The 246473-nt window shown below is 52.3% G+C and overlaps 10 protein-coding genes across 24 annotated transcripts; 4 read left to right on the top strand and 6 right to left on the bottom strand.

The window, feature by feature from the left end:
• The first annotated feature begins 13367 nt into the window (after nucleotides 1-13367).
• On the top strand, nucleotides 13368-29342 carry TPD52L2 (TPD52 like 2). Of its 3 annotated transcripts, XM_084218128.1 has the most exons (9): nucleotides 13368-13506; nucleotides 13941-14080; nucleotides 15152-15300; nucleotides 16145-16204; nucleotides 17665-17724; nucleotides 21721-21822; nucleotides 27358-27406; nucleotides 27488-27536; nucleotides 27620-29342. In XM_084218128.1, the coding sequence occupies exons 1-8, from the start codon at nucleotides 13488-13490 to the stop codon at nucleotides 27521-27523; spliced, it is 615 nt and encodes a 204-aa protein (XP_084074254.1). In that variant the 5' UTR covers nucleotides 13368-13487; the 3' UTR covers nucleotides 27524-27536; nucleotides 27620-29342. The 3 variants fall into 3 exon arrangements, with proteins under 3 accessions (XP_084074254.1, XP_084074252.1, XP_084074253.1); XM_084218126.1 differs by lacking the exon at nucleotides 27488-27536; XM_084218127.1 differs by lacking the exons at nucleotides 17665-17724; nucleotides 27488-27536.
• Nucleotides 29343-31787: 2445 nt separating this feature from the next.
• DNAJC5 (DnaJ heat shock protein family (Hsp40) member C5) lies at nucleotides 31788-60892 on the top strand. Of its 2 annotated transcripts, none has more exons than XM_084218200.1 (6): nucleotides 31788-31891; nucleotides 46418-46485; nucleotides 51292-51428; nucleotides 53643-53856; nucleotides 54911-55082; nucleotides 55796-60892. In XM_084218200.1, exons 3-6 carry the CDS (start codon nucleotides 51322-51324, stop codon nucleotides 55897-55899), a joined length of 597 nt encoding a protein of 198 aa, XP_084074326.1. In that variant the 5' UTR covers nucleotides 31788-31891; nucleotides 46418-46485; nucleotides 51292-51321; the 3' UTR covers nucleotides 55900-60892. The 2 variants fall into 2 exon arrangements, with proteins under 2 accessions (XP_084074326.1, XP_084074327.1); XM_084218201.1 differs by lacking the exon at nucleotides 31788-31891 and adding an exon at nucleotides 32440-32459.
• Nucleotides 60893-64453: 3561 nt separating this feature from the next.
• On the bottom strand, nucleotides 64454-64846 carry LOC311160765 (urocortin-like; the record flags this gene model as incomplete). The annotated part of the gene is made up of 1 exon (XM_084217824.1): nucleotides 64454-64846. The coding sequence occupies one exon, from the start codon at nucleotides 64844-64846 to the stop codon at nucleotides 64454-64456; it is 393 nt and encodes a 130-aa protein (XP_084073950.1).
• Nucleotides 64847-74455: 9609 nt separating this feature from the next.
• On the bottom strand, nucleotides 74456-96169 carry UCKL1 (uridine-cytidine kinase 1 like 1). 6 transcript variants are annotated; one of them, XM_084217632.1, is made up of 15 exons: nucleotides 96099-96169; nucleotides 88221-88414; nucleotides 87591-87697; nucleotides 87075-87245; nucleotides 86765-86836; nucleotides 85299-85488; nucleotides 84841-84902; nucleotides 79716-79735; nucleotides 77338-77436; nucleotides 76903-76996; nucleotides 76539-76601; nucleotides 76115-76237; nucleotides 75702-75809; nucleotides 75371-75527; nucleotides 74456-74827 (listed from the first exon to the last, which is right to left on the bottom strand). In XM_084217632.1, the coding sequence occupies exons 1-15, from the start codon at nucleotides 96146-96148 to the stop codon at nucleotides 74751-74753; spliced, it is 1587 nt and encodes a 528-aa protein (XP_084073758.1). In that variant the 5' UTR covers nucleotides 96149-96169; the 3' UTR covers nucleotides 74456-74750. The 6 variants fall into 6 exon arrangements, with proteins under 6 accessions (XP_084073758.1, XP_084073757.1, XP_084073755.1 ...); XM_084217631.1 differs by having other exon boundaries at nucleotides 88221-88417; nucleotides 96099-96163; XM_084217629.1 differs by lacking the exons at nucleotides 79716-79735; nucleotides 96099-96169 and adding exons at nucleotides 83522-83538; nucleotides 92300-92615 and having other exon boundaries at nucleotides 88221-88417.
• A 4092-nt stretch (nucleotides 96170-100261) lies between these two features.
• ZNF512B (zinc finger protein 512B) lies at nucleotides 100262-127306 on the bottom strand. 6 transcript variants are annotated; one of them, XM_084217755.1, is made up of 17 exons: nucleotides 127245-127306; nucleotides 122985-123107; nucleotides 121919-121998; nucleotides 121020-121148; nucleotides 120497-120669; nucleotides 120079-120332; nucleotides 119229-119300; nucleotides 117521-117655; nucleotides 116083-116207; nucleotides 113589-113681; nucleotides 112691-112789; nucleotides 111692-111979; nucleotides 110930-111121; nucleotides 104604-104705; nucleotides 103545-103607; nucleotides 101478-101576; nucleotides 100262-101096 (listed from the first exon to the last, which is right to left on the bottom strand). In XM_084217755.1, exons 2-17 carry the CDS (start codon nucleotides 123103-123105, stop codon nucleotides 100803-100805), a joined length of 2319 nt encoding a protein of 772 aa, XP_084073881.1. In that variant the 5' UTR covers nucleotides 123106-123107; nucleotides 127245-127306; the 3' UTR covers nucleotides 100262-100802. The 6 variants fall into 6 exon arrangements, with proteins under 6 accessions (XP_084073881.1, XP_084073880.1, XP_084073883.1 ...); XM_084217754.1 differs by lacking the exon at nucleotides 127245-127306 and adding an exon at nucleotides 127003-127098; XM_084217757.1 differs by lacking the exon at nucleotides 127245-127306 and adding an exon at nucleotides 127003-127098 and having other exon boundaries at nucleotides 111809-111979.
• Nucleotides 127307-136075: 8769 nt separating this feature from the next.
• Nucleotides 136076-144109, bottom strand: SAMD10 (sterile alpha motif domain containing 10; the record flags this gene model as incomplete). The annotated part of the gene is given in 6 exon segments (XM_084218063.1): nucleotides 136076-136183; nucleotides 136463-136603; nucleotides 137949-138117; nucleotides 141533-141726; nucleotides 143964-144052; nucleotides 144054-144109. Coding segments are annotated over 6 exon segments (714 nt in total). The 3' UTR covers nucleotides 136076-136118.
• Nucleotides 144110-156800: 12691 nt separating this feature from the next.
• PRPF6 (pre-mRNA processing factor 6) lies at nucleotides 156801-181465 on the top strand. The gene is made up of 21 exons (XM_084217639.1): nucleotides 156801-156959; nucleotides 157941-158109; nucleotides 159209-159327; nucleotides 159825-159903; nucleotides 160548-160724; nucleotides 161533-161688; nucleotides 162343-162437; nucleotides 163138-163294; nucleotides 163494-163656; nucleotides 166494-166612; nucleotides 167276-167494; nucleotides 168838-168960; nucleotides 169810-169931; nucleotides 171043-171181; nucleotides 172254-172373; nucleotides 173617-173793; nucleotides 174573-174706; nucleotides 175175-175266; nucleotides 177254-177368; nucleotides 179340-179466; nucleotides 180208-181465. The coding sequence occupies exons 1-21, from the start codon at nucleotides 156889-156891 to the stop codon at nucleotides 180358-180360; spliced, it is 2826 nt and encodes a 941-aa protein (XP_084073765.1). The 5' UTR covers nucleotides 156801-156888; the 3' UTR covers nucleotides 180361-181465.
• Nucleotides 181466-193661: 12196 nt separating this feature from the next.
• LOC311160764 (ammonium transporter Rh type B-like) lies at nucleotides 193662-198990 on the bottom strand (the record flags this gene model as incomplete). The annotated part of the gene is made up of 4 exons (XM_084217823.1): nucleotides 193662-195057; nucleotides 196477-196559; nucleotides 197190-197271; nucleotides 198983-198990. 4 exons carry the CDS (start codon nucleotides 198988-198990, stop codon nucleotides 193662-193664), a joined length of 1569 nt encoding a protein of 522 aa, XP_084073949.1.
• Nucleotides 198991-211494: 12504 nt separating this feature from the next.
• SOX18 (SRY-box transcription factor 18) lies at nucleotides 211495-215550 on the bottom strand. The gene is made up of 2 exons (XM_084218005.1): nucleotides 214844-215550; nucleotides 211495-213260 (listed from the first exon to the last, which is right to left on the bottom strand). The coding sequence occupies exons 1-2, from the start codon at nucleotides 215238-215240 to the stop codon at nucleotides 212410-212412; spliced, it is 1248 nt and encodes a 415-aa protein (XP_084074131.1). The 5' UTR covers nucleotides 215241-215550; the 3' UTR covers nucleotides 211495-212409.
• Nucleotides 215551-230637: 15087 nt separating this feature from the next.
• TCEA2 (transcription elongation factor A2) lies at nucleotides 230638-245695 on the top strand (the record flags this gene model as incomplete). 2 transcript variants are annotated; one of them, XM_084217950.1, is made up of 10 exons in its annotated part: nucleotides 230638-230809; nucleotides 233080-233142; nucleotides 233761-233866; nucleotides 234955-235045; nucleotides 240026-240159; nucleotides 241605-241661; nucleotides 242336-242490; nucleotides 242834-242980; nucleotides 244815-244886; nucleotides 245445-245695. In XM_084217950.1, the coding sequence occupies exons 1-10, from the start codon at nucleotides 230741-230743 to the stop codon at nucleotides 245451-245453; spliced, it is 903 nt and encodes a 300-aa protein (XP_084074076.1). In that variant the 5' UTR covers nucleotides 230638-230740. The 2 variants fall into 2 exon arrangements, with proteins under 2 accessions (XP_084074076.1, XP_084074075.1); XM_084217949.1 differs by lacking the exon at nucleotides 245445-245695 and having other exon boundaries at nucleotides 241605-241672; nucleotides 242347-242490; nucleotides 244815-244916.
• Between the last annotated feature and the right edge of the window lie 778 nt (nucleotides 245696-246473).

Here is a 246473-nt window from a genome sequence, read left to right as displayed (position 1 = left end):
TCCGGGCACCCCCCTTCTGAGAACGGTGCATGCCCAGAGCCATGTCCCCAGCACCGAGGTGACATCAGCCTCTTGCACTAAACTGGAGCCCCGGGGCAATGCTTGGTGGCAGAGATGGAGACCCCAAAACAGGAAGCAAAAGTGGGGCTCTGCTTGGTTTCTGTATTTTTTCTTAACCTGAGTTTTTTAGACGTTTCCTGATGCCAGATCACAGCTGTCTCCTCACCATGCTCACCACCACGATGACATCTCTGCCAACCCCATTTGGCAGCCTCGAGGCCACCAGAGCATCCCTGAAGTGGTACCCAGGAGGGAGGGATGCTGATCCCAGGATCACATTGCTCGGGTGTGATGGCCAAAGGGCGTTATCAATGTCAGTGTTTGGTAACCATGGAGCGAGGTGGCTTTCCCAGGGCTGCCGGTGAGTCAGTGGCGGAGCCGGGAGCAGCCCGGTTCCTCTCCCCACCCTCGGCCCCAGCACAGCATCTCCCTCCCCACTTCCTTCCCCTGCTGATAATTAGCCCTCAGCTTTGCGGTTCCCGGTGATTTCTCCCAGCGTGGCATTTCCCCATTTGGGTGCTGGGAGGGAGCTGTGAGCCCCACACCCACTGTAGTTCCCACCACGGGAAATGACCATGCGTGGCCCCAGGAGTGGGGAACTAAGGAGGCGTTTCCCGAAAATCCCATGGCCAGGAACAGTCCAGGCCAAGTGACAGCGGTGCCCTTTGCTGGCAGGAAATCCTCCCCAGTGTTTAAAGCCCAAGGGGTCTGTGGAGCATCTCAGCAGCTCCAGGCTCAGCCCAGGGCAGCAATGGTGGGTGCAGGCAGGGAATCCTATGCCACATCCTGCTCCAGTGGGATCAGCAGTCGGGGGAGGCTGCACCCCATGTTTGCTCTGAAAGAAGGGCAGCTGCCAGCACAGCCGGTGCCTGGGGAGGGCATGTGGGGACAGGGCCATGTAGAGCCTTTGTGTGGCTGCCACCATCCAAGGCTGATAAAAGGCTCTGGACACTCTTCCTGCTGCCTCCAAACCCACAGCCCCGCCCTGACCCTGACCTCTGCTGCTCCAGGTCCTTCATGACTCAGGGTCTCCTGTGGCGCCAGGACCCCAGGGCTCAGCTGAGGCTGGGGCAGGGTGGCAGGATGACATTCTGTTCATGGCTGACTCACATCACTCGCCCCAGCCCCAACTGGGGGCTTTGCCATACACCCCCTTCTCCATCCCAAGGAGAGGTTTGCTGTCCTGCTGCATGTGAGGGGTTTGCTCTTGGAAGGACACAAACCTGGAAGCATTGTGGAGATGTTTGCCCACAGGGGAGGGATTTCTTCTTCTCTGGATATTCTTACCCACTACCTCCCCAAGGATTTGAGAGGCTTCACCCAGAGGTCCATGTCCTCCAGCAGCATCTCAGGGGCTGGAAGTGAAATCAATAATAAAAATGATGCTCAGCTCCTGTACAGAGCATTACATCTTCAAAGCCCTTTGCTGGCATAAACTCATTAACGGCGAAGAATCGAATTCCTCCTCACACAGGTCCCAGGGATGCAGATCTGGGGGGCGATGGACCGGAACATATTTGTAATAAGAAATCGCTGCTGTCGGTGGCCCCGTGCAGGAGGGCCCTGAGGAGCCGGCAGGAGCAGATGGAGAAGGGAGGGCTGAGATGGAAACAGTGCCCAGGGCGGGCTGGCAGCATCCTGGCAGAGGAGCTGCTTCCCCTCCTCACGGCAGCCAGTGGGCCAGGGTCAGGGAGTTGGTCTCCCCACAGGCCCCCTGCGCTTCCCAATGCAAGGGGAAATGAGTCCGGCATCATCTCTGCTGCCTTTGGGAGCATCCCACCCCTGCTGAGCCCCTTTGTGCCATTCCCAGTGGAGCATCCCAGTCTTCTCCAGCCCTGGCTGCCTACCCTGAAACACTTGTTTAATGCAAGCCAGGATTAATGGAAAATTGGGGATGTTCATCCTGGTTGGACTGCAGGGATGGGGTGGGCAGGGGGAAGGTGGGGAGGTGAGGGGGGGTTGCAATGTCTCTGCTGAATGACTCAGAGCTGCTGTACTGGCCTGGGGCACAGCAGGGCTTGGAGGGACAGAGTGACCCCCTGGAATACATCCAAACTGGCTTTTTTTGAGGCGCTGGCCAGTCAGTTCTCCCAGCCTGGCCAGCACGTCCCAACTGGGACAGTACCCACATGTCTCTCACCCCACCCCCACCTCCTTGGGCTGGGACCCCCAGGGACCACTGCACCCACTGCACCGCCCGCTCTGCCATCCCACCCTGACAGGAGATGTCAGGGGACAGAATCCATCCAGGGTATCCCACGGGACTCGGGGCACGCTCCCACCCGCGGCCATGGCCTCTTGCCCAGGGCAGGGTGGGGAACCACAGCTTCTATTTCTGGTTTTCTCCCTGGGAGGTGCTGCAGGAGGGAGGACGGGAACACCCTGACCTGGTCCCCGAGGTCCTTGAGGTCCTGTCTTTGGAATAGGTCATACACACCCATGCCCAGGGGATGGCTGTGCTGGGAATGGGGAGGGGAGGGATGTCCTGTACCTCTCCACTTCCCTATCCCTCCTCCCTGCCGTCGGTTCCCTCCCATCCCCGTCCCTGGAGGGACCAAGCCCCTACCGCACTGAGTGGGAGACTCCTCGGTGCGGGGGATTGCGGGATGCAGGGGCACAGAGGGATGCAGGGACATGGAGAGACGCGGAGGCCGAGCTCATCCAGGGTTACCTTGGAAACGGCGCCCGAGCCACACATCCCTGTCACCACTGAGGGACTGAGCCACTGCGGTGGCGAGGCCAAGCCCCACTCGCCGGCTCAGGGTGACAGCAGGAGCGTTGGGAAGCGCGTCCCCCAATCCAGCTCGATGGCTGGTGCCAGGCAGGCGGAGAGGCGGCTGCAAAGGGGGCTGTGTCCTCCCCCGGGGCAGGGGGGCATCGTCCAGCCTTGGGCAGGGAGAAAAGCCCCTGCAAGGGTGGCTGTCGGCCAGCGTTCCTCCTGGCAGCTGGATCCCTCCCCGGCAGCCGGATCCCTCCCTGGCAGCCGAATCCGTCCCTGGCAGCCGGATCCCTCCTGCAGGACAGGCACTCCCCGCAAAGATGGAGCTTTAAATAAATAACGAGCTGCCGACATCTCCCGGCTCCGCTGGCAGCGCCACGCTGGGAGCCCTCCCTGGCAGCCCCCGCACTCCGGAACACGACGGGAATGGGGACAGTGCTGCTGGGAGCTCGGCCCGGGGGGTGGGAATGATCGAGGGAAAAGGGCTGGCGGAGCCCTGGGATGCCCCTGGCGGGGTCAGCGCTGGCGGATGGCTCTGCCAATCCTCTCCTTAAAGCTCTCTGTGATGGAGCCTTGCTTTGGGAATGGGATTTAATCACTGAGGGTCGGCTGGGAGAGAAGCGCTTGGTGCTTCCTGGGGAGCTGTGATGGATGCGGGGATGTGGCGATGCAGGAATGCGGGCAGGGTGTGGGCATGAGGGAGGGATGCGGGAATGCAGGCGGGGCGCAGGCGGGGCAGCGGGGATGTGACCCATCGGTTTTTCCCTGCTGGAAGATGCTTCCTTGCAAACCGGTTTGCAGGGTGGAGCGTTCCAGAAGGCACTGCCGGCCGGGGGAGGCAGGCCGGGCGCGGGCAGAGCCCGCAGGCAGGGTTCAGGCAGAGGCCAGGCAGCGCAGGCAGCGCGGGGAGGGACCGGCCGGCGAGCTCGGGAGCCTGGCAGGGCAGCGCAAGCTACAATTAGCCGAGAAGCGACGGCAGGATCCTGCCTCAATTAGAGCCTCCATCCCCGGCCCGCGGGCAGGGAACTGTGCCCATGGGCAGCACGGCCTGGCACCCCGTGCTCAGGCTGCGGAGGGGACACTGCAGGGGTGGTGTTGTCGGGCTGGGGGCTGCCAGAGGGGAGAGGGGACGGTCCGTGCTCCAAAAGCAGCTGAGAGGAAGGAAGAAGCAGCTAAAATAAGCAGGTGGGTGGACAGAGAGGAAATGATAGTGAGGCTGATAAGGAATGGGCTGGGGAAGGGGGACAAGAACCAAAAGGTCCCCAGGAAATGGGAACTGGTCCCTCTGGGAAGCAGAGGGAGGTCACGGCACAGGAGGAAGTTCTGAGCTCCCGGAGAGTGGGTGTGCAGGCGAGGGATGGACAGAATGCTTCAGCAACGTGGGAAGTGCCAGCCAGGAGTGAGGGCAGCCCCATCCCCACATCCTGCTTTAGGCAGGGGGACAAAGAGAGGCAGACTGCACAGAGGCACTCTGAGCATCCTCAGAGGGTGGGTGGGAACCCCTGGAGTGAAATGCCAGGAGGAGGAGAGCAGCACAGAGCTCTGTGTGGTTTGTGTTCAGACAGCTGCCACCTCCACTCCAGGCATGGCCACGAAGGGCCGTGGAGGGGGACAGAGACCAAACCAAGTGCCCAGCACTCCAGGAGTGGTTTGGGATGGACCCAAGAGGAACAGGGCAGGGAGTGGTGGCAAGCAAAGTCCTCCCTCGGTGTGGCACTTCCCTGCCCTCTCTGCCTGCTGGCTGCCAGCACCTCTGGGGACTTCCACAGCATCCCACCTGCCCTCTGTATGTCACAGGTGGGAAGGATGGTGTCAGGAAGAGTTTGGGGACATGAGGCTGGGGTGAGGACAAACCCAGGGATTCGGGCAGGGTGATTGGGGTGCTGGGGGCCGTCCAGAGGGGCAGTAGCCCTGCTGTGTAATCATGGAATCGTTTGGGTTGGAAGGGACCATAAAGCTCATCTTGTTCCAACCCCCTGCCATGGGCAGGGACACCTTCCACTAGGCCAGGTTGTTCCCAGGCCTGTCCGACCTTGGCCGTGGGGAGCAGGCGGAGGCAGTTGGCCAGAGCTCAGGATGCTCAGGGCCAGAGCTGTGGCTGCTGTCCTGGGAGTTTCCACATGAACCACACACTGTTCGCATCTGAGCCTTCTCCCCGTCCAGGGCAGCCGCTGCCGGGGGTTATTTCCTGCCCTCTGCGCTCTCCCCCCGCCGCCCCTGCCTGCCCCAGCCCGGCTGCTTCCTCTCGGCCGCCCCGGGGGCTTTCCATGCTGCCAGAAAATAAATCTCAGGCTATTTTTAACAGAGGGGAAAACGCCAAGGTCTCCTCCAGCCTGGGCTGCTGCGGAGCCGAGCACGGATGGGCACCCCCGGAGAGATGAAGGAGGGAGAGGAATGTGCGGGAAGGATGTGGGTAGGCAGGGCAGCGTGACCCCGCTTTCATCTCCCTGCCTTCGGGCGGGATTTTGGGGAAGGCAGGGAGAAGGATGCCGGGAAGGGGGCACCAGCTGGGTGCTGTGGCACCCCCTTGTCCCCATTTGCAGCAGACAAACAGCCACAGCGCCCCCAGCACCCATTAATGTCACCCACCGTCTCTCTGCCTGTGCAGGCAGGGACAGAGCGATGGCGGGGGGGTCACCCCACGTGTGCTCCCACCACCCCAGCTGGCATGGGGTGACCGGGAGGTGTCCTGGAATGGGGAGGCCCGCACACACAGTGCCCGCCTCGCATTGGGTCAGTGCCGGCACCAAGGGAGCTGGGGACTCGGAGGGTCCCCTGGGGTCAGGGCTGGGCCAGTTGCTGTTTTTAACCCCTGTAAGTGCCTTAGGGAGGCTGCGGGCGGGATCAGCTGGATAATGCTGCCGGGGGCAGAGGGGGGCTGCGCAACAGATGGAGCTGATGATAACGGGGGGGGCACGGACAGGCCACCCCACCCCGTTGCTCCCCGAGGGTGGCCGTCCCCGCTCCAGACTGGGACACTGCCATTCCCTGCCAGCTGTCCCCACTGTCACTCCGCATGCATCTTTCTGGCTGCAGCGACACGATCCAAGGACTCGCCCTTTCCTGGGACTCCAGGGACTGAAGATTTATTCCTTACGAGGCTCCTGCTAAAATCTCTCCACCTGAGAGACTCCCACCAGCCCCAGCTCACCCAGCACTCCCAGCGGAGAGGGAGGAGGTCTCTGCTCTCCTCCTCCAAGCAGGAGATGTTGTGTAAAGCCCAAGAGAGCAGAGGAGCCGATCAGGGAAATCCACACAGAGGAGCCACGCTACTCACCGGTGCCCCCAAGAAACTGATGAGCGGCGCCTTGCCCTCCAGGCTCTGTCGTGTCAGTGTGATGGCCTGGAAGACGTAACCTAACTCTGCCGGACATCCACCTTCTGTTGCAGTTTCAGCGGATCCTCCACCTCCTTCAGGGGCTCTGTGAACATGGGTCCTTTGCCAGGGACCATGACAACCTCCATGCCCAGTGCCTGGGGACAGGGGAGAATGGAGAAGCGGGAACGGAGTATCCCTGAATTCTGCTCTGTTTCCAGCTGCTGCTCCCTGTGGCATTGTCCATGGCTCTTACCTGGGGCACCACCAAGATATCAGAGAAGATGATGGCAGCATCCAGGGGGAATCGTCTTAGTGACTGCACAGAGGAAGAGGCAACATTATTGCGACTCCCTTCCATGGAGGACCTGGTCAAGCACAGGAGGCAGTGGAATCCCCAAGGGCTGCACAATTTACTGAGGCCATCCAGGATGGCCAGAACCGAGGTTTCTCCCCATCCCCATCTGGGCAGAGAGAGCACAGGGTGCCAGGCCGGGCTGCCCATGGGCTCAGTTCCCTGCCTGCCAGCTGGGGATGGAGAACATCCCTCCCCTCCCTGTTCCCAGCACAGCCATCCTGGGCATGGGTGTGTGTGACCTGGGCATGGGTGTGTGTGACCTCTTCCAAAGACAGGACCTCGAAGACCTTGGGGACCAGGTCAGGGTGTTCCCATCCTCCCTCCTGCAGCACCTCCCAGGGAGAAAACCAGAAATAGAAGCTGTGGCTCCCCACCCTGCCCTGGGCAAGAGGCCATGGCCGTGGGTGGGAGCGCACACTCGCTCACACTCGGGCACACCCACTCACACTCGCTCACACTCGTGCACACTCAGTCACGCTCACGCACACTCGCTCCCTGCCCCGGACAGCCTGCATCCTGAGGGACTCGGGGCAGGGGGGATGGGGTGGGAAGTGCCGGCCGGGATGGGGTGGTCCTGCACCTCCTGCCCTGCTCCACCGGGCCCGGGGCTGCGGAACGCCCGGGATTGATCTGGGCCAGAGCACCGCAGTGCCACGGAGGGGAACGCGCCCCATTTGCGGCCACGCACTGACCGCTCCCCCACCCGCCCCGCGGGAGCCAGGAGGGCCATCAGAGGATGGGGATGCCAAAGGTGACGGGGCCGCGCGTCCCCTGGGCGTTGCGGGGACCGCGGGGTCCTGGGAGCGCCGGCGAACTGGGACTGAACTGGAAGCAGGTGTTGGGCACGTCCCGGCGGGGAGGAAGGGTGGGGGTGCGGGCCGGGGGGAGCGGGGCGCACATCTGGCAGCGGAGGGGTGGCAGGAAGCGCCGCGCTGGCCCGGCCCCCCGGGCTCGGCTGCCTCGGGGTCCCGGGGGGCCGCGCCGCTGCCAGATGTTGTGCAGCTGTCTACGGCGCTTCCTCTCCCTCCATGCCCCGCATCCTTCGGGAAGCTCTTCCCTGCGCTTCCTCGGCGAGGAGAGCGAGGGAGACCTCCCCAGCCCCCCGCTCCTCCGGCCCCGGCTTCCTGAGCCGCCGGCTCTGTCCGCTCCAGCGTTCAGCTCTTTCACCCTCGGGCTCACCGCCCTCCACCCTCCTCCCACCTCTCCGCGGCCCCTCGCTCCTTTTCTTCTCCTGCCAGCTCCCGATCCCGGGGGATCTCTCCCCTCTCTCGCCTCCCGACGCCGGGGCTGCCTCCTGCGCTCCTGGCTCAGAGCTCGCCTCGCTCCCAGGGCAAAAGAAGGCAGGAGGCAGCAGCGTCGAGCATCACTTATTGCTTTTCTTCTCTTGCCTCTCCCAGCATTTCCCATTTTCCCGCAGCGCAGGGACTGCTCAGAGCCCGACCAGCCCATCATGGGCAGGGAAAAGCCGGGAGAGCCGCAGGGAGCGGGGCCGTGGGCTGCGGGAGCGTGGGCTGCGGAAGCCGGGGAGATGCTCGCTGCCGGCAGCTCACACCGACTGCGGGGCGCAGATAGGATTCAGGGATTAGAGCAGCTTAGGGAACAGGGCTCTTCCAAGCGGCAGATGGTGCTGGATGGATCCCAGGGCAGGGTTAGCGGGGTGGGAAACAGGTCCCAGAGCAGCCCTGGGCAGGGCAGGGGAAATCAGGCAGAAGCGGGAGGAGGAGGAGGAGGGTTTTTGCCCAGGCCGTTTCCGGAGCGCGAGGGAGGGCTGGAGGGACGGATCCTTGCCCCAGCTCCCAGGAACGGCAGCTGACGCCCAGAGCCGGTCACAGCTGCAGTGACAGCAGCGTGGCTTTTGCACGCCATGGCCCCGGGAAGTTTCCCTTGTACCCCAGCCCGGCCGCGGGGTTCAAGGTCCCGGTTTCAGGACGTGGCTCCATCACCCACCGGGTCCTTCAGCTGCTCATGTCCCTTGTCCCCACGTGTGTGTGTGTGTGTCCCCACAGGAGTGCACGCTCCCGGGTGTGCTCATCATTCTGGGGGTGTTTGGGAAGGTCCATGGTCAGAGGCTTCATCCCATGTCCCTCCATGTTCCCTGCATCCCCCTGAGGTGGTCTTAGCCACAGGGATGCCTTTTTGGGCAACCTAAAAACAGAGGCCAGATTAAAAAGTGGTTATATTTATTGAAGGGCCTTCAGGTACATTTTGGGCAGACAAAGTCCCCCAGGGGCTACACCCAAAATGGATGACAGGTCACAGGTGTTCACACTTTTATAAGTTTAGTCCCTTTGCATATTGGAGGTTAATCTTCAAATAACACCTTCGGGTAATGAAGTAATTTACCTCAAGTTTGGCCCCCCAAACTCACTTTTGTTTACATTTCTCGGGGCCTGAGACAGTGAGGTGTCCTTGATTCCCAGGCCTGGAGAGGAATTGTTTTGTCTGACCAAAATGGAAAAGCAGTAGCTATGGAGTTTAGAGTTATGGGAAAGCACTTTCTATGGAGTTTAGAGTTATACACTAAAGAATTGAAGGATTACAAATATATGAAAAATATAAAAGCTAAAATCCTAAGGCATCAACAGGAGTGCATGTTCCCAGGTGTGCATGTCATTCTGGGGGTGCATGGGAAGCCCTAGACATTCCTCCATGTCCCCTGCATGCCCCTGAGATGTTCTTGGGCACAGGGATGGGTTTGTGGGCAGGAGGGTGCTTCTGTGGGGCTGAAACGGGACAGCCCTTCCTGCCCCATGGCGCTGGTGGCTCCCTGGATGAGCAACTTCACCCCAAATTCTGCTGGGGGAATTCCCAGTGACGAGGGTGGAAACAGGAGATGACGAGGTGGAGCCCAGAGAGAAACCCCACAGTTGGGGCAGCACTGATGGCTGACACAGAGTGCCCTGGTGCACCCAGGAGCTGTTTCAGAGCTGAGAGCAGCCAAATGAGATGGGAAAACAAAGCAGAAATTAAGGGACCCATTTCCAGCAGAGGGGTGTGATTTTCAAAAGTGGCCTCAGAGGAGAAGGGTCTGACTTGCTCCAGCTGAGATTGTCCCCATGGCTCCTGAGGGCGTTTGTGGTGGGAACAGGGGGACTCCAGCTGACAGTGGGAAAGCCCAGCCACCAGTCAGGGAGTCACTGACATTTTCTGGGAAAGAGCAGGATGTGAACGGGAACCCCTCGGGCAGCCCGTGAGTGCAGCTTTCTGCTTAGGCTGGAGAGGTGGGCATGGGGAACCCCTGGGGATGGTGGGACCCCAGCCCACCCCAGACTGCTCCGTGGGATGCAGCCACATGGTCCAGGTGTTCGCACCAACCCCTGACACCGGCAGGGAGGTGGCAAAGTGGGGGATGTGGGGGCGGTCCAGGCAAGGAGCTGAGCACCCAGAGGATGCTCCAGATCTATGCCTGATGTCAGCCCCAGCAGCTGCACCCACGTCCCCTCGGCTCATCCCCACTTGAGAGTCCCTGTACCTTCCCCAGCAGCCACGGTGGTGTCTCAGAAAGAGGAAGCGTCACCCCCGGCATCCCCCCGCCGTGTCCGGGGCTATTTTGGCTCTGGAGAAAAGCGGAAGGCAGCACCGGGCGGGCGATGCCCTGCAGCACGCAGGGGCCAGTGGTGGGTGGGGAAAGAGGAACCCCAACATCGCCCCTCACCCCCCCACCCACCTGTGGGATGAGGAAAGAGGATCTGTCTCACCTGAAGCGTTAAAGGTTTTTGGGGACTTGGGCAGTTCCCAGGGTGATTGCAGGGGACCCTCCAATGTGTCCAGCTCCCAATTCCTGCCTTTGTGAACCTGGGGCAGGGTGCTGGTGCACACACCATTTTTAAATGCTGGCTTTTGCTTTTTTTAAATGTGTGTTTTGCCACCAGTGCCCAGGTAAATGGTAAATGTTAGCCCGAGTGGCTGCGTGTGTAAATGACCCAAGAAAAGGTCAGGGATATAACTGTGAGTGGGGGCTGATGCTGATGGGATGGATAGGGATGGAGGGATGGAGGGAGGGATGGAGGGAGGGATGGAGGGAGGCATGGAGGGAGGGATGGAGGGAGGGATGGAGGAAGGAAGGAAGGAAGGAAGGAAGGAAGGAAGGAAGGAAGGAAGGAAGGAAGGAAGGAAGGAAGGAAGGAAGGAAGGAAGGAAGGAAGGAAGGAAGGAAGGAAGGAAGGAAGGAAGGAAGGAAGGAAGGAAGGAAGGAAGGAATGGACAGACAAATGGATGGGCAGATGGACACAGGGATGGACAAACAGGGACCCAGCTGTGCTCCCTCCCCGTTGCACTCCCCGGCTGATGCTGTCCCCAGTGTCAGCCCGAGGGGAGGGACATGCCTGTGGCCCAGTGGGAATGGGGGCACTGCTGTGGGGGGAGGACAAGAAGAGCCAAAGGCTGGCCGCGGGTCATCACCGCCGCCCGTGGGCGGTGGTATCTCTGCCGAGCAGAGATAGCCCCACCGGCCGCCCCTCCTGCTCGGGGGATGCTCCATCAACACCTGGCGCCTGGGGATGGCGCCGGGCCGGGCCGGGGCGATAGGGGCTGTATCAGCCGGCGCAGGCTGGCTCCCCGCTCCGCCGGGGCGGGTGCCACTGGCATAAGGAGCAGGAGCCGGCCCGCTCCGCTGGGCCCCTTCCAGCCGCGGGGAGGAGCGGCGGGAGAGCACAGAGCCCGGCGGCTGTGCACGGGCAGGGAGGGAATCTAGGTCAGGGCTTGCTTTAAAAGGGGGCACAGAGCCCAGAACGCGGCGGCTTCCAGCGAAGCCACGGAGCAGCAGCGCCTGCCCGGGCCCGGCGCAGACACCGGCAGCTGGCAGCTGAGGAATGTTGGTGCTCACCCGGAGCATCCCCATCCCGGGAGCTGCGGTGGCCGAGGACGCCCACGGGTGCCGCTCCTCGTGTGCGTGGCCGTTCACGCAATTCCTTGCTTTGCTGGGAAACGGTGGTTTGGGCTGGAAAACAACGCGGTGCCCGGGGACATGCGCTTTCCAGAGACACGTGTGCCTGGGCACAGGGAGATGCCGCTCACCTCCCAAACGAGAGGGTCAAATGGCTCCCTCCTTCCCCTCCTCCTCCACACGGCTGGAAGGGCGTCAGCGAAGGGAACTCGCCCCACGTCTGACATTTCTGCATTCGCCAGCAAACGGCCAAAATAAAAAAAAACCCCAACCGAGCAAAAATCCCGGTGGCAGCAAAAAGGGAACCGGGGAGAGGTGGAGGGTGCAGAGCTGTGGCTGCCCGGGTGAACAAACGCCTCCATATTTTGCCCCCCCAAATATCTGCCCAGCCCTGGCAGAGCCCCAGCAGATCCGAAAACACAAAAGGGATTTTATTTTTCCCCTCTCCCTAAATTTAGGATTGCTCTGCACTTCCCAACACCCTTCAAGGTCTTGGGATTGGGGGATGATTAAGTTGGCAGCACGATGCATTTAATTAAAAGCCAGAGCCTGAAGGTGGAGGGAAATCAGCTGCTAGAGCAGGGGATTTTTGGAGGGCAATCCCGTGAGGCACAGCCCGATCCCTGGCTGTTCAGGGAGGCTGGACTTGGCAGGGCTTTGTGCCGGGCAGAGCTGGCAGAGGCCACGGCAGTCCCTGTGAGCTGCAGCCCTCCCGGCCCCTCCTGCTGCAGCCACCTCAGGGCCAGATTTTCAGGAACTCAGGCTCTGGTGAGCTTGGAAAAATCCAGATTTTTCTCATGGGCTCAGCATTCGGCCACTCCCTGGGTTTTCACTGAGCTCAGCTTTGAAATGAGGTGTGCACCAAGGCTCCGAAATTCACAATAACCCCTCAAAAAATCCCCCAATAAAAAGTTAAGCTGTTCAAGTGCTCCCTGTCCTTCCAAGGCCAAGCAGGCAGATGGGTGTCATGTGCTGTGCTCCAGGAAGGGCATTTCCAGGAGCTCTTGTGGGTGCTAACCCTGTGCTCGGGTTGCCAAGGTGCTGATGGAAAGGGCTCTGACAAATTCCATTTCCCCATCTATATTCACTTCCCTTTTCATGCCTCGTCCTGGGGAACCCGAAGAGACAGGGGAAAGGCTCTGAAAATGAAATGAGGCCCCAGCCCAGTGGGATTTTCAAGGAAGGGATTGCAAAATAGTTGGGAGCTTTGCAGCCCAGGGCTTCCAGGTGCCCTGACACAGGTCTCAGACCCAGGTGGAACTGCAGGCTGTGCTGCCATCCACGCCCAGCCCCTCCAAAGGGAACAGCAGATCGTCACCAGAGCCGAGCTCTGCCCGCAGCAGGCACGGGCCAGACCTCCCCCTCCTGCCACTGCTGTCCCTTTGATGTCACTCAGGTGGCACCGCGGCAATCCGGTTTTTGAGGCACATTGGGAGCCTGATCCCTGCAGCTGCACTGGTGTGAGCTAGTGTGACTGAGTGTGAGCAGCGTGCGCTCCCACCTGCGGCCATGGCCTCTTGCCCAGGGCGAGGGGTCCCTGTGACCGGGCACCCGGGACGGGCTGGGGGTGCCGGAAAGGCTCCGGGCACCGCAGCCACCGCCGGACCTAACGGGAGCCCCGAACCCCGAAAGAGGGGTGCGGGGACAGGCGGGGCGGCTCGTTACCGTGCTGAGCGATCAGCGCTAATTAACGAGAGCGGTGGGAGGCTGGGGCGGGGAACGGAGCTCGGGGACCGTATAGAGCAGGGCAGGGAAGTCTCCTGTGCCCCGTGCCGTGCTGCTGCCCGGTGTGTCGGGCCGTGCCCGCGGTCCCGGTGACCCGTGTCGGTGTGTCGGGCCGTGCCCGCGGTCCCGGTGCCGCCCGGTGTGTCGGGCCGTGCCCGCGGTCCCGGTGCGCCGTGCCGGTGCTGCCCCCTGCCCTCCGGCCGCGTTCACGGCACCGCCCGGCCCCGCCCGGCCGCGCTGCCCCCTCCATGACGTCACCCCGGTGTCCGGTGCAGGGGGCAGTGACACACGTGTCACCATCACCGTGGCGACGCGGCGGTGACGCGCTGTGCCCGCGACCCTCCCCGGAACGGGCGGGCGGCGCGCGCTGAGCGCGTCACCGGGGGCGGCGGCGGCGGCGGCTGGACGGGCCCGGGGCGCCGCCATGGAGAGCGCGAACCAGGGTACGGCCCGGGGGCTGCTCCGGCCGTGGGGCGCCTGGTGGCGAGGGGTGCCGGGCACGGGGGGAGCGCGGGGACAGCGGTGCGGGAGCTGCCGCTGCCGTGATGGAGGACGCGGGGATGGGGGCCCCGGGGATGGGGAGCGGCCCCGCGGGTGGGGAACGGCCCCGGGCATGGGGAACGGCCCCGGGGGTCTCTCCGTGGCTCCGCTTCCCTCGCCGCGCCCCGTCCCCACCCACGGAGCCGGGCACAGGGGCTGTGAGGCCGCGGAACGCCCGGCGCTGCCCGGTTCCGATGGATGCCCGTGGAGGAAACTCCGGCCGCGGTTTCTGTTCCCGTCCCCTTCCCGCAGCTCCGCCGCCCCCCGCCCTGCTTTGCATAACGCGCCTCGCCTGCCGCTTGCTTATTCCGTGCCCTCTGCTCCTTGTCTGCGACAGATATCAACCTTAACTCTCCCAACAAAGGTCTGCTGGCGGATGCCATGACAGATGTTCCCGTGGATAACGCGGCCCGGGGCGCTGCGCCCCAGGGATTGACTCTGGCCGAGGAGGAGGAGCTGAGAGCCGAGCTCGCCAAGGTACGGGGGGCTCGCCCGGGCGGCGTGTGCGCCGGCGGTGTTCTGCTGGGAAGGAACAAACAGGAGCCACGGGGGCGGGACCGGGTGTTTTGTTGTTGGGGTTTGTTTTTTTGGCTTTTAATTTTGCAGTGTTACCTTTGGGTCTCGGAGGTAATTGTTGAAATGCACAAAGCTGGCAGATACTTCAAATGCTGCGGTGTGTTGTTTGCTCTTTCCCAGAACAGACTAATTTAGAGCTCTAAGGAAACAAGTGGCTTTTGATGCCATGAGCTCAGTGTAGGATTTGAGTTCCATGTGAAGCCAGAAAACACTTCAGGCAAATACTAAGCAAAAGAAAGCCATTTTTCCTTAGGAAACTGAAACATTGGAGCACTTAATGAGCTTTTCTTCTTACCTTTTACTCTTAAATATTTATTACACTTTACAGGCAACTATTTTTGGTGCCTATACACTTTCAAAGAGCTGAGGGTTTAAAATGTAACATCCTAAAGTTTGAGCACCTTTGGTTATCATTTCTGTCTGAAATGTGGCTGAAGATAATTGCAGCTGTTTCTCCGTGGTCCTTCATGTGAGAATCCTGTGGTAATTCTTTGACCTGCAGGTTATGGCAGGGGAGGACTTTGCTGCTCTGGGTGCTCATGCAGGGGTTGCTGAGCTGCAGCTAAGGTAGAAATGAACCCACTCTGCCTGGAAACAGCTCCAGAGTGCTTTGAAAGTGTTGTAAGAAAGATCTCTGAGGAAAAACTCTGCTTTAAAGACATCAGAGGAAAAGAAACATAAGATAAAATCTTAGTTAATAAGGTTGGGCGACTGAATGATGTTTACTGTTGAAATTACAATACAAGGAATGGGTTCTGTTCATCTCAGTGCCACTAAGTCACAGTGACTTGTATGGAGGTGAAATCTGAGCAGCCTCCCCTTCCAACACAGTTCATGTTGAGTTGAATAATTCATCTGATGTTCTTCTCAATTTTTGAAATGAATGTTAATGATATGTTGTTAGTTTCAAAGGAGGTAAAAAATGTTTTGAACTAAACTGTGATTTGAGACAAACCTCTGCCTTTCTCTAAGGTTGAAGAAGAAATTGGAACTCTCAGACAAGTTCTGGCTGCCAAAGAGAGGCACTGTGGAGAGCTGAAGAGGAAGCTGGGTCTGACTCCCTTGGATGGGCTAAAGCAGAACCTGTCCAAAAGCTGGCACGATGTCCAAGTCTCCAACGCGTGAGTGTTGCTTGTGACACTTGTGTTTAACCAGGGCTCTGTCTGACACTTCCCAGCAGGGTATTCCAGAGCTCTGTTCAGTGCCTGGAGGTTTCTTTTCTGGTGGGTTTATAGAGTAAAAGACACCTTAAAAAAATCTATTTTGTGTCTGTATAAATTGGACTTCCATATCTGTGATCAAGATAAATTGTTGCTGGCTGCTCTTTGCCATGGTGTTAAAAATCTGGATCACACTTGGTGTTAAAAATCTGGATCACACTTACTGATTCAGTTTGCCCGTTTCTGCCCGTTCTTTGAGGCACAGGCAGCTGCTGCCTTGTTCTGAACTCAGGCTCAAAGAGAAGTGCAAACATTTTCACAGCTTGTGCCAGTTCAGAAGCATTCCCTGGGTCGTACATCCTGAATTAAAAGCCTGGACTTCCTGGGCAAAAAATCTGATATTGGTGTGCTTCACCAGAGTCATCTTGTCCTAAATATGTGAAGTGAGACTGTTCCTGAACAGGCATTAAGGGTATGGTCCCTGCTGTGCTTGACAGTGCCAGAAGGAGGGACCCTGAGGTAAGTTTGTCCCTGCACTGAGTGTCAGGGACTCTGGGTGCCCATGGACATCATTTCAGGCTATAAAGTCTCCTGTATCTTAACTGGGGTTTGGAGTTAATGACAGTGATACTGCAGAGCAGATTGTTGAGCTGTTCATCTTGCTGTTTATTCTTTTCCCTTTTTCCTCATCTTCCCTCCTCTGTCTCTGCCCCATTTCTGTTATTCCTTTGTCACTGGAATCTGTGTCATTGTCTTCTAAAAAATGAATATTAAAGTTATATTCATTAACACTTTCTGTTTCTAGTTATGTGAAAACATCTGAGAAACTTGGAGAGTGGAATGACAAAGTGACACAGTCTGACTTGTGAGTGCCTCGGGCTCCTCAGCATCACCTCCTTGTTCCTTGCTGCCTTCCCTGATTTGTGCTGCTCCTTGTTCTCCCAGGCATCAGGGCTTGCTTGCAGGCAGGGTGAAACAGGATTGTTATTTCCAGCATGCCTGGCTTCCAGCTAGAAACATCTCTCAGTCGCAGAGGAGATGAGTAAATGTTACTGCCATCATCTCTGTCATGGTCTTGCAATTGCAGAAGAAAAATTCCAATCAGTTACCAGACCACATTTTGAATAAAAAAAAAAAAAGGAGGGGACAAAAAAGTAACCACAATTTCCCTTCAGCTGACAATTAGTAGGTTAGTCTGTTGTTTCAGGTGTCATATTAGTGAACTCTACCTTTTCTGTGAAACTATTTCTCATCATGAATGTGGTAGGAATCAGTTTGACTGATGCCTTTCTGTATGGCCACCTGGGAGAGAAGTGGCTGGAGGTGCTTCCCCATGGCTGGAATTAGGGGCTGTGCAACTGCCAATGTGTTCATGGGCTTCTCAATCTGCTGCCTTGGTGTGTGACCCTTTTCCCAGTGTCAGCACTAGAAATCCATGAAATTTAATCTTTGCTGTGTATCCAAGCAGGTGACAAATGCAGACAAAGAGCATCTGGCTACTTTTGCTTCCGGAATAAATTCTTTAATTATATTAAAGCTCCACTGATATTAGACATGAATCATTAATTCCTGCTGCATAACTGAACTTAAGGAGCCCTTGAGTGCTTTCTGTGCTGAAGTTTCTCTCTCTTTGTCTTGTGTTGAAGGAGATGATTTAGCTAAGAGGAAAACGTGACTTGGGAGCATCACATCCTTAGGCAAGGTGGCACTGATCTAAGTGGGGCAAGTGAATTCTGGGTGACAAGTCCCCTCCTTTGAGCACCTCTGTGTTGTGTCTGAGGTGGGAGCAGCCACCTCCTGTAGTGTGTGTGTTCTGTACCTCCAGAGTTAGTTGTCACAACCCTTAAGGTACTGTTTTTGTATAGAGAAACATGATTTTTAAAGATCAGAAAAGCAAAAGTTTAATTGTTTGTCTGGTTCCTGCTGTATTGGTAAAATACATCTTTGGGTGTGGCAGTTTGATTTTTTTGGCTTTCAGATCAGTTCACTGCTCTGTGCTTTTAATACAGACCAGCAACAGAACATGTAGGAAGGGAGCAGAAGATGCAAAGTTTTTAATTTCCTGACACCTTTTAAACTGCAGGCTTTGTTTCTTTGTGCTCAGTGTTTGAACATGCTTAAACAAAAGAAACTGGGGCTTAGGTGTCTCCCTGCCTCTCAAACAGTTCTTTTCCCTCTGGCTGTACCAGAGAGACTGAAGCTGTTGTCAGAGAAATAAAGCCTCTGATACTGTAAGTGTAAAGAGTCACTAATAATGTGGAGAGTGTCAGAAGAAGCATCTGTAGTGAATCTTGGAGCTGTCTCTAACCTCAGTTGTGTTTGTAGATATCTTTCAGCCAGCAGCACACTGGAGGACTGGAATGAAAAATTAACTCAATCAGAAGCGTGAGTGTCTTAACCTTCAGCCTTAACAAATGCTTTCCTCTGCCAGTCTGCTGCCACTAACTGTGCTGTGCCTCTGCTCCCAGTGCTCTGCTTTCACCAGATCTACCTGGACATTTATCTTTCCTAGCTTTTCACTTTTTTAACCCAATAAATGCCTCTGCTGGGAGAGGGAGCTTTTCCTCGGGTCAGTATCCAAATGATGCTCTGCAAATGCCTGCCTGGTCTCAGGAACCGGCTGGAACCCCTGGGTAGCTGAGACCTCTGTGCCACATGTTACACCTTCAGCTGAGAAGCTGTGGAATAGCCAGACTGCCTTTCTTGTTACCCCAGCATGCTCTGCAGGGAGCAGGAGCTTTGCTTTCTGCTGTGGTACCTGATGAGGATAGAGCTGTAGTGTCCAGGACAGCTTCCTGGCATGTTGGGGCCACAAACAGACTCAGTCAGCTTAAACCTCACAGCTATTCTACTCCAGTTGTTGAATGCAAATCTCTCTTAGATGTGCTCTTACTAAATGCCTGAAATTAAATTCTCATCTGGACTAAATTATGGAGGGATGTTATGGAAGTTGGCCTTTGTCTTTCTCACTGTGCATTTCCCACAGTGTGTAGGGCAATCCCTTACATTGCTGGAGTGGGAGCAGGTAGGTTTTGTCATTATTTTCTGAGCTGATTTAAACTGGGGAGGTAGGTCTTAGATGTGAGCCAGCTTTTCCTGTTCCCTGGAGTGGGTATAAAATGCAGTCCTTGGAGCTGGCTGGTTATCAGCAGCATGTGTGAGTGCACGGTTTTCTTCCTAAAACGGGTGAAAGAGGAGCAGAGATAAAGTGTAGGAGTAGCAGAAAGAGCTTTGAAGTATGCAGGTCGACTTTCAACTGTGTTTTCTAGATTAAGAAGCTGTAAACTGTCACCATTTCACTTCCCAAGTAGAGTGACCTTGGTTTTTGTGCTTGCTGTCAGTGGCTGACTCCAGCAGAGTTCAGAGTCCCTCCCTGGGTGTGCCTGCAAGAGCAGAAAGCTTCTGGTTAGATCTGTTTCCTTGTACTTCATAAGCACAGAAATGTGGCGGAAATGTGCTTTTGTGGAGCACTGGGAGCCTGAAGAGCTGTGGCACCTTTGCTTTCCTGCTTGCTTTGGCACTGGACAGAGTGACAATTGGTGCTGGCAAGGCAGAGACTGAAACAGGGACATGAGGGGGATTGAAAGATTCCAGCAACATTTCAGAAATCAGTCAGAGTTTCTACTTCTACAAGGTTTAGTGAGTGCAAAAAGGCAAGTTCAAGAAGTCCAAGGGTGAGGTTTCATTCATATTTTTGGGGGTTTTTATGCAAATAAATCGTCTTTCCTGTTTCAATGCTGCTCTGCTCTGTAACAAACAAGGCTCTTGAGTGAGCTGGGAATGGACCTGACTCCTGACCTTATGGTGCTTTTGCATGCTGTGGAATTTCCTGGTGTTTGCCATTTCTGGCCACAGACTTTCCCTCTGCAAGCAGTACATAAACTGGGAAAATCCCACCCCAGTCTGTTCCTAGATCCAGTTTCACTGTAAGCAGAATGTGAGGTGACTTACCCAGTTTGTGTCTTTAGGCAGACAGTTCAAATGGTGATTGCTGGATGAAAGCAAGTGAGAGGAAGCTGGTGTTAATGCATAAAGGAGGATTTGAGGGTGCAGATTTCGCTCCTTCCTGTCAGGGTTTATAGGAGAAGGGTGCAGTGAAATGTTTGAATACCACAGGATGAACAGCACAGGTCAGAGATCATCTCTGCAGCTTCTGCTGCAGCCAGTTGCCTGTGAGTAAAGTGGGGTATTAGCCAGAGCTTATATTTATTACTCCCAGATTTGGATTATTCCATTGTGCTTTGTGCTGGGGCTAAGAGAAGAGAGTGCTTGTGAATTTACACCCATGGAAAACCAGGCTGTGGCACTTGCAGGGGAAGAATTGCAACTTCTAGGTCAGGGCTGGGTGTAGTTAAGTTGCATTAAAGCCTTGTGTAAGCTGATCCACTGCTGTCACAGCTGCAGCTGCACATGTGTGTGGTGGCAGTTCTGGGTTACAGAGCTGCTCATCTCCCTGTGCTTCCCTGGCCCTGCCTGGCAGCAGTGAGGTGTGTACGTGTGTGTGGGAGCTGGGGATGCAGGACTAGGCTGGCCATCTCATCCAGCTGCTGCTTTTTTGTGCTTCCAAGTTCATATTGAATCCAGATCGTTGCCTTGATCTAGATTGCTGTGCCAGCACAAGCAGTTGTGCTGGAGGAAGGAGCACACTCGGGCAGAAGCAGCAGCACCCAAGCACTTGTTCTTCAGTTATATTAAAAATTCTGCTGTCAGGTGTGGAAAACATGATTGGAAAGTCTCTGGCCTGCTGAAGCTGGGCATAATACCTGGAATTTTGCAGTATGAATGGCCTGATGGTGTCTTTTGAGGCTGTAAAGCATTCCTCAGTGCTGAGCTCTGAGTGCCAAGCAGACCTGGAGTCAGCACTGCATACTTTGGTGAGCACAAGATCTTTGGTACTTGTTAGGCAGCTGTAAATCAAATCCCATGACAGGGCTCAGCCAGGGAGGAGCCTGGCTGCTGAAGGCAGGGCTTGGGATCCTCCTCAAGCACAGTGGTTGCAGTAGGAAGGCAATCCTTGTGTGAGATCCAGCAGCTTTGGTGCTGATCAGTTCACTCCTAAATTGTGCTGAGGTGCAGAAAATTGTGCTGTGCAGAGGCAGTGTTGAGGCCTTGCTCAGGTTCTTCTGGACCTCTTGACTTTAAGAAGAATTGGTCTGAAAAATGGAATTACAGGAATTATAGGAGTTACAGGAATTCTCTCTGAGAAGCAGGAAGAAGGAAGGAAAAGCTGATGCAGTTTTGCCCTGTTCTGCCTAAGTCTCATGTGCATTCGTGATTCAAAAATACTTGGCTGTGGTATTAAAAAAAACAAAAGAACCCAACAAAACCCAACATGTTGTAATTGGAATATTGGAATTGTTTAAATCCAGTTCTGGTGCTGTGGTGCTGCCCTTGCACTTCTGCCTGGAGAGAAGGAGATGTGAGTAAGTCATCTGTCACCGTGGTGTTTGTAGCCAGGGCAGCTCAGGCATGAGAGAACATTAGGCTGTTTATAATGCCCTTCTCCTAAATGTCCTCACCAGGCAAAAAAATAATCTCAAGCTGAAATATTTGGAATAAGAAAAGTTTAAACTGTTGAGCTTGTTTTCCAGCCTGAGTCTTTTCTTTGTAGTCTGAAGAATGACATAAATCTAGATGTTAATCATCAACTGTAGAATAGTTTAGAGAGAATGAATTAATGAAAGTGACACAAAGAATCTTTGTTCCTGAGATTAGTCTCATCTGGAGGAAACAAAGGTTCTCAAGTGTCTCCAGCTCAGGTATAAACTCAAATAATCAGCTGACAAATAAAAGCTATCAGACTTTTTACCTACTGTGGTTAATGGTAACTGATAGGAAACTTCTCTACTAATTTATTTCTAAACTGCTGCTGTAGAGCTAATGCTGATTCCTGCATTTCTTTTCTATATGATGATGATGGTCTTGCTTCTTGCCTCCTTCCTCCAAAACATAACTCCACATCAAATGCTATGGCTCCCTCAAGGCTGAAAGAATAGTTTGGAATAGGTTCCTAGATTTATTTTCTCCAGGACATGAAAAGATGGTTGCAGAGCAATTAGGCTACAGAGGTGTTCGAGCTTCCATGTGGAAAATTGGTTTTGCTTTGGTTTTTAGCAAATATTTGTTAGATTTAACAATACATGGTCAAACCTATAAGGTGAGGAAAGGTTAATGGAAAGGTTAATCCTACACTTGCTGCTTTTGTAAAACTTCAAGTATTTGAATATATGCAAATCTGGAAGTGGCTCTTTCAGTGAAGTCAGTGCAGCTCACTAACCCAGCTTCTTTCCTTTATTATGGGGTCCTTTTTCAAAATGGGGGGGGGAGGGACACTTTTTGATCCAACTTGTTAGTTCAATTTATGATTTTCTTTCCATATAGTTATAAGAAGACCCAGGAAACCCTTTCCCAGGCAGGACAGAAGACTTCAGCAGCCCTTTCCAATGTAGGTTCTGTTATCAGCAGGAAGCTTGGTGACATGAGGTAAGATTTCTGCTTTGCACTCCAGGGCTTTGATCTTGGTTTCAAACAGGAATGGGACTTTAGACAATAACTAGGCTTTCTTCCATTTTTCTGTTTAGTTGGCAGCACGTTGCTGTTGATGGACTGCCACCTTCTGTGTGGCCCTGTGCACTGTAGTTTAGGACAGATTGAACTCTTACTGAGGAATTACTGAGGGGATAAGCCTGTTCTAAGGCTTTTAAGTTTGGTTTGGTTTAGGAGAACTGACCAAACATTTTTAACAGCTTTTCCCCTTTTACCATCATGTGGATTCACTGCAGCTTTTAAATCATATGTAAGAAATTAGAATTAAAATTTCCCTTTACTATTTCTTGTGGATTATGGAGGTGTGTTTTCTCAGTGTAACTGCTTTGGATTAGAGAGGGGTCATCTCTCCTGTGCTCTGTTATGATTGAAAACAAAAAGGGGAAAGTCTGTTTGCTGCATTCCATGTGGTTTCAAGCCCTGGGTGTTGACATTCCATGGAGAAGGGCAGCATGTCTTCCAGGCACAGTTATGTCATGTTGGTTGGAAAATATCAATTGATTCATTAACATTTTAACATTCATTAACATTAACATTTTTTTCTGTGGTTGGGGTTATCTCCATTCCTTAAGTAGATGACCACTGAAATAATTGCAAATTTCAACCTCTCCAAACTGGCAAGAGGGACAGGTTGTCCTGGCTGAGTTTCTTGCTCTGTGAGATTCTCAGCTGTACAAAGCCCAAGGTTAGAATTGGTGATTTACCTGCTCCTCAGGTAAACTTAAAGCTAAATATTAAGGATTTAATCTAAAGATTTCTTCCCCACTGATGGTAACATCCACATTTTTCATACAGAATCACTTGACCCCCTTTTTCTTATATTTGAGAGCTAATTCTGGGTGTGCAACCTGTCTAGGTTACTAAGGAAGGATTTTTAGAGCTTGTATTTAACATGCTATCTCAGACCTTGGATTGAATGGGTAGCTGTCATTCTTTGTAGGGAATTTCCTATTCCACTGTGGCTGGGAGTATCCGAGTGGTAAGAACTTGTTGGCCTCTGATCACATAGTACTGATTTATTCTGGTTCTGTCCTCAGTGAGTTAGTTACTGTGTTCCTGGAGGGTGTTTTTTGGTGTTTTCAGAAGCTCACATCTCTGAATTTGGCAGAGGACTAGCTGGCTTCCTACCTTTACCAGCATTCAAGTTGTAACTTTTCTTCCCTGGAAACTCCCTTGTCTGATGGAAAAAGAGACTTTCATGTAATCACAGCAGATTACAGATACTGGCACAAGATGTGGCAGGAACACATTTTGCCAAACTGATAAATGAACTTGGGGCCTGGTTTCTGCAGTCTGGCTGGGCTATTGCAGCAAAGGAATGGGAACTGTGCTTTTTTTGGGACCACACGGGGAACTCCTGAACTGGGGTTGCCACAGGCAGAAGCTGTTTGGACAGGCTTGGTCCTGCCTGTTGTTTTTGAGCTGGGAGAATGCAGGTCATGCAGCTGCTGAAATGCTTGTGCCATCCCAGGGGCAGGTGATGGAGGGAGGGGACCCTGGGGTGCTTTCCTGGTGGCAGAGCTGGCCTGGCACAGTCACTGTCACAGCTGGCCACGTAATCAGCTAGCCCAAGCATGTGCCAGGCTTTGCAGCAATGGTTTTTCTCAGCTTCAACATCTGCATTCCTTTTTATAGCCAATACCTTGGGTGAGGTGTTATGAAATACAGGCAGCTTCTGTTTTATCATTTGGGAATCCCTGCCAAAGTTATTTCAGCAGGATTTGTGTATGTGGCCCTGCGGGGGAACACAGTAATGATTTTTTTTTTAAGACCTTTAGTTTTTCTCTGCATATATAAACAGACTTCTATCTCCTGTGCTGCATCCAAGTCTTCCTATTTCTGATACTGAAGAAAGTTTAACTCTGAGCATAAGGTTTTGCAGGAGCTGTCCCACTTTTCACCCTTGCCAGGTGAACTCTGGTGTTCTGGTATGTGATCAGAGCTGACAAGGAGTGAAGTCTGTTGTATTGCTGTGATCACTGCTCTGAACCAGTGGGATGATCTCTGTTCCCAGAGAATCTCTCTTACAGGCCTTGTAGCCTACACTGACCTCCATTTCTGTACTCTGGTTTTTTCCTTCTTCCACTACAAATTCACTTGTGAAGCGAGTTTATTTTCCAGCACTGGAAGTGTTGAGATAACAGAGGGGATTTCCTTGTTTATTCAGCCTTCACCAGCTGATAAATGCAAGGAATGCCTGATGAATGGGACAGAGCCTCCAATACACTGAGGGTGTGGGTCTAATTCCATTAAAAATCCTTGGGCCAAATTGTTTTTAAATACAAGTAATATGTTAAATCTTTAGACATGCTGTATTCTGGTCAAAATCATTTTGGTGTGTGGATTGTAACCTTGGGAAGTTAATGCTGTAAGAGTGTGCTCGCTGCATTAATGCTCTACTGGATTACTCTGAGGAGAGGAAATGGACCTTAGTGGGTGGGATTTTTTCAAATCTTGGCCTGTTCAGATGTCTCTGTTATCTCCACCTACAGTTAAAAAGTAAATTGGCTTTTAGACATTCTGTTCCTGCATTTTACTGATGCCAGTAAACTGCAAAATTGGAAGTGTTTCCTTTTTGTTGCTTTGTGGGTTTGTGTCCACCTGTGCACTTCATGGTGTCTGATGACGTTTGCTGCTGTACATAATGCTACGAGCAAATTCCTTATGAAATGTTAGCCTGAACCCAAAGTTCCTGCAGATTATGGAATTTATGTAAACTTTCAATGCTTATGGAAGGAGGAGAAGGGTTACTGCTAGGTCCAGGCCAAGATACTGAACAAGGAACCAGTGCTTGTGGTATTCCGTATGGAGCAGCATGGTGCATGGATGTGTTGTCTGTGTTGTTCTCCTTTAAGCAAGAGTAAGTAGAAAGTTAATTTATTTCACATGCAAAGGCAGCATTTCAAGGCATCTGCTCTGCCAAAGAGCTGACTTGGATATATGGGGAAGTGAAACCACAGAGCCCAACATCTTTGCTCTGGCTGTCAGGAAAAGCCCTTGTACTCCCTGCCAAGTACTTCACATCCAGCTTGCCATGACTGCTTCCTACTGCAGAAGAATTATATGTAAGTGGAATAAAACAGTGCTCTGGCAGGAGAGGCTCCTTTAGAGCATCCTGGTAATCTTCCTAATAGAAGTAGGAAACCTCAGTCTGTTGTTTCAGACTGCTGAGATGCTGCTGCATTGCAAAATCCCATCCTAAAAATGGGTAACCAAGTTACAGGGTAAACATGATACCTTTAATCTTCTCTTAAATAACCTGCAGTGCATTTGTTCTCTGAACTGTAACTTTGAGATTTGCAGGCTTGGCAAGATGAAGTGCAGGTATCCATTGCAGGTTGTCCTTACCTAAGTCCTCACCAGAAGTCTGAGCAATGCTGTCTTTGTATGAGGGATCACAGGGGGAAATGGGGGAAGGAGGTATCTCTACCAATATAGCTGGTGCTTGGTAAAACCTTCAGTTTAGAAAAAAATGCTTAAAAAAACATGTGAAAGGAATAGATGGGGGTAGGTAAAATGTTTTGGTTTTCTGTTGGACATCTTCTCCTTCCCCTCCCCAGCTGGATTCTAAGTTGATGTAGGTGCTGTTATTGCTCTTTGAGAAACATTTTAGCTTGTCTGGAGTTAATGAAAAGCTTTTTTTTTTTTGCTTGCTCTTGTGATTTATTTTGAGAGGCTTCCTCCTGGGTAGTTGACTTTGCTGTCCCATGATTCTGTGACCATGTCCCTGCATTTGGTATTTAGCTCTGTGCAAGTTTCTGACCATTCCTTCCTTTTTCTCTCTGCTGCCCGTGGCCTCTCCCAGGGCTCACTCCATCTCACATTCCCTTAGGTAAGATACTCTTCAAGGCTCTAAAAGAGCATTTATTTCTGTGCCAGGCCCTTGCAGACCTTAAAGGGGAAGCTAGTTATTTAAGCCTTGCCTAAACTTTTGACACAGATTGAGAAATCTACCACAAACCAATGCCCTGGGATTGACTTTTGTATCACAGTTGCAGTTAAATGCTGGCTGTCCTGTGTCTGGCAAACTAAACTCGGGGCTGCAGCTGTTAAACAAGGGGAGAGAGGGCTGGCTCCTACACTTGGGCTGTCCACAGCAACCTGTATGTGGCCAGTGAGTGCTTCAGACCTGGGGTTAGGCTGCTTTTGCACGGTGTCAAATTGTTGTTAACTTTTTGCTCCTTGTCCCAAACGCTTCCGAGCAGCGGCTACTCCATCCGCCACTCGATAAGTATGCCAGCCATGAGGTAATGTAGCACATGCCTGTGTCTCCTGAGTGGGGCTGGGGGGCTGCCTCCATCACTGCTGGGGGGTTTGTTCTGACTTGGACAACCAGTTCCTTTCCCGAGCAAGCCCCTCTCTGAGCATGGATTAAGCACTGCCTGCAGTTTGACTATTTAAAGGGTTTTTAATATCTCTTAAGGTCATTAGCACCTGTCTTTTCTTGGACTAAGTGAGGTGTTGCCCGTGTACCAAAGTCTGGTTGAAGCTTGCAGCTTTCAGAGGTCCCTGAAGGGCAGGATTACAGTTCTGCCACAGTGTATGGCACAGCCATTGCTGGCACTGAGGTGAATCCTAACGGGAACCCTCTCAGCCTTCCCTCACTGTGCCTTAGCTGGTGATCTCCTTGCAGGAGAAATGATTGCCAGGGCTGGACAAGCCCACAGAACTCTCTCTGTTCATCCTCTTTCCAGATCAGCAGAGGTTATTTTATGGCTGCAAATCTAAAGCAATTCCTTGGAACAAAAATAACTGAGATGAGGCGAGTCATCTCCCAGCGCTCCCGCAGCCTGGCCCGGGGGAGCAGCTCGATGAGTAATTGCCTGGTCTGGATGCTCAGTACAGAGCACTCCCTGAAATCCTTCGCCAGCCAAGCAGCTTGTTGGGTTGTCAAACAACTGACCTGGTTTTCTTTGCTAGAAATATGAAATGCTCTGATTAATTTATTAAGCTGTGATTTTTGTGAGCATTTCCTGATGCAAATGATCACCCCTGTAGAAATAAAACTGCTGATAGGTGCAGGTACGTGGCCCTTCCCCTTCCTCCCCATGGGATGTGATACAGGAAAATGAAGCCTTTGTTTTAAACCTTCCTCAGCTTTCCCTTTCCACTGTTTAAAACAAAATGTTTTTAGTTGGAAGTTTTTTTAAGCTAAGAGCTGTTTTCTTCTCTACTTAAATGGGCCTTGATTCCCCAGTAAACTAGGACTTGTTTCCCTCAACATTTTAGCTTGAGCAATTGAGTGAACTGCATGTGGTATAAATGTTTTCCTTCAAAGTTTGGATGTGGTGTTCATGCCTAGTGTGCCTGAGAGATTTGTGCCAAAGGCTGTGAGGAGCTGGAAGTGTTCTGGGTGATGGTGTCACTGCAGGGGAGTGGCCACAGAGCCCAGTCACACTGAGCCATTTGATACGGTTAAGAGCTAACTTGTCTTGATTTGTTGTTTTTTTTCTCCCCTCTTCTTTCTTCAAGGAATTCTGCAACCTTCAAGTCCTTTGAAGATAGAGTTGGGACCATAAAGGTAACAGTCTGCTTTGTCTTGTAAACACACAGTGTGAAGCCTTGTGCAGAAACTTTAATTTCTGCAATGTTTTTCTTGTAGACTAGTATTCGGGCAAATGGCCTCTCAGATATGTGAAGTCTTGGCTACAGTAGGTGACCTCGACAAGGGGGAATTGACTTGGTATTCCCAGTGCTGCTTTCTTGGTGTCCTCACTCTCTTCTCTCCTTCCAGTCCCGAGTGGTGGGCAGCAGGGAAAACAGCACTGACGGCCTGCACTCCCCCTCTGGAGCTGGGGACAAGCCTCCACAAGACAACGCTCCCTTCTAGGCCTGGATGTGGCTTTGCACAGCTGTGCACAACTGGAAGAGCCCCCTCCCTCCCAAACCTTCACCACAGCAACAACATGCAAATCCAAGAAGGGGCTGAGAGCCAGTCTGGAGAGATCATCCTTCATTCATAGACACTGCTGCTGGATCCAAGTCAAATAAAGAGAATGCAAAGTTTTGTACACAAATAATATTTTACACTAAAGTTTGTAGATTAAATGTATCACTGCTGTCCTTTTGGGAGAGCGTGTAAGCTGGAGTTTCCTTAAGGTAGCTCAGAAATGCCACTGCTGTGGTTGCAAACAGTTTTTCCTGTCTGGCATGGCTTGGAGCAGATACATGGCCCTGAGCAGCATGAGGAGGGCAGTAACTGGAGAAGCCAAGTGCATGGGCACCTTAGCTTTGGTTTCTGGCTCCGTTCTCTGTGCGGGCTACTCTGGGAGCTCCCAGGCTTCTCCTGTTACTGTTTTCTCTGGCTCTCATTGGAGCTGTCGGGCTGATGGGGTAAACAGTTGGGGTTTTTTCTGGGCTCCTAAAAGGTAAACTTCACTTAGCAGCTGCCTCGTTGTTACACTAATGCTCTAGCTTTAACAAAACTAAGAATCTTTATTTTTAAATGCAATGAACTTTAAAGAAATAAAGCGTAAAAACAAACAAAAAAAAAAAGCTTTCGCATATTAGGGCAAAGCTCCCTTGGACTCTGAAGCTGAACTGCAAGCCTTACATCACTTATGCTTTACTTGTTTATGATTTATTTTCTGTAGAGGAGACTGCAAGGGTTCTAAAGCTGGTTGTTGAGCACTGGAGTTTTGCATCATGCAGTCATAGCAGCATGTTTATAAAGCCAGTTCTTGTGTTAAATTCAGTGGTGCACTCTGTTTCCCGAGTGTATGAAACTTGCTTCTCCCTTCTCAGCTTATCCCTTCATTCTTGGAGGAGGAATTTCTGAAGGCTGGAATATGGATACCATTGGAGGGACTCTGCTCTGCTCTCTGAGGGCTCCTCCAGCTGGTACATCTGGCTGTGACTGGATGGGTTTCTCAGTTGAAAGCCCCAGCTCTAATTTTAGTTTACAAAACTGGCAGAGAGTCATGGAGCTCACCCAGTCCCTCCAGGGGCTGGATGTTTTGCTCTTTTGATGTCCAACTTCATTGCTCAGGAGCTGACAAATTCCAAGTTTTCTCCTAGAGGCCTGATCTTATTCTAGGCAAGGTGCCTCCACGTAGAAATACCTAGAGTGAGCAATTCTGTGCCTTAGAGGCGAAGTGGGACTTACTCAGGTCTTTAAACTTATGTACATATCTGGGTAGTTTTAGTGGTTAATCACCCCGGAGGGACTGAACTGCCTCTGACCCTTTAGAGAAGCAAGTTTTGACACTGATTTGATAAATCTCCATTTCCCTCACCCCTGCTCCCCTCCCTCTGCAGACCTGGGGACGTGGGATGAGATGTTAGTGGGCAGATGTACTAGGCCGTAGGTGGAGTGTAGAGTGTCGTTCACGGGCACTCCTCGTTTGACTGGAACTGTGAGGAACAGAGCCAGTGAAATGGGGACTGCAGGAGCTTGGGTATGGAACTGTTTCTCTTTAAGATAAAGACTGAGGAAATGTGTCAATAAAGAATTCCTTTGGGAGAAAATGGGGTGAATGTCTTTGTCTTGTTCTAACAGCACTGAAATCCTCTCTTGAGTGGTTGTTATGAACTCGTCAGGTAAATACCAACTGCCTGCAGCAGCCTGAGGTGAGAAGCAAGCAAAATATTCCATCATATCCCTCTGGCTTATCAGCTGGCTCTGTGGATGCTTTCTCATGAGGGAATGTACTAAATAATATTTACAGTCTGATGTTTCCTTTCCAAGGTACTGGACACTGTTCCCAAGCTGTTTCCTCTGGGCTAGGGAGCTGCAAACTCCATGGCTGGTGCTGCAGGTGAATTCCAAACTTCCTCGTGCCCTTTTCCTGAGCTGGGAGCATGGGGCTGCAGTCCCAGCAGTAACCTTGGCAGTGGGAGCTGAGGCTGGAGAAATTTCTAATGTGGAAAAGCTGCAGCTGGGGTGCCAGCATGGCTTGACAGCGTGATACCTTAGGGAATCAGTCACCTCCATGGGAGCTCTGGCAGCCGAACAGCACAGCATGGGGAAGTTGTGGATGGGTGGCTGGAGCTGGGAGCTGCTGTCTCCAAGTTTTAAAGGGCAGTGCAGAGCAGGCAAATCGGTTGTGAAGAGGCCACCAGAGATCCTCGGTGTGCTGTTTGCACAGGAAGGATGCCCAGCTAGGCTTGGGACATCTGCTCGGTGATGGGGGTTTGGTTTTGGATTTGTGGGGTTTGGGTGTTTGTTTTGAAGGTTGGGGGTATTTTTCCTACATCACTTCATTAGGTAAAACTACATCTCTCCAAGTGGGGCTAAGGACAGACAGATTGGTGTGAGACCTGATGCTGCTGGGAGCACCCAGGCTGAGGTGAGGGCTGATGGCTCTGTTCCACAAAGCAGATAAACAGCAGAATCGAAAAGTAAGTAACTGCAAAAAGCAGGAAGGAGCCACTTTTCCCTGCTGGCACCATGTCCCAACCCTCAGTTGAAACCACAGCAAGTGTTTCTAAAGGAATTTGAGATTTATGGTCTGAGAGGGGTTGCACAACCACTCCAGCAGCCTGTGCTCATCCTGGCTGAGGGAGCAATGTCCAGAGCCAAGCTGCCAGCCTGGGCCCACTTGCTGCACCCCCGTGGGTGCTGGGGTGGGCTCAGCACCTCTGCTTGGGCGCAGATGCTGTGCAAGATCCAAGGTCAGTGCTGGAGAGCCCTGGAAAATGGCTGGTGTTTTGGACAGGGAAAGGTGCAGGAGCTGGGCTGGGGATGGAGCTGGAGCAAGGAGATGGTGTGGGTGTGTGATTCATGGTGATGACTCTCTTGGCAAATAGGATCCATCATCATTCATTCCTTTAAAACGTGAGTCAGAGGCAGCAGACGGGAAAGGCCATTAGAGCCTCACGGAGAAGACACACACCAGCAGGAGTGATGGGAGGGATAACTGGAACCAGTGTTCCTGAGATCACCACCCCAGCCACACCTGCTCCAGGATGCACTGGATGGGTGGAAATTGTGTTTTTACCTAACACTGGGAAATAGCTGTGTTTCCCAGGAAACAGCCAGGAACGCCAGGAAACTTGAGCAACTGGGAAAAACAGACTCATGAGCTTAAAACCCTCGTTTGCCCTAATTGTAAGCACTGGTGTTCGTTAAAGGGAAGCGGCTCCGCGCTGAGCTCCTGAGGAGCCCAAGGCCGCTGGGGGCAGGCTGGGTGGGTTGCAGGGTGGGATGCTCGGAAGGCGCTGCCCAAGCACGCTGCGGGTCGGTGTGCGGGCAGCGGGCTGAGCCACAGCGCCCTAAAGGCGGTGAGCCCCGAGGCCGGCAGCACACGGGCGATGTCCTGGGCGTGTTCCGTGTGCTGCTGCAGCCCGAGCCTCCGGCTCCTCCACTGTCCCTGCAGCCCCGTACCTCTGTCCCCAGACCCAGTGCTCCCTGTTCCACGGTCACCAGCTCCTGTGGGGACCTGCGGCCCCCGGCCTCACTGATCCTTGTGCCGCAGCCGCCAACCCCACTGCAGATCCCGGTCCCTATGCCACAGTCACCGGCTGCTGTGATGGATGGCAGCCCCCGCCCCCGGTACCGCAGTCCGCGGTCCCATCGTGTCGCTGTCCTTGCCTGGCCGCAGAGGCAGTGCGTCAAATACCACGAGCGGGATAACCTAGCATCGCTCCCTGGTGGTCTAGTGGTTAGGATTCGGCGCTCTCACCGCCGCGGCCCGGGTTCGATTCCCGGTCAGGGAAGTTCCGTTTTTGCCGCGCTCTTTTCCCGCTTTTCCCCCCCTTCCGTCCCCGCCCCCTCCGTTCCCATCGGGATCCCCCGCGCGCTCCCGGCGCTGCGGCCGCGTGCCCGCGCGCGCGGCGGGGGCGCTGCGTGTCGGGGACGCGCATGCGCAGTGCGCCGGCGCCGCCCCCTCCCGTGGCCGGGTCCCGGTCGGTGTCTGGCGGCGGCGGCGGCACCGGCGCTGAGGACGGAGCGCGCGCGCCGCCGCGACCGGGCCCCGCGCGAGGCCCCCGAGGAGCCGCCCCCGCCCCGCGGGGCCGCCCCCGCCCGCCCGGGGCTGTGCGGCCCCCGCCCGCCCGCGGGCCGCAGGTGAGCGCGGCGGGGCCGGGCCGCGGGCGGAGGCCAAGATGGAGCTGGTGGCGGTGGCGGGGGGGGAGACGCGGCGAGGCGAGGCGGGAGGGCCGGGGGAAGGTGGGATGTGCCCGCCGGTATCTTCCTGCCCGCCGGCATCTCCCTGCCCGGGGGCATCGCCCGCCGAGCATCCCCGCCCCGGGAGCCCCCCCGCCCCGGGAGCCCCCCGCCCCGGTGCCCGTGCCGGGCCCGCGCCCCCCCCGCTCCTCGGAGCAGGGGGGAAGAACCCCGAACAAAAGGCCTGGGAAGGTGAATTCCAGATGAAAGTCATCTCTGTGTGTGGGAGCCGTGAATCACTCTGGCTCTCTCCAGAAGCCGGGGTGATTTTCCTTTCCCTTTCCTTACATTATCCTGCTTAATTTTTACCGAAATAATGAGTAGCCGCTCGGCTGATGAGGTGCTTAATGAATGACGTACCAGCGGCGGGAAGCAAATCCAGCCTTTATAACGTGAAACTTGCAAAGGCAGCATATTTCTGTTTATTCGTGCAGTGTCTTCTGGCTCTCAAATTAAGAATTCCAGTCAGGTAATTCTGGAGATACGGAATGCAAGTGGACCGAACGGAGACAGCGGATTCCCTGATAGCGCCTGGCTCCTGCTTTTGTGCTGTATCAATACCTGCCCGTTCCACACCGGTGACACAAAGCCTTGAGTTTATTAGTGGAATGTGGGCACTGATGCAGCCGGTGCTCCCTGGGGAGCAAGGTGTGAAGGCCATCCTGTCTGACATAAGAGGGAAAGCCAAAGGGTTTTATCTTTTCTAGGTTTGTTTTCATTGGGGCGTTAATTTTTGTGCACTGTGAGACGTTGCTGTTGAGCTGTCTGTGCTGCTGTAAGGCTTAAAGAAAAAAGGCATAAATTTGGTACCTCATCTCAGAGCGGTGTGAAATAATCTTATTCTCCCTGCTGATGTTTGCCTCGTGGCAGCTTATCATCAGGAAAGGGAAATGCTGTGTGTGTGCTTAAATACTGTGTTAGTTTGCTGCTTTTGAAGCAAAAACTTGCAGGCCGCAGTCACCCAGTGGCTGAGCAGTGTTGGTTCACCCATTTCTCTGGGCAAATTAAGCTCTCCAAAGTATGCAGAGCTGCAAGGATTTCCTTTGGAAATGCGTCAGGATTGGACCTATTTAAATTCTTGAATTGTAGCAGCCTTCTTGAAGTGGAATTTATTCTTTTGACTGCAATTTCATTAGAGGCGTTTTCAGCTTCTCAGGCATCTGTTGGCTTCAGGTTGCTTAGGATCAGTGTTTGCATTTTTGTTTGCTTTTGGTAGAATATGATAGAATCCTAATCTGACTAAGGGATCCTGAGAAATAGATGCCAAATTAATTTGCTTTAATGAATTAGCTCTAATAAATCAAGTATGCTATGCACTGGGAGAGAGACAAGAAGGGAAACAGAAGCTGGAGTGGAAGAGAAATTGACATTAATACATAGAATGTAAGATGAAAAGAAGTTTATTTTTATTGAGCAGCTTCCTGTGGTTTTCTCACCATGCTCTAAGGGTTTTGGAGAAATTCGTCATGTTGCTGGCAGTGCAGAATCTGCTTTGTGGAGAACTCGGCCTTTGGAGATGGGATTTTCAGCCAAACAGCTTTTTGTAAGCATAAATAAATACTTCTCTCCCTCCCTCATTTATGTTGTTTTAGGGATTGTCCGCAGCGTTTAAATGAAAGGGGAGATGCTGCAACATGGTCATGTTCCTCCTAATTTTTGGATGTGTTGCATTGATAAATTGCAGGTTGGAGGCTCAAGTGGAAGATTCCCCTCCTTCCCAGAGTGGCTTTGTGCTATATTTAACCATATTTTATTAGTGAGTGCCTGAAAAAAGTAGGTTTTGTAGCATGTTTTGGCTCGTGGTGTAGACCACAGTTCATGTTGTTTATTCGCAGGAAGTATAAACACTGTTTCAGTCTTTCCCAGTGCCCAGGGACCCACCTCCTGCTCTGTTGGCACCCTGTCCCGGTTTGCAGTGGGTTGTAGGCAGTTGATTTGGTTTGTGGCTGAGGTGGCACCATCACTGACCTGGCTGCAGCGGGGAAGTTGCCCAGGATGATTGGAGCCTGCCTGAGGATTGTTGTGCAGCAGGTGATGGGAACAGGGCTTGGAATGCAGCTGGGGTATGGACAAGCTTCTCACACCGTGTGAAGGCATCCATGGAGTCAGTGAGGCAGTTTGGATCCTCATGCTCTGGAAAACATGGAGCAGTACCAGAGTATGACTTAAGAACTTTCACGTGGGAGGGAGTCAAGAGGAGGGCATGAAGATGCTCCCAGGGCTGGAGCAGCTCTGCTGTGGAGAGAGACTAAAGGAGTTGGGGTTGTACAGCCTGGAGAAGAGAAGGCTCCAGCGAGGCCTTAGAGCCCCTTCCAGTACCGAAGTGACTCCAGCCCCTGGAGTGACAGGACAAGGGGGAATGGCTTCACTGGCAGGGCACAGGGTTAGACTGGATACTAGGGAAGAATTCTTCCCTGTGAGGATGGTGAGGCCCTGGCACAGGTTGCCCAGAGAAGCTGTGGCTGATCCATCCCTGAAGTGTTCAAGGCCAGACTGGATTGGAGTAGCCTGGTCTTCTGGAAGGTGTCCTAGCAATCCCATGGCAAGGGAGTGGAACTAAATGAACTGCAAGGTCCCTTCCAAAGCAAAGCAGTCTGGGATTCCACGAGCCTGACAGCACAAGAGTTGATGTTGAGATCCCTTGGCCTCACAGGTTCTGTGTTTGGCAGGTGGTGGTTGTCAGCACTGATGCTGTTATTCAGTGTAGTTCCCGTCATGGTGAGCTTCAAGAAGGATTTTTGTCTGTGCTGAACAGTGTGATAGGGAGTATGAATGGGAGCCTAACTGGATTACTTAAGAAATCATGTTTTAGGTTAAATATAAAAGCTGCTGTTCTGACTCTCTTTTTTTAATTTATGAACTCAGTTGCCAGAATGTCCTCCCTGGGAAAGCAGGTACAACTGAAGGCTGGAAGGGCCTTCAGCAAATCCTGTCTATCCATTGAATGACTTGACTTAGAGCAACAGTGCTGTAACTGCCTCTGATATTTGCCATATTTCCCTCTTTTTTGCCAGTTTGTAATATTTTTGTAAGTATTGTTAATGTTAATAACCAGATCAAAATATTTTTCAGTATGTCTGGAAATGAGTTGCCAGAACTTCTCTGCAGAGCTTATGCCCAGACTGAGCACTCCAGTACCCTCCCAGAGCATGCAAACTGGCATCTGCTGGCAACTTCACTGCTCTCATGTCAAACCACAAACAGGGATTCATTTAAGGTAGTTTTACTGCATTAACTGATTTCCCTCACAGTTTGCTCTCAAGCTGTGCAAGTCCTCTTTGTTTGGCTTTGCCTCTGCCTGGGAAGATGAGGATCTTCTGTTGCTCTCCACTGGCCTGAGGAGAAGGATGTTTTCCAGGAGCAGGAATGTGTGGCTTGGTGGTCACTGGGGTTCTGTGAGGTGCCCCCCACCTTCTCAGCAGATGGCACAGAGTCCTGCAGTGAGCCTGTGCCCTGTCTCGGTGTGCCCACCTGGGCCTTGGGACAGCTGGGTCATGGCAGAATCCAGAGGGAGGGATGAGGAACATCACCAATGCCCAGGACCAACGTGAAGGATTGCACTGGTTCTTTTCACCTGAAGAAGTTGTTTTCCAGGTGCTCTGATAATTGAAGTAGTTTGAATTAAGCAGTACTGGTCCTCTGTGGTGATGGTGGTTGGTTAACCAGTGGCTGCTTTCAGTCTTGAAAGAAAGGAGTTTGAATGTTGTGATATCTTAGGATTTCCTTAGAGGCTCAGTTGAAATATTCTCTTAATCAATAAAAACATAAAAAGCACAGTTGTTGGAAAGTGCATGTTTTATCTTCAGAGGCACTTTGCTTCCTATATCAGGCCATGCAAACTGATAGGAAGACCTATGTTCCAAAAGGTGCATCAAGATTGTTAAATGATAAGATTGTTTTATCATATGTTAAAATTTCTTATGTCCTGACAGCTGCTTCTAATTCCTCTTACATTGTATCTGCATTGCACTGAAATGTGCCTTTTTAAAGCCTTTTTCTGCCTCTTTCATTAATGGTGAAGTGTTTCCAGAGCCAGTGTGTTGTAGGGCCAAATTCAGTAAAATCTTAAGTGCCTTTTTCCTCTGGGTGCAAGTTTCTCATCTTGTGCAAGTATTGAAAAGAGAAAATTGAAGGTTTGTGGTGCACAGGAGTGCAAACAGAACGAGTCCTCTAGGCCCGAGTTAAATTAGCAGCTGCCATCTCCTCTTTCATAATCTGCTCAAGGATTTTGTAAATGAGAATAGTTTCTCAGTGGAAGATTTGGGCTCTTTATTTGTTTGGTTTTTTTTTAAATATACTTCAATGCCATCATCTAAACTTTGTTGGGCAAATGGTTGAAGAAACAAAAAACCCGGCGGCATCTGGTTACCTGTTACCAAAGCATCACTAAGGAACCTTTTTTCTGTTTTGTGACATAAGTCTGCTTTCATTAACTGGTATTTCTGTGGTGGTGGCTTCTGACCAGTGAATGATGCAAGTAAACAGTTCAGTGGATCTGGTTGCAATGACAGGCAGTATCTAATGCCAGTGACAGAAAAGCACAAACCAGGGATCCACCAGCACGCCACATTTTCCCCTCCTGCCTTTGGGGCTTCCTCTTCTCTCTGAGAATATTTATTTATATATCTGAGCACTTAGACCATCCTGCTTCTGCTTTGGTCACAGAGAACTTTACAGTCCTTCCCTGGTTTCATCTGGGTCTTACTAAAGTTGTGTTCAGTGTCAGGAATTCCATAACCTTTGTGACTTATAAGGAACAATCTATAGAAAAAGTGAATGTACAGATTGCTCATGCAGTGAGGAAAGGAGAAGCCCAGAGTTCTCTGATGTCATTCCAGTGACCTATTATGCAGTTCCAAAAAGCAGAAATTCACAGAGGTCTTCTCTTTGCATTTCCCCTTTTATGTCTCTAATTTTTTGGCTGTACTTCAAATGAAAATATTCTTTTCCATTCCATCTGCCATTACTTATTTTATATCTTAGCAGGTTTTTCCTGTTGCTGTGCAGTTTTATTTATGTAGGCCTTTGCCTGGGTCAGTTGTCAGAGAATTTTCTTTACGTATCTGCTTCTCATGTCTTGAGGATTTAAGGACATTTATTGGAATGTCCCTAAATGGACATTTACATAATTAGGTTTAAAGCTGCTTGTGGAGAGGAGGGGAATTTGGGATCCAAACTCCAGATGTTGTGGGCAGTTTCTAGTGGTAATATCTGCCATAATCTTGAATGTGCCAGGTGCAGGAAATTCCTTCCACCAAGGCTAGGCCCCACCAAATGAGATATTTGTAATTTCAAGTTGCTTCTGGGGTTTCCTGAGGGTAAGCAATTATAAATCTATTGTTAAAAATATTTTAAGTAATGTCCTAATTTTTCTTCTCTGTAGTTCAAAGGTCATTATGAAAGCTGATGCTCTTGCTTCTGATAGAAGTACAGGAAGGGGAATGAACTGACAAAATGGGATGTGTTCATGGGATGTGTTCAGAGCCTGGACTGCAGTCTGCCTTTGGGAGACGTGTGACATTGTGGTAAAAGCAGGTGGAAGGGGAATAAAATGAATAAGTGTTCATGTGCTTTCACAAAGTCCATATGGGTTCCCTGTGAAATCATCTGGACAGGGAATCGAAGCAGTGCTGGGTTTGGTTTTTTTTAAGATCTGCTCCAGTCCACATCCACCAGGGACTGGAGTTATCCCAAGGCAGTACCAGGTCAGACTGCTGACAGCTTTGATCTGACACACCTCACCTGACTTGATCTCTGTGGCATTTTGGGCAGGGGCCTTTGGTGGGTATGGTGAGCTGGGGAAGAGGTTTGGAGTGGTTGGTGGGACCCTGGTTGGAGGTCCTGGATCCTACACTCTTCCCAGGACTCCCTGACATCTCCTCACCTGCTTTTCTTGAGGAGGAGGGAAGGGACCATGAAATCCACTGAAATTTGAGGTGACCTGTTTTGGGGAAGATATAACCAGAAATATTCCTGTTTTAAATTGAATTTAAAAGACAGATTCAGTTACTGTTCAGAGCAGTGAATAGATTGAGGTTCCAGGTCCATTCTGAATTGTTGTTCTTTGAGAACTTGAGGAATATTTTCTATGTGATTCCTAAAACGTTCTGTTGCACAGGGGCCTGCTTTCTCCACATGTACAATTCTGAGGTATGTCTTGGAGTTCTTCTGGTCTGAGTAGTGGAGTAAAAATAGAGTCTGAAACATGTCTTTTCTTTAGAAAACTTATTTTATCATTTTGGTGTTTGGTTTGACAAATCACTGGTCAGTCAGTCCTTCTGAAGGCTCTCATGGTAATGCTGGAAATAACATTCTTGCTTGGAGTAGACCATCTTTATCACAGAGCAAAATAAACACATGTTCCATAGAAGTATTTTTGTCTGGACAGTAACTAGTGAAAATATTTATTTTCCTTAATGAAGTCTCACTTCTTCTTTTCCTACAAAGTTCCTGATTTCCATACTAGCTCACTTCATTCTTGTTGCACTTTTAAGTTGGCACAGCATTGGCTCTTCACAATTGATTTGGGAAAACCAGGCAGTCAGAATTAATCAGAAGGTGTTTGGAAGGTGCACAGGGTAATTTCCCAAGCTTACCTTACTGTTTCCCTGAGTGCTTTGGGTAACTGGGCCAGCGGCCAACATGAGTTTGTTCTTGGGCCTGCCATGGAATATACGTTGTGTGCAACATCCTGGATGATGAAAACCCAGCATCTCCTGTGCTCGTCCTGTAATGCACAACTCCTTACCCTGGTTTCCTGCAGTTTATCTAAAAACCACATTTCTTCCTGTGACTTAGTTTTTTGATGTTTTCCATATGAAGGCCAGGGAGTCCTTCTTGCTGTTAAAAAGGATCTGTGATGACTTTCACTTCTCTTGCTGTTTTGAGGCTGTTTAAATTTGTAGATTTATGAAATATTATTTTAAAATAACCCTAAATGAGGAAAGGTGCTATTTTACAACTAATTTTGTTCCTGTTAAGGATCTCCAGGAGGATGTACCCTCGGTTTGGGGAATACATGTAGGAATGACCCTGGTTTAACATTGGACTGATGGCATCACATCAGGGGTACAGGCAGAGGGAAGAGGCATCTGTCACGCTCCAGTGTTAGTGAAAATCAGAGGGAGGAATAAAAACATCAGTCAAAAACTGTGCATAGGGTTTTCTGACTTTATTACAAGCTATTTAGGTGGAAAAAAAGACTCAATGTGATAATTCCATACTTTGTGCTGAAACTGAAAGGCCTTGGGAATGGCCTTTGATGAAGTGATTAAATTATGCACCAGTATAATAGTGGCCTTTTGGTTCTAAGCCCTCTGAAATGTGACTCCTGTCTGAAAACTTAGTGTATAAAAATCTACATGTTCTAATTCTTGCCCAATTACAGTGTTAGAAAACTCAATTGCAAATAAAGTCTGAACATGGTTTTTCCTGACACATCAGGATTTCAGCCTATGTCTATGGTCTGAAATTCAAGCTGTGTCTTTGCTTATTAAATCACCAGTGAGTTAGTGGGGAAATCAGTAGGACAAATACATTCTTTGTTGCCCTATTATTTCTAAATTATGGACTGGCTTTTCTTTTTTTTCTTTTTAAGCAGCCATGAAATACTGTTGCTAGACTGAGTGGTGGAACTGAGGACATCCTTCATCAGGCAGTCCGCAGATTAAATGTATGCAGAGTGAGAGAACTGGGGAAATAAATATCATTATGGTTTGTGGGGGAGTAGTATAAAATAAATCTTTTTGTTGGTGAAACCACACTGTATGGTTAGAAAATACCAAAGAGTTTGTCTTCTGTAAGAGAATGCCAGTTTAAATTAAAGCTGGTTTTAATCCAGCCCTGTGAATTGTTTGGGTATTTGTAGCTGAAAGAGCTGACTCCAACGTGCAGGGGGTGTACTGGGCATCATTCTGGAGATCTTATAAGAATATTGTGACATTAGCATTGTATTCATAAAGATGAATTTGGGATCACTAGGGAATAAATGGGTTCTCTACCCCAAGGTGCTTTATTCTGTGATTTGCTGTGTGTTTGCCCCTTGACATATGCTCTGGTTTAATTCACCTGAGAAGAAACAGAAATATTTGCAGTGAAAGCATCACCTCTGGCATCACCCAGCCTTCAAAAGGAACTTGGTTGAATTTTCCTGCCAAAACAACAAGTAGAAGTTTTGAGTAATACAAGTTGTGCTGGTCAGTTCAGATTTTATTGTGGAATTCTGTGGTTTTAAGCCCTTTCATGCTTCTGAATGTCCGTGTGCTGGGGATTTGAATGGGGCAGGTATGAAACTCATCTCATCATGCCTTTTAGACCATTTTCTGACACTACCCACAGTGGCATGAAGTGAAGGATGTCTTCCATGACATATATATTTATATCTATATATGTCTATTTCCTGGAAATAGTCTCTGGGGGTATTGATTTGTTTGGGTTTTGCTCACCCCTCCCAGTGGTCAGAGGGCTTCTACCAACAGCCTGTGCCCCACTTCTAATCAGAGCACCCCTTGCTCCTGCTGATGTTTTATTGGTTTTGTTTTTATTTAGGTTTTACAGGTTTTTTTTTCAAGCCTAAAATATCTTTTACAACACCAATTGCTCAGTTTCTGTGAGGAAGTGAAATAATCAAATAGTCTCTTCCCCACCCTCCACAAAAACTGGGGAAATCCAGCTGAGCAATTAGGAGAAGTGAGGATCTTTAGATATGCTTAATTTTTTAACTTTGCAGAAGAAATAATCTCTGGAACTAAAGCCTTTGGACCTTAACTGAGTGGATACATGTGCTGCTTGAATAATTATGCTTCACCTTAGGCTGGAGGACCTGATTGGATACAAGAGGTAAAAGTAAATGGGGAGAGGGGAAGTTTATTTTCTGCCTGTATTATTAAATAAATAAGCTTAATTTTTAGAATAAAACCTAATATCCTGTGAAATAGACTCTGACAGAGGCAGTGACATTGGGTTCCTGGTAATCACATAAAGACATTTTGGCTTTTCTGTTCTTGAGCTTTTTGTGTGATTGTTTCTGGAAAATATAAAATCTTTATAAGTTCTGCTGTTCAATTCTGCTTATTTTGCCTTTTTATTCATAACTTTTTAAGTGGAAGATTTGTGTGCTTGGTGGGAGACAGCCATTAAAGAGCAGAGATTAATAATCTGAAAATAGGTGAAGTTTCTCAAAAGGGAAGCACCAGAGTGGATCATTTTAGATCAGGGTGAAGATGCCAGTATTGCCTTCAGTTATTGCTGTAAACTGGTCTTCCTTTTTTGCTTTTTTTACTCATTAAAATAAAGTCTTCATTTCAAAGTCATTAACAAAAACTGCTTATGATTGAAACTGCCAAGAGTGTTTATAGTGTTTATTTGATGACAAAGCAATTCTAACACCAAACTAGGTGTAAAATAATTATTGTGTGTTTTGCAGTTTGTAAGGCCATACTTTCACATTATTTAAATTGTGTGTATGGGGAAACCCTCATTTACCTTTTCATCTGCCTCACAGTTGAGAGGAAAAGAAAATAGGAATGAACTTTTCTCCCCTCCATCTCTTACTGCTGTCCATGAGCACAGAGAGGAACCACCTTCCCCTGCCCTTCCAAGTTAATTTCAGATAAATCTTTTTCTTGCCCTTTGCCAACCAAGTTGTAATTTGAAAGATGTGTTCCTTTCTGTTCCTTTTGTGTCTCAAACTGCTTATTTGGCTTTTTTGCTCTTCTTTGTAACCTCACTTTGTTCCTTCTTTTTGACCAGGCAAAAGCCTGTGCTGTAAAACAGGGCTGCTTGGATCAACGTTGTCTCCTTAAATTCTCTTTTTGTAACAGTCTGCCAAGGGATTCATGTTGTGACAACTGATGTGATTTTTCTCAACCTTTTCTTACACAAGACAATAGACTTCTTTTTTTCTTCCTATTTAAAAGCTTTTAGTTGTCTTACCTACAGGTGTGACATAATAATGTAAATCTCATTTTTATGAGAGTAGACCCATCTGTTCCAAGAGTTCTTTAATATTTTAAAGGTTAGGCTATATTGATATAGTCATTAACAATATGAGGGTTTTTTATTGATGTAGTTTATACAACCCACTTAGCAGAAGTGGGGCTTTATGTCTTTGAAGAAGTTGAAGATATTTCTTCAGAAAAGTGGCATCAGCATCACTCATCCCAGCAGGGAATGTTGTGGGTTGGCTGACTTGTTCTAGTGAACTTGCAGTGAGTAGTCACAGTGATTCAAAAACTATTTATAGGGAGGAAAAATTAAGAGTAATAATGAACAAAGCAAACACAGCTGCTGATTTTTCAGAGATTTTTAACTAACTGAGTAAGCAGATGTGGGGTTTTTTTATTGCCATGTGCAGTTTGTGATGCTTGCACTCTGCACATAAACTACTGTGATGTCATAAACAATAATTCATTATTACTGAAAGATTAAATAGGAGCAATGAAATCCTAAGTAGGGAATCCACTGACCCATCCCCCCCAGGTTTTTAGAGTAATTATTTTAATTGAGGAGAGAGGATAGAAAATACAAATCCATTACTTCATATTTTCTCCCCTAATATGAAAGCCACCTTTAGTAAGTTTGAATCTTACTCTTGTGTAGGGTAAAAGGTCACAAGTCTTTATAACAGGTTGGTCAATCAGACTTAAATGGTTACATTTTAATCTGCTAAGCTCATTAGAGAAACAACTCTGTGTCGCTGTAGTTAAGTTTGTCACAAGTTTCAGTGGAACCTCTCTTGCAGTCAGCAGTGGTGGTTGTTACATCATTTCAGACTTGAATTTAGCAAAAAAATTGTATTGCTCCAGATTTCAATTATTTAAAAGCTGTGTGTTTCTATTTTTTTTAAAGAACTCAAGAGAATTTAATGAAGTTTTTAGTGTCACAGTCTTTCAGTGTAGGAGACCTGTGCTCTGTTCCCAAGGCAGATGGGTTTGGACACAGTAAAGTTCTTTATTTCCAGGAGATGTATGCATTTGCATCAGTTCCCTGGATACTCAGCTTTCCATCAGGGCTTATATGTTAAAACAGAATATTTTTATGGATATGAGATCTCTCACATGATCTTTAGCAAAAGGTCACAAACTGAATAGCAAAATTCAGCTGAAAGACTTTTGTGCTGTGATATAAAAAATATAACCAATGCCAAAACACACTCTTGGATGCTTTAATGGAATATAAAATGTTCGTGCTCTGATTAATAGGTTAAAAATCTTTATTTCAAGACAGCTACAGGGCAAAGAAAAGTGCTTTAAAATAGTAGTGGTCTTCTGCAGACACTTGTTAGCCAGATTGCTTTCCCTTCAGCTGTTGCACATTGTTTTTCTGGTAATGATTCATTTTGCAAGTCATGTAAGCAAGAAGGGATGTGAAAATAAAGACTTTGGAGTTTCTATTTTGTATATTGATTTGCTTTATTTTATTTACCTTAACTGCAGCCTTATTTCTTTAAATACTTGCCAGCCATGATACAGTTCCTGTACATGGTGGAGATGGATTATGAAGCCATGTATGCTGAAGATAATTTCCCCTTTCTGCTAACAACATATGGAGCAGGATGAGGACAATTCTGTCAGTAGAATTATTCAGTAAAAAGGGTTATCCTCCATCACTCAGAGGACGTTTGAGTTCTCAGGAAACACATATGCTTCTTGTCCAGTAGAGCTGAGAACATGCCTGATTTCTGGAAAGGCAGTATCTGTCTCTTGGTTAGAGGAGGAAAGGGTGCTGAGCAGATTTATGGTTCCAGTTATGAGGAAGATACAGCAGTACATAGATTCAAATTTGCAGGAGAAATAAGGCTGGAAGAGCTGCTTTTGCTATGAGCAAAATGGTTGTAAGAACATGCAACCTCCCCAAGCAAATTTCTTCCTCTGTGGTACAAAATTTACCACAGTTTTAATGTGTTGCTGAATTCAGTTTGCATTTGTGTAGCTTTGCTTGTTTTTATCTTCATAATTCTTTAATCTTTTTTCTTCTAATTTTCATGCTCATTTCTGTATTTTCTGATTCTTCAACAGTTATGTATTCCTGTCCCCAGATTTCCTCCTTTCTTATGTGTGTTGTTGAACCGGTGTCATGCACTGATGTGGATTTTGAACACTCCTGTTCCTTTTCCAGCATCTGTCTTTTCATCTTCTCTGCTTTTGTTTGGATTGTGAATATCATGTAATAAGGAGGGGAGATATTTACAAGTAATTACAAGCAGGGTATTATGTAGAGCTCTGGGTCAGTGGATCTGGCCTGCTGAATAATGAGATTGGATGGGGAGATCAAAACATTCCTGAGTCACTAAATTGGAATTGCCAGTTGCAACAGAAACTGAGGGAGTGAACCCCTGGGAGGTGCTGGGCTGGCTCAGTGCTGGCAGGGAGGATGAGAAGTACCTGGCATGGGTTTCTCATGTACTTTGATTTTTACAAGAAGCAGTTTCCTTGGGAATTTATTTTTGTCTTGTTTGGTTATTTTCAGCTGTAAATCAGGCTGCCTGCTCTTAATGAAACTTGGTATTGGCATAGCTGTGAGACTGAAGGAAATATTGCTGCTTGCATCCAGATTAAGACAACACTTGACTGTGTATTTTGAGTCTCTACATGGCTGGTTATTATATATGAGTGCTGTAAAAAATACTAACTTTTCTGCTGATGGAGTTTTGATGAGGCCTGGGCCAGGATCTTATATTTGAACCTTCTATCCACACGTCATAGTATGATATTTACATCATTATATGTATGATATTTACATCATTATATGCCCAGTTCTGACCTTAGCAGGATAGCTCATTTTTTCAAAGTACATTTGTTTCCAGATTACATTTGGACTTTGGTTTTTTTCCCCTGTTCTACTCAAATTATTTCCATAAATTGAACATAGTTTCACTGTCAACATACTTGGATCTGGGCTTGCTGTCTGAAGCAGAATGAGTGGCACAATTAGAGGTGGTGGTCATCTGGGTAGGGAGCCATAATTCTGGTTGCCAACACCATTAACAATCTGCAGCTTTCTATAAATGCTTAAATAATGTTCTTGTGGATTATTTTTAATGAAGAAAGCTGTGGGCAGAGAACTTGGGAACTTCTATAGCTTCACAAAATAGCACATTTTTCCTTGGGGAGTTAGTCCTCCCCCTAGTATTGCACAGGCTCTGAGTGGGAAAGTTTAACTCCCTGCCTTTCATTATTCAGGAAAAGTCCTTTGCTGGTTCCTATCAAAGGAACTAAACAGATCCATTAACAATAAGCTGATTATTGAGTTGTTGCTTGGTTCATTCATACCCACTTAGGGATGTGTTGCTGGATCAAGCAGCTTCTTACAGATGGCACCAAGCAACTGCTGTGGACAGCAATGCCAGCAGCTCCCTGGGTGTATTCCCAACATCTCTGTTTGCCATGCTGGAACCTTCCAGCCCATGAAAGGCATAATTATTAATTCAATGAGGAGTTTATTTCTCAAGTGCATTCAGAGCCTGTTCTCTGAAAGCTGTTGAAAGGGTTTGTATGACAATTAAGTGATGATTTGCCAGGTAAAAGCTGCTCTGAAGTTCCACTCACGAGGTTTATTGTTCAGTCATCTAATGCATAAGTGACTTTGTGATTGATAATGTGGATTAGATGTGTCTTGCACCTGCTTAATCAGAAAGGTATTTTAATCTGTTGTAGTGAGTTTCCCTGATTTTTTCCATAGCACCATGTAGCATTTTCTAGGCTGCTCTTGCCCCTGTGCTCTGTTATTTCCATGGGATGGCTGATCTGGAGCTTGACTGCTGAAAGACCAAGTGTGTGCTGCTGGGTCATCTCAGGTTCTCTCCCTCCTTGAACACCAAAATAAGACTGGTTTTCATCTGCATCAGGATGAGGGAGTCCAAATTGGATGACACCATGGTTTTCTTGATGGAAATCTGTCCTGGCAGGAGGAGCTGGTGCTGCTCCCCAGAGCAGGCTGTGCCTGCTGCTCCAGTGCTGGAGCTTGGGGTCTGCTGTGTTGGCTAAGCTGCTTTACAGTCTCTCTCTAACAGCACAACAGATTAGCAAGACTTGAAAAACATGCTTCTCGTGTTCTCAGCACATATATTCACAAAGGCCTACATTTGAAATGTCCAAAGTCTTAAACAGATAATGGTTATTAGACTTTCCATGCATCTGGGTAGGTGTGTGTCTTTCCCATGATAAAAGCTGGGGAGAAGAGACTGAAGCTCTGGTTCAAACCACAGAGGCCTTGATTCTATCTTTTTAAATATTTGTCATTTATTTTGACAGTTTATCAATTCTAAAGACAAGTATTTTCATTGTGGGGACTTATTTGGTACTTGTGGTACAAATATTTATGAAACACTTCTGTGTTTTTACCTGTCCGGTAATGTGATGATAATTTATAATGAATCCTCAACTTCAGAATTGGTGAACAACTAATTTGCTTTTGTTTTGTCTTTAGGAGAATCAGTTTTAGAAGTGTGTGAAGATTGCTATCACTTACATTAGCATATTCAAAATAGACACCAGGTGAGTTTTGGATTTTTTTATTTCTTGTATCTCATTTAAATGCAAAATATTGCTGAGGAAACAGTTTCCTACAAAAATCTCTTACTACCTCATGAAGCCAAGGCTAAAACACCTCATATTTTTTTGTGGTGACACAATCTTGTGTATGCTTCTCTCATCTCCCCTTTAATTCTTTTTTCTCCCTTGAAAAATACCAGATTGTGAGGACAACTCTAAGTGACTCTGAGACAGATGGACAGGATGTGGAGGCCAGTGGTGCTTTTTCCTTTCTGTGACAAATCAATATTTACTGAAGTGCTTTCAGGCTTGGTGTTTTTATTTAGACTTTTACTGATAAATACTGTTGGTATAGAATAATTCAGTTTTAGATTTACACCTAAAGTTAGGTGTTAGTATTAGCTAATTTTCCACACTGGAAATCTTTGCAAAGCTAGAATCTTAGCTTTAACCAACATTATATTTTACCACTTAGCAGCAATGCTTTGTGGAATCCAAATCTTTCCTAAAATACTCAAGTGCTTCCTAAAGTCATATAATAAAGTATCAACTAGACATTATTTTTATAAGAGTTGGCAAAACATCATTTCCAAACTGGACTCTTTAATCATCTTTTAATATGCTCTTAAAACTGTAATTGTAGAGGGCTTGACAGCATTCCTTGTGTTACAGACATGTGCAGGGTTGGGCTGAGCTGGGACAGCAGCAACCTCCTCCTGTACTGCACTGCCAGCACTTCTCTGAGTCTGTCTGTCATTCCTTCTGGTTCTTATCTTCCCTTTTGAGGATTCCTCTGTTCTCTGTGTTACTGGTGATATTTTGGAAGACTGGGAGGATGTTGTGCTCTGGTTTTAACCAAACTCTTTTGCAAACAATATCCTTTAAGGTTAATAACCTCCCATTGTCCTGTGTCTAGTGGGTATCATTCACTGTGACAGCAGGAGGTGGATTTTCTCCTTCACAGTGGGATTTCACTTTCTGGAGCAGCTGTTTCCAACCAGATTCCCCACCCTGTGTGTAGACAGTTCACGTAGTGCTGTGGACAGCACCTGTGTACAGGTCTGGGTGTTGGCACATCCATTCAGGGAGTGATTTCATTGTTTTATTTAATTTTTAGGAACTTAAACTGATGAGTATTCAGGCATGGAGAAGATTAGAATTCTGGAGATTGTGCTGCAGCTGGAGATCTTTAGAGCTAACCTTGTTTGATATCTTTTGCCCCTTTTGATTTGATCAGTGCAGCTGAACAGCCACTGCTCCCTCCTGTAGCAGCCTTTCCTCCAGCAAGGAAATTCAAGGGGCAGCAGTGCCTGTGTCACTTACACAGGAGGAGATGGGGAAAGGGATAGTTGAGGTTACAGTTTCCAGAGGTTTGTTCTGGAATAAATACTCAGTGCTTCAGCCCTGGAGGAGATGAGAAGAACTGCTGTTAGTCTGCTGCCAGAGGCTAATGACACCCAGATATTGTGGGTATTGTTTATGGAATGAGCCTTCCATCCCTTTATTTCAAGGTAGCCCTTCCTAGATCCAACAGTGGTGGTTCAGTGGTGTCCCAAGCACCTGCTGTCGGTGTGAGCAGGGTCAGTACCTCCACCCTCCATTCTGCCACTCAGCCCAGCATGTTTTCTTGGAAAAATGTATTCCCCTCACTGCCAGCTTCCACTGAAATTCTTTGCAGCATCTTGCAGTGGATCAGAGGGAGTTTAATTCCTCCTTCCCTGCTTCTGGCCACCAGATCTGCTGTCACCCTTTTCAGTGCAGACATTATTTGGGATGTTCCGTGAGTATTTAATTCCCTAAACTGGCAGAGAACTATTGATTTTTTTTCCCTTGGCTGTAATAACACTTTGCCATTTTAATGAGTTAAATACAACTTCCAAAAGGGTCAGCAGACTTGGCAGAAACTAAGGTATCACCAGTTTCATGAAACTAGATGGGGCTCTTTTGGGAAGCTGAAAAGCAAATTAGTTTTTCTAAGGTTGAGTTTTCCATGGATGTATATAGAACATTAAGGCTGACTTCCATAAATATCCTGCCAGGCTTAATCTGAGTCTTTTCAGCAGGGTGGTGCTGAAAGCAGTTGCCTGTTGTGGTACTCAGATGGTTAAACACTCTGCTGGTTAATCCAGGAGATTACCTTTCTCCAGAGCCTTCCCAGAGAAACCTCTTCAGGGCATCCTGCTTGGTTAGAAAAGGGAGCAGATGGCTTGTGCTGCTGAACACAACAGTTTTTAAAAATACAGGGCAGCTTTCAGGACTGGGAATTAGAGCCACGTGTGAAAACAGCAGAAATGACACCTGAGTTTAGGAAAATTGGAACTTAAATAACTTGCACCTTTAGTGTCTGTTTCGTATTTAAAAAGCCAAAGGTTGCATTCCTAGTGATAATGCTCCTCTGTTCCCTTAAGTAAAAAGCTTCCCAGATGAATTCCCATCCCTGCCTTGTCCTCCACTCTTCTGCCAAGGCCAATGTGTCCATTTCATACCAGTTTGGAGAAATAAATGTTAACATCCCATTAGACCAAGCTGTGGATCCCCAGCACTGTTCAGATGGAAGCAATTAAGGATGCAGCAGTGTGGAATTGTATCCCTGTGCCTGCAGACTGACTGCCTGGGTCAAACTGAATTCATTTTTATTAAACAAATTGGCCCTAATTGAGCAGTGCAGATTTAGTTAAGCAGAACATGGTGTATGGCTGTGATCTGCAGCATCTGTCACCAAGGCCACGTTGGATTGATGTTACAGGAAGCTTGTTATGCTTAAATAGAGCTTCAGCTTTTAGCAAAAATGTCCATAATGCCCTGGAAGCTCCTGTTTGAAGCAGTATCTCCTTCAGAAGGGCTAAATCAACATGTAAAATTCCAATCAGGATGCTTTTCCTTTTCCCCCTCCTGACTTCTCAAGTCCCTGTCCAAGAGCAGTAGTGACAGACACTCCTTGGCAGGGAGCTGCTGGCAGGGACTGGTGTGCTGGAGCTGCAGGGAGGTTCCAGGGAGGGTGGGAGGAAGCGATGATGGGCACAGAGCAGGAGGAGCTGAGCAGGGAGCCTGGGAAGCAGCAGGAGCAGGCTGCTGTGATTAGGGAGATTATCAGAGACACGTCAGGATCATCAGTGTTTGACCTCAGCTCTGGGGCAGAGGGGGCTGGGAGCTGCCTTTGGGAAAGGCTGCCCTAGAGGGTTGCCTCTGCTCTGTGCCTTTGTGGAGGGTTTCTTTCCTGAAATATGGTTTTCCTTTCCCTGAATCAGATTATGCCCAAATAAGTGAGTTGTTTGTGTTGTGTCTTGCAGCACTCAGTAATTTTCTTCCCATACAGGAAGCTTTTGATACTGAACAGTGTCCTTGAAAAGAAAATATTTTCTTTCCCTACCCACACATTCACCTTCCAGATTTGGGGTGTAGTTTGAATTTTTAGCCAGAGAATTAGAGTTTAGACAAATAATTATTAATAGTAATAATTTATAGCATCCTATAGGGAGCTTTAAATTAAACTGGGTAGAATTGCCAAAGGCTTCTTGAAGGAGATTAAATGAGAGTTTGGTTGAGCCAGTGTATTCCAGTTAAAACAAGTGGGCCTGGTGAGCAGTGTTAAATGGGTGTAAAGTCAGAGAGGCCACGTGAGGCAAAGAATCAACAGCAGGGTCTGAGCTGAACAAGGCAGTGGTGATGTGTCTGTCCACATCCTTGTCACTCCGTCCCCTTGTGTGGGTGTGACAGTTCTCCTGTAGTGGGAGGAGCAGAGGTGTGGTCACAGCTCCACCCAGGCAGTGCAGGGGGTGAGGGCTGGGGGTGTTGCTTTCAGCCAGCTGAAGTTATTAATTTGTTATATAAGACATAGGGTTAAATTAGAAAAGTCTGCTGCTTTAAATATCTTTTTCAAAGGCTGCATAATCTGGTGTGGGCTAATTGTAATGACATAATCCAAAAATAGCCAATAGTCTTTTCTTGGATGCTCATCCTGGCTGCAGTTCTGCAGCTAAAGAACAGCAGAGCTGATCTCCTCAGGGTGGGAGAGGGCAGAAGCAGATCTGGTCCTGGCGTGGCACAGGGGACACCTCTGGGGTCTGTCACATTCGGATGTGGAGCAGGAGGTTAATCCATGTTCAAGTAGCATGATTTTAACTGGAATGTGAGTTAAATGTTGGATCCACAACTTTAAATTGTGAGGGAGGGGATCTCCTCTCTGGGCAGACATTCCTCTTTCCTTGTGGAATGCACAGGCTTGGTCACACTGGATTTGTCTGAGGATTCTGTTTGTTTGACTTGGTGCTGGTGATAAGATGGGAGACTGGGATTTGAGAGTTGTGGGGAAGGTTGGTTTTCTGGTTTTATTTTTTTTAATGTAATTTCTGAAATAGAAAATACAAATAAAGCCAGTTATTCCTATGCTAATGTGGTGCAAAAAGGCAGACTCAACAGCAGCTCCCCTATTGCCATGTTGTTTTTTATAGGTATTATCACAAATAAATTATCTTAATATTAAGACTAAGAAAGGAGATGAAGTGACTTGAGAGATGTGTTCTGCAGCACATAGCTATAGCTGTGCCACAGCTCTTGATTTGGGGTTTTTGGAAAGAAGAGTTGAGTTTGTACAGCTGGGATTCAGGGTGGCTGCTGTTGTGCCAACAATGTCATAGTTGTTTTCACTGATAATTCACTGAATTTTAAAACTTTTTACCTTCCACGCATGTAAAGAACCTTCTCAAAGCTGATTCTTGATGTGTAGACTCTGTTTTTGAGGACAGTTTGCTTAAAGAAGTCTGTTTTTTTCCTTGGCTTAAGCATTTCTTAATCTTTATTTTTTTGCAGGGCCCAGGTCTCTCCTCAGGTTAGCTCAAGATGGCAGACCAGAGGCAACGCTCGCTTTCTACCTCTGGGGAGTCCTTGTACCACGTGCTGGGGCTGGACAAAAATGCCACTTCAGATGATATCAAAAAGTCTTACAGGTAAAGCTTTGAGTTTTACACATGTCCCAGTAGCACAAATGGCTTTAATTCAGTGTTCAGCAAACGGTGCTTTTATGTAGGAGCCTCAGTTGGTTTATTTAGACCTTTTGCAAGAAAAATGTGTGGGAAAAATAGGTGAAAATGTGGTTGCTTCTTGCAAAACAGGGTGTGAAAACATGCCTAGGCTTTAAATTTTTACATCTTATATCTAGTAAGTTAAATTCTAAAATGCACAGTGTCATTCTGAAAGGTCCTTGCCTAAGTTTGAGCAGAATTTTAAGACTGATCAGAGTTAAACTCTTCCTCTTGTGTAGCCTTGTATCTGTCTTAGGGGTACCACAGATGTGCAGAACTGCTCTACTGTTCATCATTTCCACTTTTGGCACAGGGAGATGGAGATTAAAGATACAAATAAGGATGAAAACAGAGCATGAATGATTACTTTTTCCTGGAATTCTGTTCAAAAGTTCTTATTTTTTTGTGGAGTTATTAGTTTAAAAGATTTTTTTTTCTGTATCCCTTTCCTTAAGAGTTGGACACATGACATGGCTTCATACCTCCCAAATAACAATTCTAAAAAAAGAGTTTTGTAATATCTTCCTTTCCCATAAATCTGCTTAAAGGCAATTGCTGCTGTGACCAGTGGCAATGTGTTTGGATTACACTAGGGGTCAGCATCATCTTTCCGTGAGGATACTCATTGTCAAAATTGTTTTCTTTTAGTCTTTAACTTCTACCAAAGCTTTTTCCCTTCCAAAGTTATATGATGGCAACTATGTGGTGAAGTCTATGAATAAACCAGGTCCACAGATTCTCAAAAATTAGCTTTATCTTCCTAAAAGCTTTAAGTGGAAGTTTGAATAGGTTATCTTCAAGCAACTGGAAAATAATTTTACTTTCCTGGGGAAAATATTGTGAGTTTTTCCTTTGGAGAAGCAACCCCACAAGATCCTGGGGTGAAATGTAGCTGCTTCACACTTCCCTGGACCTTCAGCTCATCTTGTTTCCTCTGCTGCTCCTTTATCATGTTCAGTCGGAACATCCTTTGCTGGCCTGGGGGCTGTGGGGTTTGTGTACGTGTAGGAAATGGGAAATAAAAATATTTAATTATTGCAGCCTGACTAAGCCATTTCCAAGTTTATAAAACTTGCTGTGATTATTTCAGCCCTCACTGAAGCTGGGGCACAAGTGGCAGCTGTGGACATGATTTACTGGAGCAGCATCAGGCACAGTGAAGTGTCCCAAGGGCACACTCGGGCTGGTTTCTAAATGCTCTGAGATACTTGCAGGCACATCCAAGTGCTTGGACACATCTTTGTTTTATGTTTGTCTAAGCAGTTCCCCATTGCAAAGCTGACATGTAATTGTCTGCAGACTCCTCCTGTCTTTCTCATATACGTGACTTTGTGGTCATTTTCTGTAGGAGGACAAGTACCTTTTGTGGTGCAGGAGAGCTGCCAGCATGTGGCTCCGTGTCATTTTTCTACTTGGGAGCACGTATTTTCTCTTCATAAGGAGGTGTTTAGCCAGTTATTTCTACTGGTGTCTGTAAATAGCCTGGGCCATGTGAGAACTAGCACATTTATCAATGCTTTATCTGATTTTTTTTTGTTATTTGTAAGAGATCTGGCCTGATTAGCGGAGGTACGTTGTGATTTCCTGATGTCTCGAAACTCAGAAGTGTTTTCTATTCTAGCAAAGCTGAACTGAAAAGTACTTTGTTCCTGCACAGGAATTGGTGAATTACCACAAGTGATCGTGTGTTCTATTTTTGTGTTCAGACACTGCAGAAGCAGCAGTTCAGACACTCTTTAAGCAGCTCTGGCAACTTGCTTTTATTTACTCTTTGGTGCTATACCTTAGGCTTGTGGTGTGTCTTTCCTGTAGCAGGAGCAAAACTTACTGGTGGAAATTGCTGGAGCTGAGGATAAAAAACCCCAAATCTATTTTTATCCAATGTCTTATTTTTTTCCATTGGATTTCTGAGGGTCAAATCCAACAGTCTGAAGTCAGTCCTGTGAACTAAGCTAGACACTGCTGTAGCCTTTTATTATCATCTAAGGCAGAATCATCAGGGAAGTTGAATCACAGATGAAGGAAAACAGTTGCAACTTAGAAGTCTCCCTTGAGTGGCAGGCTACAGAATTAGAAAAAAAAAAATCAAAAAACCAGGAACCCAAACCCCAAGTTTTATTCTCTTTTTTCTTTCTGCAGGAAACTGGCATTGAAATATCATCCTGATAAAAACCCTGATAATCCAGAGGCAGCAGAAAAATTTAAAGAGATCAATAATGCCCACGCAATATTGACCGATGCCACAAAGCGGAACATTTACGATAAGTATGGGTCTCTGGGGCTCTATGTAGCAGAGCAGTTTGGTGAAGAAAATGTGAACACATACTTCGTGCTGTCCAGCTGGTGGGCAAAGGTAAATAAAAGGGCACAGGAGTTGTTCTGGATTGGTATTGGAAACTCTTAGAGAGCTCCATTTGATAACTGTTCTTTTTGGTTGGTTTTACCTTTGAAAATTGCTGAATTTCTGACACTGGGTTAATAACCTCTTACTGCGTTGTGATCTTGAGTTCAGGGGTATTTTTCTAGGAACTTCTAGTGAGACAGGTCTAATAAGCAAGACCTGGGTTACTAACTGAAGTTTGGACTCTTCTAGTGGATTTAGAAGGGATGAGAATTTGGGGTGTATTCTCTGATAATATCTGGTCAATATTTTTGCAGAATGAGTCCTGACTGTGAACTTTGGCTCACAGAAAATCTCCTTGCATTTCATTGCATAGGTCCATTTTTCTACCCTTTGCCAGCATTGCCTCCATCTCTTGATCATCCCCTAAGGAAGACAATAATTATATCACCATGCTGGTTTGCTATCTGTAAAATTATTTGTCTCAAACAATTGCACAGTGACCTATAGGAAGACTTTAATTTAGCCCATTGTCACTGTGATAAGCACCTGGCAGACCTGGCTTGCAGGGAGCTGCCCTGCTCACATGCTGGGAGCATCAATCCTCAGCCGTGCCCGCAGCCTTGGGCTGCTCCAAGTCCCTGCTGTAGGTACATCATGGCCTGTGCATCAGCTGGTACAGCTCAGTCGTTTCCAGGGTTATTTATGTGAGTTACAGCCTGTCCTGAACTGTTGTACCCCTAGATTTTAGTACAGATGTGCTTATTAGACCTGTACCTTCTTCCAGATGCAGCAAAATAGTCCACTTAACTTAAATTGTAGAAATTACTCAAGCAAACCAGGCTGGCAGTATTCACCTCAGTGTAAAATGTGGACAGCCATAGTCACTTTTGCATGTAATTTGAAGTATTTCTCAGTGATAAAGTACAAAGCTGTAGCTACTAAGTTCTGTCTCTGGACTACTGTGGTTTTGCTCTCTGATTCTGTATCCAAGTCTCACAAACTCTGTGGTCATGGCACAGTAGACACAGGTTCTGACTATTTCTGTGTTTTCTGTCCTCTGCAGGCCTTGTTTGTGTTCTGTGGGCTCATCACAGGCTGCTACTGCTGCTGCTGTCTGTGCTGCTGCTGTAATTGTTGCTGTGGGAAGTGTAAACCGAAACCTCCCGAAGGCGAAGAGCAGGAATTCTACGTCTCTCCAGAGGACTTGGAGGCACAGTTGCAGTCAGATGAAAGGGGTAGGTGAAAATGCTGTGAGCTTTCTAGGATGGACATCAGTCACTGCTGGAGTGCTCAGTGAGCTGGTTGAGGAAAAATCAGGTCCTGGGGCGTGGATGATGAGCAGGGAATGTTTGTGCCACGAGTTACATGGGTAGTGCTGACACCAGAGATAAAGTTGCTAAAAACACCTGGAGGATCTTCACTGAACGTAGCTGGGATCAGCTTCAGAGCAGTCAATGACCATCATTGTGTTCCATCCACATGCCTGGGGTAACATATGGACCAGCCATGTGGGATTGCAGAAAGGGGCTCTTGTACCCAAAGGTTGGGGGTGTCAAGGCAGCTTTAATTGTGTCAGGGGTAGAGGAAGTGGCACTGCTACTCTTGTAGCTCTAATACTGTTTGTGAAGCTATTTCTGCAGGACTAAACCAATTATTTTAAATATTGTAGAGCCTTGTGTATGCTCTGATGACATTTTTAATGGCCACTGCTGAATGGTGGGTGAGGATCAGCAGCTTTTACAGGAAAAAGGAAATGGTAATAAACATTCCACATGTGGAGTTGATGTGAACACTGTTGTGTGCACACTGAAAATCAGGGAATTAATATAAGGCTCCTAAAGGAGTGTAAAATGGTATTATCAGAGGGTTGTAGGGAGATGTGCTTACCAAAACTTACAGTGCTGTGTTTGTGCCTTGGTGTGCTAAGCCTTTTGTCTTCACTTTTCAGAGGCCTCAGACGCACCTATTGTGATACAGCCAGCATCAGCCACAGAGACAACCCAGCTCACAGCTGACTCTCACCCCAGCTACCACACTGATGGATTTAATTAAGTTAAGGAAACACTGTCATTAGAATGGATAAAAAAAAAAAATACATGGCCAACTCAACACTAGAATCATGAACATTAGAAGTAGAGAATGGGGAGGGGGAATAATTCTGCCACAGTAAGAGGGCAGCTTTCCAACCTGCCGAAAATATTTTGTAATCCCTTCAGCCTTTTGTCACCTTTCAGTGTCGTATCTCAACGATACGTGAAGTGCTGTAGCATGCAGTATTTAAAGCAGTTTAGCTACGGTCTTATTTGTTTTCTTTCTTTTGTTTTTTTTTTTCCTCCTGTTTTGTTTTGTTTTTTGTTTTTTTATAGCATGTATGGAGTTATGTTATATGTCTGTGGTGTAATGTATTGAGTTGTCACAATATCAGTGCGGTGGAGACATTCTGCATTTTAAGCAGCAGTACTGGCCTAAAAATGAGATTTAAAAAGTGTCACAGAAGCCACTGTTCTTCTGTACAGCTGAGCTGTCGAAGACCTTTAGAAGTTGAGGATTTTCATTTGAGTGCAACAAACCAATTCTTTCATTCCTCCTTCTATTCCTGCGTTATTATCTAAGCAAGTTTACAAAGCCAAGAACCAAAAAATGCCAGTCCTGCAGAGCTAGAGTCCTCTCTAATGCTGGTTTTCAGCTTAAATAAATCTACCTTGAAAAATAAAAAGGGAGAGTTGCCAATCTTTGAACAGTAAATTGAACAGCTCGTTGTGTATGAGGCGATCTCCAGTGACAATGGAACCAAAACCAACTGGGAATGGGCTCCTGTGGTGGTGGCAGTGGGATTTTAACTCCAAGCACAATTCTGTTTTGATTTGAGTTCAGTTGTTTTCCTGTAATGCTAAAGACCAAATAGTGCAGCTTTGTTTCTGAATGCATGAGAATCTTAAAGTGAAACTGGTTAACTGGCTCTCACTGAGCAAATGGTAAAATGCAGACAGTAGGCAACAGCAGAAATGTTTAAAGACAATTGGTATTTAAAAATTTGTTCTAATAATTTGAGACTTTAATAGGCAAATGGGGTATTACATGTCTTTTTTTAAAGCTTTTATAATACACTAACCCTTTAATTTAATGAACATCTTTGTGGAGTACTTAAATGGGTTTTAAAGATCAAACCACCATTCTTTGTGTTTATATTGTATAATTTGCACATTGTCTTGCATTTAGATTTGTTTACACCATTGTTTCTCTTTTCTTTGGAACAACTATGTGGAAACCACTGAAAGGTTTCCTGTACTATTTTGAAACCAAATCAAGTCTGAATTCTGTTCTAGAAACTGTGGTTTACTGAGGTTTAACTGTTAAAAAGGCATTTTAGGCAGCTGCTGAATTACTGGTGTATTTTGTTGTCAATAGTCCTGCTTCAGGTGATCCAGAGTCAGATCTAGAACAGCTCCGGTGAACCCACACTTGGCACTTCCAGTGGGTAATTACAGCCTCGTTAATTTTAATCGTTACAGTTTTATATCACAATGCCTCTGCTCTCCCTTGTACCCCCATCCCCCTGATCTGTTCTCCCCTCTTTCTGTGGAGGGGCTGTTGGCACCTTCCCCCCGTGTCTGCTGCTCCCTCACCAGCTCCAGGTGGTGCTTTGAAGCAGGGTAAAGATCCACTGGTCTGCACAAAGACTGCCAGGAAAGGGCAGGGACCCAGAGAACTATTCTGAATATATTTTCCTGCTGTCTTTGCATGAGCAACGTGAAATCTGCCATGAAACCATGTTAAACGTGCTGGCTAGGAGAACATGTTCTCCCCAAGGTCTCAGTGCTCGGTGAGGAGTGTTTGCACACCCAGACTTTGCTGTGGCTGTTGGTACAAGCACATATTTGCCTGCATGGGAGCTTGCTGCAGATCAGCATGATTTTAGTACCATATCCAGCCCCCAAAATTCCCCAAAAAATCGGTTACTTTTAATTTATGGCTCAATTTCAGCAGCACACTCCTTAAGTCATTTCTTCTTTGCCCATAGACCTTACAGACCTGAAATGTGGTGGTTTATTGCAAGATACTTTTATCTTTTCCTGACTTGGATGGCCTTGAGGACATTTGTGTATGATTTGGCTTGAGGTCCTTATTTAGTTAATGTCTTTCTTTGACCCCTTGGAACAAAAAGTCATTTTTAGGCTTAAACCCAATATAATTTTGTCTGTCCCTGTAGATTTTGCCTGAAACATGTTCTTGGTGTAAAATTGCACTCTGGAACACGGTGGGGCATGTGCAGGCTTTGTCCTCTCCACATTCACTGGTTAAAATTGCCTGTATCTGCAAATTGTGTTCTTGGTAAAAAAAAAAAAAACAAAAAAAGGTGTTGAGTTTTTTTGGCTTTGTAAATGAATGTGGCTCATCAGGGCAAGTCAGTGAATGAGGGAGGGGCTCTTTCCTGGAAGCTGTTCCATTCCCTGTCCCTGTGTTCATCTCAGTGGATAATACAGAGATGGTTGTTGGGTGTTGCTCTGCTGCAGAGCAGCTTTGCCCCCATTGCTGGGGGTCGGTTGTCACTGTTAATTTGGAATAATGTTCTTTTTTCTTAACCTCTCTGGGCTGTTTCCAGAGAAGTAGAGAGGCTGGTGGGAAGTTGTGGCTCCAGGGAGGTGTGTGACACACCTGGAGTTGCTCTGCAGGCTCCTGACAAGGGAACTGAAGTGTGGGCAGCACATGAGGGCCAGAGGCAGAACAGTTTTCTGTGGGGAAAGATGACATCCAGGATAAGTTTGCAGTTTTAGGTCTTTGCTTAGCAAGGGATGAGTTTGGAGAGAGACTGCTTTCCTGTTGGTTCTGTCTGTGGGTGGTGTGTGAACAGGAAATTGGTCTGTTACATGCCAGAGTGATGTTAGATGCTCCAAGGGAAACCGTTCTGAGATCTCACTTACAGGGAATGATGGGAAAGCATAATTCTAGAGGAATATTCATGTTTTTTGAAGCTCTTTCAAGTTTGCCCATGTTACTGCTTAATCTCCGAGTTTTGGATCGTTGTGAATTAGTGAAGTTCTTCTTGAACTATGTAAGGAAGTGATTTAAACATTCCTTCTTTGAAGCCAAAACGATGTCATGGCACATAAGTACATTAATGCCCACTTTTCCCCTCTTGAAGGGAAGGTGCAAGAGTGCCCTGGGCTCTAATGTGAGTTGCACTTCATAATGGCCAAGTAGAATCCTAGTAAATGCAAAGTTCTATTGGGAATAATGGTTTAAAATCTGGCAGAGAAGCTCAGACAGGAATTCTGAGCTTGGGCAAGGGGAGTTGCAGCATCCCAGTGCTGCAGCCTGGCCTGGCTTAGTGCAGAATGTTTCCCTCCAGAATCAAACCTGACCACTGTCCATCTCAGTCCAATGTTTTGCCAGAATTAAAACTTGTGATGGGATTTTATTTATTTATTTGTTTCTTTAAAGTTGTATAATTTGTACAAGTTGCCTGAGTCCTCCATTCCAGTTGTTTGGCTGCCTCCATCCAGCTCCTCCAGCCTCTCCAGCACTGATTTCCTTAGCACTTGTAGCTAAGGGTGAATCCCAACTGGAGAGTTTGGTGTTCAGGTTACTGATTTATCCCTGTGTTGCATGGAGAGCCATTCCTAGCTTAGGTGAGGAGGGAAAGCTGCTGCTGAGAGTGCTCAGGTGCCAGCTGTCCCTCCTGGCACATGGAGCTGCTGGAAAAGGAGGTGCTGGATCTGTTCTGCCCATCCTCCCCAGGGATGGGAACATCCTAAACACACTGTACTGAAGGGGCATTGCACCCCTTAAATGCCAGTCTCATTTTGGTAGTGATATTTGTAGGAAATTTAAATATTTATCTGTATATAAATTATGTAAGACCTCATGGCATCCCATAGGGTGTCGGTTTCTGCTGGTCCCATGCAGTGATGTTTTAGAGCCATGTTCCCTTTTTAGTCTTCTTTTTAGATTTGTAGTCTTTTAAAACTGCTTTAGATATTAGCACTCCTAGTGTTCTTAAAGTGGGATCCTCTTGGAGGTTTGGAGGGACAGAACAGAGGAGGAGGGCTTGGGCATGGCACAGAAACACTCAGTCCTGCAGCAGGGCTGTGGTCGGGGGAGTGCAGCTCTCCAAACCCTTCCTGTCAGCCTGTAAACACCTCACACAGGTGTAACCAGGGAGGAGCCTGACAGAAAAACTCTTCCTGTCCCATCTGTGAGGCAGTTTAGTGGCGTGGGAGGGACACCTGTGCACTCTGAGGGGCTGTTCCAGAGCATTTCTACCACGTACACTCCTTGAGAGAGGCACCTGCTTCTCTCAACTACTTTGTGCCCTTCCTCTGGTGCCCTTTGATCTTTTTGCCAAGTTCTGGAAAATTTAGAAAATTTATGCTGCAGGTTTTTTGTATCCAGTGCACCTGTATCTTGGCATCATGTTTAACAGGTCGCTCTGGCAGGGTGGTCCGGGCAGTTTGCAGCCCCCACCTCGTGTCAGTAATTCCGAATGGTGTTTCAATGCATTAATCTTGGAGCACTGAACCGTAACCCCGCAGTTATAGTTTATAGTGTCAGGTCGATATAAACTTCACGTGCTTCAGCATCTGGTGCTGCTTCTCTGTATTCTAGTGGAGATCATCTAGTTTGTAGTGTCTCATTGCACCAACAGCTGCTTAAAATCTCTCAAAAGAATCGTAGCCAGTAGCTCACCAGGTGGCAGGAAATTTGTCAGTGTTCAGCTCCCGCAAGATCCATGGTCCCCTCCACAAGCTGCCTTTGGAGGCTTTCTGGGACTGTCTGGGACTCAGCAAGACTGCAATTCCTGTGTTCTTCCAAGAAGACACTTCCTTTATGAGGAGAAGCCGCGGGAGGGAAGCTGGCTGTCTGATGTTTGCACAAGCCAAACGCCAGAAATCTGGAAGATGAACTTTCATTATGCCAATGTTACATGCGCAGTTCATTTTGGTGTTAAAAGGATAGATGCTGGGAATTTCTGGTGGTTATATATATATATATGTATGTATATGTATAGAGGAAGCTCTTATATAAACTGGCTGTTCATTCCTGAGTGCCGTTGTCTTCTCTGCACCCTCTCCCAGCCCTGTGGGTGTTCTCTTGCAGTCTGTGAGCGGTTGCTTGTCAAACCATTCCAAAAATTTAACAATCTACTTGAATTCCATGAGCTGCCCTTTGTCCCAGCTCCTCTGGATGGAACAGAGCTCTGCCTGCTCCAGCTTTCCTTAGGAGGAGAGAAGGGAGAGCTGGCAGAGGACAAAGAGGCAGCTCTGGAGTGACTGGAACTTGTGCAACTGGCACATGGGGTGTTTAGATGTGGTTAATGTGCTCATCACTGAAGCTGTGATAGAACACATGGATTTGGGTTTTTCCCCTAGTCTCCACACTGGACTCCCCAGAACAGGGCAGGGTGAGCTCACAGAGCAAGGTCCACCCCGTGCTGAGAGCGTGGGCTGCAGCATCACGTGTGTGTACGTATGTATATATGCACATATGTATATATTTATACAACAGGTGTGCACCTTGGGTTTTTCTTTGGTGGTAAAAACGTGAGATTTGGCTCCAAGTAGTGCTCTGAACTCAGCCAGACAGGGGGAAGGTATGAGTTTTGTGTGGCCACAAATTTGTGCTTCTTTGCTCTCAGCTGCAGGAAAACCCAAACCCGACCTGTGGGGTTGAGGGACTGGTGAAGACATGGTGAAGGAGCCTGTTGTATAAATAAATGAGTCCTAGGAGCAGGAGAAGCATCTCCTGCTCCCCACACCCTGCTCGGGGAGTTCCCACATGAGCAGCATGGGGTTTGCACGGCCAGGTGCTGTCCCTCCTCTTGCAGGTTGGTTCCGTAAGGACTTGGAGTTACTGAAAATCCTACACCTGAAGCTGGCAGTGATCCATATGAAGGCACAATGGTTGTGGCTGATGCACATGTGAGTCCCACCATGTCCCCTCTAGCCATGCTGGATAGAGTCATCACCGCCCTCCTCCTCCTCAGGCTGTTCCTGCCAGGGGCTGTTCCTGACACGCAGCACACCAGGGGTTCCTGCTTCACGGCAGAAATGGGGGAATATTGGGGAGATTTTTACTGCTGGCACCTCTGAAGTTCTGTTTGTGACCGTCATAGCTGATGAACTCTAAGTTTGCCAATTCCAAACGTGCTGTTTCCGTGCTGGATGCTGAGCTGATCACTGTCATTCCTTCCTCCCTCTCATCCCATCATTGCCTGCCTTGCTGGGGCGGGGTGTGGATGGGTTGGTTGGTGTCACTGCTGACATCCCAGGCGGTTTATGTTCATTTTGCATGTGAGCAAGGCCCTGAACTGTGTCATTCCTTGTGGGGTTTGTTTTCCTGGCCCCTTTATGGAGCCAGAGGGAGCTGAGGATGCTGGGAGGGACTCGCCTGCATTTGCACTGCACTTCAACTCAGGCGGGGGTGGGGGATAGAGGGAGCCCATCTTTAAAAAAAGAAAAAAATAGTTAAAAAAAACCCCAAACCAAACCCACCACAATCGAAGTATAAATGCATCTGAGAAGCAATTATAATATAGACATATATCTATTTTGTTATGTTACTAAAGGACCATACTTTGAGTTGTCTGTAAGTAGACGTGGCTGTCTGAACTTTGTGGATTGTAACACTCGATACTACTGAGCTCCTGTACATACCCGCGGCGACGGCAGAAGGAATTATTTTCTGTTTTAGCATGGTAATTTGTGTCTTGTATGTCCAAATATAAACTAAAATAAAGATTGCTAAGTTATCGGAAACCACTGTTGTAAAATAAATGTTTTCAATGCAGAAATGCCCATCCAATTTTTCTTTCTTTATTTGCCTGCTGGAACTTGGCACAAGAGGGAGGGGCTGTGGGACAGGGTGGGGCTGGCTGGGAAGTGGGAGGTGGGAGAGGTCATCCATCCCTGGGATGGGCACTGGGTGCAGGGTCTCTGGGGCAGGAGCTGTAGCCACTCCCCTGTACCCCTCCTGCACCCACCTGGTCTGGGCTGGTTTTGAGCCTGAAAGTCCACAGATCTTCATGTGATGGTGGACCCTGGCAGGTATTTGGGGTGTAAATGCAGGTAGGGTGGGAATTGTATGCAGGGGTGAGGGAGAAAACAGCAGCTGTCTCTGCAGCAAAAATGCCCTTTTCTGGAGAAACTCAGGTTATTGACACTGGGTTTGTTCCTGGTGTTGCTGGTGGAGAAAACAAAGATGAGTGGAAGATGTGCTGAAGGAGCTCCGAGGGTGATCCAAGCCAAGGTGGGGACCAAGGCCGCACAATTCTGTCCTACCCCCAGATCCGTGGTGACTGTGGGGCTGTCCCTGCTGTAGGTGCCGCCAGCAGCTGTTCTGACCCTGGGATTGTTCATTTTGGAAAGGTAAGTTGTGCATTTGATGGAGAGCACTAAATTGTATTTTATCTTAGAGTTGTCAGGTTGGACAAGGCTTTGAGCAACCTGATCTAGAGGGAGGTGTCCCTGCCCGTGGCCTATGTTGCTCTGGCAACACCAAAAGCTGCTGGGGCCGAGCAGCCCCTCTGGAGAGGCAGGAATGGAGTGCAGGGTCAGGCCAGGTTGGGTTCAAAGCTGAGACCAAGCTGCTCAACTCGGGCACGTGCTCCTCCCCACTTCCCTGCGCTCCTCTCTTGGCACAGTCTGACCTTTACCGCAATTTCTATCCCAGCCCCACAAGTCTCTGCTCCCCACTGCCCGCTCTCTGATGTCCCCAGGGTACCAGAGGTCCTGTCCAGCCCTGTGCCCACCCCAGTCAATCAGCCAAGGCTGGGATGGCCGAGCTGGCCTGGGGGAAGGATATTGACCCCTTCCCTGGGGTCTGCAGAGTGCAGGGCCCTGGGACAATTTTCCTCCTTCTACCACAACTGTCAGTGCCTGGGAGCCTTCCCAAACCCAGTTCAGCCCAGTCAAACCTGGCAGTGGGCTGTGCACAGCTTGGAGTGGGAATGGCTGCTCTGAGCTCGGGGCTGTGATTGAGGAGGGGGATTGATCTGAGGGGGGCTCCATGCCCCAGAGAGGACGCAGCTAGGAAGGGAGGGGGCCTCTGGGGAGCTGCAGTGCTCTTGCTGCAAATGTTTTACACAGATGCTCACCTTCCTCCAAGAACCGCCAAGCTCAGGTGCCACTAAACCTTGTCCCAAATCCCCAGCTGTGACACACAAAGGTGCAGACTTGCTGTGAAGTTGGGAAGCAGCAGCTTTTGGAGCCATTCACAGGGATACTGGAGAAGCCCTGGGTGGGTCTCAGGGTGCAGCTTCCAGCCGAGGTCGCACTACCTGCATCATTCAGAGCTCTTGATGCAGATGGTTTTTTCACCCAAGGAAGCATCTGGGATTGCTCCGGTGTTTTTAGGGAGACCTGGTTCAGGTCCACAGGTTTATAACAGGAAGGAAGCATAAGAGCGCACACAGCAGCAGGGCAGGTACGACTGTGACTTTAATGCACAACAGTGACACAAGGGACGCAGTGACAGGAACACTGCCAGGCAAGGTGGGGGCTCCCTGGGCACGGCTGCAGCCCACAGCATCCCCCCCGTTCTCCGCTCTGCCGTGGTGTCTTGTTACGGGGTCGGTCTCCTTCATTCCCCCACCTCCAACGACCCTCCCTCATTTCCCTATACTCTGCAGCAAGAGCTTATTGCTGAGCGCCTTCTGGGCCAGTCTCTCCTCCCGGGACATTTCCAGGAACTCGCGCAGGAGGTGGAAGGTGAGATCCAGCGAGTTGGGTTTTCCGTCTCGCCTCTTGCCGGTTTGCAGCGCCCGCCGGGCTCGGGGGGCCGGGGCGAGCTCTGCCCCGTGGAACAGGCACAGTCTTTGGGGCAGGGGATCAGTGGCGGGGACCGGAGCTCTCGGGGCTCCCATCCAGGGCTCCCAGGTGAGTTGGGGGGCCAGGGTCAGCCTGCGGGACGGACCCCGGGGCCACTGCAGCGGGGAGCAGGTCTCCGAGGGCAGGAAGAGCAGGACGAGGACGGAGGCAGCTGAAATCATCCTGACCCGCATCGCAGCCACTCCGGGGCCAGAAGCCTGCAAGAGCAGCCCCCCCCCACCCCGGACCCCCACATCCCCCCCCGCTGCGGTCAGAGGTCACTCGAGGGGCTTCACCCCATTGGGGACCCCCTCCCCAGGGGTGAAATTCCCTGGGGATGAAACCCCCTAGAAGGCGTCCCCATCCCCGCCGATGGGAATCCCACCCCCCGTCCCTGGGACAGGACTCTTCTGGGCATGGAACCCCCCGCGGGCTGGCATTCCCCACCCGCGGACGCGACACCCCTTCCCCCGGGATGGGACTCCCCCCGGGCATGAGACACCCTCGGCAGCCGGAACGGGACCCTCCATGACTTGGGACACCCCGCAAGGGGACACCCCCCTACCCCGGGACAGGACCCTCCTCTCCCCGGGACCAGACGCCCCAGGCTCGGGATCCCCCTCCTTGTGTCGGGGGTGGCGGTGGCCGTCCCGGTCCCCGTGCGCGTCTCACCGCTCTCGGGCGCTCCGCTCGCTCCGCGCCTCCCGCAGGACGCGCCGCTCCGGCCCCGCGCTATATAGGGGCGGGGAGGCACGTGATGGGAGCGGGGCCGGGATCTGTCCGCGGTGCTGAACGGGGGGAGAGAGGGGGGACACGGGCCGGGAGGGGACAGGCTGGGGGGTGACAGTCTGGGGGAACATGGGAGGGGAGAGAGTCTGCGAAGGGGACACATGGGGTTCATGGGCATGTGAGTGCGGGGGGTACGCGGGCTGAGGCAGGGAGGGTTTTGGGGGCTGGGGGGGGGTGTGGGGCGTGCAAGGGTGTGTGTGCAAGCGGACACAAATGTGTCGAGGGGCGTTTCTCGGTGTGTTGTGGATTTGGGGGTTGGAGAGGTGAGGGGGAGCTGGGGGGGTGCGAGGGGTGTGAGGTGAGTGTGAGTTCATGAGTGTGCGCGACAGACCCTCTGTGTGTGACGGGGTGCCTGGGGGCGCGGCAGGACCCGCCAGCCAAGCCCCACACTCCCCCATTGCTCCGGGTGGTGCTCCTGGCACTTGGGCCCTGGGCACCCCCATGGAGCCGTCCGGTTCCCTGGGGGCCAGGTGTGCCCACGGCAGAGGGGCACACCGGGAACACACCCGTGTGCGGGCTCGGCCCGGAGCTCTGCAGCATTTCACGTCGCAGGGAAAGTTTTCCCGATGGCTCCTTCGGCAGTTGTTTGGTGAATGCAGCCCCGGCTGCCTCCCGGCTCTTCCCAGTGATCCCTCTGCTGCTATCACACAGATGAAAACTTCACTGCAGAAGCAAAATGCGCTCCTGGAGCACAATTTGACACAGCACAAAGGCGTGTTCTACTCCTGGCCTGATCCGAGCACAGACATACACCTGGGGGTGCATCCTGGGATCCACGGCAGCCATGCGAGGGATTCATTTGCCTTTCCCTGCCTCCCTGCTGCAGCCTCTGTTGCCTGCCCCTCAGAGCTCAGCAATTGCTTCCTTCACCTTGCAGAAGCGCTGCCGTCTCTAAAATTAAAATTCCCTCCTGAGGAACAAACTTAAGAGAAGGGGAAAAAGCAAACCCGGGCACGTGCTCACATTAGGTAAAACTTGGGTGAATGGCAAGAACCCCTCCCATCCTCCTCCATGGCAAGAGCCACATGGAAAACAAGGGATCTGCAGAGTTCTGAGGGTCACAGGAAAGGGCTCAAGAGGTTTGTGGGGGTGGCAAACCGGGGGGGGCTCTCACTCCCCTCCCCAGGCTGCAGAATAGCTCCCAGCAGCAGCAGAGAAAGTGCTGGGTGGGCAGGAAGGGGGAGCAGCTGCCTCCTGCTGGCTTTGTGAGCTTTTAAAGTCATTTTCTTAGCTGAATCATCGAGATCCTCTAACATTTCCAGTGCTTCACCTGAGGCTGCTTTTCTCCCTATGCCCCATGCCTGACCCCATGCTGTCCTCTACCCCAATACCAGTGCTGAGCCTGGCCCTGTTGCACTGCCAGGAGTGCTGCCTGCAGCTCCCAGGGCATCCCCACACCTGCTGGGGGCTCAGGGCAAATGAGACCCCAAAATCCCATGAGGAGATGAAACCAGTTCCAGCAGAGACTGGATCCCAGCATGGGGAATGGAACTGCCTCCCCTGTGCTGCCTGGCTGCTCATGGGGGCTCCCAGCATGGTTTTAAATCTTCTTGAAATGGTGCTAGGACTTGGCGGGTCCAGGGGGTGCAGGTCAGCAGTTTTGGGCTCCTCCCCTGCACGTGAGGCTGGGCTGGCTCTGAAAAACTCTTCCTACTCTTCCTAGCCCATCTCCTGGGGCTGCTCTGCAGAAGCAGCGCTTGGAAGGGCCAGGGGCTGAGGTAGGGAGAGATGCAGCAGGAGGGGCTGTGCCCAGAGCATCACTCAGCAGGCTTTGGGGGCCACCTTGTCTCAGAAGAGTGAGCCCGTGGCTCTGGGCAGAGATTTCCGCTCCTGCACCACCACGGGCATGGTCAGGAGCAGGCGCAGAGAGAGGCAGCTCAGTTCACCCCTTGCCCCCGTGGCCTGCTCTGTGGCTGGTAATGTTTTACACCGTTTACCTTTAGCATTAGTCATTTAATTGTAGGAAAGACAAGTGATTCTGACAAGTGTATCTTGGACTTGTGTTTTATTTAGGGGGCTCAACTTGAAAAATTAAAAATACTTTTTTTTTCCCTGCTCCCTTCATCAATTACTGACAAATCCAGCCCTGACAGGCCCTGTGCACTGCCTGGGGATTCATTATCGTCACTTTTAGGGCTGTCACTCTCTCCTCCTCTAGTCAGGAATGTGAGGAGCGAAGTGTTAATGATGCTTTCAGGGATGCCAAACTCACCCCTGGGCTGCGCTCGCTGCACACAGAGGCACAGATCCGGGAGGGAGTCGGAGAGGTTCCTAATTAGGTGCTTTTGATGCTCAGAGCCTCCTGTCACATGAGCAGCAGCTCACACGCGGCAGCTGCTGCATCGCTGGCTGGCCGTGGCAACTTCAGCACTAAGGTGTGGCCCAGCTTCCAGCAGCTTCTCCTGAGGAGCATGCAGGATTTGCCGGCCACTTTCCTCCCTTTGCTCCTTGGGGACTGATACCCACTTTGGTCCTTGGCCAGCCTCACAAACAGCCGTGCCAGGGTGCAGATGAAGCTCTGGTGTCTCCCTGCTGTGCTTCTCCATGTGCTGGGCGGAGGTGGCAGCCGTGGGGCTGGTGGGGGTCAGTGCTGCTCGTCCTGCTCTGGAGGAGGCATCTCATGGGCTGACGAACCTGAGATTGACCCTGATGTTTCACCATTCTCAGGTTAGACAGTCCTCGAGGTGCCCCTCGCTGAGGCAGCTGCCAAACCCCCTGCCTTGTGCCTTGTGCCTCACACCGTGTACTTGCCCAGGTCTCCCAGCCTCTGGAGAATTTGGAGACAACAAAGAAGCAGCCCCTTGGCTCTGTTTTTATGTTGGGGTTGTCTGTGGGACCCACCCAAACCTCCTCACAGTGCCCTGCATGCTCCCAGGGAATCGAGGAATCACAGAACTTTTTGGGTTGGAAAAGCCCTTTGAGATCACCAAGCCCAACCATTCCCTCAGCATGGCAAAAACCATCACTAAACCATGTCCCAAGAGCCACATCCACACTTCTTTTAAATCCCTTCAGGGATGGTGACCCCACTACTGCCCTGTGTAGCCTATTCCACTGCTGGCCAACTCTTCTGGTAAAAAGTTTTTTCCCTAATATCCAACGTAAACCCTTCCCAGGTGCAATTTGAGGCTGTTTCCTCTCATCCTGTCACTTGTTACTTGGGAGAAGAGACCACCCCATCTGGCTACACCCTCCTTTCAGGGAGTTGAAGGAAAAAATGAATGTTAAAAGCTTATCAACCAAAATGAATGAACTTAGTACGAAACTGAAAGGAAAGGTTTTCCCACTGACAAGCTCCATGAAAGAAGCGAGGGAGCCTGGAAAGCTGTCACAAAAATCACAGTGGAAGGAATCTGTAACCTGTGTTCAGCTTCTTTCTAGATTTCTTACTTTGGGTACAAACATCCTCCCACTTCTGTGGTGGGGACTGAGCCAGATGCAGCTCTGAGTACTCCACACACAGCCAAGACTATTCAATAGAGGGACTCTGGATTTCCTTCAAAGAAAAGGAAGAAAAGTCTTTTTGACAGGAGCAAGGGAATTATGGAACCACTGTCCAGCTTTACCTTCTCTGATACCTCCACTGGAAATTTGAGCAGCTTTGGGGGATTTTAAGGTTTGTACTATGGGCTTGTGAAGATGAAAAAGAAGAGGAAAAAGTCAATTAGAATTAGTTTTTTTCCAAGCAAGGTGAAGTTTTAGTAAGTTTGGTACAAAGAATAAAGTATGGCAGAATCCTCTCAACTGGCCCCATGAACAGTGGAAAATACTTCCGAAAATAATCAGGTATCATTTGCAGAAGGAAGAAAAAGAGGGTGCAGGGCAGTGCCTGCCTTACCTGTGAACCTAGGACCAGGTCCCCTGCACTGCTGCCAGCCCTGGCCCCTCTAGCCTGCTCTCCTCCCCCTGCCACCCCCATGCTGTCTTTTATAGCCTTTCTTGTCCCCTGCTGAGCTGAGCTGGGCCACAGCGAGCTGCCACGCTCTCTGCTGGCTTCCTGTTTGCTCATTGAGAGCCTGCGGTAAAATTTCCATTACACGCTGGACAGGCAGGGTGGCAGAGAGAAGTGAGGCAAGAAATGGAACCCCAACATGTATCTGTGTTTCAGTGGTTCTCTCAACTCTTTTGAAAATGAGAAAGTGCTGTTAGATGGAGGAGAGGTGAAAAGGGGTGTCCTGGCTGTGTGGGAACTGAAGGCCATCCTGCAGTTTCGGTTCAGCTGCTCTGGGTTCCCCCTTCCTGTCCCCAAGGGGATAAGGAAGCCCTGCTCCTCAATTCACAAGAAGATCCTCCTTTCCACCAACAACCCCAAAAAAGTGTTTCCCCAATGCTGCCTCACTGAATGGAGCCACAAGACAAAGCTCTGTCCTTGCTCTGCCCAGAGGTTGTGGGGCTCTGCATCTCCCTTCACTCTGTCTCAGCCAGCAGATCCTCCAGGGATGCATAACGCAGAGAGGAAAGATCCAGAGGAGAGCAATTTATTTCAATCTTTTGTTTATCCTCAGTGTGCAGAAGAACCATTTTGGCTGTAAAATAGAGGAGGGCAAAGGGAAAGGAGGAAAACTGCCTGCCATGAAAATATGGAACCTGTCAAAGGATCCACGCCCATCTGGAGCAGTGTCTCTTGGTCTGGAGGGGAAAGACCCCATGGCTGGAACGAGATGAGATTTAAAGTCCCTTCCAGCTCCTTGTGGGACTCTATGATTCAACAAATATATACTGAAAATTCCCTGCAATGAGCAGGGACACCTTCCACTATCCCAGGTTACTCCAAGCCACGCCTAACCTGGCCATGAACACTTCCAGTTATGGGGCAGCCACAGCTTCTTTGGGCAGCCTGTGCCAGGGCCTTGCCACTGTGACAAGGAAGAATTCCTTCCCAATGTCCAATCTAACTCTGCCCTCTGTCAGTTTGGAGCCATTCTCACTTGGTCCTGTCATCTCACACCCTTATTCAAAGACACTGAGGTCAAATAAAGCCTTTTAAATATCTTTGATGTTTCTGAATGCCTCTGTGAGTGAGTTTGGCCAAGGATCACTCTAAGCAGCAGATGGCTTAGATGAGTTTGATTCAAGGTGCTGCTGAAAAAGTTTCCAGTGGCACCAGGCAAACACTTTCATGTGTGGCCTGTCGGATATACTGGCTGATCACCGTGCACAACACTGCTCATTCAACAGCTTCAAAATGCCCCATTTTTCATCACTGTTTCGATATCAACTTCTGAAAACCGCCTCTGCTAACGGAGCAGGTTGTTTGATGCCAGACCTGACAAATCTCCTCGTTTACAATAAATGGAAATTCAGCATTTTTTTAACAATTGGCCAAGACTGTGCCCTGCAGAGCCATAGGCTGGACATGCCAGGTCTTGAAGGTCTAGAGAGCTGTGACACACTGCTCACCCAGACCAGGTCTGGGAGGTGACCTTCACGGCCCAGCCCACTCCTGCAATGAATTGCCAAGTTCTCAGATGAGTGCTGGGGCCAGCACACAGGTGTCAGCCCACAAGATCTGTGTCTTTCTGTACAAATAGGAATCAAGCAGGTAACGAGCTCAAAAGGAAATTGAATTTCTCTTCTGACCCATTGTTCCCCTGGCTCCTTTCCAGCCCCGAGAAGCCCATAAGGGGGGCAGCCCCCAGCACTGGTGCTCCGCATGCCATTACCACAGGCAAGGAGAGATTTCATCTATTTCAGAGAAAACCGAGCCCATCTGCTGCAGAAAGAGAAAACACAACCCGAAAGTCCTCATCTCAGGTGTTCCTGCCTCGAAATGACTGTGGTTGCTCTTTGATGGTCAAGCAGACATTGTTCTCCTTTTTCTGTTGGCTTTTTTTTCCTGTTGGCTTTTTTTTCTGTTGGCTTTTTTTTTTTTTTTTTTTTTTTTAACCGCTCGGATCTATTTTTAGCGATGAGGCATGGTGCTCGAGAGGCTCTGCCATGGGTCACCTCAGTGTGGGTTTGGGTCACTCTGCATGCCAGGCAGGAAGGGAAGCACAGCCGCTCCTGGTGGTCCTGCCATGGGCACTGGGACCCCGAAGAGGGTGGGGGGCTGCAGGTGCTGCTGAGAGCAGGGTCCCACATCGGGGGTTTGGGATTGTGATGATGGCAGGCAGATGAAGTGGGGCTCCTGCCACGGGAGGTGGAACCCAGCGATGGCAGGGTACTGCAGCTGAGCCCACGGGCACTTCATGATAGCAATAATCAAATACTTTTTTTATTTTTTGTCTGATTTTATGAGATACCTGGAACTGTGGTTTGCAATGAGAAAAGAAGGGTGGGGTTTTTTTTTTCAGTCCTTTTCTCCAGTGTCTCCATGTTATGGAGGAGGTATCAGGGAGTGTCGCCATGTGCAACACGCTTCTGTCTAACAGCAGGTGGGAGCTGTAGCAGTGCCTGTCCTGGTCAGGGTCTGTGCAGTGCTGGGTTCAGCCATGCTCAAAACTCCCCACTTTTGCCCTTTTTTCAGCTTGAAACATGGCGTGGCCCTGGCGGGGCGGTTTGCGCTGGTGCAGAGACCTGCTCCATCCGCCACGCTGCTGTGATGAAGCCTCATGGCTGGGACTGCTCAGAAAGACTTAGACCGATATTTTGGCAAGAAAAGAGTGGTTTTTGTTGTGTTCCACCACCCCAGCCCGTGGCCAGCATGGCCTCAGAGCCTGCGGCTGGGGGGGCAGCGAGGCACAGGCAGAGGGGAGGGAGGGAGCCGCCTGCCGCCCACGCAGTGTTTCCGACGTGGCATTTGCTACCAGCAGTTTGTCACAAACAAAACAAATTCTGTCTTGTAGCCCTGAAACCAAATTAGGTCTGATAGCGCTGGTGATGGCGGCGCGAGGGAGAGGAAGGCGGCGGGCTGGCAGGGAGCGTGAGGGATCCAAGATGGCGGCGCGGCGTGAGGGCAATGGCGGCAGCGGGGCCGGAAGTCACCAGAGACGGCGTTTGAGGACGAATCAGCCATGGTTGCCTCAAGCAGGTGCAGTGTGGGAGGAGAGAGGATGGCTCCATATATCCCAGTAGCAGGAGCAGCCCATGGGGTGGGAAGGGAGGTGGTGGCTCCATGTTTGCCAGCGGCAGGAGTAGTTGCCCAGGGGGAGCTGCTGGCATGGGCACAGGGCTGGTTTGCTGAAGCAAAATAATCACAGAAGCATAGAATGTGCTGAATTGACCCATAGAACAGGCTGAAGGGACCCTTCAGGATCATTGAGTCCAACTCCAGGCTACACGCAGGACACAAAGTCACACCATGTGCCCAAGAGCCTTATCCAAACCCTTCTCGAATTCAGACAGACTGGGTTGTGCAGATCTGAGTAAGAACGTGGCTCTGTCAGGGAAAGTGTAGATCTGAGGCAAAAGAGGGATCTGCTAAGGAAAAATGGTGACTCCACCACTGCTCTGGGTTGCCCTTTCCAATGTTTGGGCATCCTTTCAGTGAAGAAATTTTCCCTAATATGCATTCTAAACCTCCCCTGGCACAATCGTTTCCTCTTGTCCTTTCACATGTTACCTGAAGGCAGACACCAACAATGCTGGGGGAGAGGAGGTGCTTTTCCCCCCGGAGTAAGTGACATGTGGATATCCCATCCCTGGAAGCATTCAAGGCCAGGCTGAATGGGGTTGGAAGGAACCTGGTCTAGTGCAGATGTCCCTGCCCACATCATGGAGCCGGCGACCCACCGCTGCTGACCTGCTGCTCCAGCCCAAGCCCCCCCATGCCTGCCTGTCCTCTCGTGTTTGTGCTCATGAGCTCTCCTTCCACCCACGCAGGGAACTATTTTTAGCAGACACTAATCAAGTGTCAGTGTTGGCTCTGAGTGTGGCTTGCAGTGGAGGGCTCCTTCTTTCACCAAGTGCTGGCAGGAACTCGGGTGTGTTTTCTTTTAAATTTGGTTGAGAATTTGCACAATGTGCCGCAGAGCAGCGCCGGTTATTTTGGGCTCGTCACACCCCAGCCCATACTGAGTGATCACCAGGTGACTCCATTTTGGGGAGGGCTTGGCAGAGCATCCCCCTCCCAATCCCACGCTGCCAGCAGCACCTGCTTGCCTTGCCTGACCCCTCAGGAGACAGCTCCAGGCCAGGGATACCCAGACAAGAGGTAGCTTTTCTCCTCTTGGGAGGTTTATCTCCTGCACAAAGGTGTTGGGAATCCTGCAGGAAAGGAAAATGCTCCGTGCTCAGCCCTGGAGGTCACGGCCTCCTCTGGCTGAACCCCCCTCATGTGGGGCCAGCTCCCCTTCCACTGAGGTCACCCTGCACTGTGACAGGTCACATCCTGTTCGCTGTGGCCTGGGTCAGATATGGGACCTGCCCCTCACCCCGTCTTGAGCAGCTCTGATTCAGTAAGAACTGCGGTTGGGGTGAGCTCTGTTTCACTTTGGCTGCTGAACTCACAACAGGCACTTGGTGCTTCTTCATAATACGAGTGAACTTCATAGAATCATAGAATCACCTGAGTTAGAAGAGACCCACAAGGATCATTGAGTCCAACTCCTGGCCCTGCACAGGACTTCCCAACAGTCCCATCATGTGCCTGAGACTGTTGTCCAAAAGCTCCTTGAGCTCTGGCAGCCTTGGGACTGTGACCACTGCCATGGGGAACTTGTTTTGGTGCCCAATCACTCTCTGGGGGGAAGAACCTTTTCCTAACACCCAACCTAAAACACCCCATGACACAGCTCCAGATGTTCCCTCAAGTCCTGTCCCTGGTCATACACAGAGATTAGTAACTGCCCCTCCACTTCCCTCAGGAGGAAGATGCAGACCCTGACAGCTTCTCCCCTCAGTCTCCTCCTTCATCATCCTTGTGTAGCTCATTTGGACACTCTATAATAGCTTTGGTTTCCCCTTCAGGCAGGAGGAACTGCCTCTACTCTGGCACGAAGTCTTCATTTGGATTGAAGGTGTAGTAATCTTGATCTCCCATCATTGCCCATGATATCTCCTCTCCCAGGACTGTTGTTCTTGAAGGGTCACAAATCTTTCTAGGTACCCATGGGAAGTGACAAAGAATGGCTCAGTTCAAGAAAACCAGAGAAAAAAATTATTATTGTTCTTTATAAAATATCTCCAATAAGTTATATAGGCAAATATTTAAATTAAAATAAATTAACTCCGCTCTATGCTGGGACACGCAACTGCCCATAAAGTCAAACTAGGATTTACGTTTCTCTGAAAAAATATGCCCTAGATTTCCGATGTAAGATTTGAAAAAAATATCTATGCTTGGTGAGAGGAAGGAGAAATCTGCACTGGACAGAGGGGTTAAGGTGCGGTGCTGAAGCTGCCTGGTGCCAGTGGCACCTCCACATCCAGCTAAGTGCTGAGAGCATCCTCATCATCGCTCCAGTCAGGAGGAGCGTCCGTCCCGAAGTACCGATCTCCAAAATTCCCTGTGGGGAGACAGAGAGTCAGAGTGCAGCACTGTGGGAGCCTTGAGACCCATCCTGCTGCTTGTCCTCATCACGGCAGGCAAGGCGACCAGAGCAGGTTTATTTGACAGCATGAACAGCAGGAAAACTGGAGTGACAGCAAAATTGGAGCAGCCTGTAGGCTGCTTTACCACCCGGTGGAAGGTGTTTCCTGGCACAGTAGAGGTGAGGACAGAACACAGCGAGCTTATTTTGGGTGAACTTGTGGAAGGTGGCAGTTTAGGGAAGGAGGTGGGCACAAGGCTGCTCCAGCTGTCCCAGCCTGACTTCTCTCCCTGGGGCTGGAGGAGGCTCATGGCATGTGGAACAAAGCGATGGCTGCCCCGCAGCCCCCAGAACCAGCAGGGTGATCCTGACACCCAGCTGGCAGCAGGACCCACGAGGGGCAGTGGGTCTCTGGGTAATGTAAGGCCAGACCTAAACTGCTGCTGGCAACCATGTTCTCTCCCCACCAGAAGCACTAAAAATCCCCTCAGCACAAGTCCTTCCTAGCAGGACACTCACCAATGCCGGGGATTATCCGAAAGAGGTCATTCACCTTCTTGTCCACAGCCGTGGTGATGATCTTCACCCGGGGGAATGCATAGGCCACCGAGTGGACACCCATCTCTGCCATGAGCAGGGAGAGCAGGAAGATCTTGTCCTCTGGGACATCATGATCCTACAGGAAATGCACAGGGATAGCTCAGGGTGAGCCTACCCCAGCCTGTGCTGTGCACCCTTGACACCCTCCTTCCCGCAGAGGAGCCAGTTCCAGGCACATCCCCTCAGCATGGCTGTGGCAGCTGCTTTGCAGATTGCTCCAGAGCAAACTCCCTGCCTGACCCGTCCGTACCAGCAGCACCCTCACTGCCATCATGGCTGCAGCACCCGTGGAGACCGTGCAGTCCATCAGGATGACGTGGTCTTCGCTGATGTCCTTCGGCAGCCGCAGGTAGTGGAGCTGGGTGCAGGAAGGAGAGAGCAGCTTAGAGGTTGCAGGCAAATGGAGCGACCTGAGCCCTTCTCTTTGAGGAGTGAGGGATCCCTCCTGCCTCTCTGTCTCTGGACCCTGGCTGTCAGCTCAGAGCCAGCACAAACCAGCCCCTGTGTGCACAAGCCTGCTGGCAAAACCCACCTGAGCAGCTTTCAACCCTGCCAAGACAAACTGCTGGGTCACTGAAGGGCTGTCAGGAAACACCTGAGCCACAGCCCTACCCTGGAGGCAGGTTAACACCAGGAGATGCCCTCAGCAGCCCAGGGCTTTACCTCTGGCTCGCCGGTGTTGCAGTTGGTCTGGATGAGGATGGTGCCGATGCGGACGTCCTTGCACACCGCGCGCAGCGCTGGCTCCATGGTCTCTCCCGCTCGCAGGATGGACACCCCGGTGATCTGCAGCACATGCACAGGGTAGGAGCTGCCACCACCCCACACTGGGTCTCAGCAGTGGGGGACTCTAATGGGCAATCTAAAAGCACATCCCTTCCAAGAGGGCAGCGCCACTCCCAGGCCACCCTCAGTGAGAGGGCATGAGTGGCACAGTGACACTGCTGATGGCACCCTTGGTCACTGACCTGCCTTTCCTGGTGGTACAGGGTGTCATACTCATGATAGCAGGCACCAAACCCAGTCTGATAGCAGTCAGGGCTTCCACTGCACCCCCACGAGGCAGGTCTCAATGGCTTCCACTTACTTGCTTCCCACTGTATGTCCTCCCTTCATAGTCGTGTCCCTGAGGGGTCTGGACTGTGCAACTCTACAAAAAACATGTGAGAAGAGTTACCAGGGGCTCTGATGTGCCTCTCACAGGAGCCCTGAAGTCAGCAAGCCGCAGGGGCTGGAGCCTTGGACACCAAGGCTGGACAAAGAATTGTCACCCAGGGCCACAGCATTGCTCCACCATGGCCTTGGGGAGACCTGGTGCATTTTATTCTGAGGGTTGAAAGGACTGGTCCATGGGGAAGGTTGGAGGAGCAGCACCAGGACTGTCCTGGCTCCCCAGCAGTTGAGGGCTAGGAATCAGAGAGGAAACCCAGCACCTACAGCCTTGAACCCACCTGGAACGGGAGCAGGGAGAGCGCGTGCTCAATCAGCAACCGCATCAACCTTTTGGAGTAGAAAATGAACTCGTCTCTGCTGGTCTCCTTGTTTCTAGAGGGGAGGGAAAGGCAGCGTCAGCTCTGGACCAAAATGTGTCCCAGGAGATGCTGGCAGAGGTCTGGCAGTCCCTGCCCCTTCCTGACTCTTGTTTGCACCATCTGAGCCTGAAACTGTGCTGTCTGTTTCAAGGTAAAAAGCAGAAAAACTGTTGGCAAGATCACTGAGCAGTAACTGCACAGCTCCTCTATGCAGGGGCCACCACCATCTGCCCTATCTTGTGTCTTCAAGCCATACTGAGCCAAAAGTGGGATTGGGAAGCCCAAAGACAGGCCAGCCCGTCCCATCAGCAGCTGCACCCCATCCCACCCCAAGAGCCAGAGCAGGGGCTTTACCTGATGATGGTGTGCATGCCCCTCACCTGAGGGGTGCTCTTCAGCACACTGAGGGTCTGAGGAAGTGGGTGGCACTGGTGGGCAGAAGCCAGGGCAGCCCTGAAAACCAAACACATGGTCAGAAGGTCTGGGGAAGGCTGCCCAAAGGGTGGAGCACAGCACATGGCCAGAGCCATCCTCCCAGATGTCATCTCACACTGCAAACACACACAGAGGCCAGCCAGCTGAACTGAGTGAGCAGCCAGCCCTGCCTGGTCCCTGCCATGGCAAAGGGACCTGCACCCACAAACCAGGGCCACTGGAGTTAGGGTGACTTTGCAGCCCAAGGACTGCCCTTCCTGCTGGACAGCTCACCCAGGATCATAGAATAGTTTGGGTTGGAAAGGACTTTAAAGACCATCTTGTTCCAACCCTGTGCCATGGGCAGGGAAACCTTCCACTAGACCAGGTTAATCCAAGCCTCATCCAACCTGGCCTTGAACACTTCCAGGGATGGGGCAGCCACAGCTTCTCTGAAGGTGGCTGGCCCATCTTGGTTTCCACTGTTTGGGAAGAAAGTAGAAAATAAAATCAAAACCTTCTCCTATTCCAGAGTCAGTCATCTATTGATGAATCTTGGACTCATGGGGTGAGGAGGGGCTGTTGTGGCACTCTCTGACCTGTGAGTGCCAGATGCCACGAGGAATTGCACAGGCAGCCAGGCTGGCAGCGCTGGCACATATCTGGAATGTGGCTATTTTAGAGACCACTTGGCCCATTCCAAATTGGGAACAGCTTCAAGACTTTATGGCTGGACAGGACTGGCTCTGTGTGACTCATTCCACATAACGAATAGGGCTGGGAGCTATTCTGGGATCAAGGGAACACCATTCATGGGGAAGCGCACAATGGAGCCCCATTAGTCACTTCTCCCTGGGAGAGTGGCAGTAATGAGAAGAAGGTCACATTTGGCTTCCACAAGGCTGGGCAGCATGGACAAGCAACTTTGTCTGGGAGGAGGGCTGGGGTTGGAAAGCCACACGTCAGATCACACACGTGCCAGTGGCTGCATCCAGCAAAAAACACAGAGACGTCGGGAGGCAAAGAGAGCAAATGAAAGCACTGCATGATTAACATTTCAAATCAAGCAGAAACCTGGATTCATGGCACACAAAGGCACGCAAGCAGAGAGGAAGACAGAGAAGATGGATAGGCATGGAGGAGGGCAGAGCCTGAGGCCTCCATCCACACAGCCATCTCCTGGTCTTGGCCAACCAACACCAAATGAGACATTCCCAAGGCCTGTGGGTACTTAAGGGCTCCTTCTTGCTTTACCAGCTCCACTCCTCTGTAACAGCCAAGAGCCCCATGCAGAGAACACTCCAGGACAGCTGGCAGCCATGCAGAGAGCATGGATGGGTTGTGATTCCCCCGTGGGCTTGCCTGCTGTGTGCAGACCCCATTGCTGGTTGGGACAAGCAGCCCTCAAGGCCCCAGCCCTGGTGTCAGTGAAGCAAGCTCACTCTGTTAGTCGCTGTCCCATGGGTTAGAAGCCTTTGGAGATGCTCCCTGCTGGCAGCACCCACAGCTCTGCCCCCACAGCCCTCCCTTCCCTCTCCTGCCTGAGATGGCCTGGGGGCACAGCCCTGCCTAAACCCCTCTCAGCCCCTGGGATACCAATACATGTGGTGGTGAGGGCCTTGGGCAGATGCTGTAGCTGGCATGGGGGCTGCCAGCTCACCTGCTTTATGGAGCAGAGACACGCCCCCAACATAGAGCCACACACCCACACATGGCCTTGGTTGGGTTTGCCCAGGTGACAAACTGCTGTTGCCTAAACCAGAGGAGCTGTTTGGGTCATCTCCCATCACCACAGCTCACCAAAGAGCACAGGACTGAGTTTGCCACTGGCACTTTTCCCCTCCATCACTGCCAGGTCCATGTCACAGCATCCCACCATGCCAGTGGAATGGGCAGCCCCTCTCCTGTCACGGTGTGACCTGACTCCTGCTCCCTGCCATAGATACCAAGGGTTTTCCAACCTCCATGAGCAGTGGGAACACCTCCCCAGCATCCCAAGCTGTCAACAGACCCCCAAGAAATGCTGTGTGGGGACAGGGAGGTCTGGATAGCACCCTGCTCAGAAGCCACTCAGTGTTGTGAGGGTCTCCCCATGGTGCTTTCTGGGGAAACAGGTCCCATTTTTGGGATAAAGCTTCTCTTTCAAGTGCCCCCACCTCTGTCCGGCCCACACAAAGCCCCAGCAAGGCAGGACCCCATGAGCTGTGTGCCCCAAGATGCCCTGCCCGGGTTAGTGAGGCGGCTCACCCTGCACAGCCCTCGCCCACTCCCCGCCGTTAGTCACAACCAAACACTGCCATAAGCATTTGTCTCCTCACATATCCCAGCGCAGCTTCCTCTGGTCACCCGGTGGGAGGGATGTTCAGGGGAGACAAGACAGGAGACACCAGAGTTTAAGAGGAGAGGGACAAACATGACATGAAACAGAGGAGAAAGCACTGTCATTAGTCAGAGGGGGGAAAAAAAATCCCCTAACTGATCAACGGCTCTTGGACCTGCCTGGTGCCTGGGCTGTCACCGTGCAGACACAACACTCCTCCCCTGGTGACTAAGGCATGTCACCAGTGCTCTCCACGGCACTGCCTCCACTCCTGGCTCCATGAGGGAAAAGAACAGTCTGCTCTCACTGTCCTGGAGCCATAGCAGGGACATTGTCCCACCTGTGTCCCAGGCAGTACCACAATGCAACGGTGGCTCTCGGAGTCTGAAGGGATGTAGAACCATAGAATGCTAGAACTATTTGGATAAGAAGGAACATTAAAGATCAGCTCATTCCACCCTCCCTGACACAGGCAGAGACACCTTCCACTATGTGAAGTTGCTCCAAGCCCCATCCAGCTTGGTTCTCAACACTTCCAGGGCTCATGCCAAGCCCTCACTGAGGGCTCCAATGCAAGCTCAGAGCAAGCACAGGCACTCAAGGCCAAAAACCTCTGTCCAACCTAAAAATCCTTCATACAACCTGCCCTGCTCCCAGGCAAAATGCTTGTGGGCTCCCAGGGGTGTCCCCCTCCTGCATGATGATGATCTCCAAGCCTTGGAGAACACTGAAAGCCAAGAGCAGTGGAAATGTGGAGAGAAACCTGTGTCTGAACAGAACATCAGCTGCAGGGACGACTTTCCTTCCCCTGGGCTCACCAGGACCTGCCCTGGGCTCACCATGACTGGAGAGGGCCTACAGGCTGAGAGAAGAGCTCAGCCCTTCCAGCAGCCATCCCCCCTGTCACCCCCTGCCCATCCTGGGAGGGAAGGAGGGACTCTGATCCCTCCTGTCCCTCCCTGCCAACACTGGACTGTGACGGAACATCCAGACGGGCAGCCATGAGCACGTCAAGAAAACGTCTTATTTTGGAAACTTATTTTTTCCCCCTGAGAACAAAGGCTTTAAAGGGAAAATAAAATGGAAAGAAGAAGAAAGAGAGAGAGAGAGAAAGGGGTGACCATCTCCCAGGAAGGCTTCAGGGAGCATCCCTGGCTCTTTGTGGAACATGCTATCGAGCAGGAAGCAGACAAGAGACATCCAGCTACAAAGGAGATGATGCAGTCAAGGCATTTCAAACACGTACACGGCTGCCTTTCAGGGCTGACATTTCAAACAAGGGCTATTAAACTGCGCCATGGGCTGATATTTAAAGACACAATTGGCAAAGGGCACGCCAAGCTGATTGGGACCTTGGGGGTGGGGAATATTGATTGGCCAGGGGAACGGGCTGGAAAGAGCGGCGGCTCCAGGAGCGGGGCTGGATGCTGAGAGCGTGGCGGGAGGGATGGAGAACAGGCTGGGCTGGGAGCACTGTGCCTCAGCATGGGCTGGCTGCTCCAGCTCCTGCTGCCAGGCTCCGGGAGGAATACCCACCTGGGAGTGCTGGTATGGAACCACCTCTCCAGCATGAGCACAGTCAAACAGGGGGGAAGCTGGACAAGAAATATTCTAAGAATGCTAAGGTCCAAGCTGTGCTCTGAGGGATTAACTGGGAAGGCAAGCATGCTCCTCAGGAGCCAGTAGTTTCAGAATGAAAATAAGCCTTGCATGTCCAAGGAAGGCACCACTTGCTTTAAGCCCCCCAGAATTCACCCATCTGGCCTGTCCCAGCCAGTTACTTGGCCAGGAGAGGCAGCCCTGGAGCACAAGGACCACAGAGACACCTGGGACTGGAGCCAGATCTGAGCATTCAGGTTTTATCCTACCAGCACAAAGCCCTCCCTGTGTCCCCACCACTGCCAAACAGCAGAGACTTCAGAACAACTGTGACATTTAGATGGAGCCATTCCAGACGAGAGGATGGGGAATTGTTTGTGATGAAAAGCCTGTATTTGCCAGGCACATCTCACTCGATGTCACTCTCCATCTACCCCACTCCTCCTGCAGAGACAGCAGGGCTGGGGGAAACCATAGCAGCAGTAAAGCACTGGGGCTCCAGCAGCAGCAACAGATTTGGATTTTTGCAGGAATTTTTTTTCCAGATTTTCTGTCAAAGGCATAAATGGAAGCTTTAAACAGAACATAAAACTACTCTGAGTGTGGTGATCCCAGAGGTGTTTCTGGAGGTCAGAGTTACCTTTCCAAACTGGCTATGATAAAACTTCTAATACTTTATGGATATATTAAATACCCAATTTTTAAGTGCAGAAGAATATCACTTGTACTGAGCAACCCTTTGATTAAGGAAGAGAAAGGAAATTTTATGTGTGTTTAAGTATCTATCTCTCTCTATATACACATATCTATTTGCACACATATTAGTCTCCTCTCTGATGTTATTCCTGCCATTATTAAAGCCACACATTTCTCTTCATACTAAAGAGCCCTTTCCCACCTGGACCTCCAGACACAGAGGGAAGCTTACGTGTCTGTATGGAAATACCAGGCCCCAGGGTGTTAAACAAGCAAAGGGAAATAAAATAAAACATCCACTTGTCTAGTCTAGGAAGTGACTGGCTGAGGCAGAAATAAATAAAGCAGAGCCTTTTCCATGTTCATCTCAGTTATTTTAAAAGCTCATTGTATGCCAAATGTAAATCTTAAGGTTACTTGAGTTGAGTATCTCCACGCAACGATGGAGATCTAAATGGAAACCTATCTTCAGTAATGCATTCCCTCTGCTCCCTGAAAGAATGCCTGAAAGCCTAGGTGGCTTTTTAATGGAAGCAGGAGAGCTAAGTCCCATCTGGGGCCCCACACTGAAGAGGTTAAGTAATTCAACATATATGTTATAGCATCCACTGCAGGTACTGAGCATTTAGAAATCCTGCTGGACTTAGGCAACAGGATTTTCCCAGTCCTCCAGAAAAGGTTCTGCATCCTCCAGAAGCTGTGGGAAAGTTGGCACCTCTGGCCATGTGAAGCTGCTATGCTCCTTTGTGTGGCTCCAGGCACATCCCTGTTTGCAGTGAGGGGCCCAGGGCTCCCACCACCCTCAAGATGACAGATTGGTTTGGGCTGGGAGGGACCACAAAAACCATCCTATTCCAACTCCATGCCAAAGGCAGGGACACCTTCCACTATCCCAGGTTGCTCCAAGCCCCATCCAGCCTGGCCTTGGACACTTCCAGGGATGGGGCAGCCACAGCTTCTCTGGGCAACCTGTGCCAGGGCCTCAGCACCTTCACAGGGAAGAACTTCTTCCTATCCCCCAATCTAAATTTCTCTTCCTTTAGTTTTAAACTGTTCCCCCTCATCCTATCACTATCATTTAAAAAGTCACTCTCCACCCTTTCTTCAAGGTTTTTCACCTTTAACTAATCTAATAATTGATTAATGGTTTTTAATCATCAGGGATGGAGAGCAGCTCTGAAAATCATTCATTTTAGAGGACGAAGAGAAAGAAAAGAGAATGTCAGGATACAAAGCCTCCCTTCCTGCAGAGACCGGGGATCCCCAGGTACAAACCTGGCCCTGTCCCAGCCTCAGGGGTCTGCACTCAGGCTGGCAGCACCTCCCTGGGGAGCAGCCCTGTCCCTGCCATCCCAGAGCCAAGGGAAGGTGGCCTTTTGCCGCCGCGGGGGTGACAAGGCCGTGCGCTCCGCGAGCTGCCGGTCCCGCCGCGGGTCGGGGTGAGGCCAAGCAGTGCCTGGCATTGGAAATGCCTGGGCTGCACACACAGGACAGAGTGAGGGCTCTTACCTGACACTGAGTTCACGCTGCGGCAGCAACACAAAGACACAACGCAACCGGTATTAAGCATTGTCAACACCAGGGTCGTTTCAAGATAAAAAAAAAAGGAAAAATAGGAGTATTTTCCTGAATTCACATGCAGCCTTTTTGCCCTTCTTCCCCTCCCCAGGTCAGAAAAGCCCTCCCCAAGCCAACCCCTTGCCTGGCTCACAGTGGCACTCTGGGGGTGCTGGGTTTGCTGTGGTATTCCCTGACTGGATGCCAGGAGCTGGGGGAAACAGCCATTCCCCTTTCCTGGACTCTGCCTCAGGGCTGGGTGCCCTTCTCAGCCTGGCACTAGCAGAGATGCTGGGGCTTTGATCCTTCCTTCTGTCACCGAGGGTTTAGAAACCACCTTCCCAACCAGAGTTTGGTGCTGGGAATTCAGGCAGCCAGATACTCCACGAGGAGGAAACTGCCAAGACACCTTTGCAAGAGGAGTCCCCTCCTGAGCAGGCACGGGAAGCTGGATGCCAAGGTGTGCCAGCTCCCACCCCAGGGCTGAGCCGCTCCTGCCACTTGAGAGCTCCAAAAAAGACTTGAAAGAATCAAGCCCTTTACTTTCCAGCGTATCTATATCCAGGTCACACTCCCTGCACTTCCCAGGACATCACTCTGAGCACTTCCATAACCGAAACATCACCAAAGCTATGGGGTGGGAGGAGACTCTGCTGCTCAGGACAGCAACACAAAATGCCATCAGTTCATTGAAGAGTCCCAAACCACTGGTCAGGACTGGGCCAGGACCAACAGGAGAAGACTTAAAGCCAGCAGTGGGGAAGTGATGGAGCATGTGCCCAGACTGGGGCTCCAATGTGACAAGACTTTGAGTTTTGAAACCCAGGAGCTGCAGGCAGCACAGAAGAGGAGAAGTGGGCTCCTGACTGGAAAGGCTGTGCAGCAGTGTCTGCATGGGAGGGAAGAGGAGAAGCCCAAGAGCAGTGGAGGGTTTGAAGAAATGCTGGCCCTGGGAGGGCTGCAGACAGGGGGACACATCCCTTGGATCATGGAAGGGTGGCTGGTTGTCCCCTCATGACTTGCTGTCCCAGGGAGGGAAGGAAGTTGCTGCTGGACCACAGCTGGCAGAGGAGCCAGGACTGAGCAGAGCACAGGGAGAAGGCAGTTTCCTTCACTGGGCTGAGGGAGAGGGCTGGGAGGAGTTCACAGGAACTCCCACACCTGGAGCACAGAAGAAGCCAGGCCATTCCCACCTGGGCACCCAGAACACAGCTCCCTGCCAGGCAAGGCTGTGAACCCCCCTCACCACCCACGGACCAGGCAGCTCTCACCTCTTCCAGCTGGCTGTGGACGTGCTGAACAATCAGGTCGATGGCCACAGTGTTTCCACTCCCTGAAGTGACCCAAAAGCAAAAGAATCACAGAATCAGGTATGTAAATGTTGGAAAAACCCTCTCAGATCATGGAGTCCAACCATTAAATCAGCACTGCCAAGCCCTCCACTAAACCATGTCCGTTAGGGGTTAGACCTGGGGTCAGGAAACCACAAAGCCCAAAGTTCCAGGGACTCTGCAACTACAAAAGGCATGCCAAGGGAAACACAGGAGTGCCACACCATGGCTCCCCTTACATCTATCTGCTTGGCACCAGCCCTACTCCCATGAGGGTTCTACTGCTCTGCCTAGGGTTAGGGTTAGGGGTCACAAAACACAAAGCCCAGAGCTGAGGGCAGTGGGTTGGGTTCTCTGAGTGCTGTCAGGGGTACCCCTGAGCAGCCCTGGGCAGGTACCTCGGGGCACAACGATGTCTGCCAGCCTCATGGTGGGCTGGATGTACTGGTCGAAGGCGGGCTTGACAAACTTGTTGTACTGCTTGATGACCCCCTCGATGTCCCGGCCTCGCTCGCTGATGTCCCTGCGCAGGCGGCGCACCAGGCGGATGTCCGAGTCCGTGTCCACAAATATCTTCAGATCCAAGAGCTGAAAGGAGAGGGGAGGGACAAATCCCACCTGGTCAGGTGTGGGATTCAATCCACCTTCCCCTGCTGCCCCAAGCAGGGCTGAGCCCAGCCCAGTAGCTGTTTAATAGGGCCTGGCTCTGCTCTGCTCCGGCCTGCACGGAGCTTTTCCCTGGAATGTGGCTGGTGCTGCTGTGAGCCCCCTGCTGCCGCCCTATTCTTGTCCCCTAAGACCTGTCCTGCTCCAAACTCTGTCCCTACTGCTAACCAGCTCCAACACTTTGCTGGATGTTATTTAAGAGCAAGGAGGAGATGAGAAGTTACTGTCCATGACACACACCAAACACTGGCTTCTTAATCAAAGAATCCTTGGAGAGTTTGAATTGGAAGGGACTTTAAAGATCATCTCATTCCAAGCCTCTCCCACAGGCAGGGAATTAATGCTGGAAAGGAGCCCAGCACAGCAGGGCAGCTCATGACTCTGTCCTTAACTGCAAGAGGCAGGAGTGGGGATGCAGAGTGGAGTCTCCTGGGGGATTCACCCAGCTGTCCACTGGAGGTCATCCTTGCTCCAGGAAAGTGCAACCCAAGCTCTCACTTGGCAGGGGAGGAAACTTTTCAGACAGAGCTTGGCTAAGTTTGTGTATGGCTCTCTGCCTGCTGCAGGATTTGTCAGAGGGCTGCAAAGATGCTCTGACGGATGGAGACAGGCTGAGAGAGCTGTACAGCCTGGAGAAGAGAAGGTTCTGGAGAGACCTTAGAGCCCCTTCCAGTATCCAAATAAGCTCCATGAGAGGTGGGGAGGGACTTTGGACAAGGGCTTGGAGTGACAGAACAAGGGGAAGTGGCTTCACAATGTGAGAGGGAAGGGTTAGATGGGATATTGAGAGGAAATTTGTCCCTGTGAAGGTGGTCCCTTCCAACCCAAACCATTCTGTGATCCTATGATATATCCAAATAGCCCCCAAGAGAGCCTAAAGTGCTGGATGATTCCATGTTAGGAACACCAGGCTCTGTGCAGCAGAAATTCAGCAGACTTTGCCTCTGGCTGTGCAAGCTGCAGCATGCAGTGTGGAGGTGGGCTATTTCTAGTTGTGTTTGTGCACCAGCTGAGATTGAGGTATTTGCTGAAACACTCTTCCCTGGCTGCTGAGAGTCAAAGCCTATTTCTCCTGCCTGGGAAGTGCTGCAGCATCTGGTGTAACCTGGAAGAGAAGGCAACCTCCCTGCTGCAGGACCTCAGGAGAGAGCATCCTCCCACCATCTCTCCCTGGAACTGCTTCAAAACCTTTCCTCACCTTCAGGAGCTCCTTGTCTGCAAATGCCATGATGCCTTCAAAGATAATCACATTGGCGCCATACAGCGTTTTCTGGGGAGTCAGAATGGATGTGGTTAGGCACAGAACATCTGTTCAGAGGTGCCCTGTCCCAGGGAATCTCTCTGGGTTGTGACTGTGACAGCTCACCCAAAAAACACACCCAGGCACAGAGCAGAGGGTGACAGCACCAACTGGACTGCGAAGGCCAGGGGCTGGAGGGGTGCAGTTGGCTCCCACCTGTCCTGCCCTGGCCATCCCCCACCTCGTCCCACCCCCCTATGTCCCATACCCATTCCTTCTTCCGGCTGTGGGTGGTGAAGTCGTAGATGGGGATCTTGACACTCTTGCCTTGCTTCAGCTTCTTCAGGGTGGCAATGATGAGGTCAAAGTCAAAGGCGTCGGGGTGGTCAAAGTTGAAGTCGTTGCTGGCTGCCTGCTCCTGCTGTTGCTTGGTCAGCACCTGCCACAGAGCACAGCTTAGGGCACATGGCTGGGCAGCTCCCTCCCCTCTGCTGTGCCCAGTCACCTCTTCCCTGCCTCACAAGAGCCACTGGAGGGGGAAACCACATGGCTGTCCCTAAATCTACAACGTGTTTCCTTACCAGGGGTTACCACACACACCCAGATTGGTATGGGTTGGAAGGGACCTTAAAACTCACCTCATTCCAACCGCCTGCCATAGAACAGGTTGCTCTAGGCCCTGTCCAACCTGGCCTTGAACACTTCCAGAAATGGGGCAGCCACAGCTTCTCTGGGCCATGGCAAATTGAGGAGCCTGGCCAGGCCAACAGGGGTGCAGCCTCACCTTGTAAAAGGAGTCCATGGACAGCAGAACCACCCACGGGACATCAAGAGCTTCAATGATCATGGTGGCCACCGTGGTCTTCCCAGAGGCACTGCCTCCTCCCAGGCCTGCCAGGGAAAAGGTGATGAAGCCCCCAAGCCCAGGCACAGCCCTTCCCACCACAGGCTGGAGCCCAGGTCCTGTGCTGTTGCACTAAGCTGCAGGGGCCTGCAAAGAGGGAAGTCACAGGCCCTCCAAGAGATTATCCTGCAAAATGTCAAATGGCATGTACTGGAACTGCCAGCAACATACCCAGCAAAAGCTGGGAAACCCATTGTTAGATGGTTATGTAACATGGGGAGTGCTGGCATGGGAACCAGTCCAGACTGAATCCTTAGGAACCTGTGACAGCCCAGGCAACAGGAGCTGACGGAACAAGAAGCAGAGTGGGGTCTCCTACAACTCATTGCCTCCCCTGCACACTCTCAGGTTCAGCCCACCCAGTCAATGCAGGACTAACCACAGGGACTCCCCCTGCTCCTGTCCAGGCTGGAGCCAACCTCCAATTTCCAAGGAGGTGCTGGGGCAGGACTCCCACCAAGATGTGCAGGAGAGCCGTGGGCAGGTGGCAGGGCTGCAGAGGTGACCCACCTATGACAAAGGCCTCCTTGGACTGCGTGCCGTGCTCGTTGTACCAGGGGGGCCGGCCCGCAGTGTAGATGGTTCTTTTGCTGGTGCGCAGCAGCGGCGGCTCCGACTTGCACTGGCTGGTGGTCCGCTTGCGGGGGGGCTTGGAGGAGCCCACGGCGGGATACAGCCGGTCCAGGGACTCTGCGCTGCTGCTGCTGCTGGGGACAGAGGGGCACAATTACCCTGGTGGGGAAGGACACACGTGCCTGGTGTGTGGGAGCGGGGTCTTGGGTGATCCTGAGGTGTGCAGGTGAAGGGTGGGACAGCCAAGCACAGCCCCGCTGCAGCACTACCAGCACCCACATCTCTGTGGCCCACAGCCACGGACAGCACCGAGGAATTCTCACACAGAAGCAGTTTGAACCTGGAAAAGGTGCCATGCAAACATCCATCCCTAAAGTCTTGCTGTCTGAGGAACGCCTGCATGAAATAAATCCCCCAGTGAGTTCTCAAAGCATTGAGGGGCATGTTCCAGGGGGCAACAACCCATCCTGGTGTGCCAAGGGACACTTCTTGGGGATAGCAGTCAAACACATGGTTACAGCACAACTATCCTCATCCCCCCATCCCCAGTCCCTTTCCTCTCCCCACTCTGAGTGCTCCACTCACACCCAAGACCTAGCTCTCCAAGCTTCTCTCCTGAAGCTTCCTGGGACAATCCTTCAAACTGGGCAGAGCCATCAGCTTTGCCTTGGGAGCTGAGAGAGCTCTGAGCTCACCCAAAGCCCTGGAGCTGCTGAACACTCTCCCTTATCTTCCCTGCTGAAGAGGGAGAGGAACAAGGCACCCTCCAGAGCCCTTTCCAGCTTGGCAGGAGGAGAGCTGTGGCCAGGAGGCGATAAGTGGCCTCTGGCCAGGAGATAAGCTGCAGCCGCTGCCTGCACAGCTAAGGGACAGGGAGGATTATTTATACCAGTGCCTGCTCCTCCCTGCTCCTGTTCTGCTGCCCCAGAGGGATGTCTGCTCCCTAGGAGAAAGTACAAAGGGCTCTCCTGGCTCTTGCTGTTCCTCTCCCCAGCCATGACTGGGCTGGAAGTGAAATCAATACATCTGGGCACCACTGGCTCCAAGCTGTCACTGTTTGGTACAGCCCAGCCGAGCCAGCAGGGCTTTGCTGCTGCTGTGTTATGGCTTGCTCTTGAAAGGGCTTAAACTGCAGGGCTTTACAGATTTTGGGTTGATTTTAAGCTGTTTCGGTATGAAGATTAATTCTCTTCCCTCCCCCAGCCCTTTTTAGAACAATTTTAGATAAAGATCAAAATTTCAGAAGGGCCATCTGTGTGTGAAGTGACACGGCAACCCTCACCCCTGCATGGCAAACAAACCCCCTGGGCACGGTGGGATCCCCCTGGCAAAGCCCCTGGGCATGGCAGGATGCCCACAGCACACCATCCCTACCTCTGGCACATCCCTGTGGAGCAGACAAGGAGACAGGGATTTGCCTGGCTTTGCTGAACTCCTGCTAACAAAACCCAGGCTGCAGCTCCTGCCCCTGTGACAGTACCTCTCCCACCAATGTCCACCCTAAGCTGTGCACTCATGGAGCTCCTCACAAGAGCTCAGGACACCAACACCCCAGCCTTGGCCAGAGCCCATCAGCACACACAGCCAGCTCCAAGCACTGCCAGGCTCAAGCTCAACCAGGAGCCCAAAACACCCCGACTACAACTCCTTAAAAGCAACTTCAGGAGATGATACCCATCAGGAAACCTTCAGGGGTGTCTCCCTGTGAAAAAATGGCTCCTTCCACAAGGAGAAGCAAGCCCAGGCAGGATGTTTGGGTCTCCTGTCCCACGGGTGATGCTGCAGCAGCCGCTCCCCACCGGTGCTACTCCCAGAGCGGGGCTGCCAGCAGGGGCTGGTGCTGGGGCACAAACAACGTCACTTCAGCTGGATAAAAGCAGAGGTGACACAAACACTGTTGTTTACCACAGCAGAAAGCGGCTCCTTTCATCCACATCCCAGCCCCTCTCCTGGGACTGCGCTCGCTCCAGAGCCTGAGCTCGGCTGCTTCTCCTCTGGGACTGCACGTCAGTTTCCATGAGACAGGCGAGCCCTGGGGCTGCTCTGCCCCTTGGTGTCACACAGCACCAAGCTCTGCTGTGCCAGCCTGCAGATCCTGACTCGGGCCACCATTCCCAAAGTGACTCTGAGTTGGATGAAGCTCTGTTTTTTGGAGCTGCAGCAAGGCTGAGCTCTGGTCCCACCAGCATCAATAACACCCAGCTCCTGGCAGGCAGGAAGAGGCTTGGTCTCCAACAGCTCCACCAGTGCCCAGAATTACAGCCACAGCCCCACCTTGCTTTCCCATCATCTCTCCACTGGGCTCTCCAGGGTGCCTGCAGCATACCCAGGGTGTGGGCACAGAGAGGACATTGCTGCAGGATGCAGGGACACACCCCTGGGAGACGAGTGGAGCCATCCTCCCCCTGCACACCTGAGGCTGCTCTGGGATGCAGCACCTGGATCCCATCCCAAGAGCTGGTGTTCTGCCTTATCTCATCCAAATAATTCTGGACTTTCACCAAAATTCTACACATTTCTATCAGTATCACCCAAACCTGTACCTCTACAGGCAGATGATATTCTACACCTCTGAAATCCACAATTCCCATGATTTATCTGGGAGAAGAATGGCTGTGGGACTGTAGGGCTGTCCCGGAGTTCTCCAAAGGTCGTGCCTTTTCTCCTAATGTTACACTTCAAGATTTGTAGACGTTTTCCATGGCTGCCTTTGCCAGGAAGGGGCTCTTCTTGCTCCAAAGGGTTGGCGGATCTCAGCCATCTCCACTGGCCATTTCTCCCTACTCCTTTTAAGAGATTCCCTGCAGCAGCACTGAAGCCCCTGCAATGCCCTGTACCCACAAGGTGAAGCCCCCAGAGAATGGGACTCTGTTTAGAGCTGGAGCCAATGCCATTGCTCTGCCCAGAGGAGGGGGGGGTCCCACATGGACCCTCCCCAGCAGAGCAAATCCCTGGGGTGCCAAAGCCACACAAACAGGAAAGGAAACATCACCTGGGCTTGGCAACCCCTCTCCTGGCAAGCCTTCCTGGAGGGCTTGGCTGCCACCAGCTCTCTCCAGGCTGTCCCCAGCTTTTGGGGATGCTTTTGCCTTCCCTGCGGGTGCTGCATCCTTGCTAGAGCGTTGCAGGAGAATGAATTACAGGCAACCTTCACCTGGATAAGCCACAGCTGTGCCAATTACCAAAACCAGCCTTGCCCTTAGTGGGTCACAGCTGTGACCAATAAGGATGAGTGGTTAGCTGGCTGGGGGAGGTCTGACCAAGTGGGAGAGAGAATTGCTGCTGTGAGGGGTCTCCTGTGAGCTCAGTCTGAGCCTGCAAGGGAAGCCCTCAGTGGGAGCCTGCTGTAGTCAGAGTCTGCGAGTAGCTGAAGTCTGTTGGCTGAGCTGTGAGGAAGAATAAACCGGGACCTTGGCTGATGAACCAGAGCGTGTGTCTCGGCTCATTTCTATCTCTAATGCGAGGTCTGCTGTGACTGAGTATCCCAGAGGAAGCCTGGGGGGTCCTGCTCCTGAGAAGCCAGCACAAATGAAGGAAGCATTTTGCTCCTGCTTAGTGCAAGCACAGATTTACTGACACCCCTCTCCCTCCCCACTGTGCTCCCATCACCATCCCTGTGCTCAGGCTCTCTGCATCCCACTGCCGTCAGAGACCCCTGACCACCCTGGATCCAAGCTGGGCTGGCAGAGCAAAGGCAGCAGGTCCCAAAAGTGCCCACAGCAGCAAGGAAAGATGGCACAGCCCCAAACCTGAACTTGGCAGCAGACAGGAGAGCATGTCCTGGGCTCTGCGCCCCGTAAACAACCTACTGACCGAGCTCGCAGCCCTAGGGACCCCCCAGCAGCCCCCCACAGCCTGCTGAGGTGCCCGGCTGCCTGCAGCCACATCCCATGGGAAGCTGATCTTTTCACACAGGAATTGGGGCTGAGGGACAGGGACAGGAGACACCAAGTTCACTCCAGCAAACAAACAGATGAAAACCAGCAAATTCCACCCAAAACCAAAGCAAAACTCACCCGCCATCTGGCCCAAGGGCCCAGCAGCCGGAGATGCGGACGCTGGAGAAGGCTGGGGGGCTGCTCATGTCCCCCTGCCACCGGCCCAGGGCTGATCCTGGACTGAGGGTGTCACCCCTGTCCACGCTTCAGCTCCTGTCCCACAACCTCTGGCACTACCAGGGTAAGGGAGGGGCTATGCCAGCGGGGCTCCCAGGGTGATTCTTGGGGCACAGAGCCATGTACAGAGAGTCCCCTGGAGTGGGCACTGAAGGGTCCCAAGAGGCCGGGGTGAGGCAGAGCCCCAGCAGAGCCGGGGGCTGGAAGATGGCGGCAGGAGAAGGGAGCAGAGCAGGGGGAGTGTCTGTGCCCGGGAGCTGCGAGGCGGTCAGCAGCATAAGAGGATAGCTTAACCTCCAGATTACGTTCATTACCTGATATTAATAGCACTGGCTTGATTAAAGAAAAAGAGGGGGGCTGGGGGTGAGGTGACACCTCCCCTCACCGCCCCCAGCACAGGCAATAAACACCAGCCCCAGTGCCTCTGCTCCTGGGACTGGGGGTGCTCGGCTGTCCTGGACTGTGGGCTCAGCAGGGAGGGCACCTGGAGAGTGACATCCACATCCCCCGGCACTGGTGAGTTCCCAGGGACTTCTCCACACCACTGGGGAGGGGGCTGCAGGGGTCAGGAGGGGCTGACCCCAGGGCAGGGGGTACCCAGCCAGCACCCCTCATGCAGCTGGTGGAGCAGCTGGGGCTTGGGGCCAGGGGCTGCTGGCCATGTAGGGCTTTTTGGTCCGGGACTCCCACCCCTCTCCCTCGGCTCCCATCAGTGGGGGGGTCTGGCTGAGGGTCCCCCCTGGTCACTCAGCTTCCCCAAGAGCTGCCCCTCAGCCCTGGAGTAAACAAGTGGGTGAAACTCAACACCCCGGGGCTGCCGGTGGCTAAGAATAACATCCCGCGGGCCGTGCCCGGCCATCCGCTCCCTCAGCACCCCCTGCCAGCTGCCCTTACCCCCCCGGGCCAGCCGGCTCCTCTTCCAGCACCAGCCTCTCCAGGGAGGGCAGGGAGCCCGGGCAAGCTGCAGGAAGCCCAGGGAGCCAGGAGGCTGCTGAAGGGTGGGACACATGCCAAGGGTGGGAGATGTTGGGCACCACGGCAGGGGGGTCCAGGCCATCTCTGGAGCAGAGACTGGGGCAGAGCAGCCCTCAGCCCACAGCCTCTGGCTGCCAAGGAAGGGAGGAGGTGGCACAGGGCACACTGGAGGACAGCCGGGCTCTGCCAGGGGCACAGAGCACTCGGACAAAGTCCCATGGCCACCAGCATGGTGAGACAGGAGCTGGGCCCCTGCACACCTACTGCCAAGGGGTTCCAGGGAGAGAGCTCCTTCCTGCTTAGTAACCAACACCTGGAGATGGGGCCAGAAATGGAAAAAGACCCTTTCCTCCTCCTCCTCAAGCCATCAAGGTTATTCCAGAGGCAGGTGAAACACCCCGCCTCCCAGACTTGTCAGGACACCCCTCCTGCTCCTGCTCACCAATGGGACCTGCAGAGCATCATCTCAAAAGATGGAAACCTGATCTGAACCAGAAATGAGGTACTGGTCCTGAGCCAGGGGACAGGGACAGGAGGGTTTTGGGGTAACCTGTCTCCAGCATGAGCTGCAGCTGCTGCCCCAAAGTCAGGAAAGTGAGCGATGATCAAAGGAACTTTTCCATCCCTGGTCTCTGCCTGGACTCCCCTCTCACTGTAAAAGCTCTCTCAGAAGTTTAAAAATAAAATTATCTTCCGGAGCCACTTCTGTTCCTTCTCATTAAAGAAGCAAAAAAGCAAAGGGATGCGGGACACGGGCGAGGAGCCCTCGCCCAAGGATATTGTTCCTTATCGCCTGCTCCTGCTGCCACTTTTCCTGCCTTTGTTAAATGTCCGGGCAATGGGAACAACTCTCCCAGCATCCCACCCAACATTCCCACTGGGCTCCCAGGTGGGACACCCTGGCTCCAAAGGCCAGCTGGGACTGAGCCTTCCTGCTGGCACAAATCTCTGCTTCCCAAGCCCCCTCCCACCCTCTGAGCTCTTGCACAAGTTAAAATTCCTGGCTTTACGACTTTTTTCTTCCAGTGATTTTTAAGCAAATTCCTCCTCTAATGGCAGACTTAAAATATGGCAAAAGAGGAAAGCAGGCACAAAGGCCAGGATCCCCTTTTCCTTCTGGTGCTGGCAGCTGCTGGGTGGGTTTCCCCTGGGATTTAAGGATGGAAGCTGGACTGCATGTGGATTTTCCTCGTTTGGTCACAAGTATTGTCACTGGACTGGTGTAAGAGCTGCAGACACATCAAGCCCCCAGTGGAAGGATGCCTGTTCCAAGGAGAGGGTCCTGTTCCCAGATCCCATCCTGGGAGCAGCACCACAGGAGCGTGGAGGTCAAACCTGCTTCCTCCATTGCTGAGTTGGGCTGGATCCATGTCTGCCAGCTCTTGTCTAGGCCTTCCCTGTCCAAGAAACCATCCTAAGGGATGAAGGAACACAGCCAAGGAATGGAGGAACATGTCCAAGGGATCAAGGAACCTGCCCATGGGATGGATGAACTGGCTTGAGGAATTAAAGAACCTGCCTGAGGGGTGGAGGAACCCACACAAGGGATGGAGGGACCTGGCTGCCATCCCACTGTCTCAGGCCCATGCCCATCCTGGAACCCATGGAACATCCCTCCAGGTTTACCCAGCCTTGTGCCAAGCTCTGTCCTGGCCAGAGCCACCTGGAGCTGATGGTTCATCTCAGCAGCTCCACGCTCAGAGCTTCCAGCTCTGTTATGGTCTCTGCTCCCTCACCACAAAAGGACAAACATTTCCCTCTGCAAACCAAATTATCTGTTGCTGTTTATACCAAGCGGGAGCCACAGTGGAGGGGCTCTGTTACACAACCCAGTTATTCATCCCTCGCTCGACCAGCACAACTCAGGGAGACTCCTTCCTTCCTTCCATCCTCATCCTCATCCTCATCCTCATCCTCACCCTCCCTGCTATCCACCACTGACTCACAAGAAGAGCACAGGCAGCTGCCAGCAATGGGCTTAGCTGCTGGAACATGCAGGATGGGAACAGGAGGGATGAGAACAGGAGGGATGGGAACAGAAGGGATGCTTTGGCACTGACTCCACGGTTGGTGGGGCGGTGCTGTGGGGTGTTGGTACCCTACAAGCAGGGATACAGGGATGCTCCATCCTTGTAAGCTTTGCCACATCCCCAGAGCACCAGTGATGCTGCAAATGTAATTCCCAGATATTCGATGTTTGGGAGCAGCTAGTCCCCCGAGGTTTGTGCTGGAAAAGGGTGGAAAATAGAGGGGAAACATGAGTGTGTCTGGAGCGGGGGGGGGGCTGAGGGGAATCACCCTGTATGGGGGTTTGGGGTGGAAAAGTTTAGGTTGTCCCACTCTTCATCTTGATGGAGAGGATGTATGTGCGAGCAAGCTTGGAAAATGGGAGGCTGTGGATTATCTGCTGGGAAATTAAGGGCAAAAACCACAAAATAAGGTAAATAAGGGAAAAGGTAACAATACGAAAGGGAGGGGGGAAAAGGATGAAAAAAAACAAGAGATAAAGCGGGGGTGGGAAGATGTGGTTGGTGGGAAAAGCGAAGGGATTTCATGGAGCGATGGGCTCGGGGAGGCCCCACTCGCGGAAGTGGCATCGCGGGGGACGGGACCGGCACCGCAACCCCCGGAGCCGGCGGCAAGCCCGAACCGGGGCACCCGGGGCGCCGCGGTGCCGGTCCCGCCCCGGAGCGATTATCCCGGGGAAAAGAAAGCGGGGTCTTACCTGTCGTGCGGTTCCACCGGAGCCCCCTCGGGCACCGGGGCCGCGGCCATGGTGCTGCGGGGAGAGGCGGGAGCGGCGGGGGCGGCGCTGCCGCGGGGATCCCCGGGACTTGTAGTGCGGGATGGGAGGGTGGGGTTTGGGGGGGCTCCGGGCGCCGATGGGTGCTCTGGGGGGCACGGAGGGGTGCTGTGGTCATGAGGAAGAGCTGTGCGGGGAGATGGGTCTGTGTGGGCACGGCTGGGTGCTGTAGGGCACAGGGGTGGGTTGTGGGGTGCGGGTGGGTGTTCGGAGGTACAGGTGGGTGTTTTGAGCATGGGTGGGTGCTGTGGGGCTCAGAGTGATGCTGTGGGTACCTGCGGGCGGCTCCGCAGCAGCATTCCTGCCCAAGACGCTGGGAGATGCAGCACACAGCACCCCCCACCACTCTGCAGCTGGGGGGAAGCGCGGGTTGGGTGACCCGGGCTCTGACAATGTCGCTGGGCACCGGGGAGAGCTTGAGGGACCCCGGCCCCGTGGGGGTCCCGAGGCGCTGGCTGGGATCTGGTTTTACTCGGCACCATCCCGGGGCTGAGGTCTGTGGTACCACATGTTCGGGGGTGGGGGGCGAGCACCGCTCCCAGGGTCCCCTCCCGTCCTTGGGGAGACGAGAGAGACCCTGGGGAAAGGCTGCGCTCTCAGCCGGCAGCGAGATCAGTCTAAATCTGTCCCTGCCTTGGGTTCGGTGCCAAAAAAGCCATTAGGGAGCAGAAGAGGATTTATTCCCACGCTGGGAGAGCCGGGGGGTGGCCCCGTGTCCCGCAGAGCTCCCCAGGGTGGAGAAGTCCTGGGCTGGATGTGGCCCCTGGGGTCAGGAAACGCTGGATGCTGCTGGTGGGATGGGTGGATTGGAAACAGCTTTAGGGGCATTCCTACCATGGGAGTGGGGGGCTTTGGGCTGTGGGCATTGGGATCCCCCTGGCACCAGGAGTGCTGGCTGTGCCAAGCACCACCAGTCCTCACCGTCCCCATCCCGGCTGTGGGGGCACCCCTGGGTTGGTGACCACACGCTCCATCCTCAGCAGCTGGGGGGGTCCTCCCAGCCACTGCCAGGAAGGACAAATCCAAACCCCCCAGATCCCATGTCCAACCCTCCCACCGAAGTGCCCAATAACAGTGCTGACAGTGCTAATAAAAAATCAATAACCATTTATTCGATACAGCTGTTTCATACATACAGTACAGGGAGCGCCTCGGCGCTGCTCGGCTGCTCGGAGCTGCTCGGACAGTACTCTCCAACTGAGGATTTGTCAATGATTAACAAAAGAACAGATCATCACAAATCGGGAGTTTATTATAAGATAGTTTACCGTTAAAACAATTTTATTTTTTGCAAATAAACACTTTTTAATATATATATTTATATATTTATATATATGGTTACAAGTGATAAATTGAAAATTTTTTTTCCTTTTTTTTTGTATTTTTTTTTTCTGTTTTAATTTTTTCCCCAAAATACACTTATGCACTAATAACTGGCATCGACGAGAAACATTCGGATATGCCGTGGGATGGGTGTCACGAGGAGAGAAAGAAAAGAACAAAATGCTCTCAAGGTTCCTGGGGGTGGGAGATGCTCCAGGTTTGGGCAGCTCTATCCACCATGGCCAGAGCTGGGGGGACACAGCCAACCTCCCCAGGGCAGGTCTTGGTGCCGAGGGTTCCCCACTTCCCCTCAATCCAAGCTTTCCATGAGGTCTTCCCACAGGCTTGCAGCCCATGCCTGCTCCCATGGAGGTTTAACTCTTTCCTTGGGGACATGGGTGATGGGATGCTGGGTTTCCCCAAAAGCGGAGGTGCAGGACCACAGTGTCACAGTGCCCAGGCTAAACAAATCCCCAGATCCCACAGGAAGGGGACAGGACAACTCGTCCCCCATCTGGTCCTACAGGCTCTGCCTGTCCCTCTGGATCAAGGTGTTTCCCCTCTGGCACTGCCTTGCTGGGAGCACCTGAAGGGGCACAACCTACTGGCCCCCAGCAGTGCCCCTATGGTGTCACCTGGCCCTGCCTGCTCACCTGTTGTGGCACTGGCAGGTGCTGGTGATCTCAGCATTGCTCTGGAACCTTCTCTGGACAAGCAGGAGAGTAAAGGATGCCTCATGGAGAAGGTGAGTGAGGGGAAACATGTTCCTCTCTGAGTGATGACTAGTGGGGAAAACACCTTTTTTGTGGGGGGAAAAACCCTGAAGTTTTCACTTTCTCATAGAAATTCCCTCCTGACCATGGTGCTGCCCTCACTGGGGCTGTGAGTGCTCTGAGGGTGACAGGGACAGCCCCAGCACCAGGACTGGTGCTCCTACTGCTGGCCCTGAGACCCCAGATGGTCCCTGGGTCCCCTCCAGGCTGGTGTCACTCTGTGAGGCCACTGCAGCTGTCCCTGCTCCTGCCAGACACTCTTTATGGAAACAGAGGTGGATTTTGATCCAGACCTCATGATGACCCCCAAACTGGACCTTTCCCATGTCTACCCTGCCCTGAGCAGTTCCCAGGGCTCCCCTCCTGTGGAGCACAGTGCTGCCAGTTAATTTAATCAATGAGAAGCCAATTAATTGCATGTTAATGAGAACAGAGTCCCAGGCCATGCCCAAGGGGAGACAGTGAGGATTGTGTGGTGACCATCCAAGCCAGCAGCCAGGGCTACCCAGATCTCCCTTCCCTAGGCCAGGACATGGAGCTTTCCTAGGGGCATCCCTCCATGGCAGGACATGATTTTGGGATCCAGAGGCTCCCTCTGCACCCTCACAGAGATTTCAGTGCCAGGCCCACAGCTCTGCCTGTGCTCCCCTTCCTGCTGCTGCCTGTGAGCTGCTCCAGGCTGTCCTACAGCTCCCAAAGCTCTCCCCACTCCCCAGGGAGGCAGGATCTACCCCAGTGACACCATCCAAACATGATCTGATGAAGTGCAAGCAGCGACCAGGCTGAGCTGCAGTGACTAATTAAGCTTTCTCACTAATTGCCTCGAGGCCCAGCACAGGCAGCAATGCTCAGGCAGTTCCCTCAGCCCGAGGCACGTGCCCAACTCACTGGGCACTGCAGAGGGTGGATCCAGGTGCCAGAGCTGTGGACAGAGCAGGAGCCCTGGACCCCTGAGAAGCCACCCTGGCTTCAGCCACCACTGTCCCCCCTCCCTGGCTGGAATAACCTGCCAGTGGAGGATGTTAATTGTGACTGAGCTGCTGCTCACGGCAGGGAAAGACACCGAGCCTCTGGTGGGCGACAAGGAGCAGTGAAGGAAAGTGAGGACTGAGGTTTGAATTGATTAAAGCAAAAGCAGAAGCTCCCCCTCTGATGCCTCTTTCCTGGCTCTGCATAGGGGAAAAATCAATTTAAGGTTTTCTGTTGTGCTACTGAGAGGAAATGTGCCCATTTCCCAAGGACCGAGGTAGCCTGGTTTTGTCTGGAGACGGGCACACCCCGGTCCAGGGGTGGCTCCCCCGGGCTGGAGCAAAGTGTGATGACAGTGTCAGCACAGGAGCAAAGAAGAGCTCCAGGGAAGAGCACAAGCAGGGATGGCACCACAGGGGCCTGCCACCCTGAGGAGGGTGGTCAGGGGCTCAAATGCATCTTTGGAAGCAGAGACTCCTCCTATGGTGGGTCCCAGCCCAAAAGAACAAGAGGAATGTGAGGTGCCTGGGCAGCAACTGGGCTCATCCTACAGCAGGACCCATGATTGTCTCTCGATGCCGCCCCCGTCCCTGTTACACACCTCCTGCGGCCACAGCTGGGCAACCGAGACTCCATTCCTCCCTCCTGGGCGTTCCCACCGTTGGGATGGAGCACAGTGGGACCCTGAATCACCCTGGGATGCCCCCAGGCCGGGGGACAGCTCCTTGGCTGCCATCTCCCCCTGACCCAGGCACTGCCATCGTGTCTCTGCCATCACAGCACTCCAGGCCCGGCAAACACAACCCGGGCACCGAAGCACAGCTCCCTCACTGCACCCCCTCCACAGCTGCACTGCCACTCTCCACGGTGCCCACAGCATTCCCACAACTTCCCATTAAACCCTCTGGCCCGACCAGCCGCAGAGCACCCCATCACCTGCTCACACCTGCCACACTGCCAGCGTGTGTCCCGCTGCCTGCTCTGCCCGTGCCTCGCACCACGCAGACAAACAAACCCAGCCGAGCCCTCGGAGCCGCTCCCTGCCCGGCACCTTCCCCCTCACCCCGCGGCATCCCCCGCCCGACCGGGTCAAACATCTTTGGAAACATCACCCCGGACAGCCGGGCAGCTCCCCCCGGAGCGGCACGGAGCCGCTGGGGAGGGTCCCTGCCCACGGGACCCCGCTGCTATTGCACTTCTCTTTCGCTCAAGCGTCACCAGGTTGGCGCAGGGGAGGGGAACCACGGGCCGGGGGAGGCAGCGGGGCCCCACCAGGGGTATGTACACGGGCAGGGGGTGCAGAACGTTCCAGCTTCCTTGATCCTGTTTGTTTTCCAGTGTGAAACAAGGTCCGTGATTTGTTTTAAGTGGTTAACTGGTATTTTCTGTCTCTTTTTTTTTCTTCTTTTTTTTTTTTTCCTTTCTTTTTGTAAAAAGAGGGTGAGAGGAGGGTGGGGCAAGGGGAGGTGGGATGGGGAGGAGGGGACATAAAACTGGGAGAGACCCCCACCCTGTTACCCTGGGCTGTAAACGAATCCTCGGAGACAAGTCTCTGAGCTGCTCATTTCTCGGGCATCTTGCTGGCTCCTCCCTTCCGCTGGCTCGGGGGCTTGAGGGCGAGCTCGTCCCCCTCGGGGCTGCCCCGGGAGCCTTCCCAGTGCTCGAGGGTTTTCTTGTGATTAGTCTTTGCTGCCACGCTCTCTCTGCCCTTCGGGGACATTTCCGGAGGCCTCTCCTTGGGTTTTCTCCCTCTTTTCTTCCCGTTTGTGCTTTTCTTTTTCTCCTCTTTGCTGGAAGAAAGCTGTTCCCTGTTTTTCTTTTTCCGGCTGGCCTCTGAGGAGGTTCGGAACCAGTTCTGTGTCCGTGGGGTGACACAGGGGTTAGTGACAGTCCTGGGGGCAGGCATGGGCACCAGCACCAGCACACACACCCCGAGCCTGGCCCACCCCTCACCCCACTGGTATCTCTCTGAGGTCAAACTGCTCAGGCTGAGCTGCTGCAAGGAGCCTGGGGGTGTCAGGGACACCAAGGGGGACAGGGAAGAACCCTCCAGGCTGACTGGGAGCTGTTACTCAGCTCTGCTCTTAACAGATGATGGATGGATGGATGGATGGATGGATGGATGGATGGATGGATGGATGGATGGATGGATGGATGGATGGATGGAAAGGGACAGCCCAAGGATGCGTGTGTCAGAGCAGGGACCAGCCCAGCCCAGCTCCAGCTGTTTCCTTACCTCTGAGTGAGCCTTGATGATGTGGTACTTGACGCCACTCTCGGAGCTGAACTCCTTCTGGCACAGGAGGCAGCGGTACTTGCCCACTGAGTGGTCCCCCTGCAAGACACAACAGCTCCTGCAGAGCCCAAAGTGCCCCAAGGGGTGGCCCTCCCCTGGCCCTGACCCTCCCATGACCTCAAAGGGACACAAAATAAACAGACACAGGTGTCTGAACCACCAGATCTCTGCCAGTCTCGGTGCTGGGCCAGGAGCTCACAGCCACATCCTCTTTCTGAGTTTCAGTCCATGCCACTCATGCTGCTGCCTGTGTGTCCCCAACATCAGGTGATGGGGCCATTGCTCCCTGTCCTCGCTATCAGCAGATCTGTGATCCTCTGGGACTGAGCCACCATCAGATTTATGTCCAACACTCACCTAATGTTCCTGTTAAATTGTCAAAGAGCCTGGGTGAGTCTGGATTCCTGTCACCAGCGCCCTGGTGGGATGACAGATCTCCTGGCTCTGCTGCAGGTCATGGCACGTGGGAGATAATGTGCTCTCTATTGACGAGGGGGTTATGGATAGGCCCCTCTGGGCCATATATTTCCTCCCTGGGAATTTCTCTATAGCTGTAAATCTTGAGTCAGACAGGTCTCTCATTTCGGGAGAGGACAGGCCTGGCTTCAGGAATCCTTGTGCAAATCATGCTGGTGCATCAATCCCCACTGAGGATGGGGTGCTGCCTAGGAGCAGCCTCTACTCTTTCTAAGGCTCTGTGCATGGCAACCAGTTCTGCAGGATTTTACAGTGGGAATCACAGACCAGTCCTGGGGGGCTGTGATTTATTTATGCCAAATTTGTTGGCACATGTATTCAAAGTAAATTCTCTCCCCTAAGGGGAAGAATCCTGCTGATGGCAGTGTGGAGGTCACAGAGCAACTCCCCATTGCTAACTCCCAGTACCTGGCCCCAGCTGAACCAGATCCAGAGGGTGCAGCTCTGTGGTTCATGGAAATGTTCATGCAGATCTTGGCTGCTTCCCGTGCATGGAACCAACCAGAAACCAGCTCCATTTTCTCTCAGAGAAGGAGCTGTCCTAGTCTTCTGTGTTTGCTCTTTTATCCTGCATAAATCCAGCTTCTCCTGCCGGATCTCTGCAGCCCATTTTCTAAATGATCTCATTAAGGGCTGCTGTTCCAGCTAGCGCTGGAGGAGTGCAGGAGTTGGTGTTTTTAATAACCACAGGGTACGTATTGGAGCTGCCTCCTGGAAGCTCCATTCAATGGAAGCTGCAGCTGGAAATGTTTCAGGGTATAAAGCTTTAGCAGCTCTTACTTGGTTCCAATTTGAGGGACCTACACAGAGCTCCTGATCCCTCCTCTGGGGCAGCTGCAGGGCACTGGAGCTCAGGGCTGCTCCATCCATCCAGTGGGAGGGCACTGGTCTCTGCACAGACCAGCTACCTCTCCCAGACTCAGCTTATCCCAGGAGGCACCACACCAGCATCCCTCCAGCTGGGCTTCCAGAGGGGCTGTAGGGCAGCCCAAATTGATGGAAGAAGACTCCTGATTCCCACCTGCCTCAGGAAACATTCAGTTTTCAGCACCCAGCTCTTTGGCTCTGAGCTGCTGTGGCTGATGTGTAGTTGTGTGACATGCTGGCCATGCTGCTTAGCCAAGGGCTTGTGAATGATCCAGGGGCTGCAGGGACCAGCTGGGCAGGGGCTGCTGTGGGACAAGAGGACACAAGGCAGGAGGACTGCTGTGGGTCCAAGTGTGTCTGGAGCTCCCCGTGACACTTTGTGTGTCAGATTTCTGGGCCTGGGTGAGAAGTCTGTGTTGTGGGACATTTTCTGTATAACTGGAATAGCAGCCACATCCTCTCCATCCCATGTACTCAGCTCGAGCTCCTCTGCCTCCATCTGCCTAGTGACAAATCACTTGGAGCAGCAATGCCAGCCAGACCTCCAGCAGCTACCATCCTTTAACCTGTGCCATTGTCCCTTACCTTGTTCCTTCCAAACCAGCTGGTGGGGAAGAGAAAACCCAACACCTCTGAGAAAAGGGTGTAAAAGGCAGGACCTACCTTGTTGCAGTTGGCCAGGTGAGCTTTCAGCCCCGAGACACTGGAGTAAATGGCTTCACAGCACTGCAGGAAAAAAAACAAAGCAGGGTTAGACATGATCCCCCTCATCCCCTGCCTTCCTCTGAGCTGTGGCCAGGAGCCTGCTGAGCCAGCACGGCCACTGGCCCAGGCTGAGCAGTGTGAGTTAATGCTCTGCAAGGCGCCCAGGGCTCTGGTCACACGTTTCCCATTAGTGCTAATGGGAGTCATGTGGCCACATCCCTCTGCAAAGGGCTGAAAAACGTCTCCCCTGAACGTCTCTGTGGAAAACCTACATTTGTGAGCTGTCGGGAGGTCCTGCTGGGCTACAGGAGCTCTTGGAGCCACAGCAGAGGCTTAACGGAGAGGAGAAATCACCCAGGCAGCAGCATGACCAGTTTCTGAGCAACGTCTTTTCCAAGTGCCTGTGTATGACATTAATTAGCCAGCCCAGCTCCCCTGGCCTGGTGGGAACTGCCTCCTTCAGAACTCCCATTAGCAAGGCTTTGTTTGGGACGATAAATCCAGGCTCAGCACCAGGGTGGGGTTCACCTCTCTGTCAGCTCGGGCCAAGGCTGTGTTTCACAGGGAGGTGAGGCACATGCATCATGCCCTGAGGTCTGTGCTTGTCACAGGGCTTTAAAAAACTTGGCTTAAATCTATCTTCACTTAACTCTGGGAAAAGCAGGTTCTCTGCATCAAAAGGCTGTGCAGGATGTGCAGCCTTCACCCTGTCAGGATCTTGGGAGCTTCCCAAAGGCAGCTCCAGAGCTCAAATTGGGCAATGCTGCACCGTCAGCCCAAGGGTGGCCCTGTCCCCAAGCCTGGTGGCTTGAGCACACGAGGAGGAACACAAAGGTGGGACATGCTTTAAGCAGACACAGCAGCAAGCTCAGGGAAAGGAGGTGAAATGAGTGTCTGAGCATCACTGTGATCAGGGGACCAATAAGAACTATTTTTGGTGGGTTTCTGACCCAAAAACTCCCCCTTCCTCCTGCAGATGGAGACCAGCCAGCCCACAGAAGAACAGACAATCCTTACGTTGTTAGGACAGTTGATGCGGCCCTTCTCCTTCACTTCATTCTTCCAGTTTTCCAGCAGCCTGGGATTGAGCTTTGGAAGCCCTGGCCGGGTGTAATTGAGCTGTGAACAATAGCAGTTGATTAGCAGAGCTGCACACCCCAGCCCAGTCCATGGTCCTGTCTCTTCACATGGGTCTTGCCCTGCTCTGAAGTGAATAGGAGCTGAAAACCACTTGGGAGGCTTCCTGAGATGCCATTCTCCCCCTGGGCACCGCAGAGCAGGGAGGTGGCTCTGCCCACTGCCCTGCCACCAGCGAGGAGTCCCTGGCCAACAGGAGGGGAGAGGCTCCTGCTCCCGGGTCCGTGCCCACAGGGCCAGGACTGGACTCAGCCTTTTTGGTGCACGGTGTCAGCACAGCCCTTCTCCCATGTTTTATAACCAGGGGAATAAACAACCCTGCACGCTGGGCAGAGGGGCCAGGGGCCTCCATGGCTGCCTTCCATGGATGAATGGGCACAACCCGTTAAACAATGAAAGGCTCTTGTGTCTCTGCCTCTCCTTCTGGCAGGGCTGCTCCTTCCAAGTGCTTTTAATTAGCGCTTTATTAGCGACTTTGAGGGTTAGCATAGCAGGCTGGCCTTCCCAGCTCCAGTTCTGCCTGTTCAGCACAAGCCAAGGCAGCTGTGGCAGCTCCAGGCATCTCCGGGCCTCCCAGCCACTGTGCCTGGCCCTACCTGCAGGGCTGGTCCCAGCCTGACACTGAGCCACTGTGCCAAGGTCTGCAGGGGACACCGGGCTGCACAACCACACCAGCACAACTCCCAGCCCAGCCTGTGGATGTTGTTCTGGTTCTGAGCCCCAAACCTTCCGAGTGGGAGCAATGCTGGGGGAGCCCACAGATGGCATGGTGCAGGTGTGCCTACCTCAGCACCTGCCACTCTCCATGGGCACCTCTGAGCATGGAACCCAACTGCATCCCTGCATCCATGCTGGATGGAGAGGATGCACAGCCACAAGGTGCTCGCAGAGGTGCAAACCTGGGCCAAACATTCCCCGAGGTCCTGGAGCTGGTGGTTTGGAGGCAAAAGGAGGCTGGCTGGATTGCTTTTCCAGCTGTGACTTTTCCTGAACACGCTGATAAAGCTGCAAATCTGCATTTGGCCAGCTCACCCCATCTGTTCCCAAACCTCCCTACAAAGGGAAGCTCTGATGTTGAAGGCTCAGATGCCAGCCCCTCCTTTCTGCTCAAATTGAAGTGATCCAAGTGCCCCTGCAGCCCTCCCCTTGGCACGTGGCAGGGCACGGCTGGGTCAGGGAGCACTGGGCTCCATGTGAGGGGCAGGGGCACAGGGCCTTGCGAAACAGCGCTGTGAACACTGCTAAGGACGGATGTGGATGTGGAAAACTCCCCCGAGCCCCAGTGCTGCAATTCTGTCGTGCTTCGCGGCTGGGGGAGATGCCAGCAGAGCTCTTTGAAGCTCTGGGATGGTGCATCTACCAAGAGCTTGGTCCCCAGCCCAGGGAAGGCAATGCCACCTCCAGGGTAGAACACAGGAGTCCCTTTTTGCCATTGATACTGAGAGCCAGGATGCCAAACAGCCTCCATAATTAAAACCCAATCAATCCCATGAATGAGCAAACATTAACGGTAACCGCACACAGCCCCAGCAACAACCTCTCCCTCTGCCTGTCCCCGGGGAGGAGGCGAGGGGGGATGTTCAGAGATGTGGACTCTGCTGCTCTGCTTTCCCACTCCAGAGAAAAATCCCTCCCTGCTCTCCTCCAACAGTCCTGCACAATAACATGCAAATCCCATGTCTTCCCAGGGCGCTGCGGTTCTGGGAATGTCAAAGTCATCTTTATGTCTCTATTAAGAGCGAGCCCCAGGCATGGAATATTTTATATTTTTTTTTCTTTTCCATTTATTTTCCTCAAACAGCCTGTAAGTGAAAATTTTCATGGCCAAATCATTAAACGACTACAACTGGTTTTGGCTACAGCCCATCTCTTCTGAACAGTTGAAGGATGCTGGGCTGGGAAGGTTTGTTTCCTTTGACTGACGGTTTTATTTAATTAACTTTCATATTTCAATCCTCTCTGCTCCCTAGACAGCTCTCCCCTTCCCCAAAATATATCACAGTAAATGAGAACCATGCAGGACGTCTCAGCTGATGAGCGACCCTGCAGCCTCGCCAGGTCCCCAGCACAAGGTACAGTTCTCCCTTCATCCTGTAGAAGCTGTGGGTGATGCTGTGAAGGCAAAATGCACCCAGGGGTGCTGGGCAGCAGCCAGGTCCCACTGGAGGGTCTGCCGAGCAAGGGGAGGAAGGATGGGCTCGACCCACAGATGGAGCTGGGATCCGGTTTGGCCCCCAGTGCCGTGAGTCTGCAGGGCTCAGCCTGGCTCCTGCCTGCATTGCAGGGCCATTGTTTTGGGGGACAAACCCAAGCCAGCCTCTTCTGCTCTGGAATTTATCCTGGTTCCAGTATAAAACCTCAAGCCTGGAGATGACTTTTCCCCTTTAGCTTTATGACTGGCCTATGGCTGCCCCTTGCTCCAGATCCCTGGCACCCCGCAGCACCACACTCCACAGGGATGTGCAGACTCCGTGGCTGCACCTATTCCCGTGAGACCCCGAGCTATGGGGAGGCAGATGGAGTGTCCATGTATCCCACAGTGGAGCTCTGCATTCCTCCCTGTGTGGCACAGCTCCTGCCTGGGCTGCAGGAGTCCAGCACAACCTCCAGCACCTTGAAGCAAGGAACCCCGCCTCAAGCTCTACCAAGAAAGTGTCACACTCTGAAACAGTGGAATATCCACAGCATTTTCTCCCCTTCTGCCTCTTAGATGCCTCTTCTCTCTGCTCAAGGAGGTTGTTTCTCATCCCTCACTACCTCCCAGAGCCCACTGCCATGAGCTGGGAACCTGCAGCCTCAAGGCTGCTCATGGGCAGGCGACAGCCCCAGCAAAGGCCAGAGGAGGGTCGGCATCATCCTCACGGAGCTTCTGCAGAGGGGATTTTTCCCAGAAAAGCAGCAGGGGTGTGCCCTTCCCCATCTGACATCCCCAGCAAGCGGCTGTTGTGAAACACCCCATCTGTTTCAGCTTATCTGGAGGCAAATAAAGATCGGAGCGAGAAAATAAGACTCCAGTGTATATTTAGAAATGCTGGATTTGGTTAGCAGAGACCGAAGGCAGCGCAGGGCCTGGGATGGAGCAGCAATCGTTTATTCTGATGCCATTGCTTTGGTGTGAAGGAATCCATCCTCCCGGGGAAAGGCGAACGCATCCCAGCACAGGCCACCAACGGGATCCAAAGCCAGCATCCCCCTATCCCTCTCCCCGGCTGGGACTGGCTGCCACGTGGCCACAGAGCAGGGGCTGCAGTGGGGCTGAGAACCCCTGTGTCCCATCGGCTTGTACCTTCCCCTGGGAAAAGGTCCTGCTGCCTGGAAAAGGGAGGGAGAGGGGTGCCTTTCTTCATCAGCTTCCTTGAAATCAACACTGACTGCTGTGACCATGGTGGGGAACTGGAGAGTTCAGGGATGGAGCTTGCAGCAAGTTTGGGTGTATCCACCCACCTCTGGCTACAGACCTGAGCCTGGAAGCATCTGTCCCTCTGGAATCCTGGAAATCCCTAGGGCTTGCTGAAAAGGTGAAGGAGCAGCTGCAATCTGCTGCCTGGTCCCTGACATCCCACCTCTCTCCACGTCCAGAACAGGGTCTGCAGGCCCAGCAGTGTACTCCCCATGGCTGGGCATGACTCAGGGGGAAGAAGAGGTGGTGGTGGTGTGGTGGCTTTTCAGGGAATTCCATCAGTTCACCACACCCAGTGCCCTGGTCAAGGTGAACTGGTGTTTATCTTCCTGCTGCTCCAGTGGCTCTGGGCTGTCAGTTCCCTCAGGGAGGGCCACCACACGTGCTCTGTGGGGTGGTGGCACGGGGACATGGGGACACTGCTGGCTGCTCTGAGCCTCCCATGTGGCACAAGGCTGTCCTACAGACAGCTCTGTTTTGGGGCTGTAATGAGGTCAAATTGGGCACTTGCTGGGAGGTTTCTTTCTACCCCCTGAACGGAACCAACTTGTAAAGGCAAAGCAGTCCTGAGCAATGCAAACCGTGGCTGAGCAGAGCAGCTCAGAGCGTGCTGAAGTCAGCAAGCTCCCACCAGCCTGCCTGGGCAGAACCTGCCTCCCACCTCCTCCCAGCATCGCTCATCACGAAAAAATGTCATAGACTGAACAGATTATGAAGTGTTGTCAAGGGAACGTGACAGTCACTGCAAGACGTACCCAGAGGCACACGCACGGCTGTGTACGGATTCACCCACTACACTGACTTCCTCCAAAATCCATGGGGGATTTCATGCAGGGCCTGAGGTCTCTTGATCCTCCAACTCAAAAGCCTTGTTTTGCCATCTGGGAGCTGATCCCATTCCCCCCTTTCCCATCTTTAATGCAAAACTGCTTCTGCCAGCCTCACAGCAATTCTTTGCTTTTTACCACTGAGATGGGGTTCAGTTAAACTTAAACAATCAGACTCTGAACACAAGAAATGTCTCATTAAAAAAGCCCACCAGCACTTCATGGAGCAATTATGCCAGTGCTGGGACCTTTATGATGCCTTTGTCAGCCTGAGCATGTGCTCCTGGTCCAGGCCTGGGGTCCTGGCTGCTCCTTCAATTCCAAAAGAAAATACCCAAAGTCATAAGTAAAGGGAACAATTCCAAGTGGAAAGAAAAGAATGCAAGAGCTGAGACAGGAGAGGGGAAAAGAGAGCAGCACACCTCTTCTCCCACAGTATCTGAAATGAAACAGCTACTTTGGGCTTGGTTTTTTAAAGTTATGAATGCATTGCAGCTGAAGTCATCTGGAAACCAAAAAAGGCAACACCAAGCACTGGCAAAATAAAATGTTTGCGAGCAGTTCGGGCCCTGAAATGCCCAGCTCTGCCCCAAGGTGGACAGCAGTGCTGCAGCTGGATCCCCTTCTGTGCCAGTGCCTCACTGGGATGCCAATGGGGGTAAAGAAACTGCTGGTTTTTTTCTGTGCTGGTTCTCCAGCTGTCCACCACATGCAGACCAGAGCTGAGCCAGGTTAAGCGTCTCTGGGTCTCTGCAGGACCATGGGAGCACTTCTGCTGAGCACACACAGGTGCCAGGACAGCATGGGACAGCCTGTGGGAGCAGGAAGGCAAATTGGTGCAAGCTCTGCTCTCCTGCCACCCCTTCTCCTGGGGTGACCACCATCACTTCTCCAAGCTGGCTCTGAGACTTGGGCTGGTCTCATGGGGTAGGTCCTCTGGGCTAGCACTGTTCACACTGTCCTGATGCCCTCTGATCCTCACTTTCATCTTTGCAATATGCCAAATATCTTGCCAGAGTGAATTTCAGAGCACTGGACAAGAGATGCCCAACTCTTCAAAGCAGGGAACAGGCCTGGCACCTACCTGCAGAGTCACCTGCTCAGGAAACAGGCTGCACCTCATGCAGAGACTCTGCACTGAGTCCTGGCAAATAAAAAGAACTCCTATTCGTTCTCTTTTTTCCCTTTTACGCTGAAATGGTTTATGCTTTACTTCTGCTTCATTCTTTTTACAGTCCAGAAGGAGCATACCTGAGGGAATTTTAGCTTTAGTATACCCCCAGGAATAATCACATCCTCCCACAGGCAGAAGGGAGGTTTGGTTTAATGTGTACTCACTCCAATGCCTACAAAAAGCTCAAGCCTTTAGGGCCCTGTGCAAACCCCACAGCACTGCTGCTGGAGCTTGGCGGGCTCAGTTCTGTCTCCACTCACTGCCTTCCTCTGCTCCAGCAGCACTGCTCTGGGATGCTGCAGGCCCTTTACCTCTAGGAAAGCATCTCCCAGAAGTTAAGGAAGAGACGTGGAAGGGAGGAAATTCTGCCTGGGGCATCTTTGCTCTCTGACAGCGCAAGGGAGATGGTTTCAGATCTGATCTCCTCTCTTCACGTGCTCCTCTTGGCTGCCAGCCTCTGCTTCCCTGCTCAGCATGGACCAGAAATGACCTCCCACCTCAACACTCTCGGGGTCAGACCTTGATCTCTTCCCAGTGCACCTCTTCCTCCAAAGGGCACATCTGCCTGCTGCTGGGAGCCTCCAGACCACAGCGGCTCAGCCTGTGCTGGGTGGGCTCTTCAGCAATAAATCTGCCATCACAGCTAATTAATTTAAGGCACAGCAAGTGAGACATGTGAGCCCTCAACCAGCTGGGGCCAGGCTGGAATCCTGGAATCTCCGTGTACAGCTGGAGCCAGGCTGGAATCCTGGGATCTCTGTTTACAGCTAGTGCAAAACCAAAAGGAGAACTACAGGCTGCTCACCCGCTTTGTTTCAGGCACCAGGTCATCCTTCATCCTCCTTTTGGTCCAATCCCTGGCCAGCTCATCCTCTGCTATCTCCTGGAGGTGGAAGACGGCGACTTGGGCTGACGTCCGGCGGATGCGGCCGCTCGGGGTCCTCTCAAAATCTTCTACAGGACCAGGCTCTGGCTTCACCTCTGGCTCCTCTGGAGGCTGCAAGAGAGACAGGGTCAGGGAGGGCATGACAAGAGAACAAGCGAGCTCCCCAGCCCCAGGATGAGGATGCTGGGATTTGGGCTGTGTGTTTCCAGGCTTGCTTTGTGCCTCTGCCCTGGAGCATGGGAGCAAAGGGAGCACCCGCCTCCCTCAGCCCAGCAGCAGCCATAGACTGTGTCCCTCCATGCTCCCATGTGTATAAATGTCTCCAGTTATTAGATTTAGGGAGTGATTAGTGTCGGATGCACTGTCAGTAGGGATCAACAGAACAGAAAGGGATGCTCCCCAGGGATAGATCCTGCCACCCCAGCACTGGCAAGCAGCTGGCACTTTTGAGGGAGTGGCCTGAGGTCTGTTTTTTTTTCCTGCACAGCATAGATGCAGGGTGGGCTGGAGCAAAGCCCTGTGGGCACTGGGGAAAGGGAATGCTGCTGACCCCTCCCATAAAACAGCATTTTTGGAGGGGTGGAGGAGGGTGTACCCTGTTCCCCCCAACACTGCATGGTACAACACACGTGCATGGTGATTTGAGGGAGAAAACAACACCGGCCCGACGTCTGCACCTGCCTTGCCCGGCCCGGCCCTGCCCGGCTCTGTCCTGCCCACGGGCTCCGCAGCTCTGCAGTCCCCCCCGGGGGGGGATGGCCCCGCTCCTCGGGCTGTGGGGGCCTCCGGGGGGCTCACCGAGGCCGTGTGTTCTGACCGCACGTGATAGTCGTGGCCAGCCTTGGATTTGTACTTCTTGCCACAGTGTGGGCAGCTGAACACGGGCTTGTCGGCCTCGGCAAGCTGCTTGCCACACCGCTTCTGGTGGTACTGGTAGCCCATCAGGCTGGAGAAGTTGGCCACGCAACCCTATGGAGATGGGGAGAAGGGGAGGGTTAAGGAGGTCTGGGGTTTTATGTGGCCACGTTAAAAAGGTTGGGGTGCTGTTTCTCCAGAGAGGAACATTCCCGAGGAGCCCACTCTGGAGAGCAGCTCTGCCAACCCATCCTGTCCAAGAGCTGGGGAATTTGACAGTTCCCAAAGAGCCAGGCACAAGCACAACAGACAATGCCCTGGAGGGACGGGAGGAGCTGTCCCTGCCCCGGCACTCCCTGCCCCAACACATGGACAGAGCTCTCTGGACAGACACACAGCAGGCAGCGGGAGGGGAAGGCACTGAGGAGGGGCTGCCTGCATGGACAGCAAAGCACCCGCGGGACAAACCTCTGCCACACGCCTCCCTTACCTGTTCGTGACTTGTCTGCAACCCGCTCGGCTCTGGTTTTGGTGTGGTTTGGTTTGGTTTTATGCTGTGCCCAGGACAGGCTGTGCTCCTTCCTGAGCTCAGGAGGCAGAACCTGCCCTCCAGCGCTCCTCAGTCTGCCCTGTGCCCACCCTCCTGCAGGGCTGTCCTGGTGCTGGAGTGCACAGAGCCACTGGGGACAGGGATTGGGATGGCTGAGCTAAGGTGGAAACGTTGAGCACATGCCAAGAGATGCCTGCAGAGTACATGTCCCCTTCTGCATGGGACTCTCTCCTTCTGCTTTTTCACAGAACGAGAAACAAGAATTGTTCTCGTACCTCGTTGGGGCATTTCAGTTTTCCCATCTGCTTTAGCACTTTCCTCAGCCTTTCCCGCTCTTCCTGTTCACCAAGTCCAGCGGTTTCCACAGGAACAGGCTGGAAACAAGGAAGTAACAGAAGCGACAGAGTCAACCATTTACTCATGTCCTCTGTGCCAGGAATGGATGGTAAAGCCCTGCCTTGCAGGGAGCAGCCCTGGGCTGGAGGGAACCTCTCATTAGGAGAGCTGATCTCCCACTGCTTCCTTGGTATGTGCTGGATCTGCTCATGCCTTTCTTGTGATTACACTCAAAGGGCCAGCTGAGAAACCCAGGAGCAGTTCCTGCACAGAGGATTCACCAGCAAGACTGAAGAGCAGGAGATTAAGGCACAGGTAAAAGACAAGTCACAACTGGTAAGCATGGGACATGTAGAAATGTAGTTATGCCTTGCCCTAGTATCTCAGAGATGTACAAAATTTATTCATGATAAATTTTGTGGCTGCTTCTCCCATGCACATTGAAGAGCTAAAGACCAGATTTTGAGATTCATGCAAGGCAGAACCCATCAGTCCCAGATTTGCAGGCACATTTTTGGAGGCAGAGCTTTGCCACTCAAAATCCACCTCTCCATACTCACCAGATCTTCCCCATGTTGGGATTTGAAACCCTGTTTTATTTTCTCAGTCCTCTGCTCTACTTATCAGGATCAACCTGAGCCTAACTCACTACCTGAGGAGGAAATGCTTTCCTTGGCAGGAAGGAGGAAGGCCACCATCCAGGCTGAGCAGTGTGTGAAATGTTCCAAAGGTGGATCCTTCCTTTGCAAAGATCATGGAGAGAGGACTTGTGATGGATGGCTTCCTCACCTGCATGGAGAAAGGAGGCACGAGACGAGCACAGCCCAGCTCCCTTACCTTGCTGACGTGTTCAGCCATGGTGTGGTAATTCAGCCCAGCTTTGGACTTGAACTGCTTTTTGCAGTGCTGACACTTCAAGGCATCCTGCAGCTGAAGGAATTAAAGGCAAGTCACCAGCCAGGCCACATCCTTCCAAGGGCTGCTGCTGCTGCTGGTTAATAACCCCATGGGTGACTGTTGCTGCAGCAGTACGCAGGGGTGGGACCCAGCAGACAACACAGCACCCCTGTTTCCCATCCCAGGCCCTGCCTGCAGCTCAGAGCTTTCTCTCTGTTGTCCTGGATACTGTTATCAAACCCACATGCTCCAATTTTTGGAAAACATTCCATTTTGGATTTAGATTTAAAGCCTCACTGGCTGAAAACATCTGGATCTGGGGTCTTACTCTTCCTGTTAAAGGGTTAGAGAGAGAAGAAGCTTTGATCTACCAATGCCAGTGGACTGTGCTCTGCAGTCCTGTTAAGTAAGACAGATGCTGGCATACAGTGCAATTTCTGGGTGCCTGAGCTGTGTGAAATTAAGGACACAAACACAGGAGGATATTTTCTACCTCTCATTGCCCTGCTATTTGACCCAACTCAGCCTCCTGAGTGTGTAGGGAGATGCATTAACTGCACACACCGAGGTACAAGGGGCACTTGCACAGTGGGTGAATCAGATCTTGACTTTTGCTGAGGCAGGGACCAGAATTTACTGATTCAGGAGGTTCATGCTCTGGGCACCAAGTCTCGACAGGGAGCCAGTGCCTGGCCAGCCATGGTCATTCCTGCTTCTCCTGCCAGATGATTGAAGGGAGAGTGGTGAAGGTGAAGCAAGACTGAACTAAAAGCTGAAGAGGCAATGAAGATGGATCTGCAAATCTCTCCTCATTATGGAACTCTGGGAAAATGAAGAATAGACTCACTGCAGTCAGTTGGGAGTGACTCATAGTAGCTGCACTCCCATCAGTTAATCTTGTCCCAGACCCAAGCACTTCATCCTAACAAGGTGGATGCTCCTTCACTCATTAGAAGCCACTAGCAGCAAACTTGGGATTTACTCCTCCGGTCAACACTTAAAAACATACCATGTCCACATTCCAACAAGCCCTCCCACCTGGGATACCAGGAGGATATAACTGCCCTTGCCTCCTTCAGGCCCAAGCATGTTGCAACTCTCTCCATCCCTTAATTCCTTTCCAAAACCAAAGGAAACAAGTCACAAAGCAGACTGCTTAGTGCAGGCTGCTCTTTTTTTTTTTTAAATTAGAGTTTTGGGAGCCTGCACATCCTTTTCCCATTGTCCAGCTAAGGAATACATCAGTCATTAAAAAGAGGGGGTGCCTCAACCCCAGGCTGGCTCTGATAGGGATCCCACATGGCTGTAGCAGCAGGGTCTCACTAAGGTTGTGCCACAGGTTCATCTCAGAGACGGAATGCTGAGAGCTGGACCTCTGGTCCACACACCTGGAGCTTAGGGACTGTCCTGCCTGGGTTTCCATGAAGCATCCCAGCTCCCAGAGCAGCACAGCCAGTTCTGGCAAGGACTGTCCCTCTCGGGAAGTGTGACAGAACACCCACTCCAAGGGCTGGAGCCCGAAATCTTCAGCTGAATGTAGGGCTGGCATATTTCCAGCAGAGAAGACACTGCTGACTGCTCCAGCAGAGCCCTGCTCAGCAGGTCATCTGGCTTTGCAGCCTGCACAGAGCCAGCCTGGCTTGGGAGATGCTCCAAAGTGGAGGAAATATGACCAATGATGGCCAGGATCCCCACTCCACTGAGGCCAGGAGGATATCGGAGGCGGCAGGATTCTGCCCAGTGTTGCTGTAGGATGGGGTTTGGGAGGGAGAGCAGCCTCCCACTGCTGTATAAACAGCAAGGCAATGGCTGGGGAAGCATTTACAGCAAATGAATGTAGAATCAAAGCCCAGCCACATATTTTCAAAGCAGGAGGCATCGATCCCACGTTGGCTTTCTGTGGCGACGGCTCCGCAGGTGACGGATGAAGATGTAATCCTGTGCTCTGATGGATGGTGGTGTGGCACAGAGACAATTTTTCACTGCACCATTACTGAACTCCTGCATCCTGACAGCCTGCCTGAGCACATCCAGGCTCAGAGTCTCCCTGAGACACGCTCTCATGCAACCAGTTTATCTGGTCTGATACAAGGCACAGCACACAGTGAAACCCCACAGCCAGGGCTCCAGAGGAGGCCAGATTAGAGACAACCCCAACAATCTCTCCAGCCTTAAAATTATTTGTTTAGCTACTAGAAATACCTGACTCTGTTGAGACACTGGGGCAAAGGGATTCAGAATTGCTGAGAATTAGTGTCCAAATCCCTCTGGGTCAATGCAAGCCAGCCAGCAAGCTGAAGATGACCAACAAGTGTTCTATCAAACACAGTTGAGAAAGGTTTTAGGAGCATCACTGCACATTCATGAGAGGCACACATACACATCCATTCCCCCCCAAAATCCATGTGTTTGACTAGCTAAAGCAAGGCCTTACTTTCTGGCAGACATCCATGTGTTTTTTGAGTCCCACAATAGTTTTCCTGGTTATAACACTGCAGGTTGGGCAGGAAACTTCCCCCTTCTCACTGATCTCCCGCTGCCACTGGTCCTCAGGGTTTGCTGGTGAGGGAGAGAAGAGAGGTGTTACATCCGACCTGCCTCGGCTGCTTGATTTGATAAGTTGAAAAGCAGTGAAGTGGGAAAGTTCCTGATATTAAAAAAGAGATAGGCTCTCCCAGGCAAAGCCAAAACTGGACACAAACCACGCAGCTCTCCCTCTCCCACTCTCCTGTAGCTGCCCAAGTAAACTGGGTCACTGGGTCAATTTTATGTGGAGTTACCAGACCTGGTGACCTGGGGAAAGACCCAGGTCTTTCCAACCACTCTGGTATCCTGCACACTGGGAGTTATAAAAAGACGATGATACCCCCAGCCACCTGATCCTGCCCTGCTTGGAATAACTTCCCCCTGCCAAATGAAACAATTAGCGGGAGTGAAACAAAGGTGAGCGTCTCAGCTCCATCCGGACGTGTGCCTGGAAAGCTTCTCTGGCAATCCTCTTCCCGACAGACACGGAGGAAGCTGGGGGACTGCTGGCTTCCAGGCATCTGTTTATTTGAATGGCTGTGACTGGCCTTTAAAAAGCCCAAAATAAGAGATATGTGGGGCCAAAAGCAGCTCCCTGGCCCAGAGTTCACGCCGTGTTCTCAGCAGAGCAGCGCTGGCCTTCCAGCAAGGGAAGCCTGGGCTGAATAAAATCTGCCAAGTCTGTTTATTTGGATGCTCTTGCATGGCTGTGAGATCAGAGAGTCATTTATTTGAATTTGAAAGCAGTGCAAGGCGCTGCAGCTGTGTTTATCTTGCACATCCTGCGTTCCTCCTGCTGTCAGAGCTCTCAGGGAAAGCAAGCAACCTGTGCCGGGTGTAGGCTGCACCTCGAGGCTCAGGGAAGGCATAATTATGCCCAGAGTTATGCACTGGTGTCATTCATGGGAATGATATTAGAAAAATGCCATCATCACATGGGTCACATGCTGACTCACTGTGAAGCCAGGTGAAACTTGGCTCAACTCTCAGCACTTTTATCCCCTGACCTGGCAGTGAACTGAAGGTAAGGTGCCCCTCAGTATGTCATTTGTGGCAGCACCAACATTTTAGCAGCAGTGGCTGTTTCCACACCTGTGTTATATCTCAAAAGGCAGGAGCTGTATGCTCCTACCTCTGACTTTCTGCTGCTTCTCCTGACAAATCTTCCAGAAAATTCCCCCAGCAAACAACCCGCTGGGCCAAGAGGGTGTGGGGACCACGAGCTGCAGGTGAAGGTGGGGATGGAGGCATGAAGGCAGGGGCCATGCAGGTTTGGGGTAGTGCACAGAAAAGGAGCTACAATGCACACAGAGCTTCTGCCTGTGCGTGGCCCCCACCAGCCTCACCTGCTGGTGGATGCACAGGCGTTTCCTTCTTCACACCAACTCCTGGAGGTTTCTTTTTCAGCTCTTCCATGTTGGCATTTCCCTCCAGCTTCTTGGCTCGATGAGCTTTTGCTTTGTCCTCTGCTTTGACAAGACCTGTAAAGAAAGAGAATTTTTATTCACTACTTGCTTTAATGCCTTCAGAGCAATTCACATTTAACAGGTAAAAAAATCTCTCCCTCTAAGCCAGGGACACTGAGCTGACTGCATGTCTGCCAAGGCTGTACACGTAGGCTCAGGTCCATAATTATGACAAGCAATATTTTAACAGCTTGTGCTGTTTTACAAACAGCATCATTTTCCCCAACACAAGTTTATGAACTATGAAAACTCCATGGCAAAGTGAGGTAGGATGCCTCCAGCCAGGCAGACAGGCTGGGAAAAAGGGAGTAAGGTGTTTTGCAAGAAACTGAAGGAGAGAATTTGAACAGCAAGTTCAGTGTTTGAAAGGGATGTTCCTGCTGATGTTCCTGCACTGGAAAGGCTGTTTAACTCCCCTGGATCCCCAAATCCATGTGCAGCTCAGCCCTGTGCCTGCGCTTCCACAGAACGTGCTGGAGGCAATGAGGTGACTACCAGGGTCAGATCCACATCCTCCTAAACCTGGGGGCTGTGACCCTTGCAAACCCAGGGTCTGAATGGAGACAGCACCCCATGACGTGCAGGGGCTGTGACTGCTACATGGAACTCGGGGAACTTAGGCAAACCCCTGCCCCATCTTCACCTTCCACCTGAGGCACTGGGTCATGGGGACACCTTGTTCTCCAGGAACCCACAGCAGATGGTTCAGTCTCCAGCAGCACCTCTGTGGGGAGGATAAGGGAAACAAGCCCAGACTTCCCAGGAACCAGAGGAAAGGAAATTAAGAGACCACATCCAGCCTGCTTGTCAGTGTTCAATTCCTTCAAAGCCATTAGTGCCTCTCCCCCGAGTGCCTCATACTGGAAGGTGCTGCCTCCTGCAGTGCCTGGAAATCTGCTTCCTATTTCTCTGGCTGAACGTATCTCATAGTCAGCCTGAATCCAGTTGCTCTCATTCCAGGGATGCTCCAGGATTTCCCCCTCCTTCCCAGCCCATTTGGGTGTATTTATGGAGCATGACCAAAGTCCCACTCGCTCTTGCTTTGTCAGGCTGCAGCAGCCAATTCCCGGGCCTCCTCTCAGCAAACATCCCGGCAACATGTCTCCTCTGCCTTGGATTCATCCTCCTGAATGTGGGCGACCAGCCCAGGAGATGGAGGCTGAGGGATGGGTGCGTCACGAGCCTTTCTACGCAGCAGAGTTCCTCCCGACGCTGCTGGAAACGCTGTGACACGCAGCATGGTGGGGCGCTGGTGAGATGGTGTTTCTCATATCTCACTGGTGTCAGCAGCTCGTTACTCTTGTGTTACAGATGAACATACCCAGATCCTTTCCCCTGTCCCCTCATTTCCCAGCGCCAGGCTCCGAAGCAGAGCAGACAGGGGTGTTGCTGTCAGTCCCAGCTCTGCTGCTGCTGCTTTTCACTCCCTTTATGGCTCTCTCATGGAAAAAGGTGCCAGCTCCTCCAGTGTGAGATCCTCGGGCTTTGTCTGGCTCCACCACAGGGAGGGATCTTGGGGAAGGGACTTCCCTGCAATGCCCTGGGGAGAAGGTACAACCTACAGCTGCCCAGAGCTGTTCTGTATTACCTTTCAGTCCAAATGTCCCCGAGATGGATGGCTGCTCCCCCGTAAACTTCTTAGGAGTTTTCTGTTTCCTTCCTGACTCAAAAGAGAGAAACAGAGAGAGAGATTTGGTCAAATAACTGTACTGCCAGGGGGATTCATCAGTCCCCGGGCATGCGGTGGGCACACACTCCATGTTAGGAGTGGGTCAAAGGCTGTCAAATGAAGCACCCACCCACTAAACACCAACAGACTGCTGCTTCCCACTCCACAAAACCAGGATAAATCTGTTATTCAGGATTAATTCAATGAGTGAAAGTGGTGGCTCTATCCAGTACAGAAGCTAAGCAGCTCCCACATGTGGCCGTGGTGGTTTGCTTTGGTGTTGCAAGCAGTGGAACCCCAAACCATGACAGGGACAACCACTGCCCTACACCAGCTCAGCAGTGGCCATGGACAGCTAGAGCCTCCTCACCCTACTCCAATCCTTCAGGAAGATGGGTTTGCCAGAACCATTCTGGTTTAACCTCACACACTCAGAGAGGACAGACGGGCTGATGCAGCAGCTTGCTGTACTGCCAGGAATTCAACCCATTTCCAATCCTATTATAGGATTGTTAAGGTCGGAAAGATCTCTAGGATCATTAAATCCAACCATCACACAGGTCCTTTAGAAATATTTCCACCACAGCCACAACAGGGTTTTAACTCCCAGTGAAGCTGCAAGAAACTGGAGAGCAGGGCAAGTTATCAAGGTCTGGAAACAAGGCTTGGCCATCCCTTGCATTCAGAGACACTCTCAGCAGTGTTGGCTGCAGCAGATCCCCTTCCCATGGGACATCGGAACCAGCGTAGCCCTGGGCTCTAATCTTACTGTGCTTCATCCTCTCGGGGTCTTCCTCCTGCAGCGAGGCCTGGCTGCCCCGCTGCTGCCCGATGTCCTTGCCACTGGAGGATTTGGCCGTGGGGGTGGCAGCTGCCATGGCCTCAGCCGCTGCAATCTGGAACTCCTTGCTCTCCCGGCTCTCCGCCAGGCACTCGCCATTCTCCGCGTGCTCCTGGGCCACGGCTTTTTCCGTCTTTGCCTGTTTGGGATGGATGGTGGGGCAAGCTGAACTCTCAGCAGGTCTAGGGCAAAGCACAGAGGGCTTGTTTAAAGAGGGCATGTTAGACAAGCGTCCTGACACCTCTCCCCCCTCGCCAGCCCAGATTGTAGTAATGGAGGCAGGCATGTTCCCCTTCTCCCAACCATCCCTGTGCCACTGCCATGCAGCCCAGCCACAGCCTGGTACCTTTTCTTTCCACTGCTCTTCCCAATGGCCTTGGGCACTTTGTTTTCTGCTTTGCTGGTTGGCACTGGCCGGTCCAAGTGATTCCAGAGCCGATGCTTTTCCAGCTGGGTTTTGGAGGTGAAGGCAGCTTCGCAGTACGAGCATGAGTATGTCAGCTTCTCTGAGATTGCACCCTGAGTGGAGCAGGGAGAGGCAGGTGAGCACAGATGTTAGATCACAAAAGAGAGGCTTTTTCTGACACAGGCATGAACATAAATCACGTGTAATACCCTTCTGCCCTTCCAAACGATTACCCAAAGTCCACGATCCCCGTGGGCCAGGCCTCACACTGAGCTGCAGAGAGTGCAGTCCCTCTCACACACACACCTCACAAACTGCTCCTGGCCCACCTCTGCCCTCCCCATTTCCTCATTTTAACCCCATGTTTTTCTTGGTGTTTAAGGCCTGAGAGCAGCTTTACCCTGCAGATGGTAATGGAAGAGCCAGCCACTGGAAAGGACAGACAGTTCTCCAGTCTCCTTACCCCTTGGCAGCGCTGATAGTGGTACTTCAAGCCATAAATGCTGGGGAACTCCAGCCAGCAGCCTGAATTGGGACATTTCACCCTAGAGTGGGCTTTGAATTCGTCCTTCCACTGGTTCATCAGGGGGAGCTGGGAAGAGGAGAAACAAGAGATAGCTGAGTGAAGAGCACCCTGTGGCTGTGTGTGTGCTGATGCATCCCAAGGGAGCTGGGAGGACACATGGGACCTCTGATCATTCCCATCCATCCCTTCCACCTTCCACCACCAGACATGAAGGGGACCCCAGGGGTGTGTTTCAGTGTATCAGTGCTCACTCCAGTGAGAGCTGCTGGGACAGATGCTGCAGGCTCCATAGGCTAATGATTTCTGCTGAGGCTTTACCTTGCTGTGCTTCCCAGAGCACACACACACTCCCTACCAGGCTGGGGAATAAATCAGACCCGAAGTCACCTGGCTGATTTAATCACCCCACATTTCATCTAGTCCGTAAATCACCCCATGCCCCTGCTCTCATGACAAACTGCTCCATGTGTTGTCCATGCTACCAGGCAGGAATTAAACTGCACAACTCTGCAGGGAATAAATCACCCTCTTGCCATTGCTGCCGGCTCATTAGCCAAGCCTGACATGGCTGTGACAGGATCCAGTCATCTGGACATGGCCCTGGGAAAGCAAGGCTGGAAAGGGGTACAGTTCCTTAACCAGGGTTTTGGAAAATAATGGATGCCTGCATGTAGGGGTTGAGGGACCAAAATCTTGCTCAGCCCAAGACAAGGCTGCTCTGAAGATTAAATCACAGGGAAGGAAGGTTTAACAGTGGAATAGGGCTGGCTGGAGTGTACAGTGCAGGGCTCATCAGACAGAGTGAAGCAGGGAGGGCTCTGGGACTGGGGTCTTACAGGGATGTCTTTCAGTGCCTGGTTCTCAGCCTTGGGTCTTCCTTTCTTCCTGCCTTCAGTTTTGTCACTGGTTGCATTTCCTGCAAACAGACACAGCACAATCACCAGCCATGCCAGAGGAACTGCTGTCCCAGTAATTCTGCTGCCCAGCCCCAGCTTCCTGCTGCCTGCCTTGTGCCCTCAGCTCTAGGCTGGCCATTCTCTGTCCTAGCAAGGATGGAGATGCCCCTCTGGAAGGCAATGGCAGCTCCCTTGCAAATGAGGTGCTGATAAGACGTGACACAGGGAAAAATGGTCTCCTGAACACAAGCGTGTTCATATTGCAGACAGCTGGAGCTCATTCCCTTTAGCAATAAGTTATCCTCCTCTGTTTGCAATTATGGCTTTAATCCCCTCAAGGTAACAGTAGCATCTGGGAAACATTTAGGGCACACGCATTTCCCCACAAAGCCACTGATTTTGGAAGCCCCGTCTGAGCTACATTGCTGGGGTCCAACCCCCTCCAGGGGTGCAGGCACCCCTCGGCATCCAGAGCTGGTAAAGGCAGTGGGACCCTCTCTTATAGAGGGGATCTGCCCAGCATAAAGAGACAGGAGGGAAAATCTCCTTGGGCCTGGAGATTCCTGGATAGAGAAATCAGCCATCCATCAGCGTGACAGCCCTTAGTGTGAGGGTCCCCTGGGGCTTGTACGCTAGCAAGCCTCCATCCCGGGGGCCGCGACACGGGAGGCAGCAGATGGCCTGAACTCATTTAAGCCTTTCCATCCTTTGATGTAACACTTAGCTACCAACACGATAAATGGGCGGCGAGACACCCATCTCGTTAAGCCAGACACACGCCTCTCCGAAGGGAGAGACCATCTCCATCCCTCCCCTCCTGCTCCCAGCAACCAGCTCTCAGAGCTGGGGCCTTCTGGCCAGCACAGCCCTCACTGGTGAGTCAAAGTAAGGAGCAGACACATCGAGACCCAGGCCACTTGTTTTGGCAGCCATCCCCAACTCCTGCCTCTGGGCCCATCCTCTCCTCCCCATCCACCTCCACTGAAAGGACAAATCAACTCCTTACCCAGCTTGGGCAGCTCTGCCGGTGGGTTTATCCTTGTCTCTGTCCTGCTTTCTTTGCTGGCAGTGGGTTTATTAGAGCCTGCAGTTTTCCTTCCACCTTTACAGGTATAGGAATCCGCCATCTCTGAAAGAAGCAGGGGAGGCGTTAAAATTCACTCCTCGGAGCTGGGAACAACACATGGTGAAAGCAAGGAGAGCTGCTGGGGAGGGAGGGAAATGAGAAAACCATCACGCAGCTTCAAGATTCCCACAAAGAGAAGAAAAGGGACGTGCTTCCGAGTATTTGTTCTACAGTTGAGGAACGCCACAGACATGGCTGGAAAGCTGCTTTCATTACAGCCTGGCTTCCCCTTCACATACAATGGCAAAGACTTTATTAAAAATTATGGGCTGACTTTGCCCAGAGAAGTAGGGAATAAATGGCTTTTCCTCTTCGTTTATTTCTCCGCTTTCATTTAAGACACCAAAAGCAAAAAAAAAAAAAAAAAAAAAAAAAAAAAAAAAAAAAAAAAAAAAAAGTGAGTTTTAATGAACAGATGTAATGATAAATTTCCAATTTTCCTTATTAATGGGAAACTGTTATAAACTGAGAATTGTTAATGTTATCTGAATTTTCTGTATTAATAATTCAATTTGGCTTCTCTATAAATAATGAACGTCAGGAATTATCGCACAAGGCCCCCTCTCACTCCTGATGGAAGTGGGCAGTAGGACTCCCCTCCATTCAGCAGTGCCAGGAGGAAGCCCACGGCACGACTGGCTCTGCCTCCGGCTTCAAGTTCCTTCTTCCCCTCCCGACAGCACAAGCAAAGGCACATCTGAGGATGGGGGCTGCTCTGGGAGATGCCATATATGGATTTGGGCAAAAGAAGTCCTCCATGCCTCCACAATGAGAACATCAGGCCCTTGGGAAGAGATTCCTTGGACCACCATGACCTTGAGACCTTAGCTGGGACGGGATGCTGATGTTCACCCATGCGTTTTTTAAAACATGGATTTGACTCATCACCTGCAATTCCTCCCACATGTTTAGCATCATTCAGCTTGAAGGAGCTGATTCCCAAAAGCATCCACACTCATCCTGTCTGTCCTCATGCCCAGAGGATGGAGGAGCATCTCCAGTGTGGCCAGATTGCCAGCCATGCCACCAACATGTGGGACACAAGGGTCCAGCAGCTCTTTCTGAGGTGTCCCCAGGGACTTTCCATGTAGGATCAGGGACTTTCCATGTGGGATGCAGCCCAGATGCCCCAAAGAGCTGGCAAAAGCTTCCAGCATGTGCCTGGCTGGTGACACACATGTGGTTGTTTGCATGGGCACAAAGGTTAATCGGATCAAGTGAGAAATTCCAGCTTGGCAACTGGTTCTGTGGCATTTGGTGCTGAACATGGGGATCGCTGATTCAACTAATTTGGGCTCTTTTGGTGGGAGAGCTGGGTAGGAGTTTGTAGCCTGCCTGACAGCAGCTCCTTTCTGGAGCAGGCACAGAGAGGGGTCCCTGTGGCTCCTTCCCAAATTGCTGCTCCACTCCCACCAGTGTGGGCACTGCTACTGTCCCCAGCCCTTCAGGGCCAAAAGTGCCAGTCCCCTTCCTTCCCATGCTGCGTCCTGGCACCTCTGAGCAATTCTCACTCAAGATGCTCAAAACAAAAGAGGAAAAAACAGACTCACAAAAAAACAGTGAAGTAAAAACTGAAGACAAGATTTCTGTGCTTACAGTGGGGTGAAAACTGAGGGGAAACTAACACAACTGACACCTCTTTCCAGCCAGGGCTAGTGCCAAAACACCATGGGGGATGGAGCACAGAACCTCCCTGCCTGCCTCGCTGGCCAGCTTGAGGTGACACTCAAAGAGTGATAGCCATGGCAGACGCTGTTGACATCTCTGGTGCTCTCCTCTGCACCTCATGACACTGTACACCATTGAGCATCCCCCCAACTCTCGCTTCCCAAAACATCCAAAGTGCCCAGCTCAGCCCTGCTTCAGCAGCTGGACACCTCTCATCCCCCTGAACACATTTGTCCCCTCAAAGGAATCCTCTCTGCCCAGCTTAAGAGGTTCTGAATCTTCTGTTTTTCCACACCAAACACTCCTTTGCATTTTTCCCATTATTTTTTAACCAAATGAAAAATAAAAATCTCATAAACCTGTCAGCAAGAGCCAAAATCTGCTCCCTGGCCACTGAAACAACCCTGGGGATCACAGAGGAATTGCCCAGGAGCAAAAATCAGCCCATTGTGGGGTTTTTTGGTAATGTTCAAACTTCTCACTCATTTTTGAGTAACACACACTGAAAATAGGTAACAGCCTGTGCTCTTCCACACCTTCCTTAAGGTTTTGTTGAAAACTCTTTTGCAACTGGTAATGGGAAGAAAAGGTATCCCCAGGTTCTGGTCATGAGCCAGGGGTGGGATGTGATGTGTGAAGGCTGGGCCAAGTAGCATCTTATGAGGTCTCCAACTCTTTCTAGGTAACTTTTTAGAACTTTGTGGCAACATTTTTGAAACATCTCACTCCAGCTCGAGAGAAAAAAAGCTCCTGTGAATGCAAGCACCAAAATGCGATGAGTGAAGGCCAAGCTGGTATTGCTGGGAGCAAGGGTAAGTAGAAAACCCATGGCTGCAGGAAGGGGGGAGTGACATTTGGGAATGAAAGGCACTGTTCCCAAGCCACTGGCAGCCCTACGTGGCTGGAAATTGGGCACAGAATGGGAAATGGGAAATAATTCCATGCAGAAATGCCTGTTCATTTGTTTGGATCAGGCCTGAAGGAGCATGTACATAGCCAGGGATGGCCGCGACCCTCTCACAACATCCTTACGGTTACAGGGGAAAGTCACCTGCAGACCATGACCCCAAGTTTTCCTGCTGGGATTCCCACCTCAGTCCCATCCCTACAGACAGACTTTGCTGCACAACAACTGCCTGGTCACCTGTCAATCTGCTGCACCTATCATCAATAATCTACCAACAGCTCCAGAAGTACGAAACACCAAAAGCCAAGGGAGCTGCCTGTCCCAGGACCAGCTGTGTGCCAGCAGAGGTGCAGTGAGACCAGCACAGATGATGGATGCCAAAGGGCACTGCCATCCCTGTCGCTGTCAGAGGAGCTGTGCTCCCTCCCATGAACTCCTGGCAGAACCGGAGATGCTGGGAAAAACTTGCAGGGAATAAAGACAAGGCAGTGGAGGGAGACGCTTCCTCTCGAAGAATCGCCCTTGCTGGAGGTTTCCCCAGGAGGGAAGCACGTGGAGGGTGAAGCCCAGTGAAGCTGCTGCCTCCCTGAGCACGGCTGGCAGCCGGGCAGCCCAGAGGGACACGGCACATCCCGCCGCTATCACCCAAACCGAGTGACACCCATCGGGGCTCTCCAGGAGGGAGAACCTCACCCGAGGCACGCACACACCGCTCCTGCCGCACATGGCTCTGACCAGGCGCAGACGAGGCTTTTGAGGGCGTAAAGTTTCTGTTTGAGGCGCGTTATCCCGTCCCACCCCTCTCCGTCCCCGGGCACTGACATGAAGGGAAAAGCGCCCGCACATGCCTGGCAGACAATGAGTCCGCACCGAGCCGCGGGGACTGGGTGCCCCCTGTCCCGGGGGTCAGTGGGTGCGGAGAGCTCTGCCCGCTGCCGCTGTCACCTCCTGGGCGCGGGGAGCTCTGCCCTGCCCGCTGCCGCTGTCACCTCCCGGGCAGAGGGACCTCTGTCCTGTCACCTCCCGGCCCGGCCGTGCCACCCGCGTCCCCTCGCTGCCCCTCCCCGCTGTCACCCCGCGGGCAGCGCCGCCCGGGCCTGTCACCCCGCGGGCCCGCGCCCCATCCCCGGGAGGCGGCCGGGGCTTCCCCGCGGGCCGGGCCCGGCAGGGAGGGGACGGAGGGCCCGGCCCGGCCCGGCCGCGCTCCGGGAGGGGAAGAGCGAGCGGCAAAATGGCGACGCGGCGGCGGGCGGAGCGGAGCGGAGCGGGGCGCGGGGGTCCCCGCCGCGGGGCCGGGCGGGCCGGGGGCCGCTCGGTGCTTACCTCGGCGGGCCGGGCCGCGGTGCGGGGCGCGCAGGGCCGGCACCCCCCGGCCGGCCAGGCGGTGCCGCCCGCCGCCCCCGGGCCGCCGTGCGGGGCTCCCGGCGCGCCCACACCCGCGGCGGCGCCGCGCTCCGCTGCCGCGCTCCCGCCCGCCCCTCGCCGCCGCCGCCGCCGCCGCCGCCGCGGCTCATGCGCGCTCCCCGCCCCGCCCGGCCCGGCCCGGCCCGCCCCGCGCCCCTCACCGCCACCACCGGGCCGCTCCGGCCTCGCCTGGTTCCGGGACCGGCACCGGGATCGGCACCGGGAGGACGGGCGGGGGCGCCGCCCCGGGAGGGCGGGACGGGGCAGCGCCCCCCGGACCGGGCTGACCTGGGCAGGTGCGGCCGGAGCCCGGTGCGGGCAGGGCTGCGCTGCGCTGCCTCCGCGGGATGCGGGCAGGGTGCCGAGCTGCCCTCCGCACCTCCAGGCTGTTTGGCCTCCGTCACACCCGCCGGCGTGCGGGCAGCGTGTCCTGCCCGCCGTCCTGCCCTCCGGGGTGTAGGTGCTGAGTGTCCTGCCGGTCCCTTCCCCTCCAGGGAGCCCCCCCTGCGGTCCTGCCCTCCAGGTCGTAGGCAGGACGCCTTTCCCCTTACCCTATTCTCCAAGACGCAGACAGGATGACTTGCTTGTCATTGCGCCCGGCAAGGTGCCCTGCCCGTTATCCTTTCCTCCAGGGTGTCCTGCCCATCATCCTACCTTCCAAGGTGTTGGCAGTGTCCTGTATGTCACTGTTCTTTCCAGACTGTCCTGTTCATCATCCTGCCTGCAAAGGTGCGGGTAGGATGCCCTCCCCATCCATCAACACATCCAAACCCAGGGTGCTCTAGGTCCCCTTGTAAAGCCACCCCAGCCCCTGGGAATGATGCTGGGTGCGAGCCTGTTGCAATGTCCATAGGGCACTTTCCCAGCTCCCAGGCTTGGGATGTCACCCCTGCAGAGCCGGTGGCACCTGGGGAGGGGTTGCAGGACACAGCCGGCACCTGGGGTTACCGGCTGCAGGAGTGCATAGCCACACCAGGATCCAGCAGTAGCCCAGAAATTAGGGAAAACCACATTAATTTTGCCAGGTGAGAGCTGAGCCCAGAGCAACCATCGCTTGGACTGTTTCATCCCTGCCTGCCATTACCAGTGCGTGATCCTGCGGTGCTGCCGGGAACTGGGAGACCCTGTGGCACAGTTGTGCAAAAAAAAAAAGCCCAACCCAAGCCGGGAGTTTCCCCGCGGTTTTCCCCTCTTTGTCTCCATTGCGGGGAAAAGAGCTTAATTAACGTCTGCAGAGAGCAGGGAAAGCTCGGTGTAATTGCTAGGTATGATTATCGGTGGAGCGGAGGGTGCTCAGCAGGGTGGGAGGGACAGGCACAACCCACCTTCTTTGTATAAAATGAGGCATATCCGAGGCGGGCTCGCTTCCCAGGCAGGGAGCTGCCTCCCGGGAGAGCTCGGGGTGGCTGTCGGGCAGCTCCACGTGCTTGCTGAGACCAGGCAGCACCTTCGAGGTCCCCTCCTTGCTGTAAACTGTGCCCATCGCTTGTCCTGGCAGCTGTTCCTTGTGTACAATGGTGTCACCATGTCCATTTTCTGCACCACAAAGGACAGTTTTGCACCTCCAGGAAGGGAATGAGGGTGAGGGGAGAGAGGGGAGTTTGGCCACGCTGGGTTAGACAGGGGCAGCTACAGGCTGGGTGAGGAGCAAACCCCTGAAATTATGCAATATTGCACCCACTGTTGTTATTTTCAGGCTCTACTGAGCAGAGAGGGCCAAGGGATGGACTTGAAAAGAGCAGCAAATGTTAAGCAGATGCTGAGTGCTTTGTTTCACAGGCAGAGCTGTGGTGGAAAGGCAGGAGGAGGAGGAAGAGCAACAGGGGCAGTGGTGCTGCCTTCCTCCATGTGCTCACAGGAAACCATCACATCCCCTCTTGCCCTGTGGCTTTGTTGCAGAGGTGGGTTGTGAATGAGAGCTCATCCTTGCAAACCAGCACGATGCTGTGGAGGGGACCCCGTGGTGATTCCCCACTGTTCCCACTGTCCCCACTGTTCCCACCACCCGAGGCAGGAGGAGGCCAAGGAGCAGCATCCAGGCACACACTGCAGCTGTAGATGCTAGAAAAGGTGCTTGGCAGCAGGGATGAAACAGTCCAAGCCACTGAGCATGTAAATTAAATTGATACGGACCCCAGGAAGAGGTGATGAGGGAAAAAACAATTACATAGCTGGTATCAGCGAGGTGCTGCCACCCTCCATGCAATCCTGACATTGCTTCTCCAGCCTCTCGTGCTGGTGCTGAGCAGATCTCCCTGGAGCTGTCCTGTGCCTGCCAGGATGCAGCCAGCACAGTGACCTCCACCCCAACCCAGCAGCAATTTGGGCATCCCCGACAAGGGTCAGCCCTGGCTTGTAAAGACAGCTGGCCAAGAGTTTAAAACTCCATAAATGTAAAAACCACCCTTTAAGGAAAGGCAGGAAATAATCTGGTTTTCTGGACGGGACCTGGAGGCAGGAAAATGCCCCTTGCCCGGAATGGGCCTGGTTGATGAGGCATTTGTACATTAAAAAGTAACTTAAAAACACATTTTAGAATCACAATTAGACACCTTCCACTACACCAGGCTGCTCCAAGCCCCATCCAGCCTGGCCTTGAACACTTCCAGGAATGGGGCAGCCACACCTTCTCTGGGCAGCCTGTGGCAGTGTCTGATCCATGGGCTGCAGCAGCACCCCTCAGACCCTTAATCTCCTAGAATAAAATGTGTGCTGGGTCTGCAGAGCCTCTTCCACTTTTGCTGCTCTGGAGACATCCCAAAAACTCCCACTCATGGCTGTGCATGTGGGGCTGTGCAGGGGCAGCATCTCCACTGGTGGGATGGTGAGATGCTTAATGCATGGGGCTGGGAGCACTGGGAGCACTGGGAGCACTGGGAGCACTGGGAGCCCAGACTTCAGCCCATGTCTGCTGAGCCTTGTGCACCAGGTACAGAGACAGGTGAGGGAAAGGGGACGACTGATGCCAGACCCAGGATGGGGGACTCAGCATTCCCTGTCTCCCCAGGCTTTATCCTGGGATAAAGGATCCCAGCCGGCTGCTGCATCCCCTTTATCCTTGGAGTGGCAGGGGGACAAAGCCCCTCGGAGCAGCCACATGCTCACACATCCACAGGACAGGCTGTGCAGAGGCTGGCCCGGCTGAAAGAGAGTGATTCCCGAACAAAGAGGGATTTGCAGCTGGTTTGTGCGGCAGCATCCGGGGCAGCCCCAGCCTCCTCCCGCACGCTGCTCCGCAGCCCGGGCCGCTGATTGGAAACCCGAGCCTGCCATCACTCCCACAGCCAGGAATAATGCAGATGGATTTTTTATTATTTTTCCCCCCTCCCTGTGCTTGAATGCACTCAGCAAGTATAAGCAAAAGGAAAAAAAAAGAAAAAAAAGAAGAGCGAGAGTAAATCCAAACAGATTCAATTTTAGATATGGCGACAAAGCAAAATGGTTGCAGTGCAAAGAGGGAAGGCTAAGGGGAGAAAAGCTCCTGCCTCAAGGAGGAGCTGGAGCTGTAAAGCTCCCTGCAGTCCTGAGGCTGCTGTTTATGATTCACAGGGTTGTGGTGACATGGGGGACATGTCCCATGGGGAGCCATCCGGAGCTGGGGGCACTGCAACCCCATAGAGGGCAGTGGGAGCTGCAGGGATGCAGGACAGGACTGGTGATGAAGTTATGTGGCTTCATCAAGTCCTTCCTAGTTTTAGAAAATGCCTGCTCTGATGGGAAGTGAGGAGGCTAATTTTCTGTAGGGGGTGTGAAAGATTTTCCTGGAGCTCTGGTCAACCCAAGTAATACTTGTTTTGGATCAATTATTTTTTTCAGTCCTGTTGCCTTCCTTGGGCTGCCCGACTCCCATCACTTGCTGCCTTTCCTCTGGTGGCTTCTAGCCTGTGGATGCTGCCCCCCCCCTTACTCCAGCCTTGCAAGGCCACCAACTCCAGTGCAAACAGGCAGGTCCCTGCCCTGACCCTGCCCAGGTGCTGCCAGCACCTGCCACTGCTGCAAACCTGGGACCCCCTGGTGGAAGCAGCAGGATTGTAGCTGCATCTGCACCCAGCCTTCTCCATCCTTGTCCCAGTGAAAGCTCCAGAGCCCTATCCACACCCAGCTCTCTCCATCTTTCCTGCCTCTGTGCCATGCACACAGTCCCTGGGAGTGTTTCTGGCTCTGGGGAAGCAGAGCATTCAGAGGGCATGCAGCAGCTGAGAATGAGGACCAAAAATGAAGGAAGTAATACAGGGGAACAAAATGAAATGAAGCAATTATCCCTGCTCTGATACTTTCTAATTAAGGAAAGTGTCACCCTTATTAAGAGGCCATTAATTCATTGTCATAAGTCACCACCAGTGCAAGTACCAAAAACGTGCCTGGGCCATGGGGAGTGAGCAGCTTCCCCTCCTCCTTGCACCACAGGCTCCAGCCCTGAGAGAGAGCTGCTGCTTGAGGCCACAGGGCTGCTCATGGATTCCTGCAGGAAATGCCCTGTCCCCTGGGCTGTGCTTTGGTGTGCTCTGCCACGTTGCTCAGCCTCTCCCAAACAGGGATGAGCCCATCCACCTCCACCTGCATCCCTGTGACTGCACGCTCTGCCCTGTGGGCTCCAAACAGATTTGTGCAAAGCATGTGGTGAGTTCTCAGCAGAGACCAGCTCTTGGCTGCTCTGGGGGACCAAGCCACCAAAGAGCTGCCCAAATGTCTCCAGCCCTGCGCTCAAGGCCAGCATTTCCTCCTGCATCACCTCCCATTAACAGCCAGCTCTGTCTTGGCAGCCTCTCATTACGTATTCTGCATGGAGGGCCCCACATCAGCTTAATTAACAAGGTAAGAAAAACGGGACCTTTGAGGAAATCTTAATTATATTATCCATCTCACCCTGAGTGGCACCTGATCCATCCCAACACTGTTTTCAAGTTCATTAGCAATAAATCAAGATTGATTAGTCCTGGATGTGCAGCAAGAACATACAGGAGCAGAAGACTTCTGCTGCCATCACTGTGAGACTCTGTGTGTGTTCCCAAGCCCTCTTGTGTCCTTCAGCACCAGGCAGTGGGATGGGGAGCAGGGCTATGGGATGAGACAGAGGGAGGCGTGCCAGAGCTGGGATGTGGCTGTTGGAGCATCCCAAGAGTGGCTACTTCACTGTTCCCCTGCCACATGCTGGCACCTCACTCTTCCCTGGGATGCTTTGACTCGGGGCAGCACCCAGGCAGGCCTTCCAGGCTGCTGCACCCTTCCAGGGATGAGGCAGCCACAGCTACTCTGGGCAGCTTGTGCCAGTGCCTCACCATTTTCACAGGGAAGAATTTCTTCCTAATATGCAACTATCTTCCTAATATCCTAATATCCCTGTCTTCTGCTGGTTTAAAGCCATTCCTCCTTGTCCTGTCACTTCATGCTCTTGTTCAAAGTCACTCAGCTCCTTTAGGCACTGAAAGTGGCTCTAAGATCTCACCAGAACCTTCTCTTTACCAGGTTTATCAACCTGTCTTCATTGCAGCAGTGCTCCAGCCCTTGGAGCACCTTTGGGTTCATACTCCGGACTCATTCCAGCAGCTCCACAACCTTCTGATGTCAGGATCCCCAGAACTCGAGGCAGTGCTGCAGGTGGGGTCCCTCCTGAGCAGAGAAGGGGGGACAAACCCCTCTCCCCGCTGGCAGGGTGCTGGGGGTGCAGCCCAGGGCAGGGATGTCTTACTGGGCTGCCAGCACTTGTTGCTCATGTCAGACTTCCCCGAAGCCTCGGGGTGGTTTGTAATCCTCCCTGTGCACCTGGTGGGATGACAGTGTCCTAATTAGATGGAGCCTGCAAACCACTGGGGACAGGCATTCCAATTTGAACCAGCTGCACCTCAGCAGAGCCAGTGGCAGGCGCTGCCACCCCTGTGCCCAGCACTCTGTGTCCTCCCACCCCCCTCAGCCAGGGACAGCACAGGCTGTGAATTCCAGCACCCACTGTGAATTTCAGGGTTGGAGGGATGGGGAGCATTCCCTGCATCAGAGCCACAATCAGCAGTGCTTCAGAGCTGGAGGTGTTTACATCATCAAGCTCAGTAATTACTCAGACAAATTTGCATGCATTTTCTATGGGCATTTCTGCTGGCTTTTTTATTTTCTGCTTGAAAACCTTGCTGGAATCTGCAAACTGCCTCTGCCACTGGGAGGGAGTTGCTGGATTGTTCCTTTCTAAGAAGGTGCTGAACACAACTCCTGATGCTGGTGACACATTGGCTCTCTTATTCAAAAGATTTTCTACCAAATAAAATAGCAAAAAAAAATCAGAGCCAGGAGTTGTGTGGCCATTGCCTGCCCCTGTGCCCTGGTGCTGCTGCCTGTATCCTGCCTGCTGCAGGGGACTGACTGATGCTTGCTGGTGTTTTCTGTTTACTTTAATTGTTGTCTGGTTTTAATATTGCATGAATTGATTCATCTGTGTTTCATTGTCGGCCCTGTTTGTTTTGGGGCAGTGCCTGGAATATCACTGGCAGATAAGTGCTGGACAAATAGAAGGTATTTTTCTTGCTCAGCAAAAGATGAGGAGTGACCAAGCTGTGCCTCAGTCCGAGAGGTTCCTGAGCAGCACCTGCCTCCAGTTCCCAGGGTTCTGGTGCAATACTCACCACCCCAAGTTCTCACCCATGAGGAGGACTGTCCTTCCTTGGATCCACCATGCAGACACATTTCGCTGTATGCCCACAGCTACTGAAGTCTAAACCACTTCAGGGCTGTCCTGGATGCATCTCAGCTGCCTTGGGCAGAGTCCTGGGTGCCCCTTGGACAAGCCATGGGCATTAGGTGGCACCAGACACTGCCAGAGCAGTAGTTCAGAGCCAGCCTGCCAAGATGCTCTGCTCTCACTATCACCACCCTCATCAGAGCAAAGACACGGAGCAGGGGACTGGGGGCAGGACAGCATCATCCTGCCAGCCTGCTTTTCACACTGCTCCTCCACCTCATCCTGTGCTGGTGGGTCTCAGAAAGATACCCGAACCCTATGGCTGGGGCTGTGGCTGAGTGCAATTGGTTGGGTTTCTGCTTTCTTCTGTGCCTCCTTTCTTCCATGCTGAGGAGCTGCAGAGAGCCAGAGCATCCTCAGGAGCACGGCAAGGGTCAGCCAGGCTTTGGGGCAGCATCTGGGGAAAACCCTGCCTTTTCCAGAGGGTCCAGGGCAGCCCCAGCACTGTTCTGTGCACTCCAGCTACATTCCAAGCCAGATCTCCACCAGCTTACTGCATGAGCCCAGCTGTAGCCTGGAGAAGGCATTTCTCCCCATGCAGCTCCCAAGCTCTGGAGAGAAGCTCAGAGTCTCCCTGTAAAGATGTGCACATACCTGCAGCCGTGATCTGCTCTTTGGGCTTCTGGCCCCTCGTCACCCTGCAGCTCCCTGTGCCTCCCCACAGCTCCCACTGCCCCACCAGGGCAGAAAAAACCCCACCATGGGCAAGATGGGCTTTTTCCTGGCTTCTTTTTCCTTTCCTTTAAACTTAATAAATTCTCACAGCTCTGTTGCTCGTGAGTCTCTGGTGAGGTGAGAAGAGCAAATTTTGCTGCATTTTAGAAAAGGTCAGTATGGAATGAGGAGGAAATGCTAATTCCTGTGTTCTGGGGTACCCGGGGCTACACACAGCAAAGCCCTGGAGCTGCTTCCCTGCAGACAGAGCTGAGGGTCATACACCCCTGACTCACAGGCAGAGAGGGAAGATGTTCAGGCTAGCATGGAGGGATTAAGGGCTGTAGACATCTCCTGAGAATCCCCAGGAAGGACTGGAGGGACTAAACTCACAGGGCAGGTTCAGGTGTGGGAAGAGTCAGAAGAGCAGTGAGTTAAAATAACAGTCTCTAATTTATTACCAGCAGAGAAGCAGGTAGGAGGATGCCCAGCCAGGGAGCACCGTGACCTGCCTCCACATCCCAGTGCCCCAGGGGGTTTGGGGTGCTGCTGCTTTTGAACCCCCATGACCCTCAGCCCTACCCTCATCACCTGAGGTGGAGTGTGGGGAGGTGACAGCATCCACCCTGGCCAAAAATCCTGATTTACACATGGATTTTCCTTATTTGCCCACAAAGGCAGTCTGTAGCTCTGTATGGGAGAGTTTAGGAGATGGGGGCCCAACAGCAAACACTTTCACTGTAATGATGGTGAAGGTCATCAGGAAGGTGCCTGGCTTTGGTGGAACCATCGCCTGCTCTTGGCAGGAGGTCAGGACAGGGACCTGCCAATGCCTGGATGAGCAGAGCTCTGCAGAGCTGGTGGGAGCATGGAACAGAGCAGGACCAGGCATGGGAGCAGGGGAGGACCTGGCACCCAGTATTCCTCCAGCCCCACCCTGGGCAGCACCCACAATCACCCAGCAGCACCCCTGCCTGCTGCCCCCAGCCCCTGCATGGGCTCCCCCTCTGCCTGCGGATGAAGGATGAGCTCTTGGCACAGCTTCCTCCAGGCCACGGCACCTTCCCGGTGCATCCAACCTGCTTTTACTTGCAGGTTTTCCAGCTCTGATGACTCAGCTCCCTTTTTAACTCACCAAGTGGAGCTGGGTGCTGGGGTCTTGGCCCCACTGTGAATTTTTTGGCTGGTTGTATCATCTTATTTGCTACCAATAACGTCACCTCCCCGGACGCTGGAAGGCAGCCCAGTCTGATGAGGAAACCAAAGCTCCCTAAATAAGCTCCGAGGCATGGACACAAGTTGCTGGGTGTTGGGATGTTGCCCAAGTGCATTATGCTTCAGTGTCCTGCACATGGCTCCGAGCTGTCCCTGGAATCACTGCATTCCCTTTCTCCACAATGCTGAGCCCTGCCTTTTGCCATCTCCTTTTTTCCATCTCTTTCCCTGCGAACCGTCAGGCTCAGGTGGATGGAAGTTCATCATCTGTCCCAGCAGCTGGTTTGCTGATTTTCCTCCAGCCAAGAGCCATGTCTGCTGGAAGAAACCTTCCATCCCTGCACAGGAATGTATTCCTTTAAAAGAAAGAGAAGGAAGAAGCAGGAGAGGAGCCCTGGAGTGTCTGGGAAGCTGTCTCTTCTTATTCCAAGCGTGTGGCTCAGGTCTCGTATCGGCGATGCACAGCCCATCCCAGCGGAGCTCGGTTCACAGTGTTGGTGCAATCTGCCAAACAGACGGATCAGCTAGGAGACATTTCCAAAAGAAGCTGGAACAAGGTGGGAGAGGAAGGAATAAACAGCCTGCAGGGTGGCACGTCTCAGCTCACCCACTACCAGCCCCAGAGAATCACTTCCCTTCCGTGCAGAAGGCCACTGACGGATTTTGGGCTGCGTGTGGCAGCCTGGCCCTGCGCATCACAACTCCCCCGTGCGCTCCCTGAACGGCCCCACAACCCATCCCTGCATGCCCCCACCCAGCCCCCGGCTGCCCCTCTGGCCCTACCTTGGCTGAGCAGCTGCAGGTTCCGCACCTCCTCGCGCACCTGGAGCTGCAGGACCTGCTGCAGGACCTCCTGGCGCTGCGCCTCCAGCGCGATCCCCATGCGCTGCAGCTTCTCCCCGTTCAGCCGCAGCAGCGCCCGGCCTGCAAACACGGAATGGCTCGGTGCCCCACCAGCCCAAAGGGTGGGGGGATGACCCCGGGAAAGGGCAACACAAAGGGGAACCTGTCAGCATGGAGGAATGAGGAGGGAGCGCTCTCTCACTGCCTGCAGTAGTGCATGGAGGAGCAGCATGAGGGGGAAGGACTGGCAGAGGATAGGGTTAAACTGGATGTTGGGAAGAAATTCTTCCCTGTGAGGGTGGTGGTGCCCTGGCAGAGGTTACCCAGAGAAGCTGTGGCTGCTCCAACCCTGGAAGTGTCCAAGACCAGGCTGGACAAAGCTTAGAGAAACCTGATCTGGCAGAAGCTGTCTCTGCCCATGGCAAGGGTGTGGAATGAGATGAACTTTCAGGTCCCTTCCAACCCAAACCGTTCTGGTTTGTGACCTCCCTTTCAGGCAGCACTGGATGGCAGCTCATGTCCCCAGTCTCTGCCAGGTATCAGCAGCACAATCCTGTAACCCATCCCTACAGGCAGCAGCTTTTTATTCTCTGCTCCACCTCCCAGATGAGATGTTTTCTGAGCACAGGGTGCCCAGCAAGGCTGCTCGTCCTGGGGCAATAAATGGGGATGCCCATCACAACGCATTAGTGCTCCAGTCCCCGCCAAACCACTTCCCTCCAGTCTGGGGCTATTACAGGAGGGATTTTAAACCAGCTTTTGTCCTTGCTTTACAGCATACATTCACTAATGCTGCCTTTGTTGCTTGAGCAAGGGCTGGCTGAGCTTTTGCATTAGGATTTCTCATCCCCCCCAGGCAAGTCCTGCCCTCACTTCCCTGCCACCATCCCCTGGCCCTGGCAGAGCTCAGTCTGGCCTTGCACATATTGAAGTTGGACTGGAATGATGCTCTTACACAGAGGTCAAAGCCACTGTCCCCAGGGAGCAAAGGGGAGGGAGCAGATCTTAGAGGTGAGTCTACTTGAAGGACTTGATTGGGAGCTGGATTTGGACCTGGACAAAGACCTTTGAAACTTGGACTTAAACTGGGCAGAGATTTCTCTTTTCTGCAAAAATTTTCAGTATTTAAAACACTTTAATAATACTATTATTATATTAAGCTCAGTGATGAGAAGACTCTTCCCTGTCTCATAAACCAATTTAATAATTTTAAAGAACCTCCAGCCTGTCCTGGAGCTCACCCTGGTGGCAGATGCCTCCTGCCCAGCCTGAGTCAGTGTTGCTGTGTCCTCTGTTCTCACCCTGGCTGCATCTCATGGGGAGAGGGGACAGAAATGGGGGCTATGTCCATCTTCTGAACCACCAATGTCCAAACCTTTCTCAGGAGCACATGCTAGTGGCAAATAGCCCAGAGGACACTCTGTACCTGTGATGGCGTGGTGGGAGAACGCCTCGACGTAGATGAGATAGTTGTGTGGGCAGTGCTTCTTCAGCCATTTGCACACATCCTGCTGGGTCCACAGCACCACTGGCTTGACCAGGCTGCCCAGCGTGGGACTGGTGTGGTAGATGCCATAGTGGTCACAGCCACGAACCTGAGGGAGTGGGAGGAGAGAGTGTTAGTGGGATTCAGCCCTGGGAGAAGGAAAACAAAAATCAGTCCTTGGGAATGGGGGAGATGCTGGTTGGCTGCATAGGATTGTGGTGACCCTGGCAGACTTTGGCTCCACACCCTCTGGAGTCTCTGGGCTCACCCTGAAATCAGAGGAACCAGTAAGGGAGGCAGGGAGAGCGGGGATGGGAGGTCAAGTTGGTTGCCCTGCCATATATAGACCCAACACTTTAAACTTCCCAGCCCTCCTGCTGCAGACAAGAGATCCAACTCCCCTCCCCTCACATCTCCCAGCCCAGCAGAGCATTGCACAGGCTCAGGAGATGTCCTGGGGTCCTCAGGGTCCCCAGCTCACCAAGTAGAGATGGGCATTTGCTGGAAGCTCTCAGTGGAGAAGAAGCCAGTGAAATCCTGCAGGAGAGTAGGAACTGGTGCAAAGCCATCCCCACCAGATGCTGGTGCTGGTGCAAATTCATCCCCACCAGCAGCCCCCAGGAAATCAGCCAGCAGCCAACTGGTGCCCTGGAGTAGGAAGGACTCTCCTTTTCTCTCTCTCACAACCCCCTTCAACCCTGAGCTGACTGATCACAACAAGGTTGTGCAGCCTTGCAGGTGTCCAAGGCCACCTCTGAATCCTACAGCTGTTCCTGGGGTGCTGCTATGCTCAGAGACACCCAGGATAAAGCAGAGTCACAGTCCCCAACACCCCAGTGTGCCTTGGCCACCTCCACCACCTGCTGAGCTATGCCATGCACAGTACCGAGCTATGCCCACAGGGAGAGGGGGCTGATCTGACAGCATCCTTCCACCCCACCTTCCCTGCCTCCAGCTGTCTGCTGCAGGGGCCAGTCTCACTCTGAGCCACCCAGTCTCACCCTGAGCCACTTGGCAGCTCCATTTTCTCTCCCCCATCACAGCTACTCTGGCCTCACAAGGTGGTTGCAGCCTGCACTTATCTCATACAGAGCCAATCACTCATCTTGGGCTGTGACTGCACAGGGAGCAAGCCTGCTTCTCATAGGGAATCTTCCAGGCTGGCTGGGAAATGGGGCTGGAGGATGCGGGAATCTCCCTTTCCCTGCTTTTAGCACCCAGGAGAGATTGGTGAGCTCTCCACTGCTGGTGATGCTGAGACTTCATCCTTGAGCAGCGCCAGCAAACATCGCTGCCCCAAAGCGTCCACTTGTACCCAACCTGCTGGGACTGTCCTGGGCTGGATCACAGCAAATTGGGGTGAAAAGGCATCCCTGCTTCCCACAGCACAAGGGGACTGGACTGCCAGGGCTCATCCCTGCCCCATGCGGCGGGGACAGAGCAGGAGTAGCAGCTGGTGCACGACACACGGGCACGGGAAAGGTCGGCAGCGTGTGGCCCACGGTGTGCCAACATCGACCTCTGCCTGTGAACGCTGGCTAATTAAGCATGTCTAATAGAGGAGCAGGGTAATTAGTGTAAGAGGGACTCCAGACATCCCGCAGTCACTGAAACTGATGACACATTCCTGAGAGATGCTGCAGGGGAGGCAGTGGAGGGCAGCTGGGCTGGGATGTGCTCCCTGCCCCATGCCAGGCATTGCCGTGGAGCGTGGCCAGCCTGGTGGGGCTGTTGCCTGTGCCCAGGGGAGCGTTTGAGCTTGGAACAGAACTGTTCCTCAAGCAGAGCTCCTTGGGAACATCCAAGCAAGAGGGAAGAAGGCGAAGTTGGGAGGCTGCGCATTAATAAGTAGGAAGACTGTCTCCAAAGCAGATGGAAAACCCAATAGACAATGCACAGGATTCAGTTTCTGAACCAAACCCTCACCTTTGGGGGACACCCCGGCAGCTGCCCGGCTCCCCCAGACGCGTCCCGGGAGCCGCCCGCCTGCGGGAGCAGCCCCAGCCCACGCCGGCCGCGCGGCTCCTTCACACTCGGCTGAGCGCGCCGGAGAGTGTGCCGTGGGGAGGAGGAGGAGGAGGAGGAGGAGGAGGCGGCGATTTGCTCTGGATTCACTAACGAGTGATGATGAGAAGCGGAGGGGCTGGGGGGAATAACAACCAGCTTCCCGGGAGCTTACCGCGGGCTTCCCACAGCTATTATCCAACTAACCCTCCGAGGCACGGGGGAAGAGGTGACAAACAACTGGCAATCTCCCTGGGCACGCACACGGCTGCACGCACATCACTCATCAGACGCAGCCCTGCGCCGGGGACCGTCCCAGCATCCCCAAACCCCGCACTGCTGCTCGGCGTGCCTTCCCCCTCCCCGTGGAGGGTCCCCAAGTGAGCCCCTGCACTTCCCAGAGGGGCAGGGGAGGTGTAAAGAGATCATGGGTTTGTTTTCCAGCCGGCTGAGCCGCGCTGTCTCTCTGATAAACTCTCAGCCGTGAATATTGAGCGCCGGTGTGGAGGAGAGCAGGCAGGAAGGCTGTGAGGCTGCTCTGGCAGGAAGGCAGGAGGTGGCTGGGGGAACTGGGGGGTGGGAGCCATCCCTGGGCACTGCAAGGAGCAACTTCCATCTCCTCCCTTTGCTCTGGCACTTTTCTTTGCTTATGGCAAATTAAGAACCTTTCACTAAATCCTTCTGGGCAGCACACAGAGGTGGAGGAGGGAGAACCATGACAAGCCACAGCTGGCAGCTGGAGAGTGGCTGGTGTGTCCCCATGCAGGAGCCACCTGGAGGGGATGGGACAGTGCCACCAGCACATGAGACATTGTCTCCCCTGGAACTGCTGCTCCTGAGAGCATCACAACCATGCCCATCCCTGTGGGGTCCCTGCTCCCTTCTGAAGCCAAACCAGACAGGAGGCCCTGTGATACAAAAGCATCTCCATGCTGGAAGCTGGAAGCCAGGCAGTTGGATTTTCCCTCTTTTCTTTCCAGCCTTCACTGTCTGGATGTGCCACTCTGAACCTGACTCCCAGAGTGTTAAGGAGGGGCTGGGAAGCACCAGGAGCCACCTGCAGGGCTGATATTCCTTCCTGTGTCTGTGCAGCAGGGAATGGATAGAAACCTTTGGATCACAGCCTCCACAGTACAATACAGTTTCAAATTTCAAGAAGGCAATGGTCCAAACCTGGCTAAGAGACACACACAAAAGCTCTCAGCAATTTTAAGGCATTATTAAGAATTTGGTTGTGGCATACTTAATGCAAAATGGTATTAAGTCCCAGCTGCAGGTGGGAGGGCAGGGGATGCACGGAGGGGAGGTGACACAGAGAGCTCACCCCAGCACAGCACGAGGCCTGATGAAAACACATGATGATGTTTATATATGTCACTATAACTAAACCCCAGCAATCACGAGGACTTTCAGCAAAACGAGACCTGAGGGCCTGATCCTGCAGGGAAAGAGGGGACGCTCCTGCAGGGGGCCTGGCAGACGCTGTGCTCCCCTGGGCACGCCCGGGGGGTGTGGGGTACCTGCGAGCCCTCGGTGCCCGGCTGCCGCAGGAGTTTGACGGTGCGGCCGCCGTCGGGGCGCTGGCTGCGGCCGTCGTGCCAGGTGAGGCTGCTGCCCGCGGCGCGCTGCAGGCGGTAGCTGAGGTTCTCGGCCGACACCGTGTGCTCCAGGAGGCTGCGGCAGAAGCTGAAGTGAGCAGAGGCGGCAGCGGCGGCTGCAGAGGGAAGGGGGGTGAGAGACGGCCATGGTGCCCATCCACCCCAAAGTGCCTTTTCTACCCCACGGGACCGGCTGAACTCAGGCTGTGGGCCCCTCTCTCCAAAAACTCCCCGTTCCTGCCTTCCTTCCCCATTGCCAAGAAGAAAATCCACCAGCCCAGGAACCGCCAGCTGGCGCTGGGATCCAGCAGGCGCCCGACGAGATGTTTGCCCACACAAACCCCTCACGAGCGACGCTTGTTTTGACACCCGCCAGCCGAGCAGACGCGGGACCTGCAGCTGATCCCCAACACGTGGCGAGAACCTCCTGCTTGTCACTGCCACCCTGCTGGGACAGGGACCGGGAGGAGGCCCAGGGCAGCTGCTTCCCATGGTCCAGGCTGACAGCAAACTGCCACCACCGAGGGAAGGGGAGCAGAGAAACCCTCCCTGGGCAGCCTGGTGGAGAAGGGAATGCAGGCTGGCCCCCCAGCACAGACCACGGGCGCCTGGGGACAGCTACTGTCCACTCCAGGGCCATACACACACCAGCCCCTCAATAATGACCACAAAGAGACATTTGCCCACAGTGAGTGCTTTTTGTCCCTTATCATAGAATCATAGGATATCCTGAGTTGGAAGGGACCCACAAAGGTCATTAAAATCCAAATCCTTGTGTTTTCACAAGCTGGGGGTGTTGGGGTTACAACGAGGTTGCAAAGCTTTCCTTTGAGGGGGGCTGAAGGGACCCAGCTGCCACAGGAGGAGAGTGAGTGGGTATTAGGGGCTCACGCTCTGTCTGCTCCGGATAAAAGCCAGACAGCTTGACATAAGCAGCTCTGATCTGCAGAAGCAAAGACTGGAGCATCCCCCAGCTCACCTGCTCCCACCACGGGGAGCCAGGCAAGTCATGAACCACTTCCAAGAGCAGAGCAGCACCCAAATGAGACCCACTTCCAGGACAAACTACCCTGGGAGAGCAGGAGGGCTGGAAAAATCCTGATGCAGCTCATTTTCCTAATTAGTGGGTTTTAAGAGGGAAGAGGTTTCCAAGAGACCGGTCAAGTACACCTTTATGCAATAGGAGAACAATTGGCCAAAAAAAGTCAAAATAGAGCAAAAAAGGGTTGTCCCAGGATATGCAGACCACATCACACAGTGTTGTTTCTTAAACAGACCCAGCAGGAAACATTGTCATGGGGAAACTGAGGCAGGGGATCTGTGTGATGTCTGGGGAAGTGATTTTAGAGAAAATAAGGTAGAGGGACATCCATGGAGAGGCTCAGTGGGGAGCAGAGGCAGGACTGGTAGGGGTGGTCTCTGCAGCTGTCCTGGGTGACTTCCAACACAGACACCCTGGGCCTGTCGGGTGAGGACCAGAGTGGGCTGTGCTTTCTCCAGCCAAGGATGTCAGAGATGCCACTGTCCTGTGCCTGTCACCCTGAGCACTGCAGCTGTGCTGGGATACCTCTGAGCTGGAACCTGCCCATCCCACTGGATGCTGTGGCAGATATAAACCTGGCAGGGCTGCTGCCAGAGTTGTGTCCTTCAGCTGTGCCAGGGCTTCTCCAGGACTTGCTACAGAGAGTGGAGGGAAGGGGGATCTGCCCACCAGCAGGACCCATACCCATAGGGAGCTATGGAGCAGCTGCCTCCAGCAGCAGGACATGGGCATCTCTGCTCCTGCAGCAAACTCTGCTGGAGGCAGCACCAGGAGTGGGAGCAGATGGGAAAGAGGGGTGAAAGTTGAAAGGAAAAATGAACCAGGAAGAAAGGCAGCTCCAGGAGCTTCGGGGGCATGGCTGTCCATTGGAGCAGGCAGTGGCTGCCCAGCAGCCCAGAGGCCCTGGCTCCAGCAGCTCCTCCACAGTCTCAGTTTCCCCAGCCCAGCCCTTGTGTCCAACTTTCCAATCACCTGGCAGCACTCAACATGGGACGGTAGGGAGGGTGAGCAGGGCATGTGGGAGCATTGTGGAGCAAGGAAAGGATGGGGACAGAGGAGCTCTGTGTCAGGACAGCCCTGGGCTGGCTCCACGCAGGGACATGGGGGTGACATCCAACACGGGCTCTCCTTTCCGTGCCCTGCACAGGGAGTAGCCACAGCGTCCCCAGGAGCAGCCAGCCTCCCTCCATTCCCTCCGCCCCTCTCCGCTAAGCCGGAGGCTGTGCCCTACGGCCAGAAACGCGCATGCAGCACCTCCCCCCAAGCCCGCTGGCCCCACAGCCCCCCGGCCATGCCCTGAAGACCCCTCACCTGGCTCGGGTGGTCCCTGCGAGCTGCGGATGGTGGAGACGCAGCAGAGGGATGGCCGGCCCTGCTGCATCTCGGCGGGAGGAGGGATGCGCGTGAGCGCTCGGCACCGCTGTCACGAGTGCGGCTCCATCCCTGCCTCCCCTCATACCTCGTCCACACCTGACTGATTTCCCCCAGCGCCTCCCTCCCACTGCCTCTGAGCGCCGGCTGCACGCTCATTCCAGCTCCGGGCGGCCCCGAGCCGCTCTCACATGGACCCGGGGGGTGAACGACAACGACACCCCCTCCCCGCTGCCCCGTGGGCGTTTGATCCGGGGAGATGCTCGACGCTTTCCTCTCGTGCTCCCGCCTAATCCCGCGGCAGGGCCAGCTGGCACCGGGGTGGGCAGGGAGCCTGGGGGGCTGCTGCAGGGGACACTGCACCCAGCGGGCATCAAAGGGCCCGAGCGAGCCATGCACGAGTGTGGCAGCACCGGGGCACCGCTGGCTTAGGGCGGCCGGGTGCGGGAGGAAAGGGAAGAAGGAGCCTGGTGAGGAACAGCCTCACCGGGAAGGGGCCGCAGGGCGCGGTGCGGGCTGCACCTGCTCCCGGCAGAGCTCTCATGGCCATGGCCGTGTTGGGATCCCGGCAGAAGTGGGGCTCCCACAGAGCAGAGGCTGTGCTGGGTCCTGAAAGGGGAATGCAGGAGTGTCCAGGCTGGCTGAGCCCGAGCTGGAGTGAGGAGGGGAGAGCTCAGCTCAGGTCCCCAAACAGCCACTGTGACCCCACTATTCCAAGTCCCTGCCAGCTGGTCTCGGGTCCCTGTGCCCCTCCGCCTGCCCCCGTGAGTGACACCCCGCTGCCTGCTTGCCGCCGGGGAATCGCTGCCGGCTTGTTTCCATGGCTCTTTGATCCATTTTGGGCATCTCTCCAGCCACGCAGGAAGGGGAGGCCAGGTCCGGGTCACCGCAGGGAGACCAGCAGCGGTGGGACAGGGACAGCCACGGCTCCCTCCCCTGCCCAGGCACGGCGCTGCTCCCGCTCCCATTCCCTCTCCAGACACTTTTATGGCTGGTGAAACGTGAGCGCCGGAGGGGCTCAGAGCAGCAGCAGCTGCTGGTGGGGACAGGGACGGGAAACCTCCCGGGGCTGGGCACCTCGGGGCAGGATGTGGCAGCATTCCCCGGCACAAGCATTTCCGTGTGGGTGCCGAGTTGCCCCGGGCTGATCATTACCAGCTGACCGGGTGCCAGGGGACTTTCCGCGGTGCTTCCTGCTCGCAGGTGACCAGGACCTGCCCAGGGGACACGGTGGCAGACAGCCAAGCTGCAGGAGGAGCAGGCAGGGGCACAGGGGAGCCCGGACAGGCAAAGACTCCTGTTCTGTCGTCTGCCACCACTTATCACGGCCTCAGGAACGTCCCTGTGTCTTTGATGCCGTCGTGGCTGTCCCCCTCCAGATGGGGCCATGTCTGCAGGCAGCTGCGGTGGGGGCAGCCAGGCTTCCCGGGGTCAGCCAGGCTTCCCGGGATTAACGGGAGAAGCTTGAGACAAGCTCCACAAGGAATGAAATCACTTTGCTGGCTTTCCTGGCTGCCCGTGTGTGATGACCCTTAAGGGTGGGTCCTCGCACCGCATTTGGGAGGGAAAGATACGTTTAGCACCAAATAAAACGAGGGATTTGCTTATAGTTGGAGGTGGATTTGGGGAGCAGGTCATCTTTCTTGTGTTGGTGAAGGGTGGATGGGAGCAGAAGTCTCTGAGGACTCCTAGGACTCTCTGAGGACCTCGGGAATTTGCTCAATTGAGGGAGCAGCTTTGTGAAGAACTCATCCTGCTTTTAGTGGCATCTGCTGAGCCAGGAGCTCAGCTGGCATTGCCATTGCCCCAGTCCACTCTGTCCCTTCCATGTGGCTTCACCCTGGTGCAGGAGCCAGTGGAGCCCCCAGGGATGATCACTCCAGTGATGCTCTCTGGGATCCCCACACATCCCATCTTTGAAGCTGTGCCTATAGGATGGTCTAGGTCCTGTCCTGAGCTATTCCCTAAGATCTGAGGAAGATTGGACCAGACTCAGAGAGGACTGACACCCCCTCCAGCCTCTCCAGATTCCCCTGGAGTGTACTTGGCTCAGGCCCTGGGTGTGGTGTGGGTCACCCCAGCGCTTCCCTCTGAGTTCTCAGCTTGCAGAGATGAGATGGGAGCCCCGGCTGGAGCTCAGGCTGGTGGCTGCCCACTGCTGGTGCCTCCCGAGGACAGAGGAGGAAGGGAACAAAAGGCAGATGTCCTTTCTGTCCTCCCTGTGCAGCACGATGGGTGCCCTGTGCACACGCTGAGGGAGTGGGCGCAGTGTTTGGGGGAATGTTCGTGCCTTTGGGATATCTCTGCTGCTGAGACTCCCAAGACTCCCAGGGGTACTGCCAGGAGCACCCCACGAGGACTTCTGTAGGGATGGACGGTGTGAGAGTGTGGGGTGAGGGCAGTGGGCAGGACTCCAGGTGGCTCTGGGCAGGTTCTCCTGGCAGGTGTGGGAGCCCACAAGCACGGACACCCCTGCCTGCAGTGAGCCCCCTTCCACCTTGACATGCTCTTCCTGGGGGTCCTGCCCTGCTCCAGCACCCCCAGGCCTGCCTGCCCTGTCCTCACACATGCATCCCTTTGCTCTAGCCAAATTTTCCAGCCTATTTCATTGGTACACCACAATACCAAGGGTAGGGCACGGGGACAGACTCCCCGGAATGGGGCAGTAAAGGGGAATGTGGAGGGACTGACTCCCGGGATGGAGAGGACAGCACTGGGGATGGAGGGCAGGCAGACCCCCGGCATGGAGGGGGCAGCACCGGGGGATGGATAAAGAACAGACCCCCAGCATGGAGGGAGCAGCACCGGGGGATGGAGGACGGACAGCCCCCCAGGATGGAGGGGAGAACATCGCGGGGAGATGGAGGGCGGCCCCTGGGATGGAGCGGACCGCCAGGTCCGTGCCCGCCGCGTTCGCGGCTGAGGGAAGCGCGTCCCGCAGCGCACCTGAGCCCCCCCGCCCGCGCCCGGTACCTTCCATGTCCTTGGGCCGGCCGCAGCTCATCCTCCGGCAGCGGCGCCGCGCTCGGGCGGGGACGGAGCCCCGCGCCCCCCGCGCCGCCGGCGGCACCGGGCGCTCCCGCCCGCCCCGCCCCGGTGTCCGCGCCGGGGGCGGCGCCGCCATCCGCCACCCCCGGGGGCTCCGCCCGCCGCCGGCCCCGCGCTGCCGCCCGCCGCGAGGATCCCCGAGCATCCCCCCGTTCCTGCCGGGACTGCGGGCATCACCCCCCGATCCCTGCCCGGGGCATCATCCCCGCTGTCTCTCTCCGCCTGGGGGAACGAGTCCTTGGGGACAGCAGGGAGCAGTGGGCACCACGGGCAGGTTTTTGTCATGTTTGCAGTGGGCACAGAACGGAAAACACCTGGTTGTTCCCTCCACCCCAAATGTCTCTGGTCTCTCCGACCTTCAGCTCCCTGGGTGGGGGAGGCAGAGGAAGGTGCTCACCCCCGTGGGTGCTGCATGAGCTCTGGTGGGTGGTCTTAGCATGAGTGGGTACCCACCAAACCTCACCGGGTCTTGGCACACCAGTATGGAGCTAAACGGTGTCACCAGCACCTGTCACTACCCCCGGTGACAATCCCACAGGTATTTTTTTAGGTTCCTGCATTCAGTTGTCACACCTGACCCAGACAGGGTCTGTCACTGCCAGCCCCTGCAGCCACCAAAGGACTGGGGTCTGGCTGTGCACCCTGTGCTCATCCTGCCCCGGGCTGGGATAGGGCTGGGGCCACCTCTGGCTGCCCAGGACAAGGACAAGCAGATGTCTGTGCTGTGATACTCCACCTTCCCAAGGGTTCCCTGTCACAGACCCACTTCAGCACAGAGCAGCATCCTCACCCTTGTTTTAAGAGGAAGAACACTCAGCCAAAGCACATTGTGTGATGATCACTGCCCTGTGGGCTGGGGAGGTGCAGCAGGTGGCAGTGACCTTGCACAGCCTGGGGCAGGGTTTGTGTGCCTGTTCATCAGCCTTGCATAGCTATGGAATAAAACCCTCTTGGAACCGGGCTGTGCAGCTGTGTGTGTGAGAGTGGAGCACTTGCCAAAACTAAATTCAGCTCCCCAAATCAATAGGAGCTTTCCAAAGTTTTGGATGCTCAATCAGGAGCTGCTCTGGATGAGGCTCAAGCCCCTGACAAGGCTGGATGCTGGCTCAGCTCTGTGCTGGGAGCTGGCCAGGGCTGACACATCCAGCGAGCCAACCATGCTGCCAGGCAGGGAGCAGGGACATCGAGTCACAAACCGTGTGTGTGGGGGGACATCAGGCCCCAAACCCTGTCTGTAGCCTGCAAAAATCCTTTGAGAATTCCTGGGGGGAGTTGGCATTCCTCCTCTGGCTTCAAGAGAGCGGGCAGGGCAATGCTGCTTGTTGCAGGCAGATAAAGAAAGAACGTGTTCTCCATCCCTTTGAATTTCCCATTTCTCCCTCAGCCTTTGTCTGCACACAGAGCTTTTGAGCCATGGCAGAAATTTTCCAAGAGAAATATGGTTAAAGAGGGGCCTTGGCAGGAAAAGGCTGATGTTGCTTGAGAAATGTGTGCAGATTACACCAAGCTGTTATTAAAAATAAGCGCTGTGCTGTTTCCAGCCTTTGCTTTCTGTGATTTTTCTGGTAGCAATTGCACTTCTCCAGTAAAGGGTTCACGTGTCCAGGGCATGGAATTTGTTTCCTCCTCATCTGCAAGAGAGCCTGGTGCCAGCCCAGTATCCCAATGCCTGGGGATACTGTGGTGGGGTTTGGGTGCCTGGGGAAGTTCAGACTGCTTATCCATCTGAAATTCCAAAGGATTTTCAGAAAAGCCTTGAGCCTAGGGAGGGTTGGTGGTGTGGCCTCCACACCTGCTCCATGCTCCAGCCATCCTTGGTTTTACAGCATCCAGCATCACTCTTGGGCTCACTCAATCCCTCCCGTGGTGGATCATCTTTTAAACAGCCCAGCAACTCTGTCTTGGGTTTTGGTCTGACTCTGGGTCTTTTAATGCCTGGTTAAGGACTTTCCACAGTTAAAGAGGAGTTAAACAGCAGGAGTTAAACAGTTTTTTAGGGAAAGCTCTAAACCAAGGCACAGCTTGGGGCACTCAAAGCACAACCCAGGGCTCTTTTTCCCAAGGCAGTGATGGTGTGGGAAGGGGATAAGCTGGGGACACTTGGTGAGCTCTAGACCAACAGGCTTCCCCTGCACATGCAGGTGGATTTGGGTAGGGAGAGCACCAGCGTTCCCGTGGGTCCCAGCCCTCCCCAACACCCCGCTCTGCAGAGGGTGTGAGGCTGGGATGATTCAGCACGTTCGTTTTTCAGAGAATAAAGGAAGTAATTAAACATCAGCTTTCCTCCCGCCGCGCCCCGCGAGGATGAGAGGGAGGAGATGAAAAGCCTTCAGACGGAAGTTATTTGTCCAAGGAGAAAAGTGGCTAATTTCTCTGGTGCTTTGCTTGTCTGCTCGTTAATGAAAACCGCTCATCAGCAGGAAAAGGGAGCACCCAGCAAGGGGGAGGAACCAGAATCACACATCCATCAGTGGCTGGGCACGTGGTCTTGGTGGCCTTGGGACATCCTGCTCTGTTGGGATGTCACCTCCACAAAGCCCCCCATGGTACCCAACCACAGGCCTGGGAGCTGTGAATGCAGCTGGATATTGGGGACCCCCCCTCACTGCAGCCCCATGGGTTGGGGACAGACACTCCCAAGTTAAACACCATGGAAAGGTTTTCCCAAATCCCAACACCCCTCCCCTACCTGCTCCCCCCTCCATTTTTTTGTGCAAAGACTTCAAAATGAATTTGTTGAGGCACTTGCAGGGAGATAGAATCGAAAACAGCTTCGTGCTGAAGCCTCCTGCCTGGTGCGGGCTGATGGATGGTGCTTATCTCAACCAGGCATGGAAATATTTAGTGTTATGAAAATCTCTCCCTGAAAAGAATTTATTTTCATGCTGATAATAAAAGAACCAAAGCTCAGCGTTGGAGGGCGGGGATGCTGCCGGTCACATCGGAGCTCTGGCTTACCGAGCCCAGGAGGAACCTGTGCTGCCCTCTGGCCCCTGCCTGGGCAGGTGACCCTCTTGTCACTCACAGCATGACTTCTGTGCCTTCCCAAGGTTTGTGATTTACTGGCAGAGGGCATCCCAGGTATTGCTCCTTCTTTGCTGCTCTCTGGCACGCTCAGAGGGGTTGAAACAACGAAAGCTCTTCCATTTGGAGGTTTATATAGATATATTTCTAATTGGATTTTGGCATGTCACGGTTATTTTCAAGGCAGTCTGTAATTATTTGAGAGCCTGATCACCTCCTTTCCCTCAGAAGAGAGGACTGGCTTTTTTCTTTTTAATATTGTTTCCCCAAGTGAAATTGTGAATTTGCAACTTAATCCAATCAGAAGACACACATGATGTAACTCTGCAAGGACACGGCAGGATCCACCTCTGCCAGGTTCCAAATCAATGCCCAGCAAGGGCAAAACACAGAAGAATAATACTTTAATTCTTTTTTGTATTTAAAAAAAAAAAGGCGTTTTAAGAAGATCACGGGTACTTGATGGGGTGGAGAGGTTTTGCTGGCCCTGCAGTAGCTCAGCCCACCCTGTGCTGAGACTGCCTTGTGTCCAGCTGCAACTCTGCAGCAGCTGAATGCTGCTCTCTGGCTTTTTCTGTCCCAACTGAAACCTGATGAAATCCCTGCTAATTACAGGGTTTTATTTTTACATGTGTTGTAATTTTTTGGGGCCAAAATAATTTCATCCAGCTCCATCTGCTCTCCATTAGGGAACTGAAGCTTGAGCAGGATCCTCCCATCCTCACCAGGGCTCTCCCCAGGTTGGGCACTGCCACCATCCCAGTGCTGCACTTGTCATTCCAGTGCCCACAATGAGCACAAATGAAAACCATTATCCAAGCAGAGTTTTCCAGCATCTCACAGCTAATGACCATACACCACCCTGCTGCATCTTAACAGCCTCAAGTTCTTATTTTCTCCAAGCCCGATTTCAGGGCTCTGGGCTGCATTCAATTGCTACTGAATCCGATTTATTATTTACATTGCAACGTACAGCCTGGCATGAATTGATTTGCTGTGCTCTGATTGCCACTGCACGCTGCTCTGGGATCTGGGAGCTGGCTGCTCATGCAGCCAGGCTGCAAAATCAGAAGTTAGGGAATGCCAGAGTTCAAACTGCCAAGTGCTCTGTGTTCTGCTCTCACCTTTCTCATCTCTCTCAGGATGCAGGGAGTGCTGGTCCCAGTGGGGGCAGTGGGATGTTTTAACTGGTGCCCCCCAAGGGTTGTCACCCCAGTGCTGCAGAGATCAGATGATTTTAATGGCACCCCTTACTGAAGGAGAAAGGTTTGGGGAATTGGAGAGGGCAAGTGACACTGGTTTTTAGGAAGGAGCTGTGGATGGGAGTGCAGGAGAGATGGAGAGAGCAGAAAGGATAGGGAATAACAGAACCGGGAAGCAAATGGGAGACTTGGTGTTTTGGGGGATTTAGAAGTTGGGGGATTCGTCACCACTTCACCATTACTTTCATCATCATCTTCACCTTCATCATCACCTTCACCTTCATTTTTGCCTTCACCTTCACTCCTTACCCTGCCCATGGCTGGAGCTTGCACTGCCTTGGGTGGCAGGAATGAGTGAAAATCCCCCAGACCCCAGCCTGTTACTCCGGGGCAGCGATGACCAGAGGCAGCAGCTTTGCTGATGGCTCAGCTGTGGGAGATGAACCTGGAGCAGTGGAGGGCAGGACCATGGACATGCTGCCCTTGGCAAAGGGACCCTCCTCCCCCAACTCATCCGGCAGCCCAAATCACCAAGCACCTTGGGAAACATTTGTCCATCTGCCAGAGCTCTTGACTTTGGACATTCCCAGATGAAAAGACAATTTTAAGGAATCCCATTTGGGCAGCATCATTAACATTCTGCTGGCAAGACACTGTGCCCTTGAGCTCTCTCCCACGTGGGGATTCTTCCCAGCAAACCCGTGGCTGATGCCAGCTCCGCTCTCTGGATGGCTGAGAGTGTGAGCCTTGTGCTGAAGACCCTTTAGGAATCTCTGCTAATTGTCACTGAGACCTCCAATGGCTTGGAGGTGACTCTCAAAGGCACCTCACTCCCTCCCAGCTGCTCTGGGATCTTGGCACCTGCTGCTGCTGGCTCTGGCAGAATTCCCACCGCACGCCAGAGCTCGGCTTGGGGTGCAGAGGGGGGCAGATGCTGCAGATGAGTCCTCAGGGCACCTCTGTATTGTAGCATGGGACTAATTAAAACTTCAGAATGTATATTTACCTAATAGGGAGTTGATTTGTTAAGTAGGACATCCTGTCTTCAGAGGATTTCACGGCATCGGGTGATAATCAAGTGAGAACAGGCTCCAAAAGTGTTAATTTAGGAACTGAGACAACAGGGATTAAAAATAAGCCCTGTTTTGTTCTTCTCTTGCACTTCCACATCTGAAATCCAAGTAATCATCCCATTTGGGAGTGCAAAGCAATGGCACCACCACCCAGCGAGCACCACACTGGCTGAGGATGCAAATGTGGGGCTTCAGGGGCCAAATTTGGGCTCTTTGCCCTCTCAGGGCTCAGCTGAGGAGCTCACGTTGCTCCAGCTATTCCTGGCACCTCTGGGATGTCCTGTCCCTGTGCCTGGCCCTGGCACACAGGAAGGGGCTGGATTTCTGCTCAGGACTTGCAGGCAGGTGTTTTGCAACAGGGATTTTCATAGAATCGTGGAACAATCTGGGTTGGAATGAACCTTTAAAGCCCATCCCATCTCATTCCAACCTTCTGGCTTTTTCAGGGGCACCTTCCACTGGACCAGATTGATCCACATCCTGAACACTTCCAGGGATGGGGCATCCCCAGCTTCCTGAACCAGTGTTTTACCATCCCTGCTGTAATAAACTTTTCCTTCTATTTAACCTAAATCTCCCCTCTTTTAGTTTAAAGCCATTTCCCCTCCTCCTATTGCCAGAGGCAGGCAGCAGGAAGCAGCACTTGGGAAGAGTCCCAGCGCTGCTCCTGCCCTGCGGACGCATTCTTGCAGTGCTGTGTGATATTTAAAAACACGGATTCCCAGCCTCGGGAGAGCCCCGGGGTTTGTTTTCCCGTTGTCCCGGGAGAAGCTGCCGCCGCCTCTGCTCTCCCCGGGGACACAGAGGCGGCTTTGTGTGACCGAGGGGCCGCAGTGACCCGGCCGTGGGCTGGGCTGCTCCTTGCTAGGCTTTGGGCTAGACCCCGAGCCCAGTCCCTGGCAGGATCTGCCTTGGTGAGCTCGTCCTTGCGCTCAGCCAAGTGATGTTTTTCAGTTTCAAACCTTTGTGAGGGACTGTGAACATCGATGCGCCCAGCATCCCCTCCCAGCTCGCTGTCCTCAGCCACACACACACACAAGTGAGCCTGGGAAGTCCCAAAGCAGAAGTGGGATGACTCTGTGCACCCAGGAGAGAGGAGTGACCTGCTGTGGGTGGTCTCATCCCTCTGGGGTTTTATTCCCTCCCCAAAAACGCCGCCGAGGGTGGGAAGAAGCACTCTGCCAACGTGCAGACCCACCAGCAGGTAAAAGTGGAGCATATTTGCAACTTTACCAGGGGCTGCTGCCCCTTCACCCCTTCAGATTTTGTTGCACCAGGGAGAAAACATCTTTTCTTCCTGCTTCATGCTCTGCTTTAAGGTGTTTTGGGAGGACAGAGCAGTGCACAGTGCAGGTGTCTCATTCCTTCCCACCACGGGGATGGGCCACCTCCTGATCCTGATGATCCCAGGAGCAGCTCAGGGATTTCTCCCCACCTCACTTCCCACCCCACCACCCCCCAGTTGCATTAACCAGAATAATTGCTGATTAATTACCCCGTTGGGCTTTTGGCCACGTTCCTGCAGCAGCCCAGCGCCAGGCTTGGGGAGCAAAATGAAACCCAAGGAGAAACCCCTGGAGTGCCCAAAAAGTCGTGTGGGGCTGGAGAGGATGCCTGAGGGCTGGATCCTGACCAGCTCATCCCTGCTGTGTCCAGCACTGTGGGAAGGTCAGCCCAGAGCTGCCAGTGCCTCTGCTGCCCAGGCTCAGTGGGACACACAGCCAGTGCCCTCCCCTGCACTCACCAGGACATACCAACCATCCCCAGAGACAATTAAAGCTCATTCAGGGTTGATTTTACTTAACCTATAAATTATTCTGAGTTTTCTCGTTGTGTAAGGGCTGCTGTGTAAAGAGAGAAGATTTAGAGCCCTAACACCAGCCCCATTCTGGGGTCACACTGCTGCCGTCCCTCACCTCAGCTCTGTTTTTTAGGAGATTATTCCAAAAGTGAAATTCCTGCAGCTTTCAGGGCCTCAGCAGAGATTGGGCACTTCCCTGCTGTCCCCATCCATCCATGGGTCAGGGAAGCTCCTGATGGGCTCCCCCAGTCCTTCATCCTCTGGCAGGATGGGGGAACCCAATTTACCTCCAAAACCCCCCAAATTTACCACACCCAGCCCACAGGGAGGACCCACTGGTGCTCCATGACGTTGGATGTGCTAGAACATGGGCGCAGCTCTGGGTGTTTAGAGGGATCCAGGCTCACTGGGCCAGGCTGGGGAGTCTGGGGGTCCCACACCCCTCCCTGGTGCTGAGGATGCTCTGCCCTCACCCCAGGGTGGTCAGCAGAGCTGGGACACTGCAGCCTCCCTCCCTCTCTGCCACCCCGTTTGCCAAAAGGGATTTTATTTTTTAATTTTTTTTAAATTTTTTTTTCCTCCAGCGAAACCCAAAAATAGATTGATGGGAAGCGGCTGGGGGTTGGGATGCCATTAGCATGCAAAATGGGGCTATTTATCTTCCCTGCAGCTGGGTTCTGCTCCCAGAGCTGGCAGGGAGCCTGCTGCTGGCAGGGGGCTGAGGGATGGGATGGCACTGTCCCCAGGACAGCCCTGTCCCCACCAGGACATCAGCCCATCCCCTTGTCCCTGTGTCTGTGCCCCCGAGCCTCTCCCAAGGCACCAGGAGCTGTCAGCGCTCTGCCACAGCTGGACACAGCTGGACACAGTGCCAGGCTCACCTGGACACCCACAGGTGGCAGCTGATTGATCCTGAGCCCGGTGTGGGAGGGGGAGGGATGCCTGCCCAAGGGTTCTGCCAGGGAAACTGAGGCAGGAGCTCCTGAGACACCCCTGGGAAGGAGGGATGGGAAAAATGCCAATCACTCGTTCTTAAAATTTTAAAAGTTTAATGGTAATAAAGTGTTTATAAGAATAATAATATAATTAGAGTAATAATAATTTGGGCAATTTGGATTGGGACAATAGGAGACAATAGAAACAAAGAGTTACAGACTGTCTGGGCACCTTTTCTGGGCAGCATAAGCCTGAAAAAGGACCCACGTTAACAGAGGGTAAACCCTTAAAACAATAACCTGTTGCATATTCACACACCTCATCCATGGTGCATAAATTCCATTCAAACACAGGATTCTGTCTGGGCAGTGTCAGCTTCTTCCTCTGAATCCTGATGTCATCTTCAATCCTGAGTGAGGCAGGAAGAAGTTCGTTTCTCCTAATAAGAGAGCAATAAATTCTCTTTCTCTGAAAGATTTGGGTGTCCTGTGGCTGCTCCCTGCAAGGCCTTTCTTTAAAAAGTATCTTACATAGCATAGTTTTTATTTTAACATTTTGTTATAACCTAAAACTATATTTTACACACTACTGAAGAAAATGAATACAGCATAATTTCTAACACAACAAGCTAATATTCATTCTAATATTTGCAAAAAAGCCAATCATAAAATACGCAATTTTCACAGGGATGAGCTCTGACCTGTACCCCTCACCCCTGGGGTGCCTTGGCATGGGCATCCCTGCTGTTACCACACAGCACAGCTGGAAGTGAGAGACCCTCAGAAGGAATGAGCAGAAAACCTGCCCACGAGGTGAAATGAGCAGAACCCTTCCGCTTCCAGAGATAATTTGGCTCGGAAATTTTTAGCAGGAGGGAAGGGGGGAAGCAAGGCTCACACCTCACAGCCCTGCAAGCAAGGGCTGGGGACAGAAGGGTGAGCAGCTTTGTCCAGCTCCTGCCCCTCCTGGGACGATCCTGGCCCTTTTCCCCCTTTTTTGTCCCATTCTGCCCGGCGGTTGTTAAACACAGCTCAAAATTATCAGCTTTGCTCCTTGCAGTGCCGCTCACCGCCTGGGATGTTCCTTAGCAGTTGTTTCCTATAACATTAAAAATAATAAATTGCTATAAATGTTAAACTCCATGACAGCACAGCTCAACATCGTCATCCCCATGACCTTCATCCCCACCATCCTCATTCCCGCTTTCCCATCTCCATGACCTTCATCCCCACCATCCTCATTCCTGCTTATCCATCCCCATGACCTTCATCCCCACCATCCTCATTCCCGCTTTTCCCATCCCCATGACCTTCATCCCCACCATCCTCATTCCCGCTTTTCCCATCCCCATGACCTTCATCCCCACCATCCTCATTCCCGCTTTTCCATCCCCATGACCTTCATCCCCACCATCCTCATTCCTGCTTATCCATCCTCATGACCTTCATCCCCACCATCCTCATTCCTGCTTATCCATCCCCATGACCTTCATCCCCACCATCCTCATTCTCGCTTTTCCCATCCCCATGACCTTCATCCCCACCATCCTCATTCCCTCTTTTCCATCCTCATCGTCCCCGGCCTCCTCGCCTCAGGACCTCCGGCTCGCCAGGGGGCGCGCTGCTCCCCGGCGGCAGCGGAAGGGCCGCTCTGTCCTCGCGGGCAGCCCCGCCTGCTCCCGCCGCCGCTTCCGCCGCCGCCGCTTTCCCGGCCGCCTCTCCCGGTTCTGCTCCGCTCCCACTTCGGTCTCTCCTCGGTGTCGCTTCGCCGCCACCGCCATCATGAACAAGAAGAAGAAGCCGTTCCTGGGCATGCCCGCGCCCCTGGGCTACGTGCCGGGGCTGGGCCGCGGGTGAGACGCCGCCAGGCCTGGCCTGGCCCCCCCCACCGCGGTCCCTTCCCAGCCCGGTGGCTCCGCCGGGCCCCGAGGCTCTCCCGAGCCCTTTCGCCGCCCGGCTGGGTCCCACCTCCCTGCCCCACTCATCCCTGTCCCCTCGGGGTGGCCCCGCATGGCTTTTCAATGTTGTCCTTTCCTGGTGGTTCGCGTTCGCTCTCCAGCTGGGCGGGGTTGTGTTTAAAAGCGAGCCTGGCTGCGAGCATGAGTTCCCGGGTGCTTCAGACCGGGATTGTGTCCCTCCTGATCTTGTGCATGGGACCGTCTGAAAAATGATCAAACTGGGGGCTTTTGTTGAGGGAACAGTGAAAGGGTTTGGTGGCGGCTGAGACCATTTTTTAGGGTGTTTTTGTTGGGTGTGAGTTGTGTTCGTCCCCCACTGATTTGCTATTGCCTTCCCTGGAGAGATCCTGTTGGCTGTGCCCCTCAAGGTGCTGCCAGGCGAGTGTGGGGGTTCAGAAGAGCTCCATCCCTTTGCCCAGACCCCAGCCCGTGGTGCCCCACAGCCTGCAGGGTCAGCTGAGAGCCCCAGAGACAGAGTTTAGGAAGGAGGCCATTCAGGGATGGGTGGCAGAGCCATGAGCTGGGTGGTTGCAGTGTATTTGTGGGAAAAGTTTTCTCTATAAAAGGATGCCCAGAGAAGCTGTGGCTGCCCAATCCCTGGAAGTGTCTGAGGATGGGGCTTGGAGTAACCTGGGATAGTGGAAGGTGTCCCTGCCCGTGGCAGGAGGTTGGAATGGGGTGAGCTCAGAGCTCCCTTCCAACCCAAACCATTCCATGATTCTAAGGCCATTTCCCCCCTGGCTTTACAAATGCTGGTCATGGGGAGTGCCTGACGCCGTTCTCCCAAAAGAACGGTGTTTTCCCTGCCTGTCCTGAGCAGTGACTGTGGCAGGCTGGGGGGCAGTGAGCTGAGCAGCCCCTGGTTTGTCCCTGCAGAGCCACGGGCTTCACCACCCGCTCTGACATCGGCCCTGCCCGCGATGCCAACGACCCCGTGGACGACCGGCACGCGCCGCCGGGCAAGAGAACTGTGGGCGACCAGATGAAGAAGAACCAGACTGCAGATGACGATGATGAGGATTTGAATGACACCAACTATGATGAGGTGAGGAGGTATTTATCTTCCTGCAGGCTTTTTTTCCCAGGTGGAACCAGAGTCCCTGAGCTCCCTGCTCTTGCTACAAACTCAAAGAATCACTGGGTTGGAAGAGACCTTCAAGATCATCGAATCCAGCCCAGCGCCAGCACCTCAACTCAACCCTGGCGCCCAGTGTCACATCCAGGCTTTGTTAAACACACCCAGGGATGGTGACTCCGCCACCTCCCCAGGCAGACTATTCCAGAACTTTATCACCCTTTCTGTAAAAAACTTTTTCCTAATATCCAGCCTATATTCCCTTGATGCAGCTTGAGACTGTGTCCTCTTGTTCTGTCAGTAAGAGCCCCACTCTTAGCTGAGGCTTCAGACCCAGAATGCCCTTTAGTTTGCAGGCAGCATTTCCTTTTTTATTTATTAGTTGAGACCTCAGTGTGCACAATGGCATAGTGCTTACAGATTTTTGTTGAGGCCTTGCTATATGGGTTGTGGTTTAATTACTGATACAGAGCCCTGAGAGTCTTGGGAAAATATCCATAAATAAGAATTAGTTTAAATATTTCAGGGGTTGTATTTTTTTTTTTTTTTATTCTTCACAAATGAAAGCCTGTGTGCTTTTACAAGATTGGACTTGATCTTGGAGGTCTTTTCCAACCTAAATGACTCTGTGATTCTGTGCCATATATTGTCCTTAAGTGGCCTGTGTAGTCTCTTGTCTCTAAGTCCCACTTTGGTTGGTTCATTGTTGTGATAGTCTTTCTGCTTGCTTTCACTGGTGTAAAAAGAGAAAGTGGTTAATGGAAGAGAATGGCTTTTCTATCCTGGGATCTCATTTATTGCCAAATAGAAGTGCTTCAGAGAGAGAAGCAATTTTGAAAGAAGCAATTTGTAGCAGTTTTGCTTCAAATGGTGTGGGACAATAAACACCACCATGGGTGGTAGAAGGAGGATGCTTTTATTTAGTGATCTGTTGGTCTGATGCAATGTTGTCAGAAGCAGCCTGTCAGTGCATTTTCAGGTGATTGTTGGCTGTTGCAGGAACATAACAGGAACGTTAAAAAAACTGCCTTTTTTCCCTCTTTTTTTTCCTCTCTCTCCAATTTCCCAGTTCAATGGCTATGCTGGGAGCCTCTTCTCAAGTGGCCCCTATGAAAAAGATGATGAAGAAGCAGATGCTATTTATGCAGCTTTGGATAAGAGGATGGATGAACGCAGGAAGGAAAGGAGGTAGGATAAGCTACAGCACTGGCAGGGGGTGTTTTCTGGTTAATTGAGGATGACAGGTATTTTGCACCGCTTGCTTTGATAGTGGATGTGGTTAAATTACTTCGCTGTAGTTAATCAAGAGTCACTGTAGTTCATTAAGATGGTGTGGGGAGATGCTGGGCAACTGATATTGATGCATCACAGACTGCACAGTAGACTGGAAATAGTAAGGGAAGTCACCTCCTGCTTGTAAACAGTATGTGTTACTTGTTAAATTCACTTCTCATTAAGAGGAGGTCAGAGACTGAAGTTCACTTGGAGGTGTCTGTTTTTACACTATAATACTTTCTTATTGGAAAAGGATCTCTTGTTCTAATGTTGATAATCTAAGCTTGGGGAAAAAGCCTTTTTTTGATGCCCTAACTCTTATCAAACACATTTTTCTGCTATGTTGAATCTTTAATCAAAGACTTGCCAAGTGTTACTTCAGGCATAACCTCAGTTTTCCTTTTCCTTAGGGAACAACGAGAAAAAGAGGAAATAGAAAAATACCGTATGGAACGACCCAAAATTCAACAGCAGTTCTCAGACTTGAAAGTAAGGAAAAAAATGTCTGAAATGTGACTTTTTGTGAGATACAAGAGGTGGCTGTGTGTTTTTTGTGTGTGTTTGTTTCTTTGCTCAGATTTTGTGTGTTGGCAAATGGGTACTTTGATATTCTCCAGATGAGAATTACTTTCTGTTGGAAGAATAAACCCTGTTCATGTGGGTACACAAGGCAGTGAAATTTCTGCAAATTTTTATATTGGTAATTTTTTGTTTTGTGCTTTGTGGAAGGTGCTACACTTCTGTCTTTGAGGGAAACTGATAACTTATTGGCATTGCAGGAGTAGCTGAGCAGAATCTCCTGACTCTAAATCTTCTTTTAAGTAAAATGTATTGTTTAAGCTATTGTCTAATGATTAGTAGTAAACCACTCAATGCTCCAGGCACTAGGATTAATCTGAATGTTTGTAGCACTGAATCTAATAACAGAATTGATTTGGAATCTCAGTCTGGACTAAAACCAAATTCCAATTAAATGCATCTAATTCTTTTGTATATTGGATTAGGAAAAAAGTCTGACCCTTAAATATTTAATAGATCTTGAATTATTTCAAGAAAATAAATCTATTAAGGAGTTAGAGCACTTCAAAAGCCATTTCTGCAGCAAATACTGATGACAACTCCTGTCTGAACAGCGGAAGTTAGCAGAGGTGACTGAGGAGGAGTGGCTGAGTATTCCTGAGGTTGGGGATGCCAGGAACAAGCGGCAGAGGAATCCTCGCTATGAGAAGCTGACTCCTGTCCCTGACAGCTTCTTTGCAAAGCATTTGCAGTCAGGGGAGAATCACACTTCGGTGGATCCACGCCAGACAGTGAGTACACAGCAAACCTGGGCAAGCTGTGGCCAAACTGGGTTAGAGACGAGTGTTAAACTGGGATTTGAGCAAAAAACTTGGTGTGGTTTGTGAGTCTGCCAAAGGAATTCTGAATGTTAAACTTGTGTGCTTGCTGGAGACTTTCAGTGCACAGCCATTACCAGAGAAAACATGGGGATAAGCAGAGAACACCTGGTTCTTGTTTTAAAGATGGAAGAAAGTGTTTCTTTTCCTATTTGCTGAATGCAAGGTGGTGATAGTTTTGTGAGCAAAACCATTTCTGTTACCATAACATCTTGCAAAAAGGGAACAGAAAATAAAGTTTGCTTTCACTTAATGGTTTGCCTGATTCTGAGGCGATTGTGTTAATCACAAGTCAGTCAGCTGAAAATGAGGTAATTTAGCTTGTTGCTCTGTGGCCAGAGTCTACTGTGGTTATAGAATTATGGGAGAAGCTGACTGGCCCTAGACTGGCTCCAGGTGTCCATGGGACTTTGCAGATACTCTTATTTATATGTTCCAAGTTCAGATGCCTGTGCTTGATTTTTTCACTTTCTTGCTGCTTATTTCACTGACTTGACTAAATTTTAGTAGTTACCTATGGATTTGCAAATCCTGTATGAGAAATGTTTTGGGATCCAGGGAAGCCATATCAGAAGTACTTGTTGGGGTTGGGCATCTGTGTCCTGCAGCTTCTGGGGAAGTGCAAATCAGCCACTAGTCTGAATTATTTTTGGAATCTCAGAAGAGGCTTTAGGAATTACTTTCTCACTCTCTTTTTATTAATTTATTTATTAATTTCTAGCAATTTGGTGGACTGAATACTCCATATCCAGGGGGTTTGAATACTCCATACCCAGGAGGAATGACACCAGGCTTGATGACACCTGGGACAGGTGAATTGGATATGAGGAAGATTGGCCAAGCCAGGAACACCTTGATGGATATGAGGCTAAGCCAGGTAAGGATGGGCAGGATCTGTCACTGGTTTGAGAAAAGTGTTAAATTCTCATGGGTGTTAGAAGATCCAAGAACAGCTGATCTGTGAAATAATTTTGTAGTCCCTCTCCCTAAATCTCATGCCCTCAAAATGAATAGAATTTCCTGAGAAATACTGGTTTGTCCCTGGAATTCTTGATCATTATAGGAGAATAGTCTGCCTGGTTATAGCAGAGGTTCCCTTGAGGGAAACAGCACAGGATGCTACCAATGGGAGCATCTCTTCTGTCCTATGTAGGGATGCAGGACAGACTGCTGGAAAATGCTGATTTTTGCCTTCTTTATCATTGATTTTCTCATCTAAATCTGGTTATTCTGAAAAGAATGCCTTTAGCTGGCAGGGCTACAAGCTTTCACTAGTGTAAAAGCTTGTAGCCCTGCCAGCTACAAGCTTTGGCTGACTGCTTATCACCAGCCTGCTTCTTGTCTGGATTTTAATGTTAAAATTGTATATTTTAGAAATAGAAAAAAACTAATAAGCAAGGCTTGGTGTTTTCCTCATTTCTTGCTTTTGGAAACAAATGAATATTTAGGATTTTTGTAGAGCCACAATGTGTTTTTAGGTGTTCAGGGGCTGTGAAGGTTTATTTCAGCAGCTGTGACTTGACTTTCCCAGGTGTCAGACTCTGTGAGTGGCCAGACTGTAGTGGACCCCAAAGGATATTTGACAGACTTGAATTCCATGATTCCCACGCACGGAGGAGATATCAAGTAAGTTTAAGAAGGATTAACAGATTTATCCTCTTAGCAATGGCACTGATCCTACATGTAAATGGAAATCTGTCTGAGTGGGTGCTTTCAGCTGGCGTTTAGTTTGTAAGAAATACCAGGTGAGTTCTTGGGGATGAATTCTTTTAACATGAGATCTGGTCTGGTCTTTCAGCTGAGTGTTAGCATCTGACCTGGATGCATCACTTGTGGAGATTGTTTCCATTCCATCCCTATTTCCATGCCAGAGTGATGGCAGTGTGTGGCTGCCTGCCAGCCAGGAAATAACCTGGTTAATTGTACCTTTGTGCTGCTAATTTAGGCTTGATTGACAACCTTTGAGAACCTCTTTAGCTTGGAGCTCGACATGTGTTTCATAAAGACTTGCTCTTTAAATCAGAGCAGTATGTGCAAATATTGATGCTAATTCTTGACTTACATCAGTGCTTGGGCTTATCAGATTCTGGCTGCAAGTTCCCAGCTGTAATTCCCAAAAATCTTGCTTAAATACTTAACTAGTTTTCACTGTGATCTGGCTGTGTTGGTGTGTATATGTGAGCTTGTTTTAGTAGAAAGTAGTTTGTGTCTCCAGTATGGAAAAATCAAAGTCACAGGTACTGTGGATCTGAGCACATCCTGGTTCAGGAGAATTGTTTCCCAGTGTGCTGAAAATTTTCCTTCCTGTTTTTCCCTCCTCCTTTAGTGATATCAAAAAAGCCCGTTTGCTCCTGAAATCCGTCCGAGAGACCAACCCTCATCATCCACCAGCCTGGATAGCATCAGCCCGACTGGAGGAGGTCACTGGCAAACTCCAGGTGGCTCGAAACCTCATCATGAAAGGAACAGAGATGTGCCCTAAGGTCAGAATTGCTTTGTTTCTCTGCTGATCCTTGTGGGATAGTAGGAAAAAGTTGTGGTTCATGAGCAGCAGAATTTCTCTTGATTGAGGCTCTGCCTGATACAGCTTCACTGTCTACTGTACTACACCTGCTTAGCCAGAAGTTGTGATTTTATATTCTTGTTCTGATGTTAAGGAAGCTGGGTTGTTTTTCCTGACAGAGTGAAGATGTTTGGTTGGAAGCTGCTCGGCTTCAGCCTGGAGATACAGCCAAGGCAGTTGTGGCCCAGGCTGTGCGGCACCTGCCGCAGTCGGTGCGGATCTATATCAGAGCAGCAGAGCTGGAGACCGACATCCGTGCCAAGAAACGTGTCCTTAGGAAAGGTGAGAGCTCCTGGGGGCTCAGGGAAGGAAGGCATTGCACTCTTTGTATTGTGTTGTAAGTTGTTCAAGATGTGGCCATAATTTCAGGTGCTTTTTTTGCTTCCTTGTTGAAATTACAGTTGACAATTTGTGTACTAATGGTGGAACTTGCTGCTGTTGAGCCAAAGAACAAAGGTGTTGAAGTGTTTGTAAAACATCCTTCAGCAGAAAGCGGCTGTAATGAACAATTCCAAAATGGTATTTCACTTACCTAAGCCAGTTCCAGCTTGATCCCAATTAGATAAGTAGATGGAAGCAATTAAAAAATTATGTTCTAAGGATAAGAAGGTGCTCTAGATGTCACCTTGTGATACTTTTTGGAAAAGATACTGGAATTGATTGTTCCTACTTGCTTGTAGCCTTTTAGACACCTCAGTAGCTGCTGCTGGAGGAGCTTTAGAGGTCTTCGGGTTCTCATATCATTCAGCCAGTTGAGCTGCAGGATTTGCTTTAGTATAGCAAGTTTTGTCCTTGACAGAAGGACAAAAGCTTTTCTTTGTGGTGCTTACCTGAAACCTTACATTTTCTTGGATTGATTGCACTTGGAGGTTTTCCTCTTTCATGTAATTACTGTCTTTTCCAAACAATGATCTCTTCAACAGCAGTTTGTTGTGTTGTCCTGAACCCAGATCTTCCTCAGAAGTTCAAATATGAATGATTTGAATACTTTAAGTAGCTGGGCCTGTATCAGTAGGGATTAGTTCCTTCATGACTACTGAATTGTATTAGTTACATCTCCTGCCTTTAATCTAGACAGGGAAAAGGGTCTGGATTTAATACATTTACTGAATCATTGTGAAGCAGTCTGCAGTGTTGAATGATTTAGGTTCAAAGGAATTAGTTGTCTCCCTCCTCTTACCTCTTGCATGTAAAATTGCAGATCTCTAGTGAGATGACCTCTTACTACATCTGGATGAAAGGCATCTCAAAGTTGCTGGATTTGAAGTTCTAAAGAGTTCAGATATTAACTATTCATTAGCTGTTTTAATTTCCATTGGCTCTGCAGTGCAGTATGTTGTGAAGTGCTGCTCCTGTGACACTGCATGTCCTTCTCAGGAACAGTCACAGATGTTGAACAGAAAAACACTTTTAAAGGAGCAGAAATAGATCCGTGAGCCCAACTCGAGTAGAGGAGTGTCTTGTGTGAGAGCAGTGACTTACCCACTAAGTACTGAGCTTTGCTTCAAACACTGTATTTATGAAGAGAAAAACATTCAATTTTTGGAACCACCTACCTAATCTCTTGGTACAAAGCTGTTAGTGGAATGGAACTGGATTTGTCATTCTCTTCCCAGTTTCTGCCTCTTAACAGCTTCACAGTGCTCCTCTGCTGCCTAGGGAGCATCAGTAATATGGAGCTTGGAGCCTTAAGTGGCAGCATAACCCATTATTTCTCCAAAATAAAAAAGCCTGAGTGCCTGGGAATGTCACTGAAGTGTGACCTTCCATAATGCATTTCTCCTCTCTGTGTGCATTCCTACCATCCAGCAGAACCTCTGGAGTTTTTAAAGCCTCAGTCTGGCTGGAGACCCAGCAAGCTGAGTGGCTGAAATACAGCTTGAGGTCTAAAAATCAAATTCTGTGTTTATGAAAACATGTTCTGTCCTGCAGAGTGACGCTTTCAGATCTTGGAAGCTGACATTACTCACTTAGATTCTTCAGGAAAATCTCCTGCAGCTGTAGATTTGGAGACAAATGGTTAATGCTTGTTGTAAATCTCTGTGTGTGTCAGGGTAGGATGTGTTCTGAGTTGAGGCTCAGCACTGTACCTCTGAAGCAATGCCTCAAAGAACAGCCTTGCCTGGAAGGCCAGCTAGTTCCAAAATGGTTTTAGATGCCTTTTCCCACTCATTTTTGTGTCCCTGTGATTGTGCTTGCTTTATTGAAGAGGGATGTACTCAGTCCTCTGTAACTATGGCACGTTTGTGTACAGTCACCATGGAAGCAGTGGAAGTAATGCTGCAATGCAGCTGATTTCAGCAGTCTGGGGTGCAAATTGGAGTGACAAAAGGCTAAAAAACCCCTTTGGTTTCTCAATCTCTCTTAACGAGATGGGCTGAGGAAAGTTGTTGTTTAGCATTTAATGTTTCAGACAGCACATGTAGGACAGGCTGCAGAGAATGCAGTTCTACCAGCAGCAGCTAACTCTGGGACAAGATTAAGGAAGCCTTGAAGAATCCTAATTAGCTGGAGTCCATATTGGATTGCTGGAAGCACACTTGGTGCTCATGGCTTAGTCAGCGAGACCTCTAGGTTTTTATGCTTCCCTGTTTTATATTTGCATGGCAGGACAACAGCTTTTTGGGAAGTTAAGCTGGGGTCCATTGAGCAGTCAGGAAAGGCTTACAGGAAAACTGCATTGTGGAGGGACAGTTTCAACATGTAAGGAACAAGGCTGTATTATTACTTAGTGTTGAAGATGCTCCTTTTTATATAGAGGCAGACCCGATGTGATTTAAGCTGCCCAGTGTTGAAGACCTTCATCTGCTCATTTGCTGAGACTGGAGGCTTTGTTCAGCCAGGTGTTTTACTGAGGAGGATGCAATTACAGCATGTACAACAAAAAAGCCCTTGGCTCTCCAAAACCTGTTTCCAATTAAAATGATTAAGTGTTTTATTTTCTGATTTTAAATTCTCATTGTTGAAGCAAGAGCCCAAATAAGTAAATTCCCTCCTTTCCCTCCTTCAGGACATTTCCTTGTAATAGCACAAATCCTTTATTATATCATGTTTAGAAAATACAGATCTCATTGGTAAACTATTTTATCATTATTGACATAATTGTTTTGCCTCTCTAGCCCTTGAGCATGTTCCAAACTCGGTACGTTTGTGGAAAGCAGCCGTGGAGCTGGAGGAACCTGAGGATGCCAGGATCATGCTGAGCCGGGCTGTGGAGTGCTGTCCAACCAGTGTTGAAGTGAGTTTTAAAAAAAAGTGTAATAAAAAAACCCCTACACCCCACTTCAGGCTGGCAGTAGAGCTTTGCAGGCAAAAGGCAGGGTGAGCAGTGTTTCTCCACACAAGGTTTTCTGCCACGTGCTTCATTCCACAGTGGCAAGGATATAATGAGTAGTGGAATGTGGGTTTTTTTTTTCCTTTGGAGTTGTCTGGTGGTCATTACATGCTTCATTTTGGTGTGTAATTGTTAGGTTAGTCATGGCAGTGCACAGCTGTGCCTTCTGTAGGCACTGAGCCATGTTTGTGTCCATGTGTGGTGCCTTGACAGTTGGGAAAACAAGCATTTAACCTGGTGAATCTAAAAGTTACTAATTTCTGAAACACCAAACCAGAGTGTTCAGTTTAGCTGTTTGAGAGGTGATGTGAATAGAAAACAGGAGTATAACAGCCCAGCAGATGGGGATGATACCCAGAGAGGATCAGGACTGAGCTTCAAGGGCAGTAGCAGCCTGTTTCTCCTCTCCTCCATTAATATTCCACAGCCTCCTTGCAGTGCTTGAGGACTGCTGCCAACCAGTAGCAAGCAGTGTGAAGCTGCTTATCTCTGTGGGCTGACACTGCCATACAGCAGCCTTGTCATCTCCTTGTTCTCATCTCAAATCCATCTTTTGTTGCTCTGCAGCTGTGGCTGGCGCTGGCAAGGCTGGAGACATATGAGAACGCTCGTAAAGTCCTTAACAAAGCCCGCGAGAATATCCCCACGGATCGGCACATCTGGATCACTGCTGCCAAACTGGAGGAAGCCAATGGAAACACCCAGATGGTGGAGAAAATCATTGACAGAGCCATCACATCTCTCAGGGCTAACGGGGTGGAAATCAACAGGGAGCAGTGGATACAGGTATGTGCTTGGTCTTGAAGGCCCAGGGGGACTCTTCAGGTTCTGTTCTGAAGGCTGCTGGTGCTTATGGGACAGAGTGATTTTTCACCTGGCTTGTCACTGGAGGTCCCTATGAAGAGACAAGAGATGAGACTAAAAAGCTGAGTAGGGTCAAGGCCATAAGTGATACCCTGGGGTAACATCACATGTGTTTTGCTGAGAAGTGTCTGGTTTGCTTCTGTCATGGAAGATAAGTAGCTTCAAGTTGAAGCAGCTGCTGCCTTAAGTAGGATGGAGGCTTAAAGCCTGCAGTGAAGGATTTATGTATTTTTTGCGTATGTCTCTTTTGGCTTGACAGGTATTTGTTTGCCCCACAAGTCTTTGTCAAATGGCATTATGAAAAATCAATACAAATACTGCATTTGCAGCATGTAGGAAATATTCTGTTAGTCCTGTACTGAAGCTCTTTCCTCCTGAGTATGTTCTGTGCTTTGTTTGATTGTAAGTCTTTAAAGCAGTTTCCTACTAAAATAATTTACAGTGGGTCAAGACAGCAAAATCTTACACTGCTTAAGAGCATTGATAATGAATGAAGTATTTAATATTAAATGGATATCCTTGTTAACATCTAAAAGAATTCTGACTTTCTTTACAGCAGTAAAACAATTAAAGGTTAATTTCAACTTTTATTTAAAAAAAATCCATGAGCACAGCCCCTGCATCATTGTGTTCTCGAGTTCCTTCTCAGTACTAGAACTGCTCCATTTCTGTTATCTGATCAGAGGGCTTTTCAACAAGTTTAAGCAAGACATGCTTGGCTTTCTGAAAGCTTTGGTGTCAGAAAACTCCACTTTTCCATACATGGTCTGGTGAGAGAGTCTTTGCACCTTTGACTTTACACTGCTTGATGGGATACTCTTTAAATTTAGTTATTGCTAGGCCCTTATTGAGACTTAATAATCTCAAAGCTGAAAGAAAGTCAGTAGTTTTGATGTTACAGTTCTTCCTTGTGAAATTTTTGCTTTTTTTGTTGGCCAGGTCCCTGCTTGGGTCAGCCCAGAATTGTGGAGCTGTAGGAAAATACTTCTGGGTCTGGAAAGATCACACACTGTCACCTTTTCAGTAGATGGAATCGATGTGATCTGTTTCTTAAGCAGCTTGTGGAAGGTTCTGTGTACAGCTGCAGCACCTTCCTGGTGGCTGCGGGCTCCGGCTCAGTGTCAGGGTGTGTTGGAGCAATGAGATGTTTGTGCTGTGGCAGTGACCACAGTGTCTCTGTGTTTGTGCATGAGGAGTTGCCATTGCAGACTTTAACCTCTTGTGCTGGGCTCTCAGAATGAGCAGGGCTTTCCTGTGTTTCCTAGGATGCCGAGGAATGTGATAAAGCTGGAAGTGTGGCCACGTGCCAGGCGATCATGAGAGCTGTGATTGGGATCGGGATCGAGGAGGAAGATCGGAAACACACCTGGATGGAAGATGCAGACAGTGTATGTCCAGCTGGGATGCTGCTTTTCGTTGGTTTTGTTTTATTGTGGGATTGTGTTTTTTTCATTTGAGGAAATTGAACTGGTGCCTGGGAAATGGCTTTGTCAGTGAAAGTGGATGTGATTCCACACCACCTGCCTGCCTTTGGCCACTCTCTGCCTCAGGAGGTTATTACAGAGCTTTATTCAGATTTGAGTTTTTACTAAACAAAAAGTTGATACTGGTATAGCTTGTATGCTAACTTGGTGTGGATTTTTTTTTTTTTTTTGGTGAGTGTGAGACATCAACAGAGCTTGAGTTATGAGGAAAGGAGCTGTGAGTTGAGTTTCAAGGCATAACCATTGTAGCTCAGGAGTTAATGTAAGACTGGACAAGGGAGTGGGTAAAAGTTTTACCAGGCTTTTTTTGCTTTAGGGGAATAGTTTGAACATGTGCTAAGAACTAAATCATGTTTCAGCATGAGAAATGTCCAACTTCACTGGCCTTAAATTGGGCTCAGAGCAGTGGGGGGCACATGCTGTGGTGCTTAGGGTTTTGCCTGTGAAATAACAAAATGAAGTGCTAACATGAGATCCTTTCCAATGCCTTGCTGATGTTTCAAGCTGGCCTGTGAGTGTCAGTCCCATTGAAAGGCCAGGGATTCTTGTGCTCTGTAGAGGGATACTTGGAAATTCCTTCCCTGCTTCCTTTTAAAAAGCTGATTGTAAGTGTTCTGTTCTCTATTAATGCTTCAATTCATGGATTACACTGAGTTACTGAGTTCTGGGTTGAATTGTGCATGTGTAATTCCTGCTTGCTCTCGATTCCAGTGCTCCCTTAAGCTGACTTAGTCCTGATCTGTTTTCCCTCAGTGTGTTGCTCATAATGCCCTGGAGTGCGCCCGAGCCATTTATGCCTATGCCTTGCAAGTCTTCCCAAGCAAGAAGAGCGTGTGGCTGAGAGCAGCCTACTTTGAAAAGAACCATGGAACCAGGTATGTGTGCTGCACAATCCCTGTGACAGAGGGGCAGACTGGGGATGAAGGAAAACTACAGCATGGTCCCTGGTGTGGTGCAAGTGCAGAGTTAGTGCAGCTGGATGAAACTCACTGACGTTTTTTGCAGGTCTGACCTTCTTTGTTATTGTTGTGCTCAGAACATCCTTAAGTTTTATGAAGTCATAAAATGGTTCTTGGCAATAGGGGTTACGTGGTAAAAATAGCTGTGAAGAGACAAGGTAGGAACAATTGTCTTTGAGAAGGCATCTCTGGAAAAATATAGGGCTACAAATCACCTAGAATGTGTTTTATTTAGTTTTCATAGATAAACTACTTCATAGCTGAATGTGTCCAAGCATCTCTGGTATTTTCTGATTAAACACTGTGAATGTGTATCACATTCTGAATTAAGATTGGTGTTATAATGTTACAGCTCAGGCTCTTTTTAAAGTTTATTCACAAAGCTTTACATGTCAGAAACTTTCTGCCCACAGCTTAGACTAACGCAAACAATCTCTGCAGTAGGCCACTTATACACGTGGAATCATCCTTATTAAGGCCAACAAGGCTATGTTGTGGAAGTGACTGCAGATGCTGAGTTCTTCCTCTTTCAAGCCTTTTTTTTTGTTGTTGTTGGGAACAAATATACCTTCTCTTTTGATGTTGTTTTCCCATGTTTCCCAGTGGTGCCTGGCTTTTAAGCCCCATGTTCTACCTGAAAAATGTATTTGCCAGAGGAGAAAAAAGTAAATTGCATAAGATCAAGCCAACCTCATCTAATAATTCTGAAAACCTTCCTGTCTCAGCTTCTAGAAAGGTTTGTTAAGCAGAATGACTCTTTCCAAGAGAAAGGAGCTGTTTGTGTGAGGGCTCTTTCCACAGAGGCTATCAAAGGTGTCTGAACAATGAGCCGTTTGTGGAATGCTGATTTCAGAACCCTTGTGAAAAAAGACCCCACCCTTTCCTTGTTATGAAACAGCTTATCAAGGTTTACAACTCTGGACTTTGCAACAATATTTATAGCACTGAGTGATAGTGGAAATGGTGAGAGAGAGCTTGCCTTTGGCAGTACCTGGAGGGATTGTAACTTGCTGTTTCTTGTCTTCAGAGAATCCTTGGAGGCTCTTTTGCAGAGAGCTGTTGCTCACTGTCCCAAAGCAGAGGTGCTGTGGCTCATGGGAGCCAAATCCAAGTGGCTGGCAGGAGATGTGCCAGCAGCCAGAAGCATCTTGGCCCTGGCTTTCCAGGTGGGTCTGTTACACTTGTCAGCAGGTGTTAAATGTGACAGGTAAAGAATGCAGAGCAGGATTTTTTCTGTCAACACCTGATTCCTGCTGCCTTTCAGAGTGATGGAGACTTCCTCTGTTCTTTGATTGCTTTGTGTGGCAAAATGTTCTCCTGTAAAATAGCAGCAAGCTGGAAGCAAGGCTGCTCTTTTAGTAGTTCTACACCAGCTTCTGAGCTGGAACAAGTTGTCCAGAGAGGCTGTGGCTGCCCCATCCCTGGAGGTGTTGAAATCCAGGTTGGATGGGGCTCTGAGCAGCCTGGTCTGGGGTATGACATCCCTATCCACGGGATTGGGATGAGATGATCTTTAATGTCCCTTCCAACCCAACCATCAGTTTTACTAGCATGACTCTCATCAACCCCAGTCATGGATCAAAATCCTGTTGTCTTGGGTCACCTCAAGGGAAGGATTGAGGTCGCTGCATTACTTATGTCTTGGCTCAAACCCACTAATGAAAGGAATTGCCTGCTGGATGCTGTAGCACAGATAGGCAGAGTACTTCTAACACTGGGAATTAGGTTTAAAAGCTAAGTGAGAAAAAAAAAAAAAAGACAGGTCCTGAAATGGAAGGTAAAAGATACTTCCTTAATCTGTTCTCAGTGCTCTTTGTTACTAGGCTGAAAAGTTCTTGACTGAAATGACTTTTATTGGAAGAGTTTTCACAGACCTCAGTGGGGAATTAAAGCTGAAGCTTTTTTGCTTGAGGGTAATAAAATGAGGGTCTCATTGTGGCAGACCCTGTGATGTTTTCAATATTTAAACTGGAAGTTCAGAAGATCAAGCATTACTGCTTTTCAACAATTGAGAAGCATCCAACTTCTAAACTGGCATATATCTTTGTGTTGCCCATCTGTTTTGGAGGATTTCTATAAACTTCAAAGGTCAAAGAAGACTGGGAGGAGCTTGCACTGAAAAAAATCCTACTGTGGATTGACAAAGCTCTGATTTCAATTTTAATCTGGATCAAACAGAGGATTAAATCTGCTGTTGATTCACTGTGTGCATTTGTCTGTCACTTTGTGTTCTTGCAGGCCAACCCCAACAGCGAGGAGATCTGGCTGGCTGCCGTGAAGCTCGAGTCAGAGAACAATGAGTATGAAAGAGCGAGGAGGCTGCTGGCAAAGGCTCGCAGCAGTGCCCCCACAGCAAGGGTAAGGACGTGTGGAGGGTGGAGAGGCTCAGGCCTCTGGGCCACGGGGGATTTGGGACGGAAGGAGGAGTTCCTTCAGTTCTGTGGCCGTGGGGATTGACCCTGTGGCTCCCTGCCATTGCCTTCCGGGGCATGTGGCCGCTTTGCTGAGCGCTTCGAATTGCGACACGAAGTCGTGGCATGATGGGAAAAAAAGGCCAGGATCAAGTGAAGGGTTTCAATTGGTATTTTATACAAATGGCAAAAGTCAGGAAATTCCCAGTTTACAGCTGTTTGTGTAATGTTTGTTTTGCATAAAAGCACGTCTTGGAAAAAAGAGAAAATGCTTTCACAGAAGACTCACTTATGCTTCTACTAAAGACAGCTCTGGGGTGGTTTGGTGCTTAAAGTCACACTCCTGTGTTTATCTCCAATTACCTCTGGAATGATAAACTGTCCATTTTCAGCTCTTCATACAAAAGCATTTTAATTTGTCCAAGTAAATGAAAAGTTAGTTTGATCTCTGTCCTCTGTTCCTCCCCCTCAGTTGTTGTTACATCCTACATCTTTTTAACTGTCCTCTTCCTCCCTGAGTCAGGGAGCTTCTGCAGCTGGGGCTGAAGCTCTGCTCTCAGACTTGATGCCTCTCTTGTGAGGACACAGCTGGGGGAGTTTGGGAATGGGGATCAGAGAGCAGTGAGAGAGCCTTTGGTTTGTAATATATTTCTCATAGCTGTGACTTCCCTGCGTAGCCAGAAGGAAGGATTTGGGGGACAGAAAAGTACATGTACCAGTTTGTAATGAGCAGGACAACAGAGCCTGAAGCCATAAGTAAGAAAAGATTTCTTGGTAGCTTGGATCTGAGATCAGATTGTGCTGGTGAAGGAGGCTCAGGTTTGTTAATTGGTTGTGCTGTTAAAGCTGTACTCTTTATGCAAATACTGCTTTTCCAATGCAAGCCATTCTATGATTCTGTGATAATGCAAATGCCAGATCTATGTTAATAATTATGTAAATAGGTGAGATACGGGTGGACCACGCTGTTCTAACTCCTTTAGTATTTGCATTTACCTTTCTTATTGTTACTTGTTCCTGCTATTATTTAACACTGATATTTTAATTTTTATTTTACTTCAAACTGTAGTTAAACAATAACATTTTAATATGATACATGAAAGGATACATGGAAGTGGGAACCTGCTGCTTTGGCAGATAAATGGTTTTCTAATGGCTGCTGGTGGTCAACAGCTCTGCTTTGTTCCCAGGTCTTCATGAAGTCTGTGAAGTTGGAATGGGTGCTTGGGAACATTGCTGCAGCCCAGGAGCTCTGTGAGGAAGCCCTGAAGCACTATGAGGACTTCCCCAAATTGTGGATGATGAAAGGACAAATTGAGGAACAAAAAGAGCTGGTGGAGAAGGCACGGGAGGCTTACAATCAAGGGGTAAGATGGATGTCACTGCAGATTTGTTGTGTGCTGCTGGCATGGACACATGTCTGTCTTTGAATCAAAATGAATAGCCAAAGATATCATTTCTGTCATTGGTTAAAACAGTAAAAGAAAAAAAAAAGGCAAGAATTTCTTTTACCCATTACCCACATGCAAGATTGACTTTCTTGCTTGAGAGAATTCTCTGTATGCCTGACTCCTCACAGGCAGGAAAAAAGGCTTTGCACAGTAATTCTCTAAGACCTGTAAAGACTAAAACCAGAACTTGTAAAAGAAAATCTTCCTCAGCAGCTCTTAGATGCACATTGTGAAAGGAGGTGGCCTACAGAGCACTACTCTCTCTTTTAAATGGTAATTGGTGTCCTTGGGTATGAATGCTCAAAGTCGACAGCCATCAAAGTCATTTGGGCACAGGTTTCTGCCAGGGTCCATATCCTAATGACTCCCTGCACACTCTGCTGTTGTTTGGGGCTGTATGAGAGCCCTCCATCTGCAGAAGGAGCACAAATTGTAGCTGTGTGAAGGGAGGTGTGTTCTTTCTCTTACTGCTGGGATAACTCAGTCATACCTGATGTACCTGACTATTTTGGGTGCAGGAAAAACTTCACTTCTGTGCGGTAAGATTAACTGGAGAAATTTGAGAGACATAATCAACTGGGTCTCTCTTCTGCTAAAACTCTCCAGGAGGATATAGGGAGGGAAGTTCTTTTCTATAGGAATTACAAAATGTTTTTTCAAATTTACCTATGAGCATACTTTTTTTAAAAAAACAGTTGAAGAAGTGCCCCCATTCCATACCCCTGTGGCTTTTGCTGTCCAGGCTGGAGGAGAAAGTTGGGCAGCTGACTAGAGCAAGAGCCATCTTGGAAAAGTCTCGCCTGAAGAATCCAAAGAATCCAGATCTCTGGTGAGTTGTGTGGAGTTGAACTGAATTTGGGCTACAAATTCAAGCTGTTCTTCAGGACAGCTATTTCACATCATCTCAGCCATTTGAGCCTGGGACTTAAGACCGTGCCCATCCTGGAGTTTCTTCTGGAATAACTTCTCTGAATAGCAGAAAAGCTTTGGTGGTCCTGGCTAGCTACTGTAAGGATCTGGGAAGTAGTTAGTTCTTTACTGATAGTTGTAGTGCACAGAGCATGCAGCGTGCACAGGGCTCTTTCCTTGCTGTTACAGTTTCAGATTCTTTTTTATCTGGGCCATTATGGAATAAAAGTCACATTTATTTTTAGATGGAGAGGAATGGGAAGATGTCAGTCACCTACACATATTCAGAATATGGGCAGATGTTTTCAGTTTCCAGTGACCTTCACCAGTGTTTGTTTCAGCCTACTGAATGTTGTCATAAATATCATCAGAGTCTCTTCCCTACCAGGTTGGAGTCTGTGCGCTTGGAGTACCGAGCTGGGCTGAAGAACATTGCAAACACACTGATGGCCAAGGCACTGCAAGAGTGCCCCAATTCAGGTGAGCTGGATCTCAGTTCTGCTTTAAACACAATTGTTTTGCCCAGTTGATAGAAGCACATTTTTTCCCAAGATATCCTTTCTGGCCAGGTCTGAGAATATGGTGTTCTGGAGAGGTGGCAGTCATCCTTCTGCAAAGGAAATCTTGAGGGTTTTTGAGAACAATACAAGTTACTTTGTGCTCTCTCACACCTGAGGGATCATGGGCTGGTGTTGTTCCATTTTTCTGCAGTGCCCAGTGTATTACTGGATCTGTGGTCCACAGTTTTTACCCAGGCTTCCTGCAAAAGCATCTTGGATATGGGTGGGCTTTTCTCGGAAGCTGGTAGAAGTCTGCCAAGGTTTAAAATAAAAGAAATATTTGTAGTTAGGAAGTTCAGTGGAAAAAGTATGGTGCTTTCCCTGTCCCTCTGGACTACAGCTGGCCTTAGGAGATTCTCAGTTGCTGGTTTGCCTGCAGTGGTTGCACCACTGTGAGTTTAATAACTTGTACTGGCAGCGAATTTCCACCACAGTCATGATTAGAGGATCGTGAACCATAAATGTTCAGTCTTGGGTTTTGATTATTTTAGCTCATGTAAGGAAAGGCTAAGAGGTCATATGATGTAAGTCAGTTAGTTCTAACCAGCAGTGGAAACATTTGCCTCTTGGGATGGGAGGATAAAGTGCCTATCAAATCCCTATTTTGGGACAGAATTGCATGAAGACTTAATTATTTAAACATGTTGACGTCTTTGGGGAGAAGATGTCACACAACTACAAATTGTAGTAACTTACTTCAGGGCAAGGCTTGGCTTGCCTTCAGGCTATGTTTTGAAGGGTGTTTAATTGGTGGCTGCTTAAGTCTCAGTAAAATAATTGGGAATTAAGTGACTTTTATGACACGATAAACTCATTGCAAGGTACTCTCCGTGCAAGTGGGTCACCAAAGCAGCACCACCCAAAATCCTGCTTTGTTTTTGTGAATGACCTAATGAGTGTTTGTCATCACAGGCTGTTTTACAGATCTGCCTGTTGCTATGGAAATGGGCAGCAGGATCTCAATTTTTGTTTAAACAATTGCTTCCAACTTTATCTTAGACCTCAACAAACCATAATCAAAGCCCACAGGACTTGGCTGGTTGGCCACCTGCAGTCATGTAAACCAGAGGTTTGGGTCCATTGATTGCTGAATTGATTCCTGATGGGTGGCAGGCTGTACAAAGAATAAAATAGAAATATTATGGTGTTTGTGATCCTATATGTAAAGAGCAAGAAGAAGAGAGTCTCTCTCCTGTCCGTCACTGGAGTTATCAAAGCTGTGTGTGTTCCCGTGGTGCCGTTTATGGGAAGTGAGAGTGCTTTGATGGAGTCCTGGCAGACAGCAGCTCTCATGCTTTGCTTTGAAGTGATCAGGTGTGCCTGGCTGACATGAGAATCTGCAGATTTCATGCTCCCCTGAGCATATTTCCTTCCTTGCTTTTGGCAGTGAGAGGAGCTAGGGATTAAACCCAGCTTTCCTGGATCTACTCTGTCCTTCATCAGTGTGTGTGGAGCCAGCATCAATAAGACTGTGGTGCACTCCAGCACCCTTGAAACTGCTCCCAGACTGTACTTTGCACTTTTTGAGACTTCTGCCACTGCAGTTGCCTGTTCAAACAGATAGCTTTCCCTTTGGAAATGCTGATTTGCCCTCTCTGTCCCAGAGTTTGCAGTGTGTCATCTGAAAGGCCTGAGCTCTGGGTTAGGCAGTGCTGGAGCTGCAGGAATGGTGGTACAGAAACCCCAGGAACTGAAGCTCCAGTGTGGTGCACACAGTAGCTAAAAATTCATGGTACTGAATGAAGTATCTGTGTGGGAAGAGTGGTCTGGGATGAGGTTGGGGGTGAATAACCAGCAGGGTGGGGGCTGTACTGCTGCTTGTGATGCACAGCACTAGCCTGATGCCAGGGTGGGGAGAGTTAACCTCAAAGTAACACTAAACAATCTTCCTACTTGATTTGATTAAGGAATCCTGTGGTCAGAAGCAATTTTCCTTGAAGCGCGACCGCAACGAAAGACCAAGAGTGTGGATGCTCTCAAGAAGTGTGAACATGACCCACATGTCCTGCTGGCTGTGGCCAAGTGAGTTTCTGTGCTTGATGCAGTAAAAATATCCATGTCTGTGTGTGGCTGCTTCCAGGATGGAACACTCCATGTGATTCTGGCTGCAGCAGCTCTAATAAGTCCCAAAGCAAGGAGCAGCCTCCAGCTGTCTCCTAGTAACTGTGCAAATCTCTCCCTTGATTCCAAGTGGGGAATGTCAGCCTGCCCTCGAGCTGTTCTGGTGGGTCTGGGACTGGCACAAGCAGCAATACACTCACACAAAGCCCTTTGCCAGTGGTGGGAATTGGCACCCTGCAAGCTGCTTTCTTTCTGTCCCTTGAAGAGGATTTCACTGGGCTGTCAGGTGAACTAGGCTTTATTAAGTGGTTCAGGATATGTTTTAAGTATTTGTGAACATAGGGACTTTTTTTTTTTTGTTATTTTTTAAGTTTTTTGTGGCTGACTGTAGCTTTAATCTTTTCTCTCTATACTAGATTCTGTCAGGTGTCTTTTTAAATTCTGAGCTAGATATTCTGTTCCTGAATGTCCCCTATGTCAGTGTTCTTCAGCTGCGCCCTTTGCCAGAATGCAAATCATTAGGCATTCTGTAGTTTGCTTCTCTGAAATGGGAAGATAATCTGCTAGGAAGTGTTTTCTTGACCAGGTTGAGTTGTGAGAATTCCAGTGATTAAACCCCACTGTTAGAATTGACGTGTGCTGATGTGTGAACAGCCTTACAGCAGCTGTGATGGAAACAAACTTACTTTTCTCCCTTTGTGAATAGCAGAAGAGGTTAATACAGGAGACATTTTGCTCAAAGTTGCCCAATTCTTTCACAACTCTACTTTATAAGCCAAAGAAAACTGTAGGATACACTCCAGTGACTGCAACACTGGGTTCTGCCAGATCCTGACAGCTGACTTGTTCAGCTTTAGCAGCAAGTGAGAAAAATGTTAACTTTTGCTTTATGGCAACTGCTCCCAGTCCCCTTCTGGTGCAACCTCGGGCTGTTTAACAGCTAATCCCAACATAAACAGCTTCCACCACCCATCAGGACTTGCCTCTGTAGGTACAGAGTGTCACACATCTGTGACAAACTTTTGTTAAATATGTTCCTGAAAATGGCCACTACTTGCAGGTGTTAAACCTCTGCTATCATTGTTCGTGCCCTTGTAAATCACAGTTTATTTAACACAGAACAATCAAGAGTATTATAGGGCTTAAAAACAATCACATAAGCTGTATAATTTTATGACAGGCTAAGCTCTTTATGAGGGGTGGCTGATTTGATAAAGACCTTATAGCTCAAATGAACTCTTTAATGCAAAGGAGTGAAACCAAGAGACTCTTGACTCGGCTTGTTCATTACTGGGAGAAAATTCAGCATTGACCAGGGCCTGGATGAAATGGCAGCAGTGGGGCTGTGCCAGGCTAGGGTTTGAGTCCAGAAGCTTCCATACTTGTTTTTCCTTGGAAAATGGGGCTGGTAAGGAAGGTCTGCTCCACTCCACTCCAGCAGGCTTTGTAGGTGTGAGCATGTGACCATACAGCAGTCAGTTACCAGCTTTTAGAAGTTATTTAATTATTAGATGCTAAAATTTACTTGAAATGTAAAGAAATTGAAGGAGTGGGAATAGATGTAGGCATGTAATCCTGTCTCTTTGACACCAAATCTAGAACAACAGAATTAAAGCAACTGAGGCAGCAAAGGTTGAGCTCTGTAATGCTTCCCCTCTCAGCAGAGCCTGTCTGTGCCTGGAGCTTAGTTATCCTCTAAGTTGTCCTGCCTCAGTGTGGGGCAGTGAATAGGAAGTGCTGGATGTTCTTTTCAGTCCTCTCACTCCTTCACTTTCCAGGATGGTCTGCAAGTTGCCTAAAACTCTGCTGTTTACTTCCTGGGAGATCAGGGAACTGGAACACCTGCAGAGCCTTGAAGTTGGAGCTCTTGTGGGTTGCCATCTTCCTCTAAAGTGAGGCTGTTTTTCAGCTCCCTTCTGCTTTTCCCACCAGGCTGTTCTGGAGCGAGCGGAAAATAACCAAGGCCAGAGAGTGGTTCCACCGCACAGTGAAGATTGACTCTGACCTGGGGGATGCCTGGGCCTTCTTCTACAAATTTGAGCTCCAGCACGGCACAGAGGTGAGTGTGTGCCTGGGAACAGGGGAGGCAGCAGCAATCCCTGGCTCTCAGGGGTTGCCCAGTCCTGGGATTGCTGCAGTGCTGGGCTGAGCACGCTGCCACTGCTCCTGCCTGTGTGGTCACAGGGGAGGCTGGGTGTCACGCCTGGTCATGAATGAGCATGAACAGGCCTGTGTGGTGGCTTTTCAAGGGTGCTGTCATTAGCTGGGCTGTGTTTCAGGCTGCTTTGCTGTCCACAGTTCTGCTGGTTCATGCAAAAATCTCTGAAATGAAACTTCCTCTTGTAAAATTCAAGCTTGCTCAGAGGGGATTGTGCAGGAATTGTGGTGCTGGGTTTGTGTAACTGGGGCTGTTTCTTCCCAAGTGTTGAGTACAGGTTGCACGTGAACACAGCCAGAGGAACAGCCAACTCTAATCTCTTAGAGCAGTTTTTACTGCTGAAATGATGGGGGTGTTTATCTTCTGACTTCAGAGAGACCTTTCACTTGACACAGCTCCTGCAGGTGGTAATGTACAGGAAGTTTCTGCTGCAGTTTCTCTGCAATAGCCAAAACTTGCTTACCTGCAGCTCAGCCAGGCAGGAGACTTGCTGCTTCTGAATTTTGACTTGGACTTCCTTTGAAAATTACAGACCCCAAGCCCCATCATAATCTTCAGAAGAGTGTTTGAATCAGGGAGAGTTCAGGTTTTGGCTGTGTTCTGGAACAAACCAGGACAAACTGTCATTTCTCTTCCCTGTAGGAACAACAAGAAGAGGTGAGGAAGCGCTGTGAGAATGCCGAACCTCGCCACGGAGAGCTCTGGTGTGATGTCTCCAAGGACATAGAGAATTGGCAGAAAAAGATTGGAGAGATTCTTGTGCTTGTGGCAGCCAAGCTGAAAAATACCTTCTAGAGTGTGCTGGCCTCAACTGCCTCAGAGGCCTCTCTAGGACTTAACCTGCTCGTGGTGCCCTTTCAGTGGCACAGATTTCGAAGGACAGGACATGGATGATGATGGGAAAGAGCTTTCTCCCAAAAGGAAAAGCTGCTTCCTTCTTTCCCCAGCATGGCCATCAGCTTCTGCAGCACATGGGATCATTGTAGCTGATGTCACATAGGAGACGGGAGCAGGCTTGTGAGGCTCTGTTGGTATTTCCATGTTGATTCCTGATTCCCCCTGCAAACACAAACTTTAATTAGTGCTTGTATGGGTTCTGACATGTGGCTGTCCCTCTGTTCTTGGCCCTGGCATGTGTTCCCTGTCCCCCTTTAGAGTTTGGCCCATCTGATGTTGGTTCCTCGTCTGGGTTGTTGCTGTTGGAATACACTGAGTGTCCTTGAAGGAGATGGGTGGAGTTTAGGGAGCGGCCCAGCGGCACAGGGAAAGGTCTGGGCTGGCTCCGCTTCTTTAGGTGCTTTAGTTTGGTCTCTGCTAACAAGCTGCTGCACAGCTTGGAGGTCTTCCTCCAACCTGAGTAGCTGGAGCATTTTGTCAAATTCAAAAGCATATTTTTAGAGAACTTTTCCTCAATTTTTAAATGTATATAGTAAAGCTTATTCTTTTAGGTATCTGAGTTCATTAAGCACAGTGGTGGTTTGAAGTAACAAGGCAAAACTCAGCAATCCCTGAAAGCCCTTTTGAAGGAAGAACATTTATTTAGAGTTGTTGGGAGACTGTGCTGTTACACAGCTGTGACTGCCTGTGGCTGGGAGGTTTGGGATGGCTCCCTCCAAGTGCAGATAGAAAAAAGCAAACTCAAGAGAGGGAAAGCTTTGTGTTTGGGACCCTTTGTACACTGTCTTCAATTTTCTACACTTGTGATGTGTACTATTTTTACCCCAACCTCCTGACTTTCTTGTGCTCATAGAATGAGAAGCTGTACTGTCTTACACCTGAGGCTATAGCAGCTGTATCCAGGTCTGTGGATGTGCATTTTCCCATGTATTTAGTTGGAGGAGAAACTCCCTTATTACTTGTTGGAGAATATGTATAAAATACAGCTTCTTTTTTTTGTTTCCTTCTGTTGTCTTTGAGTGTGGTCTTGTCCTTTGATTCTGACTGGGAAGAGGGGGTCTGATAGCAGAAACCTTTGGACTTATCAGGCTCCCACCACTCTGGGAAGGTGCCTGCCAGTGCTGGCTGCACCAAGCTGGGCTGCAGCCTCTTGCCAAAACGGATGAGAAGCCAAAAACGGATCTTCTAAGCCTGCAGCAGAAAGGCTTTTGCTTCCAGGTTGGTCTGGAAGCAAAAGCCTTTGTTTCTTTGGATTCATGATGGAAACTCTTGTGCATTCTCTGGAATAGCTGATGAAAGGGTGTAGATCACAGATGTCCCATGGAATTGTAGTTTCCCAAAGGTGAGTGAGAGGCATTGGGAGTTGAGAGGCTCTTGCTTAGGGATTTTGTGCCAGTGCTGGAAGAGAGCGGAAGAGTTTGGGAAGGGGAATGGTGGTGGTGTTCGAAGGAGAGGGTAGACATGGCAAGGGAACCTGGCTGGACAAGAATTCAAGACTGAGGCAGAAACTGCGGGATAAAAACAAGTTTAAAAGTTTTCAATGTGTGCTGTCCTTCAGCCTCTTGTGCTCCCATGAGGGCTATATCCCGCTTTTTTGGGCAAGGAATGTGGTGTTCTGATTTGTGGTGTAGTGATGTGCTAGGGAAAGCTGGCTGCTTGTAGTGCATAAATCCCTCTGCTGAGTGGTGCTGTGGTATTGGTGGCTGCAGAATTGAGATGGGAAAGGGAAGTGGGAATTGCAGTGGTGTGGCTTTTTCTGTTGGAGAGATTCCTGACTTGTGTTGGGAGCATTTCCCTTGAGCCAGGTAACACATGTGCAATCCACTGATGGCATCCTCATGCTACCTGTGCCCCTTGCTTAGGTGGCACCACCACATCTTGCAAGGAATCTTTGGGATGTGGAAGCCACAAGGAAGGGGCCCTTTGCTGGACAGTGTGCCACCTTCTCACAACATCTGCAGCTCCTGGTACCTGCAGCTACAGCTGCAGCTTCCTTTTCCTTTGGGCTACATTCCTTAGCTTGGAGACTATTTTTTCTTACTTAAAAGAGACCATCAGTCTTAGAGCCTTTTAATGTTTGTAGATGTCTTGGTGGTTTTTTAAATGGATTATGGCACCCATGAATTTCAGCTATATATAGAGCTCAATAAAGAAGTTATATGGGTCCTGTCCCGGTGGAATGCTGCAGTGTGCTGTGGGTCCCACTTCCTGGGGAGAGACATTCTCACCAAGCTGAGCAGAGCTGGATTATTCACCATTTGTTCTATTTCTTACTCAATCACCCACATTCAGCTCCTCAGCGGAGCCTTGTTGCAGTCTGTTCAGTTTTTCCCAAAACTGATATGAATTGACTCAGGGCGATTTCTGTGCCTGGGCTGGGGGTGAGGTACAAAATGCAGAGGGGAAAGAGGAGAGGGCTTTGGTTGGAAGCACGAGGACACTCCTCGTGTTGATATTTTGGGGGTCTCACCCTGGACAGTCACTTTTGCCACGGGTTGGTGCCGTTGTCAGCGTTCACCCACTGCGCTCTGTGAGTGCAGAGTGAAAGAATCGCCCCACGCCAACAGAAATCGAAACTGCGGGGGTTTGCAGCAGAGCGTGCAGCTCCGGGCTAGGGACACGCGTGGGTTGTAATCCCCGGGTGGCTGCGAGCAGGGGCTCCTGCCCTGCCGGCCCCTCCGGGCCAGAGGGACCCTCTCCCTCCCGGCCCCGCATCCCGGACACGACCGCTGCTCTCTGCGGCCGGGGGGGCCGGGCGGGCTCCCCCGCGGGGCCGGGGCTGGGCCGGCGGCGGTGCCGTGTCCCGTCCCCCCCGCGGCGGCCGGGCCCGTCCCCTCCCACCGTGGAGCCAAGTTCAAACCGCGGGCCCCGGCGCAGCGGGACGGGGCCGGACCGGGCTCCCCGGGACCGCCGCGCCCGCGGGGCTCCATGGTGAGTGCGCCGGGACTCCCCCTTGTCCCCGGCACCCCCTTCCTCTTCTCCGGGACACCCCTCCCGGGGCCCACTGATAGACCGGAGCCCACCGCGCTGCCGGGGTGAGGTCTGCTCGGCCGGGGTGGGACTCGCAGCACCCGCGGTGGGGCTTGGGACCTGTCGGGAGGTGACTGGTTCTCCTGGAATGAGGCTTGGACCGACCGGGAGACGGGCTCGGACTGGTCGGGATGGGGTCAGAGCACTTGGGAAAGGGCTTGGAGCAGTTGGAATGGGGCTGGGCTGGGTCGGGTCCAAATGGGACTTGGATCCTTAGAGGGGTTGCGATGGGACAGAGCTGGAGTCCGTGAGGAAGGGGCTCAGGTCTGGCGGGGAAGCTGGTCCAGCTGGGATCAGGCTGCTGGGTCTGGGATGAGGCTTACACCTTGCTGGGATGGGGCTTGGATCTGGCTGGTCCTGAGGTAGAGAAGGGAGAGTCTGTCCCTGCCTCGGGGCTCTGGGTGGTGACAGAGTCCCTTTGGGCAGGAGGGACTTGGGGACAGAGTCTGGCTGGCTGGAAGGACCTGGTGACCCCAGTGGGGTTCCCAGGCTGGCGGCAGGAATTGCCCCTTGCTGCCTGGCTGGCTGGGACTGGCAGGAGTGCCAGCAGGAGCTGCTCTATCAACAATGGTGATTCCCCTTATCTCCTCGTATTTGCTGGAGGATTAGAGTGAGGATGAGATTAGCTGTGCCTGTCCTGCACCCGCGCTTCCCAAGGCTGCTCCTTCACTGCTAGCTCTCCCCAGGAAGGGATGTGCTGCCTGCCTGTAGCTTCCTGCTGTGGGATGGGGGTGAAGGCAGAAGGAATAACCCTAAATCAGCTGCTGAACTTCTCCTCCTCCATCCTGAAAGGGGAGAAGTCAGGAGCAGGATTTGCCACCTCAATCTCCCTGCATCCCTCTCTTGTCACTGCTGCTTTCCTGCTTTCCATGGTGGGGGGAAGCGCCTACAGCACCTGCTGACCTCCTGCCCTGGCTGTTCCCTGGACTACTCTGCACTTCCTTCTGGGCTGAGCACTGAGCCCAGCCTTGTCTATCTTGGAATGCTGGAAATGGTGTGCTTTCTCCTGAAACTGGGTCCCAGTTGTTTAATAAACCACTTCAGGGAAGTCATTCCCATTTTCTTGGTAAAATTGCACAGCCTTGCCTTCCTGGCAGAGGAGACCTCTGGAGAGCAACCCTTAGACTTTGGTCAGGGTGTCCTCATGGAAGCAGTGCTCTCCTTTGATTATACCTTCAGGTCTCTGCTTAATCACCTCTGGGGCAAGATCTCTCAGTGGTTTGCAGGGAGCAAAGCCAGTAGCACAAGGAGGCTCTTCCCTGCCTTTCCCAGCTCCCAAACAGAGCTCAGCACAGCTCTGCTGGAAGGTGTGTAGTGATCAGGGATGCTGAAGAGCCCAGTGGGGTTTCTACTGGTTGTACCTGGGTTTGCTCCTCTCTTTGCATGTGCTCCGAGGTGATATTGTGTCCATGTGTTCCCAGAACTGTGCTCTCTTGAATTTTGCCTCATGTTATGTCTCCATCACTCCCATTGAGCTGCAAGAGGATGGGAAAAGGTTTCCTCACCCTTTTGGAGCCAGGTCCAGCTCAGGATTGAGTAGGGAGCACAGAGCAGGTGTGGATTTTACAAACCCCCCAGGTTCTCGCCCAAGAGGACAGATGGAGTGTGCTTGGGCTTGGAATTCAGTGAGGGAAATTCATCCTTTCAGCTTCTTGGAGCAGAAGAGCAAGTGCAGGGGTGCTGGGGAAGGCAGTGACCCCTGAGCTGAGGTGGGGGCAGGCACGGGCTGCAGGCAGAGCTGTGGCCCCTTCCCCCTCGCTTTGGCTGCAGCACAGGGGTTGCATAGTTGGAAGGAGCTGAGCTGCTTTCTGCCTGCCCAGACCTGACACCTGCAGCATGAGGGTTGTTTGGGAGGGGGTTGTGTTTGGGGGGACTTTTTCTGAAAATGTGAAATGATAGAAATGCCAGGATGGGGCCCCAGGGCTGTGCCATGGCTCAGAATGTGGAGACGTGTTGAGCTGTTGGGTTCCTTTCCTGGAACAAATTTTGAACTCACCATCCTCACTTTGCTACTGCTGGGCTGCTCAAATATCCCCAGTCCCTCAAATATCCCCAGTCACCTGAGCTTGTGCTGGCTGTTCTTCAAAGCTGTGGGATTCATCCCTGCCTTGGAGGGTCCATGCACCCCTCCCTGTGCCCCTCTGCCAGCTCAGGTGTCAGCCCTTGGTGTTCCCCGCTCTGCAGGGGCCAGCACGGGGCTGTTGGGCAGGTTTGGAGCCAGGAGCTCAGCAGCAGCTGGGATGTGCTGGTGAGAGCAGATGCTTGTGCTGCTTGTGGTGAGGTCCCCCAAGCCTGGGATGAGTCTGAGCTGTGGGGAAGCTGGGAATATGCTACATTAGTTCCGTCCATGCAGCAGAGGTGTGGGAGCATCCTTTGAGGGTGTTTGCATCCCTTTGAGCTGAGCTGTGGGTGTTGCTGGTGGGGACCAGGCAGCTCCTGCCTCCAGCTCCTCACCAAGGAACCCAGGTCTCTGCTCCCCTTGGGTTTTGGCACTTGAGGTTCTCTGGCCTTGAAATGGCACAAAATGGGGATCTAGTGGAACTGTGTTGGGGCAGAGAGCTCAGGGATGAGCCCCACAGACTGACACAGGCCCCTGGCATAGCTCTGTGCCAAGAACCCACCTGCTGGCATCAGAGAGAGCTGTGTGTGTGCCATGGGCAGCGCTGCTGGGCTGGGCTGAAGCTGGAGCAGTTTCCCAAGGGCTTGAGATGGCTCATCTGGGAGGATGTTCTTTGGGAGAGGAGACAGTTGACGCTCCTCCATCTCATGTTGCATCTTCAGGTACAGGTCCAATGGAGCTTCTGCCTGGGGGTTGAATGCACAGCCCAGGACATTCCTTAATCCCCAGCTGACTCTCAGCCCTTTCCCTGGCAGATTTTCCCCCGGGTGCTCTCCTGTGCTGTTCTGCTGCTCCTGCTGGTGGCCGTGCTGAGCAGAGGCAGGAGGTGCAGCATCGCCAAAATCCTGCGGCAGTACCGCGCCGTCATCTTCCATGAGCTGCAGAACCTGGTGAGCCGCGGCAGGGCTCTGACCTGGGAACGCTGCTGGGCTGGGCGCAGCCCTGGGGAGGGACGTGAGGAGGGAACCTTAATGTGGGGCTGGCTGCTTTGCCAGCAGTGTTGGGGAAGGGTTGTGTTTCAGTGGGGGATCCTTGTTCCAAGTGGGAGCTGCTGCACGCTCTTGCTTTGTCTCTGCAGAGGAACCTGACTGGCTCGGTGCACAGGAGCGGGAGGGCCGGGCCCGCTTGTCGTTCGGACAAGGTGAGCACGGAGGGACCCGGGGCTGGGGCATGGCGTGGGCTGAGCCCCCAGGGAGCCACGGAACCTCCCTCCCTGCCCGGGCCCTGTGCTTCTCCTCTGCAGGACCAGAAGATCCTGCTGTCCATCTACAACATCAGCATGTCCCTGCGGGAGGTGGGGGCCGGCACCCTGCAGGGCCCCGAGGAGTTGGCGGTCTGGAGGCTGGCCAGGAACACCAACTTTGTGCTCCGGGAGAACTGCAGGAAAATCAGCAAGGTAGGAAGCCCCCTACTTCCCAGCCTTGTCAGTGGCTCCCAGTTCCCAGGGCTGTGGGCAGAGCTTGCCTTGTTTGCGCTCTCTTGGCTGCCCATGAGGAGTCTCCAGGCTCTGCCTGCTTCGCTCTGGGAGCTGGGGAATGCTGATTGCACATCCATCCCTGGGAGCTTCAGAATAACCAAGGGAGGGAGGTTCAGTTGTGGCAGCGGGGGCCAGGGTGGTGGGGTTTTACTAATGGCTCCCAAGTGAGTTTTTCCATGTGTGCCACGATGCCATGGCTGAGGGGAACACAGGGCCTTGTCCTGGTGGGATGCTCACCCTGTGGGTGCATTCACCTTGTCCTGCTCTTGCTTCTGAGTGTTCATAGGCAAGAATTGGGATTTCTCCCCTAAGGGCTGGTCTGGGTTCCTCTGGCACCTCCGAAGCTCTGCTGGGGAAACCCCATCCAGGAGGATCCCTATGGCAGTGCCAGCAGTTCATCAATCAGCAGGGAAAAGCAAGGGCAGCAGAGTGCCAGCTCCCAGCTCTGCCTGGCCCTGGCACAGGGCTGGGACTGTCCTCCCTGCCTCTGCTGGGGACGTTGGCTGAGGACAGTCCTGCCTGGGGTCTGCTGGTGTGGGATGGAGCTGCTGCTGCCCTGGAGATCTGATGTGGTGTCCGTGGGTGTGCTGTGGGCTGCACACCGCCAGCTCAGACAGGGACGGCCACCTTTGGGGGGACTCTTAGGGACCTGAGACAGCATCCTTGCCACGGCCGTAGGCAGTTTGGCCACCTCAGCCATGTGTGTGGTGCCTTTTGTCCCCTGACTAATGTCTGTGTGATGTGGGGGGGATTTCTGTCCCCTCCCCGGGCGCACGGACCGCAGAGCCCAGCGCGCAGCGCCCCGGCACCGCGGCGGCGCGGGGCAGCCGGCCGCAGGAGGCAGCAGCTGCGGGACATCGGCAGGAAGGCGGAGAGGCTGGCGACCTGCTGGGAGAAGCTCAACGCCCTGCACGCTCCCCGCCAAACTTCCTGGGACTCGTAGGGACGCCCTCGCCGCACGCCGGGGGAGGGATGTGCTGCTCCAGCCCCGGGGCTGCCTGTGGCTTGTTTGGGAACCTGGGACAAACTCAGCCTTGAGGGCAGACGGGTTGCTGCCAGCAGATGCCCAAGCTGAATTCATCCTCCTGCTCCAAGCGGTGCCCAGGCACCGGATCCACCACTCCTGGCTGGGGCTGGCAGGTGGGTTTGCTGTGGGATGGCTGTGGCAGACACCTGGAGCACAAGATACACTGGGAAGAAGAAGGGAAAGAACCAAAAAGAGAAGGTGGATTCTTAGTTGCTCCCGGCCCTGCAGGACCTGCTGCTCTCTTGAGGACAATGGGTGTGTTTTGGGGCAGAAAGAGGACATGTGGGGCCACGGCTCCGGGGGCTCTGCTGGAGCTGAGCCCACAGTGCATCTGCAAGGCTCTGAGGTTACCAGGGCTGTGCATGGCGTCCCTGAGGCACTGCTGGGACGAGCAGAGCAGCCGGGCACCCACAGTGGACAGGGAAGTAAAGGTGCATCCCTGGGGAGGCCTGGGCAGTTCTGATACCCAGAAATGCCAGGCAGTGTGGGGGCTTGAGGCCAAGGCTCAGCCTCAGCACAGGCAGCACTGCGGAGGGACCCGGGTGCTTGGCACTGTGGGTGCCCCAGCGGGCAGGGAATGGTGGGCTGTGGGGTGAGGTGAAGTGAAGGGCATCCTCCCTTGTCACTGTGCTCTGCCAGCACCCTGCCTGTGGCCTCCACTGCTTTGCTGGGTAGCAAACAGCCTCTGGGAAGCCAGAAATAAAACCTCTCCTTCCCTGGAAGTACTTTGGGTGCTTTATCTGGTGATCCAGGGGCTCTTGTGCTGTGGATGGAGCTGGCACAGTGCTGGCTCTGGCCATGGGGCTGGGCCCTTGGAAGTCCAGGCAGAAGCCCACAGCAGTGGAGGGCACAGTGGCATCCTGCCTCTGCTCACTCTGTCTGCATCGCTGGTGTGGGGCGATGGAAACCAGGAGCTGGTTTTTTTTTGGAAGGACATTTCCCCTGGAGCAGCAGCCAGGAGGGCCTGCAGTGTGCCCTTGCCTCAGTTTCCCCAGCCCGCCTCCGGCCGTGTGGCTGCTGTCCCAGCCCCGAGGGGCTGTGCAGGACACGAGATGGCAGCAGCGGGCTGTGTGTGCTGAGCGGAGCCGGGCACTGCCCGCGCCGCCTGTTCCCATGGCCACGCCAGCATCGTCCCCACCGAGCTCGGCCACCGACCCCGGGCCGGGCAGGGCTGTGGCCGGGGGGCACTGAACGCTGCAGTCAGTGGGGTGCCCCCCATGCCCTGGAGGAGGTGGGGGTCGGCTTTCCCTGGGGGTTTCTGGGGGTTCAAACTAGGAAGGGGGGATTCGGGGAAGGAAAGGCAAGGAGTGCTCAGGGGTCCTTGCCCACCCCCTGCCTCTGGGAATTGGGCCGGGAGGAGCTGGAAGGGCTTCCTGACCAGGGGAGGGTGGGTGAGAGCCCTCCCTGCCCTGGGCACAGCAGCGTTCCTGGGGTGTAGCAGGGTGCAGGCAGCATGGGTTGATTTGATGGGACCCTGGTTTGGGGGTCAGAGCAGGGGGCGCAGCCTGGGAATGCTGCTCCTGTGGGGTCCCTGGAGGATGCTCCCTGCCTGGCACGGGGCAGGCTGGCACCAGGGGCCATCCAGGGAGCCACAGCTCAGCACATCCCAATGCCAGAAGCCTCCTGGAGCCGTGCTCCTCCCCGGCTGGCCCCATCATGCCTGGGCTCCTTCCTCTCAGCTCCATCCTCCTCCTCGGGAGCCAGCACTCTCCTTTCTGCTGCCCCCACAGGAGGTTTTGCACTGGTTCAGTTCCTAGGTTTTTTTGCTTATTCCTCCTCCCTTATCCCAACCACAGTCCACAAACCACCAGCATCCCAAAATAGCCCTACTGACACTTGATAGCCCATGGATGAGGCTGGGGACCTGATAGCTCAGGCACCAACAGGATGGGGACACTGGCTTGGGACAGGGTGACTCCCAGCCTTCCTCTTTATCAAGGCTGGAGCAAAGTCCCCCCTTCAGTGACCTGTCAGCACCTTCCCAGATAAACCAGAGCAAAAACCACCTCCCTTTACTACCCTTCCCTCACAGGCAGCTGCTGCTGGGAACCCGGTGTGGCAGTGGGAATGAGTGCATGGAAAGGAAGGAAAGAGTGAAGGAAGAAGCAACAGGGAGGGAGGGGGAAAAACGAGGTCGTTGTGATGGTGGAATCACAGCAAAAACAGCCGGAAAAAGGAAACAGGCCCTGAAAAGTCAAATAAAAATAGCAGCGAGGCGAACCCAAGTGTGCAGCACATGGGAGTGAGCGCATTTCCTTCGAGGGCAGCTCCGCGCGCTCCCGGCTGCTCCGGGGGGGCCGCTCTGATGTGGCTCCAGCTGCTGCCACGGCCCCCAGTGCCCCCGTGCTGTGCCAGGCACTCGGCAGCAGCTCGGCGCCCAGCCGGCCCCTGCCTCGCCCGGGGTCCCTGTGTGCCCTCCTGCAAGCCCGGCAGGGATGTGGCAGGGGCTGCACACGGGTGCTGGAGCCGAGGGAACGCAGGGGCTGGGGGCTCCTGGCCGTGCCCACAGCCCCGCCTCGTGCCCTGTGCCCGGCTCGCTTTGCCAGATGCATCCGAGCACTGTGCGAGCAGCACAATCCCGGCTTCCTCCCCTCCCCGCTTGTTTTGCAATCACAGCAGGGTCCCGCTGGGAGCTGGGGGTTGGTGGAGTGGCTGCGGGGACAGGGATAGGGGCGAGGATGGGGGCTGGTGCTCCTTGCCAGGACCGCTGGGCTGCATCCCAACCCAGCTCGGGGCTAAGCGCGGAGGCAGCAGCAGAGCCCGGTGCGGGGGGCACTGTTCTGGGGGTCGGGGTGGGGTACTGTGCCCAGGGCCTGTACAGGGGGGCAATGCCCAGGGGCTGTGCTGTGGGTCCACAGTGGGGTACCGTGCCCAGGAACTGTGCGTGGGGAGCTTGGCCACACTGGGGGACCATGCTGGGGGGACAGGGGCTGCTGTGGTTCCACAGAGGCACGTTTCAGCCCTCCTCAGCAGCACTGTCCCACCAAAACGCAGCTGTCCCTGAGCCATCACCATCTTGGGGTGCCAGCGGCCCCTCTTGGCTCTGAGGGACCCTTGCCCACATAAACCCTCTGCTTCAATCCTCACTCCCTCTGCAGAGGGGCTGGGGGCCCAGCCCCTGGCAGCCCTGGCACACGCAGGCTGTGTCTGATGGAGCAGAGCAGCATTTTGTTCTCTCCCATCTCCCTGCAGCTTCCTGAAGCTGCTGAAAGCCCAGATTTACAGTGTGATAAACGCTGGAGGCTCTGCAAAATATCTGACTGCTCCATCCTTTGGAGAGAGGCTGGTTTGGAGGAGCGGGGAGCTCTGGGCAGCACACCCAGAGGCAGAACAGCACAGCAGGTCTCAGGGAGGAGGGATGGCCGGGGCTGATGCCATGACCCAGGTGGGTCCCAGCACTCCTGGCCATGGGTCGCTGGGTGCCCGAGCCCCTGTGGGCAGTGGGAAAGCGCTGACCCTCCCATCATTTTTTGGGCCTCTTGCTGTTTTTTGGAGCATCTGCCGACCAGATTGTGCCGCGGCGTGCCGGGGTGCCCGTGCCAGGACATGCCAGCCGGGAGGCGGGGTGTGCCCGGCTCCGGGTGTGCTCCCCTCCCTGCGCCCTCATTGCTCGCTCCCCCGCTGGGTGCCGCGGGCTGCTCAGCGGGAGCCTTCGTCCTCATCCTCGCCGGGAAGGGCTGGGAGATGCTGGAAAGCGGCTGCTCCGCTGTCTCCGACAGCAAGAGGTTCGCAGGCTGTGCCTGCATGTGGGCGTGAGTGGGCGCTGGGGTGTGTGTGCATCTGTGTCCGTGCATCACATGCAGGTGTGTATGTGTGTGTGTGTGCACAGATGCGTGTGTGCACGTGTGTCTGGGCACACGCCTGGGGTGTTGTGAGTGTGTGCAGGCTGTGCACACACGTGTGTGTGATTACAGGCGTGTAAACGCCTGTGCATGTCGCTCCCCTCCACGGCTGCTCCTCGACAGGGTGTCTGAGCCCCGGTGCCGCTGACCCCGTGTCCTCCTCCCCGTGCCGGAGCTGCCGTCGGACCCGGCGGGCCTCGGCGCGGGGCACCGCGGGCCGGGGCTGCCGGGCTCAGCGGGAGCGAGGGCTCTCACGGAGGCTGGGTGCTGCCCATCCGGCCCCGGTGGGATCGCGGCTCCCCGGGCGGGTGCCGGTCCCGGCGGCTCTCGGCACCCAGCGGGAGCCACGCACTGAGGGGCAGGGCCGGTCCCCGCTCCGATGGCTCCGCGCTGTCATGGGGCACATCCACACCGAGCTGCCAAGAAGATGAGGGGCTTCTGGGGCTCGTTTGGGGAAGGGGGAACCGAGCTGCCTCCCGCCCCCAAGGCCCCTGGCCCCACTGCTCAGCCCACAGCATCCTGCGCCGGGGCCCATTGTTCGGCTGCGCCGGGCTGCGGGGCAGGATTTCTTTGTCAGAGCTCGGCAATATTTTATTCTAACAATTAACCAAACACGCCCGGCCCCCCAAGCCTGTTTGTGATTATTGGAGGGCGAATTCCCCAGCCTCTCTCCCTCTTGGTGTTGGCTCCGCCTGGGGCTGCACCGGGTGGAAGGGATCCAGCCCCTCTCCCACCCGCTCAGGGTTGGGGACCCCCAACCTCGCCGGCAGCCTCCCACTCCTGCAGCCAGCGCTGGGGGGCTCGGTGGCCTCGACCCCCTCGGGAGCCCGCGAGCATGGCCCGCATTGTCTCGGCAGCAGCGGGATCCGTGGGGGCGCAGGGGCAGCGGTGATTCACGGCGGGGGGGATGTGAATCACAGCCCTCGCTCTCCGGGCAGGATGCGGCCCCGCGCTCCCAGCTTGCCGCATGCCAGCCATGGACCGCAGGCTTTGTCCTCCGCAGGGTGGAAGCGGCTCGCTGCCCGTGGTGGGATGGGATGGGGCCGCTGATCTTCCTGGGATGCTGGCGCAGCTTTCCCAGCTCCAGCTTCGGGGTGGGATGAGGGTGCTGTGGCCTGCGGGTGCCTCCTGCATCCTGGCTCTCTCCGAGGCTCCTCGCCGTGCTTGGGCTGCGTCCTCATTGCTGCGCCAGTGGTAAAAAGGGTTGGCGCTTCCCTTTGCAAACTCTCCTGGAGGGTGAATTGCCCAGCTCAGGTTATCAGATCCCAGTAAAATCCTTTGCTTGGGGCCATCTCCTTGCTGCTGAAGTTCCACGATCCGGGCAGTGGATACTGAGTTCCTTTCCTGTAGCTGTGGCCTGAGCTGGCAGCCTCCTCCAGGTGCTGCCCGTTGTGGGCAGAAGAATCTGGAGCTGAGGGTCAGGGTGAGCACCGAGGGTGATGCTGCTCGCTGGGAGTGAAGCAGCCGAAGCCAGTGCCCTACAGAGCGGCCGTCTGGGCTCCTCGGGGGCTATTAACCCTCCTGGGGAGACACCCTGAGCAGGTCGTTTTTCTGGCTGCTGCCGGGAGTGAACGGATGCTGGGAGCCACTGGGACAAGGGAGGGGGGTGGTGCAGCTGCAGGGTAGGAGGACAGAGAGGTGGCCAGTGCTACGGTGCTGACCCAGCTTCCCTGGCCCTCCCTGCTGCTGCACGAACGCCACTGCCTAAACCTGCTCCTTCAGAGCCAGGGCTCCTTCCTCAGCGCTGCTGTCTGCCCCCGGGCTCTCAGCCTGCTCGTGGATCTTAAAATACAGCGAGTCATCGAAGCAGAGCCGCTCGGGCGGCCGGGCCAGGCAGGGCAGCCGGAGGGCGCTCCCGGTGAGCAGCCCGGCGAGCAGCGAGGCGCCGATGGCCACCGCCAGCCCCGCTGCCTGGCACAGCGCCTGCCCGCCCACACCGCGGGCCCCCCACCGCCCCTCCACCACCTCGCTGGCATTGCCCCCAGCAGGGGACAGCTGAGAGGGGTGGGACCCGGAGGTGTCCTTGGGTGCCACCAGCACGGCCACGACGCTGGCTGCGGCGCCGAGGATGCCGGGCAAGCCGTGCAGGTTGTGGATGCCGCACTGGTCGTGGAGAGTGAGTTTCCTGGCCAGGAGCGGGGTGAGGAACCTGAAGCCGAGGACACACACCACGGCCGAGAGGCTGCCCAGGGCAAGAGCGGCCACCGGTGGCACGGCCATGTCGGCCACCACGCCGATGGCCACCCCGCCGGCCAGGCTGCCGTTCTGCAGGTGGCCGGGGCTGAGCTTGCCGTCCCTCTCCAGCAGGCTGGAGGCCACCACGGTGGTTATGGCACTGGCACTCATGGCCAGGAGGGTGTTTAGGATGGCACGGTGCTGGGCATCTCCTGGTTGGCAGAGGACGGCCACGAAGCTGGGCCAGAAAACCCAGAGGATGAGTGTCCCCACCAGGGACATGAGGTCAGAGCTGGTTGTTGGGGTCTCCTTGGGGTGCAGTGGCTGCTGTGTTGCCCTGAACAGAGCTTTGGACACGCCAAGGCCGAAATAGCAGGAAAAGACGTGGATCGTGATGGTGCCACCCACGTCCAGAACGCCCAGGCAGGTGACAATGACCCACTCACTGGCGAGGTAGAGGGGGATCTCACAGGTGGCCATGACGAGCAGCTGGCAGGGGCTGGCCCTCCCCAGGATGGCCCCCACGGAGATGAGCACTGTCACAGCAGCGAACTCAGAGATGAGGAGTTTGTGGAGGTCCAGGTGAATCTGGCCATGGTGGAAGTGGTGGAGCAGGCCCTGCAGCACCAGCGCCCACTGCGTGGAGAAGTTGAGCAGGAGGAAGTTGTGGGTGAGGGCGCTGAACCCGTAGCGGGGCAGGAAGGTCAGCAGGAGTCCCAGCCCCACCACCAGCATCACCTGGATGTCCTGGAAGAAGGGGAAGGTGCTGTAGACCTGGTTGGCCACCAAGCTGGTATCCTCTGCCTGCGCTGAGGGCTCATCATAGGTGATGAAGAGGGCAAAGAAGAGGAGCAGAGCACCCTGGAAAAGCCCCAGGAAGAGGGGCAGGAGGCGACGGGGATAGGTGGAGGGTGGCACAGCCATCCTGGAGGGGACAGGAGGGGACGGTGGTCAGTGGTCAGCAGGGCACTGGTGTGAGGTGACAGCCCAGCAGCACTTCTGGGGTGAGCTGTGCTTGCTCCTGCATCGGGGGTTTTATGGCCACAGTTAATTATTAACCAAAGATCTGAGTTTATGTTCCAGAAGAGGAGGGGTTTGCCCCTCCCTTCTTTAAACACAACACCCATAAAATAACCACATGTTCTTGTTTGGCCGCCATAAAAGTGGACATGAGAGGCGTTATGATTTTGAAGGGATAAAAGAAAAACCTGTGGTGGGACAGAGGAGGGAGAAGGAGTTTGGTGAGGAGCTGGCCAGGGATGGGGGTACCACACCACTCACCCCCATCAAACTTATCCCCATCCAGGAATGGGGACCTCCCTGCTGCAGCCCTGGCGTGGTGCTGGCAGCTCAGACAGCGCCAGCTCCCGCTCTAGCTCTGCCACGTTCCACTCCAGGTTGGCTCTGGCGCTGCCACTGCCCCATTCTGTGGGATGATGCACGTTTTCCTTATCCGCCACTTGGATTTTGCAAAGCCCCATAAAGCCCCAAAGCCAGGGCTGGAAAGATCGTTTTCTCACAGGTTTGCATTGGCTTAAATGGCTGGATATTCATTAACAATTAGCGCGCGAGAAAAACAAAGCCCAGAGCAGCCAAGCAGCTACCCCGAAGTTTCTGGGTTGCTGCTTAGTGTGACATTTTGCCAGTGAATGTCTGGAAAAAAAGAAATAAAAAAAAATATATGAGAACCACAAGAACAAAAGGCAGAAGGGTTGGTAAATATTTGTTCCAGAGAGGAGATATTTTTGTGCTGTCCCTGATCTCAACACCCCTGCCGCGGGCGCTGGCTCCGCGCCGCTCTTCGTCATTGTTACTGGAGGATGAGGCAGGCGAGGGCGCAAAATGGGAAACAATTGTTGAATAATCTGCACGAGGCTCCTCTGCCAAACCCTCCCCGGCCATTTTTCAACCCAAAGATGCTGGAAATGGGGGCAACAGAGAGGAGGAGGAGGTGCTTTGAAGGCAGTGCCTTTGACGGGTGAGATGGGGCTGTGTTGCTCCCAAGCCGTGGCCAACAGTAACAGAGGGGTAGTGGGAGCTCTGGGGGTTTTGGGATGGGAGTTGGGATGCTTTGTCTGCCCCTAACATGTCCCTGCTGCATGGCTGGTGGCGCTGATGGCAGTGGATGCCCCTCCCCTAGGGATCCCTCACCCAAGGAAATGTGGGGCTGGAGTCTTCGTGGTGCCATTCTGAACTTTGCTGTCCCTGAGCCTGCTGGGGATGGGATGGGATGAGATGGGATGAGATGGGATGGGATGGGATGGGATGGGACGGGATGGGATGAGTAGGCAGGATGCTCCCATTGCTCCTGCCTCTGCCTGCACAGGGGCACAGCCTGACCTACCTCCCATGGCTGCTGCCAGCTCCCAGCTCCACCAGGCAGTGGCATGAAGGACAAAGGGATGCAGGCAAAGCCTCCCCTGGTTGCTGGTATAAAAATGGCAAAGTAAGGGGATTTCAGCCCCCAACTCCTCCTTGCCTGTGTCCCTTTGCACATCACACCAGCCCGTCAAGGGAATTCTCAAGGAGCTAGCCTGGTACGGTGAAACCTCTTTGGTTGGCTGTGGGTGAGATACAAACCCAGAGAGATGCATGGAGCAGGTTGTGCTCTTGATGGAGGAGCTGGGCTGCTCTTACAGAACTGAGGAAGCATTTTGGCTCTGGGTCAGCAGGGGTTGGGCTCCTCTTGGGGTGGCTGGAGGTGGGTGCTGCCCTCTTGCTTCTCTCCTGCTCCCCACAGCATCTCAGCCTTCCTCTTCCGGCCTTGGTATGCAGTTTTTTTAAGGTGTGGTTAAATCAAATGCTAAAAGGAAAAGCTATGGATCAGGTCCTTTAAGAAACACAGTGCTTGGAAGACTTCAAGGTTATGGCTCAGTGCCTCCTGCAAAGAGGAGGAGGAAGATGCCAGAGGGATGCATCCTTCTGGAGCATCCCAGTACTGCCAGATCTGCTGGAGAGGACAAAGAGCAGTTTGGGATGTTAATGCTCTCCTGGATCTGGCCATCATCTCTGGCAAGGGACAGAGGCTCTGGGCACCAGGAGGTTGGGGTCCCTCACTGGACTCTGCCAGGTCAGGAGATGCTGGGGACACAGGGGAAGCTCCTCTGCAGGGCTGGACTCAGTGCCTGAGGATGAGGTGCTTGAGGGGGGTGGCCCGGCTCACTCAGTAATAGGGCAATAGGGAGTTGCAGGGTCTGCATGATGTCCTTGGGCACACAGTCTTTTTCTACTTGGAAATCTTGCTCTGGCAGCACTTGGAGATTTGGGATGTGTCTCTGGGCTTCTGGGATTCCCTGTGACCCACAGCACCTCACATCCCCACCAGGAGCACCCTCAGCTCCTCCACATTCACAGGGCCAACCAACACCACATTCCTTTGATGAGCTGTTGGGTACCCCAATCCCCTTCCCTTGGGAAAAGGCCATCCTGTGAGCCTTTCCACTTCCCAAACCACATGAGGCACAAAAAGCAGTGATGCCCAAGTACTCCCTGGACCAAAGACCCTGCAACTGAGAGGGGGGAAACCCTGCTAGGTTGCAGATTAAAAAATAACCTTTATGGCACCCATAAAGGAAGGTCAGAATTCCAAGAGGTCGCTGGGAAGGTGAAAGTCCCCCCAGGCCCTGGGGCACCCCTGAAGGCAGCGAATGATTAACCCCACAGTGCAGGGTGCACCGCTGGGATGCCAGGGTCCCTGCGGGGAGAAGGTCCAATCCCTCCAGTAACATTTTCAGGCGCACCAAGTTTCCTCTTGGCACCAAAGGACAAGGGATGGAGGAAGCATCTGGCGAGGGCCTGGGCAGCAGGGAGGGAGGGGAGCATTGAATTCCACCCCCCACATCCCCCTTTCACTGGGGGGGGCAGTTGTTTTATGGCAGGAGGACTGGGGAACCATTTTAGCAGGATCCACGCTGGGACTGCTGGAGGAGTTCCCCGCTGAGGGCTGGATACAAAGAAAAGCTGAATTAACCGAGGGTCATATAAGGCAACAGGATCTGACAGATCCGAGCCAATATATGCTGGCAGCAGCCAGTCCATGGCACTGTGAGAAACACTCCTGCAAATTTAACAAATCCCCATGGCCTAGAAAGTCATGTACAAGAAATTACTAATGAAGGGATCTAGTCATATCTGGATTTCCAGACGTTGGTCATGCTCCCACCGCGTTCTGCAGGCCATATAAGTACATGGATCTGAATCCCGGGTGCTGGAGACCGGGAGGATGGTTACGATCGTCCTGCCTGACCTCCTGCGTCAGACGAGGGCTCCCTCCCGGCCAGGAGGGGATACCGGGCGGTGGCGGCCGGATCCTGCGCCTGTGCCGGGCTGGGGATGGATGCAGAGAGAAGCCTGAAGGGGAGCAAGGCTTGGGAATGCTGCAGTGGCAGCGGAGGGGCCGGGTGCTCCCATCACCCAGTGGTGATGCACTGGCACCAGAGGGCTGCTGGGCAGGAGGGAGCAGGAGCTCCAAACTCATCCCTGCAGGGCAGCACCGGGAGATGGGAAGAAACTGCTGACAACACCCCTGACCTGGGCATCACTCTTTAACCCAGCTCCCTCCAGCCTGGAGTACCCCAAAATTCCCTAAAGACCCTGCCAGGAAGGCGGGCTGCCTGCGCAGCTCCGACCCTGTTCCATCCCCTCCGCGGGCCCTACAACACCCACCCTCCTGCTGCCTAAAGGAGCCGGCAGCGATCACCGGCGATGCTTTCGGAGCTCCGGGCCAGCTGTGACCCCGCGGGCCCCGGTGCCGCTGTCAGGCGGCGGGCAGGGGGCCAGCCCCCTCCTCCCCAGCCCCTCGCAGCCGGGTCCTGCCGGGTGGGGGGGACACAAAGCCCAACAGACGTCACCCCGGCATCACGCGGACCGAGTGGCCTTCTCCATCTTGTTAGCACATTGTGTAACACAACATGTGGAGGCGCTGGGACCGCACACGCATGCACTCCCCGACAGCCCAACCGGGGGGAAAAGAGGGAGGGGAAAAAAAAAAAAACCCAAGGAAAAAAAAAAAGGAAGCAATTTAAGCTTTGAATCTTTCTCTTTAAAATGTTCTCATGGCTTCATTAGAATTTGCAGCCACAGAGGCTTTGAAGAACATGGTATAAGGAGTGAAACATCTGGAAAAATTAGGATTAATGAAAACATAATTCCCAAGACTAAAGGAAAGATTAATCCTGCGTTACCACTTGTGTGTTCCACAGCTTTTCCCCAGCTCGTAACACTGAACTTATTAAATCGCCCTGAGCTGAGTTTTCCTTTTCTCTCTCCCTCCCCTATGGAGCCCAATGGAAGCAGCTGATGCCAAATGTAAGGATAACCAAGTGTGCTGGCCAGCGCCGGTGTGAGCACAGCCAGCCCTGTGCCCAGGTGGGCACCCCCTGCCCAGCACACCTGGAGGGGTCCCTGGGTGCTGGTGGGGGTCCAGCAGGTTTTAGGGTGCTCTGTTCTGGGCTGCTGGGTGCTGTACCCCCCTGGAGCTGCACCTGCTCCTGCCTGGGCTCCTGAGCAGGGTGGGCACTGACCAGCTCCTGGGATGGGCATGCTGGGGAATTAATGAGAAACTGATGAGCCCCCCTCTCTGCTGCTGGGTGCTTGGCCAGGGTGAGACTGAGGTGTGGTGTCTCTGGGTGGTGTTTCTGTAAGAGCAAGGGCAGCCCTGGTGATGTGCCATGCTGTGCCACGCTGTGCCATGCTGTGCCCCACTGTTCCATGCTGTGCCACACTGTGCCATGCTGTGCCATGTTTGCCATGCCACATCACTCTATACTGTGCTGTGTCATGCCATACCAAGCAGTGCCACACCATTCCATGCTGTGCCATGCTGAGCCATGCCATGCTAGGCCATGCCATGCTTTAACACCGTCCCTGCTCCAGGATTGTGGCTGTGACCAGGGGGTTGGGACATGCCAGCCCTGTGCCAGCTGGCAGTGTCCAGCTTTGTCACTGTGGTGCTGGAGGGTACTGGGGGGTCACCTTGGCTGTGCCAGTCCCTGTTCGAGCTCCACTCGGAGCTGCCCGAGACCCCAGGCCAGCTCTGTCCAGAGGGCTTGAACAGGGACTGGCACAGCCAAGGTGACCTTGACAGACCCCTTGTCCCTGTAAAATCCTGCAGCAATTCCTTTGCCACCTGGAAGTACCACTGGTGGGTGCCAGTGCTGGTTTGGGGTCACAGCAGAGGCTTGTCCCTGCAGCTTTGTCACCACAGGCTCTGATCTGCACAAACGGGTGGGGCCGGGCCCGGAGTGTGTCCTTGCCCACACCGAGGGGCTGTGGGATCGTGGTGCTTCGTGGGAAGAAGGGAAACAAGGAAAGCTCACTCCATTATGTCTTCATCCATCCCTCCCTCGGCACAGGGAGGCCGGGCACTGCCAGCTCCACACCTGGGCTGGCTCTGCTGATCAGCCCCGCAGCGATCCCGGCAGCGGGAGCCTGCAGGGATCGGGATGCTCCGAGGGATGGGGACAGAGGGCAGCGCCCGTTCTGCGAGTCTCTGCTGGCGTTTGGGTGGGCTCTTGCCTCCTGGGTGCTCCCCACGATGTCAGAGTGAGGGAACCAGATGTTTTCTGCATCCCTTCCTTGCCTTCTGCCCCGGATTATTCCAGGACTGCATCCGGACGGGGCCAAAGGTGTGTTTGGCCCCTGCACGGGAGAACAGGGCTCATTCGGCCCGGGCCCGGCTGAAAAAGGCTGCTTTGCCCCACACACGGAGTGAAGGAGGAGGCAGCGTGCCCAGGCCACTCCCCAAGAAGGGGAGGCTCCCCAGGGGCTCAAGGGGACCCCTCTCTCCCTCCTTCCCACGCTGCTGTCCCGCTCAGCTCCAGCTTGTTTTCCAGAGAGGAAACCGGCAACCTTGCTATTATTTTTTTTCGATTTTTTTTTTCTATTTTCCTTTTTCTCGCAGTGTGAGCGGCGGGGCCCAGCTGGGGGCAGCGGTGCCGGGTGCCGGCGGGCGCCAGGTGCCGGCGGGGCGGCGCGGGAGGTGCCCGCCGGCCGCGGGGGGACAAAGCCGGCGGCGGCCCGCGGTGCTCGGGGCCGTATTGTGTGAGCGAGGAGGAGATGGATGAAGGTCACATCCTGCCACTCTTCCGATGCCCGGCACCAGGAAAAAGCTGCGCTTTGTAAATATAAAAATAAACAACAAACTCTTCCCCCCATTTACCACCTTCCCCCCGCCCCGAAGAAAACAACAACAGCCCCCGCGGTATCGCAGCCACCTGCTCGGGGAAGTGATTTTTCATATAGGCAGGAAACGGGGGTCTAATTAAATCTGGGGTCAAGAACATAAAGGGAGAATGAAGTTTATTTAGGAGTCCTCGAAGAGGGCGGGAGGGGGATGCTCAGCAGGGCTGTGGGGGAACCATAGGAAGGTGTTTTGGTGGGGCTGGGGGGGAACCTCGGGGTGTTTTGGCCCCAGGGTGAGTGGCAAGGCATCACCTTCCTCCTGCCAGCGGGTCCAGCGTGCCACAGGACACAGTGGTGGCAGTTGGGACCTCACCAGGGCAGGGATGCTCTGGGGGACACCCCACTCTCCCTATCCCCCTGCGGGTAGAGAAAAGAGCCCTAGGAGCGTCACGCTCAGACCTACAAGAGTGTCCCCAAGCCTTCAGCGAGATCATATGAGGTTCCTGTTTCACAAGACGGAGGATGGCATTTCCATTGTGCTCGCCGGGGATGTGTTGCAACGGGGCAGCCGCTTCCATCCTTTGTCCTCCTCCCCGCAGAGGAGGAGTCTCAGCCTGTGCCAGGGTGACCCGTCACACCCTGCCCCCCCCAGCCACCAAATTTGGCTCCGCTGGCCGCGGCAGCCCTCCTCGGCGGGTCCCGTCCGCAGGCATCGCCCCTCCGTCAGAGCTCCCCGGCTCCAAAGGCGCCTCCTTGCAGCGGCCGCGCAGGGTACCCTCGGCCGGGGTCCCCACCAGGTTGGGGACACTCCAGGAGGGTGACACCCATCTCCACCTCGAGCCGCTCCCAGCCCTGACCCCGGGGTGCTCCCGCTGCCTTCCCCTGCCCGCTGCGGGGCTCCTGTTTAATTTTCACCACCAATTAATAAAGGAAGGATTGACCCCACCAAAGCCCAACTGGGGAGCCCTGGGTGCTGGCAGCAGCCCCAGCTCCCCGGGACGATGGCACCACCCCGGCCCCTCTCCCATGCCCGCAGCGGGCAGCTTCCAGCTTTTAGGAAGCACTGCAGAGACCTTTGCCTTTGGGTCGGGTGCTCCCAGCCCGGCCCCGCTTTCTATTCCCCAGCTGGGGTGTGCCGAATATAAAGTATCACAGCATTGTTATGAAAAATAATTCAAACCCACCAAAAAGGCCAGCAGCAGATGGAAGGGTGAAATCGGAGCAATCCGGGCTGGCTGTAACCCTTCGTGGGCAGGGAAGGCAGGGCAGGAAGGGGACCAGCATCCACATCCCAGCCCTGCCGCTGGTGCTTTTGGCTATGGAAGGGAAGGTGATGGGCTGGAAGTGCCCCAGTGCAGACTGTGGGCAGGACAGGGAATGGTTTCCCATGGGAAAGGGGAAGCTCGTGCCTGGGGGCTCATAAAACAGCCGGATTTTTAGACAGGCTTTAGGGATGCTGGGGAGCGCCCTCATCCCCAGATTCCTGCGTAAGGATGGGACACCCTACCCGGGCACCACTCAACCCGGGGGCTGCCCATCCCCACAGTGCCGCGGGTTGTCAGGTCCCTTCTGTGACCACTGCTGGGACGCAGGTGCCACCCACCACCCTGGATGCGCGTCCCCTCCCTGCCACCAGCATCCCGCCGCCGAGCCGGGCACCAGGGGTGGCGCTGGGGACGAGGACGCGTCCCCAGCCGCGGGCCTCGCTCCAGCTGGGCGCTGTTTTGTAAGGACTCCTGGGCCTCTGCGGCGCAGAGATAAGCCCAAGAATTCGCCGTCAGTTCCAAATATCCCGTCCGCTTCCTCCCGCCGTCCTCGCCGCCGCTCCAGCCCGCTTGTCTCATTTCCGCAGCAGCGTGCTGGGGAGCGCTTCCTGTTTTCCCCCCGGCCCCGGGGCGGCGGCGGGGGGCGAGGGGCGCGGGGAGGAAGGGCAGGACAATGGGCGCAGGTCGGGACGGGCAGCTGCCATCGCCCGGGATGGGGGTTCCTCGGTGGCCCGGCAGGGAGAAGGCGGATGGCAGGTGGCAGCAGCGGGGACGTGGGTCCTGGGCTGAGCTGAGATTGCGGATGGGGTTTCTTTCCTTTCCTGATTTCTTTTTTTCTTTTTTTTCAAGGGCTTTGCTGTAAATCAATCCAAGCTCCCTAGAGAGCATCGTCTCTGTACCGCAGTGGGATCCCCTGCTTCAGCTGGGCATGAGGACAGGAATGAAGCCGGGTGGAGCACAGCCCTGGGTGGGGGGACCCTGCCCTCTATGAGGCAATGAATTGCACCCCTGAAAATCGCATTTCAGGGTCCCTGCAGCCAAACCACCCACCACAACCCTCTCTTCCCCAGCCACAGTGTGGGAGAGCAGCATCCCCACGGGACTGCCACCTCCCAGGAGCTATGTCACAGGGCAGGAGGTCAGGATGTGGCTACCCCATCCCAAACTGCAGCTTTGAGCCAAGAGAGATCCATTTCGGAGCTCTGCTCACTCGACTCAGGAGCTCAGCAACCTCCTGCCGCAGGTAGGAGCAGCCAGTGGGCAGCCCTGTGCCCCCCTGTTTTTTGGGGCTCCTGCCCCTGCTCCTGGGCTGAGTGTGAGTGTTTACTCGGTGCCTTTCTCACCGCTCACAGCGTGGCAGGAGTTATTCAAAGGCAGGCGGAAGCGAGCGCAGCAACTGAAACAACAATGAAAAGGAAACAGAGCTCGAAAAATTCTCCGTTCATAAATCAACTGAACTGCAGGTGATCCCTGGGCAGGAGCGAGCTGAGGAAGAGACACGGCTCGGCTCGGCATGGCCAGCAGCCAGGCAGGCTCCGGCCCCCCAGGCGGGGATGGGGGAGGCCGGGATTTCCCAGGGTGGTCCTGAGTGATGCTGGGGTCGGAGTCCATGTCCCCGGGGCTGCACATCAGGGACTTTGAGGCAGGTGAGGTGCAAGCGTTTCTGGGTTTATTTTTATTACGTATTTTTATTATGCATCTGGGTGAGAAAGGTGAAGCTGTGCTGGGTGGAGTGGGTTTGTGGGGTCAGCATTGCATGCACACGCACAGGCACACACCTCCTGTCCAGGCCAGAGGAATGCAAAAAGCCCAGAGATATGATGGAGTGCAGGGACTGTGCCACAGCCCCTGGTGGCCAGTGGAGTGGGGGGATATGGTAATTTTGGTGCTTGAGGCATTGCAGAGCAGCCCCATGCTATTTATTCATCTCCATGCCTGCCTTTTTGTGTTGAAATTCGTCACTTTGGAAGCAGAGAAGACAAAAAGGTGTGGGTGAGCATGGCTCCAGTCTGTGGCTGTGCCATGGGAGATGCTGGGGTTAACGGGAGATGATCCAGGGCTCTCGGCAGCATCAGGCCATGGCTCCTTGCTGGGATCTCATAAAAGCTTTTTCCTCCTTAGGAAATAGAGCTGCTGGATTGGGACGAGCTCCTCAGTGCTGGCAGCATCTCTGCACGGGCAGGGGACGGGCATGGTTGGAAAAAATCTCTCCCTCCTGCCTCCAGTTGTGTCCTGCAGCATCTTGCTGCAGGCAGGATAGAGGCCAGTTTGGACAAACCTAGCTGTTCCCTCCTAGCTGTCCCCTTTGCCAGCTCCTGTAAGCTGAGACCCAGTCCTGGGGACACCAAAAGGAACTTGTGCTTTTGGGACCAGTGGATGGTCCCCAGGACCAGGCTGGTGGCACTGGGCTGACCTTACAGCAGAGGAAATGACCCAGTCATGTTCCCCGCAGTGGGAAAGCCAGGAGAGATTGCATGTCCCCCTCTGCTGCTATCTGTTCTCCATCCTGTGAATTCACTGTCATCTTGTCTTTTGGCAGAGCTGGAAAACTGGGAGACCACCGTAAATAAATCCTGTGTCTTTAAGCCGTTTTGTACAGTACAAGAAAATGCACTCGTTGAATTACAGCTTTTTAATCAAATACATGTAACCATGTCACTTAAAGTGCTCGCGAAAAGCAAGGGAAAAAAAAACCCAACACAATTGGAAGAGCACGATATTAAAACCAGCTGCCTGCTTACCCCCACCACAGTTAATAGTTTTTGAATGTTCTGAATGAGAGAGAAACCAGAGCCAAGCTCCACTTTCATGTCCATCTTTCTGATCAAGCCCTGCCAGACGGGGGGAGCCGGGCAGCCTGGCACAGAGGCGCGGGATGCGGGAGAGCAGCACTCCCTTGTCCTGCTGCCTTGCCCATCCCTTCAGGCTTTCTGCTGTGGTGATGGGATGTGGGAGCCCACGGTCTTCCTGCAGGCAAAGCAGCTCTGCCTGGCTGGGACCCAGCCTGGAAATGGGAGCACAGGTTGCCCAAGCCATGCAGAGGTGAGGGATGCTGCTCTGGGACATCTCCACCATGTTGCGTGTCCCCTCCTGACCAAATTTAACCCAATTCTACCTCTTGATGCTTCTTCCTGCAAGTTGGCATCACCGCTTGTCCCCCTGAGGCACTGCGCTACCCACAGCATCCCTTCCTCCGAGCATGCCAGTGCAGTCCATGGTGTCACATCCCCGTGCCCCATTCCCTTGGGACCCACATGCCAGGACCTCCTCAACGCCTGCCTCCGGCCTCACTGGCCACCGACCCCCCGCCCGGCACAGCCTGCCAACCACCCGAGCTGTGCAGTTCCCCCGCAACGTGGACCAATGCTCATTAAGCATGAGGCAGAGACCACCAAATATGTCAAAACACACTTAAAATTTATTGTTTCATACCATACGTTTGAGTCTCTTGAACGCCGGCCAGTGTTTCTCCCTCTCCGCGATGGGGCCTATCTGCTGTCACCGACGCTTTGCGTATATGTATAGCCCGCTCGCTTGCTGGCTTTTCTTTCCCTCCCCCTTCTTTCTTTAAATGCAAAATACAAACAATTGATGGAAAATGTACATTTGTTCCATATGGGACGGTCGGAGTGTGGAGAGGAGCCAGCAGAGGCATTTTTAGGCAGACTCCTCTCTCCAGCGGATGGCTGGATGGCTTCCCAGAACGGCCCCGCGCGGCCTGGCCTGACTCTCCTGACGAGCTTCAGACGCTCTGTGACGCTCCCACGATGGTGGGGGGGACGTGATTCAGTTCCCTGAAGGGATCAACCTCCCTGGGATGCTGAGCACAGGAGGAGGGAGAGGCTCCCACCAAAACTGCTGCAAAATCCCGAAGGGTTGAGCTCGGCTGAGCGGGAGGCGATGGGGAGACTTGTCTTAGAATTTGTGTAGGAAGTTGAGTTAGGCTGGTTGGGTCATGTTGGGTTAGGTAGGCTCAGTTGGGTTATGTTGGGTTAGGTAGGCTCAGTTGGGTTATGTTGGGATAGGTTGATTGGCTCCTTGGGATGGGTTACATTGGATTGAGATTGGTTAGAATGGGTTAGTTTGGTTGGGTTGGGTTGGGTTCTTTGGGGTTGGGTTGGCTCAGTTGGGTTATGATGGGTTGTGCTGAGCTGGGTTGGGTTTGGCTGTATTACCTTAGGTGGGTTGGGTGGGTTGGGTCCGATCGTGCTGTCTGGGTTGTGTTGGATTGGATTGGACCAGGTGACCTCTGGAGAACACTCCCAACCTTTCCATGACCCTGTGGCCTCCTGGTACCTCAGAAGGTACCAGGAATCACCTCAGAAGAGAAGCACAAAGTGGTTCTGACAGATGTTGTGGGGCTCAGTCTCCTCAGTGAGGAGAAGAAGCCCCCAAAGTCCCTCATGGCTCACAATGAGGCTCAAACCTACCTCCTTCACAGGGACCTGTCCTCCTCACAGGGCCCCAGCATGGTGCAGGGTGAGCAGATGCTGGTGTGGGGCTGGGGACTGAGGGTCCAGGGGTTTGTGGTGGCCCTAAGGCAGGGGAAGGGATGTGAGGACTGGCGGGGGCAATGCTGGGAGCTGCAGGGAGACAACCAAGCTCCATGAGGGATGTAGAGACTGAACTTCACAGCAAGAAAAGTGCTGAAGCATTTCAGGCTGCACAGATTTCCCAGGGCACATCAAGGACTCCTTGCTGGCTTTTTTCCTTTCCTTTGCAAAACCATAGTATTTATGACCCCCCAACTCCTGTTCCCTTCAGGCCCTCCCTTGCCTGCAGAGAATTCCTGCTGCTGGAAGCAGAGCTGGGGCAGGCACCCAGCCTCACCCAAGTGTTCCTGCTGCCCGGCAGCTCTGGGCACGGCGCAGAGGAAACGGGGCCTTTCCTGTCTGCAAGGAGCACTGAGATTTCCAAACATTTCCTTTCCCAAACTGAGCTGCAAAGAAGAAAGTTGGGGAAGGCTTGGGAACTTTGCTTCTGCTTGACCAGGAAAGGTTGTTCTGGGGACGTTTGAAACCTTTCTTTGCATTTCAACCTTTTTCCTTTGGTTAACCTCCCACCACAGAATGCTGTTACTTCTCCAAAGGTTTTGCCTCCCATCTAAAAAAACCTGGAAACTTTTTTTTTTTTCCAATGCACTTTTTCTCGAGTCAGGAAATGTTTTGGAGCTGTTTCCCACAAACAGGTTTGGTTTTGATAAATCTTTTTTTTTTTTTTTTCTGGAAGAGGGGGGAAAATATAAATTCCATCACTTGGTCTAAAGCAGCTGCCTGGTGCCACGGTGAGGTACCAGCATCGGCAGCATGTTCCTTTTCCTAGAGATACCCCTATGCTGAACACCCAAAATACAGGGATCAAGAGGCTCCAATTCCCTGCTCATCCCAGCCAGGATGACTTCATCAAGGCTGTTGTGTCAGTGTTCCCACCCCAATGGTGAGCTCTGGGCTGGGATGTCTGGGGCTGCCCTGGAGCTGCCACTTGCCCCCCTGTGCATCCTATTTGCCCCTGGCTGTGCCACAGCCTCAGCCTTGGGAACAGCGAGCCCGGAGCTGAACGCTGCCGGGCTTGGCTGGCTGGCACATGAGGTTTTAATATTTGGGTGGGTGATGTCATCGAGCGCTCCGTAACGCTGTAAAAAATCCAGAACGTCTATAAAGCTGATCTGTGAACCTCCAGCAGAACACACACACACACACACAGGGGTGTGTGCACATGGACAGGCACATGGACACACGGACATGGACAAACACACGGGCACACGGAGGGATGCATACATGGAGATGCACACACACACAAGGATGCACCTACAGGAATGCACAGACATATCCACGGAGAGATGCACGCATGGATACACATGGAGGAACACGTGGTGCAGGCTCAGACACACAAAGGGACAACAAGAAAGATGCACAAAAAGGAGCAGCACACACGTGCAGAGGTGCTCACACTTGCACACACACACACAGCCTACCCAGATGCAGGCACACGGATATCCAGGGATGTGCGCACACCCACACACATGCCTGCACATGTGGATAATGCACACAAGGATGGATGGGAGCATGGATGCATGCAGTGGTGCAGGTACACACAGGTGCTTGCACACCCGTTTGCACCAATGCGCACCAATGCTTGAACACGTGCAGGTTTGCACACGGACACGTTGGGATGCATGCAGAGTTGCACACAGATAGAATCCACTGCCCTGCACCCTCAGGGGACAGAGAGCAGATGCCACCTGCCCATAAAGCCCAGGTAGGACCTGGCATCGCCTCCCCCTCTCCCTGCATCCTGGGAAAGCCGGCAGGATGGGCTGTCAGGTTTTCCATTTACCTGTCAAGTACCTTCTCCATATTTCTGCCGTAACGACCTGCTAAAAGCCCCTCACTCCTCCTCCCCAGCCCAAAACCATCCGGCCTTGAGCTTTGGAGAGATTAAGTCATAAAAATCGGAAGGGGCTGTGCAGTAACAGCCCCAGCCTGAGCCATAACGGCAGTGAAATCATCCTCAAACTATGTCAGCTCCAGCCATTTCCAGTCCCACGTCACACCTGAGCCATTGGCATGCAGTGAAAGAAAACACTGGGGGATGGTTTCCTGGCCCCAGAGCAGCTGTGCAGGGACAGGGGCAGGGGAAAGATAAAAATAATATATATGTTAAAAATATATAAAAGTAACAATAAAAATATTGAAAAAATATTAAAATACTAAATATACAAAAACATATAACAAATCCCAGTGCATAAGAATAATACAGATAGAACAGAACTAATATATAAGATAGAAACAAGACATAAAATTATAAAAATAGTATGTAAAATACGTGGTGTGGTTAAAACCCATCAAGGTGCCAGCACCCTTCCCAAGGACCCAGCACCTCTCCCAGGTTCAGCTGAGCCCTCTGCCCTCCTGATGGAGGGGATCAGCCCCTGTGCCACCACTCTCACCAAATGCTGGATTTGGAGGGGGACAAATCCTGTCCTGGCCATGGCTAAACCATGAGGCTGCTGCAGTGGCTGTGGACAGGTGGAGGGTTTTTTTCCCTCTTTCCTTTCCCTTCTCTTTTGTTTCCCTGTGACCTGGGGTAGGGCTGGCCAGCGAGGTGGGGCTTTCACAGTGGCAGTGGCTTCCATGTGGTGTATCCTTGGTGCACTTATGGACGGGAAGGACCATGCATTGCAGCTTTCAGTACCTGCTGTAGCCCCACAGCAGCATCCTGGGGCATGAATCACAGCGTGGTTTGGGTTGGAAAGAACCTGAAGGGTCATCAAGTTCTAACCCTCTGCCATGCACAGAGACACCTTCCATTAGACCAGGTTGCTCCAAGCCCAGTCCAATCTGGCCTTGGACAATTCCAGGAATGGGGCATCCGCAGCTTCTCCAGGAACCTGCGCCAGTACATCAGCACCCTCATTCTAACGACTTCTCATATCTGATCTAAATTGATCCTCCTTCAATTAAAAAACCACACTGAGCTGGCACAGCGTGAACCACGGGGAAAGAAGGGAATTTCTGCTGCAGAAAAGTGACTCCACGTTTGCTCCACGATGTGATGGACAGCGGCTCTCCCCAGCACGGCGGCGCAGCTGGGTGAGGAGCGGCCTGCTCACCGCTGCTTTGAACCACAGGAAGTGACCGCATCCATGCCTGGAAGGTACCTGGAAGCTGGGAGCTGGAAAATAACTCAGGGCTTTCTTCTTCTCCCCCCTCCCTCATCTCCTTCCTCCCAGGCCGCTTCGGGGAGCGGAGCGGGATGGAGCCCATAGCTGGCTGCTTCCTTTAATAGTCATCGGCGGCACAGGATGCTTCTCATTTGGTGTTGTGTTTGTTTGCTGCAGCGCGGGTTCTGGCACCCGCCGGGCGCCCGCCAGCCCTCCCGTGTAGGTAGTGAGGTCATTTTTCCATGTATTCCCCCTTTTTACATACTGTATATGGAAAGACAATGAAGCGCCTTTGTGGCGTTCCATGGGAACGCGTCGCCAGCCCCCGGAGTGGTCCCGTTTATTAGCGCTTCACATTCAACAACAGCAAAAAAAAAGTGAGTCAGGATTGAGTCCTGTTAACACTAATGTGAATTTAATTTAGGAGAAGCTTGAAAATTAATGTCATTTGTTAAATATCCATTTCCCCTAAAAGGCAATTCTTTGCCAACAACAACAACAAAAAAACCTCTTCTTCTATTCAATTTTTAAATTTTTTTTTTAAAACAGCCTTTTTTGGCCATATCAGCCTGGTTTAAATCACTCGGCGCTCAAGGAACGGATGCCACCGGGTTTTAAGCAACAGATTGTTGTTCCTCCTTTTCAAATTGAACAAAAAAGCTCCCTGTAAATCATACAGTGATTCACAGGAGGGGGATGAAGCTCCAGCAAAGCACCAGCAGCTCTGAGCAGGATCCGGCTGGGCATGGTGATGGCTCGGCAAGATCCGCCGCTGCTGGAGCCGGGAAGCAGCCAATGAAGGCCAGGAGGAGGAAAGGCTCCGGTACACGGAGTTTTCTTCCAGCTCTGAGGATTGGAGAGAAAGCACTGGAGCAGCCTGGCTCTATTTTTGGGGGGTTTCATGGGAAAACAGGGTGAGCCATGGGGACCGTGCATCGGTGCGCTGCCAGCCTGCCAAACAATGACCACACCAAGGCTCGTTTTGGAGGAGGATATCACATGTTTTATTATATTTTAATCTGAGAACAGCTGCTTTTCCTGCTGGGAGCATCTCCGGGCGGCACGGCGCGGTGCTGTGGGGCTGCCGCCAGAATCCCATCCCATCCCATCCCATCCCATCCCATCCCATCCCATCCCATCCCATCCCATCCCATCCCATCCCATCCCAAGCCACCATCCCGTGCTGAGCCGAGCAGAGCAGATCCGCGCTCGCGAAGCCCGGGGTGGCTGACAGGGCGGGCGGGCGGCAGCTTGGAAATTAATACATTTGCCAGGTTGTCAAAACATTAATCAACGGATACAAAAATCTGGAAATGGTTGGGACAACATGTATTTGCGGAAAATATGTGTTCACACAACAAGCACACAAGATGGGAACAATTATATGAAGATGTTTTAATAATTAACCAGAATAAAACAGTTTGCTCTCCATACAGTTCTAGACAATAAAAGTGTTTGCAGTCATATTTTTCTTTTGTACAAAATTCCAGTCAGTTGTTCCTCAATATTTACATTAGCATTCCCTTTTCACAAAATATCTCCTTTTTTCCCCTTTTCCTTTTTTTTTCTTTAAATCCAGCTTTGCTACATAAATGCTTTAGATCTCATGGATATCCCTTGATTTCTTTTTAAAAAGTCTAATAAAAAAACCCCAAAAGACATTAAATACCATTTTATATATAAAAATGCTTAGTAAAAATATAGTTTTGTTGCCCAATTAAAATATATTGCTGAGAATACAGTAAAAACTGTCCTAAAGCCCACCCCTAATGGGCGCCGACTCTTTAACAGCCCCGGCAAAGTCTTTCTAAAAGCTTTTTCCCCCCTAAAAGTTCACCTGTCCTTGGGTTAAATACTGGGGACAGGTCACACTTTGGCTCATCCTGGTGTGATTGTTTCAGGCAGGATTTACTGGAACTGGCTTGAAAATGCCCCTTGGAGCTGGTGGGAGCTGGAGATGTGCCCTGCCGAGGGCTGGAGCGGGGAGCACGGCGGGGAAAGGCGTCTATCTGTGTTATATAGTTATATGGTATATCAGTGAGTTCAGCATGGTCTGTCTCTAAAAAAATTAAAAAAAAAATCAAAATAAAAAAGAACAAACAAGAAAGCGATGCATTTAATGAGATACTCTAAATATGATGGAGCTTGTGGTTAAAGGAGGATGGCTTTTTGTTTTTAGAGGAGAGTCGGGGCTCTCCTGGTGCACGCATTGGATGGTGGGGTCAACCTAACCGGTGATGCAGGGGCTATAGTAAACAGCACTGCTGGCATCGGACAGGGCAGATATCAAACTGCTCTCCTCGCAGGAGATGCTTCTAGGAGTCACTTTGGACAGGGAGACATGGTAAGGGAGGCCCGAGGCTTCGGGACGAGTCCTGCTCATGTTCAAATACTGGTCAAACTCATTGCGGTCAACGTCTGTCCAGAGCTCGGTTTGGTTCAAGTGATCCACGCTCTCCATGTGGTGGGCTTCAGGCGGGGGCGACAGCTGGCCCAGGTGGGCGGAAAGCCCGTTCTGAGTTCCTGAGCACATCTGGTTGTAGTAAAGGCTGGAGGGATGGGGAGTCCTCATGGCGTCGGCCAAGTGTGAGGGGGTCTGAGTGTAGGGCACGGCCACGTCCCGCCCCATGCACTTCTCCTGGGGAAACTCCATCTGGTGATGGTGGTGGTAGCCGCGAAAGGGCATCATGTTGCAGTCATCCTGCATGTGCGGAGGGAAAAACGCCGGCTCGGTCTGTTCCAAGACATCCAAGGGAGACATCTCAGGAGTTGGCAAGCCATAGTTTTCAATATCCGACCCCATGGAGTGGAGTTCTCTGAAGTGGTTAAGTGGGGGAGGCTGGGGGTGGCCCGGCTGGCTGCCGCCATGGTGACTCATGCTGAAGTTGTCACTGCAAGGCTGGGAAAGGTTATGCAGGAGGATATTGGGTTCCATCCTCTTGATTTTCTTGGCTTGCTTCTTTCTCCTTGGGCGGTATTTGTAGTTGGGGTGATCCTGGAGATGCTGGATTCGCAGTCGCTCTGCCTCTTCCACGAAGGGACGCTTGTCGCTGGCGCTCAGCGCTTTCCACGATTGGCCTGGAAGAGGAAAGAGAAGCTCTGTGAGAGTGGCTCAGTCACCTGGCACTGGCCAGGGCACGGGGGCACCCAGGGAGAGGCAGCCCAGGGGTGAAGGGCTCCTGCAGATGGCTTGGCACCTGAGCGGGGTCTCACTGCTGGCAGCAGGAAGGGCTGGGGAATGGGCTCCCAAGCCAGGCTGTTCCCTTGTCCCAGAAGGAGGCTCCGGCAGTGTCCAGCACCTCAGTGCTGTGGGAGAATGGAATGGGAACCCCTCTGCCAGGGCTGGGGATTCTGCCTCCCACTGCCCCTTGGTACAGACCACAGTCCCCACTTCCCTGCATCTTGCATCCATAGCCTGCACCTCTGCAGACCAAACCACCCATCCCAAAAACTCACAGCACCATATCCTGGATCCCACATCCCCACACCCCGCAGCCCCGTGTCTCTGCATCCTGCTGCTCTGTCTGGCCATATCCTGCTTCCCGTAGTCCCGCATCCTGCAGCTCCATTTACCCATATCCTGCTTCCCGTGTTCCCACATCCCGCATCCTATAGTCGTGCATCCCGCATCCTGCAGCCTGTATTCCCATATCCTGCATCCCTGCAGCTGTGTACCCCTCAGCCCTGGATCTCTGCATCCCGCAGCCTTGTTTCCCTGCATCTTGTGTACATGCAGCTCTGTATCTTCACATCCTCACTTCCCGCAGCCCCATATTCCCACATCCTGTAACACCACATCCCACAGCCTGAGTCCTGCATCTGAGAGTCCCATCCAAGAGTCCTGCATCCTTACAGCTCGCATCCCTGCAGCCCTGCATCCTTGCAACCTGCAATTGGTAGCCCTTCATCCCACATCCCTAAAGCTTGTGTCCTGCAGCTCTTTATCCTTGCAGCCCATAGCTCTGCATCCCCCAGTTCTGTATCCACAGCACCCCATCCTTGTACCCCAGCTCCTGCACCCCCATATCCTTGCAGTCTGCATCCCGCAGTCCTGTACCCTTAGAGCCTGGCTAGAGGAGCCCCATGTCCTTGCATCCTACAGCCTGCTACCTTGTATCTGTGCAGTCTGCATCCCACAGCCCTGGACTCTCAGCACATACCCCAGATCCCTGTACCGCTCCATCCCACACTCCCAACCCTGAATCCCTGTACCTCAGCAGTTCACATCTCCAGCTCTGTAGCCCTGCATCCCACTGCCTTGGACTGTCAGAACCAAACATGCCTATCCCTACACCCCCAGCCCTGTACCCCAACATTCTGAGCTCTGTACCCCTGCATCCTGCAAGCCTGCACTCCCACATCCCCAGATCTGTATCTCTGTATTGCTGTATTCCCAGCCCCGTACTCCCACATCCCTGTCTCCTCAGCTCGATATCCTCCCCATCCCACTGCCCCGTATTCTTGCAGCCTGGATCCCCAGCCCCGCATCCCCATGTCCCTGGCTCTGTAAACCCGCATCCACAGTCCTGTACTCTTGCAGCCCGCATCCCCAGCTCTGTAACGCAGCATCCCCGCAACCCTAGCTCCATACTCCCGCATCCCCAGCCCCGCTCCCCGCATCCCCGCGCCCCCAGCCCTCCTCCCGCTCCGCTCCCGCTCACCCAGCATCTTGCTGAGCACGGCGTTGTGCAGGTCGGGGTTCTGCTGCGCCAGCCGCTTGCGCTCATCCTTCGCCCAGACCATGAAGGCGTTCATGGGCCGGCGGATGCGGGAGTCCTCGGCGGCCTTGCCCTCGGGGCGGCCGGCCGGGGGGCTGTATCCATAGCCCGGCTCGGGGCTGGGCGTGCGGCTGGGGGCCGCGCCGGGGGCCGCGCCGCCGGGGCCGAAGGCGAAGCCGGGCTCGGGGCTGGGCGTGCGGCTGGCGGGGGAGGCGGCTCCCGGGGGGCGCGGGAAGGCGAGCCCGGGCTCAGCGGCCGGCACGGCGGCGGTGACCCATGAACAGTCGCCCCGGGGTTGCGATATCTCCTCTCGGCAGTAGTTAGACTCAGATATATTCATTCCAGCTAGACAGCACTTTGTGTCCGACCCGACCGGGTGCCGGAGAGAGAATCGGGATTCCTGCCGCGTCCCACCGGGTCCAGCACCGCCGAGCAGCCGCCCGCAGCTCGCTTCCCTCGCCTGCCTTCGGGGGACTCGGGCTCGCCTGCGTTTGTTTTGGTTTCTTTTCTTTTTTTTTTTTTTTCCTATCTTTTTTTGGTTTTTTCCCCCCTTTCCCCCCAAAAAAAAACTTTTGGGATGATGCTGGGCTGGAAGGGGCAAAATATAGCTGGGCTGGACCAATCAGCGGGGCGAGGGGAGGAGGAGGAGGAGGAGAGGGAGAGGAGGAGGAGATGAGGGGGAGGAGGAGAAGGAGGAGATGAGGGGGAGGAGGAGGAGGGAAGGGGGGCGTCCCCAGGCACCAGCAGGAAGAACCACCCGGGGAGGGCCGAGCTGGGACCGGTGTGGAAGCTTCTGTCCCGTTCCCTTCTGTCCAAGGAGAAGGGTTGTTAAATTTTTCTCTCATTCTTTCTATTTTTTCCCCCTTTTCTCTCTTTCTTTCTTTCATTCTTTTCTTTCTTTCTTTCTTTCTCTTTCTTTCTCTTTCTTTCTTTCTCTTTCTTTCTCTCTCTCTTTTTCTTTCTTTCTTTCTTTCTTTCTTTCTTTCTTTCTTTCTTTCTTTCTTTCTTTCTTTCTTTCTTTCTTTCTTTCTTTCTTTCTTTCTTTCTTTCTTTCTTTCTTTCTTTCTTTCTTTCTTTCTTTCTTTCTCTTTCTTTCTCTCTCTCTTTCTTTCTTTCTTTCTTTCTTTCTTTCTTTCTTTCTTTCTTTCTTTCTTTCTCTCTCTCTCTCTCTCCTTCTTTCTCTCTCTCTCTCTCTCTGTTTTTCTCTCTGTTTTTCTGTCTTTCTTTCTGTCTGTCTTTCTTGTCCTTCTTTCTCTCGGTCTTTCTTTATGTCTTTTTTTTATTATTTTTTTAAATTTTTTTTCCTCTTTGGGAGCCCCTTTTCTGCTGCCTGTGCCCTGCCCTCGCCCCCCACCACCCGCGGTGCCGAGGCAGGGAAGCGTTCAGCTTCGCCTGCCAGGCTGTGTGCAGGAGCACAGGGATGTTCAGGGCTCGGCGTTTATTTTTCTTACGACTGACTCCGTGTGTGTGTTTTGGCCAGCATTCCCCATCCGGGGCTGGGAGCAGCCCTGGGGTGAAGGCAGGGGTGAGCCCTCTCTCCCCAGCAATTTTCTGTGGGAATTTCAATGTCAGGCAAAGAAACGGCTCCTTGAGTTTTACATGAAAAGCTTTGTGTTTTCTAGGGACTGTTGAGGAATGGGGGGGGGTTCAGTGCCAGCCAGGTGGTGGTGGCTAAACCCAGCCTGCAGGGCTGCCGGGGCTGGCACGGCTGTGCCATCGCTGCGTGCCTTGGGCACGGCTGGGCGCCCACAGCACGCTGCCATCGGCAGCCGCAGCAAAGCTGCGCGTCCCCTGCCACCAGGTCACCGCTCTGCTGGCCTGGCTGCCATCCAGCGGGGATTTGCAGTGCCAAGGGTCAGCCCAGGTGGTCTGAAGGTCCTTCCTGCCCTTAGCACTGGGAGTTACTGCGAGATCCATTTGCAGACAAGGAGATTGGCTGGCACCCTGTGCCTGCCCCCTGAAACCCCCGGGGCAGTCGGGCTGACTTGGAAGAGATGTGCCAGCTCGGGTACCTGCCCCCAGGCCGCTCTGGCTGTGGACATGCCCTAGACCCCAGCCTGAAATGTGAACCTCAGCCTTAGGAAGACTTGGGGCACTGGGTTGCGCAAGAGCCCAGCTCCAGCCTCTCAGAGCCGTGGGGTGTTGCATGCCATGGTTTCTGTGTGTCTGGAAGTGATTTGGACAAGCCGATCTGCTGTTAACCCTAAACAAAACAAAGGCCTCTAAAAAAAATAAAAATTTAAAAAATCATGTCTCACTTATTCTTCAATCATCAACCAGGAGCGACAGAGGTTTTGGGTGAGATTTCCTTCACGTTTCTGGAGCTTCTTATTAAAATTTTGAAAGTGCAAATCAGCACCAGTCCACAGGAGAGCCCACACAGCTGCAAGGAGTCTCCTCTCTCCCCCATCCAGAGGGAGCTGGAGCACTGCTTTGGTGGAGAAGCAGTCCCTGCTGCCGTCCAGAGCAGAGCCCCTGGAGGCTTTGGCTCTTTGTCCCTGCTCTGGGAGAAGCAAGGTGGGTGCTGGGGGATCTGGGGACTCTCAAGCTGGGACCTGTGGCTGCCTGTGAAGTGAGCAGCCTTTGGGGCAGTCAGTCTCGGCAGCTGATGGGGACATCTCCTCCCAGGCTTTAGGTGAGCATGCGCTGCTTTCCCTGATCACATCCTCTCTGTGCCTCCTCCACAGCCCTGGCAGAATCCGTGGCCTCCAGGGATGCTCAGAGCTGCCCTGGAGCCAGGGTTGGACCTGGTGGCACCAGCTGGCATTTGGGATATGGTGAGGATGAGCTGCAGCAGGGTGGCAGTGGGGGCAGCCCTGATTTTCCTAGCCCTGGAATGATGAGCTGGGGCAAACCCTCCCCAGGGGAGGTAGAGCCTCATGTCATCCACTTTCTCTGTGCAGCCACTCCAGGCCTGGGCTCAGGATGCTCACCCTGCTGCAGAGGGCAGAGATCAGGGTGGTGCTGCTGTCCCTGTTACAATGGGATTTTTTGAGAACTCCTGACCATGGAGCAAAGCCAGGCACTTTGACCCTCAAGCTTTCATGAAACCCAGCCTTGCATTGGGTCTGCAAACTTGGTCTTACACTGCATTTGCTGTTGGTTCTGCATCATTAGAAAATCATTAAGGGGAAAAAAAGAAAAAAAAAAAGAAAAAATTTGCAAAAAAGGAAATAAATAGGAAAAAAAGGAATGGGATGAAGAGCCATGGAGTGTGGTATGGTGTTGGAGGAGGCAAAGCACAGAGAGAGGGGAAGGAGAGCTGTGAGGGGGATGGAGCAGTATACAAAGCACACAAAAATGCCTGGATGCAGAAATGCCTGTGTGCAAAGCACCCAAAATATCCTGGGAGGAGCCTGCCTTCAAGGACAATGCCACCCTGCTTTGCTCCCCTCGGTCTCCCCACAGCCAGCAGCCCAAGGCTTCACTCCAGGAGTGAGAGCCCCTTCACCCAGGTGTGGGGTGAAGCTGCAGGGTCAGTATCTGGCTCAGCTTCCCTGGGAGGGGGATAAAGCCCTCCTTTCTCCCTGCTGCCCACAGTGCTGGAACGTGGGGTGCTGCTGACCCACTGGCTCCTCACCAGCCACACCTGCAGCCGCACGCAGGGAGGAAACTCTGGGCATCCCCGGGCGGAGCCAGGACCGGTGCGTGCCAGCCGAGTGACCTCTCCCCATGCCCTCCTCGCTAGCCTTGGAATCAGGCAAACTGGACCCCAGCACACAGCCTCTGGAGTTGTGTGGTTTTTAATCTCTTTTTTTTTATTCCCTCCCCAGTTTTGTGGAGCTGGCATCTGGCTGACCCCACCCCGGCCCCTGGCTTCCCTTCTGAGCATCCCGCGCAGCCCAGCACCACACCTAGCAGAGGAAGCGTGGCGGGACGGCCGCCTCTGCTCCCCAGCACAAAGGCATTTTCCCTCCCCGCCCCCAGCCCGCCCGCTCCCGATTATTTCTCCCAGCCAGGTCCAATGCCGAGCTCCCACCGGGCTAAAAATAGATGTGGCACCACCTGGATCATCCCAAGGGATGTCAGGGATTTGAGGGCTCAAAGAGGGGCTGGTAAGAAGGCAAGAGCCTGTTGCTAACTGAGCCTGGTGGTTATTTCTGCTGCTGCTGCCTGTGGGTCGGTGCAGGACCCCCAAGCTGAGGCTGTGCAAGCAAATCCAAGGGACTTGTCCTTAAAATTTACATCCAGGTAACAGGTGGCAGGTGGATGCTGGCAGGATCCTGTGGCACAGCAGTAGCCAGGCTCCAAGCTGCAGTGGGAAAATTGCTTTTTATCCTCATTTTGCAGAGGGCACAGGGCAGGGACAGGGGCAGGATGGGTCCTTGGGCCTGGGGGCAAGTGCTGCACCCCCCTCTGGTGCCCAGCACCGCCTTCCATTGCTCACACAGACCAGCCTTGCCTCTAGATGTGTTCACACCACTAATTGATTAATCACCATGCAATTACCAGCAGTGTGTGGCCGGTGCTGTTGTGTGTCCAATTGGATGAATGAGACATTTCACAGGAAGAGATTTGTTATTAATTACAGTGAATAATTATCGTTAGGCCACTAGGAACAGTGCAGCCAGGTGGGATGGATGTGACACCTGCCAAAGGAGATGGGGATCCTTGGGGTGGCCACGGGCTGTTCCTCACACAGTTTTGGGGACCTGTGCAGCATGGCCCAGGCTGGCAGCTCCCCCAGTGCCCTGAGAGGTGCCCCTGTGCTGCAGGTCCTGTGGGCTCCCCTGGGCTGGGACTGCTCCAGCCTTGCTGGAACAAAGGCTTCCCAAAGAAAGGCACTTCCTGCAGAGCAAAGGACGCAGGGCTGGGGCTGTGTGTGAGCCCTGCTGGGAGGCTGAAGTCATCCCTGGGAAATGCTGTGTTCACTGGAGCCTCCCTTGCTCCAGGGCCCAGCTCAGCACCCGGTTTCCTCGGGCACAAATAGTTCAGTGGGTCAGGTGGAGCTGGAAAGTGCCGAGTGAGGTAGCTGGGGTTCAGCATCTGTGTCAGGAGCATCCTGGCTGCAGCCATGTGCCTGTACAAGGGTGACAAATCCCCTGCGTCCCCAGCCAGGATCAAACACCCACCCAAGTGGGGGAAAGTGGGCGGTTGTGCCACTCCCAGTCCAGGGAATGCCCAGCTCAGCTATTTTCTGCTCATGTGCTCTTTTTTTTGGCTGCCAGCTCCCTCTGACAAGTGAAGGGCATCAGGGACAGTGGGAAGGTGTCCTGGGCCACAGTGGCTCTCTGCCTGGGTGCTCACTGCTGCTCTGCCCTGCTGCCGGTCCCCAACAGCTGCAGGGGCTGAGCTGGGAGCACGGTGTGGGCTGTGTCAGCCAAGCCTGGCAATCAGACACTGCATCTGAGGAAGCAGAGAAAGTTGTCTTTATTTTCAGCTCTTTTCAATAACCAGAGGTCAGCCTTGTTTATACAGGATTATAACTGGAACGACAACAGCCATATCCATTGTGCGAGCAGCGAAACCCACAGCTAACCTGAAAAAGCTGTTTGCTCTGCATGGGTGCAGCCACTGCACCTCCTGGGTTATGGCCAGAGACCTTGGGCCTCCCCAGGTCTGTCCTGCATCCCCTTCCCCTGCTTTTGCTCTGCCACAGCCCCTTCTGGCACAGCCGACTCTCTCGTCCCACCATCAGCTCGGGGTGCTGCACTTCCAGCCACGTCGCCCTGTATTTGCTCCCTAAGCTGCTCTCTGTGAAACCTGGGGTGAAGTCCCCACACCCCAAGCATGAGCAGAACTGTTGCAAATCCCACCCATGGTGCTTATGGACACTAAATCCCGGGAAAGGCTTCAGCACAAGGAGATCAGAGCATGTGGGAATGCGCAGGGCACACGCCGCCTGCAGTCGTTTCCCTGGCAGCTGATTGCAGCAGCACTCGTTGCTTTAATACCCAGTTCCCATCACAGAGAGAGCCCAGGCTTTTAGGAAGGAAAGTCTTACACTTCTACCAACTATTTCAAGACTTCCATAAACACATTTTTGGTTGAGCATTAATGAATTACCTCAATGCAGAGCTACTCATGCCAAATACATGAATACAGAGTGTAGAAAAGCCGCCGAGAAGCAGATTTGGCTGCCATTCAGCTGCTCCGATCCGCACAATTTCTTTTCTTGATTATAGCAAGAAAATGCTCCCTGCCTGTGGCACTGCATCCTCCCAGGAACAGGCAGCTGGCCGACAGTTGGGCTGTGCAGAGCTTGGGCATGCCGGGGTTATTCGCTGCTTCCATCGCTTCAGTTGGCAGAGAACGCTGCTTGCTGGTGTCTGTGCAGGAGATGCAGCCAAGAGCTGGGATCCTGCTCCCTCTGCATGCCCAGGCTGGCTGCCTCGGGATGCCTGACCTCCTTTTGGGTGCTAAGGAAAGGAAAACTGCAATTAGAATGATTTCTGAGCCTGGATTTTTTGGGAGGTAGGTTGGAGCTGCCCATCTGTGGCCCTGCAGCCAAACATGCCCATGAGAACCACGGCCATCTGCAGCTCCAGCTTGGCCCCTCTCCATGGCATTAGCCCTGGGGGCTCTCAGGAGAGGATGTGATCCCCAGGAGAAGTGCAGTCTCCCCTGTGAATACAGCTTTCTCAACAGGGCTCTGCTCTGTGCATTCCCAACCTCTGCGCCCACATGAGACAGTGGGTGGTGGCACCTCTGTGGGCATCGAGCCCCCTGGCTGGCAGCAGAAGGGTCACCCATCCTCTCTCTCACTGGGATGGATCCAGCAGCACAGGACATCCCCATCTGGGAAAGGTTGGCTGTTTTCAGGAACTGCTGTGGCTCCTGACATGGTTTAACTTTGCATGAGGCATGACCTCCACAGGCAGCAGCAGATGGCAGATGGCTGCTGGCTGTGCCATGTGCCCCTCTTCCCTTTCCCTCTTCCCTTTCCCCTCTTTTCTCTCCCCTCCCCTCTCTCCAGTTCCCCTTCAGCCCCCAGCCCAGTGCTTTCTGCTCAGGGTTTCCATGCACAGGCTGGCTTTTGCTCAGAGGAAGGTGGCTGCCTGATTTCTGAACATCACCACAACCAGGCCTGGAGGAGGAGGAGCCCTTTGCAGCATCCCTGGAAGGAGGAGATTCCTTTGCAGCATCCCTAAAGTGACAACCTTTGCCAAAGGTTGCAGCCCACCCCACTGCACACAGGATCTCGTGGCCACCTCTGTGCTTCACCAAGGCTTTTGCTGCCCAGCAGAAAGAATGAGGATGTTGCTGAGAGAACCACACCTCACACAGACAGGGAAAGGCATGTGGAAGAGAAGAATTTTCACTCAGAGTGGGGTAAATGCTGCTGTGGCTCTGTGCCTCAGTTTCTCCATGTCTTGTACAGGGCATGGGTTGACCCAGTCTCCTCAGGACCTATAGAGACAACAACCTCCCCAGCAAAGGGCAGGATGTATCTCTGTCAGAGTGCTTCTATCCTCAGAAAGAATGATTATAATAATTACAACAACAACAATAATAATAATTACAATAATAACACTAAGAATAAAGAGAAGGACCTGAGAGCATTCTCTCTTGCCAGCAGAGGAACAACTTTTGCTTTTAGGTGCTGCACTGGGGACATTAAGGGAAGGGAAAGGGGATGTGCTGCATTTGCAGCTCAAAACCCCAAGAATTGTGACATCTCTCCCATAAATTGGCCTAAAAATGCAATTTTAAAGCTTGTCACAGGCAGCATCATTTTCTTTGCTTTCAGATTTCAGAGCATCCTTTGTGCTGCAGCTCGGAAAATCCCCCAGCAGCCGAGCTGGAGCTCGGGGATGCTGGGAGCAGTCACGGAGGGGTTTGGCACAGGGATGCAGGGTGGGATGAGGAGGGTGCTGCGGACCCCCGGGGCTGTGCCGATGCCGGGGATCCCCGTGGCTGGCGGAGCGCAGGGGGCCGGGGCAGGAGGGAGGCGGCAGGGAAGGGCTCCAAGGGAAAGGCTTTGTTCGCGGGCCAGCCGGGAGCGTGCGAGGGCCTCCGGGCTCCAGCGTTTCTCCTCCACTTCGCTCCTGCTGTGTGCGGGAGCCGAGCCAAGGTGGAGCACGGCGGGGTGGAGCGGGTCCCTAAGGAAGGCAGGGGACAAGGGACGGCCGTGCATTTGGCCCTTAAACTGCCTGGGAAAGCAGCTCTGTCTTTCCATCTCCCCCCAGGGCTCTTCTCTCACCAAAGCTGAGGTTGTTTCCCAGGCTGCTTGCCCTGAACACCTCCACCTCTGCCCTTTGCCAGCGACCCCTCCTCTTGGCCCATGGAGCCCGTGGATCTGCAAGCTCAGGGGAAGGATAAGGAAAGGCTCACGACAGAATGGCCCTTCGAGGAGCGCTCGAGCTGCAGAAATAAGGTTAAAGGCTCTTATCTGATGGAGCTGCAGCCTTGCCAAAGCCTGTTGCTATCAGCTCGGGACACATGTGCTATTGGCAAAGCTTCGGGGACACAATAATACAAACAGTTTTCATTGTCGAGTCAACAATGATGGGAGAAGGAGCCTGGTGCTATTACCGGTATAAAAGGCACTGTAGGAAAGCTCAGGACAGGAGGATGCAGTCGGGATCAACAGCAGGCTTTAGCAGATTACAGTTATATTTGTATTCGGGAAGGAGAAACCTTCCATCCCCAGTGGGCTGGAGCCAGAAAGATGGAGCCAGCGGTGGGGGTTTAGGCTGCAAGGAAAAACTCTTAGAGCAGCAGTGGAAGCAGCTGCAGCAAAGTGCTGATGGCAGAGGGTTTGGACAAGGGCAGGTTTGCAGCACGTCAGCCCAAGGTTGTGCTCTGCTCGAGAGGAGTCATTCAGGGAAAAACTCACAGCTGCAAGGCAAGAGAGGCTGGGCAGCAACAGCCCGAGGCTTGCACATTTTCACTAAATCCTCCACATTTTCACTAAAAAGTCTGTTTATTTAGAAAAGCCAGTGTTTGCAGGGTGGATGGGTGATGTGGCACTCACTGTATCCAGACCCTGCTGTCACTTGGGCAGATTTGAGGATGATGGGGAGAAGGTGGGTGCCTCCATAGGGCTGGTGCACAGAGGCCAGGCAGTACCTGTGTGCTTCAAACACATCTTTCCAACACCTCTGTTGCTTACCCCCACATTCCTTCTCCTCAGCCTTCCTGGCCCCTGTCAATCTGAATGGGGCATTTTTGGAGAACACACACTCCCATGCCACCCCATACCCTCAGATGAGGATGGTGAGGTGATGGACAGCATCATCTCTATTGTGCCCATGGTAGTGAGGAAGAGGATGCAGGTTTGCCAGCTGTTGTGCCATGGTGGCAGGAGTCAAGCATCTATCTATCTATCTATCTATCTATCTATCTATCTATCTATCTATCTATTATCTATCATCTTTCTGTCATCTCAGGCACAAAAGCCTCCCCACCATGGGGGGCCGTGGGAGGCTGAAAAGCCGGACAGGAGGTCAGGAAATTGTTGGCTAATGTCAGGGACCGAGTGGGGCCAGGGTGGCCATTCCCACCGGGAGCGATGATGTCAGGCGGCGGCCGGGGCCAGGAGGCAGGAAGCCCAATGCAGCCAGCGAGTCTGTCCTCCTTGGACTTCCCCATGCGCTTTCATGAACAATGCACCTCGTGTCAGGGACACTGGGAGGCAGGTCCTCCTTCACTTGGGACACTGCAAGGTTCATCCTCCTACGCTGGGAACACTGTTGTGCTGTTCCAGGTGCTGCTTGTTGCTCATGCGAGCTCTGGGATGGTGCTGGTATTGCACCTTTTGCAGGGGGATTTGGTGTGTCTGCTGCATCGCTGTGAGGTTTGGAGGTGACAGCTCTGCTGCTGTACTGTACTGCTTCCCTGGCACATCTGGCCTTGTGTGGGGGGGACACAGGCTGGTGAGCTCCAGAGGAAGTGCTTGGAGAAAGGATGGCCATGCCAGCTGCTGGCCCTCTCCCACTTCCAGCTCAGCTCAGACAAGGCACATACCTGCTTTAAGCATCCAGCCATGCCTGCTTCTGTGTCCAGATATTCCATCTGGAAGTGGAAACAGCAATTACTCAAATGTGACAGGAAAGGCTCTGTCAGCCTGAGACACTTAGGGAAGCTGTGAGATGTGGAAAAGCCTCTCCAGGCTACAGGTCCCCCCTGAGGTGAGGAGCGTCCATGGCCCTGCCTGTATCCTCCCAGCCCAGGCAGCTGGGGCTAAGTTTTCCATCTTGGCCCCTTTGTGAACTGAGCGGGCATTCAGAGCGGGCAGGGGCTGCAAATGGGGTGGCTGGGTCAGGGTGAGACACCTGGTCACAAACAGCAAGAGGGAGAGGGACTTCCTGAGGACAGCGAGCTCATGGGTGGCCCCAAGGACTCGAGCTCGGCCTCTTCCTCCACCCCACCCAGCACACCCTTGTTTTCGCAGGGGTGCCCCCGCGCCGGGGCCGCCGCAGGCTGCGTTTGCCAGCGGCTGGCAGCGATGGCTGTGCTGGTGCCGACAGGCCGGCTGGCATGCTTTCCCCCAGGGAGGCTTTAGCAGGAGGCTGTGCATTTCTGGGAATTGTGTTGGTTATTGTTCGAGCTGCAAGTGTGCGGCGCGCTGATGAGATCAGGGCTCGGTGCTCGGCGCTGGGGCAGCGGAGCCGCTGCAGAGCCGCTGATGGGGCGATAAGCGGGACAAGGTCCTTATCTGTGCTGCCATCGCCGCGGGGAGCAGAGGGCACGGCACAGCCGCGGTGACCTGGCTCTGCTCTGTGAGGGCACCGAGGAGGGAACACGCTGCCTTTGCCCTCCGGCAAACCACGGCTGAACTGCTGAGGCTATTTCAGAGAAAAGGCCAAAGCCCTCCTCGCTAAGCCTCTCCTTCCTCCCTATCTGCCAGTCAATCAATCCCTGTCTCCAGCCCCTCTGAGGTCTCGATCCCAATCCTGTGTGCTCTGCCACATGCTTGCTCCTTTGCTGACAGGACACAGGTCCTGTTGATCCCAAACTCTGTGGGAGACAGTATCAGAGCTCTGCTTGCAAAAACACTGAGAGGAAGGGCTGGGGTGTTTGAGCCCTTTGCAATCCTTTGCTGAACTGAGAGGTGCCATGTTACCCCACAAGAAGTCAACCATTTTCCTCCTCCTCCTCCTCAGGAGGACGCTTCCACTGTGGCTTTTGACACAGAGCAACGCAGGAGATCTTGAGGAGGTCAAACCTGCTGCCACGGAGGGGCACTGCCATCCAGAGAGCTTCCCACTGCCCGGGTCTGGAGATCGCATGGGTGAGCAGGGACAGCATAGGAAATGCTACATGGGAAAGCCCTGTGTGGGAGCCCAGGAGCCCCTGCCTTCCCACAGCAGACTTATCAAGGCACCAGTTCAGAGTGGTGCTTTCCATGGGCCAAAAGGGAAGTGCATACACACCAGACTTCTCGGGGTCAAGGATGCTGGGCAAGCAGTGAGAGGAGAGGCTGCAGGGGGCGAGGGAGGGAACCGGGGCGTGGGGAAGGAGACACAAATAGCAAAATGAATGGCTTGAACTTCCTATGTTTTATGGAGGTGAATAAAAGGAGACAGAGAGGGGGAGAGAAAGGAGACCTGAGTGCCTGCACAGGCTCTCACGCTCACACAGGCCAGCCCAGACCCACCATCTGCTGGTGGCTGATGTGGGGTGGCAGCCTGCACCCACTTGGCTGGCATGGCTCTGGGCTGGCTGCTTGTCTGGCCCAGTGTCCCCCGGAGGCATCTCACGAAGCGTGACAGGCTGCTGCTTAGCATTTATTCCTCTCCCTGTCATTATTGTTTTGAACAGCAGCCAGTATAATTAAAATCGTTAGGAGGAAGAGGTTTAGGGAAAATCCAAAATGTCTCAGAAGAGCATCTGCAAAGCTGGAGGTCCAAACTCCACCCTGGCACTCGCGATGAGCAGGGCCCATGGGAGCCATCATCTCCTCTGCATCCTCCCTTCCATGCTCCCCATTTCTCAGGGTGGCAGAGGCTGGGCTAACACACAGGGTGGTCCTGGCCATGTTCCCCTTGCAGCTGCTGCCCACTGTAGCGAAATCCTGCAGCTTTTCTTGGTGTAGGACTTGTCCCAGGAGGTTCAGATGGCAGTGTCCCCAGGCACGGGTGCTCACCTGCAGCTCCAGGACAGATGCAGTGTGGGGATGTAGGGAGTGGAGGACACAGAGCCTCTGTGGGCTGCTCTTCCAGAATGGCATGCATGAATCCTAAAATATCTCCTGGGAACCATGATGCTTTCTGTTGTGTTAGGAGTGTATGTGCCACAAGAGGAGGTGTGGAGAGGTCCCTTGGCTCCTCAAAGGGGAAAACAGGATGGTCTGTAAGACAGAAATGGAAGTCACCATTAATGCCACATTCTCCAGGTTTCCTAAGTGTTTGAATGGAGCATTTAACTGCTCCAGAGTCAAATGGCCCCAGTGCCAGGGCTAGGAGATTAAGGACATCAGACAGATGCAGCAAGAAGGGGAAGAAAAGGCAGATCCCTACCTCCATTCCAGGGCTGGCACAAGTGGATGGTTAGAGGATCAGCCAGGAGCCCTCCAGCCAAGGCTGAGGGTGAAAACGAGGGGAAACACATGAAAACCATGAGGGTGAAAAGGAGGGGAGACACATCAAAACCCGGACGGGAGACAGATCAAAACTCCTCCCCAAAATAAGTGGTGCTCTGGCAAAGCCTACAGCAGCTGCTCCCATCTCCTGCCTCAGCATCTCCCAGCTACTGATTGTCTGTTGTTCTCTGGATGGGGTCACTCATTACCAGCTCAGAGCCCAGTGTGTCACCCAGGACAGCCAGCCCTCCAAACAGTGACCTGCTGAGGTCCTGGAGATGTGAGCACCCCTGAAGTTAGGGGGTGTCTCAGGACAGAGCTTCCCTGTAGGTTTTATGGTGGGTGGATGGACAAAGCAGGCCCAGGAGCGCCTCTCATCTCTGCTTTTTCCAAAAGTGGACCAGACCAAGCCTCTGGTGGTTGGGAGCAGAGAAAGGGTGGGGTTTCATGGCTGATCTCCAAATGACTTGAACTTACTGAGGATAGTGGAAGCAACTTGATCCAGCCCATTCGCTGTGTTCAAATCTGCTGAGAGTTGCTTGGGAAATACAGTAGCCCAGTGGAAAAAACAGGTGAGATTTTGTGGGGTTTTATTTTGCAGGAAACTTCTCCTGGCTCTCCCAGATCTGCTTGCCAAGGGCAGCTGCCAGCAAGGCACCACAAACAGAGACTTTCAGGGAGTCTCTTGGTGTGCAGGGGTCAGCAAAAGCCCCCTTCCCAGCCTCTCCCTGATGGACTCGCCCCTGCTCTGTTTTTAGCACATTCAAGTAGCTGCTTTCACAAGAGGTAAAAGAAAGTTCATGGATCCGTTGACAGATCACCCCAAGCGGGAATTTCTCTGGGAATTCCTGCAATAGCAGGTTGGCTCCCGCGGAGGTGGAGTTTCCTCTGGATCTACCTCCACCCAGGCTTGGGGAGCGTTCTGGCCACAGGCTCCACGCCTGGGGGGCAGGGCTGAGCGACGCCACTGCTGCTTCCCAGCCAAGGTCAGCCAGAAACCCTCCCTGCTCTGCAAGCGCCTGGCCTGTGGTGTCCTGTTAACCCTTGGGAAGAGTGGAGCCGTAGGCCAGCAGGGTTGGACTGCAGAGCTGCCCCGTGCCCACGGGCAAAGAGCGGGGGGAGACGTGCCCAGCAGGCATGTGGGGCTGCAGGCGTGAGGGTTTTGTGCCATTCTATCCTCGGGGACCCGCTGGCAGGCAGGCAGTGGTGGGCCCTGGGTGAGGCTGCTTGCCACTGCAGGAGGCCAGCGCTGGCAGGGTGATGGCTCCCGCTCGAGGCAGGGCGCGACGGGGTGATGGCGCTCGGCATCAGTGACTGTGTGCTCTGGAATCTGAGACACGTCCCCGGCCATACTTGTGGTCAGGAACCATCTCTGCGTTGCAGCGACACAAACCACACTGACAGTGGCAGCAGTGCCGCTCGAGCGTGTCTCTGACGCCAAGGACCGGCGTGACCCGACCCCACACACGGGACAGGCAGCTGCTCACTTCCAGAAGCTCCCCTTGCTGGGACTTGTTTTCTCCTCCCTAACAGAGGTGGGCCTCTCCAAAATGGCACCCCCTGACTCCACAGCCAGACCCTGCCAAGGGTTGGAGGATTTCCAGGTGCTGCACAGGCTTCAGACCGTGGGGTGGAGGGAACTCGTGTTCACAAACATGAGGCCAAGCCAGGAAGTTTCAAGGTGTCATGCCAGGGAGAGGGTCCAGGGCTCACTTTTGGTCTGGGACCACCTTTGCTGCCTCAGGGATGAACTGACACGTGTCTCATACATCCAGAGAGCAGCTCTTGCTCAAGGGGATTCCAGAGCTCCATGGTATTTCTATAAATCTCCATGGTATTGCTATAGAGAGCAGCAAGCTGGCAGCAGATTTGAGGGTCAGGCACTCATCAGAGCTTTAGCACTGATCTATTCAATACTTCCCTCTCTGGAGGTATTCAAAACCCATTTGAACAAGTTCCTGCGTCACCTGCTTTAGGTGACTCTGACTTTGAAGGGGGGCTGGACAATCTCCAAGCCCTTGAACCCTACCAATTCTGTGAGTCTGTGATTATGCCCTCAGTGACTCAGCCTGCCCCAGGACAGAGTGCAGCTGGAGATGAGTGCTGGGGATTCTGGTTCCCAAGACCTGACTGTGCATCCCGAGGCCACACGTAGCATATCCCTGTGCTTTCACATGATCTGCAGCTCCACCAGGGCAGGACACGGCCGCTCTTCACCAGCACAATCAGGGCCCTCTCTCAAACAGTGCTTGGCGAGGGCTGTGCAGGCGGCTCTGCATGGAAGTTCTCCCTCTGCCAGGAACCAGCTGGAGGGAGCGACAGCGCTCAGCAGCAGCTCCCGGGGGATGCGCTGCCCTCGCACAGTGTGCGAGTGCCATCTACAGGGGGTCCAGCCTGGACCCCCAAAGCATCTGTCCTCTTGCCACTGGTAACTGCTGTCCAGTCCCCAAGGCCGTATGAGGGGCACAGCCTCGGTCCATCCAGGGAGCATTTATCCAGTTTATCCAGCAGTTTATCCTGCACTGCTCCGAGGGTTCTGCACAGCCATGGACAACAGTCACAGTCACAGAATGGTTTGGGGTGGAAGGGGCCTGTAAAGCTCATCTTGTTCTACCCCCCTGCCACGGGCAGGGACACCTTCCACTACCCCAGGCTGCTCCAAGCACCATCCAACCCGGCCTTGGACACTTCCAGGGATCCAGGGGCAGCTTCTCTGGGCACCCTGTCCTGCGCTGTCACCACCCTCACAGGGAAGAATTTCTTTCCAATATCCCATCTAACTCTGCCCTCAGTCAGTGTGAAGCCATTCCCCCTTGATCTGTCACTCCAGCCCCTTGTCCAAAACCTCTCTCCACCTCTCCTCGAGCGCCTTTAGGCACGGCAAGGGGCTTTAAAGGTCTGCTCGGAGCCTTCTCTTCTCTAGGCTGAACCCCGCAGCTCGCAGCCTGTCTCCCCTGCAGAGGTGCTCATTATCTCCGTGGCCTCCTCCGGACCCGCTGCAGCACACGGGACACGGCTGTTCCTGCCGTGCCGTGGCACAGCCCCGCGGGTGGGGGCCGGGGGTCCCTCAGCCCCGGCTCCGCTCCGAGCCCCCTGCGCGGGGCGAGCCGCAACCCCCACAGCGCCCCCGGCGGCCGGGCGGCGCCGCGCGGGACGGCCGCGGGGCACGCTGGGAGATGAAGTTCCGCCCGTGAGCGGGGCTCCGGCAGGTGGCGGGTGGAGCTGGCGTCCCGAGGACTACAACTCCCGTCGTGTCCCGCGTGCGCCCGCCCTGACTGCGGCACCGGGGGCTGAGGTGGGCACCGGGCACCGACCGCAGCTCCCCCCGCCCGGACCCCCGTCCGGCCCCGGCACCGATCCCGGGGAGCGGCGAGATGGGCGGGGAGGACGAGATCGTGCGTATTGCCAGGCGCCTGGACAAGATGGTGGCCAAGAAGAACGCGGTGAGTGGCGGCGGCAGGGCCCCCGCAGCCCGGTTGGCGTGGGGAGCCGCCCCCTGCCAACCGGGCTCTTGTCTGGCGGACGCGCCCCCTCCTTTCCGCAGGATCCCCTCCTCGCTGCCGCTCTGGTGGACCCTCGCCTCTCCTTCGCTGCCCGTTGTCAGGGGCCTCCCCCTTCCCAGACCCCATTTTGGGAGCCTCTCCTCCAGTGCCGCTCCGGTCATTACATTGTGCTGGAGCAGACGCTCCCCCCTTTAAAGTGGGGCTCCCTCCCCCGGGCCCCGTCGCCCTCTCCCTTCCCCAGCCTTTGCGGAGGTGTGGGATCCACCCACTGCCACTTACTGGGCGGGGAGCCCTGTGTGCCCCTTGGGTGCTGTGGCGCTCTCCAGTCCCATTCTGATCCCCCGCGCCCCAGGCCTCCGGCATCCCCAGCCGACATCTCAGCCCTCCGGGGCTCACCCTGTGCTGCCTGCCCGGTGTTCCCCTCCTGGAGAGCATCCTCAGCCCTGCTCCTCTGTCCCGTTGGGAGCTCTTTGCAAGGGGAGTCCCCACCACAGCGTCCTGGGGCTCCGGTTTACCCTCGGGGAAAGCCCCTGTGCTGATGGATTTGCTTCCTGCATCTCCATCCCACACCGGCACCTCTGCTCACTGCCGTGGCCTCTGGAGTGCGGAGGGCTGGCCAAGCTGCTGTCTGCACTCGGGGACTCTCGCAGAGTGTGCTGTGACCCGTGTGACAGCCTGGGGGGACAGGAGCCGGTGTTTTCCAGCTTAATGGGGTATATCAGTGCCTGTAGGAACAGTGCCATGCAAGTGCTAAGGCAGAAAGCTGACAAGGGTTTGTGACAGAGGTAGGCTGTGCATTTGTGTTTGGGGTGGGGGACAGGAATTTTGGGGCTGGGAAGGGCTGTGAGGAGTGGGAGATGATGGGTGAGGAGGGGGAGGGATTAGAGGAGTGTGGTACTCTGTGGTAGGATGCTGGGTGCTGTTACCACATGAACTTTTGAATGTTGGACTGACCTTGCCAGCCGAAGGTAGGGCGTGCACTTCACTTGTGTCACTGTTGGAACAGCCCAGGGAAGTGTGTTTGGGCTAAAGCACAGCCTGTGATGTCTGTTCTCACTGGTGGCTGGTTTTCAGCATCAGTGTTGAAATAGGAAAGGAGCAACTTAGCAGGATTTGCTTCCAGCTTCATTGGGAAAGAGGCAGCTTCTTACAGGAGGGGTATGCAACATTTCCTCTTGGCTGGCATTTGAGACAGTGCTGAACTGCAGCATGCTGTGTGTTGGAAGGTGTGGAGCTGCCTGAGAGGGAGGTCCGTCGTTCTGGGTACGGTAAATGTGTGTGGTTTATGCTGGCGTGAGTTGCTTGTGTGCACACTGAAAGCTTTGACTCTGCTTTGATTCGAGCAGCTGTTCTGTAGGGTGGATTGCAGCTGGATTGCTTCCTGGGATGAGTTGGAAGCAGCCCTTCTGCATAGGGAGGACGGGATGTGAGGGCAGGGCTGGCAGTGCAGGCGGCTTCGCTCTCCTACAATGGTGGCTGTGCAGGCCTTGTGCTGCAACTGGGCTTGGAGTGGTCGGTGTTGTAAATGAGCTGCTAAATGTGAACACTGGAAGCCTTGTTTGAGGGAAGGGGGTTGGGAGGAAAGAGCCAGCTGAATGGAGGCAGCCCTACGCCAGGCTGGGATATGCTAGAGGGAGACAAGTGATTTCCAATTCTCTGAGTGACTGCCAGTTTTAGGTATCTGCAGATTCCTCGTCAGATGTTTCCTGGTCCTGGGTTCTGGGATGTAGAGATGATGTAAGGAGATTTCACAGAACAAGTTTCAAGTGACCAACTCTTCAGCATCACAGCTTGCTGGCTTTGTTCCTGGTCTCTCTTTTCTCCTGAGCACAGTGGGGTATTAATATGAAAACTAGGAAACAGCTACATGGAGTCACTGGCAGTTGTAATTCAGAGTGTGGTTTTCAGGTGTTAAAAATGTTCAGTGTGCCAGTAAGAATAATAAACTAGTTCTGCACTTGCACCATACACAAGCAAGAACCTGTAGCACTCCACTGATCTGTTTTCCCCATTCCAATGATTTAGGTGCCTTCTGGTTGCAGGATCTACTGTCTGTGTGGAACAGCACCCAGCAGTGCATTTGCTGATGTTTCAGGGAATGCTTGTTGGTGTTTTTCCCTTTGAATTCAACTTTCTGTGTCTATTCCCAAGCTGTTGAATTTCTTTAATAAAAGCTGAGGCACTCATTCTCTTTTTCTTTTCCTCTCCAGGAAGGTGCAATGGATTTACTGAAAGAACTGAAAAGTATGCCTATGACTTTGGATTTACTGCAGGTGAGTTGCACATTTATGGTAAGAAGCTTAGGTTTACATCTGGATGAGTTCAAAATGTTGTCTAAATAAACGTAATAGATTTCCTCACACTTCTCACCTCATGCAAAGAATAAAAATAAACATTAAATCCAACAAAATAGTGCAGAAGTTGGGTTTTGGACTGGCAGTTAAAGAGCTCTGGGTCACCATGTGTGTAACTGCTCAAATCTTGTTTGTAGACTGCAAAAAGAGGAAAGACTGGGTTAAAGTAGCAAACACAGAGGGCAGTCGTGGGAGAAGTTCTTTGTAATGTTGATATTTAGAACAGTGGGGAGGAGTGAGCAGAATGACAATTTGGAGTGTGTGATGCATCTTGGAGTTTTTCACTCTGAGCTTGAATGTCACAAGTGTGTAGGGAAGGGATTTGTGGGAGGTTGGATGTGTCTTCTGTTCAGCTGTGCAAGCTGGAGAGTGTCACCTTGCTCTTCCGAAATTGTAAGGGTCATAGAATCATTCTGCAAGCCTTTGGATACTCCTGTCTTGGTCATGGCTTTGACTTTGTCGTGGTTATTTGAGATTTCAGTTAGTAACTAGTTTTGAGTCTGTTCTAGAGTGGTTCACTGGGTTGTTCCCTTGCAGTCCACCCGCATTGGGATGTCGGTGAATGCGCTGAGGAAGCAGAGCACAGACGAAGAAGTGATATCACTTGCCAAATCCCTCATCAAATCTTGGAAGAAACTTCTTGGTAAGGAAATCAGCATGTTCCTGTCAGATTCAGCTTGTGAACAAGCTGCCTTCAGTGGGAGGCTGAATTTTTTGGGAGAGCTTATCTCTTGATCTGAATAAACATTCTAGCAAATCAGCCTTTACAATTCCACCCTCTCTGTCTTTCAAGTTTTGTGTCCTATCATGCATCCCTCTAGATTTAGCTCCTGTTTAGCCAGCTCATCATTGGAAGAGCATTGAAAGCTTCAGGACTATTAACTTATACTTCATCACATAGTAATAAGCAACGTTATTTGTAGAAACTATCTGTGCTCTGAACCCTCTGCTCCCACTTGTGCTCTGCATGGCATTTGCACCATGTGTGCTGTCAGCCTCATGCGGCAGCCCAGGAAGGGAAGTGCTGGAATGGATTTGGGGTGGTGAGTTGGAGAAGGATCTGAGTTCACCATCTTGTAGATAAACTCACATGGACCATTTCCAGCTGGGGAGGCTTTCCCTGTTATGGGCTCCCATTTCTTGCCAGGCTGGATGAGTGTTAAAAGGGCTCTTTTCCTGTCCTGCCTGATTTGTTACCTCCTCTTAGGTGGGGTGTGTATTGGCTAGACAGACAATTTACCTCTGGGTCAAACTTGTTGTACAGTGTCAAGAAGGTCCTCTCCAGGATTGTGCTGTTGGCTTTCAGCAGCACTTGGGAATCAGAAGAAGCTGTAATTCCACAAGGACCAGCCTGTACTGGCCCTTCAGCTGGTGTTGGCTGGAAATTCTGCTTTTAGTTGTGCTTCAGAGAACTTGATCTAATCCCTGCTCAGCAGCCTCTGAAAGAAACTTTTGTGAAGAGGCATGTCTTGTGAGGAAGCTTATCTCCCAGGCAGGGAAACTGATTGCTCTCTAGTTTGGTGAGGAAAGCTTTTGTTTGAATTATTTTTTACTTGCAGGCAAGGAGAAGGTCTGTTGGGAAGCAGGAAGGCCATAAAGGCATTTTCTCCTGATTCTTTTTGGGAGAATAGTAACTTTAGGCCAACAGTGGGTAGTGTGAAAACACTGAGGAGTATAGGCAGGGCTGTAGCATAAAGATCGGTTCTGAACTTATTCCTCTTTTGAACATAGATGCTTCTGAGGAAAAAAATGAGGACAAAAAGAAAAGCCTGTCTTTGCCAACATCTTCCTCCAGGGAGACTGGTAACTCAAGAGACCAAAGGTAATACTTCCCTTTTACCAAAGATGACTCTGTTGGAGCATTTAAGTTTTCTTAAGGCACATTACTTTAATTTTTAAGTGTCTGAGTCAGGAATTTTGTATAGTCACATTTCTGGTCAGAGATGCTGGAAGTGTTTCTTCTTCAAGATTGATCTGTGTGGTGTTAATGATTAACAGAAATACACATCTAAAAATACAGTGGCTTTAGTGAGTTTTTAAATTTTATTCATATTTTATTTAAAGTTTTTTACTCTTGGGTATGTGTTGTTTTTTATAGTAGTGGCCTAGTAGTAGAACATTCCCCTATTCTTTTTTATGCTGTGTTTTTATGCGTTTTTGTTTATTTCTAACTTTGAACTCCTTAGAATTAAGATTATTTTTGGCCTTTGCAGTGGATGGGATTGATTGATACATTACTAAAGTAAAACTTCCATTTCTTTGTCCTTGACAAATCCCAGCAGAAGTCCCCTTTTCCCTGTGGCTGATGTCCCCCAGCTGGCAGGTCAGCTGCATGCTTGCTCCTTGCCATGCCTTGGATGCTGCATCCTGTTTCCACTGCCTGTGACTGCAGTTGTTGAGTGCAGACAGTGATCAAAGGGGAGGGGAAAAATGGGATTTAAAGCTTTCTTCTAGAAATTTCTCCCAGCCTCAGATCCCAGGAGGGTGTGTGCTTCCTAGATTTGGCTCTTAAGTGATTTAGCCAATTTCCCAATTTTGACAGAAGATTTAGAGTATTCAGGCTGTAGTCCTGCTGGCTTGCAGGATTTTCCATGTTTGCAGCCTTTGTTTGTTACTTTCTTGTCACTTCTTTGGTTTTGCTCAGCTCTCTCAAGGCTTGGCACTTCAGGGTGAGCCTTTGCAGCTCGATCCAGAGCTGCTGATGGAGAGAAGGCTGCTGATGCTCCATGACTTTAAATGATTGGTATCTTTAGTTATCTTCCTTCCATGAAATGGCAAAAAGGATTTGCTAAGTAGTGCAATGAGAGGACTTGGGAGACCACAGCCAGGATGGAGCTCAGTGATGCAGTGCAGAGTGGAAGCCAGGGCTATCCAGATCTGTGTGGCATTTCACTCAGAACAGGATCTTGGGTGTAGGTACAAAGACAAAACCCCTCCTTGCTGCCTTCTTGCTTTGTCACTTATTTTGGAGTATGCAGGGTGGAGCTGTCTGTCTTGTGCTGGTGATGTTCCCTTGTGCCTTAATGTGCTGCAGTTTGATGGGGTTTTTTAATCCTTGATGCTTTTTACCTGTATTCAGCCTCCATCTTCTGACTAGCAAAGCATTCCCTTGGCTGTGAAGGATGAACAGAAGCCAATGGATTAGTGTAGCCTAGACCCAGGAGCAGGGGCCAGCTTCTGGTGTTAGTCTGTTGAGCCAGGCTCTCTTCCAGAGACAGGAATGTTTTTTCTCCAGTCCTGCAAAATAAACTACTAATCTGCCTTAAAAAAATAATAATTTATTGGCAGAGGAGAGTTTCTGTTCTTTGAAGCTGAGACTGCAGTGGAGTCAGACTGGTTGCTCAGTGTGTGATAGCTGGTTCAGATGAGGCTGCTGTCATAACACCAAAGAAATCAGTTTGTATTCAGATATTTCAGCCTCTTAGTCTGTTAGATTTTGGCTACGCCTTCCATTTTGGTCAGGGAGAAATATTTGACTAACTCTTAGCCTGAAGCTCATCTTGCTTTCTGGAGCACAGATGTAGAAATCCCTGTGTAGTGACTGAAGCTATCACTGCAAGACCTGAAAGCTCTGAGCCAGCCAGCGTGGAGCTGGCACCTGTGAATTTAGATAGTGCATTACTCTAATCCAAAGCATATTCTGTTGTGCTGTAGAGTTTCAGACCCATAGTGTAGTACATTTTAATGAGCTGTGTCTAATGTTTCTGTCTCTGGCAGCATGAGGTTTTTCTTTTCCAGGATTCTCTAAACTGCCTTTATTAGGAGGTTTTGGATCTGTGGCCTGAATTTAGCTCTTCTGTGGCATTTTCTTCCAGTGCAGCCCTGAGTTCTGTTTGCAATCCCTGGCTGCTGCTTTGCCACCATTTTGTTCCAGCATAGCCTTGTTTTATGTATAAACTTTTGCTGCCTGGATAGATTTACAAGCTCTTTCTCATGTTTAACAGGAACAGTGTGAACCACAAGGATTTCCTGAAATAAGTCTTCTAGGTGTGTTTGAGCTCTATTTCCCAGTGATTCTATTTATAAACTAACCTCTAAACCTTAATAAATAATTTTCTGTCTTTGGAATGGCTGAGAAGTCTGTTTCATCTAATTCTTGAGGGATCAGCTCTCATCTTAGTGCATGGTTGATGTGTGTGTTTGCAGGCCAAATGTATGTTTCCTCATCAGCTAACAGAAGTGGGACTACCATGTATCTTGTTGAGCTTTTTTCCACCTCCAAGGAATAAATATCTAAATATTCAGTTGCAGATAGAACCTTCCTGAAAGTCAAATATTACCTCTGCAAATACAGGATTGAAGACCTGTGTTTGAGGACTTACTGTAGTGAAGGTCGATGTTCTGAGTTCACATTGAGGTCACTGAGTTCACACACAGCAGTTTGCTCTGTGAAACCTTTGTTGATTGCAAAATGATACAAAATTAAATCTGTAAGAACTCTCAGGAAACCCCTCCTGCAGCTCCTTCTCAGCACAATCTCTGCCCAAGCTGTCTCTGACTGGATTTTTCAAGCTCTTTGACAACCCTAGAAAACCTCAGGGCCAGGCATTTCCACAACTGCCCTTGGCGGTATTTCCAATTCATAACTCACCTTTACAGTTTAAAACTTGCTCTCAATCAAAACCTCTCTTACAAAACCCATATCTACAGCCTTCTGTGGATTTTTTTCCTATCATCCTCCTTTGTAAGGAATTTCAGGACTTGTCTCCTTTAAGTTTCTCTTGCCACAAACCACCCATATTCCTTCAGTCCTTCCTTTTACTGTGAGTATGCTTTGCCTTTGTCCTTTGGGAAGTCTAATTTTTCCAAACTATTGTATGTAACATAAGAAGCTGTGATTTTTTAGATGGGTTATTCCTGAATTATGGGTTATTCCTTAGTGTATGCTCTGGTATATGCACTCCCATGAGTGCTGCCTGTGATTTGTGTGTAGCTTCTTAAGCACAAAAGTACCTGATGGCAGTTTCTACATTCCAGATGGGAGAAAATCATCATCTAATGGATTATTTACAGGCTAAGTTGTTTCTTCTTTTTGTAACATGTGCAGTGTAAATCCTATTGAATGTTTTGAGCTGCTTGGACACAAATCTCTTCTTTAATAAGATCCTGCAGTGCTGACCAGTAAAACCAGCTGGTAAAAAGGGGTTTTATTCAGCTACTGGTCAGTAAACACAATGAGCTCACAGTACAATCTCCCTCACAGAATGCATCATCTCATTCATATAAGCAAGAAGTCAAAGTTCTGCTTTGGTTTGATGTGAGCCATTTGCTGAATGTTCACTGATGGATGCTTCTGAAAAGAGCTTGGTGAGGTTCTGAACTGAGGAAATCTGGTAGCCCTAGGGGTGATCTGTGGGATTTGAGCCAGACTGGATATGACCTTAGTCACAGGAGCTCACAGGATAAGTCCCTAAAGTCCTCTGGCTCAGTTTGTGTGGCAGCAGATTCGGAAGGTTTCCAGCTTAGTGCTGTTTTTTTGTGGGCTGACTAATCCCTTCCAGGACAGTGTAGTGGAAGTGCTTGTTCATAACAAATTTAGTTTTGATGGCAAAGAACTGGCAGTAGTGACCCAGCTTAACAGAATTTGTCAAGCCACTTGGATCTTCAAGAGGATATTGCCGGCATGCCATGGTGAAATGTTGAGGTTTCTTTTTTTCCCTGTCTCTTCGTGCAATAATGGTACCAGGCATTGGCCATAAATACAGGGCATTTTAAAGCCAAATCACCAAAGCCAGAGCAATCTCTGCTGAAAAAAAAAAAAAGCTATTCTGCTGCCTAGATTTAGGGGGTAGAACAAAGCTCTAGAAAATCATCTGTGATTCATACTAACCCAGATCTTTTACCAGCAGTATTTGCAGGGCTTACTAACGCCATGTGCAGATGTTAGGCTTGCTGCGTGCACAACCAGCTGAGCTGCTCATTGAGGTTCCTTCTCTGCATGCAGACCCCGCAGCAGTGACTCAGCCTGCCCACATCATGTGCTGATTGTGCAGGCAGGTCTCCATCCTGCTCCCCTGGCAGGTGACCCGACTGAGTCAGCCACAGCAGGCAGGTGTTTGCATTCCCTTGCCTGTGCCCGTGGTTGCCCGCAGATGGAAATGGAGTTATTTTTGAGAGCAAAGCGGTATTTCTTAGTCCTGTGCTAGCCTGGCCCCTGTATGAGCTGTGTGTGGCTGTGTAGAGGTGCTCTTCTGTGAGATGAGTAATCAGTGTCTCGCTCAGATTGCAGGAAAAAGGAAGAACCTTTTATGTGCTACACTTTGTTGTTGTTGTTTTTTAAATATCAAAGCTGAAGGAGCCATTTTCTTTCTTTTTCTTTGTTTTCCTTAGCACAGCTCCTTCTTCTGGAGCTTTCTGCTTGCTTTCTGCTGAGAGCAGTGATAGGCCTGGTGTCCTGCAAAGTTAAAGAGGGAAGAAGTACCATGAATCTGCACTGCACTGCCAAATTGAGAGTGGTGATGGTCCCAGATGTCCTGAGTGTATTTGGGTTACTGGGGGTGTTCAACAGTGATGTTTTCACTTGATGCCCAGTGGTGCAGCAGCTGATGTGTGTTGAATAACACAAGATGATTGGCAGGGTTGTTCATGGATTAGATCTCTGCTGGCAGCCAGCAGTGTCCACAGGAGAGCTCGTGTCTGGGCTGAGGGCGTTGGCTGCCGTGTTGTGCTCTGTGCTGATTTGGGACAATGACTTTGCACTGTGTTCTGATTAACAGGATGCTTGGCCACATACCTGCTGCTTCCTTCTCTGCTCTCAGTAGCCCAAACTGAGACATTCTGACAGGTGAAGTTTTTCTTTTAGCTCCAACAAAAGGCAGGAGCCTCCAAAGACTCCGACCACCCCCAAAATCACCACCTTCCCTCCGGCCCCCATCACGTGCGACGCTGTGCGCAACAAATGCAGGGAGATGCTGACAGCAGCTCTGCAGGCTGATGGTAAGTGCTGGGGGAAGCCCTGCATTGCCTCAAGTGCTTCACAGCTCCTGGACCGTTCTCACAGAGACTGTCAGTGCCAGCTCAGCTTAGACATACTGTTCTAGAGCAGCCTTGTCAAAGGATTATTGCCAGCAGCTCAGTCTAGCCACTGGTCACCCGTTTGATGAACTGGCTGCTGTTGCAGCATTTTCAGACACTTACACAGGGACCTGGCTTGAGCTGGAGGCATGACAAAGTGTAAGTAATGGCTGTGAAGAACACAGGGTTTGTCACATAGGGTTGCAACATGGGGTGGTCTGTGCTGAAGTTAAATCTTTCAGGTGTGCGGGGATTTGCTTCACTTTCTAGATCTTTTCTGATTGCTGTTAAGTGAGGCTGTCTTCCCTGTCGCCCTTGGGGCACAAAGTGAAGCTGTAACTCAGTACATGGACTTTGTAGGAATGATGCTTATGCCAGTCAGCATCTGCTGTCAGACTCTGCTGTCTTTGCAGACCGGAGCTCCTTAAATATTGTGGTCCTCTGGATCTGGGGTAGAACAGATCCCTCTTGCATTCAGACTGTTCCATCTCAAGTGAGAGGTAACTGCAGGTACTCAGCATGTCTGGAAGTTTGAGCATCTGGTTGTGTCCACATTGCAGATCCCTTTAAAAAATTGGGGTCTAAGCACTGCAGAGTCTTATTAATTTGGAGCCAAGAAATGTAGATGACAGATGGAGAAGTTTATGAGGTCTTTATTTCTAGCCTTCCTGTGCATGTGCTTATATGCTGCATTTTCTAAGAGCTGTGCATGTTTTGCACAGCTCTTAGAAAAGCCCTTTCCATATGAAATCTGGGAAAGAGTTCCCTTGAACCTTTCCCTAAGCTCAGCTGTGCCCTACTTCCTTTATGGTGTTGGTTATCATACTGGCTGTCCAAATCCATGGCAGTTAGGCACTCTGTATGATGCTGTTTAACTGGTGTGTGGGAGAAGAGAGGAGGAGCAGACAGTCTTGAGGTGAGATGAAAAAAAAAGGAGCAGACAGTCCTGAGGTGAGATGAGAAAAAAATGCTGCACACCTCCAGGCCCTCACAGGTGGTTGGTCTGAGTAGAGTTACTTATTGAGGTGAATATCTGATGAAACTCAATTCCTGCCTATATACATTTGATTTCAATTGTATGAAAAATATATTGGAAAGTTCGGGCCAAGGCTGTTGTTAGCTCTGTCTCATGCAGTCCATATCCTAGAGAGGCACAGGTCACAGACTGGCTAGATTAATCTATTTTCATCACAGCCCTTTTCCTAAGTGTCAGAGAGTAGCAAGAGCAAAGGCCAAGATGCCATTTGATGGGAAGAGCATGTGAATCAAACCAGCAAACTGTCCAGATGTGTAGCTCAGAAATACTGAGCCTGGGGAGCCCTGGCTTGGTTGGAAGGTGCTGAGCTCCTGTTTGTGCTTTCTTACAGACGATTACATCGCCATCGGTGCCGACTGCGAGCACATAGCAGCCCAGATTGAAGAGTATATCCTTGCTGTACTGTGCTTCCTGCATGCCTCCAGCATGAAATCCATGTGCCCAAAGGAAAAACAGGATAAATGCTCTGCTGCAGCTTGTCATGGCTCTGGGTCTGTTTCTAGCTCTGCTTGGCTGGGTCTGCTAAGGAACTACCAGTGTGGAGTTGGAGCTCAGAGACTGTAATCCCTTGTTTGTCCTTCCCATCAGAGTGTTGTTTCCTGCTTTTGATTCTGCTTCCAAATACATGCAGCTTCCCTGTGCTCCCTCTTGAGGAGAGTGTGCTGATCTAGACAAAAGCAATGGAGAGGATGGAGCAGTGAGGATCAGGTTCCATGTTGATGTGAGATAAACCTTATGTGGGGAATTTGCTTGGTTTAGGAACTGTGGGGCTGGGCTCTCTCAGTGGAGGGGTTTGTGGCTGCCTTGCTGAGAGAGGGGAGGTTGTAGAACCTGAGCATAGCTGAATATTTCCAGCATGGTGAAAAAGCCCAAGCTGGAAGCCCCTGGAGTTTGGGATTGTATAAACTGGCTCTCAAATCCAGCACTGACATCCCAGAGCAGATGCTGCTGTTGTGTCCCAGCACCTCCATCCTGGCAGTGGGTGACAATCCTGATCTTCACGGGTGGCTGGGGAGTGCTTGATGCCTCTGGGCTGGTTGCAGGCTCCTTGACTGCCCTTACGCATCTACCAGGATGTCAAGAACACCGACATGAAATACAAAAACCGCGTGAGGAGCCGCATCTCCAACCTGAAGGACTCCAAAAATCCTGAGCTGAAAAAGAATGTGCTGTGTGGGGCCATCACCCCCGAGCAGATCGCCGTGATGACCTCGGAGGTGAGGGAGCCTGAGGAGCAGGGTTTGCTTCTCACAGGAGATGTCCTGAGACTTAGCTGGGCTGCTGCAAGGGTTGCAGTTTTCTCAGTAGCTGCTGCCAGAGTGCATGGAGTGAACTTGCAGTGGGGTTTGCAGTGTGGAAAGTGGTTTGTTGGGCCTTCCCATCATCCCAGGGCCCTGGGTATGAACCAGAAACCAGAATTGGAACAGGCTTTCTGTGTTAATGCCCATCTGTCAGGCTGCCTTGTCCTGTTGGCTGTTTCCACTCTAGTGGGTGTGGTGGTAAAACTGGGCAGATGTGATTTTATTGCCTTTTTTTTTTCTTTTTTTTTTCTTCTGAAAGGAAATGGCCAGTAATGAGCTGAAAGAGATCAGGAAAGCCATGACAAAAGAAGCAATCCGGGAGCATCAGATGGCCAAGACAGGAGGGACACAGACTGACCTCTTCACCTGTGGGAAATGCAAGAAGAAGAACTGCACCTACACCCAGGTTGGTTTTCCTGCTCCTGTCTTGGCCTCTGCACAGGCCATGATCAGTCATGGTCACGAGCTCACACTGCTCTGTGACAGGCCCTGCAGCACAGCACAAATTTTGCTACTGGTGGACAGAAAACACTCCTGGCTGTCTAAAATGGGCTTGTGCACATGTTTCTGTGAGCTTGTGTAATTTTTAACTCGCTTGTACAAGAGCAGGAGTTGTGCAGCACTGAGGAAGCTTTCAAAAGTTCAGTAGTGCTCTACACTGAAAGCAGGTGCTGGGAATGCTGGGATTCAGACAAGAAAGGAGTGGGTAGTGGGGGACAGGCTGCAGAAACTGACTCAGACATGTTGATGGTATTAAAAGTACAAATTAAGAATATAGATTACCTGCAGCTGGAGAAGTCCCAACTTATTTAAAATCAAATAGCATGAAATGAGTGAAACAAAAGGAATAAATGAAGCTGTGATGTGAGCAGACAGAGGATTTTTCTTCCCTGTGGCCAGCTGTTGGAAGCCTTGTGCATTACCAGTGCTTTTTAGCTCCCATGTTTGTGCCAGGCATCTGGAGATAAATGTGCCTTTGCTGTGAGTCAGTGGTTTAGAATGTGCAGATACCCAAAAATGCACCAGCAGCCACCAGATTGCTGCTGAGTGACTGCGCACAAACTGCGTGTGCAAGTGCTGGGTGAGACTCCTGCATCTGCTTGGACTTGACATATAAACACATGGAAAGAGAAGGAGATCCAGGAATCTGACCAGGGAGTTTCCTTTGGCTCAGCAGCAGCCTTGCATCCCACAGGCTGGCTCAGGCAAGGGGCCTCGTTCTGCCAGTGCTCCCAGTAACCATTCCTGGGCTGTCCCAGCACATGGCACTGTCTCCACCTGGACTGGACTGGAGTTTGAGTGCCTGGAATTTGAGCAGGAGACAGCAGTGTCCTCTAAATAGCGATATCAGGAGGCTTTCTGTATTTTGATTTGTCTTCTAGTGAAATTACTAGTGGGTGATGAGATGTAAGTCTCAAGTAGATGAACTGGCATTTATGAGCATGTTGGAAGCAGACAGTAAAGGGGGAGAATTACAGAATTTAGCTGTCCAGCATTCTTGCAAAAATTGTTAATTTCATCATGCAAACACTGTTACTCTTGCACATTGGGTAATTACACACGTAGGTCACCATAATCACCCCTCAGCACAGTTCTGCCTGACTGCTGTGGGGAGTACCAGTGTTTTCAGTCTAGATCTGCCTTGTGGTATTCAAATGCCACAAAAATCTGGTTTTTAGTAAAGTATGTGTTTCTGGCAAGAGCCAGTCAGAGGCAGCAATCACATCTGGGTTAAATATCAGAGTTCCTTAATGGCTCAAACACAAACCAGATTGGAACTGTGCAGAACCTGGTAACCCGGAGTGTTCCTGTGAGGCCAGGATGTTGGACTGCCCTGTAAATGGGAATGGCTTGAGTGCTTTTTTTATGCTCTTGTGCTTGGGACTGAGGGGTTTGTCGTGGCAGTGCTGGCCACATCCCTTCCTGGGGGACAGTTTGGGGAGGGACTAGCTGTAGGCATGTCCGCTTCCAGAGTCACCTGCAAGAAACGGACAGCAGATTGGGTTAGCAGGGAAATGTGCTGTCCCAAAAGTTGTCACTGAGGTAATGTCAGGCTGAAGGGGGTCATGATGCGTGTATGTGTGTAACACAACCACCAGGCTGATTTTACTGGAAAGCTCCTTTTGCCAGCCCAAATCTTGGTCTTTCATTGATTTTGTGAGCCCAGCACCAACCCCTGGAGGCCAGAGGGACAGGGCCATGTGTGATGCTCAGCTCTCACCTCCCTTCTGTCCCCCCAGGTGCAGACCCGCAGCTCCGATGAGCCCATGACCACCTTCGTCGTGTGCAATGAGTGTGGGAATCGCTGGAAGGTAGCGCACCAGGGCTATTACTGGCACTGAGGGGTGTTGGGGTGGCTGCACCCAGCATGCAGCAGGCACTTGGCTGCTGCTCAGAGGTGCTTGCCAAACCCTCACTGGCTCTAGAGAGTGATCTTCCCTCCCAGCACAGAGGCGAGAGCTTCTGGGTTCAACCCTGCAGACCAGCTGGGGTCAAGTGTCACTTCCACATTCTCTGCTCTCTCCTCATGTCCCTTCTTCCATAATCAGCTTCACAGTGCTTTCCCTGCTGCCTCTGAAGGTAGTGGTGATGATGTTAAGGATTTCAAAACGGCTCTTTCATGCTGTGCACAGAGCTCAGGGGTGAGCAGAAATCTCCTGGTCAGTGGTGAGCAGAAATGATGCCACTACAAATTGCCAAAGAGCCACAGTGAGAGATGCACATGGGAGCTCCCTTTGGCCACTGCTTCTGAGAACCCCCAAGCCCTTGCCAGCTTCTGAAACAAGCCCACACTGGGATCCTTACCTTTTTCTGCAGCTCCCCTTAGCAGTGAGGTTTCTAATTGGGGTTTAAACTCCCTTCTCTTGCAGTTCTGCTGACATGTGCCAAGGCCCAGAGCGGCAGCCAAATGCAGACCCGAGCGCAGCCTCCACACGCCGGCTCCCATGGCAGATGTGTTTTGTGTCCCAGTGAGTTTGCATTGTCACACGCTGAGAGCAGCAGCGGGGAGGCCTGGGCCTCGCAGAGAGCCACAGCCATGGGCTGACAGGTTGGCAGGAGAGCTCACTAAACACACCCAGTCATTACTTTCTCATCTAAGCGAGTACGGTCACTTTCTCTTCAAAACTAATATTAAACATTTTTGTCAGTTTCTGACTTTTATTTCAACTGTGTGTGAAGCACTTTGTTTTTCCAGCATGGGGACTTGACAGGCAGTCCGTGTCCAGGTGGATGAGGACTGAATAATGCCTGGAGCAGCAGAAAGTGAGATGTGACTTGCAGGCACACCCTTGGTGTGTGAAGGCTTGTTTCTGTCACCTCATGGAATCTCAACCACTGTGTCACAGCCTGGGGCAGCTGGGTGGGCAGTACTGTTCACAGGAAACAGCTTTTAGGGCAGAGATCAGATGTTGTTGCTTTCCATCTTGGCAGCATTCACTGGATTTTGCATTGATTCCTTGTCATCTTGAGCTTTTAAATGCCAACAGCATCGGCTGCTGCAAAGATCAGAATGTACTGCCCAGGTTGTAACAGACTGAGAGCAGGGTGACACCCACCCCAAACTGTTCAAAGCGAGTCCCAGGCACTTTCTGTTTGTGCTCTGCTTGTAGCTTGACAGCTGAGAAACAGCCTGGAGTTTCAGAGAGGCTTGCTGGAGAGGCTCAGGAGGAGGGAAAATGCTGCAAATACAGGAATTTTTCCAGAGGCTTGGATCTGGACAAGGTAAGGGCTAGAGGGATGGGTGGGAGCTGTTAGCACTTAGCTAACAGGAGTGGAGGAGGTTTGAAGTGAGCTCAGAGCTGGTGCTTGGAAGGGGTCAGATAAGGAAAGGATTCTGTAGCGAAGCCAGCCCCAGGTGCCACATCTGCAGATGTGACCCTGTGAAGGAGACTTGCAGA

Source organism: Fringilla coelebs (assembly GCF_963513975.1).
Source record: "Fringilla coelebs genome assembly, chromosome: 18".
NCBI lineage: Eukaryota > Metazoa > Chordata > Aves > Passeriformes > Fringillidae > Fringilla > Fringilla coelebs.
This window is presented reverse-complemented; position numbering and strand designations above follow the sequence as displayed.

Excerpts from the sequence above, each read along its gene's own strand:
- DNAJC5 (XM_084218200.1), top strand. The coding sequence starts at position 51,322 with ATGGCAGACCAGAGGCAACGCTCGCTTTCTACCTCTGGGGAGTCCTTG. Across the intron at positions 53,857-54,910 it reads TGTCCAGCTGGTGGGCAAAG|GCCTTGTTTGTGTTCTGTGG; the intron begins GTAAATAAAAGG and ends TGTCCTCTGCAG. Across the intron at positions 55,083-55,795 it reads GTTGCAGTCAGATGAAAGGG|AGGCCTCAGACGCACCTATT; the intron begins GTAGGTGAAAAT and ends TTCACTTTTCAG.
- PRPF6 (XM_084217639.1), top strand. The coding sequence starts at position 156,889 with ATGAACAAGAAGAAGAAGCCGTTCCTGGGCATGCCCGCGCCCCTGGGC. Across the intron at positions 162,438-163,137 it reads ACGCACGGAGGAGATATCAA|TGATATCAAAAAAGCCCGTT; the intron begins GTAAGTTTAAGA and ends CTCCTCCTTTAG. Across the intron at positions 171,182-172,253 it reads TCTTGGCCCTGGCTTTCCAG|GCCAACCCCAACAGCGAGGA; the intron begins GTGGGTCTGTTA and ends GTGTTCTTGCAG.
- SOX18 (XM_084218005.1), bottom strand. The coding sequence starts at position 215,240 with ATGAATATATCTGAGTCTAACTACTGCCGAGAGGAGATATCGCAACCC. Across the intron at positions 213,261-214,843 it reads CGTGCTCAGCAAGATGCTGG|GCCAATCGTGGAAAGCGCTG; the intron begins GTGAGCGGGAGC and ends TTCCTCTTCCAG.
- ZNF512B (XM_084217755.1), bottom strand. The coding sequence starts at position 123,105 with ATGGCGGATTCCTATACCTGTAAAGGTGGAAGGAAAACTGCAGGCTCT. Across the intron at positions 119,301-120,078 it reads CCCCGAGAGGATGAAGCACA|GAAGGAAACAGAAAACTCCT; the intron begins GTAAGATTAGAG and ends CTTTTGAGTCAG. Across the intron at positions 113,682-116,082 it reads ACATGGATGTCTGCCAGAAA|CTGCAGGATGCCTTGAAGTG; the intron begins GTAAGGCCTTGC and ends TAATTCCTTCAG.
- UCKL1 (XM_084217627.1), bottom strand. The coding sequence starts at position 92,367 with ATGAGCAGCCCCCCAGCCTTCTCCAGCGTCCGCATCTCCGGCTGCTGG. Across the intron at positions 75,810-76,114 it reads GCAACACCGGCGAGCCAGAG|CTCCACTACCTGCGGCTGCC; the intron begins GTAAAGCCCTGG and ends TCCTGCACCCAG. Across the intron at positions 74,828-75,370 it reads TCGGATAATCCCCGGCATTG|GGAATTTTGGAGATCGGTAC; the intron begins GTGAGTGTCCTG and ends GTCTCCCCACAG.
- TPD52L2 (XM_084218126.1), top strand. Across the intron at positions 16,205-17,664 it reads AAAGTGACACAGTCTGACTT|ATATCTTTCAGCCAGCAGCA; the intron begins GTGAGTGCCTCG and ends TTGTGTTTGTAG. Across the intron at positions 17,725-21,720 it reads AAATTAACTCAATCAGAAGC|TTATAAGAAGACCCAGGAAA; the intron begins GTGAGTGTCTTA and ends CTTTCCATATAG.